Source organism: Oncorhynchus clarkii, chromosome 14 (genome assembly GCF_045791955.1).
Source record: "Oncorhynchus clarkii lewisi isolate Uvic-CL-2024 chromosome 14, UVic_Ocla_1.0, whole genome shotgun sequence".
Classification (NCBI taxonomy): domain Eukaryota; kingdom Metazoa; phylum Chordata; class Actinopteri; order Salmoniformes; family Salmonidae; genus Oncorhynchus; species Oncorhynchus clarkii.
In genome coordinates, this window is record NC_092160.1 from 18717811 (window position 1) to 18952061 (window position 234251).

Genomic DNA, 234251 nt, shown 5'->3' on the forward strand with positions numbered 1-234251 from the left:
CGCGTCTGACAAAGGGGTAGGGTCCGTTTTGTCCCAGGAGCAGGAAGGTGAGGAGCACCCCATCATGTATGTCAGCAGGAAGCTCCTCCCAAGGGAGAAGACATACTTGATTGTTGAGGAGTGCCTCGCCGTGAAGTGGGCACTGGACACCCTCAAGTATTACCTCCTCGGGAGGAAGTTCACCCTAATCACTGACCATGCCCCCTTGTGTGGATGGCAAGAGGTAATGATTGTGTCACCTGCTGGTTCCTGTCCAGCGATTCTCTTTCTGCCATCCACAGGTCGGGGGCCCATCACGGCAATGCGGACGCCCTATCCAGGAGGTATGCAAACCTAGCCCTGAGCATGCCTCCCTCCCAGTCAGGGCTAAGGGGGGGTAAACCCCACAGTTTACCACACAAGGCAAAATACTTACAGGTGTGTGTAAATCAAGCATACGAGCAATTGATAAATAAAACTTTTTGTACTTGCAAACATTCTACATTTTCTTCGTACAAGTTCATTTAGAAGCTTTTCTAAGAAACATTGATAAATGAGGGCCCTGGGGCTTGCCAGAAGAGGGAGCTTGGGTAGAGGAGGGAAATCCTCTATTGAGGATGAAGAAGGAGCTGTTCAGAAGGTGGGCAGAGAAATCAACTGTAGTTGTACCTGGGCTTTAGCTTAGCCTGCATGCCAGGGGGTCTATTGTGGGTCCGGTGGACCGGGAGCCAATGTGGTTGTTAGCTGAGGGGAGGCCGAGGATGAGGGGAAGGGGGATCTGGGGTGGGGTGAGAGGGTCGTTCTGGGGGTGGTCTGTGGTAAACAGCTGGGTGGAGGTTAAAAAAATGTTTCAACTGTAGTGATGGTGGTGTGTATGAGTTTGTATCTTTTCTGGGCCCCACCCACAGCTATGTACAGTGCAAGAGTGTTGAATGTGTTGTGTGAGTGATTGGATGATAGTGTATTTGTTCTACAGTACTTGGGCTGCGAAGTGATCTATGGGTGAAGATGGCTTGATAAAGGTGGTGAGTCTGTTCACCTGTCTCATCATGCCAATAGGGAACCTTTGTGATGAAATGGCTTTATCAATGATTTCCTTATGATGGATGGCCTGTATCAACTTGAAATATAGTTTTGTGGCCTGCCTGGTAGCCTCATCGTTGATTGAGGCGTGGCTCTCTGTTGGAAAGGGGTTGTGGGTCTCTATTGGGAGAGGGTTGTGGGACTCTATTGGGAGAGGGTTGTGGGGCTCTATTGGTAGTGGGTTGTGGGACTCGAGGCAGGGGTTTGTGGGACTTAATTGGTAGGAGGCTGTGGGACTAAGTTGGTGAGGGGTTGTTGGGCTCTATTGCTGTGTTACTATGCTCATAAGGGACTGCATGGCTATACCTGTTGGGGTGGGTGTCTTTCACTACTGGGGACAGGACAGCGTGTAACAACCGGGTGGGTGTATGTTTTAATTACAAGATGTGAATGTCCGAGCAGCACAAGATGATGTATTGCGCATGGTGGGTTCTCACCGCCTTGTTTTTGAGCTTGGGGTTAGAGATGGAGGTTGAGTCTGGGGGTTGAGGCTGTAGTTGTTGTAGCCAGTTCCTGGGTGTCTTTTTGTAGCTCCTGGGGTAGATGTTCTCAAACGCTCAGATCCTCTTGTTAAAAAGTTCTGGGTTGCAGTTAGGGCTGTAGCGGTCATGAAATTTCATCAAACGGTGATTGTCAAGCAAATAACTGTCGGTCCTATTGTAAATGACCATTAATGAACACAAACACATTTAGCATCTCCTGGCTTCCACACATAGCCCACAAGCCACTGATGCAGACCTTTGGAACATCTACATTTTAAAAAGTCTAATAAATCCATGTAATATAGCCTACACCTTCACAATAAATCCATTATTTATTTTAGACAGGTCTAAAGAAGCATGATATGGAGAAAATGTAGTCTATTTCAGAAGAACAGAATAGCATACAGAATCCTTATGTTAGGTCCTGATCTGGCTATGGCAAATGGCTGTGGGCTACACTAGTTCATTTAGCAGACAAGATTTGCTTGGAATTCCATGGCATTATTTTGTATTATTTTATAGTATTAAGAATACAATTGAACAAAGCTGAATAAAATTAGAATTTATTTCAGGGAGTGCGCACATGCGGCTATTCTGTGTTGAGAGGATAACAAAGAGATTGTAAGGAACTATGCTGGAGAAGAGAAGCAGGTACGGGGAGTTGACATTTAATTTGGAACAGACATGCAACAGGACAGGAACAGCATCAGAACTGGGTAACACAAAGACAGACGACAATCAATGCAGCAGCAGGGAACAGAGCTGGGGAACTGGCAAATATAGGGGAGGTGATAAACAGGTGATTGAGTCCAGATGAGTACAATAATTGCTGATGTGCGTGGCGAGGGAAGGCAGGTGTGCGTAATGATGGTGGTAGGAGTGCGTAATCTGGTGCCCTCGAGTATTAATGTACCTTTAGTTGTAATACAAATGTTGGGCTATATGTTTAGATTTTTAATAGATTGTAAGGCTGTATGATGCAACTCTAATGATGATTTGAAAAAAGTCGCGCAGGATGTACACACTTCATTAGTATCTCATTCACAATTTGACAAGCACTTGATAATGCCTCAAATTTCATGCCGGCATTCCCGTTTGTGGCCGTAATGCCACCTAAAAAAAGCCATGCCTTTTGCTGCCAGTGGCTGTTGTGTCCTTGGCCCGGAGTTCTTTGTTGTGCCCTTGGCCCAGAGTACTGCGTTGTGCCCTTCTCCCTGAGTACTGCGTGCTCCTAAGCACCTCTCACTCACATGGCTCTCCATCACATGATTGGGTCTTTCTCATAGGCTACAAGTGAAGACCGACACATCGGGGACACAACTACGTGTGATATTGGCAGAACTGTCCACATTTACTTTTCATCATCCAAGAAGATGGGTAGGCCTAAAGAACAGCAAAAGCACTAACCTATGTCAATCTACTATCCCCCATAGTACAAAAGTTGACCTACTCAGTGCGAGAAATAAATATTCCTAATATAGTCTTGGCCAGTTGTAGGATGCAATAGATCCCAAATTAATAAAACCACTAGCACCAAAAAAAAACACAACGTGGCTGATGCAACAGATCAGAATTTTTAGCTTAAAATGTTGATAAACTATTAGTCTATTTCTTCACATTATAAGCGCAGCAATGTGCACATGGCCGTAGGCAATAAGCCCCAATGTTCCATTAGCAGGAAAACACCATTATCAAAAGTAACTACAAATGCAATTATGCATGTAATGCTTTTATTACAAAGGTGCATTTTTATGGTGAAAATTATCTTCCCCAAACTTGAAAATCACGTGCTGCATAGGTATGCCAGTTATGCTCTAAACCCCTTGCAAAGCAGATTAATGTGCTTCATTTTAAGTAGTTATTTGGCCACTTTAGTTGCGATACAAACATCAAAACATATAAGCCTATGGGCTAGGCGACATGAGGTGTGCAATTATGAATTGAGAAAGTGAAAAAAATGCAGTTTCTTATGCTGGGCATCATTCACAAGTGATATTATAATTCACAAGTGATAGGCTAATATTGTTACCCATCAGACTGTTCTTGATGTAATATTGTCTTTACATGTACTAAATAATATATGTGTGAAATTTGTGTTGATTTAGAATGGACCATTATCATGCACCTGTCTCGAAACAGGGTCAGGGGAAAAATACATGTCATCTACGCACTTAAATAGATAACGGAGGACGCTTTTCCTGTGGTTCATTTTCATGCCAGCCAGGTAGACTATATACTCCTGTTGTAAAGATAAACAATGTGCTTAATATTAGGAAAGTTGAGAAATAAATATAGTAGGCCTAGCCTATAGAAAGCTGATGGGTTCCTCCTTTTTTTTAGTAGAGGCCATCACTCTGTTTTCTCTCGCAGTTGCATAGCCTTTAGAAATGTTGCGCAACATGAACTCATAGGCTCTCATGAAGTGAGAGTTTGATTACATTTTCAAACACATTTCCATTGATGTAAGAGTATTTAGAGGGAAAATAGAGTGCTGAGTACCAGGCAGTTAGCAAGTTTGGTAGGCTACTAATGACCATCAGCAGCATCAGAGCTTGGAGAAGCCTAATTATCGTGACTAAACGGTCACGTGGAATTTGACTGCCTTCATGACTGATGACCGTCGGTGTGGTGGTAATATGGCCACCGCAACAGCCCTAGTTGCAGTTGGATTGCAGATTCTCCAGTTGGGGTGTTTTTCTCCCAGTTATTCTAAAACCTTCCACATCTTCAAGTAAAATGTAGCTTTTATTACTCAATAGTTAAAAAACAGATCAAATAATATTATCAAAACCTGTGTCCATTGTCATACCCACTGTGTTATCCCGTTTAAAAATCCCTGACATTTCGTAGTATTCCTGCTTCTTCAGGGGCAATTTTTTCGAGTGGAAAATACCCCAGTGCTTAAAAAGATCCAGTTGGAGAGAGGAAAACCTTCCCATTCTTCTTCTATGATATAATGGCGGTCCACAAACCAACGTTAAAGGTACATGCCACCACCTACTGTGCTTAAGTGTGTTCAATCCCGGTTTACAACATTTCTAAATCCTACTACCTAACCCAGTAATTCTGAGAAAAGAAAAGAGCCCTACTAACTTCCCCATCCCCCAAATCCCTTCCAAACCTGTCCAACCTCAATGACCCTACACTTCAATCTTTCCCTCTCTTCAACATACTTACAGCAATATAACACATGCTCCACAATTTCATCTACCATACACTCCAGACACATTTTACATGCTTGCCAACCAGATGTAATGATGAGTTCAATTGAGTAAACACCACCTCTTCCTTCCTAAACTGACCTCTGAATTGTGGTCATGGAATATTTCTGTTTCAAAGGAGATACTTTTTTATTTATTCAAACAATCCTTCTTTAATATCAATTTAATTTTTGAAATAATGAAGCTGGTCTATCCCACACTCTAAAGTGTGATGCAGAGAGCTCACCAAGCAGATTTGAGCCACAGCATGTTATAGAAAAGTACACCCTCCTGAATGTTCATGACAAACAACAGATGTATGGAATAATACAAAGGTCCATTGTGCTATCAAGCAACAGACATCATGATTTACATTGCGGAAATTCAAATGATCCAAAAAGGGACCAACTCTGAATACTTTTTTCAACCTTTACATGCACTACCGTTCAAAAGTTTGTAGTCACTTAGAAATGTCTTTGTTTTTTAAAGAAAAGCACATTTGTTGTCCATTAAAATAACATCAAATTGGTCAGAAATACAGTGTAGACATTGTTAATGTTGTAAATGACTATTGTAGCTGGAAACGGCAGATTTTTTAAAATGGAATATCTACATAGGCGTACAGAGGCCAATTATCAGCAACCATCACTCTTGTGTTCCAATGGCACATTGTGTTAGCTAATCCAAGTTTATCATTTTAAAAGGCTAATTGATCATTAGAAAACGCTTTTGCAATTATGTTAGCACAGCTGAAAACTGTTGTTCTGATTTAAAGAAGCTATACAACTGGTACATTGTACTTGGTGTTGGATAACTGCCTGTTTGCCTCATGTGTATTGATGCTTGTCTAGAATCACTGTTTTGGAGCCCTTGTCTGCTGGTTTCAATATTATGTGAGGGTTGTTTATAAGTTATTGTATGGCTTGTCTTTCTATGTGAGTGAGGTTGTCCTGTCTATCTGCCTGGGTGTGGTTCTGATTAGATGGAATGTATGTTTGGGTTGTGGAATGGGGAGATTAAATTGGAGTCTCCCAACACCCGTGTTGGTTGTTTCCTTGGAAATTCCAATCCAGCTCCTTGCATTTTGGTCTGGACTTATAAGAATAAAACGGTTTCTGTTTGGTAGCTGGGGTTGGGACTGGGGAAAGTGTATTGAGATGGCAGTTGTACAGGGGTCTCGGACGGGCAGCGGCATGGTGTCAATTTGGGAGGGCTCAGATGGGGTGATGCCCATTGTTTGGCCTATCAATCGTTATTTTCCCCTGGGGCTGCCCGGACCCAGTGTTAAGACAGACTATATACAGTAGTGAGGCTATAAAAGTAGCGAGGTTACATACATACCGGTTAGTCAGGCTGATTGAGGTAGTATGTACATGTAGATATGGTTAAAGTGACTATGCACATATGATGAACAGAGAGTAGCAGTAGCGTAAAACAGGGGTTGGCGGGTGGTGGGTGTGACACAATGCAGATAGTTCGGTTAGCCAATGTGCGGGAGGACTGGTTGGTAGGCCCAATTAAGGTAGTATGTACATGAATGTATAGTTAAAGTGACTATGCATATATGATAAACCGAGAGTAGCAGCAGCGTAAAAAGAGGGGTTGGGGGGTCACCCAATGCAAATAGTCCAGGTAGCCATTTGATTACCTGTTCAGGAGTCTTATAGCTTGGGAGTAAAAACTGTTGAGAAGCCTTTTTGTCCTAGACTTGGCACTCTGGTACCGCTTGCCATGCGGTAGTAGAGAGAACAGTCTATGACTGGGGTGGCTGGGGTCTTTGACAATTTTTAGGGCCTTCCTCTGACACCACCTGGTCTAGAGGTCCTGGATGGCAGGCAGCTTAGCCCCAGTGATGCCGTACGCACTATCCTCTGTAGTGCCTTGCGGTCAGAGGCCAAGCAATTGCCGTACCAGGCAGTGATGCAACCAGTCAGGATGTTGCAGCTGTAGAACCTTTTGAGGATCTGAGGACCCATGCCAAATCTTTTTAGTTTCCTGAGGGGGAATAGGCTTTGTCGTGCCCTCTTCACGATTGTCTTGGTGCGGTTGGACCATTCTCGTTTGTTGTTGATGTGGACAGCAAGGAACTTGAAGCTCTCAACCTGCTCCACTACAGCCCCGTCAATGAGAATGGGGGCGTGCTCGGTCCTCCTTTTCCTGTAGTCCACAATCATCTCCTTAGTCTTGATTACGTTGAGGGATAGGTTGTTATTCTGGCACCACCCGGCCAGGTCTCTGACCTCCTTCCTATAGGCTGTCTCGTCATTGTCGGTGATCAGTCCTACTACTGTTGTGTCGTCTGCAAACTTAATGATGGTGTTGGAGTCGTGCCTGACCATGCAGTTGTGGGTGAACAGGGAGTACAGGAGGGGACAGAGCACGGACCCCTGGGGAGCTGGCTTATTATTGGAAATGCTTTGGCACTTGCTTTGGCAATGTAAACATATGTTTCCCATGCCATTGAATTTAATTGGCAGAGAGAGACAGAGAGAGAGAGAGAGAGAGGGAAATGGGGAGAGACAGTATTTTATTTACTGATTTTGTCATTTCTACTACATCCCCATCCCCCCACCCTTGATTATTGTTATTACTGATTGTCAACAGAACAATCAGAATTTTTTATGATGTTAATATTTTCCAATTTCAAAGTGCAAGTTGGCAATATGTGCGCCTATATCTTACGTCATACCAATGAAGCAATTTGAAATTGAAATTGAAATATGTAGACAGCTGGGTTGAGCCTATGTGGGAATGGAGGAGTTTGACATCTGTTGTGAAAGCAAACAGGAGCTGGAAAGAGATGCATAGTGACTTTACCCTTACCTACATGTACATATTACCTAAATTACCTCGACTAACCTGTACCCCCGTACATTGACTCGGTACCGGAACACTGTATATAGCCTCGTTATTGTTATTTTTTTGTTGCTCTTTTATTTGTTACTTTAGTTTATTTAGTAAATATTTTTCTTAACTGCATTGTTGGTTACGGGCTTGTACAGTAAGTGAGCATTTCACATAAGGTCTACTACACCTGTTGTATTCGGCGCGTGTGACAAATAAAATTTGATTAGATTTGAGATTTGTGACATCAAGAGAGAGTAAGCTGGATGAAAAAACAGATATTGAATATGTACTATAAGTGGATATTTGTGATAATGAGAATCTGAATGGGTTTTAGATGCAAGAAGCACTTGGAAAGCATCCATGTTGAAAACAATCACCAAACAACTGTGGCCTAGTCAATAGCTGGAGATTGGTTTCAGCACCATGGACAGCACCGCACCCTTTGCTGCATGCTTTTGGATCAGCTTGTTGTACACTCACCGGCCTGTTTACGAAAATGGATTTGCTCCTACAGACAATGAGTCACGTGGCCGTGGCTCGCTATATTTGGGGCGGCAGGGTAGCCTAGTGGTTAGAGCGTTAAACTAGTAACCGGAAGGTTGCAAGTTCAAACCCTCGAGCTGACACGGTACAAATCTGTCGTTCTGCCCCTGAACAGGCAGTTAACCCACTGTTCCTAGGCCGTCATTGAAAACAAGAATTTGTTCTTAACTGACTTGCCTGGTTAAATAAAGGAAAAATAAAAATAAAAATATATAAAGCAGACAGGCATCGAGGCATTCAGTTACTGTTCGATTGAACATTAGAATAGGAGAAAAAAAGTGACCTAAGCGACAGAGTGGTGGGATCGTCGGTGCCAGGTACGCCGCATCCAGTATCTCATAAACGGCCGCCCTCCTAGGCTTTTCATGCATGACAGCATCTAGGGGTTTCCCGAGAATGGCGCTTCAAACACAAAACATCCAGTCAGTCGCAGTCCTGTGGGCGAAAATGGCTCATTGATGAGAGGTCGAAGGAGAATGGCAAGAATCATGGTACAACAGTGGTGTGCAGACAGCATCTCGGAACGCACAACTCCCCTATCCTTGTCATGGATGGGCTATTGCAGCGACCACACCGGGTTCCACTCCTATCAGCTAAAAACCAGAAGAAGCGTCTCCAGTGGGAATTCAATCACCAACACTGGACAAATAAGGAGTGAAAAAACATTGCCTGGCCCGACGAATCCCAGTTGCTGTTGCAGAGTCAGGATTTGGCATAAGCAGCAAGAGTTCTTGGACCCATCCTGCCTGGTGGCGGTGGTGCAACTGCGTGATGCCATCTCGTCAGCATGGACCAGCGTTTCCGACTTTTAGAATCCATGTCCCGAATAATTCAGTCTGTTCTGGAGGCAAAGGGGGGTCCGACCTTTGTTACTGGATTACAGTAAATGAAGCCATGTTAGGCATATATATACAGAAAACGAAATTATAATGGAAATTGTGTTTTATTGTAGTTTCACTAGATGGCGCACTCAGCCCTTCTGTGGCGTCCATTGCCCCTCTACTGTGTGGCGTTGACTTTCACTGTGTGTATGCTAATTAGTTTAGCTATGTATAATGCTGAATTTGATCCCAACATGTTTTAAAATAATCTACTGTACTCTGACACTAAATAAATGTTTGAAGATTATTGACAAGAGGGTTATTTAATGATGAGATTGTTTTATATATCATTTTAAAATATAGGCAGTGTAAGCAATGCTGAATCTAATTATTTCTTTGCAAAACCTAATTAGGCATTAAAAAGGTTAACCCCAGCGCCTGAAACCGTTTTTGTTTAATAATCCCATTACTGACGACTCATCATGTATAAAATGGTGCTGAAAGGACACTAAGTTTCCACTGGTTAAACTGAATCTCGTAGAAATAGTCGACACAAAACACACCACTTTTGACAAGATCTGAGATGAGAATGCAGGAGGACATCGTCACAGTAAGTTGGCTATAGCGTATGCATTTTTACCATGTTGTTCCTATAACCCATGTTCGTAGGCTATTTCTGTTATTTAAACTGAATTACACGAGTCATCTTTTTAATTTTATTTTTTACAGTTGAGCCTAAGAGTGTGTTTTATTGCTCGACTCACGGCATTAGCCTACCTATGGGCTACACATAGAACTATGAAATGTATGTAGCCTAATCGTTTTCCTTACAAGACTAGATTTTAAAATATATAATATTCTCGGAGGACTCGCAATATATGGCAACATCAATGTGAGCACTGCTCCTGCGTCAGGTCCTCAAGGACCATATTATCAAACCACTGTCATTATAGGATATAACTTAAGCGTGTTTATGCATTGCAATTTTGGAGTTATGGAGTATTTTGCACCTTAGAAACCGGCCTTGTATTCTGTGAACAAACGCATTATTTCTGCGTTTAATGTGCAGTTTACTGATTATTTAAGCAAGATAGCATATGGTATGTAGCGTTAAATGTGAGATCATAATTTAGATTTTTTTTTTTTAAATCGATTCAGTCCAATGCAAATGTGCAGGAGAAGAAATTATACATAATCTCCATAAAAGCGCGAGCGTTTTGACACACCTGTCTGCACCATCAAGTTCCAATATTCTAAAATCTGGACAGAGGAAATGTTAGGCTTAATATTTGTGTGGTACTCCTATCCCAATAAAACACATTTTAGGATATTGAACTTTAAAAGTATCTCCTATTTCTATTTTATGTATTTAGACGACAATAGACTATTTTCAATAACAACTATTCTATATGCAACAATTTGTTCAGCAACCCATTTTTTCTGAAGTCGAATCGCTACCATCGATGACCAAAAATAACAGCATTTTCGCAAAAACAAAGCCTTTGCTAGGAAAACCTTTCAACCCGCACTTTCACTTTCCCACCCTTAACCTTTTCCCATTTCAAAACCAATCCATCAATGAGGGACATACGTTTTCTGTTGAAGCTGCATCGAGAAATAGAACAAAACATGCGCGATTGACAGGCTATAGTTAAAAAAAAAAATTTTTAAAGACTGCTAAAGGGGAAGAAAGGTTACCTTCAAAAGGAATGCGGTTGTAATCGGAAAAAGAAGGCTGTATTCTTTCCACAGCTGTATCGGACAAAAACAAACAGGGTGTGGAATGGACTGAAACCAACGAAAATTGGGGCAGACGAAGAAGACGTGTCAAAAGGATTGGTTTGGCGGAAGGAGGAAAAGAGGGACACGGTTGAAACTAGTCCTTTCAGAACTCTCTCACACTAAAACAGTTCAAAGAAACACTGTGTAACCTGGTTATCAACAGTATTTTAAAGATCTTAAATTATGTATGTGTTAATGACGGAACAAACAGTCTATTCAATTCATGTTAATAATTTAGAATATCAGACTTTCAGAATTGCACGATAGGAAAATTACATAACAGATATACAATAATTCAATAAATGCATTATTTTCTGTAGACAATTTCTGATTGCAGCTTTTAAAGAATTGACCGCTCTGGTAACGGCAGCCAATGTGATGTGTTTGCATGGTCAAGCAGACCAAAGGTCAAAAACAAGTAATAATAACATGTAGAAAACATAAGGTGGATGTGGGTGCAAACCGGCTGAACAGGCTATAAATTATGGGTATTATAATCTCTTGTACTTTACGCATGACTTGATAGCCAAACAATGTTCATTGAATAAATGTCTTATTTATAAAATAAAGCCTTTTTCTTTTGGGGAGGTGTGTTTGTTTCTTAGCTGAGTGGGCATAATGGAATTTATCGGATCAGGACTGTCACCACAAATTGTCTGGGCGTATTGCACAGGGTTGCTTGACATAGCCTATTATGTCGGTAGTCACGTCCCCCTATTTTACAGGCTTTCTTATAGTTTAATACGATAGTATAAATTAAATGGTTGGAGGCAGATTATCCAACTTAATGCTTGTTTGATTTATTCGCCTTACAGTGGCCAATGCCTGCTGCTGGGCCACTTGTGTTTGTGATGGTAGCCGGTACCGTAATCCCCATAGTTCACGAAAACACGTTTTGATGGTTTTCACTGAAATTTAACAGTAGAGTGTCTTAGAGTGTGACGTTCTTTAAAAACGCTCATCCTTCATTTGGATCAGATCACCCGCCAATCAATTGGTAAGGCCTAGAAAAGGGGGCCCTATCGGTAAACCTATTTTGGTGGTGACATTTGAGGCTACCAGAAATGGCGTAATAACGTCGAATTAATACATTAATAATTTATCATATTTAAACAACTGCCTAGGCCTGCATAGTATTTTCTCCCTAAAATGGAATCGGTCTAACTACCCAGCGGAGAGCACAATGTCAAGATCAAAGCGCTATCGTTATTGCTTTATCAAACACAATCAGAAAATGAATTAATCAAGCGCAACGCGATAGAGCAAGCACATCGTTGGTGTATAATGGATGACTTTAAAATTTGACGTTATTATTTCCCGTCATTTCAGGGGAAAAAAATCGAACATTTATTGCATATATATTAAAAATTATATAGTCGTCGCTCGAGACTGATATATATTTTATTGAGGCACACTAAAAGGTGAGGTCTCAGCGGATCAATTTCTCTGTCTTGTTACTACTCCCGCAAGAGAATGTTTGGAAAATGATTTGGAACCGCAAAATTGATTCAGAAAATAATTCATAACTTGTGGCTAGGCTATAAGGATAGTCATTTTTTGTCACCCTCCCTCCATATCCCCCCCTACTTTCTCCATCATGTTTTCTTAGCTTTTACGCACTTCAATATAGCTATGTTTGTGAATTGAAAATGAAGTTGTGAAGTTAGAAGTTGTGAATTCTGTGGGTTAGGCAACATTTCTAATTCGTAGCAAAGATCTACTTAATACACTGGGTTTGGTTTCACAAACATAACCATTAAGCAGTGACAATGCTTTTATTGTGCACTTGATCCCAAAATAGAGCCATGTCTTAGCTGCAGGATCCAGACTCAACATGCAAAGAGGCCTCCGTCTTTGTCTCTCTTTGACGAGATGAATGGCCCGTGTCACGCAGATGATTAGTTTGCACTATTAAATTGTCAAAAAAGGAAGGATTTCTCTAATAATGTCTTTTCGTTTAAGAATTATGGAATTCAGGGCTGTTGGCGACTGCATGGGTTAGGAAGGTTGAGAGTGGCCAACCACTGAGAAACGCGCAAGGTCAGACGAAGTTCTCAGCAGTAACCGTCACTGTGTTAAGTGTGTGGCATCGTGGCTGGAGAGGAGGCAGAAGTGGCGCCACTTGTTATAGCCTGCGACTCGATTGGGACATTGTTTTCTCTGCAACATGTAAACGTAATCAGATTTTTATCATTCACCCCATCATGTTTACAGTTGTTATGGACCGTTTTTCCCAAATATGCTCCTTGGGAGGCATAGTTTAATAGATTACTTATTCTCTAGTCAGAAAAAAAGTATATCTCTGCCTAAATAAATGAAGAGTGACCACTGTATTTCTCAATGTATTGACTAGGTTGATTATGCATTTCAGTGCACCACACTATTCTTCATAAAGGCCTGACAAATCATTGGTCATTAACTCAAACAGACGAAACAATTGAATTGTGTGAGTAAGTTTTGCTTTCTCTTTGCATCTTATTGAATTGCATACCATTTTGTAAATCAGCCAGTGCACTTTTGGGCATGCCCAACTTTTATGCGCTTCAAAAATGGCCACCCTCAGATCAGTTGGTTGTCTCCAAATGGCCTCGAGGTAAAAATGTAAAGCTGTCTTTCTCGACAAGACAACCGCCCTGGCCACTATATATTTCACCCAAATTCTATTTTAGTGCCAACTTTTTGTGTTAAATGTTAACAACTTGGCCTAATCCATTTTTATCGCCAACAACATCTATGTTGACTCAAACACTCGCCCCCTTTGTGCCCATTGTGCGCCTGCCCTCATTTGAAGATTTATGTATTTTTTTATATTAAATTCCTATTGTCATCAAGACGGCTCTTTTGTTGACTTTTCTTGACCCGCCGACCCGTTCCCTAAACTTTCCCATATTCAACATGGGATATTTCCTCCCTCGCTCTCTATTTTGGCGTCCTTGGAACTTATTTGTCTCAACAGTTAAATGCTGTGTGTACCCCCATTTTTGGAATGTGCTGTTTGCACTGTTCATGAACTTCAATGTGCCACACCAGGCGACGCTGCCCTGTCCCCATCCTGTACTTTGAACTCTGTATCTTCCTCAAAATTAATGCCTTGTCGGCTACAAGCCTCCCTCTGACTGCCCAGCTTGCTAATTAGTTAAACAAACGCTCGTACTAATGATTCTCCAGGCCTGGCGAGCTTTTGCGGTTTTGTTCGAACTCAGCTGCCGCTGCCGAGGACTTTGCACGTCCTGCTGGAAACTTGGCCCCTCTGACCCCACCTATCACTGCGCTGTTGAAACGGCTGGACCGCCCTGTCCGAAGTCCATCCCCCCACGGGCCAAAGGGCACCTTCAGAGGCTCGGAATGCCACCACCAGCTGCTAGCGGTGACAACGGCCACAAAGGCGCGCGGTGAGCAATCGTTCTATGGGATGTTAGTATGGTGACAGTGCTGGCCTGAAATTCATCTAATTGTCTCTAATGGAACCAAACAAACACAGTTTCATTTTTGAATTTGAGCCTCAAAAAACGCCGCCTTTTTCTTGCTATTCCAGCATTTCCATCTAGTGCGGCAAACATGTCCCATTACGCATTGTAATTTGTGGCCTTTCCAGTTGTTTCTGCAATGTTTGGCCATTTGACCGGCCTGTGTCTGTGTGCTCCAAGGAGGTCCCGACATAAATTGATACTAATTGCAGGGACTGTACACTGCTGGCTGGTGGAGCGCCTCAGGCAACCAGAGAACCTGCTTGTCACCGGCTAATTGACAAGAGCTTGTCTGTCTTTAGGAGCAGCTGGTCCTAAGCACTGGCACACAAACGCAATCTTGACACGGCCTCCTTTCGCCTGAAGGAGTTTTGAGGGAAAACGCAGTTAAAGGGAGATTTATTGAAACTCCCTTTGGGTGTCGCGGCATTAAGTAAGATATTTCCGCGGTGGATAAGGATGCCACGCGCTCCTGGTATTAATAATAGAACACGGAAATTAGGCAGGTGTCATTTCTAGTGACATTATGTATCCCACTAAACAAGACAGGCAGAACGGAAAGCAAGCAATCAAGTAGGCCTATATCAAAAATGAATTTCTATGGTACTTTATTTTGTTTATTTTTATTATATGCCAAGGAAACAAATCCATGTGTCACAAATCTGCAGCATGATAGTAAAATAATAATGGTTTTAGGGCCCATGCAACCTACATTTTTTATTATTGGATCAATTGGAGACATAAGGGCATTCATTCATGCAAACAAACGACTTCCATATTCAGTCAAATCATCTATTCTTTATACCCTATTCCTATATATATGCAAGCCTATATGTTTGAATGAGTCAAGAGAAAACGAAAGCTAGCATTGTTTTCGAGTGAAGTGGAAAAGGGTTTCTGTAACTTTCCCACTGCCTGTAAAGAAATGCTGCTTTTCTTTTCCTTTTGAACAGAAATCGCGATTTTTTTCTCGCGTATTCTCCCAACGGTCCCCTTTATTTCTGAGGAACAATGACAACAGTGGAGCACCCCTTCGACGCGCCACAGTTGGGGATCTCTCGGATTGTTTTAGATATCTTTAGATTTCATCAATCAAAATGACTGCAGTTTTCCATAAAAATGCAGAATTTGGGCCTGGGCTTGAGAGAACTAGATAGAAAATACGAAGCTGTCCCTCTTGATGATAAATGTCCATCCTTTGGTTGAACAAATAGAGAAGTCTTTATGCCTACTAAGAAAAAGCGAAATATTGGGGACATTCGTTTTGTTGAACTTTAAGTTTATTAGCCTACTGAAGCAAATAGACCATTTCGTTTTATGTTATGTATTTTAATCTAAAATGCATATGTTCTTACTTATATGTGGTCAAATAGTGAATGAAATCAATCTGAATATGTTTAAAATCGAATTGACTATTGATTCCTTTACAATTCTCTGTATTTCATAAGTCTAACAGTGAACATGTTCAAGGATAACCACCATCAATCTGAGTGGAAAGTGAGTGGCATATTATTGCCAGTATAGCTGTATTGCCCAAATGGTGGGTATATGTAAAATAAGGCTACAGGTAGGCCTACATAGATGATGACAACTATATGTTACACCTTATAACAATGCACAGATAGGCAATGCCTATATGCTTGCTCTTGCAATAATGATTTAGTCTCTGTTGTAGACTGTCACAAGCATATCACTAGACTGGAGAATCGTGTCATGGAGGTTTATGAATGGATCTACATGCAGAACACAAACACTATAGCCTACATCATGGCGATGTATTTCTGGCATGGTAATGGTAATGCTGCACAATACAGTGCTACAGCTCCTCTCTCAACTATGGAACTATTCCAATGCTTATCATACTCTTATAATGATCTCTTGACGTCATTGATATCTCTTTGGATTGACTTTCTAATGCTGCATTAATTTTGATATTTTAGTTTTTTGACCTATGCAGGAAATTGTGAATGATTGCCACTGCTAACTCCTGCGAAAGGGTTGCAAAATTCCCGTAACTTTCCCCAAATTCCAGGAATATTCCAACCGGACCAAGCTGCATGTCCTTTTCATGCTCTTTATCAATGGAGAATGAGCAGAGCATACTCATATGCAATAGCACTCTTTCCTATGACTTGTTGGGTATAACAACAATCACATTTTTATGAAGCCGATCCTTTGTTCAGACCTCAATCCTGGACATTGGATCTAATCCCAGAGGCCGACCCAAAACAATGTTGTCACCGCAGGAGAGGCAGATGGAGCGGCCTCCTGGTCAGACTTTTACATTTTTTTAATTGAACCTTTATTTATACAGGTTGTTCTCATTGAGATAACATCTCTTACCCAAGAGAGACCTGGTCCAATAGCAGCAGGGGGAACAACGTTTCAGACAAAACAACTTACATACACTAATACAACATTAAACAAAACTATAAACACACATACAGTACAACAAAAACATGTTAGGTAAAAAATATAAAGTCTTGACTAAAAACAGCAGGCCTAAAAACAATTACACTCTTCTATGATATATACATCAATCAAGTGTTTAAACTCCACCAACAAAACTAGATCATCAAATTTTATAATGTTCAGGAGAGAATTCCAGGACCACGGAGCTAAGTAACTAAAACAATTTCTACCATGACCTGTTCTAATTTTTGGTACTGTTAGAAGCAAATGAGAATGGGACCGTAATTGATATTTATTTACCGACCTGACTAAAAAAGAACAGAGATAAAATGGCATTTTACCCAATATGGCCTTATAAATCAGTGTATACCAGTGTTTAAGCCTACGCAAGGTCAATGACGACCAGCCAACAGCGCTGTAGAGATCACAATGATGTGTTAGACATTTTTGATTTGTAATGAACCTGAGGGCTGCATTATACACTGAATCACGTGCTCTCAGGGTAGTGGTTGAGGCCTGCAAATATACTTATAAGGCGAGCACACCACCCACCGCTTCCGAGCATATTAGTTGCCAATGTCCAGTCTCTAGACAACAAGATTGTTTTGATCACTTGGACTGGAAAATGTTACGGGAAGCCTCAGACAATAACATCGATCTATACGCTGACTTGGTGAGTGAGTTTATTAGAAGTGCATTGGAGATGTTGTACAATCTGTGACTATTAAAACCTACCCCAACCAGAAACCGTGGATAAACGGCAGCATTTGAACAAAACTGAAAGCGCAAACCACCACATTCAACCATGGAAAGAGGTCGGGAATGTGGCCGAATATAAACAGTGTAGTTATTCCCTCCACAAGGCAATGAAGCAAGCAAAATGTTGGTATAGGCACAAAATGAAGTCGCAATTCAACGGCCCAGACATGAGACGTATGTGGCAGGGTCCACAGGAAATTACGGACTACAAAAAGAAAACCAGCCACGTCATGCTTCCAGACAAGCTAAACACCTTCTTCGCCAACTTTGAGGACAATACAGTGCCCCCAACACAGCCCGCTACCAAGGCCTGTGGGCCCCTCCTATCCTGGCTGATGCGAGTAAGACATTTAAACGTGTTAATCCTCGCAAGGCTGCTGGCCCAGATAACATCCAGAGCCGCGTCCTCAGAACATGTGCAGACCAGCTGGCTGGTGTGTTTATGGACATATTAAATCGCTCCCTACCCCAGTCTGCTGTCCCCACATGCTTCAAGATGGCCAACATTGTCCCTGTATCAAAGAAGGCAAAGATAACTGAACTAAATGACTATCGCCCCATAGTACTCACTTCTGTCATCATGAAGTGCTTTGAGAGACTAGTCAAGGATCATATCACCTCCACCCTAGACCGACTTCATTTTGCATACCACCCCAACAGATCCACACACGATGCAGTCTCCATCACACTGCACACTAACCTATGTAAGAAAGTTGTTCATTGACTACAGCTCAGCATTCAACACCATAGTACCCTCCAAGCTCATCATTAATCTTAAGGCCCTGGGTCTCAACCCTGCCCTGTGCAATTGGGTCCTGGACTTTCTGATGGGCCGCCCCCTAGTTGTGAAGGTAGAAACATCTCCAATTCGCTGATCCTCAACCCTGGGGCCCTACAAGGGTGCGTGCTCAGCCCCTCCTGTACTCCCTGTTCACCCATGATTGCGTGGCCATGCACACCTCCAACTCAATCATCAAGTTTGCAGACGACACAACAGTAGTGGGCCTGATTACCAACAACGACGAGACATATCACAATTCCAGTTGGTCAGAAGTTTACATACACTAAGTTGATTGGGCCTTTAAACAGCTTGGAAAATTCCAGTAAATTATGTCATGGCTTTAGAAGCTTCTGATAGGCTAATTGACATCATTTGAGTCAATTGGAGGTGTACCTCTGGATGTATTTCAAGGCCTACCTTCAAACTCAGTGCCTCTTTGCTTGACATCATGGGAAAATCAAAAGAAATCAGCCAAGTCCTCAGAAAAAAAATTGTAGACCTCCACAAGTCTGGTTCATCCTTGGGAGCAATTTCAAAATGCCTGAAAGTACCACGTTTATCTGTACAAACAAGAGTATGCAAATACAAACACCATGGGACCAAGTAGCCGTCATACCGCTCAGGAAGGAGATGCGTTCTGTCTCCTAGAGATGAACGTACTTTGGTGTGAAAAGTGCAAATCAATCCCAGAACAGCAGCAAAGGACCATGTGAAGATGCTGGAGGAAACAGGTACAAATGTAACTATATCCACAGTAAAACAAGTCCTATATCGACATAACCTGAAAGGCCGCTCAGCAAGGAAGAAGCCACTGCTCCAAAACCGCCATAAAAAGCCAGACTACGGTGTGCAACTGGACATGGGGACAAAGATCGTACTTTTTGGAGAAATGTCCTCTGGTCTGATGAAACAAAAATATAACTGTTTGGCCATAATAACCATTGTTACGTTTGGAGGAAAAAGGGGGAGGCTTGCACGCCGAAGAACACCCATCCCAACCGTGAAGCACGGGGGTAGCAGCATCATGTTGTGGGGGTAGCAGCATCATGTTGTGGGGGTGCTTTCCTACAGGAGGGACTGGTGCACTTCACAAAATAGATGACATCATGAGGGAGGAAAATCATGTGGATATATTGAAGCAACATCTCAAGACATCAGTCAGGAAGTTAAAGCTTGGTCGCAAATGGGTCTTCCAAATGGACAATGACCCCAAGCATACTTCCAAAGTTGTGGCAAAATGGCTTAAGGACAACAAAGTCAAGGTATTGGAGTGGCCATTGCAACGCCCTGACCTCAATACCATTGAAAATTTGTGGGCAGAACTGAAAAAGCGTGTGCGTGCAAGGAGGGCTACAAACCTGACTCAGTTACACCAGCTCTGTCAGGAGGAATGGGCCAAAATTCACCCAACTTATTGTGGGAAGCTTGTGATAGGCTAGCCGAAACGTTTGACCCAAGTTAGACTCAAGTAGTATTTGGTAGCATTGTTTATGTAAACTTCTGATCCACTGAGTTTTTCACAATGTATTTGGCTAAGGTGTATGTAAACTGTAGAAGCACAAGCGTTTCGCTACACTCGCATTAACATCTGCTAACCATGTGTATGTGACCAATAACATTTGATTTGACATTCCCATCACTACTGTGCTGCTAAAGAAAACAGAAACATCTCTTTTTGCAATTACGAATTAATCTCAGACACGTCTTTCAAAGGTATCCCCAAATTATTTTCTTTATAGTTGTCGCTAAGTATATCATATTGATATGTTAGATCCAACTCGGGGCACAAGGTCAACGCTTTCCCATAAGTGGATACAACATAGTATCGTTCTGGCAAAACAAATTGCCCAAAACATTGGACTCTTGACTCAAGCGTGTCGAGGGGCTTGAAGAATTGTTTAATTTCAGAGCTTGGCTGAGGCAGGGCGTCCTCTGTATTTCCTGCGGTGAGGTCTTCGTTGGCTGCTAATAGAGATCTAATTGATGGCTGAAGTCCCGTTTCCGTGCTCCCCTCCTTTTATTGCGCCCTGGCGTCTGCTGTAAAATATAACTATAATCGAATTGTGCTATTCCACCAGGGAGGAGAGAGTGAGAGTTTACGGCTGAAGGGAAGGGGAAAAAATCGTTATTAAAAAAGTTAAGTGCAGAGTACAATTCGACACAGTGTTGAGGCTTGATGAAAAAGGGGAAACATGATACCACTGACAGACCTTAGCCTATATGAGACATATTCTCCATAAATAAACTTTCTTGATGTAGCTTTTCACAATATCCTATAACTTTTAGACCATTGACAGATAGCATATATGGCTTCTATCTATTAAAACAAACAAAAAATCCTTATTTTCAAACAGAAGTGATCATTTTTCATATAACTACTATCACTATTATCAGGAAAACATATATAGGGGCCTACAGTATATGACAGATATAGTCACAACATCATGATTAAACTAAATGCAATAGCCCAACCCTTGTTAATCACTGCATTGTCATGCACTCTATGGTACGTCTGTCAAACCATCAAACCCATCAGAAACGAGAGTGGCAGCCTGAGAATCACACCAACAGACTGATGCCCCCCCCCAATTTCAATTTCAATATAAGGGCTTTATTGGCATGGGAAACATATATGTTTACATTGCCAAAGCAAGTGGAATAGATAATAAACAAAAGTGAAATTAACAATAAAAATGAACAGTAAACATTACACTTCCAAAAGTTCCAAAAGAATAAAGACATTTCAAATGTCATATTATGTATATATACAGTGTTGTAATGATGTGCAAATAGTTAGTCTCTCTCTCTCTCCCCTATAGAGTTTCCTGGAAGGGTGCTGCAGTCCATTGGAGGCCTGTCTCCGCTCTGATAGCAGCCCTGGAGCCCAGATGATTGATGAAGGCGAGGGCAAGGCCGAGCGCTGGCAGCATAAAGCCCCATAGACGCATCAATAAAGCCTGGCTAGTGAAGGGCCTGGGCCTGCTCAATAGCCACCGCCTACGAGGATTCAGGCAAGCAAGCGGAGAGGGGAAGGTTCTCTGTTGTTCCCTAATCCGTTTAGCCATTGAGCCACCAGCCGTCTGAGGCTGGATAAGTGCAGCGACGGATGTGTGCGGGGGTGAAAATAGCAGGGAGTGGAGGGCTGGAGAGGACCCGCGGGGGGAGATATAGTGGGACGCATACAGTTCACACACAACTGATTGAAGGATAGAGGGAGAGGGAGATGGAGAAAGAGGCTGATGATTACCCAGCTTCCTCCAGGGTAGAAGGGAAGGGAAGAGCCAGCCATCATGGGTTGGTGGGTGAGGGAATAATGGTTGGTTAGTGTGCATTTATTTCATTGATTGCATACCGGACAGTACAGGTGTTTGTAATTGCTTGAGTATGTAACGCATATTATTTATCTTAACATGTTATGACAAAGTTCAGTTCTAATCTAACCAAAAAGGCACATACTCCTCAGGCAATATACTGGAGAAAACACAGAGGCAAAACAAGAGAACATCTTGGACAATAGTTCAAGAGTTGTTTCCCTTCTTGCACATCTATAAGCAAGAATTCCAAATAGGCACCAGCTAATCAAAAGGCCTTTTTAAAAGTATTACACTTGCACCAAGCAACAGGAGTCCAATTGGTCAGCCATTGACCCCTGCTCCACAGACCCCTACCCCACTGAAGCTTGGGGAATCCCTGTCATCCTAAAAATGCATTTGTCCAGTGTGTCCACCATAGTGGCCAGCCAGACCTCATGCAGGCCATAGTAACTCCAGCGTACCACATTCCTCAATGGCACAATTAGGCTACAATCATCTCCTACCAAGCCAGCTTTTCACTGACCCCAGGCCCATTGCAGCTACACGGTACCCTGTAGCACGGCCTGGTTGGAGATGGAGGGAGGGAGGAGGGAGAGTGATGGGGTCTGTGCCCTGTGGCTCCAGTCTGCCCTATGACACTCACTCCCAGCAGGCCTCAGATGTTAGTAGAATGGACATTCCCAATCAAAGCAATGTCCCATGATAGCGGGACTATCTGGACATTCTATTTTTATGTCTCAGCTGAGCTCTCCACTGATCCCTCTACCTCAGCCATTCTCCGACCCATGCGATTTCATAAAAAGGGGCAATTCAACCCGAAATCCAAGTTTCTAAGATGATGATCTTTCCAGTCATTTGTGGTTGATGTCTACAGATTTGTCCTAATTGATGTTTGACGTAGAAGGATACATCTGGTATGTTTAAAATGTTTTCATTTGTTTAAATCTTAGAGAGGATGACAGTTTTGAAGATATGTTTTCTCAAAAAATGTTCTAAAAACGAATTTGTTGTGTCTGCAATAACTACAAGTATATGTAGCCTAATAAAAATAATTTTCATATAAACTGTGTAGTTATTTTGTCATCATCAGCACCCTAGCTAACAAAAAATGTCACACCAAACCATGTCAAAGCAGTCATTCAAGATTCATGTTAACATTTCAACAGGTTGATGAAACCATAAAAGTCAAGTGTGTCTCTGTTCATTTGTGATTAGTGAAGAAGGGGTGGATTCATGGGGTCCCTGTAACTCAATTCCGCCTCGGGTTGTAATTGTTTAATTGGAGGGATTATTTAGCAATGGGAAACAATTCCACCTGTTCTATCAGAAGGGTGAATCTGTCAGCCTCTTGTTCAAATTGCCAATCAATTGATAAGATTATGGATTTAAATGTGGATTTGGTTCTCGGTGACCAAATTAAATAATCAATAATCACATTTATCTCGGATGAGTAAGAGTATAATGATAGAGTAGGTATTTATCATGGTTGAATAGGAGTATAATGATAGAGTAGGTATTTATCATGGTTGAATAGGAGGATTATGGCAGTAAAATCAGTAAATTGAGTGTAAGCTGAATATACAGTATATACAGTGCCTTGCGAAAGTATTCAGCCCCCTTGAACTTTGCGACCTTTTGCCACATTTCAGGCTTCAAACATAAAGATATAAAACTGTATTTTTTTGTGAAGAATCAACAACAAGTGGGATACAATCATGAAGTGGAACGACATTTATTGGATATTTCAAACTTTTTTAACAAATCAAAAACTGAAAAATTGGGCGTGCAAAATTATTCAGCCCCCTTAAGTTAATACTTTGTAGCGCCACCTTTTGCTGCGATTACAGCTGTAAGTCGCTTGGGGTATGTCTCTATCAGTTTTGCACATCGGGAAACTGACATTTTTTCCCATTCCTCCTTGCAAAACAGCTCGAGCTCAGTGAGGTTGGATGGAGAGCATTTGTGAACAGCAGTTTTCAGTTCTTTCCACAGATTCTCAATTGGATTCAGGTCTAGACTTTGACTTGGCCATTCTAACACCTGGATATGTTTATTTTTGAACCATTCCATTGTAGATTTTGCTTTATGTTTTGGATCATTGTCTTGTTGGAAGACAAATCTCCGTCCCAGTCTCAGGTCTTTTGCAGACTCCATCAGGTTTTCTTCCAGAATGGTCCTGTATTTGGCTCCATCCATCTTCCCATCAATTTTAACCATCTTCCCTGTCCATGCTGAAGAAAAGCAGGCCCAAACCATGATGCTGCCACCACCATGTTTGACAGTGGGGATGGTGTGTTCAGCTGTGTTGCTTTTACGCCAAACATAACGTTTTGCATTGTTGCCAAAAAGTTCAATTTTGGTTTCATCTGACCAGAGCACCTTCTTCCACATGTTTGGTGTGTCTCCCAGGTGGCTTGTGGCAAACTTTAAACAACACTTTTTATGGATATCTTTAAGAAATGGCTTTCTTCTTGCCACTCTTCCATAAAGGCCAGATTTGTGCAATATACGACTGATTGTTGTCCTATGGACAGAGTCTCCCACCTCAGCTGTAGATCTCTGCAGTTCATCCAGAGTGATCATGGGCCTCTTGGCTGCATCTCTGATCAGTCTTCTCCTTGTATGAGCTGAAAGTTTAGAGGGACGGCCAGGTCTTGGTAGATTTGCAGTGGTCTGATACTCCTTCCATTTCAATATTATCGCTTGCACAGTGCTCCTTGGGATGTTTAAAGCTTGGGAAATCTTTTTGTATCCAAATCCGGCTTTAAACTTCTTCACAACAGTATCTCGGACCTGCCTGGTGTGTTCCTTGTTCTTCATGATGCTCTCTGCGCTTTTAACGGACCTCTGAGACTATCACAGTGCAGGTGCATTTATACGGAGACTTGATTACACACAGGTGGATTGTATTTATCATCATTAGTAATTTAGGTCAACATTGGATCATTCAGAGATCCTCACTGAACTTCTGGAGAGAGTTTGCAGCACTGAAAGTAAAGGGGCTGAATAATTTTGCACGCCCAATTCTTCAGTTTTTGATTTGTTAAAAAAGTTTGAAATATCCAATAAATGTCGTTCCACTTCATGATTGTGTCCCACTTGTTGTTGATTCTTCACAAAAAAATACAGTTTTATATCTTTATGTTTGAAGCCTGAAATGTGGCAAAAGGTCGCAAAGTTCAAGGGGGCCGAATACTTTCGCAAGGCACTGTATATACTCCTGTGTCTTAGTATTAAAACATCAAATCCAATTCTATATCTCACATGCGCCAAACTCAACAGGTGTAGACAGTACAGTGAAATGCTGACTTACAAGTCCTTAACCAACAATGCAGTATAAAGAAAAAACAAGTGTTAAGCAAAAAATTAAAATAACAAATAGTTAAAGAGCAGCAGTAAAATAACAGCAGCGAAACTATATGCAGGGGGTACCGGTACAGAGTTAATGTGCGGGGGCACAGCTTAGTCGAGGTAATTGAGGTAATATGTACATGTAGGTGGAGTTAAAGTGACTATGCATAGATAATAACCAGAGAGTAGCAGCAACGTAAAAGAGGGGTTGGGGGACGACGACAATGCAAATAGTCTGGTTAGCATTTTAATTAGCTGTTCAGGAGTCTTATGGCCTGGGGGAAGAAGCTGTTAAGAAGCCTTTTGTACCTAGACTTGGCGCTCCGGTACCACTTGCCGTGCGGTAGCAGAGAGAACAGTCTATGACTAGGGTGGCTGGAGTCTTTGACAATTTTTAGGGCCTTCCTCTGACGCCGTCTGGTATAGAGGTCCTGGATGGCAGGAAGCTTGGCCCCAGTGATGTACTGGGCCGTACTCATTACCCTCTGTAGTGCAATGCGGTCGGAGGCCAAGCAGTTGCCATACCAGGCAGTGAAGCAACCCGTCAGGATGCTCTCGATGGTGCAGCTGTATAACTTTTTGAGGATTTGAGGACCCATGCCAAATCTTTTCAGTCTCCTGAGGGGGAATAGGCTTTGTCATGCCCTCTTAACAACTGTCTTGGTGTGTTTGGACCAAGACAGTTTGTTGGTGACATGGACACCAAGGAACTAGAAGCTCTCAACCTGCTCCACTACAACCCTGTCGATGAGAATGGTAGTCCACAATCATCTCCTTTGTCTTGATCACTTGGGGGCGAGGTTGTTATCCTGGCACCACACTGCCAGGTCGCTGACCACCTCCCTATAGGCTGTCTCATCATTGTTGGTGTTCAGGCCTAACACCGTTGTGTTGTCGGCAAACTTAATGATGGTGTTGGAGTCGTGCCTGGCCATGCAATCATGGGTGAACAGGGAGCACAGGAGGGGACTCAGCATGCACCCCTGAGGGGCCCCCGTGTTGAGGATCAGTGTGGCAGGTGTGTTGTTACCTACCCGTACCACATGGGGGCAGCCCATCAGGAAGTATAGGATCCAGTTGCAGAAGGAGGTGTTTAGTCCCATGGTCTTTAGCTTAGTGATGAGCTTTGAGGGCACTATGGTGTTGAACGCTGAGCTGTAGTCAATGAATAGCATTCTCTAGTATGTGTTCCTTTTGTCCAGGTGGGAGAGGGTAGTGTAGAGTGCAATAGAGATTGCATCATCTGTGGATCGGTTGGGGTGGTATGCAAATTGGAGTGGGTCTAGAGTTTCTGGGATAATAGTGTTGATGTGAGCCATGACCAGCCTTTCAAAGCACTTCATGACTACATGCCTGAGTGCTACGGGTCGGTAGTCATTTAGGCAGGTTACCTTAGTGTTCTTGGGCACAGTAACTATGGTGGTCTGTTTAAAACATGTAGGTATTACAGACTCAGTTGAAAATGTTGAAAATGTCAGTGAAGACACTTGCCAGTTGGTCAGAGCATGCTCAGAGTACACATCCTGGTAATCCATCTGGTCCTGCGGCCTTGTGAATGTTGACCTGTTTAAAGGTCTTACTCATATCGGCTACGGAGAGCGTGATCACACAGTCATCCGGAATAGTTGATGCTCACATGCATGCTTCAGTGTTATTTGCCTCAGAGAGCATAGAAGTAATTTAGCTTGTCTGGTAGGCTCGTGTCACTGGGCAGCTCGCTGCTTTGCATCCCTTTGCATCCCTGTAGTTTATAATAGTTTGAAGGCCCTGCCACATCTGCAGAGTGTTGGAGCAGGTGTAGTACGATTCAATCTTAGTCCTGTATTGACGCTTTGCCTGGTTGAAGGGTCGTGGGAGGACAAAGCGGGATTTCTTATAAGCTTCCACGTTAGAGTCCCACTCCTTGAAAGCGGCAGCTCTAGCCTTTAGCTCAGTGCGGATGTTGCCTGTAATCCATGACTTCTGGTTGGGGTATGTACGTACGGTCACTGTGGGGACGACGTCTTCGATGCACTTATTGATGAAGCCAGTGACTGATGTGGTGTACTCCTCAGTGCCATCGGAAGAATCCCAGAACATATTCCAGTCTGTGCTAGCAAAACAGTCCTGTTGCTTAGCATCTGCGTCATCTGACCACTTCTTTATTGACCGAGTCATTGGTTTTTGCTTGTAAGCAGGAATCATGAAGATAGAATTATGGTCATATTTGCCAAATGGAGGACGAGGGAAAGCTTTGTATGCGTCTCTGTTTGTGGAGTATTGGTGGTCGATAGTTTTTTTCCTCTGGTTGCACATTTAACATGCTGATAGAAATGAGGTAAAACGGATTTTAAGTTTCCCTGCATTTAAGTCCCCAGCCATTAGGAGCGCCGCCTCTGGATGAGAGTTTACCTGTTTTCTTACAGCCTTATACAGCTCATTGAGTGCGGACTTAGTGACATCTTCAGTTTGTGATGGTAAATAGACATCTATGAAAATGGATGAAAACTCTCTTGGTAAATAGTGTGGTCTATAGCTTATCATGAAATACTCTAACCCAGGCGAGCAAAACCTTAAGACCTCATTAATATTAGATTTTGTGCACCAGCTGTTGTTTACAAATATACACAGACCTCTTACAATATACACAGTATACACAGACCTCTTACAGGAGGCCGCTGTTCTATCTTGCCGGGTTCTAAAACCCTCTAGCTGTATTTTATCGTTGTTCAGCCACGACTCGGTGAAACATAAGATATTACGGTTTTTAATGTCCTGTTGGTAGGATATTCGTGATCGTAGCTTGTCCATTTTGTTATCCAATGATTTTTACGTTGGCTAATAGGACTGATGATAGAGGCTGATTACCCACTTGCCATTGGATCCTTATAAGGCACCTCAACCTATGTCCCCGATATCTCCATATCTTTCTCCTGCGAATAACAGGGATGTTGGCCTTGTTTGGGTGTCTGAAGTAAATCCTTTGCGTCTGATTTGTTAAAGAAAAAATCTTCATCCTGTACAAGGTGAGTAATCACTGTCCTGATATCCAGAAGCTCTTTTCAGTCATAAGAGACGGTGGCAGAAACATTATGTACAAAATAAATTACAAATAACATGGAAAAACACATACAATAGCACAACTGCTTAAGAGCCCGTAAAACGGCAGCCATCTCCTCCATTCATATCCTTATAACATAGAGGAACTAACTATACACACAACTATACACAAATGTTTGACAATACTATTTTCAAACAAACAAAACAAACAATGTAAATATCACATCATTCCACAGTATAGCATATAACATAACAAACAGGTATTAGATCACAGTGGTGGACATTGGTCAAAGCATTACTTATATCATAATAGCGTATGTGTTTTGGTTTGTGTGTGTTGGCGACCAGTGGGTGGTGGGTGGGGGTGACTAAAAGGCCATGAAGATTCCAGCCACATGAGGAAACATTGGCACGAGAGGCGGGGAATAATAAAGAGCTAATCGGATTCCCAGAATTGATAATGGAGGCTGGCCGGGCTAAATCTGAAGAATTCCAGACAAATTTGTAGGAATGAAAAAGGACTCCCCCTGACATAATGGCACGGTGCTAGGCTGCCTCTAATGAGGTGTAATTTATCTAAGAGCCTCTCTCTTTCTTTTTCTATGCCCCTCTCTTGCCTCCCTCGTTCCACTCAAGGCTCAGGTTCACCTCAGAGAATAGCCATTATTCCTCCAGCTCCCTCGTTCTCTCCATCTCTTGCTCTCATCAGCTCCTTCTCTCTTTTCTTGAGGAGGGGGGGGGTGGGTGTGTGTGTGTGTGTGTTTCATAAGTGTGTGGCTGTGTTGTTACTTGAGAGAGAATGGAAGATGAAGAGATACGGATACATAGCAAAGTTGAGATGTGCGTGTTTATGAGAGAGCTTTGGAAGTCATTGCTATTATGCTAATTCAGCTATAATCCGTTGTATCATGTAAATGTGTACACTTTCATCTGTTAACGATATAGCAAGTAACATAAAGGCCATGCACCACTAGACGCTATGAGATCCAAGAACCACCAGTCAGATACTTATATTTGTCTCTATGGGTGGAATAAAGCCCCCTCCCTCCTCCTCCTCTCCCCACCACCTCCAACTCCTCCTCTTCCCACCTCTCACCTCCCTCCTCCTCTTCTACCCTCTACCTCCACCCCCCTCCTCCTCTCTCCACCACCTCCCCACTCCTCCTCTCCCCACCTCCTCCCACCACCATCCTCCCAACCCGAGACACTAGTGACTGCCCTGGCCCCCGGCATTCCTGACTTCCATAAATTATTGGATATTTTCATATTTCAAATTTCATCTGCATTCATGTGTTGCGGCCGAGGGGAGCGTTGGTCAGGCTGCCGGTGGAGGAGAAGAGGTCCCCCTCAGTAGCATAGAGGCTCTGCTCTGCCACCGGCTGCCTGGCTCAGTCGCCCCCGAGACCCCAGCTAATTGAATTGCATCCCCTGATTAGATTATCCTTGCGGCAGCTTGCTGCCAATCTGAAGTATGGGTGCCTTCTATCCTACTTAACCCTTCTGCCCCCCACCTGCTGCTGACACACACACACACACACACACACACACACACACACACACACACACACACACACACACACACACACACACACACACACACCATCACAGAGTGCCCAATATATGCAGGGGCCATCAAAGTTTGGCAGTGTTGTTATTTTTCTTTTGTATTGTCTTCCCTTGTAAAAGCGTCCATCACTCACCGCATGGTCCCTACAGTTCGTTTCCCTCCCTCGTGCTACTCCTAGCACACTGGAATCAAAAAAATGATATATGTTTTCGGTCCCCCTTTTTGGGATGGTTAATGTGTTGCCTGCTATTTTGGGAATTGGCTCATAAGCGGTGTAGTTCTAAGATGTGGTGTCATATCGCCCTGTGAGGCTAATGTGGCTACCAGCTCTCACAGTCTCACGTCAGAATTAGACATTAATCCATCTTTCTCAAACTTCAAATTTTGTGTTTAAGGGTAAGTTTAGTGCCCAGTGACACGAACCTAGCAGACAAGCTAAATGCTATTTATTCTCGCTTCGAGGCAAGCAACACTGAAGCATACATGAGAGCACCAGCTGTTCCGGATGACTGTGTGATGTGAGACTGAGCCGATGTGAGCAAGACCGATGTGAGCAAGACCTTTAAACAGGTCAACATTCACAAAGCCAAAGGGTCAGATGGATTACCAGGACCTGTACTCAAAGCATGTGCGGACCAACTGGCAAGTGTCTTCACTGACATTTTCAACCTCTCCCTGACTGAGTCTGTAATACCTACATGTTTCAAATAGATCACCATAGCCCCTATGCCAAAGAAAGCAAAAGTGACCTGCCTAAATGATCACCGCTCGTAGCACTCACGTCGGGAGCCATGAAGTGCTTTGAAAGGCTGGTCATGGCTCACATCAACACCATCATTCCATAAACCTTAGACCTTTTCCACCTGGACAAAATGAATACCAGTGTGAGAATGCTGTTCATTGACTACAGCTCAGAAATCAACACCATAGTACCCACAAAGCTCATCATTAAGCTAAGGACCGTGGGACTAAACACCTCCCTTCACAACTGGATCCTGGACTTCCTGACGGGCCACCCCCACATGATAAGGGTAGGCAACAACACATCTGACATGCTGATCCTCAACACTGGGGCCCCTCAGGGGTGTGTGCTTAATCCCCTCTTGTTCTCCCTTTTCACCAACGACTGCATGGTCAAGTACGTCTCCAAAAGCATCATTCATTTTGCTGACGACACAACAGTGGTAGGCCTGATCACTGACAACAATAAGACAGGTTATAGGGAGGAGGTCAGAGACCTGGCAGTATGGTACCAGGACAACAACCTCTCCCTCAATGTGAGCAAGACAAAGGAGCTGATCGTGGACAATACGAAAAGGAGGGCTGAACAGACCCCATTAATATTGACGGGGTAGGGCCTCCCAGGTGGCGCAGTGGTCTAGGGCACTGTATCGCAGTGCTAGCTGTGCCACCAGAGACTCTGGATTCGCGCCCAGGTTCTGTCGTAGCCGGCCGCAACCGGGAGGTCCATGGGGCGACGCACAATTGGCCTCGCGTTATCCGGGTTAGGGAGGGTTTGGCCGGTAGGGATATCCTTGTCTCATCACTCACTAGCGACTCCTGTGGCGGGCCGGGCGCAGTGCGCGCTAACCATGTTGCCAGGTGCACGGTGTTTCCTACGACACATTGGTGCGGCTGGCTTCCGGGTTGGATGCGCGCTGTGTTAAGAAGCAGTGCGGCTTGGTTGGGTTGTGTTTCGGAGGACGCATGGCTTTTGACCTTCGTCTCTCCCGAGCCCGTACAGGAGTTGTAGCAATGAGACAAGGTGGTAACTACTAACAATTGGATACCATGAAATTGGGGAGAAAAGGGGGTAAAATATATAAATAAATAAACATTGACGGGGCTGAAGTGGAGCGTGTCAAGAGTTTCAAGTTCCTTGGTGTCCACATCACAAATGAACTATCATGGTCCAAACAAACCAAGACATATGTGAAGAGTGCACAACAACATATTTTCCACCTCAGGAGACTGAAAAGATTTTGCATGGGTCCCCAGATCCTCAAAAAGTTATACAGCTGCACCATCGAGAGCATCCTGACCAGTTGCATCACCGCCTGGTATGGCAACTGCTCGGCATCTGACCATAAATCACTACAGAGGGTAGTGCATACGGCGCAGTACATCACTGAGGCCAAGCTTCCTGACATCCATACCTCTACACCAGACGGTGTCAGAGGAAGGCACTAAAAATTGTCAAAGACTCCAGTCACCCAAGTCATAGACTGTTCTCTCTGCTACCGCATGGCAAGCGGTACCGGAGCGCCAAGTCTAGGACCAAAAGGCTCCTTAACAGCTTCTACCCCCAAGCCATAAGAGTACTGAACAATTAATCAAATGGCCACCCAGACAATTTACATTGACAAACCCCCCAACTTCATTTTTTCACTGCAGCTACTCGCTGTTTATTATCTATGCATAATCACTTTACAAATTACCTCGACTAACCTATACCTCCTCACATTGACTCAGTACCAGTACCCCTTGTATATAGCCTCGTTATTGTTATGTAATTTTCTTGTGCTAACTTTAGTTTGTTAAGTAAATATTTTCTTAACTCTATGTATTTCTTGAACGGCATTGTTAGTTAAGGGCTTGTAAGTAAGTATTTCACGGTAAGGTGAAATGCACCTGATGTATTCGGCGCATGTGACAAATAAACATTTGATTTAATTAACTGAATGTTTAAGGTTAGGGTTAAGATTAGGCATTAACTCCAAATTCTTAACTTTAGGCATTAACTGCGAATGGTTAAGGTAAGGCTTAAGGTTTGGAATAGGCTTACAAATATATATAAATGATAAAAAACAACTTTCTATCACTGGACTGGAACATGCAGCCTTTTGGAATGAGAGGCAGATGCTTACGCCCATCCACCATCCCCGTCCACAATGCCCTTATTGGCCGGTTTCACGTCATCTCCCGATGTCTGCAGACATGGATGGACGTCAAATACTGACTTGTATCACGGGTGACCTAGCTGTGTGGGGTTGAACTGAATGCCATAAGATACATCTGTCAATATACACTACAGTTCAAAAGTTTGGGGTGAAAAACAAGCACATTTTTTTTTCTCCATTTAAAATAACATCAGATTGATCAGAAATACAGTGTAGACATTGTAGACTCAAGAAGTTAATGTTGTAAATGACTATTGTAGCTGGAAATGGCTGATTCTTGATGGAATATCTACATAGGCATACAGAGGCCCATTATCAGCAAGCATCACTCCTGTGTTCCAATGGCACGTTGTGTTAGCTAATCCAAGTTTATCATTTTAAAAGGCTAATTGGTCATGAGAAAACCCTTTTGCAATTATGTTAGCACAGCTGAAATCTGTATGCTAATTAAATAAGCAATAAAACTGGCCTTCTTTAGACTAGTTGAGTATCTGGAGCATCAGCATTTGTGGGTTCGATTACAGGCTCAAAATGGCCAGAAACAAAATAAATAAAATTCTGAAACTCGTCAGTCTATTTTTGTTCTGAGAAATGAAGGCTATTCCTTTAGAGAAATTGCCAAGAAACTGAAGATCTCGTACAACGCCGTGTACAACTCCCTTCACAGAACAGTGCAAACTGGCTCTAACCAGAATAGAAAGAGGAGTGGGAGGCCCCGGTGCACAACTGAGCAAGAGGACAAGTACATTTGAGTGTCAAGTTTGAGAAACAGATGCCACACAAGTCCTCAACTGGCAGCTTCATTAAATAGTACCCCCAAACACCAGTCTCAACGTCAACAGTGAAAAGGCGACTCCGGGATGCTGGCCTTCTTGGCAGTCTGTCCTCCCACTCCTCTTTCTATTCTGGTTAGAGTGTCACGTTCGCTGGAATAAATATCGGACCAAGCTGCAGCACGATATGGTTTCCACATAATTTATTAAAGTGAAAACTTAGAACAAAACAAATAAAGAAACAAACAACGAACCGTGACTACATAGGTGCTACATACACTTACTCAATATACAATAGCCCATAAACACAGGTGGGAAAAACAGCTACTTAAATATGATCCTAGACTAACCCCCCAGTCACGCCCTGACCTACTCTACCATAGAAAATAAGGACTCTCTATGGTCAGGACGTGACATAGAGCCAGTTTCCATTGTTCTGTGAAGGAAGTAGTACACAGCGTTGTACAAAATCTTCAGATTCTTGGCAATTTCTCGCATGGAATAGCCTTCATTTCTCAGAACAAGAATAGACTGGTAAGTTTCAGAAGAAAGTTATTTATTTCGAGCCATTTTGAGCCTGTAATCGAACCCACAAATGCTGATTGTAACGGCAGATCTCCTCTTCGTCTGAAGAGGAGTAAGGATCGGACCAAGATGCAGCGTGGTAAGTGTCCATAATGTTTTTAATAAAGACAAATTAACACTCGAACAAAAACAATAACATGAAATAACATGAAATCTACAAAAACCGAAACAGTACCGTGTGGCGACAAACACTCGGAAACAAACACCCACAAACCAACAGTGAAACCCAGGCTACCTAAGTATCATTCTCAATCAGAGACAACTAACGACACCTGCCTCTGATTGAGAACCATACTAGGCCGAAACAGAAACCAAACATAGAAAAACAAACATAGACTGCCCACCCCAACTCACGCCCTGACCATACTAAATAAAGATAAAACAAAGGAAATAAAGGTCAGAACGTGACAGTACCCCCCCCCCCCCCCCCAAAGGTACGCAAAACCTGAACCTCAGGACAGACCGGCGGCTCTGGCGGCTCAGGACAGACCGGCGGCTCTGGCGGCTCAGGACAGACCGGCGGCTCTGGAGGCTCAGGACAGACCGGTTGGCTCTGGCGGCTCAGGACAGACCGGCGGCTCTGGCGGCTCAGGACAGACCGGCGGCTCTGGCGGCTCAGGACAGACCGGAGACTCTGGCGGCTCAGGACATACGGGAGACTCTGGAGGCTCAGGACAGACGGGAGACTCTGGAGGCTCAGGGCAGACGGGAGACTCTGGAGGCTCAGGACAGACGGGAGACTCTGGCGGCCCAGGACAGACGGGAGACTCTGGCGTCTCAGGACAGATGGGAGACTCTGGCTTAGGACAGACGGGAGACTCTGGAGGCTCAGGACAGACGGGAGACTCTGGCGGCTCAGGACAGACGGGAGGCTCTAGCAGCTCAGGACAGGAGGAAGCCTCTGGCAGCACTGGACAGGCGTGAGCACCTGTAGGCAGAAGACGGAGAGACAGCCTGGTGCGGGGGGCTGCCTCCGGAGGGCTGGTGCGTGGAGGTGGCACTGGATAGACCGGACCGTGCAGGCGCACTGGAGCTCTTGAGCACCGAGCCTGCCCAACTTTACCTGGTTGAATGCTCCCGGTAGTCAGGCCAGTGCAGCGAGGTGGAATAGCCCGCACTGGGCTGTGCTGGTGAACCAGGGACACCATGCGTAAGGCTGGTGCCATGTACGCCAGCCCGAGGAGACGCACTGTGTGAAATAGTTCAAAACAATCCCAGAACAACAGCAAAGGACATTGTGAAGATGCTGGAGGAAACAGGTTCAAAGTATCTATATCCACTATGTCGACAAAACCTAAAAGGCCGCTCAGCAAGGAAGAAGCCACTGCTCCAAAACCATTATAAAGAAGCCAGACTACGGTTTGCAACTGCACATGGGGACAAAGATCGTACTTTTTGGAGAAATGTCCTGGTCTGATGAAACAAAAATAGAACTGTTTGACCATAATGACCATTGTTATGTTTGGAGGAAAAAGGGGGAGGCCTGCAAGCCGAGGAACACCATCCCAACCGTGACGCACTGGGGTGGCAGCATCATGTTGTGGGGGTGCTTTGCTGCAGGAGGGACTGGTGCACTTCACAAAATAGGTGGCATCAGGAATGAGGAAAATTATGTGGATATATTGAAGCAACATCTCAAGACATCAGTCCGGAAGTTAAAGCTTGGTTGCAAATGAGTCTTCCAAATGGACAATGACCCCAAGCATACTTCCAAAGTTGTGGCAAAATGGCTTAAGGACAACAAAGTCATGGTATTGGAGTGGCCATCATAAAGCCCTGACCTCAATCCTATAGAAAATGTGTGGGCTGAACTGAAAAAGCGTGTGCGAGCAAGGATTGGGCCAAATTTCACCCAACGTATTGTGGGAAGCTTGTGGAAGGCTACCCGAAACATTTGACCCAAGTTAAACAGTTTAAAGGCAATGCTACAAAATACTAATTAAGTGTATGTAAACTTCTGACCCACTAGGAATGTGATGAAAGAAATAAAAGCTGAAATAAATCATTCTCTCTACTATTATTCTGACATTTCACATTCTTAAAATAAAGTGGGGATCCTAACTGACCTAAGACAGGGAATTTTTAATAGGATTAAATGTCAGGCATTGTGAAAAACTGAGTTTAAATGTATTTGGCTAAGGTGTATGTAAATTTCCGACTTTAACTGTAATAGTTCTCAGACACCAGTTTGTCCCAAAATAGGTAGCTTCATTTTAAATGTATGTATTGGAGTTCCATAACCTTGCTTCAATACCTGCCAACCTTCACAAAAGGCTTGGTTTCTGCCCTGTCATGCTGTACTTGCCACATTTCAACTTTACTGCAATGCATAACAGATGAATATAGGAGAGATCATGTTGTGATGTAATTATCATCTATTGCTTCCTGTAATTGTATCAGGTCTCTTTTGAACAATAATCTCATGTTGAATGTCTGGAGCTGGGTCCTTTCACTGTTTATTGTTCTCCACTCTGGTAAAACACAATTGAATTGAAGACTGCACTATTGGATTTTTTGCTCTGTAGAATAAACTGAAATTGTATTTTTGCTGGAAATGATCAATACATCTTGCAGAGGGAAAGTAAGAAGACAGGCATAGAACAGAATAGACCCTGGGTATTGGAAGGGAGAGTTAGATAAAAAGCTGGAAGACAAAACGAGTGGATGGATAGAAGAGAAAGCTTTTTTAGACATTACAGTATGTTGAAGATATTTATTAACATAGAACATCACACAACCTGTATGTTTTCATATCTTTGTTTCCTAGTCTAGTTAGCAAACATCACATGACCTATATGTTTTCATATCGGGTGGGGCTATGGTTGGGCTGAGGGCTCCGGCTCGAATGGACAACAGCCATCAACCATTATTATGGGAAGCTAGTTAGATTCACAGACTCTGTCCCAGATTGGCAGTCTACCAGGCGATTGTTAAATCTGTGTGTAAAACTAGTTAAAAAAGCAAAATCGGATTATTATGTTAATTCACTATCTGAATGTACAGGGAACCCAGCTACATTTTGAGAAGTTGTTATGTCACTGAAGGATTGTGTCTCCTCTTCTCGCCCCCAATAAATTAATTTAGATCCTGGCCCTATTACTGACAAAATTGATATCATTAATGCATTTAATCCCCATTTTATCTCTGCGGGCTATATACAATATTTGAATATTTTTCAAAACCAGCTCTTGAAAGAGTAGTTTGGATGTTGATGGTGAAAATCTATTGAATGATACTGTAAATGCCAGTCAAGAATTTTGTTCTTGGGAAATTCACTGATGAATAAGTCCTGGATGCTTTGCTAACATTAGACAAAACTTCCAAAGCATAGAAATCTGCATATGTGCTGCCACTCAATAAGGGTGGGAATACAAATGGTCTTGTTAAGTATCACCCCATTTCAAGACTACCTTCTATAGCTAAGATTCTTGAATCCTTGGTTAATGTACAACTTTCTTCGTTTTATCTGATAATTGTATGCTTAATATAAACCAATCATGGTTTAGGCCTGGGCATAGCAGTACCACAGCAACCACGCTAGTTGTTAACAATCTTGTCAATGCGTTGGATGCTACAACTAGCTGTGCTGCCTTGTTTATTGACCTGTCAAAGGTGTTTGACACTGTTGATCATTCTGTTTGGCTGAAGAAGTGATCAAAATAGTCTAGTTTGCAAACATCACATTATGTTTTCATATCTATGTTTCATAGTCTAGCTAGATAACAAGTGTAAATCAAGAGTTTCTGCACAATCACTGCCATCATTGTTCAGGTTATTGTCTGTACATTGATGACGTTTTAACTACAAGGACGGAGAATTAGACTCAAAATGTAAACATAAAAAAACCCACTAATGCACATGTCAAAACAGTTGATATTGTAAGAAACATTCTTTCACTTTGTGGTTCTAGGTTTTGTTATGTTTTTGTGGGGGGTTCATTCCAATACTGGACTTTGGCACAGTTGGAAAAACCTAAGCACAAATTAAAATATGATTTTCTTGAAACACGCTATATGTTTCACCAACTGCTCTCTGGTCCTATTCGACTAAATGTAGCAGCTATTTTTGCTAATACATTTTACAGCAACTTTATGGATGCTAAAAGAGCATTATCAATCCTCCATCTATCAAATAACCATCAGTTTGCAATATGTTTATTGGCTGCTGTACATCCAAGCTGTCATAGCAGGAATCAGGAAGTTAGTCTGACATAACCATTAGGGAGAAGGAAGTGAAGGGCCCTGGCATGCGTACAACACCCCTAACGCTCTGAACACTCCCGAATCCACAAACCATCCATCCCTGCCTTCCTGAGTTACTTTTCATAATTATTGAATTACATTCCTCGTAACCCATTAAGCAGGACATTTTCTTCTTAACCACCTGCTCTTCTTCCTCCACCCCATTTTACGCCATCAATCTTTCAACATTACCGGACCCCTAAAAGCTTTCTGACTGGCCTATAATGGGGGACACCGGGGGGTCAGGGGGGGCTATAGGACAGGACTGTGTGCTCAGGAACTGTGATGCCTCAGCATTTGTGTTGGGGGTAAGGGAAGAGGGGATGGTGGGGGTGAGAGGTGGGGGCCACTCTGTCAGTCTGGGGTTCTGGGGGGGGGGGATTGTTGGAACAGGTCACTCACTGTGTGGCTGTGTGGACCCACGATGGGGACTACATAGTGTTGGGGGGGGGGGGGGGTCAGTTGAGGAATGGATCATAGACCATTCTGTTATAATGATGACGTTGTCTTGTGCCTTAGGGCACTCACAGGGATGATGGGGACATTGACCCCCAATGTCTGACTATGGCTGCAATAGACAGGGGGCAAAGCTGAAGGCATGGTGGTGCCACTGGAGCTATAACTTAACCTCTCTCACACACTCAGTTGAACTTCGAGGGGACGACTGAGGACACAGCTTTACTTTACTCTCTCCACAGTAACATCCATTGTAACTGCAGGAAGGTTGAGAACAGACAGTGTTTAGTCTAAATTTGTCAAATTGGGTGACAAATCAATGAACGACTGAACCAACATCAGTAAATGCTGTATGATGATGTTGTGATGTATAATGTGGTGTGTACTTTGTGGGCTGGTTTTAACATTTGTATTGTGGATGGATTGTGTGTGGTTTATCCTGTTACCCTGCTTGCAAACCAAATTTCCCTCTAGGGACAGTAAAAATGTATTGATTGATTATTCTCATACCAATATGAAGCTTGATTCACAATTTAATATTAGTAAGGTGAAGACTGCAGTGGTACATCAGTTGATTGATATGAGCAATACTGACATGTTGGTATGCAATGGTCTTTTTTTCTCACGTACAAGCAATTTTTGGTCTGTGTTGAAACTTATCAATAGAAGAACAGCAATCATCAAATATTCAAATGCATTTACAGAACATCCAATCATTGTGTTCCCTGTTTCCGACAATCAGTAAATACTACTGCACGAAATTCTAAATGCATGTACGTGGTTGAGAAAACTGGAAGTGAATGTTAAAGTAAAAAATGGAGGTTTGTATCTACACACGTGACTAATGCCTGTTTGTCAATATCCCTGCAGTGCAAATCTATAAGGCCAACAGATATGACTGTTATCTCAACATCTGTTGTGTATATGTGCATGTTTGTGTGATCAATTGTGGGTGTTAGAGATGTTTATCGGTGTGTGTGTATGCCTATGTGTACACATACGGAGGGCCTCGGCGTACTGTGTTAGTGCTCATCACTCACCTCACTGCATGAACATCATTACCTAATGCTCATAACCCATTGTAGATTATTCATCTCTGAAAGCTCACACTGTTTTGCATAACACACACACACACACAAACACATGCACTCACACATTCGCATGCACATACACACACACCCACACGCATACACACACACACACACACACACACACACACACACACACACACACACACACACACACACACACACACACACACACACACACACACACACACACACACACACACATACACACACACACACACACACACAGGTATGCAGATACACACAGGAACCGACACACATGCACGCACACACACAGGCATGCACACACAGGCATGCACGCACATATAGCCTATCAATAGTCAAACACACACCATCAATACCCTTTCTCCTTTGATATCTCTCTCTATTACGCACGCACGCACACACACACACAAACACACACACACACACACCATATAGATATGAACAACCTTAATAACACCTAAAACTTTTTCTCCCTTCTTCTTCTCCTCCCTGTTTAAATCCACATCCCCTTTAACGTTTCCCTAATCAGATTATCTAATGGCTTTCCTTCTGCTGCTCGGAGACGCTCTGGCCAGACCTTGGAAAGGGAAGACACACGCGGGTGTTCTACTGCAGAGAGATGGAGGAAGCGGTGGAGGGGGTGAAGAGCTACATCCAGGCAGCAGCTCCACTCCAATCCTCCCTCCCCTTCTCTACTCCTCCCCCCACCCCCACCATCCTCTTCCCACCCCCACTTCAGCGAAATCTATAGGGAGAGAAGGCAGAGACAGGTGCATTTTCGACAAATCGAGTTAGCCAAGACATGCCACATCCAATTGGGCTAAATTGATGTGAGAGTTTGCGATGTCTGCCGTGGGTATTACAGCAAAGGTCAGTGTGCCGAGACAATGACATCAATCTGCCTCCACGTGGCCAACTAGTGCTCCGTCCCACATGATTCAGATTCAAGGGATAGAAGCACGTCGGTCGCACAAACATGGACATAGGGGGAAGGAGAGGAAAGACAAATATTGCGAGGGGAAATTGTGTTTATAGGCCTAATGGTGGGCAGGTATATTGAAGTCTCGTTACTGATCCTTAGAGTATGACTACACCTCAATCTTATAATTGTATATATTCTGCTCACTTTAAACTCCTGCACACTTGCTCCATGTATTTATTATGGATTTCCCATTTAAAGTAATCTGCGCAGTGTTTGTTTACATTTACTGTGTTAACTAAAAACACATATATTTTGGGTTCTGATTGGGTACGACAGTTGAACTAACTTCCTTAGGCATAAGTTATACTCTTTAAGAAACAATGGGTACATATCATTAATTTCTAAATCGGAAAATTTATGTAGCACCTGCAGATTGCCACTTTAAACCACCTTTTTGGCACTGACTATATACAGGGTTGTCCCGCCAGTGTGCAAGAGTTTCATTTTTACAAAATAATTCTATACGTTTCCAAGCACTTTGACTTTCAATTAGGTGTGAAAATATTTCTATGATATACAGTTGAAGTCAGAGGTTTACATACACCTTAGCCAAATACATTTAAACTCAGTTTTTCACAATTCCTGACATTTAATCCTAGTAAAGATTCCCTGTCTTAGGTCAGTTAGGATCACCACTTTATTTTAAGAATGTGAAATGTCAGAATAATAGTAGAGAGAATTATTTATTTCAGCTTTTATTTCTTTCATCACATTCCCAGTGGGTCAGTAGTTTACATACACTCAATTATTATTTGGAAGCATTGCCTTTAAATTGTTTAACTTGGGTCAAACATTTTGGATAGCCTTCCACAAGCTTCCCACAATACGTTGGGTGAATTTTTGCCCATTCCTCCTGACAGAGCTGGTGTAACTGAGTCAGATTTGTTGACGACCTCACTTGCACACACTTTTTCAGTTCTGCCCACAAATTTTCTATAGGTTCGAGGTCAAGGCATTGTGATGGCCACTCCAATACCTTGACTTTGTTGTCCTTAAGCCACTTTGCCACAACTTTGGAAGTATGCTTGGGGTCATTGTCCATTTGGAAGACTCATTTGCGACCAAGCTTTAACTTCCTGACTGATGTCTTGAGATGTTGCTTCAATATATCCACATGATTTTCCTCATTCATGATGCCATCTATTCGTGAAGTGCACCAGTCCCTCCTGCAGCAAAGCACCGCCACAACATGATGCTGCCACCTCCGTGCTTCACAGTGGAGACGGTGTTCTTCGGCGTGCAAGCCTCCCCCTTTTTCCTCCCAACATAATGATGGTCATTATGGCCAAACAGTTCTATTTTTGTTTCATCAGACCAGAGGACGTTTCTCCAAAAAGTACGATCTTTGCAGTTGCAAACCATAGTCTGGCTTTTTTATGGCGGTTTTGGAGCAGTGGCTTCATTTTACTAGGACTCATTTTACTGTGGATATAGATGGATTTAGATACTGTGGATATAGATACATGTGTACCTGTTTCCTCCAGCATCTCCACAAGGTCATTTGCTGTTGTTCTGGGATTGTTTTGAACTATTTCGCACCAAAGTACGTTCATCTCGAGGAGACAGAACGCGTCTCCTTCCTGAGCGGTATGACAGCTACGTGGTCCCATGGTGTTTATACTTGCGTACTATTGTTTATACAGATGATGGTACCTTCAGGCGTTTGGAAATTGCTCCCAAGGATGAACCAGACTTGTGGAGGTCTAGAGTTTTTTTTCTGAGGTCTTGGCTGATTTCTTTTGATTTTCCCATGATGTCAAGCAAAGAGGTACTGAGTTTGAAGGTAGGCCTTGAAATACATCCACAGGTACACCTCCAATTCACTCAAATGATGTCAATTAGCCTATCAGAAGCTTCTAAAGCTAATACATAATGTTCTGGAATTTTCAAAGCTGTTTAAAAGGCAGAGTCAACTTAGTGTATGTAAACTTCTGACCCACTGGAATTATGTGGTGAAATAATCTGTCTGTAAACAATTGTTGGAAAAATTACTTGTATCATGCACAAAGTAGATCTCCTAACCGACTTGCCAAAACTATAGTTTGTTAACAAGAAATTTGTGGAGTGGTTGAAAAACGAGTTTTAATGACTCCAACCTAAGTCTATGTAAACTTCCGACTTCAACTGTATAGTTTGAAGTTTTTGCAGGGCAGGCTGAAACTTGAATCAAAACCAACATGATTTCCTGAGCACGGTATCAGCAATGAATAAATAGCCTATCAATTTCCCCTAGCATATATAGTGGTGGTTTTGGGAGGTTTTTAGCATCCGTCCTCAGAAAATCTGATATGAATTTGCTGCAGGATTTTGTTTCATCATACTGCCACCTCTTCCCAGGGTCTGTAAATAGAGATTTCAGGCTATCGCTTCCACCCCACGTTTATTCAGAAAATCTTTTTATTTTATTGCATTAGCTTTATTGCTACTCTTAGGCTTTGCTCTGTCTTCCGAGTGATACTTTATATCACCCCAGGGATATTGGTTTTCATTCTGTGTGTTGGTTAAATCTTAGACCAAGCGCTAGCCAAGCCAACATACAGTAGCTGAAGTCATATAAAAGATGTTCATATGAGCTCCTACACAGGTCATAACGTGGGAGGTCATTGTGTTAATGGAAAAAATGCATGAGAGAACGTTTTTGAGCACAACACACCAGGCTCCCGAGTGGCGCAGTGGTTTAAGACACTGCATCTCTGTATTAGAGGCATCACTACAGACCCTGGTTCCCAGGCTGTATCACAAATGGCCATGATTGGGAGTCCCATAGGGTGGCACACAATTGGCCCAGCATCGTCTGGGTTAGGGTTTGGCAGGGGAAGGCCGTCATTGTAAATAATAATTAGTTCTTAATTCTAATAATAATTAGTTCTTAAATCAAATAAAATGTAAAAAAAATATGAGTAGGTGATAATAGCTACAATTATAGTAGCTACAATATAAAAGTATGTGGACACCTGCTCTTTGAACATCTCAATCCAAAATTATGGGCATTAATATGGAGTTGGTCCCCCCAATTGCTGCTATAACAGCCTCCACTCTTCTGGGAAGGCTTTCCACTAGATGTTGAAACGTCACTGCGGGGACTTGCTTCCATTTAGCCACAAAAGCATTAGTGAGGTAGGGCACTGATGTTGGGCGATTAGGCCTGGCTCCCTGTCGGCGTTCCATTTCATCCCAAAGGTGTTTGATGGGGTTGAGGTCAGCGCTCTGTGGCCAGTCAAGGTCTTCCACACCGATCTCAACAAACAATGGACTTCACTTTGTGCACGGGTGCACTGTTATGCTGAAACAGGAAAAAACCTTCCCCTAAACTGTTGCCACAAAGTTGGAAGCACAGAATCATCTAGAATGTCATTGTATGCTGCAGTGTTAAAATTTCCCTTCACTGGAGCTAAGGGGCCTAGGCCGAACCATGAAATACAGCCCCAGACCATTATTCCCTTCCACCAAAATATTTACAGTTGGCACTATGCATTCAGGCAGGTAGCGTTCTCCTGGCATCCACCAAACCCAGATCCATCTGTCGGCCTTCCAGATGGTAGAGCATAATTAATCACTCCATAGAACGCGTTTCCACTGCTCCAGAGTCCAATGGCGGTGGGCTTTACACTACTCCAGCCGACGCTTGGCATTGCTCATGGTGATCTTAGGCTTGTGTGCGGCTGCACGGCCATGGAAATCCATTTCATAAAGCTCCCGACTAACAGTTATTGTGCTGACGTTGCTTCCAGAGGCAGTTTGGAACTTGCCAGTGAGTGTTGCAACCGAGGACAGAAGATTTTTACAAGCTACGTGCTTCAGCACTCGGTGGTCCCATTCTGCAATCCTATGTGGCCTACTACTTTGCGGCTGAGTTGTTGTTGCTCCTAGATGTTTCCACTTCACAATAACAGAACTTACAGTTGACCTGGACAGCTCTAGCAGGGCAGAGATTTGACAAACTGACTTGTTGGAAAGGTGGCATCCTATGACGGTGCCACGTTGAAAGTTACTGAGCTCTTCAGCATGGGCCATTCTACTGCCAATGTTTGTCTATTGAGATTGCAACAATGGGTGTGGCTGAAATAGCAAAACCCACTCATTTGAAGTGGGTGTCCACATACCTTCGGCCATGTATTGTATAAAAGATCCTAGGTATTCTATAGTTTGAGCTTTAATAGATCAAAACTCTCCTGTAATTGCAAAACCAGTTGGATAAGAAATCTATTTTGCCTGCACTATTGTGCTTACTCAACAAATTGTCTTGGTGTATAGGACAATGTGAATACCATACAGTAGAAGCCGGTTCTGGAAAGCGCCTGTGTATTCTGGATTTGGTTCCATAATGATTTTAAGTCAATACCTTGTCTATTTATTCTCTGAAGTGGACTTTCTGTGAGCAAAAGTTGGGTGGGTATATCTGAACAACACCAGATATAAGATAACCTCTGTCTTCTTTAAGTATATTATTTGGAAATGTTCCTCAATTAACAAGATGAGTGGACCCAGTACTCACCCCTGTGGAATCCCAAGCCAGATGGTTGGCTGAGAGGCAATTTACTCTCACTTACCAGTGAGAGTCGTGCCTGATGCATAAACATAATCTCTGATACACCAATTCATCATCAGATAGCTTGGGGATTCTGGGTGTGTTCTGATCAAATTTACGTCCTATGATGATGAGAGGCATGTTGGTTTCGCTTCAGAAAACTGCACATCCAGCAATTTGTCACACACGTCACACTATCTCATGGGAGGCTGGGAGAGGGAAGTACAGGAGCGATTTCTGCTTACTGAGAGGGGCCTTCTGGGAACAGGAAGTGAATCAGCGGCTCAGCCAGGCAGACTGCATCCGATTGGTCCATCTGGCTATTCTTTAAGGATTACATCCAATCAAATTAGCGTTGATTGATCAACACGCACTACGATTGGCTGGCGGCTGTGGGAATTGAAGGCACTATTCAATCAAAACCAGTCATAATTGTGTTAAGGATACATTTTTAAAACAACAGTGAGAAAATGTGTATATTAATATGCAGTAGAATTTATTCTGGTTCAAACTATATTGTTTTATTGAGTATGAACCTGAACCTGCAGTGCAAGAAAAATGTGGTTTTGGACTTATCCTGGAAACCCAGTTTGTGTTTTTGGGGGAGTGATGCCTCAGCTGAGGTTTTGAGTTCCAGAATGTAGTTATGGTTAAATGAAGTGGAAATAAATAAACGCACTAGAAGATTACAGTATTTTAGGTGATAGACTGGATAGGTTACCCAGTCAAGCTTCTTTGTGAAAATAGATACCTTCTGCAGGCTGAAACCTTAGATTCAACAATTTAGCAATATGCAAGTTAATTACCAATATAAATTAAAGCAATTTGTGGAATGTGGAATATAAGACAAATTTGTTGAATATATTATTGTAATAAATTCAACATTTGGCCCTATAGCAATATCCGAAAAACATATGTGCATGACATATTGTACGAGTTGCAGAATGTGAATAGATATCATTTTTATTCAAGAATTATGTTGCCGGGATATTATAGCCTGACTAATTAATTATATTAACACTTTCCTCTTTTGGGCTAATTTTGAATTATTCATAATGATTCATTCATAAGGGGCCAGTATAATAATTAGCCTAAAGGGATGTCTCATACAAACATAACTGTAATGCAGAAGTTAAAAGTTAAGCCATCAAACCTGAAAAGAATGAAAACAAAGAGGTCTACTGCTTGAGGCGAGACAAATGGGTAAGCTTTTGTGATGCATGGCAGGTGTTTACATGTGTGTATCTTTGGAATAGTTATAAGAGCAAAGCAAAAAACATTACAATGCACTGGGATACAATAATCAATATAATTTCACACTGACCTTGACGTTTTATGATGGATTGGAAGAGTCGGTTTACTGTAATTGCCGCTCCCCTTGACGCCCCACCAGTCAGCGCGACATCCGCTCTCTCATAGGCCAATTTTTGTTTTTAACATTAAAAAGCTCTCCATCATTCTCGATGCGGTGCCCTGTCGCCCTAGACGGCCATTAATCGCTTAATTCCAGTAAACCTACGTGTACACAATGGCCCGCTGTCTCTTGCTAATGCATGTGTGATTAAGCTTTTAGCCCGACCACAGGGCGATATTAGCCAGCAGGTCTTTGCCTTGTATTGAGCCCCAAATGCCTTCAGGGGGCCGGGGGAGGAACGCGCTGGGATTCGGGGGGATAGTTAATGACACTGACCCTCACTTCACCAACAGCCATTCAATTCAACAATAATAACGCTCCACGCAGCTGATTTATGAGACTGGAGCTAATAATTGTCAATTGCTAATGTGGGGGGAATAATGCCAGTATAGTCTATGCTAAATAAAATATGCCCTCTCCTTGCCCGCCCCTGCCTGACACATGACGACCCCACCCGGCTACTTAGGGGAGAAATAAACAGACAGCTAGGCTTTGACAGCTTGAGTTGAAGTAGTTCCCAAAAGTACATTTGGGGTTTACATGTGAAAAACGTTGAACAAACACACAATATGCGTAAAATGCGTGAAATAAATTGGTAGGCTAAATTGGTAGGCTATCAAATACATTATATTTGTTTTTATAAAATAAATAAAACAAACAAATAGGCCAAAATACATGAATGCATCTTATCATAAAACTGTGGACTATATTTTATATTTCCCGGTTTTATCTCATGGAGTAGGCATGCAGTCATATCCGCCAAACCGCGATAAATTAACAAGTAAACAATGTCTCGAGGAGGGGAGGATTCACTAAGTTTATTTACAGATGGAAATCGCATGAAGGCCATTGACCAATGTTAAACAGAACGAGACGAAATGATGACAAGGGACTCCGATAAGAATTTAATACCATCTCATTTTGGACAAGTTTATTAATCAAATTCTTGAACACTGGCAAGAGATTTAATGATCACATCTTTTCATAATCTTATTTCAAGCCGGACGATGGCATTCCTCTCCGTTAATGTCGATTTAGAGGTTGGAGTAATTTAGTAATTGATTCTTATCCTAGCTCTCGCTCGTGCCTGGGCCGCGTTTGAGGGCAATGTATTTGCTAATCTTATCCTGTGGAATAAGATGTTTATGCTAGTCTAGTCGCTGGTCTCTTAGTCACGTGGGCCTCATATGCAGAGGAGCAACCCGGGGAGGGCAGACAGACCACAAGCCTTCGACCCAGGCAAGTGGCCGTCAGTCAGCCAAAGCTTGACTCTGGAAGATATGGATAACCTCATAGAGAATATTATATGCTATATCTTGCAATTGGATCATATAAACTTGCTTTGATCAACTCACGAACGAAGATGGCTGATTGATGCTCAACATAATCATCACTATTATCATCACCACACACTATTATCGTCATCAACATATCCTATATTTCACCATATCGTCATCACTATGCATCATGCCTCCCACAACTAATTGCAAAATAACAATAGTTATCAAAATACCAGGTTATTTTGGTATTTTATTAGGATCGCCATTAGCTGTTGCGAAAGTAGCAGCTACTCTTCCTGAGGTCTTCGACGACAAAGTGCCCACCCTGTTCTTGTCTTCAGGACAGTACACCACACGTTTTTGTGTGTGTGAAACTCTTCGAGCATATATCGAAAAAGTGGGCCCGCGCTCTTCTAATCGAATGCATCTCTTCCCCAGATGTCACTTTTCATCTGTGCAAGTGGAAACGTGATGAGCCTAGTGACGTGCCACAGATCCTTTTTCGCTGGAACATCCTAAAATCACATTCTTACATCAGCATCTTCGTCGCAGTCTCTTGACTTGTAGGCCTATAAAAGCATTATTTTGACATTGGAAATAATGTCAGTTCAGATGTTGTGTCTATGGATGTAGGAAATCAAGGGGGGGAAATAGGCTCGGTCTAATAAGGAATTCTGATGTGCCAAATATTTTCCATTTTGCTATAGATTTGCTATCGAAAAACATTCACATATTAATTCAATTCGCCCATAATTCCTTTATTATACGAGATTAGTGTGATTGCTACATTTTGCACTTGAAAAATACTTCAAGCCTCCACGGGCACTGCATTGCACAGTGGTAAAATTGTAAACAATTCTGAGCCCATATTATTTTATTTGATCTTTGGTGCTGTGCGTTTTCTTTTCCCTTAGCACTTGAGTATAGGCCTTTCTAATCTCAATATCAAATGAAGATATCAGACGAAATTGTCAGGAGAACAAGCCAAATGAATATTTTATGTTGCGCTTTGTCATCAACATTGCCTTAGGGTTGTGATTCGACCCCTCCTCAAACACATACGCCCTTATTAATAACCGTTTTGATAGCGGTACGTTTTCCTCAGCCCGAGTAAGACATTATGTTCAATGTGACAGAGGTTCCTCCCATCCCAATGTCTACATCCCCCTCTGTGTTTCCCCTTTTTGTGAGTGTGATACCTCCAATCCATCCACAGACAATGGCATTTTGTTCCTCTGTTTTGTCCTCCTGTCGACCCGCATTCCCATATCGCTGAGCAACGATAGCGCACACTAAAAGGAGAGGAGTTCCTTCTCCGCCTTTTAAATGTCTCCGGCTATTGTGTGGCACTTGCAAATGAAAATGTAGGGTCTCGCACGCATCGCATTTGTCCTGATTTATTTAAGTGATAGCATATGGTCGCTGCTATTTATGTGTCACAAATTAACCGCAGGTTCACTTTTATTAAATAGCCATTAAGATACTGTAAATCACGGATTCCATGCACTTGTGATATTTGTTTTCAGATGGTGCTTAATTTCAAGTGGGAGATCATATATTGACTTGTTAGCATCATAATGCCGAAAGTGTAATGCGTAATTTTACTCCAGCCACTTCGAATCTTATTTAATTTAGTTACGGCCTATTTGAAAACGTGTGTGTAGCCTATAGGCCTGTGTGTGTGTATAGGCCGGTGTGTGTGTGCCTGTGGGTGTGTCTTACAAATGTAGTGAGTGAGGACGGGCTTAACATTCTCTAATCAAAATATCAAAGGTTTTAACTCTGACATTTAATTCCGCCCAACAGATTTGGAAACCAGTTGATAGAATAAAGGGAGACGTTGGAAATATAAAGGAGGGCGTTTCAGTGGTTGGTGGACTATGGTGGACTATAGGTCGGTCGAATAAAGAGCCGTTTGAATGAGAGAAACGGATGGCAAAAGCTATAATTCTATTTGCCTCGGCAAAATATCAGAAAGGACTTCTCGGTTCTTTGTCAGCTATTAGATTAATTCCTAGAGATGGCTTCTTTTGCGGTGCCAGACGCGTGGAGGGAGGCCGGTGAACCAGTTGGTCTTTGGTTTCAATAATCAAATTAACCATTTGGTAGGCTACAACTTTTAGTCACAACTCTCGTGTTGAATGAAAAAGAAAGAGAAAACATTTACATAAAAGGGTCTAGGTTGTGTCAAGAAAGAATTAACTTTTTATTGTCGTTCATCATTGAATGGGTAACGCGTAAAGAACAGAGGGAAAGACACTGAAACGCTTCAGCAATTGTGGAAAAAAATTAATCGATTGCATAGGACTTTATTAGCATAAAATCTTCAATGTTATGTTATACCCATTTTTGTAGTTCAATGCACCTTTCATCTCCTGTTTTGAACTTCAGAAAGAAATGCATGAGCCTACTTTCTTTTCTAGAGACACCAACAAAGGGTCAAACGGGTAGTTATTTGACTTTTTGTTGCTAAGTCTTTCTGACTCATTTGTCCGTTTATTTCAAGGAATGAAAGATCCATTTTGGCCGATGCCTTCATTTAATTTTCATGGTAAAAAAAACGGAGATAAATACTTTGAATGATAGCCTAACCCTAAAATTGACAATCTTATAGGGGCTCTTTTGAGTTGACTAACCCTATATATATGTGTAAAACATGTCAATTTATTTTTCATAGCCTCATCCATTTCAATTGATGCGGAAAATATAATTGTGCCTAGACAGACACAATTTTGATACATTCCCGTTAGATACTATTTCAGTGGAAGAAAAATAAACATTGCGCAACAAATTAAATGTTGCTACACAGCATTTTTTTTTTAGAAAGGCAAGAATGCGTTTTGAGAAATGTTGTGTGGACTAAACAGAAACGTCGACATGCAGGCTCTTGATCCAATGATAGAACAACAGGATCGGGTAAACACCTTACCAATTACAAATTAGCCTAATATCAGCCTAAAAGGTCCGATGACTTGCTCACGACTTAGTTACTTTCATTAGAAATAAGCTATTGGCTAAATGAAGAGAATAATTCATGCAATAAAACGAATTACACCCCCACCCTCCAGATAAAACGTATTCTGTGGCTTTACCTTACGGAATTGAAATAATATATCATAATTGTTCTATAGGAATACCCTATACCATCCATTATCTCCTATAGAAATAAGCCTATATCCAATCATGTGCATTTAAAACATGTAACATTACAGGCCTACCATTCTGGTTTTAATTTAGACTGCTTTCATTTAGTTTGTTGAGACAACAAGAGACATTAACGTCGGCAGGGTTAGACGATGGCAGGGTTAGGATTAGGGTTGGACGGTGGCAGGGCAAAATAACAACAATAGCCCAATAATAGTAGTAACAATAATAATAATAATAATAAAAAAATAAAAATACAATCCACCCTTCTGTAATAATGTTACATCATGCGTAATGATCCGCACTTCAAGCCAAGAAAGAGTGCAAAGGCAAAAAGAGATAGGGAATACTATCAGAAATTCTGCCTAAGGTATACTGTTGGTTAAAAGGCTTAAAAGCTTGGGGAAAATTGGATCAGGGAGAATCGTCACCCAACTTTCATTATTTCCAAGTGGTGTGATTGAATTAAAGAGCAAGACGGTGGTTAGAGAGGAGGGTGGATGGCGCGCGGGGAGGGGGGGGGGGGGGGGGGGGGGGGGGGCTTGGCGCATAATGGTGTGGTATTAAATTCTAATTAGAGATGCAGGGGATCAATGATAGGGAGGTTGGACAGTGCGGGCCCCCAGTGCCAGCCCAATAGACTGATGAGTTATTGTCATGTAAAAGCGCTAGCAATAAGACCAAACGCTTTGCCATTGTCCAAGAGGAAAGAGCCAAGTTTATTATGAGGACTATATGCTCTAGAGACCTGAGGCTAGGCGGCTCTTAGAGGGCTTTTCATAAAACAGGGCGAAGCTCCTATAAAGGAGGCCAGTTTTGGAGCAGGCGCCGAGCAGTGCACATCTACCCACGGTCTAGCCTCTTTCCAAAACAGTCAAATCCAAGCAAGTCAATTCTCCCCATCTCATCTCGCGTCATTATCATTGTTTTTGTAATCAAATTTGAAGTTTCGATTTTTTTCCCTTGGAAGTGCTGCTTTCTTTATCCACTGAGCCTTTTCAAATGTATAAAATGGAGTATTCTTACCTAAATTCCTCTGCCTACGAATCATGTATGGCCGGGATGGACACATCGAGCTTGGCATCAGCCTATGCGGACTTCAGCTCGTGCAGTCAAGCCAGTGGGTTTCAGTACAATCCGATCAGGACCACGTTTGGGGCTACCTCCGGCTGCCCGTCTCTTACGCCGGGTTCTTGCAGTCTGGGGACACTGCGGGACCACCAAAGCAGCCCATACGCCGCAGGTAAGCAACCGCCAACTTTATTCACCACTCCCGGTCTCTACCCGGGTATATAGGACGCCTTGATTGCATTTGAAAATGGAAATGTGTTTAGTATTTACCAAACGAAATTTGCTTACACAAATGAAAGAATTTATCACGTTAGAAGCGATTGCAGGCAAGCGGTAATTCAGTTATGGGGTTACACTATCCCAGTCACACCCAAACCGCCAACAACATTATCTTAAACTGCCAAAATGATAGGCATAATTTATTTACTTTGCGATGAGATATAAAGCTTCAAATAATTAGATAACCAAAGATCTAAGCTCATTATTGACACATAATTGGAGTTACAGTAGCAACAACCGGTACGAATGGCAACATTATGACAAGTTTCCAAACTTGAACCCCAATATCAAAGCAAAGATTTGTTTATCATTACAGTTAACCACATTACAGTACATCACTGGTCTCATTTTAACACTAATCCACAAGTATTCTAACAGATTATAGAATATAATAACAACATAACTCGATTTCCAACATAATCATTCTTAATTCGGATAGATTTTTATCTGACAACTTTGTTAATATTACTCTACAGCTATTGCCATTGCAAATACGTTTAACGTTTACATTTTATTCCCGCAGTTCCTTACAAACTCTTTACGGATCATGGCGGACTGAACGAGAAAAGAAAGCAGAGGCGCATTCGGACCACTTTTACCAGCGCACAGCTCAAGGAGCTGGAGAGGGTTTTTGCTGAGACCCACTATCCAGATATCTACACACGTGAAGAGCTGGCGCTCAAAATCGATTTGACTGAAGCCAGAGTGCAGGTAGGCTATGCTATCACCTCGTCAAAGTGTACCGTCTTTTCCAAACTCGAGTCATTAAGAACAAGGTTCCCTACTATTATTGTGGGGTTTTAAAACATTTATATGGTTTAAAAATACTTTCACCAACATTAGGCCTCTACATAACTCATAGGCTTACACTGTTGTTTGATTATGTGTGAATAATTACACGAGAGTTGTTTTCCGACGGTCAATGTCTAATATTGACAGCATGACTAATTTCAGTCATTTACACATACAGTAGGACTATTTACTCTAATGAACCCGTTTTTCGTTTTCTAGGTGTGGTTCCAAAACCGACGCGCCAAATTCCGTAAGCAAGAGCGCGCGGCCGCTGCTGCCGCTGCAGCTGCCAAGAACGGCTCCGGGAAGAAGTCGGACTCTAGGGAAGAAGACAGTAAAGAGGCCAAATCTACCGACCCTGACAGCACGGGAGGACCGGGGCCCAACTCTGTCCCAACCTCTAACTGCGGTGGGCCCAGTCCAACCGGTGGCCAGGTCAACGTTTCCAGCGGAAACGGACAAGTGGACCAAGTGAAGACGTCGGTGGCTCCCGGCATGTGTGGAAACACACCGAGTCAAGGCTGGGCTTCTGCACCAGGTACCATAACCTCCATCCCGGACTCATTGGGTGGACCGTTCGCCAGCGTACTGTCCTCTTTGCAAAGACAGAACGGAGCCAAAGCTACATTAGTAAAGACCAGCATGTTCTAATACAGCGGAGACCCACTGACAAAATCAAACAGGTGACTGAGGAGTGTTGAGTCGTGAAATGAGGGATGTTACAAGAAAGACTGAAGGACACTGATAGGCCTATCATAACCGCAGTTGTAAAAAGATGAAGATGACTACTTAGATTTTTTTTGCCTCAGTCCTTCCTTTTCGGTTATCGTCCAGTATTATGGTCATTCTGCACTTATAGCGGTCTGGTTCAAGTAACCACAAACTGCTGTGAGTCATAAGCAGTGTCCCATCATACGACCAGATGTCATCAAAATGTCAGACACTGTACAACTGCTTGTTTTGTTTAAGTAGCCAACATTCGGATTTGACTGAAGATCTTCGATATATGGAATGTCTCTGTTGATTATCGAACGAGAGACTATTTTGTTCATTTCCTGATGCAACTTGCTAAGTGTAAGTAGCCTATACACCACTGTTTCAGGGCTCGTGAAGAATTTCGTTTATTTCAATTGTTGACATCAAATGAACACCCTTATTTCTTCAAAAAAGGCACAAAGTACAAAAGTTCACTGTTGACAGGAATATGTAATTGTATTGTGAGTCTTTCTACAGCTGTGTTTTTGTGGCTCAATTGTATAGTGTTAATATGTATTATTGTATCTATCCTATAGTTGACCATAGGCCATACTACCCAGTCCCTTTAGAATCACGAAGTCTTTTTGACGTTTTACAAAGTTACCACTGGCGAATTTATTTTGGGTAAAAAAAGGGAATGTATGCAAACAGTGTTATTTCACTATTATTTGCATGTCTTTTTTGTCCGATTTTATAATAATTTCCCCCCATTTTGTGAGCATAATGTAACACGTTTTGTCCAGGATTTGAAAGTTATTTATATGTAGGTAATGAATGCTTATATTTAAGGAAATATTTCTACATGTGCACATAGTTTTCCAGGTGTACCATTGAAATGGTTGTTGATAAAAATAATCAAAGTTGTTTGTCATGTTTTTCTTTGTTGATCTTTAGACAAAAGGTACAAACAGGCTAAGCTACCATTCTGCATGAATTAGATGTAAAAGGGTTAACCAAATTCGCACAAATTACTATTATCTTCTGATTCCCCAATCCATGTCAGATTTGGTTCTCAGAAATGTATCACATTGTTTAAAAGCTATTGTCATCAATTCTATAATGTATTACTATGTACCGCTATTATTCAAGTCACCTACACTGAGATACACCTTTTTTGGGAATTTACTTCAGCACCATGGATAGCGGCTTGCGACAGAACGCTGGCTAGGGGATCAGGGTTACTTTCAAAGTGCTGACTGTTCAGCAGTAATACCATGTAGGCTTCAACTTCGAAACAGTCGTGGTTAGCCTTTCCCATTCTCTGTCTGCCTTTAGCAGGCTAAATCCAGAAAAAATACTGACCTTTTTGCTTTCATCCTCGTCGCAGCAAAAAGGCATAGGGCCGAATTGAGCCGAGTTAACTACATGCAGGTGCCCCACATTATTTCATTATCTTATAACTACAGAAAGACACGGACAAGCTCATTCATTCATTTGTTACATTTTATTTATAAACATACAGTATGCTATAAAGCCAATGCATTTGAACATCACATTTATCTTTCTTCGGGTAATGTTCAGGTGAATATTACAATAAATACAGAACTTAGACTTAAAGTATCATTCCCAAACTATTCATCCAGCTAAGACGGTATCGATATTTCTGACACAAAGACGCCCCCCTGCAGAGTATCAGCTGAGATGTATTAATGTCCTAAGTAAAAGTAAAAAGACAATCAGATCTGAAGCCTAAAAATATGGTAGGACTATATCAGAAAAATAAACTCAGACGAAACAGGGAAAGTTGTAAGCTACAAGTTGAGAATGGATCATATGTCTGACAGAGTAGGCTATGGATTTAATTAAAGATAGCGTTTGAACATACATTATATCCACCACTGGTAACCTATGGAGCGATTTCAGTGCCAACAGACATTTTATTTGAATTCCAATATTTTGAATTTGTAATGCATGAATTGAATCACTGAATTCATAAATTTAACTTATGGTAAGTATTGCATTCATTGTCTGTGAATCAAGTTTACAAACCATCATTTCAAGTTAATCAAAGTTTCATATATTCAACTTCAGCTCTCTAAATTCAGATTCAAAACCTGAGACAACATCCTGGTACTTTGCCAACCAGGAAGGTAGAGAACAGATAATCAAATGCTCACTCTGTAAAACATAAACTTCATGCAGTTTCTGAAGCCAATGTGACATGTTGAATTTATTTTCTTCCTATGAATTTAGCGCCAACTTTTGAACCGTCTTGGCTATGAGCTATTATGACCCCATTCCTGAAAGCGAAGACTCTCTGGAGCCTTCTGTTCCCTTCTATGATGACAACAATCGGAGTTAGAAGAGTGTCACAAAAAACGCTATTTGGCCCCCATAAGAATATAGTTGAATAGTCCTGTCATAGCCCTTCTAAGGATAGCCTTTCCACTCCCTATTAAATCTTGCTCTTGTGACTGAGTGGGTTTGAACAAGGTCTCCTACATGTCACAAGACTATGTTAGCCCAATTAGCTAAAGCTGAATTCAACGATTACAAATTCAAAAGTATTACAATCAAATTCAAAATCCTAATACAAATTCGAAATTGTGAAATTCAAATACAATTTCTTTTGGCACTGAAATTGCTCCATAGTAGCCTATAATTTCACAATGACGTTCAAACTGCTGGCACTGGTCTTTAGCAGCCAAATGTTAATCAAGTGCACCTGCTGGTAAGAACATTTTAACCATCATTTCACAACGCAACAAGTATGCTTAATTTATATTTTTGTTGTTGAAAATGGGTTTTTATTGCTGACCAAAATCGTCATCACTGTCAACAGGGCATAGAGAGGCCTATATAGAGTCATAATGTCAAAACATTCAGATACACAATAAAAAAAAAATCAATGGTCATCCTATTTTTTGTTGGGAAAGGCTGCTATTAAATATGTCAACGATATATCCTAGATATATTTTGGATTCCGTTTTGAAACTGGAAAGACACTGCAAATCATGAAATCATGAGAAAACAAGGTTTGGTAGACTGTGACATGAGTAAAAAAATAAAGGGGAATATCAACAAAACAAATTGGTGGGGTGATTAAGCTCTCGTGCAGTTTTTCCTGCATTTTGGACAAAAATCTCCCATCCTACCCCATCACACTTAAAGGAAAACTCCATCCAAAAACGAAACTTTGGCATTTGTTTCATTAGTCTATTGTTGATATAGTCTCAAAATGTTTTGCTCGTTAGCAAATACGTTTTAAAAGACATGTAACATACACAATACAGAAATAATCCCTATATGACGCCTATTGCTGATTTCTGTATTTTAAGTGATATTCTTGATCATGTTTTTCTTGTCAATAATCAAGTTGAGACTATATCATCAATGGACTAATGAAATAAATATCAAAAGACAGTTTTTGGGTGGAGTTTTCCTTTAAGTGGACACCATCGTTGGGTTCCCTTCCCTTGAGTGTGCAATCACCTGTTTACCTAAGGCACGTTTCATGTCATTCCAAGCCTGAAATTCCTAAAGAGAACCGGTTAAGAGTTTACGGAATGGTTTAGTACAGTAGCATGAATCCATGATGGTTGTTTACCTCCACAATCAGTTTACATGCATCAGTTCGCGTTATTGCTTTAAAATCAAGTACATCTAACTTTGTGAGCGGACATTTTTTTTTAGCAAAGAAAGAGAGAAAAGGATAACGTTGTCAGGCCGACGTGCAAAGTTACTGTAATGTATGTAGGCCTATAGCCTAGTGACAGCACAGTATTTTTTTGTATCCAGTAGGCTACTAAAGCAATACGGAAGAAATAAACGATAAGACAGTGTTGAAGCTGCCTGGAAAGAAGATAGTTAGCTAAACGATTTAACTTTCAGAATTTAAACCAGAGTTTGGGTTAATTGTGGTTTAAGTGAAAATCGGGAGGAACAAAGTAGGCTTCTCTAAGCCTTTAGTTGACCATCGAGAAAAACTCCTACAGATCTCAAGTTGGCAAAATGGAATACACTTGAAACTTTTATTGGAAATCATGACAACCTTCTCTAGCAACCAAATTAGAAGCTTAAGTTACAAACTAAAGACTAATAAGGCCTATCTAACAACCTGGATACCAGAGAATAATTCAATTCAAATAAAGGGTATACTTTACAAACAAATATTTTGTCTAAGTGCCAAATTTGTTGGTTGGACTTCATTGCATTAGTGTTTTCATGAGTTTCCTATACTGTTTTGAAGTGATGGAGGCTGTTATACTGTATACACCATATTTACAGTATCAGAGCTCAGATTCAAAATGTCCACCATCCTCTCGAGGGCTTGTGGGTGCATATGGATACGAGGAAGTGAGAACCTCTGAGCTGTGATCATACATAGCCAATAGAATCAATAGGCTGACTATGATCAGTCGGACTAATATTCTATGTACACACAACTTTCCAATGTCAGGCATTATTTGGACCATTTCAATAAACCCGATAGGATGTGATTTGCAGACATTGCGAAAATCCCCACATAGGCATTGACAGACAAGACACATTCCACACATGTTGATTATATGGAGAAGTAGGAAGAAGGGAGACAATTTCTCTGTGTGCTTTCCATTGACCCAACGTTGTCACAATGTGGTTGGCTGGCCGGCTGCTGAAAATAGAGCAACAAAACAATAAGGACAACTGTAAATTCTCTAATAGTCGCTTATCATATTTAATGGGATTAAGGAAAAATACATGTATTTCTTGAGGCAATTGGGTACACAATACAGGGATGTGATTTTGTGTGACTCACAGCGGGAGCGGATGTAGCACTGGTGGCAGTTGAGGAGGCCGTTCCGGATCCTCACGTCTGTCCCCGTGGTGGTGTCACCCAGCTGTCCCTTACAGACCCCACACTGCAGGGGGAAGAGTGAGAGAGGAGAGAGAGAAGGGAGAGGAAGGAGGAAGAAAAGTACACTACATTACCAAAAGTATGTGGACACCTGCTCGTAGAACATCTCATTCCAAAATTATGGGTGTTCCAATTCATCCCAAAGGTATTCGATGGGGTTGAGGTCAGGATTCTGTGCATGCCAGTCAAATTCTTCCACACTGATCTCGACAAACCGTTTATGTATGGACCTCGCTTTGTGCATGGGGGAATTGTCATGCTGAAACAGGAAAGGGCTTTCCCCAAACTGTTGCCACAAAGTTTGAAGCACAGAATTGTCTGGAATGTCATTGTATGTTGTAGCGCTAACATTTTGCTTCACTGGAACTAAGGGGCCTAGCCCGAACCATGAAAAACCAGCCCCAGACCATTATTCTTCCTCCTCAAACTGTACAGTTGGCACTACGCATTTGTGCATCCGCCAAACCCCGATTTGTCTGTCAGACTGCCAGATGGTGAACCGTGATTCATCACTACAGAGAACTTGTTTTCACTGCTCCGCAGTTCGATGACAGCGAGCTTTACACCACTCCAGCCGACGCTTGGCATTGTGCATGGCTAACCGAGGCTTGTGTGCGGCTGCTCGGCCATGGAAACCCATTTCATGGAGCTCCCGACGAACAGTTCTTGTGCTGACGTTGTTCCAGAGGCAGTTTGTAACTCGGTAGTGAGTGTTGCAACCGAGGACAGAAGATTTTTTACACGCTTTGCGCTTCAGCACTCAACGGTCCCGTTCTGTGAGCTTGTGTGGCGTACCACCTCGCGGCTGAGCCGTTTTTGCGCCTAAATGTTTCCACGTCGCATTTACAGTTAACCAGGGGAGCTCTAGCAGGGCAGAAATTTGACGAACTGACTTGTTGGAAAGGTGCCATCCTCGGGGCATACTGAAAGTCACTGAGCTCATCAGTAAGGCCATTTAACTGCCAATGTTTGTCTATCGAGATTGCATGGCTGTGTGCTCGATTTTATACACCTGTCAGCAACGGTTGCGGCTGAAGTAGCCGAATCCACTAATTTGAAGGGATGTCCATATACTTTTGTATACATAGTGTAAGACATATGCTTTGTTTGAATACTTTGAAAATGCATAATTCTTTCCTTCCTTTCTTGTAGTAATCACTTATCTGACATTGGTGAGTGTGTTAATCAGAGAGGATTGGAAAGGTTCTGATGGTGGGAAATCTGCCATATTGCTTACACCTTAGCCTCTGAGTCCCCAACCACCGGATGTTCTGGTTTTCAGGGGAAATGGAAAGAGTCTGACGCGACTTCTGCTTTTGGAAATTAACATGGCAACACTCCATCTTAACTCCTCCTCCACATTTACTGGATTGGTTGAACAGTGCGGAAGACAACCTCCCTATAGCTTTTCTTCTGGTCAAGACCAGTACGTAGGGGATCTAGTTTCAGGTGTTTCTTTAACCCATGCTACGTTAGGTTACTTAAATCTTATACTAGTGGAGGCTGTTGAGGGGAGGACGGCTCATAATAACGGCTGGAATGGACTCAAGGAAACCATGTTTTCGATACCATCTCACCTATTCCGCTCCAGTCATTACCACAAGCCTGTCCTCCCCAATAAAGGTGCGACAAACCTCCTGTGGCCTATACAATCTTTAAAGATCAACAAGGAGTTTCTTGGAGGTTGGGTCTAGGGCTTGGAATTCATCATCAATTACATTAGTTACAGTCCTGTAGTTAATAACTGTGGATGGGTGAGGTGTTGTGGTGAAAGGGTTCTGACCTAAAGCAGTCTGGTACTAACTGTGGTGGTGTGGTGAAAGGGATCTGACCTATCACAACCTGCTACTAACGGTGGTGGTGTGGTGAAAGGGTTCTGACCTAACGCAGCCAGCTACTAACTGTGGTGGTGTGGTGAAAGGGTTCTGACCTCTCACAGTCTGCTACTGACTGTGGTGCTGTGGTAAAAGGGTTCTGATCTAACGCAGCCTGCTACTAACTGTGGTGAAAGGGTTCTGACCTATCACAGCCTGCTACTAACTGTGGTGGTGTGGTGAAAGGGTTCTGACCTCTCACAGCCTGCTACTGACTGTGGTGGTTTGGTGAAAGGGTTCTGACCTAACGCAGCCTGCTACTAACTGTGGTGAAAGGGTCCTGACCTATTGCAGCCTGCTACTAACTGTGGGGAAAGGGTTCTGACCTATCACAGCCTGCTACTAACTGTGGTGGTGTGGTGAAAGGGTTCTGACCTCTCACAGCCTGCTACTGACTGTGGTGGTTTGGTGAAAGGGTTCTGACCTAACGCAGCCTGCTACTAACTGTGGTGGTGTGGTGAAAGGGTTCTGACCTCTCACAGTCTGCTACTGACTGTGGTGCTGTGGTAAAAGGGTTCTGATCTAACGCAGCCTGCTACTAACTGTGGTGAAAGGGTTCTGACCTATCACAGCCTGCTACTAACTGTGGTGGTGTGGTGAAAGGGTTCTGACCTCTCACAGCCTGCTACTGACTGTGGTGGTTTGGTGAAAGGGTTCTGACCTAACGCAGCCTGCTACTAACTGTGGTGAAAGGGTCCTGACCTATTGCAGCCTGCTACTAACTGTGGGGAAAGGGTTCTGACCCATCACAGCCTGCTACTAACTGTGTTGCTGTGGTGAAAGGGTTCTGACCTAACGCAGCCTGCTCCAAACTGTGGTGAAAGGGTTCTGACCTATCGCAGCCTGCTACTAACTGTGGTGAAAGGGTTCTGACCTATCACAGCCTGCTACTAACTGTGGTGGTGTGGTGAAAGGGTTCTGACCTATCACAGCCTGCTACTAACTGTGGTGGTGTGGTGAAAGGGTTCTGACCTATCGCAGCCTGCTACCAACTGTGGTGGTGTGGTGAAAGGGTTCTGACCTATCGCAGCCTGCTACTAACTGTGGTGGTGTGGTGAAAGGGTTCTGACCTATCACAGCCTGCTACTAACTGTGGTGGTGTGGTGAAAGGGTTCTGACCTAACGCAGCCTGCTACTAACTGTGGTGAAAGGGTTCTGACCTATCACAGCCTGCTACTAACTGTGGTGGTGTGGTGAAAGGGTTCTGACCTAACGCAGCCTGGTACTAACTGTGGTGGTGTGGTGAAAGGGTTCTGACCTAACGCAGCCTGCTACTAACTGTGGTGAAAGGGTTCTGACCTATCACAGTCTGCTACTAACTGTGGTTGTGGTGAAAGGGTTCTGACCTATCGCAGCCTGCTACTAACTGTGGTGAAAGGGTTCTGTAACGCAGCCTGCTACTAACTGTGGTGAAAGGGTTCTAACCTATCACAGCCTGCTACTAACTGTGGTGGTGTGAAAGGGTTCTGACCAGCCTGCTACTAACTGTGGTGGTGTGGTGAAAGGGTTCTGACCTAATGCAGCCAGCTACTAACTGTGGTAGTGTGGTGAAAGGGTTCTGACCTATCACAGCCTGCTACTAACTGTGTTGGTGTGGTGAAAGGGTTCTGACCTAACGCAGCCTGCTCACAACTGTGGTGAAAGGGTTCTGACCTATCGCAGCCTGCTACTAACTGTGGTGAAAGGGTTCTGACCTATCACAGCCTGCTACTAACTGTGCAGCCTGCTACTAACTGTGGTGAAAGGGTTCTGACCTATCACAGCCTGCTACTAACTGTGGTGGTGTGGTGAAAGGGTTCTGACTTATCGCAGCCTGCTACCAACTGTGGTGGTGTGGTGAAAGGGTTCTGACCTATCGCAGCCTGCTACTAACTGTGGTGGTGTGGTGAAAGGGTTCTGACCTAACGCAGCCTGCTACTAACTGTGGTGAAAGGGTTCTGACCTATCACAGCCTGCTACTAACTGTGGTGGTGTGGTGAAAGGGTTCTGACCTAACGCAGCCTGCTACTAACTGTGGTGAAAGGGTTCTGACCTATCACAGTCTGCTACTAACTGTGGTTGTGGTGAAAGGGTTCTGACCTAACGCAGCCTGCTACTAACTGTGGTGAAAGGGTTCTGACCTAACGCAGCCTGCTACTAACTGTGGTGAAAGGGTTCTAACCTATCACAGCCTGCTACTAACTGTGGTGGTGTGAAAGGGTTCTGACCCAATGCAGCCTGTTACTAACTGTGGTGGTGTGGTGAAAGGGTTCTGATCTAATGCAGCCAGCTACTAACTGTGGTGGTGTGGTGAAAGGGTTCTGAACGTAACGCAGCCAGCTACTAACTGTGGTGGTGTGGTGAAAGGGTTCTGACGTAACGCAGCCTGCTACTAACTGTGGTGTAAGGGTTCTGACCTATCGCAGCCTGCTACTAACTGTGGTGGTGTGGTGAAAGGGTTCTGACCTAATGCAGCCAGCTACTAACTGTGGTGGTGTGGTGAAAGGGTTCTGACCTATCACAGCCTGCTACTAACTGTGGTGGTGTGGTGAAAGGGTTCTGACCATTCGCAGCCTGCTACTAACTGTGGTGTTCTGGTGAAAGGGTTCTGACGTAACGCAGCCTGCTATTAACTGTGGTGAAAGGGTTCTGACCTAATGCAGCCTGCTACTAACTGTGGTGTAAGGGTTCTGACCTATCACAGCCACAGTGTGGTGAAAGAGTTCTGACCTATCGCAGCCTGCTACTAACTGTGGTGGTGTGGTGAAAGGGTTCTGACCTAACGCAGCCTGCTACTAACTGTGGTGAAAGGGTTCTGACCTATCACAGTCTGCTACTAACTGTGGTTGTGGTGAAAGGGTTCTGACCTAACGCAGCCTGCTACTAACTGTGGTGAAAGGGTTCTGACCTAACGCAGCCTGCTACTAACTGTGGTGAAAGGGTTCTAACCTATCACAGCCTGCTACTAACTGTGGTGGTGTGAAAGGGTTCTGACCCAATGCAGCCTGTTACTAACTGTGGTGGTGTGGTGAAAGGGTTCTGACGTAACGCAATCTGCTAATAACTGTGGTGTAAGGGTTCTGACCTATCACAGCCTGCTACTAACTGTGGTGGTGTGGTGAAAGGGTTCTGACCTATCACAGCCTGCTACTAACTGTGGTGGTGTGGTGAAAGAGTTCTGACCTTTCACAGCCTGCTACTGACTGTGGTGGTGTTGTGAAAGGGTTCTGACCTAACGCAGCCTGCTACTAACTGTGGTGTAAGGGTTCTGACCTATCACAGCCTGCTACTAACTGTGGTGGTGTGGTGAAAGGGTTCTGACCTATCACAGCCTGCTACTAACTGTGGTGGTGTGGTGAAAGAGTTCTGACCTATCGCAGCCTGCTACTAACTGTGGTGGTGTGGTGAAAGGGTTCTGACCTAATGCAGCCTGCTACTAACTGTGGTGGTGTGGTGAAAGGGTTCTGACATATCGCAGCCTGCTACTAACTGTGGTGTTCTGGTGAAAGGGTTCTGACCTAACGCAGCCTGCTACTAACTGTGGTGGTGTGGTGAAAGGGTTCTGACCTAACGCAGCCAGCTACTAACTGTGGTGGTGTGGTGAAAGGGTTCTGACGTAACGCAGCCTGCTACTAACTGTGGTGAAAGGGTTCTGACCTATCACAGCCTGCTACTAACTGTGGTGGTGTGGTGAAAGGGTTCTGACCTAATGCAGCCTGCTACTAACTGTGGTGGTGTGGTGAAAGGGTTCTGACCTAATGCAGCCAGCTACTAACTGTGGTAGTGTGGTGAAAGGGTTCTGACCTATCACAGCCTGCTACTAACTGTGTTGGTGTGGTGAAAGGGTTCTGACCTAACGCAGCCTGCTCACAACTGTGGTGAAAGGGTTCTGACCTATCGCAGCCTGCTACTAACTGTGGTGAAAGGGTTCTGACCTATCACAGCCTGCTACTAACTGTGGTGGTGTGGTGAAAGGGTTCTGACCTATCACAGCCTGCTACTAACTGTGGTGGTGTGGTGAAAGGGTTCTGACCTATCGCAGCCTGCTACCAACTGTGGTGGTGTGGTGAAAGGGTTCTGACCTATCGCAGCCTGCTACTAACTGTGGTGGTGTGGTGAAAGGGTTCTGACCTAACGCAGCCTGCTACTAACTGTGGTGAAAGGGTCCTGACCTATTGCAGCCTATCTGTGGGGAAAGGGTTCTGACCCATCACAGCCTGCTACTAACTGTGTTGCTGTGGTGAAAGGGTTCTGACCTAACGCAGCCTGCTACTAACTGTGGTGGTGTGGTGAAAGGGTTCTGACCTAAACTGTGGTGGTGTGGTGAAAGGGTTCTGACCTATCGCAGCCTGCTACCAACTGTGGTGGTGTGGTGAAAGGGTTCTGACCTATCGCAGCCTGCTACTAACTGTGGTGGTGTGGTGAAAGGGTTCTGACCTATCACAGCCTGCTACTAACTGTGGTGGTGTGGTGAAAGGGTTCTGACCTAACGCAGCCTGCTACTAACTGTGGTGAAAGGGTTCTGACCTATCACAGCCTGCTACTAACTGTGGTGGTGTGGTGAAAGGGTTCTGACCTAACGCAGCCTGGTACTAACTGTGGTTGTGGTGAAAGGGTTCTGACCTAACGCAGCCTGCTACTAACTGTGGTGAAAGGGTTCTGACCTATCACAGTCTGCTACTAACTGTGGTTGTGGTGAAAGGGTTCTGACCTAGCGCAGCCTGCTACTAACTGTGGTGAAAGGGTTCTGACCTAACGCAGCCTGCTACTAACTGTGGTGAAAGGGTTCTAACCTATCACAGCCTGCTACTAACTGTGGTGGTGTGAAAGGGTTCTGACCCAATGCAGACCGTTACTAACTGTGGTGGTGTGGTGAAAGGGTTCTGAACGTAACGCAGCCAGCTACTAACTGTGGTGGTGTGGTGAAAGGGTTCTGACGTAACGCAGCCTGCTACTAACTGTGGTGAAAGGGTTCTGACCTCTCACAGCCTGCTACTGACTGTGGTGGTGTGGTGAAAGGGTTCTGACCTAACGCAGCCTGCTACTAACTGTGGTGTAAGGGTTCTGACCTATCACAGCCTGCTACTAACTGTGGTGGTGTGGTGAAAGGGTTCTGACCTATCACAGCCTGCTACTAACTGTGGTGGTGTGGTGAAAGAGTTCTGACCTATCGCAGCCTGCTACTAACTGTGGTGGTGTGGTGAAAGGGTTCTGACCTAATGCAGCCAGCTACTAACTGTGGTAGTGTGGTGAAAGGGTTCTGACCTATCACAGCCTGCTACTAACTGTGTTGGTGTGGTGAAAGGGTTCTGACCTAACGCAGCCTGCTCACAACTGTGGTGAAAGGGTTCTGACCTATCGCAGCCTGCTACTAACTGTGGTGAAAGGGTTCTGACCTATCACAGCCTGCTACTAACTGTGGTGGTGTGGTGAAAGGGTTCTGACCTATCACAGCCTGCTACTAACTGTGGTGGTGTGGTGAAAGGGTTCTGACTTATCGCAGCCTGCTACCAACTGTGGTGGTGTGGTGAAAGGGTTCTGACCTATCGCAGCCTGCTACTAACTGTGGTGGTGTGGTGAAAGGGTTCTGACCTAACGCAGCCTGCTACTAACTGTGGTGAAAGGGTTCTGACCTATCACAGCCTGCTACTAACTGTGGTGGTGTGGTGAAAGGGTTCTGACCTAACGCAGCCTGCTACTAACTGTGGTGAAAGGGTTCTGACCTATCACAGCTGCTACTAACTGTGGTTGTGGTGAAAGGGTTCTGACCTAACGCAGCCTGCTACTAACTGTGGTGAAAGGGTTTGTGGTGAAAGGGTTCTAACCTATCACAGCCTGCTACTAACTGTGGTGGTGTGAAAGGGTTCTGACCCAATGCAGCCTGTTACTAACTGTGGTGGTGTGGTGAAAGGGTTCTGATCTAATGCAGCCAGCTACTAACTGTGGTGGTGTGGTGAAAGGGTTCTGAACGTAACGCAGCCAGCTACTAACTGTGGTGGTGTGGTGAAAGGGTTCTGACGTAACGCAGCCTGCTACTAACTGTGGTGTAAGGGTTCTGACCTATCGCAGCCTGCTACTAACTGTGGTGGTGTGGTGAAAGGGTTCTGACCTAATGCAGCCAGCTACTAACTGTGGTGGTGTGGTGAAAGGGTTCTGACCTATCACAGCCTGCTACTAACTGTGGTGGTGTGGTGAAAGGGTTCTGACCATTCGCAGCCTGCTACTAACTGTGGTGTTCTGGTGAAAGGGTTCTGACGTAACGCAGCCTGCTATTAACTGTGGTGAAAGGGTTCTGACCTAATGCAGCCTGCTACTAACTGTGGTGTAAGGGTTCTGACCTATCACAGCCACAGTGTGGTGAAAGAGTTCTGACCTATCGCAGCCTGCTACTAACTGTGGTGGTGTGGTGAAAGGGTTCTGACCTAACGCAGCCTGCTACTAACTGTGGTGAAAGGGTTCAGCCTACTAACTGTGGTTGTGGTGAAAGGGTTCTACCTAACGCAGCCTGCTACTAACTGTGGTGAAAGGGTTCTGACCTAACGCAGCCTGCTACTAACTGTGGTGAAAGGGTTCTAACCTATCACAGCCTGCTACTAACTGTGGTGGTGTGAAAGGGTTCTGACCCAATGCAGCCTGTTACTAACTGTGGTGGTGTGGTGAAAGGGTTCTGACGTAACGCAATCTGCTAATAACTGTGGTGTAAGGGTTCTGACCTATCACAGCCTGCTACTAACTGTGGTGGTGTGGTGAAAGGGTTCTGACCTATCACAGCCTGCTACTAACTGTGGTGGTGTGGTGAAAGAGTTCTGACCTTTCACAGCCTGCTACTGACTGTGGTGGTGTTGTGAAAGGGTTCTGACCTAACGCAGCCTGCTACTAACTGTGGTGTAAGGGTTCTGACCTATCACAGCCTGCTACTAACTGTGGTGGTGTGGTGAAAGGGTTCTGACCTATCACAGCCTGCTACTAACTGTGGTGGTGTGGTGAAAGAGTTCTGACCTATCGCAGCCTGCTACTAACTGTGGTGGTGTGGTGAAAGGGTTCTGACCTAATGCAGCCTGCTACTAACTGTGGTGGTGTGGTGAAAGGGTTCTGACATATCGCAGCCTGCTACTAACTGTGGTGTTCTGGTGAAAGGGTTCTGACCTAACGCAGCCTGCTACTAACTGTGGTGGTGTGGTGAAAGGGTTCTGACCTAACGCAGCCAGCTACTAACTGTGGTGGTGTGGTGAAAGGGTTCTGACGTAACGCAGCCTGCTACTAACTGTGGTGAAAGGGTTCTGACCTATCACAGCCTGCTACTAACTGTGGTGGTGTGGTGAAAGGGTTCTGACCTAATGCAGCCTGCTACTAACTGTGGTGGTGTGGTGAAAGGGTTCTGACCTAATCACAGCCTGCTACTAACTGTGGTGGTGTGGTGAAAGGGTTCTGACCTATCGCAGCCTGCTACTAACTGTGGTGCTACTAACTGGTGAAAGGGTTCTGACCTATCGCAGCCTGCTACTAACTGTGGTGGTGTGGTGAAAGGGTTCTGACCTATCACAGCCTGCTACTAACTGTGGTGGTGTGGTGAAAGGGTTCTGACCTAACGCAGCCTGCTACTAACTGTGGTGAAAGGGTTCTGACCTATCACAGTCTGCTACTAACTGTGGTTGTGGTGAAAGGGTTCTGACCTAACACAGCCTGCTACTAACTGTGGTGAAAGGGTTCTGACCTAACGCAGCCTGCTACTAACTGTGGTGAAAGGGTTCTAACCTATCACAGCCTGCTACTAACTGTGGTGGTGTGAAAGGGTTCTGACCGAATGCAGCCTGTTACTAACTGTGGTGGTGTGGTGAAAGGGTTCTGATCTAATGCAGCCAGCTACTAACTGTGGTGGTGTGGTGAAAGGGTTCTGAACGTAACGCAGCCAGCTACTAACTGTGGTGGTGTGGTGAAAGGGTTCTGAACGTAACGCAGCCTGCTACTAACTGTGGTGAAAGGGTTCTGACCTCTCACAGCCTGCTACTGACTGTGGTGGTGTGGTGAAAGGGTTCTGACCTATCGCAGCCTGCTACTAACTGTGGTGGTGTGGTGAAAGGGTTCTGACCTAATGCAGCCAGCTACTAACTGTGGTGGTGTGGTGAAAGGGTTCTGACCTATCACAGCCTGCTACTAACTGTGGTGGTGTGGTGAAAGGGTTCTGACCATTCGCAGCCTGCTACTAACTGTGGTGTTCTGGTGAAAGGGTTCTGACGTAACGCAGCCTGCTATTAACTGTGGTGAAAGGGTTCTGACCTAATGCAGCCTGCTACTAACTGTGGTGTAAGGGTTCTGACCTATCACAGCCACAGTGTGGTGAAAGAGTTCTGACCTATCGCAGCCTGCTACTAACTGTGGTGGTGTGGTGAAAGGGTTCTGACCTAACGCAGCCTGCTACTAACTGTGGTGAAAGGGTTCTGACCTAACGCAGCCTGCTACTAACTGTGGTGAAAGGGTTCTAACCTATCACAGCCTGCTACTAACTGTGGTGGTGTGAAAGGGTTCTGACCCAATGCAGCCTGTTACTAACTGTGGTGGTGTGGTGAAAGGGTTCTGACGTAACGCAATCTGCTAATAACTGTGGTGTAAGGGTTCTGACCTATCACAGCCTGCTACTAACTGTGGTGGTGTGGTGAAAGGGTTCTGACCTATCACAGCCTGCTACTAACTGTGGTGGTGTGGTGAAAGGGTTCTGACCTATCACAGCCTGCTACTAACTGTGGTGAAAGGGTTCTGACCTATCACAGCCTGCTACTAACTGTGGTGGTGTGGTGAAAGGGTTCTGACCTAACGCAGCCAGCTACTAACTGTGGTGGTGTGGTGAAAGGGTTCTGACGTAACGCAGCCTGCTACTAACTGTGGTGAAAGGGTTCTGACCTATCACAGCCTGCTACTAACTGTGGTGGTGTGGTGAAAGGGTTCTGACCTAATGCAGCCTGCTACTAACTGTGGTGGTGTGGTGAAAGGGTTCTGACCTAATGCAGCCAGCTACTAACTGTGGTAGTGTGGTGAAAGGGTTCTGACCTATCACAGCCTGCTACTAACTGTGTTGGTGTGGTGAAAGGGTTCTGACCTAACGCAGCCTGCTCACAACTGTGGTGAAAGGGTTCTGACCTATCGCAGCCTGCTACTAACTGTGGTGAAAGGGTTCTGACCTATCACAGCCTGCTACTAACTGTGGTGGTGTGGTGAAAGGGTTCTGACCTAATGCAGCCTGCTACTAACTGTGGTGGTGTGGTGAAAGGGTTCTGACCTATCACAGCCTGCTACTAACTGTGGTGGTGTGGTGAAAGGGTTCTGACCTATCGCAGCCTGCTACTAACTGTGGTGTTCTGGTGAAAGGGTTCTGACCTAACGCAGCCTACTACTAACTGTGGTGGTGTGGTGAAAGGGTTCTGACCTAACGCAGCCAGCTACTAACTGTGGTGGTGTGGTGAAAGGGTTCTGACCTAACGCAGCCTGCTACTAACTGTGGTGAAAGGGTTCTGACCTATCACAGTCTGCTACTAACTGTGGTTGTGGTGAAAGGGTTCTGACCTAACGCAGCCTGCTACTAACTGTGGTGAAAGGGTTCTGACCTAACGCAGCCTGCTACTAACTGTGGTGAAAGGGTTCTAACCTATCACAGCCTGCTACTAACTGTGGTGGTGTGAAAGGGTTCTGACCCAATGCAGCCTGTTACTAACTGTGGTGGTGTGGTGAAAGGGTTCTGACGTAACGCAATCTGCTAATAACTGTGGTGTAAGGGTTCTGACCTATCACAGCCTGCTACTAACTGTGGTGGTGTGGTGAAAGGGTTCTGACCTATCACAGCCTGCTACTAACTGTGGTGGTGTGGTGAAAGAGTTCTGACCTTTCACAGCCTGCTACTGACTGTGGTGGTGTTGTGAAAGGGTTCTGACCTAACGCAGCCTGCTACTAACTGTGGTGTAAGGGTTCTGACCTATCACAGCCTGCTACTAACTGTGGTGGTGTGGTGAAAGGGTTCTGACCTATCACAGCCTGCTACTAACTGTGGTGGTGTGGTGAAAGAGTTCTGACCTATCGCAGCCTGCTACTAACTGTGGTGGTGTGGTGAAAGGGTTCTGACCTAATGCAGCCTGCTACTAACTGTGGTGGTGTGGTGAAAGGGTTCTGACATATCGCAGCCTGCTACTAACTGTGGTGTTCTGGTGAAAGGGTTCTGACCTATCGCAGCCTGCTACTAACTGTGGTGGTGTGGTGAAAGGGTTCTGACCTATCACAGCCTGCTACTAACTGTGGTGGTGTGGTGAAAGGGTTCTGACCTAACGCAGCCTGCTACTAACTGTGGTGAAAGGGTTCTGACCTATCACAGCCTGCTACTAACTGTGGTGGTGTGGTGAAAGGGTTCTGACCTAACGCAGCCTGCTACTAACTGTGGTGGTGTGGTGAAAGGGTTCTGACCTAACGCAGCCTGCTACTAACTGTGGTGAAAGGGTTCTGACCTATCACAGTCTGCTACTAACTGTGGTTGTGGTGAAAGGGTTCTGACCTAGCGCAGCCTGCTACTAACTGTGGTTCTGACCTATCACAGCCTGCTACTAACTGTGGTGGTGTGAAAGGGTTCTGACCCAATGCAGACCGTTACTAACTGTGGTGGTGTGGTGAAAGGGTTCTGAACGTAACGCAGCCAGCTACTAACTGTGGTGGTGTGGTGAAAGGGTTCTGACGTAACGCAGCCTGCTACTAACTGTGGTGAAAGTGTGGTGAAAGGGTTCTGACCTAACGCAGCCTGCTACTAACTGTGGTGTAAGGGTTCTGACCTATCACAGCCTGCTACTAACTGTGGTGGTGTGGTGAGGGTTCTGACCTATCACAGCCTGCTACTAACTGTGGTGGTGTGGTGAAAGAGTTCTGACCTATCTGCTAAAGGGTTCTAACTATCACAGCCTGTGTGTGGTGTGGTGAAAGGGTTCTGACCTAACGCAGCCTGCTAACAACTGTGGTGAAAGGGTTCTGACCTATCGCAGCCTGCTACTAACTGTGGTGAAAGGGTTCTGACCTATCACAGCCTGCTACTAACTGTGGTGGTGTGGTGAAAGGGTTCTGACCTATCACAGCCTGCTACTAACTGTGGTGGTGTGGTGAAAGGGTTCTGACCTATCGCAGCCTGCTACCAACTGTGGTGGTGTGGTGAAAGGGTTCTGACCTATCGCAGCCTGCTACTAACTGTGGTGGTGTGGTGAAAGGGTTCTGACCTAACGCAGCCTGCTACTAACTGTGGTGAAAGGGTTCTGACCTATCACAGCCTGCTACTAACTGTGGTGGTGTGGTGAAAGGGTTCTGACCTAACGCAGCCTGCTACTAACTGTGGTGAAAGGGTTCTGACCTATCACAGTCTGCTACTAACTGTGGTTGTGGTGAAAGGGTTCTGACCTAACGCAGCCTGCTACTAACTGTGGTGAAAGGGTTCTGACCTAACGCAGCCTGCTACTAACTGTGGTGAAAGGGTTCTAACCTATCACAGCCTGCTACTAACTGTGGTGGTGTGAAAGGGTTCTGACCCAATGCAGCCTGTTACTAACTGTGGTGGTGTGGTGAAAGGGTTCTGATCTAATGCAGCCAGCTACTAACTGTGGTGGTGTGGTGAAAGGGTTCTGAACGTAACGCAGCCAGCTACTAACTGTGGTGGTGTGGTGAAAGGGTTCTGACGTAACGCAGCCTGCTACTAACTGTGGTGTAAGGGTTCTGACCTATCGCAGCCTGCTACTAACTGTGGTGGTGTGGTGAAAGGGTTCTGACCTAATGCAGCCAGCTACTAACTGTGGTGGTGTGGTGAAAGGGTTCTGACCTATCACAGCCTGCTACTAACTGTGGTGGTGTGGTGAAAGGGTTCTGACCATTCGCAGCCTGCTACTAACTGTGGTGTTCTGGTGAAAGGGTTCTGACGTAACGCAGCCTGCTATTAACTGTGGTGAAAGGGTTCTGACCTAATGCAGCCTGCTACTAACTGTGGTGTAAGGGTTCTGACCTATCACAGCCACAGTGTGGTGAAAGAGTTCTGACCTATCGCAGCCTGCTACTAACTGTGGTGGTGTGGTGAAAGGGTTCTGACCTAACGCAGCCTGCTACTAACTGTGGTGAAAGGGTTCTGACCTATCACAGTCTGCTACTAACTGTGGTTGTGGTGAAAGGGTTCTGACCTAACGCAGCCTGCTACTAACTGTGGTGAAAGGGTTCTGACCTAACGCAGCCTGCTACTAACTGTGGTGAAAGGGTTCTAACCTATCACAGCCTGCTACTAACTGTGGTGGTGTGAAAGGGTTCTGACCCAATGCAGCCTGTTACTAACTGTGGTGGTGTGGTGAAAGGGTTCTGACGTAACGCAATCTGCTAATAACTGTGGTGTAAGGGTTCTGACATATCGCAGCCTGCTACTAACTGTGGTGGTGTGGTGAAAGGGTTCTGACCTATCACAGCCTGCTACTAACTGTGGTGGTGTGGTGAAAGGGTTCTGACCTAACGCAGCCAGCTACTAACTGTGGTGGTGTGGTGAAAGGGTTCTGACGTAACGCAGCCTGCTACTAACTGTGGTGTAAGGGTTCTGACCTATCACAGCCTGCTACTAACTGTGGTGGTGTGGTGAAAGGGTTCTGACCTATCACAGCCTGCTACTAACTGTGGTGGTGTGGTGAAAGGGTTCTGACCTAATGCAGCCAGCTACTAACTGTGGTAGTGTGGTGAAAGGGTTCTGACCTATCACAGCCTGCTACTAACTGTGTTGGTGTGGTGAAAGGGTTCTGACCTAACGCAGCCTGCTCACAACTGTGGTGAAAGGGTTCTGACCTATCGCAGCCTGCTACTAACTGTGGTGAAAGGGTTCTGACCTATCACAGCCTGCTACTAACTGTGGTGGTGTGGTGAAAGGGTTCTGACCTATCACAGCCTGCTACTAACTGTGGTGGTGTGGTGAAAGGGTTCTGACCTATCGCAGCCTGCTACCAACTGTGGTGGTGTGGTGAAAGGGTTCTGACCTATCGCAGCCTGCTACTAACTGTGGTGGTGTGGTGAAAGGGTTCTGACCTAACGCAGCCTGCTACTAACTGTGGTGAAAGGGTTCTGACCTATCACAGCCTGCTACTAACTGTGGTGGTGTGGTGAAAGGGTTCTGACCTAACGCAGCCTGCTACTAACTGTGGTGAAAGGGTTCTGACCTATCACAGTCTGCTACTAACTGTGGTTGTGGTGAAAGGGTTCTGACCTAACACAGCCTGCTACTAACTGTGGTGAAAGGGTTCTGACCTAACGCAGCCTGCTACTAACTGTGGTGAAAGGGTTCTAACCTATCACAGCCTGCTACTAACTGTGGTGGTGTGAAAGGGTTCTGACCGAATGCAGCCTGTTACTAACTGTGGTGGTGTGGTGAAAGGGTTCTGATCTAATGCAGCCAGCTACTAACTGTGGTGGTGTGGTGAAAGGGTTCTGAACGTAACGCAGCCAGCTACTAACTGTGGTGGTGTGGTGAAAGGGTTCTGAACGTAACGCAGCCTGCTACTAACTGTGGTGAAAGGGTTCTGACCTCTCACAGCCTGCTACTGACTGTGGTGGTGTGGTGAAAGGGTTCTGACCTATCGCAGCCTGCTACTAACTGTGGTGGTGTGGTGAAAGGGTTCTGACCTAATGCAGCCAGCTACTAACTGTGGTGGTGTGGTGAAAGGGTTCTGACCTATCACAGCCTGCTACTAACTGTGGTGGTGTGGTGAAAGGGTTCTGACCATTCGCAGCCTGCTACTAACTGTGGTGTTCTGGTGAAAGGGTTCTGACGTAACGCAGCCTGCTATTAACTGTGGTGAAAGGGTTCTGACCTAATGCAGCCTGCTACTAACTGTGGTGTAAGGGTTCTGACCTATCACAGCCACAGTGTGGTGAAAGAGTTCTGACCTATCGCAGCCTGCTACTAACTGTGGTGGTGTGGTGAAAGGGTTCTGACCTAACGCAGCCTGCTACTAACTGTGGTGAAAGGGTTCTGACCTAACGCAGCCTGCTACTAACTGTGGTGAAAGGGTTCTAACCTATCACAGCCTGCTACTAACTGTGGTGGTGTGAAAGGGTTCTGACCCAATGCAGCCTGTTACTAACTGTGGTGGTGTGGTGAAAGGGTTCTGACGTAACGCAATCTGCTAATAACTGTGGTGTAAGGGTTCTGACCTATCACAGCCTGCTACTAACTGTGGTGGTGTGGTGAAAGGGTTCTGACCTATCACAGCCTGCTACTAACTGTGGTGGTGTGGTGAAAGGGTTCTGACCTATCACAGCCTGCTACTAACTGTGGTGAAAGGGTTCTGACCTATCACAGCCTGCTACTAACTGTGGTGGTGTGGTGAAAGGGTTCTGACCTAACGCAGCCAGCTACTAACTGTGGTGGTGTGGTGAAAGGGTTCTGACGTAACGCAGCCTGCTACTAACTGTGGTGAAAGGGTTCTGACCTATCACAGCCTGCTACTAACTGTGGTGGTGTGGTGAAAGGGTTCTGACCTAATGCAGCCTGCTACTAACTGTGGTGGTGTGGTGAAAGGGTTCTGACCTAATGCAGCCAGCTACTAACTGTGGTAGTGTGGTGAAAGGGTTCTGACCTATCACAGCCTGCTACTAACTGTGTTGGTGTGGTGAAAGGGTTCTGACCTAACGCAGCCTGCTCACAACTGTGGTGAAAGGGTTCTGACCTATCGCAGCCTGCTACTAACTGTGGTGAAAGGGTTCTGACCTATCACAGCCTGCTACTAACTGTGGTGGTGTGGTGAAAGGGTTCTGACCTAATGCAGCCTGCTACTAACTGTGGTGGTGTGGTGAAAGGGTTCTGACCTATCACAGCCTGCTACTAACTGTGGTGGTGTGGTGAAAGGGTTCTGACCTATCGCAGCCTGCTACTAACTGTGGTGTTCTGGTGAAAGGGTTCTGACCTAACGCAGCCTACTACTAACTGTGGTGGTGTGGTGAAAGGGTTCTGACCTAACGCAGCCAGCTACTAACTGTGGTGGTGTGGTGAAAGGGTTCTGACCTATCGCAGCCTGCTACTAACTGTGGTGGTGTGGTGAAAGGGTTCTGACCTAACGCAGCCTGCTACTAACTGTGGTGAAAGGGTTCTGACCTATCACAGTCTGCTACTAACTGTGGTTGTGGTGAAAGGGTTCTGACCTAACGCAGCCTGCTACTAACTGTGGTGAAAGGGTTCTGACCTAACGCAGCCTGCTACTAACTGTGGTGAAAGGGTTCTAACCTATCACAGCCTGCTACTAACTGTGGTGGTGTGAAAGGGTTCTGACCCAATGCAGCCTGTTACTAACTGTGGTGGTGTGGTGAAAGGGTTCTGACGTAACGCAATCTGCTAATAACTGTGGTGTAAGGGTTCTGACCTATCACAGCCTGCTACTAACTGTGGTGGTGTGGTGAAAGGGTTCTGACCTATCACAGCCTGCTACTAACTGTGGTGGTGTGGTGAAAGAGTTCTGACCTTTCACAGCCTGCTACTGACTGTGGTGGTGTTGTGAAAGGGTTCTGACCTAACGCAGCCTGCTACTAACTGTGGTGTAAGGGTTCTGACCTATCACAGCCTGCTACTAACTGTGGTGGTGTGGTGAAAGGGTTCTGACCTATCACAGCCTGCTACTAACTGTGGTGGTGTGGTGAAAGAGTTCTGACCTATCGCAGCCTGCTACTAACTGTGGTGGTGTGGTGAAAGGGTTCTGACCTAATGCAGCCTGCTACTAACTGTGGTGGTGTGGTGAAAGGGTTCTGACATATCGCAGCCTGCTACTAACTGTGGTGTTCTGGTGAAAGGGTTCTGACCTAACGCAGCCTGCTACTAACTGTGGTGGTGTGGTGAAAGGGTTCTGACCTAACGCAGCCAGCTACTAACTGTGGTGGTGTGGTGAAAGGGTTCTGACGTAACGCAGCCTGCTACTAACTGTGGTGAAAGGGTTCTGACCTATCACAGCCTGCTACTAACTGTGGTGGTGTGGTGAAAGGGTTCTGACCTAATGCAGCCTGCTACTAACTGTGGTGGTGTGGTGAAAGGGTTCTGACCTAATGCAGCCAGCTACTAACTGTGGTAGTGTGGTGAAAGGGTTCTGACCTATCACAGCCTGCTACTAACTGTGTTGGTGTGGTGAAAGGGTTCTGACCTAACGCAGCCTGCTCACAACTGTGGTGAAAGGGTTCTGACCTATCGCAGCCTGCTACTAACTGTGGTGAAAGGGTTCTGACCTATCACAGCCTGCTACTAACTGTGGTGGTGTGGTGAAAGGGTTCTGACCTATCACAGCCTGCTACTAACTGTGGTGGTGTGGTGAAAGGGTTCTGACCTATCGCAGCCTGCTACCAACTGTGGTGGTGTGGTGAAAGGGTTCTGACCTATCGCAGCCTGCTACTAACTGTGGTGGTGTGGTGAAAGGGTTCTGACCTAACGCAGCCTGCTACTAACTGTGGTGGTGTGGTGAAAGGGTTCTGACCTAACGCAGCCTGCTACTAACTGTGGTGAAAGGGTTCTGACCTATCACAGTCTGCTACTAACTGTGGTTGTGGTGAAAGGGTTCTGACCTAACACAGCCTGCTACTAACTGTGGTGAAAGGGTTCTGACCTAACGCAGCCTGCTACTAACTGTGGTGAAAGGGTTCTAACCTATCACAGCCTGCTACTAACTGTGGTGGTGTGAAAGGGTTCTGACCGAATGCAGCCTGTTACTAACTGTGGTGGTGTGGTGAAAGGGTTCTGATCTAATGCAGCCAGCTACTAACTGTGGTGGTGTGGTGAAAGGGTTCTGAACGTAACGCAGCCAGCTACTAACTGTGGTGGTGTGGTGAAAGGGTTCTGAACGTAACGCAGCCTGCTACTAACTGTGGTGAAAGGGTTCTGACCTCTCACAGCCTGCTACTGACTGTGGTGGTGTGGTGAAAGGGTTCTGACCTATCGCAGCCTGCTACTAACTGTGGTGGTGTGGTGAAAGGGTTCTGACCTAATGCAGCCAGCTACTAACTGTGGTGGTGTGGTGAAAGGGTTCTGACCTATCACAGCCTGCTACTAACTGTGGTGGTGTGGTGAAAGGGTTCTGACCATTCGCAGCCTGCTACTAACTGTGGTGTTCTGGTGAAAGGGTTCTGACGTAACGCAGCCTGCTATTAACTGTGGTGAAAGGGTTCTGACCTAATGCAGCCTGCTACTAACTGTGGTGTAAGGGTTCTGACCTATCACAGCCACAGTGTGGTGAAAGAGTTCTGACCTATCGCAGCCTGCTACTAACTGTGGTGGTGTGGTGAAAGGGTTCTGACCTAACGCAGCCTGCTACTAACTGTGGTGAAAGGGTTCTGACCTAACGCAGCCTGCTACTAACTGTGGTGAAAGGGTTCTAACCTATCACAGCCTGCTACTAACTGTGGTGGTGTGAAAGGGTTCTGACCCAATGCAGCCTGTTACTAACTGTGGTGGTGTGGTGAAAGGGTTCTGACGTAACGCAATCTGCTAATAACTGTGGTGTAAGGGTTCTGACCTATCACAGCCTGCTACTAACTGTGGTGGTGTGGTGAAAGGGTTCTGACCTATCACAGCCTGCTACTAACTGTGGTGGTGTGGTGAAAGGGTTCTGACCTATCACAGCCTGCTACTAACTGTGGTGAAAGGGTTCTGACCTATCACAGCCTGCTACTAACTGTGGTGGTGTGGTGAAAGGGTTCTGACCTAACGCAGCCAGCTACTAACTGTGGTGGTGTGGTGAAAGGGTTCTGACGTAACGCAGCCTGCTACTAACTGTGGTGAAAGGGTTCTGACCTATCACAGCCTGCTACTAACTGTGGTGGTGTGGTGAAAGGGTTCTGACCTAATGCAGCCTGCTACTAACTGTGGTGGTGTGGTGAAAGGGTTCTGACCTAATGCAGCCAGCTACTAACTGTGGTAGTGTGGTGAAAGGGTTCTGACCTATCACAGCCTGCTACTAACTGTGTTGGTGTGGTGAAAGGGTTCTGACCTAACGCAGCCTGCTCACAACTGTGGTGAAAGGGTTCTGACCTATCGCAGCCTGCTACTAACTGTGGTGAAAGGGTTCTGACCTATCACAGCCTGCTACTAACTGTGGTGGTGTGGTGAAAGGGTTCTGACCTAATGCAGCCTGCTACTAACTGTGGTGGTGTGGTGAAAGGGTTCTGACCTATCACAGCCTGCTACTAACTGTGGTGGTGTGGTGAAAGGGTTCTGACCTATCGCAGCCTGCTACTAACTGTGGTGTTCTGGTGAAAGGGTTCTGACCTAACGCAGCCTACTACTAACTGTGGTGGTGTGGTGAAAGGGTTCTGACCTAACGCAGCCAGCTACTAACTGTGGTGGTGTGGTGAAAGGGTTCTGACGTAACGCAGCCTGCTATTAACTGTGGTGAAAGGGTTCTGACCTATCACAGCCTGCTACTAACTGTGGTGGTGTGGTGAAAGGGTTCTGACCTAATGCAGCCTGCTACTAACTGTGGTGGTGTGGTGAAAGGGTTCTGACCTAACACAGCCTGCTACTAACTGTGGTGAAAGGGTTCTGACCTATCACAGCCTGCTACTGACTGTGGTGGTGTGGTGAAAGGGTTCTGACCTAATGCAGCCTGCTACTAACTGTGGTGGTGTGGTGAAAGGGTTCTGACCTAACGCAGCCTGCTACTAACTGTGGTGAAAGGGTTCTGACCTATCACAGTCTGCTACTAACTGTGGTTGTGGTGAAAGGGTTCTGACCTAACGCAGCCTGCTACTAACTGTGGTGAAAGGGTTCTGACCTAACGCAGCCTGCTACTAAATGTGGTGAAAGGGTTCTAACCTATCACAGCCTGCTACTAACTGTGGTGGTGTGAAAGGGTTCTGACCCAATGCAGCCTGTTACTAACTGTGGTGGTGTGGTGAAAGGGTTCTGACCTCTCACAGCCTGCTACTGACTGTGGTGGTGTGGTGAAAGGCTTCTGACGTAACGCAGCCTGCTACTAACTGTGGTGAAAGGGTTCTGACCTATCACAGCCTGCTACTAACTGTGGTGGTGTGGTGAAAGGGTTCTGACCTCTCACAGCCTGCTACTGACTGTGGTGGTGTGGTGAAAGGGTTCTGACCTAATGCAGCCTGCTACTAACTGTGGTGTAAGGGTTCTGACCTATCACAGCCTGCTACTAACTGTGGTGGTGTGGTGAAAGGGTTCTGACCTATCACAGCCTGCTACTAACTGTGGTGGTGTGGTGAAAGAGTTCTGACCTATCGCAGCCTGCTACTAACTGTGGTGGTGTGGTGAAAGGGTTCTGACCTAATGCAGCCTGCTACTAACTGTGGTGGTGTGGTGAAAGGGTTCTGACCTAATGCAGCCAGCTACTAACTGTGGTAGTGTGGTGAAAGGGTTCTGACCTATCACAGCCTGCTACTAACTGTGTTGGTGTGGTGAAAGGGTTCTGACCTAACGCAGCCTGCTCACAACTGTGGTGAAAGGGTTCTGACCTATCGCAGCCTGCTACTAACTGTGGTGAAAGGGTTCTGACCTATCACAGCCTGCTACTAACTGTGGTGGTGTGGTGAAATGGTTCTGACCTAATGCAGCCTGCTACTAACTGTGGTGGTGTGGTGAAAGGGTTCTGACCTATCACAGCCTGCTACTAACTGTGGTGGTGTGGTGAAAGGGTTCTGACCTATCGCAGCCTGCTACTAACTGTGGTGTTCTGGTGAAAGGGTTCTGACCTAACGCAGCCTGTGGTGGTGTGGTGAAAGGGTTCTGACCTAACGCAGCCAGCTACTAACTGTGGTGGTGTGGTGAAAGGGTTCTGACCTATCGCAGCCTGCTACTAACTGTGGTGGTGTGGTGAAAGGGTTCTGACCTAACGCAGCCTGCTACTAACTGTGGTGAAAGGGTTCTGACCTATCACAGTCTGCTACTAACTGTGGTTGTGGTGAAAGGGTTCTGACCTAACGCAGCCTGCTACTAACTGTGGTGAAAGGGTTCTGACCTAACGCAGCCTGCTACTAACTGTGGTGAAAGGGTTCTAACCTATCACAGCCTGCTACTAACTGTGGTGGTGTGAAAGGGTTCTGACCCAATGCAGCCTGTTACTAACTGTGGTGGTGTGGTGAAAGGGTTCTGACGTAACGCAATCTGCTAATAACTGTGGTGTAAGGGTTCTGACCTATCACAGCCTGCTACTAACTGTGGTGGTGTGGTGAAAGGGTTCTGACCTATCACAGCCTGCTACTAACTGTGGTGGTGTGGTGAAAGAGTTCTGACCTTTCACAGCCTGCTACTGACTGTGGTGGTGTTGTGAAAGGGTTCTGACCTAACGCAGCCTGCTACTAACTGTGGTGTAAGGGTTCTGACCTATCACAGCCTGCTACTAACTGTGGTGGTGTGGTGAAAGGGTTCTGACCTATCACAGCCTGCTACTAACTGTGGTGGTGTGGTGAAAGAGTTCTGACCTATCGCAGCCTGCTACTAACTGTGGTGGTGTGGTGAAAGGGTTCTGACCTAATGCAGCCTGCTACTAACTGTGGTGGTGTGGTGAAAGGGTTCTGACATATCGCAGCCTGCTACTAACTGTGGTGTTCTGGTGAAAGGGTTCTGACCTAACGCAGCCTGCTACTAACTGTGGTGGTGTGGTGAAAGGGTTCTGACCTAACGCAGCCAGCTACTAACTGTGGTGGTGTGGTGAAAGGGTTCTGACGTAACGCAGCCTGCTACTAACTGTGGTGAAAGGGTTCTGACCTATCACAGCCTGCTACTAACTGTGGTGGTGTGGTGAAAGGGTTCTGACCTAATGCAGCCTGCTACTAACTGTGGTGGTGTGGTGAAAGGGTTCTGACCTAATGCAGCCAGCTACTAACTGTGGTAGTGTGGTGAAAGGGTTCTGACCTATCACAGCCTGCTACTAACTGTGTTGGTGTGGTGAAAGGGTTCTGACCTAACGCAGCCTGCTCACAACTGTGGTGAAAGGGTTCTGACCTATCGCAGCCTGCTACTAACTGTGGTGAAAGGGTTCTGACCTATCACAGCCTGCTACTAACTGTGGTGGTGTGGTGAAAGGGTTCTGACCTATCACAGCCTGCTACTAACTGTGGTGGTGTGGTGAAAGGGTTCTGACCTATCGCAGCCTGCTACCAACTGTGGTGGTGTGGTGAAAGGGTTCTGACCTATCGCAGCCTGCTACTAACTGTGGTGGTGTGGTGAAAGGGTTCTGACCTAACGCAGCCTGCTACTAACTGTGGTGGTGTGGTGAAAGGGTTCTGACCTAACGCAGCCTGCTACTAACTGTGGTGAAAGGGTTCTGACCTATCACAGTCTGCTACTAACTGTGGTTGTGGTGAAAGGGTTCTGACCTAACACAGCCTGCTACTAACTGTGGTGAAAGGGTTCTGACCTAACGCAGCCTGCTACTAACTGTGGTGAAAGGGTTCTAACCTATCACAGCCTGCTACTAACTGTGGTGGTGTGAAAGGGTTCTGACCGAATGCAGCCTGTTACTAACTGTGGTGGTGTGGTGAAAGGGTTCTGATCTAATGCAGCCAGCTACTAACTGTGGTGGTGTGGTGAAAGGGTTCTGAACGTAACGCAGCCAGCTACTAACTGTGGTGGTGTGGTGAAAGGGTTCTGAACGTAACGCAGCCTGCTACTAACTGTGGTGAAAGGGTTCTGACCTCTCACAGCCTGCTACTGACTGTGGTGGTGTGGTGAAAGGGTTCTGACCTATCGCAGCCTGCTACTAACTGTGGTGGTGTGGTGAAAGGGTTCTGACCTAATGCAGCCAGCTACTAACTGTGGTGGTGTGGTGAAAGGGTTCTGACCTATCACAGCCTGCTACTAACTGTGGTGGTGTGGTGAAAGGGTTCTGACCATTCGCAGCCTGCTACTAACTGTGGTGTTCTGGTGAAAGGGTTCTGACGTAACGCAGCCTGCTATTAACTGTGGTGAAAGGGTTCTGACCTAATGCAGCCTGCTACTAACTGTGGTGTAAGGGTTCTGACCTATCACAGCCACAGTGTGGTGAAAGAGTTCTGACCTATCGCAGCCTGCTACTAACTGTGGTGGTGTGGTGAAAGGGTTCTGACCTAACGCAGCCTGCTACTAACTGTGGTGAAAGGGTTCTGACCTAACGCAGCCTGCTACTAACTGTGGTGAAAGGGTTCTAACCTATCACAGCCTGCTACTAACTGTGGTGGTGTGAAAGGGTTCTGACCCAATGCAGCCTGTTACTAACTGTGGTGGTGTGGTGAAAGGGTTCTGACGTAACGCAATCTGCTAATAACTGTGGTGTAAGGGTTCTGACCTATCACAGCCTGCTACTAACTGTGGTGGTGTGGTGAAAGGGTTCTGACCTATCACAGCCTGCTACTAACTGTGGTGGTGTGGTGAAAGGGTTCTGACCTATCACAGCCTGCTACTAACTGTGGTGAAAGGGTTCTGACCTATCACAGCCTGCTACTAACTGTGGTGGTGTGGTGAAAGGGTTCTGACCTAACGCAGCCAGCTACTAACTGTGGTGGTGTGGTGAAAGGGTTCTGACGTAACGCAGCCTGCTACTAACTGTGGTGAAAGGGTTCTGACCTATCACAGCCTGCTACTAACTGTGGTGGTGTGGTGAAAGGGTTCTGACCTAATGCAGCCTGCTACTAACTGTGGTGGTGTGGTGAAAGGGTTCTGACCTAATGCAGCCAGCTACTAACTGTGGTAGTGTGGTGAAAGGGTTCTGACCTATCACAGCCTGCTACTAACTGTGTTGGTGTGGTGAAAGGGTTCTGACCTAACGCAGCCTGCTCACAACTGTGGTGAAAGGGTTCTGACCTATCGCAGCCTGCTACTAACTGTGGTGAAAGGGTTCTGACCTATCACAGCCTGCTACTAACTGTGGTGGTGTGGTGAAAGGGTTCTGACCTAATGCAGCCTGCTACTAACTGTGGTGGTGTGGTGAAAGGGTTCTGACCTATCACAGCCTGCTACTAACTGTGGTGGTGTGGTGAAAGGGTTCTGACCTATCGCAGCCTGCTACTAACTGTGGTGTTCTGGTGAAAGGGTTCTGACCTAACGCAGCCTACTACTAACTGTGGTGGTGTGGTGAAAGGGTTCTGACCTAACGCAGCCAGCTACTAACTGTGGTGGTGTGGTGAAAGGGTTCTGACGTAACGCAGCCTGCTATTAACTGTGGTGAAAGGGTTCTGACCTATCACAGCCTGCTACTAACTGTGGTGGTGTGGTGAAAGGGTTCTGACCTAATGCAGCCTGCTACTAACTGTGGTGGTGTGGTGAAAGGGTTCTGACCTAACACAGCCTGCTACTAACTGTGGTGAAAGGGTTCTGACCTATCACAGCCTGCTACTGACTGTGGTGGTGTGGTGAAAGGGTTCTGACCTAATGCAGCCTGCTACTAACTGTGGTGGTGTGGTGAAAGGGTTCTGACCTAACGCAGCCTGCTACTAACTGTGGTGAAAGGGTTCTGACCTATCACAGTCTGCTACTAACTGTGGTTGTGGTGAAAGGGTTCTGACCTAACGCAGCCTGCTACTAACTGTGGTGAAAGGGTTCTGACCTAACGCAGCCTGCTACTAAATGTGGTGAAAGGGTTCTAACCTATCACAGCCTGCTACTAACTGTGGTGGTGTGAAAGGGTTCTGACCCAATGCAGCCTGTTACTAACTGTGGTGGTGTGGTGAAAGGGTTCTGACCTCTCACAGCCTGCTACTGACTGTGGTGGTGTGGTGAAAGGCTTCTGACGTAACGCAGCCTGCTACTAACTGTGGTGAAAGGGTTCTGACCTATCACAGCCTGCTACTAACTGTGGTGGTGTGGTGAAAGGGTTCTGACCTCTCACAGCCTGCTACTGACTGTGGTGGTGTGGTGAAAGGGTTCTGACCTAATGCAGCCTGCTACTAACTGTGGTGTAAGGGTTCTGACCTATCACAGCCTGCTACTAACTGTGGTGGTGTGGTGAAAGGGTTCTGACCTATCACAGCCTGCTACTAACTGTGGTGGTGTGGTGAAAGAGTTCTGACCTATCGCAGCCTGCTACTAACTGTGGTGGTGTGGTGAAAGGGTTCTGACCTAATGCAGCCTGCTACTAACTGTGGTGGTGTGGTGAAAGGGTTCTGACCTATCGCAGCCTGCTACTAACTGTGGTGTTCTGGTGAAAGGGTTCTGACCTAACGCAGCCTGCTACTAACTGTGGTGGTGTGGTGAAAGGGTTCTGACCTAACGCAGCCAGCTACTAACTGTGGTGGTGTGGTGAAAGGGTTCTGACGTAACGCAGCCTGCTATTAACTGTGGTGAAAGGGTTCTGACCTATCACAGCCTGCTACTAACTGTGGTGGTGTGGTGAAAGGGTTCTGACCTAATGCAGCCTGCTACTAACTGTGGTGGTGTGGTGAAAGGGTTCTGACCTAACACAGCCTGCTACTAACTGTGGTGAAAGGGTTCTGACCTATCACAGCCTGCAACTAACTGTGGTGGTGTGGTGAAAGGGTTCTGACCTAATGCAGCCTGCTACTAACTGTGGTGGTGTGGTGAAAGGGTTCTGACCTAACACAGCCTGCTACTAACTGTGGTGAAAGGGTTCTGACCTATCACAGCCTGCTACTAACTGTGGTGATGTGGTGAAAGGGTTCTGACCTAATGCAGCCTGCTACTAACTGCGGTGTTGTGGTGAAAGGGTTCTGACCTAACGCAGCCTCATATTAACTGTGGTGGTGTGGTGAAAGGGTTCTGACCTAACACAGCCTCATATTAACTGTGGTGTTGTGGTGAAAGGGTTCTGACCTAACGCAGCCTCATATTAACTGTGGTGGTGTGGTGAAAGGGTTCTGACCTAACACAGCCTCATATTAACTGTGGTGTTGTGGTGAAAGGGTTCTGACCTAACGCAGCCTCATATTAACTGTGGTGGTGTGGTGAAAGGGTTCTGACTTAACACAGTCTGCCTGAGTGACACTGACCTTAAAGCACTGGATGTGGAAGTAAAGGCTGAGGGTCTCAATAATCATGGCCGCCCCTTTTCCCAAAGGGTGACCGCAACTGGAGCACAGCTTCTTACCGCTCACCGACCTGCAGGGGAGAACCCAGTTCAGCCTACAACAGACTGACCACTGAGCAGCACAAACTGAATGACCGCAGTGGCAAATGAAGTATGGTCCAGTGGATATATGGTCCAGTGATAGTGAATGAAGAACTGAGGGATTGATGATTTTAGATTCCTCAGATTCACATCTAGTACAGTATATTGATCTATACATTTAATACAGTAGTGTGGGATAGAGATATCAGCAATGTCTTCTACAGAGCTGACATGATACTTTTCACAGAGAAGCACAAAACAAACCTTGTACTTTCAGCAAGTTCAATATCCTTCTCAATATAACAGATGACAAAAGCAGCAGTGAGTGGCCTCAAGGAGCTGAGTTTGGCGCCCTCTGATGGCTGTACCTGTTTGGAGATTGAGGCATGTCGGATGGGCATGTGGTGGGTGAGTTTGATGGACTGGGCCCCATGGATTCAATGGAGCCACACCTGAAGATGAAAAGCAACATGAAGGCCTGCCTAGCAACATGGACATGATTGAAACCTTTAGTATGAATTGGACCAATCAAAACTATATGAGCCGAACAAACAATATTTAAGGTTCTATAGGTGAAAATACAACGTTGCTACCAATTATGTGGACCATACAGTGTGCAATACAGCGGCATTTGACAAATTCCTACTATAAGCAGTAGGTTTACCAATATGGGTTCTTACTCTCTTGAACCACAAATAATCTGTTTTAATTGGTTGAACTATAAAATCAGGGGACTTTTTTGTAAATTCCTAAATATAACACCCCTGTTGTCATTTCTCTATAAAGCCTCATCTTGACAGTGAGGCAACATAGATTACTTACGGGGCCACCTACGGGCCATCTGAGTAAAAGGCATGTCCGTGATGGAAGATGTGGAGAAGCATTAATAACTAAAAGAGAAAGCCTTCTGCATAACATAGTGAATATAGGCTTGTGAATGATAGAACAAACTCAAACCCACACATGAACACACCATTCCCTGTTCCCCTCACCCCTAATCTCTTCTCACCCGCACATATGCAGAGCCAGAGGGGTGTCCGGGGTGGCACTGGACACCCCGGGTGCCACCCCGACATTTCATTCACTACTGGCAGTTTGATGCTGATTGACATCTCATTTCACATTTTGCTGAAAGAAGCATTTTATGTTGACGTTCGGTGGCGCATTTTTCAAATCGAGGATGAGAGAATATTAGCGTTGGTGGCGAGATACAGAAGAATAAGAAGAACATACAGAAGAGAGAATATTTCCACAGCTCCACAAGCTCTTTTCGCGATTGACGAAAGCCTCATATTTTAAGTAAGTTTTAAAGTTTAGCATCGGGTTTAGATTTCCTAATCAACTTTTACGAAAGTTGAGTCGCTGTGTCAGTCAATGGAGTCAAAGGTCTAACATTAACAGACAGTTAATCAGATAAGAGAGATCGGTTCCTAACATTATGTTTACATATGTGCTAGTAATACACTCATATACAGTGCAGTAAGTTACAGTATACGAATGTTTAGCTAATGTGGGGTAACTAGTAGGCTACAGCTGTCAGTGTTGAGCAAGTTAACATTCAGCAATTTGAAATCCATTAACTCAGATTTTCGTACTTGAACTCAAAACTAACAATTATCAATCTGTTAGCGTTACTCAAAAGACTACCACAATTTGCAGATAGTCTGTTTGCTATCGTAAAGGTGTAAGAAATGATAGATAGCTAAGTTACTTACCACAGAGTAGTCCTAGCCATGATCTAACTAGTAACTTACTGCAGAGTAGTCCTAGCCATGATCTAACTAGTAACTTACTGCAGAGTAGTCCTAGCCATGATCTAACTAGTAACTTACTGCAGAGTAGTCCTAGCCATGATCTAACTAGTAACTTACTGCAGAGTAGTCCTAGCCATGATCTAACTAGTAACTTACTGCAGAGTAGTCCTAGCCATGATCTAACTAGTAACTTAGGCTGGTAGTTGATTTTAAGATAGTTATGATAAAGGGGATTTGTAATTAAGATTGAGATTGGACTAAAATGTGGGAAATTGGATGCTTAGATGTAACCATAGACGGTCTTATTTTTGCATAGGGTCAATTAAACATGAAAACAAAACGGGAGAGAGACTTCTGTTCCAGAAGGACCCAATGTTAGGCCAGGCCTATACTTTAAACTACACATTTTAGTTAGCAGCTGTTAGCATCTAATCTTGTGGATCCCTTAATTATACATTTCCATAAATACTTTATTTAACGGGGCGGCAGGGTGTATTTCGTTGGAGACATTTCAAGAGCCGACAAGGTACAAATCTGTCGTTCTGCCCCTGAACAGGCAGTTAACCCACTGTTCCTAGGCCGTCATCCTGACTACGTGTATTTCAGCCGTGTGGTTCCTGTACAGCCGTGTTTGAAAACATTTCCCAGAACTCAGCATGGTACTAGGAAAAGGGCTGTCAACAGCTCCTGGTATAAGGACAATTCGTGGCTTGAATATTCTGTAAGTCAAGATTCGACTTGTTTCGCCTGTAGGCGTTTCTCTGCCCAATAGACCTGAATCTGCCTTCACATCACAGTCAGGTTTTTGTAACTGGAAAAAGGCGCTGTTTAAAGATTCAGGGTTAAGCTCCATTCGAAGGCAGAGCATCATATCAATGCTATGTATGCTTGGATTCAGCATAAAATGGCTATTGACAGCAACTCATCAATGTTAGACGTCATAAATGAGGACAGGAAAAGTGGAGGAAAATGGTACTTACATTAAAACAATTGCAGATGTGCTCCTATTAACTGCCACTCAAAATATAGTGCAGAGGTCATTAACAAGGGTAATGGTTTGACAATCTTAAAAGAAATAGCAAAGCATGACCCTCTCATAGATAAAAGGATGAATGCATGTGGCAATGCTAAGTACACAAGCCACCAAATCCAGAACAAAGTTCTTGAGGGCTGAGCTGAGATGGTACAAAGTGAAATAATAAGAGAAGTAAAAGAAAGTTAAGTTTTTAAGTGTAATTGTAGATGAAACCAAAGATTTAAAAGAAAAAATAACAAATGTCTTCAGTTGTGAGGTACTATTACAACTGCCATCCACAAAAGCTTTTCACACTTTCAGTCAGCTGAAAGCTTAGATGCGGCAGGTCTCATAAAAATTATGATCTGGCTTTTGCCTTGAAAAACATAAATAATCTTGTGGGGAAAGACTATGACGGTGCATCCGGCATGAGTGGAAAGCATTCTGGTGTGTCTGCACGGATTAAAAACAGTGCAAGAGTTGTATTTTATGTGCACTCTAATGCACATTGTTTGAATTTGGTTCTTGTCAATGATGTAAAATCAGTGCCTGAGGCAGTTACCTGTTTTGCTCTCCTGCAGAAGCTTTATAACTTTGTATCTGGCTCGTACGTTCATCTCAAGGGGCTTGCAGTTCAGAAAGAGCTATATCCACGGCAGCCCCGAGAACTACAGAGACGGATGTAAGGTGGGCATGCAGATACATGGCATGCCGTAATCTGAGGGACAGGCTACCAGCAGTTCTGAGAGTGCTACAGGATATCACACTTAAAAATAGTGTTGATAGATTAGTGGAGGCAAGGGGCCTTCTTACTCAGATTTACATTTCATAGGGCTTTTCGTTACCTTTTGTAAAGTGCTCGGTGATGCCAAATGTCTCTGACGTGTTCCAATCAAGCGCTCTTAATCTAGCAAGGGCTGTGGATCTAGTAGGTGCCTTTACAGACACATTACAGGACTACAGAAGTGAGGGTTACTTTGGAGAACTATGTAAAGAGGTTGAAGAGATTGCAGAGCACTGCAAAATAAATGGATAAACAGTGTGTCAAAGACAGCCTAAAAACAAGCTTAAGAGTTCACGACATTGATGATGAGCACTGTAGGACAGAAAAATAGTGACCAAAGTGATGGTGAGAGCTTCCAAAGAGATATCTTTTATCAGGGGCTTGACAGACTCACAGCTGAGCTGCAGAGAAGAAGAATTGCGAGAATGCAAGGGGTTCAGTCTCTCAACCCAAAGACTACATCATTCTTGAATGAGGAGCCTCTGTTTGCCTTTGTTCAGACCTTCGAGTCAGATTTAGAGGACATCAAACCAAGCGGCTTCTTGATAAGAGAGAAAAGTGGAAGGGACAGACCGTCTACTCTCCTCGACATGGTTGTGTTTCTAGAATCTTAAAAAAAAGAGGCCTTCCATGAGCTTTTTCGACTTTGTAAGATTTCTGTTGTTAAAGCTTCTCAGCTTTAAAACAGATTAAAACCCACCTTAGGACAACAATGGTTGATGATAGGTTAAGTCATCTCGGAATCCTCAGTGTTGAGTCAAGGAGGGGCACGCTCCCTCAACATGGATGAGTTTGTGAAACATTTAGCCAGTTCTCACCAGAACCGCAGAATTATGCCGTTTTAAATCTACCTAGGATAATTTGGCACTTAGGAGGTCCCTCTGGTCATGATTAAAACCTACACTGTGTACTAGCTAGTACACAGATATTCAAAATGATATATCCAAAGGGTATCATGTCACACAGATTTAATTTGGTCTTGATTAGGCCAATTCCAAAACTTCTCTTTGCTATTACGTACGTACGTGCGTGCATACGTGCATGCATACATACATACATACATACATACATACATACAGTAAGTTTGTAATATTGATTGGCAGCAAAATTATTTTTATTTTTTTTGCATTGTGTACATTTTTGTAAATAAACTATGCAATTTATGTAACACACAAACGCCATCTTATCTCCTTTGTGCTTGAGCTTTATTTCCTTAAAATATTTTGGATGTGCAACACTTATAGACCCAGATTATATATTCATGAAAACAGAGTGACCCAAGTCTCTCCAGTTGGTGATTACAGTATGTTTGTGTGTGTGTGTGAGAGAGAGAGAGAGAAATTGAGCTGCAGTTCCGAGGTAGAGACAGTGACTAGTCATAGTATATTAAAGAATTCTAGTTAAGTAACCCTTTTGGACCACACTATCTACCACATTGAAGAACTCCGGGTTATGTGAATTATCACTTCTACCTCTAATCAGCAATCATAGGATTCATTCATGCTCCTTAGATGCCAGGTTAGGGTTACACACTCATTTTCTGTCATGGTCTATGGACCGCCTAAAGTAGCCTTGGCCACCCAATGTATAGAATTCTAGTTCCGACACTGCACATACCTCCTGTCCCGAGAGGGCGCCTGCTGGCTGGGTTTGGTGCAGTCTAGTAAGACCTCTGTATTTTGTTTCTTGTTGGGGGGCTGGGGAACGGCCATGGTGGGTGGTGCTCTCTGACCATTCTGCAAACTCGGTGTCAGCTTGTCTGCCTGACTGCTGTTCTGGCTGATTGAGCTGTTGATGATTGATTGATTAAATGCATAATTAATTTCCATTTCATTAATGACATTATATAGAAAGTCATTATTCTCATGACCATTGTAGAGTTCAAGGCCACACACACACGCTCTCAGACTGACCTGACTGCTGTTTTCATACTCTCATCTCTGGACGCTGTGCTGATGTCACTACTCCTGTCGTTATCTTGTCCTTTCCATACCACTCTCTCGGTGTTCCCCTGGTGGATGAAGAGAGATGAAGACAGTTTCAAAGGGTTAGTTACAATCACCCTAAAATCCACCAAATCACAAAACCCACTGCCTTACGGCACATTAACTGTGGTCATATTAGCCGTTTAATAAATTAAAAACTGTTAGTTCACAATTTCACTTTATTAGTGAAGTCCACGTCCCTACACTGAGTCGAGTGCCTTTTAAACGTGTTGAGAGAGAACTTGCAGGGCTCTGCATAAACAGCTTCGACCCACCGATGAGAAGTACGAGACTGGAAAGTGTACTTCAAACGAGTTGACTGTCAAGAGTGGAAAGGACCGGGAGTAGTCATTGGCCAAGATGGTGTGGTGATATTTGTGAGGCACGGAGACACCATTGTGCATCACTCAAGATTGAGGAAAGTAAATAATCAACAAGATAGAGGGGCTGTTGCTGAGAATCAGTCTCCTAATGAAAATGACAAAAAGGACACATTAACAGACACACACCAACCAGATGTCATATCCAGCGTTCAAATTAGGAAAACATTCAACAGCCACATGTGTTAAGACAACATGGTTGTTCCAGTCTGAAAACTGGACACACTTAAATACATGGACAAAGAAAGTGGTATTCCACATACAGAAACAGTCATTGGAGGAGCAGGAAAAGACAAAGGAAAACACCAAACTGTTACAACTTGCAGCACTCTGAACCAGCTACACTTTCTGGTACAACAGGGTCAGCTGACCGGTCACTTGTCGATAATCTCAGAATTGAACCAATGGAAAATCGATGCACTTGAAACAAAGGATGTGTCATTTGACTAAGTGAAGCTAGACGAGCTCAGTAATTGGAGTAAAAATTGAGTGTTTGAGGAAGTCAAAGAAATGCTTCAACAAGGTAGGCGTGTACCCTTAAAGAATCCTTAACTGGAATAGTGCCAAAAGCACATCTAGTGGCTAGAGGAGCTGGCTGCTAAAGAACTCCAAAAGACGTAGTGTGCTAATACGGTTTGTTAAACTGGAACCTTGTTGTTGTGTCATTTCGAGTTAACAAAGGGTACCGAAACATTTCTGCTGCATTGAAGGTCCCAAAGAACACAGTGACCTCCATCATTCTTAAATTGAAATAGTTTGTAATCAACAAGACGTCCATGAGCTGGCCGCCCGGCCAAACTGAGCAATCGGGGGAGAAGGGCCTTGGTCAGGGAGGTGATCAAGAACCCGATGGTCACTCTAACAGAGCTCTAGAGTTCCTCTGTTGAGACGGGAGAACCTTTCTTGTGAATTTTCAGTACATACGTGGCAATTATATATTTCAGAAGGAGCCAGCAAAACTAGTGTAAGTATTTGTGCTCTAGGTCATTGGACACCATTAGACATGCACGTGGTTATTCTTGTAACTGTTATGGCCAACTATGGTTACACCCCTTGGGTCTTTTCTGGAACAGGGGTTCCCCTTTCATAAGAGTCAGCAGGATAACATCTATTGGTTATTCCTGTAGAGTGCCATGGTCTGTTGCTATTAGAGGTCGACCGATTAATCGGAATGGCCGATTTCAAGTTTTCATAACAATCGGAAATCGGTACACCGATTTAGCAGATTTTTAAATTATTTTTTACACCTTTATTTAACCTTTATTTAACTAGGCAAGTCAGTTCAGAACACATTCATATTTTCAATGATGGCCTAGGAACGGTTGGTTAACTGCCTCGTCCAGGGGCAGAACAACAGATTTTCACCTTGTCAGCTCGTGCAATCCAATCTTGCAACCTTACAGTTATCTAGTCCAACGCAATAACGACCTGCCTCTCTCTCGTTGCACTCCACAAGCAGACTGCCTGTTACGTGAATGCAGTAAGCCAAGGTAAATTGCTAGCTAGTTAAACATATCTTATAAAAAACAAATCAATCAATCATAATCACTAGTTAACTACACATGGTTGATGATATTACTAGATATTATCTAGCGTGTCCTGCGTTGCATATAATCTGACTGAGCATACAAGTATCTAAATATCTGACTGAGCGGTGGTAGGCAGAAGCAGGCGCGTAAACATTCATTCAAACAGCACTTTCGGGCGTTTTGCCAGCAGCTCTTCGTTGTGCGTCAAGCATTGCGCTGTTTATGACTTCAAGCCTATCAACTCCCGAGATGAGGCTGGTGTAACCGAAGTGAAATGGCTAGCTAGTTAGCGCGTGCTAATAGCGTTTCAAACGTCACTCGCTCTGAGCCTTGGAGTGGTTGTTCCCCAAGCTCTGCATGGGAAATGCTGCTTCGAGTGTGGCTGTTGTCGTTGTGTTCCTGGTTCGAGCCCAGGGAGGAGCGAGGAGAGGGACAGAAGCTATACTGTTACACTGGCAATACTAAAGTGCCTATAAGAACAACCAATAGTCAAAGGTTAATAAAATACAAATGGTATAGAGGGAAATAGTCCTATAATTCCTATAACAACTACAACCTAAAACTTCTTACCTACGAATATTGAAGACTCACGTTAAAAGGAACCACCAGCTTTCATATGTTCTCATGTTCTGAGCACGGAACTTAAACGTTAGCTTTCTTACATGGCACATATTGTACTTTTACTTTCTTCTCCAACACTTTGTTTTTGCATTATTTAAACCAAATTGAACACGTTTCATTATTTATTTGAGGCTAAATTGATTTTATTGATGTATTATATTAAGTTAAAACAAGTGTTAATTCAGTATTGTTGTAATTGTCATTATTAAAAATAAACAATTATTATTATATTTTTGAAAGGCAGTTGTCTTTATGATGTTTTGCAGTGGCATGGACTTCTAGACTAGTCAGGATCGAGGCAAAGATGAATGGAGAAAAGTACAGAGAGATCCTGAGCGCTCTGGAACAGGTTCTCAGACTCGGGCGAAGGTTCACCTTCCAACAGGACAACGACCCTAAGCACACAGCCAAGACAAAGCAGGAGTGGCTTCGGGACAGGTCTCTGAATGTCCTTGAGTTGCCCAGCCAGAGCCCAGACTTGAACACAATAGAACATCTCTGGAGAGACCTGAAAATAGCAGCAACGCGTCCCATCCAACCTGGCAGAGCTTGTGAGGATCTGTAGAGAGGAATGGGATAAACTTCCCAAACACAGGTGTGCCAAGCTTTTAGCGTCGTACTCAAGAAGACTTGAGGCTGTAATCTCTGCCAAAGGTGCTTCAACAAAGTACTGAGTAAAAGGTCTGAATACTTACGTAAATGTGATATTTTAGTTTTACATTCTTAATAAATCAAAAAAAAAAAAACTGTTTATACTTTGCCATTATGGAGTATTGTATGTAGATTGACGAGGGGGAAAAAACGCTTTAATCAATTTTAGAATAATGCTGTAACGTAACAAAATGTGGAAAAAGTCAAGGGGTCTGAATACTTTCCGAATGCACTGCATATACATATTTACAACACGTTATTTTAATTTGAAAGGTAACCCAATATAACTTCTCCTCTCACCCCCTGTCTCTCCAGCAGCTCCTGCTTGCGTTCCCAGTCGGCCAGCGACCGGACGATGGTGTTCTGGGGGTCCATAGGTGCGGGGGTGTCCCCCCGGATGGGCGAGGGCAGGGTGGAGGAGAGGGGGGTCAGAGGGGCCACAGTCTCATCTAGTATCCTTCGCTCCTGTGGAAAAAGGGAAGGAATTAGGAAAAGCGGGAGGAAAATAGGGAGGAGAGAGAGAAATAGAGAGCGAAAGAGGGCGGGAGGGAGGGAGAAAGAAAGAGTTAGGGAGGGAGAGAAATAAGGAGGGAGGGAGGGAGCGAAATAGAGAGGGAGCGAGAGAAATAGAGAGGGAGGGAGAGAAATAGGCAGGGAGAGAAATAGGCAGGGAGAGAAATTGGCAGGGAGAGAAATTGGCAGGGAGAGAAATTGGCAGGGAGAGAAATTGGCAGGGAGAGAAATTGGCAGGGAGAGAAATTGGCAGGGAGAGAAATTGGCAGGGAGAGAAATAGGCAGGGAGAGAAATAGGCAGGGAGGGAGGGGGAGAAATAGGCAGGGAGGGAGGGGGAGAAATAGGCAGGGAGGGAGGGGGAGAAATAGGCAGGGAGGGAGGGGGAGAAATAGGCAGGGAGGGAGGGGGAGAAATAGGCAGGGAGGGAGGGGGAGAAATAGGCAGGGAGGGAGGGGGAGAAATAGGCAGGGAGGGAGGGGGAGAAATAGGGAGGGAGGGGGAGAAATAGGGAGGGAGGGAGGGGGAGAAATAGGGAGGGAGGGAGGGGGAGAAATAGGGAGGGAGGGAGGGGGAGAAATAGGGAGGGAGGGAGGGGGAGAAATAGGGAGGGAGGGAGGGGGAGAAATAGGGAGGGAGGGAGGGGGAGAAATAGGGAGGGAGGGAGGGGGAGAAATAGGGAGGGAGGGAGGGGGAGAAATAGGGAGGGAGGGAGGGGGAGAAATAGGGAGGGAGGGAGGGGGAGAAATAGGGAGGGAGGGAGGGGGAGAAATAGGGAGGGAGGGAGGGGGAGAAATAGGGAGGGAGGGAGGGAGGGAGAAATTGGGGTTTGTATTCATTCAGCAGCCATTTTCATATTCGCACGCACACACACACACTCACTCAACACACCTCCTCATGGTATCTCCTCTCCTCGTCTTCCACCTCTCTTTGCGCTCTCTCCCACTCCTGTTTCAGCTTCTCCTGCTCATGCTGGTACTTCTCCTATTACCATGGCAACGAGAGATGGCACACATTCATCATCGATGACATGCCATACAGACAGACAGTCAGAAAAGATGCCTATTGGGCAATACCTGGCCATAAAGCATATCGGGATTTGCCACATTTCGTGTTTTAGTAACTAACAAAGTACTTATCACTCTCCCTAAAACATGATGATGGCTCATGACACTTTGCTTCATGAAAATCCAATGTCTTGAAAACTTGACTGCTGACATGCAAAACATGTTGGGATTGTATCAACAATGAACTAATGAAAAAAAATGGTATTTTCCTTGAAAGATGGTGTGAAATGTGGAAGACTCAACTTCAGACTCCTTTTGAAATATAAAAACATCTGATTAACTTAGATTTCGAATGAACTATCCATTAACATTGGATTTCATCTAAAATAAATATATTGTGTTAGTTCAGGTCTATATTAAGTACCATTGAGAAGCATGAGCCAATCATGTGACAGGAAAAAGTGGGCATACACAAACATAGCATGCGTGTATGAGGGTTTTAAAAGAGAAAATACATTAAAAAAGCTGCCAACCAAAGAAACAGACACACCATGCACTGACAAGGTGGTTTAGGAGTCTAAGGTGACAATGTTTGAGTTGCAGCAAAGCAAACCCTGTCGGGGGATCTCAATAGTCTAAAATGGCTTTCTTTTCTTCTCACCTTCATCTGTAGATTTATAGATCTGAGAATATAGGTTAGGATGAAGAAAACAAGGCTATTTGGAGTATTGAGACACCCTATGACGGGTAGGTAGAGGAGGAGAGCGAAGTTGACTGGCGGAAGATTTGGGGCTCTGGCGAGTGAGTGTGAGACACGCAGGTCATGCCATAGCACACAGCTTTTATTGTGCAATGCTGCCGCTGTGTGGCCACTGTGCGCACAGCAGTGAGTAGCACATTGGGGGTTGACTTCAGACTCAGAGCAGGCAGATGACTAAGCAGGATTGTGGTTAATTAAAATGTGTCTGCAAGCTAACAGAAAGTTAGCACCTGCTTTGGGTAAATGTAACTGGTGCTGCAGACCATAGATTCAGTAATCAGTAGGCTTATTCGGGCCTATCTTTAGCTAAAGTCAAAAGGGCATCATGCTAACTCAGGCCTAGCTTTAGCATGCTAACGCTGGCCTTTTGTTAACATATTATTAGCCGTATGCTAACTCAGGCCTAGCTTTTGTTAATGAGTATTTAGCAGCATGCTAACTCAGGCCTAGTGTTTCTTAATGAGTATATAGCAGCATGCTAAATCAGGCCTAGCTTTTGTTATTTAGTATTTTGCAACATGCTAAATCAGGCCTAGCTTTTGGGTCTTTAGTAGCTTAACTCTACCTGAAGCATGCGCTCCTGCTCTTGCTGCCACCTTTCCTGACGCTTTCGCTCCTCATTTGGGTCCCAAGACCAGCGGTCACCCCGCTTAGCCTGGGCCACTACCGGGGATGACACCTGAGTGACCTGATAGAGCCCACCCAGAGCTCACACACGCACACACGCCGACCCACATATTCATAAACCAAAGTACACACACATCCACAGAAAGGGAAGAGAGGAGACAGTTGATCTACAACAGCACTATGTCCATGCTAGCCAAAGGTGTCCTAAGGATAGAGAAAAGAGCGAGAGATGAGGGGATGAAGAGCAAGGCTGGGCACTTTGTACATAATCCTCATCTGATTGGTCATTGTTCATTGGCTCAACCTATCAAGCATTGGGTTTTAGGGAAGTCCTAAATATATTAGAAAAACAACAAATGGATTGTGCTCAGTAGACAAAACGGAAAAACACGCTCTGAAATGGAGTGAAACGGAGAGCCAATAATGAACTTGCCCAATAAGAAAAGTTTGTTTTGGTTTCACGGTTTTGTTACTGTGTGCCCTAATGAACACAACCCTGGATTGTCTGTTAAGATGCATTGTATCCAATGCATTGTGGACGGTATTGACACCATTTTTTTTTTGTCTCAACCAGATGAGAACTAGTAAAACCCCATTTAGAACTCTACCAGGAAAGATTATAGCAGATGGAACAGTTAAAATGGACTCACCGCTGCTGTACCACGCTCCTGCTCTGCCCCCTCTATGAAATAGAGATACAGTGAAAAAGGTAGTCGGTTAGAAAACAAACATTGTTCAAAACACAGGAACTGATGCGGAGTGGACATGATCTTTTTAGTCATTACACTGTCTTTGTGTGAACGCAAAAGCTATTTAAATAATGAATGTCAGGTAAAGGAATGAGGGAATGAAGCGAAAGGTGGCAGGGAACAAATCTAGGTGAGAAGGTATGAAGGTGAATATTGAGTTGCTGAAAAGCTACAAGCTGTGTGGTATTTGTCATTACTGAGTGGCTAACAATTCCAGTTTCCTCTGCAAAAGTACACCAAAAATCTACATTCAACAATTCTTTAACACCTTACAATAAGTTTCTCTTATTTATTTAAAACTCTTACTTACAATTTTGTTGCAGTGTCACGTACACGTTTAAAGTGTCGTTTAAATACAAAACAAAATTGACAATACAACTTTCATAACAGTTACATACCAATAAAACCTTTTTTTTTAAAGACTAACCTGCTGGCCTTACTGCGTCGATAGGAACATTAGACCAAGCTATTTAGGAGGGATATCACACCTGGCACAAATTATTGTTTAGTTCTGTTTTTCCTGCTGAGGGGTGCCCTATACCTGCGCCCAGAGGGGAGTAGTTCAGAGTCTGGGTACAGGGGGTGGCTTGGGTCTAAAATTATTTTGTGAGCCTTGGCGGGCCCTGACCTTAAAGATCTCATCCAGGCCTGTCTGTTTGACACAAAGTACCTTGCTTGCTGTAGTGATAATCCTCAGCATATTTCTCTGGCTGACAGTGGCATTACCAAACCAACAAACAATACAAAAAGTTTAAATACTCTCAATGAAAGATTTGTAAAACAGAGTCAGTATAGTGTACATTAAAAGATCCCAGCTTTTTGAGAAAGGACAGTCTATGTTGGCTCTTTTTGTAGATCAGGTCTGTACATTTACTCCACTGAAGCTTATTGTCCAAGAGGACACCAAGGTATTTGTATTCCTCTACAACCTCTATATTCTGACCTCTGATAGATGTTGCAGAGGTAGGTAGGTGTTGTACACTTCCTGAAGTCTATGCACATCTCTTTGGTCTTGTTGGTTTTGAGGACCAAGTGTGATTCCTCACACCACTCTACAAAGTCATCTAGGACCGGGCCATGATGTTCCTCATCATCATGCAACAGGCTGATCAAGGCAGTGTCATCAGCAAACTTAACGAGGTGTCTGTTAGGATGGGAACTAGTACAACTATTAGTGTACAAGATGTACAGGAGTGGGGACAAAACACATCCCTGAGGAGAGCCTGTGTTGGTATTGCGTATGTCCGACACGTGGGGACCTATTTTTACTCGCTGTGAGCACTGGCTCAGGAAGTCCAACAGCCACAAAACCAGCCCCCCATCTAAGGAAATAGTGTTGAAGGTAGAAGAAAAGTCAACAAACAGAACCCTAAATGGGATTTGACACCCTCTAGATGTCTATAGACCATGTTAAGGAGGGTAAGAATGGCATCATCAACTCCTCTGCTAGGCTGATAGGCAAACTGAAATGGGTCGAGAAGCTTCTGGGTGACGCTGAGAATATGACTTTTCACAAGTTTCTCAAGGTATTTCATTACTAAGGATGTCAAGGCGACAGGGCGGTAGTCATTCAGCACAGAGGGATTAGATGCTTTAGGAATGGGTATAATTATAGATTTTTCCACAATACTGGAACGTGTTGCTGGTTGAGTGAGGATTGGAAAATGTCTAAAAACACCAGCCAATTGGTTCAGCACAGTGCTTTAACACATGTCCACTTATTTTGTCTGGGCCTGGGCTTTTGTATGTGTTGCATCCCCTGAACAACTTTAAATCAGACTGTTGAACAACAACTCTCCCAAACATTTGTAATGATGCTTCCATTTGTTTTACCTCCGACACAAAGTTGTCTGATTCAAATCTTAAGAAAACATTCAGTTCATTAGTAACACTGTAGTTATACGTAGCAATGTTGTATTAACATGGTTACTATAGTAATTACAGCATTATAAGAGTCCACAGGACTCCAATAGTAAATGACAAAACCAGTAGAGTGAGGAAACAGGTTTCCAATGCTGTCACCCAGCCTCCGGGGAAGCCATGGGGAAACCCTGTACTATGTATGAGTACGTGAACCCCAAAGAGGGTTACAGGCAAGCTCAACTAAACAGTGAGCAGTTTACCTGGCGTGGTGAAGAACTCCCAACGTAGGCCTAACCTAGGGTTGCCGGTTGCTGGTGGATAACTGGCACTGTTAGCCAGCTCTACAGCACAAGCAGGGAGGGGGGAGGAAGGAGGGAGGTTAAGGGGGTGAGAAGGAGAAAAGGAGGGGATAGATAGAGAGTTCATAAGCAAAAATACAAAGTGCCAGTTGGAGACGCAAAGGAAAAAAAGTGTTGGGTGTGTGATAGCATAGCTGAGAGGGCTGCGGGAAATAACGACTTTTGTCAAAAAGGCAGTTTGAGGTTAATTCGGTTCTGAAAACAAAATGTTGCTTACCTGTTGTGGGAGCTTCACATGGTGGTTTGTTTCTGACAGGTCCTGGATCAGCCAAGGTAGCAACTTCATCTGCTCTCTGAGACGCCTCCAGGCTGGGCTCACTGACCTAAGATCATCCCAGAAAAGTCAGAAACACAATGATCAAAACATGACCAGAGGATTCTTCAAAAATATTTATAGTTAGAACTTAGCAGAGAGAAATTTAATTTATAGAGTTTGTGATACCCTATTCTACACAGTATAGAATCAGGTCTGTCCTACATTTCTATGTGAAAGTTCTATGGCGCTGAACACTCCTGGGTACGGCTTCTGCTTGAGGTAGAGCAGCGCATAAATGATGGACTATTTGCAGCATTGGGGGCCATTGATTGGTTGGCAGGTGATCTCACCGGTGCGGTCATTGGTTGAGCTTGTTGTGTGGCGTGCTCTGATAGGACTGGACGGAGGACAGTGTTGTTCTGTCTAGTCGCTGTGGCATTCATACACACTTCTGTTTGTTCTTTGGGAGCTTGTTGTGACTCTGAAAACCAGACGGACACATGTCTAGGTGAATCAGAGCAAGGCTCTGCATCAGAGTCTACGGTAAGCCCAGACAGTGTGTCCTAATGTGACTTTAACCACAGGAAGACCAAGTTGAATAATTTGTTTAACAGCTTAAAGTGTTCATTTGCTCATCAGACAATGAGTAATAAATTACTAGAACGCACATCAAATAGCAAAAGGATTTGATGGGTTATAGAAAAATATAAAATGGCCACCACTAGGTGTCAGAGTAGCAGCAGTTAGTCTCCTAAGTAACACATAGGAACAGACCTGTAGCTGGAGAGGGCTGTACTGCAGTCTCTGTTGTGTTGGGCTCCTCCCCCAGTGGGCCTGCAGCAGACCTGCCTCCCGCCTCCACAAGACACTCTGTGCTCTGCAGCTCCTGTAGGGACACCCACAGGAAGAAATAGTCTGATTATACATCCTCCTCCTTCCTTTTGTTGAAGTCATGACCTTTCTGACACAATGTTGCTTTATACTATCTATGGACTGTATGTAGGCTTTCAGTCAGCAGTTTGCAGTGGTGGAAAAAGCACCCAATTGTCATACTTGAGTAAAAGATATCTTGATAGAAAATGACTTGAGTAAAAGTGAAAGTCAACTAGTAAAATCCTGCATGAGAAAGTCTAAAAGTATTTGGATTTAAATATACTACCGTATCAAAAGTTAAAGTATAAATCATTTCAAATTCCTTATATTAAGCAAACTAGACAGCACCATTTTCTTGTTTTATTAATTTACAGATAGCCAGGGGCATGCTTCAATACTCTCATATCATTTACAAACGAAGCATGTGTTTAGTGAGTCCGCCAGGTCAGAGGCAGTAGGGATGACCAGGGATGTTCTCTTGATAAGTGTGTGAATTAGACCATTTTCCTGTCCTGCTAAGCATTCAAAATGTAATGAGTACTTTTGGGTGTCAGGGAAAATGTATGGAGTAAAAAGTACATAATTTCCTTTAGGAATGTACTGAAGTAAAAGTTGCCAAAAATATAAATAGTAAAGTAAAGTACAGATACCCCCAAAAAACGACAGGATTGCTGGGTCCCCCGTGGACAGTTGAGCTAACTTAGACTAATGTGATTGCATGACATTGTAAGTATCAAGATATATTCCCAGGACATAGACATATCTGATTTTGGCAGAAAGCTTAAATTCTTGTTAATCTAACTGCACTGTCCAATTTACAGTAGATATTACAGTGAAATAATAACATGCTATTGTTTGAAAAGAGTGCACAGTTATGAACTTGAAAATGTATTAATAAACCAATTAGGCACATTTGGGCAGTCTTGATACAACATTTTGAACGGAAATTCAATGGATCATTGGATCAGTCTAAAATGTTGCACCTACACTGCTGCCATCTAGTGGACAAAATCTCAATTGTGCCTCAGCTAGAATAATACATTATGGCCTTTCTCTGGAATTTTAAAGATTGTACAATCATTTTTTTTAAATTCATGTTTTTTTCGTTGTATCATCTTTTACCAGATCTAATGTGTTATATTCGCCTACATTAATTTAACATTTAAACAAACTTCAAAGTTTGCATATCCTTGCTACAGGCAGTTAGATTTGGGTATGTCATTTTAGACCAAAAAAAGGGGGCGGATCCTTAAGAGGTTTAAGTAGTACTTTCAAGTATTATTAGTATTTTTACTTAAGTACTTTACACCACTGACAGTTTGTCAAGATGCAAGCCACAATTTACATTGTTCCAAGTCTTTTCAGACCTTTTAGATAACGTATGTTTTTTTTCCACAGAAACAAAGCCGGCTGGCTACATGTATTATGTGCTCACCGAGGGCAGTGAGGTGGGCCGGCTAGGCGGGTTAGACTCCTGTGCATTATCCTTCTTCTGGGCATCACTTTCTCCTGGCACTGAAGATGATGTCACTGCAGTGCCTGTGCCACACTGTGCCACAGCTGGCATGGCTGGTAATGGGCTTGCCCTGGGGGAGGGGCTATGTGTGGGTGGGGGAGTGGCCTCACATGGGTGTGTGTCGGAACCATCAGAGGAGGCTGTAGGTGTGGCAGGGGAGGGGTAGAACCGTAGAGGGGAGGTCCTTCCCTCGCTCTCTGGAGTGGTGACCTCATCGTTTCCCATGTCGCCGTTCACTCGCAGCAAGCCGTCCACCTGAGTACACAGGTTAGAGACTGAAGGCTTAGAGAACACACACATGTATACATACTACAAAGATGCATTTCAATGCCAAAATCCAACACTTAAAACACAATTTTAGAGATACTGTATCCACGCCAAAAATATCCTTCAGACAGCAATACAAGAACAGTCAACTGGGGTGAACTCTCCCAAATTCCACAGCAACGACTGCATTATGACCACCCAGACCGGAAGTTGCCCCATGTTGTAAATAAAACCATAACTCATTCATGTAACTCTGGCCTATAAGCTATTCAGCTAGCCCGATAACATGCTGGGACTGAATGAAAGGCTGTAATGCATGTGTGAGGAGCACAGAGTACTCCAGACACACAGGGGGGTTGTTGAATGAAGGGGGACTCACTACCAAGAATCACCCCCTCAGTCTGTGTGGTCCTCTCTGTCTGCCCAGAGACCCACTTCACATTGAGAGGGACTACTTGTCAACTTCTTAAGTCAATACGGAACAGAGCCCCCCATTCAGGCTCCCCTCAGCTCCAAATAAGAGATTCCAGACACAGAAGTGAAAGAAGTCCCGGTTTGTTCCCATAATAACCCCAAAGCATGTTATCTTCCTTTGGAATAGGCCCATTTGGCAAATGGCTCTGAGGATGAAAATGAACATCCTGTTATGCCGAATTGAGATGTTGCAACAGACTTCGGGGAAGAAGGAAAAGGGATTTATATCTTTTTGTCTGAAAACATGACACCTAATCTCCATGGTTTCTGTCTTCTATTCTAATTTAAATGCCAAGATCAGGGTTCCATTTACACAATACATTTGTGTGCCCTTGGAAGACTAGACTGAACAAAACATTCAAACTACTTTGAGGGATGAGTGGTGAACAAGACCACGGCCCCCCTGGTAATTTAAACCTTTGTTCAAACACAAAGTTACAGTAAAATACACTAGTGATAACACTGATAAAACCCTTGCCATTAGCTGGCATTTTGTGCCTCACCTTGCCTGGCCTGGGTCCCACCAGCATCTGCATGCCCTTGGGTTGATTGTAAGGCTTGGGCATCAGCAAAGGCACAGACTTGGGTGAGACGGCCCGGATCGAGGGGTTTGGTTCAGGCTTGCGTGACCGAATCTGGGGGCGATGAGACAAACCCTGGGGGAACCCCACCACCTGGGCCTCAACAGTAGCGGTAAACTTGGGTGCCGGGAGCGACTGCTGCCTCAGGTACTTCAGGGGGCCATTTGCATCTTCTTCCGGGGAGGTGGGGGTGGGAGAACAGGAAGTGGGGGTGAGGGTGAGACGTGTGTTGGTGGTAGCGGTGGGATCCTCAGAGATGCTCCTGTCCAGCAGTTTGGGCAGTTGCAGGCGCTCCAACACCGCTTCACTGATGGTAAAGCGCTGGGCGTAGCGGTGGAGGACCAACGCTGCCTCCTCAGGGGTGCGGGCCAACCGGTAGGCCTCGCGGAGGTCGTTCTCACGACGCTCCCTAGGGGAGGAGAGACGGGAGGACAAGATGAGACAGATGAAACATGATGAAACATGCTATGATCCCCTGATGCAATTATAAAATAGGTCGAGGCCAGGATGAGATAAAAAAAACAACAGGCTATGAGAGAAGAGAGTAGGTATAGGCCTATACTGCACATGGAGACAACCAACAATATGGAAACCAGGATTCGATCTAAAATGGAGGATTTCCTTGTGACGTACTTCTCCTCAACAATCTCCCGGTAGGTTTTGATGCTCTTCCTCCTCTGAGAGATGGCCCCCCCCTCACCCGTCATCAGCTTCTCCATCATCTTCCTCTCTTCCTCCTTCTTAATCAGGTCCTGGGAGACGCTTCTCCTGCGACTCTTCCACCGGGCTAGGTCCTAACAGACCGACAGTAGATGTGTGACTGTATGAATGCTTGAATGTGTAGGTGTGTGTGTGCAACTGTATGATAAAGTGTGAGTAAGTGTAAATGTGTGTATAAAAGTGTATTAGCATGTGCGTATGCGTGTGTGAGAGAGAATGCTTACATCCTGCCAGTGGTCCTCTTCCTCCTTCATCAGGTTGTACTGGTTGTGTATGAGCTCGTGGCGCACCTGGCTGTGGTGTGGCAAGATGGCGTCCTCCTCACAACGCATGTCAATCATACTCACACTCCTGAGGGGGAAAAAAGGAGAAGACAAGGATATGGAAGGAGTTATAGAGAGATTCACTGGGAGAAAAGTCATGTATACGGTATAGACAGAAAGAGTTTTATTTTAAAGGCACATAAGATGGGAGTAATGTTTGGAGTTGCCGTAGTGATGAAAGTTCTGCCAGGAAAGGTCAAAACGAGTCGATGGTCAGATACACCTTCTCAAACCCAAAAAGGAACTCACCATGATTCTGACAATACCACACATATTATTGGATATTACTCTTCTGTATATATTAGTTTGTATTATACTGTGTAGAACCGTGCAAAACAGAAGGCAGCAGCGATAACGTTAATAATTAAAGGCAGATTATAAAAACATGTAAAGCAACATGCTATCAAAAGGTCATATATACAGTAGCCTATCTGTACAACAGCACAGAGCATCAGTTATACATTTGATCCAGGTTTTGTTTTGAGAACCACAGTGAGATCCTCATACCTTGTACAGTGCTGGTACATATACTTGTTTGTGAGACATGCATCATATGGTGAGCTCTCTAGTCTCTCTAGCCTTCCACAATTTTCAAATGTTCTGGCTGAACAGCGTCTGTACGTAATAGAACATGAGTTTGTCATAGAAGAACTACGTCACTGCCTAGAGTACGTCACCATCTTATCCGCCTGAATAAAATACTAAATAGTATCTAGCAAGATGGAGATCACAGAGGTTATTTTTAATGAGTGCATTTCGCAAGTGGCTAATTAACATCAACTACCTTCACTAAAAACTAACCATCTGAAAATGTCTGAAACACTACCTCTTTAAAGAGTATCAAAAATAAATCCCATGGTGCCCCCAGCCCAAAAATAATAATGTATGCACTAATGTAAGATGCTCTTATCCAGAGTGACTGCTAAATGACTCAAATGTAAATGTTAATGTAAAACCACTGCGAGGTTTTGCATGCAAACTTTGGTTTTGAATCTTCATTCAGGCATGTCTGCCTCCTGATAAAAAAAGAAGAGTCTGTCTGAAGAGGACCCACCCCAGAACAATTTCTTCCCCCCTTATCGAAGTTGCTAAAAGAGTCCGTCATTGAAATCAGACCCTAGTCACTGCTGTTGCTTAGGGTTTGGGGTTTACGAGACTATGAGCTGTCCACAAGACAGTAGAGTGATCTAGGTTCATCCTATTCCACAGTAGACCCTCGAAGGCTATAAGAGACACACCAACTCGGTGAGGCTGGATAAGTGGCTCACAGACATTTTCGGGTCGACCCTTGCAGTTAGGATTCATGCGCACATCTAGAGTTCCAGCGTTTGCTTGTGAGTGTGAGACATGCAGATGACAGAAGCTGGTTACAAACACAAGCATCTTAATTTGAAGTCAACCGCTAGACCCTCCCAACTTCTGGCAAATAAAAATGAATAGGATGGGTGTAACATGGTTGAAAGTCCAATAGTCCAGAGTTACACCCATCAGCTCCTTACAGATAGACATGTCTAGAAGCTGGCATACTTGATGGGATACTTTGCAGGTGTGGTTTTAGCAGGGATGTGCTGCCGATGGGTAACAAAGAACCACTTACTCTGGGTCATCTGATACACTAGCAGTTCTGTGACTGAATCTACGAAAGCAGAGACATGGAGAAAGAGCACAAACACTAATGAACAAACACACAAATACAACACATACAGATCTGGACACACAACGTAATACATACAGATATGAGAATGTGTGATATAAGGAATATAGGGGGCGTGTTGAAAACACCTGTAGGTTTACTCTATGGGTTACCGTTGACAACAGAATGAGCTCTTTGTAAACAATCAAGAAAGTTTAATGAGATACTTACTATAGGTTCAGTATTATTACAAAATGAGCAATTACTGTCTTAAATATCAGAACGTTGGGTTTACAGTATAGTTGTACTGGCTAGATCTACAGATTGATAAAAACAGTGTCCATTTGAACACAAGGTGGCACTCTAAACAAGAACACAGCCAGCTCAGCTCTTGGGGAGAAAAAAAACACTGAATTCACTGCACTAATATAGGCCTCTACAGAATATTGTATGGCGCAGATGGAAATGATCTCATGATGCAGTCTAAAATGAAACTAGCATTAAAAAGCATGCATATTTTATTAGCCTGCTCATAACGCATCTTCAAAGATGGGGTTCTTCGTCTTTCGCCAGAACAATACGCAATTTGGAGGTTTGGGTTAACCGGGTTTGGGTTTAAGTTCCAGGCCACAGAGGGCTTTTAAAAGCTGCCTTTCTGACTTTGGGAAGGATGCGAGTTAAAGTGTGTCTTGTGGTCCTATTAAGACTGGCCACAAGATGGAGAGACGCAGTGACGAGCGGTCTTATGAAACGGACAGCATATAAATTGTTTTACGGGCTGTATGTATTTGTCATATCTGCCACATAGAGCGAAAGGCCATTTTTCTACTACTACCAGTGCATTCTAGTAATAGAGTTTAAGTCTACTCTATGTAATATGTTTACCATGTATGCATATATCTGCAAGTGTTTCAAGCACATTCATGCATACATGCGCAGCCCTGTATATTCAACAATTATTAAATAGCAACACTCCTTGGACAAAGCTAAGAAAGTAATACAATGTAAATATGATTGAGGGAGTTGCTGTAACCAGTGTGTATTGGAAATGGTCAAATTTCAGAGGTCACCATGCAAGGTTACTTAAAAGATCACTGACATTTCTTCACATGCGCAAAAACATACAAACCCAAATGAACAAATAAAACATATAAAGTATAAATAGAGAAAGGTCATGCATTCTTCATGTTTGCCATCCAGAGGTGTGCATCACTGCTCGAGGTCATGGCCACATGCGTATGAAGCAGGATTTCTAAACGTCTACTGAAGGATGACAGGTAATGTAGTTCTCTGTATCTGATCTGTGTAGGCTGGGAGAAACCCAATATGTTGTGGCTGTTATGGTGTGATGCTCCTCCCTTAGCCAACTGAGCATTTTGTATCGGCCTCTGAATCCTAGTCAATGAACGACAAGCTCACATTGGCGGGAGGTCGTCGTCAAGCCAAGATGGACATTTCCCCACCGCCGGTTTGTTGCCCTCGCGACCTTCAACCTCCGACTTGCCCATGCGACCCTGGCAGGTGATGGTCAGCGTGGTGGTTGCCCCGGCTGAAGGAACAGGCAGGAACTGGTTTGGACCAGTGGTGCCGCCGTGGTTTGGCGAGGAAAGGGCACGGCGAGCCCATACGTCGTCATTCCTCCCCGTGTCTGTCGCTAGGGATATGGACAGCCCCACCTTCTTTTGCCCTGCCTTCTCCCTGTAAATCATGGGAGGGAACTTCCTGGTTGTGTCCAGGCTGGCCCTGGGGCTAAGGGGGCTCGTCACGATGATGGAGGTAGTCATGGGGCTGGTTGTCAGGGATGACGGACGGTATAGTTCCTCGGAGCATGAGCGGACGGGGCTACTGCTGAGAGAGTGGTTTGGTTAGCATTGACCAAGGTCGTAGGGCATTTGACATTATTTCACTATTGAAATAACATAATAAAACAAAATTAGGATATCCAGATAGTTTAATTTTTTTTTTTTTTTTTAAGTCTCTTGACCAATCATAATTACGCAAATGCACATGGCAGAGGTAAACAGCGGAAGGCTGCTTTCTCCAGTAGTTTTTGGCAAAAAGCAACAGGGTCGTTCCATGTTATTTCCTCAAGCCATGACACCTACCATTGTTCAGATTGTTCTGAAATGGTTTCTGTAGTTAGAAACAGATCATTCAGCAACTTTATTTTGTGGAAATATCATTTTCGTAGAGAACTTAAGCTAATTAATTGCACCCAAATTGACCATAAATATTTTTAAGGATTCATACAATATTCAATAATTATAGTACCCAACATCCAATTTAGACCACACATTCTTCAAACTTTGTCCACCTAATAGTAGGAACAGTACCATCTAGCGGTTAAAATCTGGTGATATCAGGATGATGGATGGGACATAAACCTAAAAACTTCCATTACTAGTTTCTCTGAACAGGGGGGGAAAAAAACTAATTAACTGAGAATACATTACATAGGATGAATAAACAATACTCCGATCCGGAGTCATACTTCTTGAGACAGAGAACTGATACTATATACTTGTTTTTGGGGTGAGATTGATGTGAGGTGTGGGGGGTCTGTGGGTGACTTGCCAATTTCTTTGGATTCCTCATGTCTTACTCATTGTTAGAAAATTATTTGGTACTATATTTATTGAATATTATCTGAATCTTATGAATTCAAATGGCCAATTTGGGCACAACAAATTAGCTTAATTTTTTTGAAATATAATTTCATCTCTAAGGAATTATGTTCCACAAATGCTTATCTTAACTGTCTCTAACAAACTTTTTCAGAACAATCTGAGATTGTCAGTGTCAAAACACTTCCTTGTTCTTTTTGAGGTGGAACCACCCAACAGGCAAAGAGAAGTCTGATTTTTGCCATAATATAATTGATTCTGTTACCAGAAGGTTTTCTGGTGAGTGTCATACATTGATCGGTTTCAGGTCTTTTGGAAACTCTGTTCGGTGTACGCTTGTAATTTCTATTTGAAGTGGGGAAAATAGCATACCGATGTCAGGGCAGCCTGGAGGGCCAAATACGCCACTAAAAACTATATTAAATAGTTTGTTTTATTAAGTATCTCAAATGACAGGTAATGACAGGTAACAATATCACAAGGTGATTATTATATTAAATTATCTAATTTAATTCATAAAGCATTAAAATAGGCCGAACAAAAAAAGTGATCCAAAAATGAACTCACTCAAGTAATCGAATAATAACATCCATTCAGATATCGGATATTAGATAACCGTGCCCATCCTGTAATAATCGTAATATAAAGACATTGGCATAGACTCGAATGGGTTTGTTCATAAGGGTTGTGGAACCATTTCAAACACAGATGCAGAATCATACCCAAACACAATATCCTATTATAAAAACTCACATTAGTACAGCTGGAAGGTAGATTTGTGAAGAAAAGCAGACAAAACACTAGTGACTCACAAAGATTGTATTGAGAGAAAACCCACAATAGCTATAGCTAGTCTGCTTTGGTAAAGCCCTCCCCCGGGGATTTTTTTATTTTATTCTTTGCTTGAAACATAGGCGCAGTTAACTTAAATAGCCCCACTCTTAATAAAAATGGTCAATACATGGTTCAACATACTAAAAATGATTTTTCTCCCCACTCATATTATACTAGGCCTTACATTCTACCAGAGTCATTATCATTATCACACCGTTACCATTGAAAATGTGGACATATTTTTTTCAATGACAGAAGACATCTAATGTGTGCCATTGAGAATACGTACATCTTTTCAGGCAATGAGAAGGGTACGCCATATCCCAGCCCTTGTCAGGGGTGGAAGGACCCCTCATTTTCTACTTCCTGAGGGTGGGTTGTCAAATACTGTAACACAGTATGGGTAGGCTAGCTAGACAATGACAAGTATTTGGTGTGTGCGTGCAAGGCTGCGTCTATATCAAATGTGTGTGTGTGTATGTGCTTGAACAACCAACATGTTTCCAATATACAAGGGCAGCATATGAATTTATTTGCAAATTATGGTGGAAAATAAGTATTTGGTCAACCTACAAACAAGCAAGATTTCTGGCTCTCACAGACCTGTAACTTCTTGTTTAAGAGGCTCCTCTGTCCTCCACTCGTTACCTATATTAATGGCACCTGTTTGAACTTGTTAACAGTATAAAAGACACCTGTCCACAACCTCAAACAGTCACACTCCAAACTCCACTATGGCCAAGACCAAAGAGCTGTCAAAGGACACCAGAAACAAAATTGTAGACCTGCACCAGGCTGGGAAGACAATCTGCAATAGGTAAGCAGCTTGGTTTGAAGAAATCAACTGTGGGAGCAAATATTAGGAAATGGAAGACATACAAGACCACTGATAATTTCCTTCGATCTGGGTCTCCACGCAAGATCTCACCCCGTGGGGTCAAAATGATCACAAGAACGGTGAGCAAAAATCCCAGAACCACACGGAGGGACCTAGTGAATAACCTGCAGAGAGCTGGGACCAAAGTAACAAAGCCTACCATCAGTAACACACTACGCCGCCAGGGACTCAAATCCTGCAGTGCCAGACGTGTCCCCCTGCTTAAGCCAGTACATGTCCAGGCCCATCTGAAGTTTGCTAGAGAGCATTTGGATGATCCAGAAGAAGATTGGGAGAATGTCATATGGTCAGATGAAACCAAAATATAACTTTTTGGTAAAAACTCAACTCATCGTGTTTGGAGGACAAAGAATGCTGAGTTGTATCCAAAGAACACCATACCTACTGTGAAGCATGGGGGTGGAAACATCATGCTTTGGGGCTGTTTTTCTGCAAAGGGACCAGGACGACTGATCCGTGTAAAGGAAAGAATGAATGGGGCCATGTATTGTGAGATTTTGAGTGAAAACCTCCTTCCATCAGCAAGGGCATTGAAGATGAAACGTGGCTGGGTCTTTCAGCATGACAATGATCCCAAACACACTGCCCGGGCAACGAAGGAGTGGCTTCGTAAGAAGCATTTCAAGGTCCTGGAATGGCCTAGCCAGTTTCCAGATCTCAACCCCATAGAAAATCTTTGGAAGGAGTTGAAAGTCTGTGTTGCCCAGCAACATCACTGCTCTAGAGGAGATCTGCATGGAGGAATGGGCCAAAATACCAGCAACAGTGTGTGAAAACCTTGTGAAGACTTACAGAAAACGTTTGACCTCTGTCATTGCCCACAAAGGGTATATAACAAAGTATTGAGATAACCTTTTGTTATTGACCAAATACTTATTTTCCACCATAATTTGTAAATAAATTCATAAAAAATCGTACAATGTGATTTTCTGGATTTTTTTTTCTCATTTTGTCTGTCATAGTTGAAGTGTACCTATGATGAAAATTACAGGCCTCTCATCTTTTTAAGTGGGAGAACTTGCACAATTGGTGACTGACTAAATACTTTTTTGCCCCACTGTAACACCCATCTATCCAGAAACAAAGGAACAAATTAATTCCATTTGAGTTTGCGCATCTCAAATAGCCTCTTGTAATGCACATTGGTGGTTGTTTTACCTATGACCTATTTTACAATAATGGTGCCGAAGAAGAAGGAAGATGTTATGTGTCCCCAACCGATTGTGTGTTTTTGTTTGTTTATTAGCGCTTTTTTGTAACTTGTTTTTTTACATAATGTTGCCGCTACCGTCCTCTTATGACCGAAAATAACTTTTGGACATCAGGACTGCAATTACTCACCACGGACTGACAGAGTCCTTTTTTTCTATTAACGAGTCTGATGAGCCCGACGTGACCGATATACTGCTTTCTGGGGAACAGGCCCAGATCCCTGTGATTTGCGTAAAGAGAAGGTGGAGAAAAAGTGGCCAAAGGGTGGGCTGCCTTCTGAGAATTCATAGGCGATCGAATAAACCCCCACTTCCTTCCATTCTGCTAGCAAACGTGCAATCTTTTGAGAATAAAATAGATGACCTACGCGTAAGATTAAAGCATCTAGTAGCCGGGGACTTGAATGCAGGGAAACTTAAATCTGGTTTACCAAATTTCTATCAGCATGTTAAATGTGCAACCACAGGAAGAAAAAAAACAAAAACAAAACACTCTGGACCACCTTTACGCCACACACAAAGACGCATACAAAGCTCTCCGTCACCCTCTATTTGGCAAATCTGGCCATAATACTATCGTTCAGATTCCTGCTTACAAGCAAAAATTTAAGCAAGACACACCAGTGACTAGATCAATAAAAATGTGGTTAAGATGCTAAGCTACAGGACTGTTTTGCTAGCACAGACAGGAATATGTTCCGAGATTCCTCCGATGGCATTGAAGAGTGCTCCACATCAGTCATTGGCTTCATCAATAAGTGCATCGATGCAGTCGTCCCCACAGTGACCGTACGTACATACCCCAACCAGAAGCCATAGATTACAGGCAACATCCGCACTGAGCTAAAGCTGCCTCTTTCAAGGAGTGAAACTCTAACCCGGAAGCTAATAAGAAATCCCACAATGCCCTTCGATGAACCACCAAACAGGCAAAGCGTCAATACAGGACTAAGATCGAATAATACTACACCGGCTCTGATGCTCGTCGGATGTGGCCGTGAAGTGCTTTGAAAGGCTGGTCATGGCTCACATCAACACCATTATCCCAGAAACCCTAGACCCACTCCAATTTGCATACCGACCCAACAGATCGAAAGAAGAATTTAATAACTCTACCTACATGTACATATTATCTCAACTAACCGGTGCCCACGCACATCGACTCTGTACCGGTACCCCCCCTGTATATAGTCTCGCTATTGTTATTTTACTGCTGCTCTTAAATTACTTGTTACTTTTATTTCTTATTCTTATCTGGGGTTTTTTAAACTGCATTGCTGGTTAGAGGCTCATAAGTAATGTGACTAATAACATTTGATTTGATTTTAGTTGAAAGCACCGACAGTTGTTCTGGATAAGAGCGTATGTTAAATGACTAGAATGGCTACTGATTACAGTTACAAACAACTAACAGGCAGAAGGCCATAAGAAGTTGCTACAGGACGGATGTCAAAACAACTGCCAGGAACACAGAGCGACTCATCAGAAATAAAAAAGAACAAACATTGCAGACTCCTGGCAAACACCAAAACCCCAAACTTCTGAGCTTGGTTTTCACATGCAGCGAAAGAGGGCAGCTGTGTCCAATGCCAACAAAAACACTAGGCCACAGCACAGCTTATGTTTGGAATGTTCTTCGTACCTCCCCAGAATAACTCTTGGGTATGTCCTAAATGGCACCGTATTACCTATATAGTGCTCCTACTTTTGACCAGGGCCCACAGTGCACTATATCAGGAATAGTGTGCCATTTAGGACACAGGCTTGGAACATGCCCTGTACACAAGTCCTATTTCATCTTTAGTGTGTTTAGTCAGCCAACATAGTGACAAGCCAGGTCTTCAGATATCGAGGCCAGAGAAAGCAGACCTATTCATAGGGTGGATCCAAATTCAACTCACTACGGCCCCAAATAAGCATCAGTCATGTCCTTGTCGGAAAATAACAGGAAAAGTTACGCTCTTATGAAATGGTTCACTGAATCTCCCAGAGTTTGTGTAAGTAGTTGTCTTTAGAAGTATCTGTATGGGTGTGTTTGAAGGTGTCATCACCAAAACAATATAAGGAAATCAAATTGGCTCAATATATTTTACAGGGATATCCTAAAGAGGGTTAATTAAGTTAGGGTCATTGGAACTGTGGCTTGATGAGACAATAGAGACTAAGGGAAAGTTTCATCTGGGGATTGTTTTAGTAAGGGGTTATTGTTTTAGCTTTAGCAGTTAGGGCACACAGTGATTGGCACCTTTGCTCAGCAGTCACAGTCAGGTGTATAGCAGTCTCCCTGTGGTTGAGTGTGGGGATCTGTGAGCGCTGAGGGGGGGTGTAGGAGTGAAGCTCATACTCCTCCTTCCACTCCTGTCTCCACGGGCATGCCGGAGTCAACCTCCCTTCCTCCTCTTTTCTCTCTTCCATTTCTTCCTCACCCCTGTGTTGTTCTTCTGACTGATTCTGTGGTTGGGGAAGGGGTTGGGCTTGGAGCTCAATAGGAGCTATAACTGGGGGTACGTCTAGGTTGGGGAGTTCGGTTGGACTGTTACACACACACACACACACACAAGCGGCAATCACAACACCAACATGCAACGATAACATAGCGTAGCACAATCAAAGCCACAAGGCATGTGAAACATGCAAGCATTACCACAAAACACAGTGATAATGTGATCATATGCACAATGACAATGGGAGTACCAAAAAGCAACACACCAATGGAAACATGTGGAAGGAAAAAATAGCTAATTAACAGATCACACATTATAATGATGTAATAAAAATCTCAAAACATTTGAATAAAGAGTCACTGAAAAGCAGAACAAGCTGAATGAAGAATAAAGTACTGTTTGGTATTGGTCGGTCAGGGACCCGATGACCTCGATGAAAAGCTCAAGCCAATCTCATGATCTCATTCAAGCGCACAGACAGGTGTAAAAATGCACTGACACATGCACACGTCCTCATACATTTACTCAGATAGGGTTAGCATGACCTTAGGATCTACAATTGCACACCCACATGTAAACACACAGAGACACACTTGCTTGCTCTGCTCACACTTGCTCCTTGTTGACTTCCACTTACAGGTTTAACTCTTTCCAATTACAACCTTGCATTGAGACACACACACATAGAGGAAATACGATGTTTGCTGAATGAATCCAGCTGGAAGCCAGTCATCCTTCCAACACTATTGCGAAGCCTGCGTATTACGAAGCCATGCGTATTGCGAAGCCTGCGTATTACGAAGCCATGCGTATTGCGAAGCCTGTATTCGTCTTCGTGTGAGAGTGGTGTGTAGGTGTTACATCTAAAGTCTGGTTTAAACTAATAAGCTTAAAGTCAAACCATGCCATGTCAACAAGGTCAGATGTACTGTTGGAGCAAAGGCCCGATTTAGTAGGTGACTAGGTGTCTAGTGTAAACAAACACACTCACATGTATGCATGTAAACTCAGCAAAAAAATAAACGTCCGCTCACTGTCAACTGCGTTTATTTTAAGCAAACTTAAATGTGTAAATATTTGTATGAACATAACAAGATTCAACAACAGACATAAACTGAACAAGTTCCACAGACATGTGACTAACAGAAATTGAATAATGTGTCCCTGAATCATGGACTGCACCAGATTTGCCAGATTTGCCAGTTCCCGGACATTTCTGGGGGGAATGGCCCTAGCCCTCAACCTCCGATCCAACAGGTCCCAGACATGCTCAATGGGATTGAGATTTGAGCTCGCTGGCCATGGCAGAACAATGACTTTCCAGTCTTGCAGGAAATCACACACAGAACAAGCAGTATGGCTGGTGGTATTGTCATGCTGGAGGGTCATTGATGGAGGGATTGTGCGTTCCTGGTGTAACTCGAGCAGTTGTTGTTGCCATCCTGTAGCTGTCCTGCAGGTGTGATGTTCGGATGTACCAATCATGTGCAGATGTTGTTACACGTGGTCTGCCACTGCGAGGACGATCAGCTGTCTGTGCTGTCTCCCTGTAGCGCTGTCTTAGGCGTCTCACAGTATGGACATTGCAATTTATTGCCCATGCCACATCTGCAATCCTCATGCCTCCTTGTAGCATGCCTATGGCATGTTCACGCAGATGAGCAGGGACCCTGGGCATCTTTCTTCTGGTGTTTTTCAGAGTCAGTAGAAAGGCCTCTGTAGTGTCCTAAGTTTTCATAACTGTGACCTTAATTGCCTACAGTCTGTATTACCGTTCCACAGGTGCATGTTCATTAGTTGTTTATGGTTCATTGAACAAGCATGGGAAACAGTGTTTAAACCCTTTACAATGAAGAACTGTGAAGTTATTTGGATTTTTACGAATTATCTTTAAAAGACAGGGTCGTTTCTTTTTTTGCTGAGTTTATGTATGTATGTGTTTGTACAGTATATATGCATGTACTCTGTGTGCACACATGCAAGCACGCTCACACACATGCTCGTAAACGCACACACACCAGATTTCAGCTATCTACTGAAATATTACAAGATGAGTGAAACAAGCCATATTTTAGTTTCATGAAAACCTCAATACGCTGTTTTGATACCGGTTTCTAACACTCAACAGGGTCATATAGTAGTCAAAGTGGCTCACACATTTTAAGAGTCACCTATCTGTGTCTGCATAGCAAATGTCTTGCCTGTTGCTGGCTTTTCTCTGAGTGCTTCGGCATGGGTCAATCAAACACACATTTGGTCTATATCAGATCCTCCGTTCATGCCACAACAGTACTAAAAAAAATATATTTTTTTCCTATTATTAAAGACATGCTCCAGAACTTTGGTGACTACTAAGTATTTCTTAAACCTCACGCTTTGAGCTGGATGTGTCAATGTGTGGTTCATACACTAATAATCTATGAGCAGAATTACTGTTTTACCTTAATTATCCACAGAATCCCTAGTTTGAAAGCAACTGTTTTTCTGGATGCCACATTTTCCCCCATGTGGGCCAGCCCCCTAGCAATTTAAGCGCAACCAATGAGCTTCAGCCTCTCGCCATAAGAAATACAGCTATCAATACACACGACGCACCCACAGCAGAGGGAGAGAGCGAGCAATGACGTGGTGCACGTCTGCATATCTGGAAAATTGCGTTAGGTAATTTTCAAATACATTTTTTGGCTCATGAGAACTACTCTCAGAACTACTGGCTAAATAGTATACAAAAGTACAGGAAAATCTCTTTAAACATGCATGTTCCACATCAGACAAGACATTCCCAGTCTCCTTTGTGCGTTGGGGGAATTACAATATGAAGGAAAATTGGCTGAAGGTAGCGGTTTTGGAAGTGGTGTGTCAGGTCTGGTGGAAGAAACAACATATCGGTGTTATGGAGAGAAGCAGTCCATCACCACATGCCGACACTTCTAGAAAAGAAAGAATAAGGGCTCCGAGTTTCTTTTGTTTCAATGCTAATAACAGAACGAACCATTAGCATTTTGGCTAATGTTTAGATTGATGGCCCATTAGGCTCGTGTTATCTGTAGCTAAAAAATAACACTAGGCTAACGAGCTGCTAAGGTGTGTGCACCAACCTCCTCTCTTGCTGTGTAAATAAAGCTAATCATCTCAATATGGGCCTCATCCAGAGAATCATCTCAGGAAGGAATCGAGTGGTGATGAGTATTTTGGAGAACAGTTATCATTTTGAACAATAGCGTATGAGAGGTACTTTTTCAATATATGACAAATACAATATTAGCATATATGGTGCTGGTCTCCTACTGCTATTGAAACACCTCCCACTATCTATTGGCTTGGGTCTGTCTGAACTGGTCTGTCAAAGGGTAGCAAGTGACATACATAGGAGTTACAAATATCAAGTTTTCCTGGAGAAAAGAGTGCCAACACATTTACCAAATTACACCATGGCTACGATCGAATATCCATACTAGCATTCCACTTAGTAGTGGTAGTAGGCTCTGTTCCAATCTATCTATCACTTTTATTACATCACCAATGCTCACCTGAAGGGTATATCGCCTCCTATGGGCGAAGTGGCGGTACTCCAGCTCTTGCGGCTGCCTCCACCCCCTCCACTGCCCTCCTCCCGGCTCTCGTGGTCACCCCTTTTCCTGCGCAGCGGTGTGGGCACGTAGCCACTGGCGTTGCTCTTGTTGGGCAGGTACTGATTGAAGGGCACCATCACGCGGGGCTCGCTCACCGAGGTCCGCCGAGCCAGCATGTCATCCTTGCGCACGTCTGGCAGCTTCCTGCCCCCGTGGGGTCCGGCGTCGGACTCCGAGTCGCTGCCACGGCCTGGTGGGTACAAAAGAGGGAGAGACTGACTTAAACCACCACAGTACCCCCATGAAACGTTGCCCCACACACCGAGAGAGAAATAACTGCTTAGGTTTTTAAAATTTGACATCAGCGTTTCCCAATCTTGGTCTAAAAGGACCACTTTCTTCATTGGTTTTCATTTTAATGATGCTATCCAACCACTGACCTCTCAACCTGGATAGACGTTACTGAGATTAGTCTAGAGGTAAGCTAGAAACACCCCAGTATCAATTAAATTTACCATTGAACAGCAGAAAACTTTCTAGATTGTGCCTTTAAGAGCTCTGAGTCTGATATAGCCATATACCGTTAAAATGGAAATAAACCACAAGAATCAGTTTAAAAGAACACCAGTACATTCAGGAGTCCCCCAGTACCTGGCCTAGATGATCATGTGACTTAGCAGTCTGCCAGTGAAGTCTCTCTTTTACCACCTATGCACCTTTCTAGGCTTTCTTAAACAGTACAGTATACTTATTATGGGTGAAGGTAGATACTGTTTGATTGCTCTTGTCAACCATCAAATTAACCCAAAATAGTAACATTTGGATGTGCAGAACCTCATCGCTTAAGGTCTTCCCCCCTCTCCGCCACATAAATTCATCCTTTAAGGTCCTCCCCTTCTCCACTTAGAGATTTATGCTTCCCAAATGGCACCCTATTTCCCCTTCAAAGTGCACTACTTTTGACCAGAGGATGCCATTTGGGACGCAAACATTCACTTTTTGACGGATGAAGACTATAGAGGCCTTAAGGTACTTCTGCTTCAAATTGACCGTAGGTTGTAAAGTGGAGGGGTTTAACCCTTCAACAGCTTCAATTGGAACCATAAGCAGGTGCCACTCATGCATGCAGCCCATACCAACTGACCTGTGGTCCCCTGTCAACCTCCTGTGGTCCCCTGTCAACCTCCTGTGGTCCCCTGTCAACCTCCTGTGGTCCCCTGTCAACCTCCTGTGGTCCCCTGTCAACCTCCTGTGGTCTCCTGTCAACCTCCTGTGGTCTCCTGTCAACCTCCTGTGGTCTCCTGTCAACCTCCTGTGGTCTCCTGTCAACCTCCTGTGGTCTCCTGTCAACCTCCTGTGGTCTCCTGTCAACCTCCTGTGGTCTCCTGTCAACCTCCTGGGGTCTCCTGTCAACCTCCTGGGGTCTCCTGTCAACCTCCTGTGGTCTCCTGTCAACCTCCTGTGGTCTCCTGTCAACCTCCTGTGGTCTCCTGTCAACCTCCTGTGGTCTCCTGTCAACCTCCTGTGGTCTCCTGTCAACCTCCTGTGGTCTCCTGTCAACCTCCTGTGGTCTCCTGTCAACCTCCTGTGGTCTCCTGTCAACCTCCTGTGGTCGCCTGTCAACATGTGGTCTCCTGTCAACAGTAAACCACATGTTCACAGTAAATGGCAGGTAGCATAGCGGTTAAGAATGTTGGGCCAGTAACTGAAAGGTTGCTTGTTCGAATCCCAGAGCCTACTAGGTGAAAAATATGTTGATGTGCCCTTGAGCCAGGCACTTAACTCCAATTGCTCCTGTAAGTCTCTCTGGATAAGAGCGTCTGCTAAATTACTAAAATGTAAACATGTGGACTACTGTTAACAGGGACGAATAGAAGAGGGAGGAATAGAGAAGAGTGAAGACTAGAATAAGGAAAAGAGTACAGAAGTGGCCTCTTGCTAGTAACACAAAGATGTCTATTTATCCACAGTGTGCGTTGATTTACATAACCCCTGACAAAAGAGGGCTGCCATTATCACATTTCTTTTGGAGACGAAATTAAAATCCCCTGAGTTAGCTTCCACAGTGAGTTTGAGAGCAGAATGGTGATAGCAGCTTAAGGAAGGCCTGGACCATGGAAAACTGTAGCTAATTTGTATAAACAGACATGATTGGGAGCCTCATCATTGGCTGATCTCTGTTCTGTCCTGCTGTTCTCAGACCAAGTGTGTGGGCCTCCAGGAGGTTTCCTGGAACTGTTCCAGAGTCAATTAGAGTTAGATGAGCCCACCAGGGCTGGAGATGGCCTGGACGAGGCACTGTGGTTAGGACAGTGAACATCTTTAACGTACAGCTGGCCTCACTAAAACCACTCAATGTTTACCTACATGGCTTTACCCAGCATCTATTGCTCAACGTTTCCCTATAAACCAATATAAAAAAACACCAACAACTCAATGTTTCCTTTCAATCCAATAGAACAAACCTCTCAACGCCTTTTGCAACAAACCAATAATAAACAGCTTTACAAACGAATAGCAAACACATCAACTAAACATCAACTCAGCTTTTCCCTACAAACCGATAGCAAACATAACGTGGTCCTGTGTGGCTCAGTTGGTAGAGCGTGGCACTTACTTGGGTTGTGGGTTTGATTCCCACGGGGGACCAGTACAAACAAATATGAAAATGTACGCACTCACTACTGTAAGTCGCTTTGGATAAGAGCGTCTGCTAAATGTTTTATATATATATATATATATATATATATATATATATATATATATATATATATATATATATATATATATATATAAAATATATATATATATATATATATAAAAACATACATACACATTTTAAATCAAACAAACATCACCATCTCCCTGCAAACCAAAAATCCAGCTCTGAGCACTTTCACCCATCGACACAGACATTTCCTCCCCACTTCCTTCTAAACAATAACACACCCTAGCCCTCGACAGGAATATTGGTCTCAGCCCATGTGTTGCCTTTAGTTCTCAGAATCTCAGCCAAAACAATTGGTGAAACATTGCAACCTTTTACGAGCCTCCATTAAAAGTTAAGAGGTTGCTTTGACAATTATACTGTGTGATACTACTTACCTACTTCCTATGGTCACTTATGACTAGCATGAAGTTAAAAAACACCTTCAGTTTCAGCCAAGCTAGAATTCAGACTCCATTCATGTCTTCCTTGCAGTGCATAAATCTTTTTTTACAGCTGTTGACGTGTCCGTCTTTCCGACATGAAACATTACTCACAGCATCGCATGTTACATGCGACCATTGTGAACATGACGGATGCATTGGAATATGGACATTTAAGCAGAGCTGTTGCTTTAATCCTTTCCATCCATTGTCTGACACCATTGCACCATCCAAAATGAAAACACACGCGCACACACAGTGTATGTAATACTGTGTGGGGGGGGGGGGGAAGAGCTGTCTGCATGTATGTATGTATATAGAGATACACACACACACACGCAGACAGTTATTATTTAAGCTGCCTTTCCACATTTGACCTTATGCAGCTCAGGTAGCTATGCTCTCATCTGTTTTTCTCAGTTTTTTTGATGCACTTTTATATACATTTATACACGCACACACACACACACACATCTTTTTAACATCATGCTAGTCCACATATATAAATAAACTCAGCAAAAACAGAAACGTCCCCTTTTCAGGACCCTGTCTTTCAAAGATCATTCATAAAAATCCAAATAACTTCACAGATCTTCATTATAAAGGGTTTAAACACTGTTTCCCATGCTTGTTCAATTAATGAACATGTACCTGTGGAATGGTCGTTAAGACACTAACAGCTTACAGACGGTAGGCAATTAAGGTCACAGTATGAAAACTTAGGACACTAAAGAGGCCTTTCTACTGACTCTGAAAAACACCAAAAGAAAGAAGCCCAGGGTCCCTGCTCATCTGCGTGAATGTGCCTTAGGCATGCTGCAAGGAGGTATGAGGACTGCAGATGTGGCTAGGGCAATAAATTGCCATGTCTGTACTGTGAGACGCCGCTACAGGGAGACGGGATGGACAGCTGATCATCCTCACAGTGGCAGACCACTTGTAACAACACCTGCACAGGATCGGTACATGCAAACATCACACCTGCGGGACAGGTACAGGATGGCAACAACAACTGTCCGAGTTACACTAGGAACGCACAATTCCTCCATCAGTGCTCAGACTGTCCACAGTAGGCTGAGAGACGCTGGACTGGGAGCTTGTAGGCCTGTTGTAAGGCAGGTCCTCACCAGACATCACCGGCAACAATGTCACCTATGGGCACAAACCCACAGTCGCTGGACCAGGCAGGACTGGCAAAAAGTGCTCTTCACTGATGAGTTGCGGTTTTGTCTCACCAGGGGTGATGGTCGGTTTCACGTTTATCGTCAAAGGAATGAGCGTTAAACCGAGGCCTGTACATGGTCTAAGGTCATGGTCTAAGGCGGTGTGTCACAGCATCATCGGACTGAGCTTTTGTCATTGCAGGCAATCTCAACGCTGTGCGTTACAGGGAAGACATCCTCCTCCCTCATGTGGTACCCTTCCTGCAGGCTCATCCTGACATAACCCTCCAGCATGACATTGCCACCAGCCATACTGCTCATTCTGTGTGTGATTTCCTGCAAAACAGGAATGTCAGTGTTCTGCCATGCCAGCGAAGAGTCCATTGAGCACGTCTGGGACCTGTTGGATTGGAGGGTGAGCGCCTAGGGCCATTCCCCCCAGAAATGTCCAGGAACTTGCAGGTGCTTTGGTGGAAGAGTGGGGTAACGTCTCACAGCAAGAACAAATCTGGTGCAGTCCATGAGGAGGAGAAGCACTGCAGTACTTAATGCAGCTGGTGGCCACACCAGAAACTGACTTACTTTTGACCCTCCCTTTGTTCAGGGACACATTATTCCATTTCTGTTAGTCACATGTCTGTGGAACTTGTTCAGTTTATGTCTCAGTTGTTGAATCTTATGTTCATACAAATATTTACACATGTTACGTTTTCTGAAAATAAGCAGCTGACAGTGAGAGGACATTTTTTTAAATGTTTTTGCTAAGTTTATGTCTGTGTACGTGCGCATATTAAAAGATGAAAGCAGGCTAGGCTTGTGTGGTTATGGTTAGGTCTCATTTTATCTCAACACCCCTTGAACAATCAGGGTTTTAAAAGGCTCTGGTTGGAGCATCATAGAGTTTTAAAATACAGAACCTAGTTCTTAGCTTCTGTTTCCTTGCCTGGAAAATACATAAAACACACATCTTATTTTTCCTCTGGTGCGTTCGATGGAGAGCTTGCTAGTCTAGTGTTGACATTGCAGCTGCTAATATACAAAATATAGTCCTCAAGGGTAGCATAGGCCTGTATAAGAGAGGAGAGGGATTATATCAATCAATAATGGTGTGTGTGGAGGCCTCCCGGGTGGCGCAGTGGTTAAGGGCGCTGTACTGCAGCGCCAGCTGTGCCATCAGAGTCCCTGGGTTCGCGCCCAGGCTCTGTCGTAACCGGACGCGTCCGTGGGGCGACGCACAATTGGCCTAGCGTCGTCCGGGTTAGGGAGGGATTGGTCGGTAGGGATCTCCTTGTCTCATCGCGCACCAGCGACTCCTGTGGCGGGCCGGGCGCAGTGCGCGCTAGCCAAGGTTGCCGGGTGCACGGTGTAGGCTGGCTTCCGGGTTGGACGCACGCTGTGTTAAGAAGCAGTACGGCTGGTTGGGTTGTGTATCGGAGGACGCATTCAACCTTCGTCTCTCCCGAGCCCGTACGGGAGTTGTAGCAATGAGACAAGATAGTAGCTACTACAACAATTGGATACCACGAAATTGGGGAGAAAAAGGGGTAATTTAAATTTTAAAAAAAATTATAATAATAATTGTGTATGCATGCGTCCCTAGGTTTGCATACAAATATAGGCACAAGATTGAGTATGCCCCTATATTACAAGCAGAAACACCCACACCCACTGTGACTGATATGGATCACTCTCAGGTATCTTAATTCTAGTGCATCACTACAGATGACGGATATGCATCACTCTCAGGTATCATCTAGTGTAAAACCACAGATTGTAACAGTTGAAGAATTGGTATGTAAAAAACAGCTACACTAGAATATGTTGCAACCCGTCAGTCAAGACTGCAATCTCCTCTCTCCACCACCTGATCTCAATTCTCTCTCTCCATGTCTCTTCAAGAGGGCCTTCAAAGAGACGTAACCCACAGCAACAGCCCTAAACATTGGGCCTGAGGAATAAACACAAAACCTCCTTTGTACATATGTCAATAACAGAGCTGGGCTGAGATGGAGATACCCTGACAGATCACATAGATTGGAGGTTGAAAAGAGCAAATAGGGGTAGCTAGTTTCAGACCAGCTGACGGTGACTATTCCACCACCTGCCCCAATGACACTGTATGTGAAAATGCCTGACATGCATCATTAAAGTGCACAGAATAAACCATTGGTGGTGAATGAGGCAAGTCACTATGTGATGACAGCTACATGAACAAAACAGTTACAGCTATGCAAGCCACTATAACACAACAGGGTGCACACCATTTAGCAACAGAAAATGTTTTACAACGAAAATGAGAGTTCAAGTTCAGGTAGTCCCTCCCGGTTTTGTCCATTTTCTTCTGTTAGGTTTTGACCCAGACAGTATGAGACAGTAAAAGCATGTGACTTGTGTGCGCAGTGTGACCCATCCGGGCTTCTAGCGTCCTACCATCACTGCCAATGCCGCGGGCGACCACTACGTCCGGCGAGGGCGTCTGTCTGGAGCGTGAGCCGAATGAGTCCAGGCTGTCGAAGGAGTCCTCTCGGCCGTGGCGAGGCGGGGAGAGTGAGTCGCTACGCTCCGAGTCCCAGCAGTCGATGTAGCCGCTGTCCCGTATGCTGCGTTGGGGGCTCTCCATGTCCTCCGCCTCCTTTGACACACAAATGCACAAGCATGCAAATTTATGCACACACACACACGTCAATGTAAAAAGACTGTGTTGAGATCATCCCAATACCCCCTCCAATCTGGATCCCTCCTTCACCATGATTCCTCCAACACGGACAAGTACATTCACTTCCTCTTTCCAATTCTAATTGATATTCTACTTCTGTCTCTGTGTTTTAAGCTGCACAGTGTAACCCTGTCTGTGGCTTCTCTAGTTTCCAGGGTTGAGGAAAGACTTTTCCTTCCCGTCTGCCGGAGGAACCTCCTGGACCAGCCCCGTTTCTCTTTCCCCCTCCCCCTCATGGCTGACACCTACCACCTCTTTCTCCCTCTCCACTGCCCCTTCTCTTTTCCTCAAACCCTCCTGTCCCTCTCTCTCCCCTTCCTCTACTCCTCTCTCCTGCTCCCTTCCACTCCCCCTCTCCATCCCTCCCACACTATCCCTTTCTCCACCCACCCCAACCCATTTTCCCCCCTTACCCTCCAATCTACTCCGTCTTTCAATTCCTCAGACCTATTCCCTGTGCCAGATCCTGAGTGAAGGAGGATGCCGGGGTCCTACTTGGCTGACCTCATGGTGGGTGGGGGGGATGTGGGGTACAATGGCTGGCTTTGAGTGGCAACTCTAGGGGAGGGGTATTCCTGATAGGGTTCATAGGATTGATCCGTCCAAAGCTGAAGCCTCAGCTCGGACAACAGCAGTGGACCTGAAGCTAATGGGTGTGCAGGTTTTGGTTCCTGCCCAGCATTAATACACCTCCTGTATTGCGTGTAACAGGAATTCATAAACCTATTGAATATCTCTCTCACTTTAAGTCACTATCATTACCTTTTGTTAAGTGGAGATGTGGCCCTGTTATTCTGGACTATACAGACATCTGGGAAAGCATTCTAGGTTAAGTGGTCATTTCTCATTTATAGAGAATAATAGTGGGAGAATGGAATAAATGGAAGAGGAGTGACCTCACGCTCAGAACGGTTGCTACAGCTACATCCCTATATGTCCCTGGGGGGCTGTAAAAAGCCATAGTCCAGGTGACACACACTGGTTCTGGGGGTTGAAGGCCTGAGATCATCCCTGGACAAAGAGAGAGGTGGGAATGGGGGGGGAGAAAGAGGAAAGAGAGCATTCTCTTCTAGGGATGACTCCATGAGGGGAAGGGGAGAGATAAAGGATGGAGTAGTGAAAGCATCAGTGCACCCCGAGGGGAGTTTGCGTCTTAACATCCTTACGTTTGCCAAAGAAAATATATGCTTAGGTTGGACAGTCCCTTCTAGTCTAACGTTCCTAATAGTACAGCCACCTAACAACTGCAAAACTACTTTGAACAACTACAAAGACGTAAAAATAAACCACCCTTCCAGGAATTGAACCCCCAACCTTGTCATTGCTATCACTAGGATACAACAAACTGAGCCATGTCAAAGCCTTACATCTATCCCTGTACACACCTTTCGCATCTGTGATAGCAGGCCTTCAAACTCCTTCAGGTCCAGTGTGGGCGCGTTGTAGGAGGTGCAGCTGTTGGCAGCCCGGCCCAGCCAGTATATGGTAATCAGAACCTGTGGAGGAATCATTACAGCAGGAAGAGGATTTTAGAGCCAGTATCAACAAGACAAGGTATTAACGTCAGTCTGTAACATTAAATTTAGTGGTAGATCATTGCCAATTGACCCACCCGCACAGTCAACCAACTTTTGGGCTAACTAATTCCCAGTGGTCTCATACCCCAAGCTTGTGCACAAGTTGTGTAATACATTATGCAAGACTGCTAGCACATGATACATTAGCTTATTTGATAATTAGCAAAGTTGCTTGATAAATGCTTTACGGGCCCAATATCCCACTTTTCCCCCAAAAAAACTGACCAAACTAACGGTTTGCTTACTGAGTAAACCTGGCAAAATGCCATTGCAAAATCAACCTGTGTTGATATGGGTAAAGTTAACATACTGTAAGCCACAAACGAAATTCTTGACAGCTCCAAGGTATGCTTCATAACGCTAATACTAACCGACAGCAACACAAGCATTCTCAGCCACCTGAGAGCAATCAGAGAATTCCACATTTCACACAGTATGTCTATGTGATAGATGCCAGCTATGGCACACTGTACCCATTAGCTAGCAAAATTATACCATCTCTCAAAGAGGAACATTGGGCTAATTTATATAAAATAAAAATATTGCTAACTCAGACATGTGCTGCAGACACATTGAGGTACTGTACTGACACATTAAATATTCCGGATACATTCTGGACATATCGTTTTGCCATGCGGTTTGTGCAGCGACCGTACCACACACAATTGATACTACACACAATTGCTCCACAGTTGTTCTTCCCCAATTGCATCAATTCAATGTACTATTCTCCCTTGAGTGTTAGTTTGATGTCAAGTCCAGTCATACAAACTAAATCACCCTCCTTTCCACTTGCCTTCAATTTGTAAGAGTTTCAACAAAGAGGCCACCAATAGGGTTCACTTCCTGATATATTTGGTCCACTCTTTTCCCTATCACTATAATAAGCTAGCCAGGAGTTTCTGTACAACAAAAGACCTAGCCCTTGTCCTGGCCAATATGAACACACAGCTAGCTTTCTCGCTCTCTTTACCATTGCCGCGTGGGTAAAGGTTGTTTTACTATGCTAGCATAGCCCTGACAGCTAATTTACCATGCCAACTTCATCTACCATCTCATGTCCCTATATGTAGCTAGGCCACTGTGTGGACACAGCACTCTTGCTACTGTGGCCATATGGAGATCACACAGGCTCTTTTATGTTGCAAGAACAAGCTGATAGATTGTCTGCTTTGTTTTGTGATATCAAAGTCATTAAGGATCTAGGGGTATTCCTTTGATAAAACAGATTACAGGTTTTCTTGGGTGGTTTGCGTAATGTGTGGTACACAGTAATTGTAAGCCCTCTTTTCAGATGACAATCTAGGCTACAAAACAAAAACTAAACATACTTCACCCACAATGCACATCCAGTGCACTGAATCTAGAAGGCAAACAATACTATTCACATTCAATCACAAGCACCCACACTACCATTTAGCATGACAAATGTACACAAAGTGAATTCAGGTAGGTAGCCTGACTGGGATTCAAACTTGGATACTTGCAACTTTCAGTACAACACCTGTCTGTCAAACAGCAAGGGGCTGGAACCTCTTGATAAGGTCATTAGGTGCTGTTCTAAGGACGGAAAACGTTTGTGTCAATAAATAGCCTAGACAGGGTATAAATGTTCATACTACTCATGCTCTGTTTGTGGAATATACAGTAGGTTCTACAACTGTTGCAATGATAAATTAAACAGCATACCTAACCTGGCTAAACATGTTGTAGCCACACCTTTGCAAACACCCTTGTGACAGCATGTCACACTGAAAGTATACACCACAAACTAATCCTGCAACATCTTAAAGACCTGAGGTCATGCCCTCTGCACGTCTGTCTCCGCCTCACTTTACAGTGCCCGTCTTCTCTGATAGTTTCACTGGACCAGTCACCTGACAAAATGTGTTCCTTCCGGACGGGACAATAACCTCTTTGTGCCACAAGTGTGTACACAGGCCTGATTGGTGTCACAGTTTTGCCCCAGCCCCAGCCCCAGCTAACACACCTGACTCCAATAATCACCTAATCATGATCTTCAGTTTAAAATGCAATTTGATTAAATCAGCTGTGTTTGCTAGGGATGGAGAAAAAGTGTGCCACCAATCAGGCCCTCGAGGACTGGAGTTGCCCACCCCTGTAGTTTGCATGAGCACACACACCTTCACAGCAGCAGCAGTTCTATACCTACAGAACCAAAATGCCAAACAATATTTTCTCCAAAACATACCTACGTCATAGCTTGATTCAGTTTAACAATCCATGAGGCCAGCAGAATTCCATTCAGTCAAGCATGATAGTCCCTTTTCCTAGCCAAGTTTGAGCTGCGTTTACAAAACAGTACAAAATACTCCACCTATCTAATTTTTTCAGTTTGATGGTGCTCTGAGTCTCAGCAATTTTTTTATTTTTATAATTGAATGCTGTTGCTGCAGTTTGCTACAATGAAAAGGCTACAATCGACAGCAGCACTAGGCTAGCTCACTCTACAGCTGTTGGGAGTTTATGGGACGTTCTCATGCAGTGCAGACTGAGTCTAATGCAGCGTTTCAGTGTCCCTCTGCTAAAACAGCTGTGGGGCTAGAGCTGGAGGCAGCCTTGGCTGAGTATAGTCACATATGTTAGACAGAGCACGCTATAGCAAGCCAAGTCAGGTAGAGAGCTCACTGCAGAGGATGACAAACGCACTATGCTAGCTCGCTAGCTCCTCTTAAAGCAGCAGAGACAGGAGATAGACGGAGGGAGAAAGAGAGGGGTTCATGGGATGGACTGACTAAGGGAGAGAGATTTTCAGAGATGGAGAAAAGAACGACAGAAAGAATGACAAAAAAATACAAAACACAGCCAGAGACAGAGACCAACCCATAGACACGAGGACATAACAGATTACCAGGCAGACCAACCCATAGACACGAGGACATAACAGATTACCAGGCAGACCAACCCATAGACACGAGGACATAACAGATTACCAGACAGACCAACCCATAGACACGAGGACATAACAGATTACCAGGCAGACCAACCCATAGACACGAGGACATAACAGATTACCAGACAGACCAACCCATAGACACGAGGACATAACAGATTACCAGGCAGACCAACCCATAGACACGAGGACATAACAGATTACCAGACAGACAAACAATATAGAGAGGTGTCACTTACATTCTTGAGTTTCCTACTGCAGTCGGCAACCCTGCTAGGAAGAGAGAGAGAGAGAGACGAGGAGAATCATAGGTTCCAGGTTAGAGAGTGGTCAAATGAGCTGCACCTACTCCACACTGTAGTTATGGAATGACATACAAATGGAAAAACCGATCTGGACTGAGAGGGAGGGAGGAGGAAGAAAGTGAGAGTGGGAGAGAGAGAGGGGAAGGGAGAGAGAAAGAGAGAAGTAGAGGGGGACAAAGAGAGAGCGAGAGTAGTTGCAAGAGAGAAAATATTAGTCTCTTCAAACTCTCCAGCCTGACCCTGTTGCTGCAGCCTCAAGGTTGTTTGACCCCGTTGCTTCAGCCTCAAGGTTGTTTGACCCCGTTGCTTCAGCCTCAAGGTTGTTTGACCCCGTTGCTTCAGCCTCAAGGTTGTTTGACCCCGTTGCTTCAGCCTCAAGGTTGTTTGACCCCGTTGCTTCAGCCTCAAGGTTGTTTGGATGCTTTTCTTTGTTCAAGAGCCTCTAGGCAATAGTAGGGCAAGGACAAATTATTGTTTAATGTCTTTCTCTGACACACAAATGGACACACGCACAGAGACAAACAGACACAAACACAAAGGCAGGCATGTTTGCCTTCCATTCTCTCACTAACATATTTCTCATCAAACTAAATAAGCACTCAACCATGTGTCAGAATGGTGACATATTGAACTATATCTACAGGTCCCGTGTCGGTCTGGTGTGTGCATGCGTGTGAGCATGTGTGATTCCATGTGTGTGTAGGTGAGCTGACCTAAGGCTACACTTGATACTTTACTCACACAGTAGTCAGCAGAGATCATAGGTCAGCCTAGTGGGCTTGTTCAGCTCCCACACAACATTCCATGTCATAATGACCTTTACAGGTGACCCAGGAGTTAAGAGTGTTACAGACCTACTCCTACAAGAGTGGGATTATTATGGAATAGTCAATCAAATGACTCAAGTCCAGATCGTTAGTAGGTGGAAGCTTATTCATTTACATGTCAATCTGCTTGTTCATACCTAATCCTTATGTTACCAGGTTGGCTGAGAACACTCTCTTTAACGACCTAGATTTGCAGAGAGTTGCAGGAGAAAGGAGAAGGTTTAAATTAGAAGCTGAGAATGACTTGGTAGCCAAGGCACCAGGGATAACATCCCATACTCTTGCGACAAGTGCTGTGGGATCATGTAAATTCACTAATCCTTATAATATATGGATCAGTTCATGCTTGCCTGTTTTGAGGTTGAGGTGATTTGTAGATTTCTGTGCTTGCAACTAACCCTGTCAGATCCAATGACTAATAGAAAGGCTCTATAGCAATTAGAATATATTTTGAAGATATTCTGTTTGTTCCCATTTCTGGCAGCTTTGATAAGGAGACATAAAGTTGATTATTTTCACTTTGTACATGACCTCCCCTTGAGAGCACCACATTTGTTAGTTGGCAACAGGATACTAACACACTTCATGACCAAAAGTATGTGCTTGTAAAACATCTCATTCCAAAATCATGGGCATTAATATGGAGTTGGTCCTCCCTTTGCTGCTAGAACAGCCTTCACCTTTCTGGTAAGGCTTTCCACTTGATGTTGGAACATTGCTTCTGGGACTTGCTTCCATTCAGCATTAGTGAGGTCAAGCACTGATGTTAGGCGATTAGGATTGGCTCGCAGTCTGTGTTCCAATTCATCCAAAAGGTATTTGATGGAGTTGAAGTCAGGGCTCTGTGCAGGCCAATCAAGTTCTTCCACACCGATCTCAACAAACCATTTCTGTATGGACCTCGTCTAGAATGTCATTGTATGCTGCAGCGTTAAGATTTCCCTTCACTGGAACTAAGGGGCCTAGCACGAACCATGAAAAACAGCCACAGACCATTATTCCTTCGGGCAGGTAGCGTTCTCCTGGCATCCGCCAAGCCTAACTTCGTCCATCGGACTGCCAGATGGTAAAGGGGCGAGCTTTACACCACTCCAGCCGACGATTGGCATCACACATGGTGATCTTAGGCTTGTGTGTGGCTGCTCGGCCATGGAAACCCATTTCATGAAGCTCCAGACAAACATTTATTTTGCTGACGTTGCTTCCACAGGCAGTTTGGAACTCGGTAGTGAGTGTTGTAACTGAGGACAGACGATTTTTACACGCTTCTGCACTCGTCAGTTCTGTTCTGTGAGCTTGTGCGGCCTACCACTTCGTGGCTCAGCCGTTGTTGCTCCTAGACTTTTCCACTTTACAATAACAGCACTTACAGTTGACCGGGGTAGTTCTAGCAGGGCAGACATTTGACCAACTGACTTGTTGGAAAGACTGCCATGTTGAAAGTCACTGAGCTCTTAAAAGTTAAGACATTCTACTGTCAATGTTTGTGTATGGAGAATGCATGGCTTTTGCTCAATTTTATACACCTGTCAGCAACGGGTGTGGCTGAAATAGCCAATAGCCAAATCCAATCATTTGAAGGGGTGGCCACATCATTTGTGTATATATAGCTAGTGTAGCTGATCCAGCAGAAAGGGCCAAATGAGGGCCAAAGACCAAATGAAAGTTAAAGAAAGAGCGAGAAATACAGTAGATAGGTGACTCCAAGTCAGTTTCAGCGTCAGTTTCTCCACCTCCCTTTCCTTCAACAGAATGGCCCTGTGTCATTTCACCTTCATCTCCTCCCTCTGTCCTTCCTCCTCTCCTCTAGCTTGACTAAATAGACAGGTCTCTTTTCTCTACGCTACCTTGATTACTTACATAACCACATCTAAAGGCTGCCTGAGAAAGAAGGCAATTCAGATTCCACTAGGTATTAGATCACTGTGATATCAACTGTACTCTCTTCCCTCCCTCTCTCACACTCTTGCTGTTACTCTCTCTCTCCCCCCCTCTCTCTCTCCTTTTTGGAAACCGAAATGGATCGGTTTCCATCAACAGATGGTACAGAGGACATATTTCAGGCCTCAGCTCATTGTTTGTCTGTTTATACTACAGGTCGACCGATTATGATTTTTCAACGCCGATACCGATTATTGGAAGACCCAAAAAAAGCAGATACCAATTAATCGGGCGATTTAAAAACATTTTTTTTTTAAATAATGACAATTACAACAATACTGAATGAACACTTATTTTAACTTAATATAATACATTAATAAAATCAATTTAGCCTCAAATAAAATCAAACATGTTCAATTTGGTTTAAATAATGCAAAAAAGTGTTGGAGAAGAAAGTAAGAGTGCAATATGTGCGATGTAAAAAAGCGAACGTTTAGTTCCTTGCTCAGAACATGAGAACATATGAAAGATGGTGGTTCCTTTTAACAGGAGTCTTCAATATTTCCAGGTAAGAAGTTTTAGGTTGTAGTTATTATAGGAATTATAGGACAATCTCTCTATACGATTTGTATTTCATCTACAGTCGTATGAAAAAGTTTGGGCACCCCTGACAATTTCCATGATTTATAAATAATATATAAATAATTGGGTGTTTGGATCAGCAATTTCATTTTGATCTATCAAATAACTGATGGACACAGTACGATTTCAGTAGTGAAATGAGGTGTATTGGATTAACAGAAAATGTGCAATATGCATCAAAACAAAATTAGACAGGTGCATAAATTTGGGCACCCCAATAGAAAAATCACATCAAAATTTAGTAGAGCCTCCCTTTGCTAAAATAACAGCCTCTAGACGCTTTCCATAGCCTCTAAAGAGTGTCTGGATTCTGGATGAAGGTATTTTGGACCATTCCTCCTTGCAAAACATCTCCAGTTCAGTTAGGTTTGATGGTTGCCGAGCATGGACAGCCCGCTTCAAATCATCCCACAGATACTCAATGATATTCAGGTCTGGGGACTGGGATGGCCATTCCAGAACATTGCACTTGTTCCTTTGCATAAATGCCCGGGTAGATTTTGAGCAGTGTTTTGGGTCGTTGTCTTGTTGAAATATCCAGCCCCGGCATAACTTCAACTTTGTGACTGATTCTTCAACATTATTCCCAAGAATCTGCTGATATTGAGTGGAATCCATGCGACCCTCAACTTTAACCTCTAGTAACTCCCCACCCCGGGTCCGGGAGCGTAATCGTCGACTGACACTAATTAGCATAACGCAACGGACATAAATATTCCTAGAAAATATTCCTATTCATGAAAATCACAAGTGAAATATATTGAGACACAGCTTAGCCTTTTGTTAATCACCCTGTCATCTCAGATTTTCAAAAATATGCTTTACAGCCAAAGCTAGACAAGCATTTCTGTAAGTTTATCGATAGCCTAGCATAGCATTTTGTCCAGCTAGCAGCAGGTAACTTGGTCATGGAAATCAGAAAAGCAATCAAATTAAATCGTTTACCTTTGATGAGCTTCGGATGTTTTCACTCACGAGATTCCCAGTTAGATAGCCAATGTTCCTTTTTTCCAAAAATATTATTTTTGTAGATGAAATAGCTCTGTTTGTTCTTCACGTTTGGCTGAGAATTCGCCCGGAAATTGCAGTCACGAAAACGCCGAAAAATATTCCAAATTAGCTCCATAATATTGACAGAAACATGGCAAACGTTGTTTATAATCGATCCTCAAGGTGTTTTTCAAATATCTATTCGATATATCCACCGGGACAATTGATTTTTCAGTAGGACCGATTGGAATAATGGCTACCTCTGTATTTTACGCGAGAATCACTCAGAGCCATCAGGTGACCAATTGCGCAATGTAGCCGCTTACGGGTATTCTTCAACATAAATGCGTAAAACTACGTCACAATTCTGTAGACACCTTGGGGAATACAGAGAAAAAGTAATCTGGTTGATAGCCCATTCACTGCTCAATAGGGACGCATTGGAACGCAGAGCTTTCAAAACATGAGACACTTCCAGATTGGATTTTTCTCAGGCTTACGCCTGCAATATCAGTTCTGTTATACTCACAGACAATATTTTTACAGTTTTGGAAACTTTAGAGTGTTTTCTATCCTAAGCTGTCAATTATATGCATATTCTAGCATCTTGTCCTTACAAAATATCCCGTTCACTACGGGAACTTTATTTTTCCATGAATGAAAATACTGCCCCCTAGTCACAAAACAAGCCTGATGGAACCCCCACCAAATTTTTACTGTGGATAGCAAGTGTTTTTCTTGGAACGCTGTGTTCTTTTGCCGCCATGCATAACATCCCTTGTTATGACCAAATAACTCAATCTTTGTTTCATCAATCCACAGCACTTTATTCCAAAATGAAGCTGGCTTGTCCAAATGTGCGTTTGCATACCTCAAGCGACTCTGTTTGTGGCGTGTGTGTAGAAAAGGCTTCTTCCGCATCACTCTCCCATACAGCTTCTCCTTGTGCAAAGTGCGCTGAATTGTTGAACGATGCACAGTGACACCATCTCAGCAGGATGATGTTGTAGCTCTTTGGAGGTGGTCTGTGGGCTGTTTTTGACCGTTCTCCCATCCTCGTCTTTGCCTCTCCGATATTTTACTTGGCCTGCCACTTCTGGCCTTTACAAGAACTGTGCCTGTGATCTTCCATTTCCTCACTATGTTCCTCACAGTGGACACTGACAGCTTAAATCTCTGCGATAGCTTTTTGTAGCCTTCCTCTAAACCATAATGTTGAACAAACTTTGTTTTCAGGTCATTTGAGAGTTGTTTTGAGGCCCCCATGTTGCCACTCTTCAGAGGAGAGTCAAAGAGAACAACAACTTGCAATTGGCCACCTTAAATACCTTTTCTCATGATTGGATGCACTTGTCTATGAAGTTCAAGGCTTAATGAGCTCACCAAACCAATTGTGTGTTCCAATTAATCTGTGCTAAGTAGTTCAAATCAACAGAATGACAAGGGTGCCCACATTTTTACAAAGCCTATTGTTCACATCTGATTGAATTTCATACAACGTATAATTGCTACACTAAAAATCTTTGTCTGGACAATACCCCAGTACGCCGCTTTTATTCGAAAATGAATGGCATGCCACTGTGATCATTTTCTGTGACGACATGGTAAATTATTATGCAGCCTCAGAGGGGTGCCCAAACTTTTTCATACGACTGTACCTTTGACTATTGGATGTTCTTATAGGCACTTTAGTATTGCCAGTGTAACAGTATAGCTTCCGTCCCTCTCCTCGCCCCTACCTGGGCTCGAACCAGGAACACATCGACAACAGCCACCCTCGAAGCAGCGTTACCCATGCAGAGCAAGGGGAACAACCACTCCAAGTCTCAGAGCGAATTACGTTTGAAACGCTACTAGCGAGCACCCCGCTAACTAGCTAGCCATTTCACATTGGTTACACCAGCTTAATCTCAAAAATTGATATGCTTGAAGTCATAAACAGCTCAATGCTTGAAGCACAGTGACGAGCTGCTGGAAAAACGCACGTAAGTGCTGTTTGAATGAATGCTTATGAGCCTGCTGGTGCCTACCATCGCTCAGTCAGACTGCTCTATCAAATCGTAGACTTAGTAATAACATAATAACACTCAGAAATACGAGCCTTAGGTCATTAATATGGTCGAATCCGGAAACTATCATCAAAAACAAGACATTTATTCTTTCAGTGAAATAGGGAACCGTTCCGTATTTTATCTAACAGGTGGCATCCATAAGTCTAAATATTCCTGTTACATACAACCTTCAATGTTATGTCATAATTACGTAAAATTCTGGCTAATTAGGTGGCTCAAACTGTTGCATATACACTGACTCTGCGTGCAATGAACGCAAGAGAAGTGACACAATTTCACCTGGTTTATATTGCCTGCTAACCTGGATTTATTTTAGCAAAATATGCAGGTTTAAAAATATATACTTGTGTATTGATTTTAACAAAGGCATTGATGTTTATGGTTAGGTACAGTCGCGCAACGATTGTGCATTTTTCGCAAATGCGCTTTTGTTAAATCATCCCCCGTTTGGCGAAGTTGGCTGTCTTTGTAAGGAAGAAATAGTCTTCACAGAGAGCCTGGTTAGCAGGTAATATTAACTAAATATGCAGGTTTAAAAATATATACTTGTGTATTGATTTTAAGAAAGGCATTGATGTTTATGGTTAGGTACACATTGGAGCAAGACAGTCCTTTTTCGCGAATACGCACCGCATCGATTATATGCAACGCAGGACACGCTAGATAAACTAGTAATATCATCAACCATGTGTAGTTAAAAGTGATTATGATTGATTGTTTTTTTATAAGATAAGTTTAATGCTAGCTAGCAACTTACCTTGGCTTTTTACTGCATTCGCGTAACAGGCAGTCTCCTCGTGGAGTGCAATGTCATCAGGTGGTTAGAGTTTTGGACTAGTTAACTGTAAGGTTGCAAGATTGAATCCCCGAGCTGACAAGGTAAAACTCTGTTGTTCTGCCCCTGAACAAGGCAGTTAACCCACTGTTCCTAGGCCGTCAATGAAAATAAGAACGTGTTCTTAACTGACTTGCCTAGTTAAATAAAGGATAAATAAAGGTGTAAATTTTTTTTATACAAAAAATTATTATTATTATTTTTTTTTAAATCGGCCAAATCGGTGTCCAAAAATACCGATTTCCGAATGTTATGAAAACTTGAAATCGGCCCTAATTAATCGTCCATTCCGATTAAATCGGTTGACCTCTACTTTATACACCCCCACCCAAATCTGTTTTCTAGATCTGAAGACACCTGTCATACCGTGAACACTAGGTAGTGTGGCAGGAGAAAAGGGTATGGCTGCACACTAAATCTAAGACGGTGACAAGGGCATATAAGTGGCAGTTTGAGGTTTATCGGTTATTTTAATGCATACACAGCATGCACACACACTTCCCTTAGGCCACACCTGAACTCTTCAAGGCATCATATGTCATGATAGAACCAGTCGAGCCACCCCCAAGACATGTTAAGTTTGACATTGCTCCATCTCTCCTTCTCTCTGTCTCTCTAGTGCTCTCCCCGTCTCCCTCTCCCCCCCGTCTCTCTCCCCCGTCTCTCTCCCCCGTCTCTCTCTCCCTCTCCCCCCCCCCCCCCCCGTCTCTCTCCCCGTCGTCTCCCCCCCGTCCCCCCGTCTCTCTCCCCGTCGTCGTCCCCCCCCGTCCCCCCGTCTCCCTCCCCGTCGTCTCCCCCCCCCGTCCCCCCGTCTCCCTCCCCGTCCCCCCCCCCCCGTCTCCCTCCCCATCTCCCCCCCCCCCGTCTCTCTCCCCGTCTCCCCCCCCCCCCGTCTCCCTCCCCCCGTCTCTCTCCCCGTCTCCCTCTCCCCCCCGTCTCTCTCCCCCCCCCCGTCTCTCTCCCCATCTCCCTCTCCCCCCCGTCTCTCTCCCCCCCCCCCCCCCCGTCTCTCTCCCCGTCTCCCTCCCTCCCCATCTCCCTCTCCCCCCCGTCTCCCCCCCGTCGTCTCTCCCCCCCCCCCTCCCTCTCCCCCCCGTCTCCCTCTCCCCCCGTCTCCCTCTCCCCCCGTCTCCCTCTCCGTCTGCCTCCCTCTCCGTCTGCCTCCCTCTCCGTCTGCCTCCCTCCCTCTCCCCCTCTCCGTCTGCCTCCCTCCCTCTCCCCCTCTCCGTCTGCCTCCCTCTCCCCCTCTCCGTCTGCCTCCCTCTCCCCCTCTCCGTCTGCCTCCCTCTCCCCCCAGTCTCCCTCTCCCCCTCCCCCCAGTCTCCCTCTCCGTCTGCCTCCCTCTCCGTCTGCCTCCCTCTCCGTCTGCCTCCCTCTCCGTCTGCCTCCCTCTCCGTCTGCCTCCCTCTCCGTCTGCCTCCCTCTCCGTCTGCCTCCCTCTCCCCCTCTCCGTCTGCCTCCCTCTCCGTCTGCCTCCCTCTCCCCCTCCCCCCAGTCTCCCTCTCCGTCTGCCTCCCTCTCCGTCTGCCTCCCTCTCCCCCTCCCCCCAGTCTCCCTCTCCGTCTGCCTCCCTCTCCGTCTGCCTCCCTCTCCGTCTGCCTCCCTCTCCCCCTCCCCCCAGTCTCCCTCTCCGTCTGCCTCCCTCTCCGTCTGCCTCCCTCTACGTCTGCCTCCCTCTACGTCTGCCTCCCTCTACGTCTGCCTCCCTCTACGTCTGCCTCCCTCTACGTCTGCCTCCCTCTACGTCTGCCTCCCTCTACGTCTGCCTCCCTCTACGTCTGCCTCCCTCTACGTCTGCCTCCCTCTACGTCTGCCTCCCTCTACGTCTGCCTCCCTCTACGTCTGCCTCCCTCTACGTCTGCCTCCCTCTACGTCTGCCTCCCTCTACGTCTGCCTCCCTCTACGTCTGCCTCCCTCTACGTCTGCCTCCCTCTACGTCTGCCTCCCTCTACGTCTGCCTCCCTCTACGTCTGCCTCCCTCTACGTCTGCCTCCCTCTACGTCTGCCTCCCTCTCCGTCTGCCTCCCTCTCCGTCTGCCTCCCTCTCCGTCTGCCTCCCTCTCCGTCTGCCTCCCTCTCCGTCTGCCTCCCTCTCCGTCTGCCTCCCTCTCCCCCTCTCCGTCTGCCTCCCTCTCCCCCTCTCCGTCTGCCTCCCTCTCCGTCTGCCTCCCTCTCCGTCTGCCTCCCTCTACGTCTGCCTCCCTCTACGTCTGCCTCCCTCTACGTCTGCCTCCCTCTACGTCTGCCTCCCTCTACGTCTGCCTCCCTCTACGTCTGCCTCCCTCTACGTCTGCCTCCCTCTACGTCTGCCTCCCTCTACGTCTGCCTCCCTCTACGTCTGCCTCCCTCTACGTCTGCCTCCCTCTACGTCTGCCTCCCTCTACGTCTGCCTCCCTCTACGTCTGCCTCCCTCTACGTCTGCCTCCCTCTACGTCTGCCTCCCTCTACGTCTGCCTCCCTCTACGTCTGCCTCCCTCTACGTCTGCCTCCCTCTACGTCTGCCTCCCTCTACGTCTGCCTCCCTCTCCGTCTGCCTCCCTCTCCCCCTCTCCGTCTGCCTCCCTCTCCCCCTCTCCGTCTGCCTCCCTCTCCCCGTCTGCCTCCCTCTCCCCCTCCCCCCAGTCTCCCTCTCCGTCTGCCTCCCTCTCCGTCTGCCTCCCTCTCCGTCTGCCTCCCTCTCCCCGTCTGCCTCCCTCTCCCCCTCCCCCCAGTCTCCCTCTCCGTCTGCCTCCCTCTCCGTCTGCCTCCCTCTCCGTCTGCCTCCCTCTCCGTCTGCCTCCCTCTCCCTCCGTCTCCCTCCCCACCTCCATCCCCATCTCCGTCTCTCCCTCAGTCTCTCTCTCGCTACTGACAGAGTACTTCTGGCACCAGGACAGTTGGGGGGAAACACCCAGTCACCTAGCAACAGCTACAACATCACAATCTCTGGATATAGCATACTGTAATATTTTGTCAATGACCAGTTGTACCTAACAGATACTGCTTTGTTATGTTGCATACAGTAGAGTCACACTTCCACTGAACTGTCTTCCCGAGAGCTATTAATTACTGTACTGTTGAAATAGCAGACACACAGTGATGTAGAAAGACAAGCAAATGGATGGAAATAGATCAAACACATGGATGAAAATACAAAGACGGACAGACAGGGAGATGGATACAGAGATACAGTTGAAATTGGAAGTTTACATACACTTAGGTTGGAGTCATTAAAACTCGTTTTTCAACCACTCCACAAATGTCTTGTTAACAAACAAGTCGGTTAGGACATCTACTTTGTGCATGACACAAGTCATTTTTCCAACAATTGTTTACAGACAGATTATTTAACTTATAATTCACTGTATCACAATTCCAGTGGGTCAGACGTTTACATACACTGAGTTGACCGTGCCTTTAAACAGCTTGGAAAATTCCAGAACATTATGTCTTGGCTTTAGAAGCTTCTGATAGGCTAATTGACATATTTTGAGTCAATTGGAGGTGTACCTGTGGATGTATTTCAAGGCCTACCTTCAAACTCAGTGCCTCTTTAATTGACATCATGGGAAAATCAAAAGAAATCAGCCAAGACCTCAGAAAAAAAACTGTAGACCTCCACAAATCTGGTTCATCCTTGGGAGCAATTTCCAAACGCCTGAAGGTACCACGTTCATCTGTACAAACAATAATACGCAAGTATAAACATCATGGGACCACGCAGCCGTCATACCGCTCAGGAAGGAGACGCGTTCTGTCTCCTAGAGATGAATGTAATTTGGTGCAAAAAGTGCAAATCAATCCCAGAACAACAGCAAAGAACCTTGTGAAGATGCTGGAGGAAACCGGTAAAAAACGATCTATATCCACAGTAAAACGAGTCCTATATCGACATAACCTGAAAGACCGCTCAGCAAGAAAGAAGGAACTGCTCCAAAACCGCCATAAAGCCAGATAACGGTTTGCAACTACACATGGGGACAAAGATCGTACTTTTTGGAGAAATGTCCTCTGGTCTGATGAAACAAAAATAGAATTGTTTGGCCAATGACCATTGTTATGTTTGGAGGAAAAAGGGGGATGCTTGCAAGCCGAAGAACACCATACCAACCGTGAAGCATGGGGGTGGCAGCATCATGTTGTGGGGGTGCTTTGCTGCAGGAGGGACTGGTGCATTTCACAAAATAGATGGCATCAAGAGGTAGGAAAAATATGGATATATTGAAGCAACATCTCAAGACATCAGTCAGGAAATTAAAGCTTGGTCGCAAATGGGTCTTCCAAATGGACAATGACCCCAAGCATACTTCCAAAGTTGTGGCAAAATGGCTTAAGGACAACAAAGTTAAGGTATTGGAGCTGAGTTGAAATGTATTTGGCTCAGATGTATGTAAACTTCCGACTTCAACTGTATAGACAGGCAGACAGGCAGGCAGGCAGGCTGAAAGACAGGCAGGCTGAAAGACAGACAGAACAACTGTTCAACCACCCTACTGACCACCTACTGGACAGTGAGCCAACCAGCCAGTCAACCAGCCAGACAGACAGGGAAGCAGGTGTGTGTGATGTCTTACTTGGCGTTGGGGCGTGTGGAGATGTCCTGCAGGTCCCCAGGGTCAAACAGCTGAGAGCCCTTCAGTCCCAGCTCCTCACAGCCACGCAGGAACACACTCAGGTTGTCCTGAAGGGAGAGAGAAGACAGAATATTACTTAGAGAGGACATAATCACATCAGACGCCATAAAGTGCTTTGAAAGACTGGTCATGGCTCCCATCAACACCATTATGCCAGAAACCCTAGAACCACATTCATCTGTACAAACAATATTACGCAAGTTTAAACACCATGGGACCACGCAGCCATCATACCGCTCAGGAAGGAGACACGTTCTGTCTCCTAGAGATGAACGTAATCAATCCCAGAACAACAGCAAAGGACCTTGTGAAGATGCTGGAGGAAACAGGTACAAAAGTATCTATATCCACAGTAAAACGAGTCCTTTATCGACATAACCTGAAAGGCCGCTCAGCAAGGAATAAGCCACTGCTCCAGAACCGCCATAAAAAAGCCAGACTACGGTTTGCAACTGCACATGGGGACAAAGATCGTACCAAAGTACGTTAATCTCGAGAAGACAGAACGCGTCTCCTTCCTGAGCGGTATGACGGCTGCGTGGTCCCATGGTGTTTATACTTGCGTAATATTGTTTGTACAGATGAACGTGGTACCTTCAGGCGTTTGAATTTGCTCCCAAGGATGAACCAGGTGTTGGTCTTGGCTGATTTCATTTGGTTTTCCCATGATGTCAAGCAGAGAGGCACTGAGTTTAAATGTAGGCCTTGAAATACACCCACCGGCACACCTCCAATTGACTCAAATTATGTCAATTAGCCTATCAGATGCTTCTAAAGCCATGACATCATTTTCTGGAAATTCCCAAGCTGTTTATAGGCGAAGTCAACTTAGTGTATGTATGTAAACTTCACTGGAATGTGATTCAGTGAATTATAAGTTAAATTATCTGTTTTTAAACAATTGTTGGGAAAATGACGTGTCATGCACAAAGTAGATGTCCTAACAGACTTGCCAAAGCTATAGTTTGTTAACCTCTCTGGGATATGTGGGATGGTAGCATCCCACTTGGCCAAAAGCCTGAGAAAATGCAGAGCGCCAAATTCAAATAAATTCCTATAAAAATCTAACTTTCATGAAATCACACGTAAGATACCAAATTAAAGCTACACGTGTTGTGAATCCAGCCAACATGTCAGATTTCAAAAAGGCTTTTCGGGCGAAAGCAAATGATGCTATTATCGGAGCATAGCACCCTAGTAAACAAAACGGATGGCACTGTGATAGACTGCATCCAATTTATTGAGTAGGGTATTGGAGGCTATTTTGTAAATGACATCGCCGAAGTCGAGGATCGGTAGGATGGTCAGTTTTATGAGGGTATGTTTGGCAGCATGAGTGAAGGATGCTTTGTTGCGAAATAGGAAGCCAATTCTAGATTTAACTTTGGATTGGAGATGTTTGATGTGAGTCTGGAAGGAGAGTTTACAGTCTAACCAGACACCTAGGTATTTGTAGTTGTCCACATATTTCAGAACCGTCCAGAGTAGTGATGCTGGACGGGCGGGCAGGTGCAGGCAGCGATCGGTTGAAGAGCATGCATTTAGTTTTACTTGTATTTAAGAGCAGTTGGAGGCCATGGAAGGAGAGTTGTATGGCATTTAAGCTCGTCTGGAGGGTTGTTAACATCGTGTCCAAAGAGGGGCCAGAAGTATACAGAATGGTGTCGTCTGCGTAGAGGTGGATCAGAGACTCACCAGCAGCAAGAGTGACGTCATTGCTGTATACAGAGAAGAGAGTCGGGCCTAAGAATTGAAACCTGTGGCACCCCCATAGAGACTGCCAGAGGCCCGGACAACAGGCCCTCCGATTTGACACACTGAACTCTATCAGAGAAGTAGTTTGTGAACCAGGCGAGAAAATCATTTGAGAAACTAAGGCTGTCGAGTCTGCCGATGAGGATGTGGTGATTGACAGAGTCAAAAGCCTTGGCCAGGTCAATGAATACGGCTGCACAGTATTGTTTATCATCGATGGCGGTTAAGATATTGTTTAGGCCCTTGAGTGTGGCTGAGGTGCACCCATGACCAGCTCTGAAACCAGATTGCATAGCGGAGAAGGTACGGTGGGATTCGAAATGGTCGGTAATCTGTTTGTTGACTTGGCTTTTGAAGACCTTAGAAAGGCAGGGTAGGATAGATATAGGTCTGTAGCAGTTTGGGTTTAGAGTGTCACCCCCTTTGAAGAGGGGGATGACCGCAGCTGCTTTCCAATCTTTGGGAATCTCAGATGACACGAAAGAGATGTTGAACAGGCTTGTAATAGGGGTTGCAACAATTTTGGCAGATCATTTTAGAAAGAAAGAAAGGTTGTCTAGCCCAGCTGATTTGTCAGGGTCCAGATTTTGCAGCTCTTTCAGAATATCAGCTGACTGGATTTGTGAGGAGAAATGGGGAAGGCTTGGGCGAGTTGCTGTGGGGGGTACAGTGCTGTTGACCAGAGTAGGGGTAGCCAGGTGGAAAGCATGGCCAGCCGTAGAAAAATGCTTATTGAAATTCTCAATTATAGTGGATTTATCGGTGGTGACAGTGTTTCCTATCCTCAGTGCAGTGGGCAGCTGGGAGGTGTTCTTATTCTCCATGGACTTTACAGTGTCCCAGAACTTTTTTGAGTTTGTGTTGCAGGAAGCAAATTTCTGCTTGAAAAAGCTAGCCTTGGCTTTTCTAACTGCCTGTGTATATTGGTTTCTAACTTCCCTGAAAAGTTGCATATCTTGGGGGCTGTTCGATGCTAATGCAGAACACCATAGGATGTTTTTGTGTTGGTTACCCTCTCTGGGATAGGGGGACGCAAATGTCCCACTTGGCCAATTGCCAGGGAAAATGCAGAGCGCCAGATTCAAATAAAATACTATAAAACTCAAACTTTCATTAAATCACACATGTAAGATACTCAATTAAAGCTACACTCATTGTGATTACAGCCTACATGTCAGATTTCAAAAAGGCTTTTCGGCGAAAGCATAAGAAGCTATTATCTGATGATAGCACAGCAGTAAACGTCACTACAAAATATCTCAAAAGTTACTTGTAAACTTTGCCAAAACATTTCAAAATACTTTTGTAATACAACTTTAGGTATTTTTAAACGTTAGTAAATCGATCTGTTTTCAATAGAGGACGAGAGGAAACTAATGCTACTTTTCAAGTCTTGGCCAACTCTCAACAGCATTACCCTTTTCCAGGATGCACAAAGGAATAACCTCAACCAAATTCTAAAGACTGTTGACATCCAGTGGAAGCGGTAGGAACTGCAAACAACTGCCTAAAAAATATTGTTTCCCCATGAGAACCCAATGAACAGACCGTGACCTCAAAAATAAAGAATTCTGAATGGTTAGTCCTTGGGGTTTTGCCTGCTACATAAGTTCTGTTATACTCACAGACATGATTCAAACAGTTTTAGAAACTTCAGAGTGTTTTATATCCGAATATACTAATAATATCTTATATTGAGTAGCAGGAAGTTGAAATTGGGCACGCTATTTATCCAAAAGTGAAAATGCTACCCCCTATCCCAAAGAGGTTTTAAGGGCAGTCAGGTATAGAGAGAACCAAGGGCTATATCTGTTCCTGGTTCTAAATTTCTTGAATGGGGCATGCTTATTTAAGATGGAGGAAGGCATTTAAAAAAAAATAACTAGGCATCCTCTACTGACGGGATGAGATCAATATCCTTCCAGGATACCCCGGCCAGGTCGATTAAGTGTTTCAGGGTGCGTTTGACAGTGATGAGTGGAGGTCGCTTGACCGCTGACCCATTACGGATGCAGGCAATGAGGCAGTGATCGCTGAGATCTTGGTTGAAAACAGCAGAGGTGTATTTAGAGGGCAAGTTGGTTAGGATGATATCTATGAGGGTGCCTGTTTACAGCTTTGGGGTGTGCAGGGTGAATATGTCATCTGTCATACAATAATTTGGTAAAAAGCCAATTTGACATTTGCTCAGTACATTGTTATCACTGAGGAAATATACGAGTCTGCTGTTAATGATAATACAAAGGATTTTCCCAAGGTTTCTGTTAACGCATAACCCACGGTAGTTATTGGGGTCAAATTTGTCTCCACTTTGTGGATTGGGTGATCAGTCCTTGGTTCCAGATATTGGGGAAGATGCCAGAGCTAAGGATGATGTTAAAGAGTTTTAGTATAGCCAATTGGAATTTGTGGTCTGTATATTTGATAATTTCATTAAGGACATTTAGGCCTTTTGGGTCGGAGGGTTAGTTATTCAATGTAATTGGAGATTCCAGTGGGTTCTTGTATTCTTTAATAGTTGACTAAGATTTATATGTGTTTTTGATATTCGTTCTTTGTTATAGGGCCAAAAAGATTGGAGAGTTGGTTCATATTAGAATGACAGGGATTTTGCTGTGATCTGATAGGGGTGTGAGCGGGTTGACTGACTGTGAACGCTCTGAGAGACTTGGGGCCAGTGGTAGTCTACAGTACTACTGCCAAGAGATGAGCTATAGGTATACCTACCGTCCCCTCGAAGCCTACCATTGATTATGTACATACCCAGCGTGTGTGACAGAGCTGTAGGAGTTTTTTGTTGGTTATGTTGACGTAGTTGTGCCGAGGGGGGCATATGGGGGGGGGGAATGCTTTCACCTCCAGGTATTTGTCCCCCTGTGTGCTGAGGGAGTCAGGTTCTTGTCCAGTTCTGGCATTTAGGTCGCCACAGACTAGTACATACCCCTGGGCCTGGAAATTATTGATTCTCCCCTCCTTGGATATTCCAGGATGAGATAGTGAAGGCTGTGTGTTCAATAAAGTGTGGTTTGGCCTCAGACCAGTAAGTGTGAGCAGAGCATCTGGTACATGCCATTGGCTTGGGCTAGTGTAAGAGTTGGGTGTCTCTCTCTCTCAGAGCTTGCCAGGTGTCCTGCAGTCCTTTGTTCTGTCAGTGCAACCTGACCCTGCTAAGGCTCCTGTCCCCTTCTCTTCTCCAGTTCCCAGCCTCTTTCTCTTCTCTCCCGTTCTCCCTCTCTCTGGATTTTCTCACTGTGCTAAGCGCCCCCCCCCCCCGGGCTTCCTGTACGTTTGGGAGAGTCCCATCTCTGCTTCCCTGAAGAGGACACCCCACCCATAAAAACACACACACACACACACACACACACACACACACACACACACACACACACACACACACACACACACACACACACACACACACACACACACACACACACACACACACACACACACACACACACACACACACACACACACACACACACACACACAGAGGGTGTGACTGAATATTGCTCTGCCGGCAGGATATGTAAAAGACAAAATCAACAAATCAGCACTGCATACACACTGATAAAAACTATTGACATGCATTTCAAGGTCTACAAGGTTTTGTTCTTCCCATCTATATGTTTATCATAGCGGACTTTGTTTTATAACTTAGGACAGTTGACACTCACCACGACATCCTTTATCATAAAGTTGGTTGGACCTCTCTAAAAACACACAGGTCACGTCATTATTCTATTTTTGTTTATACATTTTTGTTTTATCTACCAATTTACTTATAATTGTTGAAATGTTGAAACTCAGATTACAACACTAGATCACAGGGTTGGTTAATGCTGGAGACTCCACGTGTATCCACAGAGTTCGGTAAATCTGCTTTTTCCTAACAGGCCCCTATCATGTGGAATAATCTCCAAGTAACGTTTCATTTGGATATGTTGTTGTCTCTGGGTCAGTTTAGGAGAAAGGCTAGGGATATTTGTATTTATAAATGTGCTTGTTTTGTTTATTGTGTATATAATATTTGCTATTTATTTAATTTTGTGTTTTAAATTGTATATACACTTTTCTTTTCTGTATTGTTCACATTTGCAAATGAGACCTAGGTCTCAATGTGTTTTTCCCTGGTTAAATAAAAGTTAATAAAAAAAAAGACAAATAATGTTCCATATCTATATACACTATATATACAAAAGTATGTAGACACCCCTTCAAATGACTGGATTTGGCTATTTCAGCCCCACCCGTTGCTGACAGGTATATAAAATCAAGCACACAGCCATGCAATCTCCATAAACAATCATTGGCAGTAGAATGGCCTTACTGAAGAGCTCAGTGACTTTCAACGTGGCACCGTCATAGGGTGCCACCTTTCCAACAAGTCAGTTCGTCAAATTTCTGCCCTGCTGGAGATGCCCCGGTCAAGTGTAAATGCTGTTATTATTATTGTTGTTATTGTTGTTGCTCCTATTATCTAGGAGCGACAACAACTCAGTCGCAAAGTAGTAGGTCACAAAAGCTCACAGAGCGGGACCGCCGAGTTGCAACACTCACCGCTGCTCGGTTGCAACACTCACAACCAAGTTCAAAACTGCAATGTTAGCACAATAACTGTTCTTCAGGAGATTCAAAAATGTGTTTCCAAGCCTAAGATCACCATGCGCAATGCCAAGCGTCAGCTGGAGTGGTGTAAAGCTCGCCGCTACTGGACTCTGGAGCAGTGGAAATGCGTTCTCCGGAGAGATGAATCACGTTTCACCATCTGGCAATCAGACGGACGAATCTGGGTTTGGCTGATGCCAGGAGAACGCTACCTGCCCGACTGCATAGTGCCAACTATACATTTCCTTTCTTGTTTCAACATGACAATGCCCCCGTGAACAAAGTCAGGTCCATACGGAAATGGTTTGTTGAGATCGGTGTGGAAGAACTTGACTGGCCTGCACAGAGCCCTGACCTCAACTCCATCAAACACCGTTGGGATGAATTGGAACGCCAACTGCGAGTCAGGCCTAATCGCCCAACACCAGTGCCCGATGTCCCTAACGCTCTTGTGGCTGAATGGAAGCAAGTACCCGCAGCAATGTTCCAACATCTAGTGGAAAGCCTTCCCAGAAGAGGGGAGGCTGTTATGGCAGCAAAGGGGGAACCGACTCCATGTTAATGCCCATGATTTATGATTGTGGAATACTAATTTCATCAATATTACAAAACTTACTTTAGGTCAGCTTCAATGGCTTTCATAGGTAGGTAAGAAAAGTTACATGATGTCAATTTTTATGTCCAAACATGAATATTGACTTACATTGAAGCGTTTTCGGGTGGTATATGGCCAATATACCACGGCTAAGGGCTGTTCTTACGCACAACGCAAAGCAACAGAGTGCTAGGACACAGCCCTTAGCCGTGGTATATTGGCCATATATCACAAACCCCTGAGGTGCCTTATTGCTATTATAATCTGGTTACCAACGTAAATAGAAATGTAAAAATAAATGTTTAGTCATACCCGTGGTACACGGTCTACCACAACTTTCAGCCAATCAGCATTCAGGGCTCGAACCACCCAGTTAATAAATAGTAGTGCAATACTGTTAATTTTTTCCCCTTTAATTTCAAAATGATCCAGCTTCTTCCACCATGTTTCACACATATTCAGACTATATTTTGAGATAATATATGACAAAGTGCAGTTAAAAAAAAATATATATTATAGACATTACTTTATTAGCAACCTTAAGTCTGAATAGTGATGAATTGACCCAATGGGTCATGAAATGTGGTTTCACCAATTTACTGTATGTTGTCAACTATTTAAATCATATTTTTCACCAAAATAAGCATTTTTTAAATACAAACTAAATGTACCCTATTCTTAGTCCACCATACCCTTTACTGACATATTAACCACCTGGTTGAGCACATTTGTTGATTTGTTGCTTTTTACATTTTAACCATTTATTTTCATATTTCTACTCTTCAAGGTCTCTACTAACAGGAATGGTGCAATATGAATACCTCAACAACTAAATTCCTCCTGCCTTTTATCCCTTATCTTTGGTGACAGATTTAGAGTATTCTTACAGCCCTCGAAGTGGGCGAAGTTAGAGAGCCACAACACTGAACTGCAGCAACCCAAAATAATACAAATTATGTAAATTCATCCACGAGGGGGAGTTGACCATTCAAGTTCAAGCGAAAATGTATTTCATATCCACTTCTAAATCAATTGTCAAAACATGCTCTACCAGATGATTGAGAATAGGGTTAAAGGGGTATGGAGAAATTAATTATTTAAATAAGGTTGTTTCCACTTAGAGAAATACATATACTGAAATCTCCAAAAATACTTCACCAAGCACACTACAAACAAAACCTTCTTGAAAATTCCAAACTATTCGCTTACAACTTGAGGGAGCCTGATTGGCTATGCAGCACCCAGTAAGAATGTGCTTTGAGATTTCAAATGGCTCACCAATCACTGATGGTAATGAAGTCAATACAGTAGGCCTTCCATTGGCCAGAGACTTCCCAGTTCCCATTTAGCATAGCTGAATTACATTGGAGGGATTCCATCTTTAAAGCCTGTAGTAGGGGTAGATGAATGTATTGTTGGCAGGGGGAAGAAGAAAGGAGGAGGATGGAAAGGTTTAGGAGGGCAATCAAGACCAGTTAAATACAGACAAGTCCAGTAGAATCCAGCGAAAACCAGTTAGCCACAGAGGTCTGGCACAACATGGTGTGTTTAAAAATGATGCTTTTAATAAAAGTGGAGGCTGGGTGGAGACATTGTGAAATCACACTTTCATGTTTTTCAATGTCCTATTTTGAGTAACGGGTTGGTTACGCTTAATTAATGCCTGCATTGCTAACTTCTCCACTGTTTTTGTCCCGTAGCTACCATGTTGTAGCAGCGTGAAGCGAACCCGTAGCTACCATGTTGTAGCAGCGTGAAGCAAACCCGTAGCTACCATGTTGTAGCAGCGTGAAGCAAACCCGTAGCTACCATGTTGTAGCAGCGTGAAGCAAACCCGTAGCTACCATGTTGTAGCAGCGTGAAGCAAACCCGTAGCTACCATGTTGTAGCAGCGTGAAGCGAACCCGTAGCTACCATGTTGTAGCAGCGTGAAGCGAACCCGTAGCTACCATGTTGTAGCAGCGTGAAGCGAACCCGTAGCTACCATGTTGTAGCAGCGTGAAGCGAACCCGTAGCTACCCGTAGCTCCCAAACCATCTCTCTCCACAATGCTGCTGCTCCCAAACCATCTCTCTCCACAATGCTGCTGCTCCCAAACCATCTCTCTCCACAATGCTGCTGCTCCCAAACCATCTCTCTCCACAATGCTGCTGCTCCCAAACCATCTCTCTCCACAATGCTGCTGCTCCCAAACCATCTCTCTCCACAATGCTGCTGCTCCCAAACCATCTCTCTCCACAATGCTGCTGCTCCCAAACCATCTCTCTCCACAATACTGCTGCTCCCAAACCATCTCTCTCCACAATGCTGCTGCTCCCAAACCATCTCTCTCCACAATGCTGCTGCTCCCCAAACCATCTCCCTCCACAATGCTGCTGCTCTCAAACTTCTGTGCTCTCTTCCGACAACAAGTCACCCGATGCCAAGAATAACAGAAACGTAAACAAAGAACATGCGGACAGAGGAAATATTAGTGACAAGGGTCTGTGTATGTGCATGTATGTGTAGGGGAAACCACTTAAACCCATGTCCAGCAAGCGTCTTGTACAATAACATACAACATGTTTGTGTGTTTGAACCGTTTGTGTGTGCGCGTGTGGGGTAGGGGGTCACTGGTAGAGGAAACTGGGTGGAGACCACAGCTGAGAACATCGACCTCTTGTAATGGAAGGCTCTTGATGACAGACACTGATGTCTACATCAACACACAGTGTTCCAGCCACTGCCCTCTTCCCCCCCTCAGACACCAAAACTATGGACAACGGTCAGAGAAAACCAGGCACGATAACACATGTAGACTTAAAGACATCTGCAGAGAACTCCATTCCTGTGGGCTTGAGACAACATTTCCCCAATAGAACTAAAACAGTAAAAATAAATATTAGGAGCTAATTGATATGATGCATGAAGTACAGAGACATTAAACATGTTCCATCCTCAGATCATTTTACATTACGGTGCTGAATCTGGATGGACTCTATACCTTTCTGACGCGATCTGACGACAGATGCAGGGGGGAAGTGAACCAGCATTCACACCCAGAAACAACACCTATAGAGTATCCAGGGGAACGGGGTTCACAGATTACGCTGAGGGAGATGGGTGTTTCACAGATCTGTTTCAGATTCCAACCTCACAGAGTCAAGGCCAAGGACAACACTCAAATAAGCAGGGGAGAGTTTAAAACTCACAGACAAGTGGTTTCTTCTCATCACAAGTAAAAATTCTAGGCAGTGCCATGAATGGTGTTTCACAATTATACATTGTCATACAGACATCTATGGTTATCAGGTTCTGTGTAATGGTACACTGGAACTAACACAGAATATTCCCAAAAGTGCAAATTTTAAGCTAAATGTAGTGCACCGCAAACACTCTCAGGTACTATAAAAGATTTGACCTATGAAATGAACCCAGGTCTGCTACCAACCCACTAGCCCTCTTCAGCAGAACAAGCAACAAACCAAAGAACCAACCAGTCAACCAGCTGTAGTCCAGGGAGTGTGGCTTGCTAACACTGAGTCTCAGTACAGCTTGCTAACACTGAGTCTCAGTACAGCTTGCTAATACTGTGCCTTAGTATGGCTTGCTATCACTGAGCATTCCTAATGCCCTGGACAAGAGCTACCAATCAACCTGTAAAACATTCCACACTCTGCTCTGCTCCCCATCCACCCTGATTACACAACAAGGAATTCCACAGAGACATTTTCCCATTAGGCTGTAACAGGAAGGGGAAGGAAGAGGGAGAGCCTCGTCTGGAATTTTTCTTTGGATATGCAGATGTAAGGTGTTACTGCAATGCACAAGCGTGTGTGTGAGCACATCCATATGATTTTCAAAAAGGAAGGTGTGGATACACAAACCTGCACCTTGAGTTGAACCATAAGGATTCACCATAACAGGTACAGGTCCTACCCTACATGAGTCAACCATGTGGTTTACATGCCTAGTCTACATGCCTAGTCTACATGCCTAGTCTACATGCCTAGTCTACATGCCTAGTCTACATGCCTAGTCTACATGCCTAGTCTACATGCCTAGTCTACATGCCTAGTCTACATGCCTAGTCTAGTTCAGTAGGCCACAACGTTCAGATAGAAATATATTATAAAGATCAAATCAATTAAAATCTCATTTGATTTGTCACATGCACCGTGTTGACCTTACCGTGAAAAGCTTACTTACAAGCCCTTAACCAACAATTCAGTTTTAAGAAAATAGAGTTAAGAAAATATTTACTAAATAAACTAAAGTAAAAAAATAAAAAAGGACCAATAAAATAACGAGGCTATATACAGGGGGTACCGGTACTGAGTCAATGTGCGGCGGTACAGGTTAGAGGTCATTTGTACATGTACTGTAGGTAGGGGTAAAGTGACCATGCATAGATAATAAACAGTGAGTAGCAGTAGTGTAAAAAACAAACGGGGGGAGGGGGTGTCAATGCAAATAGTCTGGGTGGCCATTTGATTAATTGTTCAGCAGTCTTATTGGAGTGGGTCTAGGGTTTCCGTGATGATGGTGTTGATGTTTATTTATTGAACTGCATTCTTGGTTAAGGGTTGAAAGTACGCATTTTACCCGTTGTATTCGGCGCATGTGACAAATACATTTCGATTTGATGGGAGCCATGACCACCCTTTCAAAGCACTTCATGTCTACCGACGTGAACAGCGACGTGAACAGCGACGTGAACAGCCACGTGAACAGCGACGTGAACAGCCACGTGAACAGCCACGTGAACAGCCACGTGAACAGCCACGTGAACAGCCACGTGAACAGCCACGTGAACAGCCACGTGAACAGCCACAGCTTCCCTACTCAACATGGCCCTGGTAACCCTGTATTTGCTTGGCTTTGTTCAATGACAAAAAGCAAAAGCATTATGTCGTGAATTGCTTGTGCCCACTCAGATACAGTACAAATCAAAGACGTACCAATGTCCCTTTCCTCCTCCCACTCACTAGTTTCTCGTTCATGTCCCCAGCAGATGGAGGGCCAGTTTGTGTAGATGGATAATTGATAACCCCTCTAATTCTATGCAGAAAGACTGACCCGACACCAGATTACGTGTTCTCTTAGGTCTTATAGACAGAAATCATTAGACGTGTAATGGAGAGAAACAGTAGCCATGTAAACAGAAAGTAGGTCCAGAACAGAAACGGAGGAAGAGAGAGACTTTTGATGCTCTTAAAACCTCTTAAGTCTACCCCCTCCTTTTTCGAACATTCTGTTAAAAATCGCGCAACATTTCAGCGTCCTGCTACTCATGCCACGAATATAGTATATGCATATGATTAGTATGTGTGGATAGAAAACACTCTGAAGTTTCTAAAACTGGTTAAATCACGGCTGTGACTATAACAGAGCGTGTGTTTCATCGAAAAGCGCAAGAAAAACTGGTCACTGAAAACTGAAAAAAATATCCATGCGCCACTTGCATGTATTGTTTAAAGGACACCAAATGAAATAGTGCCACGGATGCAATTCCTACAGCTTCCACACGAAGTCGCCAAAAACGTCATTTTCATTGACAAAAATCCTTTGAGTCATGACCAATAGATCCTTCATTCCATCCAGCCTACAACAATCGATTTTGGAAGAGAGAAAAATGGACATTGTTTTCTTGAGTAGCTGCTATTGAATACAGATCGCCCAGTGATCAATTTGATCGCTTATTAACGTTTACAAATACCTAAAGTTGGGTTACAAAAGTAGGTTGAAGTGTTTTGTCAAAGAATATAGGCAACTTATATAATTTTAAAAAATGACGTTGCGTGTTGGAAGAGAGCTTTTTTCCTGAACCAGACAGGCTATACAAATGGATATTTTGGGCATACATGGATGGATTTAATCGGGAAAAAGACCCAATTGTGACGTTTATGGAACATATAGGAGTGCCAACAAAGAATATCATCAAAGGTAATGAATGTTTTATATTTTATTTCTGCGTTTTTGTGTAGCGCCGGCTACGCTAATTATTTTGTTTACGTCCCCTTCAGGTATATTGGGGTGTTGCATGCTATCAGATAATAGCTTATCATGCTTTCGCCGAAAAGCATTTTAAAAATCTGACTTGTTGGCTAGATTCACAACGAGTGTAGCTTTAATTCAATACCCTGCATGTGTATTTTAATGAACGTTTGAGTTTTAACGAGTACATTTAGCATTTAGCGTAGCGCATTTGCATTTCCAAGTGCCTAGTTGAGACGTCTGCGTCTCAAGTAGGATCAAGAGGTTAACTTAGATATCTTCAGAAAATGAGACTTCAAGAGAGAGACTTCGAGAGAGAGAGAGAGAGAGAGAGAGAGTGAGAGAGAGAGAGAGAGAGTGAGAGAGAGAGAAAGAGAGAGAGAGAGAGAGAGAGAGTGAGAGAAAGAACCGAAAGATTGAAAGACTTAACTGGTGTTACAGTGGAGCAAAAACATCTTGACAAAGTGAGGAAGTAACTGTTTTGCTTTGAACTTGTTACAAGATAATAAGATAATCCATTGTTACTGGATTGTAAAAAAGAGAAAGGGCATGTAATTGCTGGTGTTCCTTAACAGCCAGAGGAGGCTCGTTGGCGGCGATTAGAGACGCCGTTAGATAAGAGAGTAGGGAGAGAGAAGCCAGGCCAAACCAAACTTCCTTCAAAACAGTTCAACTGAAGCCTGCCACTTTTGAATTTTGGGTTCTAGCTCCCCCTCTCTCTCCCTCCATCATCCAGCTGTTGAGTTCTCCTCTCTTTCATCCTTTCTTTTCTGCATATGTTTGTCTCTCGCTTTCTTTCTTATCCAGCCATTGTTCATCTCCTCTCCTCCATCCCTTCTGTACTCGTTTCATTACCCTTTGGTCTTCAAACCATGAGCAGAGTCAAAGAAGACACAGGGCAATTGTGATAATATATATATATATTTTTTTTAATATTATTTTTATTTAACCTTTATTTAACTAGACAATTCAGTTAAGAACAAATTCTTATTTACAATGATGGCCTACACCGGCCAAACCCGGGTGACGCTGGGCCAATTGTGCACCACCCTATGGGACTCCCAATCATGGCCAGTTGTGATACAGACTGGATTCAAACCAGGGTGTCTGTAGTGATGCCTCTAGCACTGAGATGCAGTGCCTTAGACTGCTGCGCCACTCGGGAGCCCCGACACATTAAGTTAGAAGATTAGGTTGAAGTGGCGCCCAGACGCTGGTCTTGGGTCAGGTTTGCATTTAACAGTAAATTTATCCTAGATCTGTACTTTCGGGCAACTTCACACTGAAGGCAAGTTAGCCATTGAATGCTACTCATTATTCCTATCCAGAGTTGGAGAGAAACTGATTACATGTAAGTGATTACAAAAAAACATTAACTGTAATCCGTTACGTTACCAGCAAAAATATTGTAATCAGATTACAGATACTTTTGAAAAACTAGAGGATTACTTCAAGGATTACTTTTAAATTCAGAAAGGATTTTTGCGAAAAAAAACTTCTCTGTAAACTCAATGACATTCAAAGGAACATTAAAAAAAGGTGCATGTTTAAATCAGAGCTTGCTATGATGACACACCAAATGTGTTTGATGGATCGAGGGAAAAGAGCAGGAATAGGCTTTTGTAGGCTACAGTCCAAGCTATGTCTTCCAATGGTGCGACTGCTGTCGGCATCCAAAGATTATACAACTTGAATAATAGCTTGGAGGTAAGGATGAGAGTAGTGGTGTAGTCTACGGCGAAACGGATATCACTTATTATTGATATCTACAGTGGGGAGAACAAGTATTTGATACTAAGTTCTGCTTTTCTGATGTATCAAATACGTATGTCATGCAATAAAATGCAAATGAAATACTTAAAAATCATACAATGTGATTTTCTGGATTTTTGTTTTAGATTCCGTCTCTCACAATTGAATTGTACCTATGATAAAAATGACATGCTTTGTAAGTAGGAAAACCTGCAAAATCGGCAGTGTATCAAATACTTGTTCTCCCCACTGTATAGAGCGCAGTGATGTGAATCACACCGCTGCTCTCGGATTGTGGTTGTTGTGGATGGCTGTTCAGAAATCTAAATGTGTATTTGAACCCAATAATGGTTGAATTGAATTAATTAAAGCTTTTGATAAACTTAAAGGGGCAATCTATAGTTGCTACATCCATTTTTGGACTTATAAATTATATATATATTAATGTAAAGATCAAATTTAAATCAGAAATTATATGTAGTAGAAAGCGATGGGTTAGAAGAAGCCTACACAACCAACCCATAAAGTAAAATTTAACATCCATATATGGCCAGTTATGTAAACTTTAACATTGATTTATCCTGCAATAGATGTCGTTCAATTGGTAACATACAAGTCGGAAGTTTACATACACTTAGGTTGGAGTCATTAAACATATTTTTTTCAACCACTCCAAAAAATTATTGTGAACAAACTATAGGTTTTGGCAAATCGGTTAGGACATCTACTTCGTGCATGACACAAGTCATTTTTCCAACAATTGTTTAGACAGACAGATTATTTAACTTATAATTCACCGTATCACAATTCCAGTGGGTCAGAAGTTTACATACATTGAGTTGACTGTGCCTTTAAACAGCTTGGAAAATTCCAGAAAATTATGTCACAGCTTTAGAAGCTTCTGATAGGCTAATTGACATCATTTGAGTCAATTGGAGGCGTACCTGTGGATGTATTTCAAGGCCTACCTTCAAACTCAGTACCTCTTTGCTTAACATTATGGGAAAATCTAAATAAATCAGCCAAGACCTCGGAAAAACAATTGTAGACCTCCATAAGTCTGGTTCATCATTGGGAGCATTTTCCAAGAGCCTGAAGGTACCACGTTCATCTGTACAAACAATAGTACGCAAGTATTAAACACCATGGGACCACACAGCCGTCATACCGCTCAGGAAGGAGACGTGTTCCGACTCCTCGAGATGAACGTATTTTGGTGCGAAAAGTGCAAATCAATCCCAGAACATCAAGCAAAGGACCCTGTGAAGATGCTGGAGGAAACTATATCCACAGTAAAACGAGTCCTATATCGACATAACCTGAAAGGCCGCTCAGCAAGGAAGAAGCCACTGCTCCACAACCGCCATAAAAAAAGCCAGACTACGGTTTGCACATGGGGACAAAGATCGTACTTTTTGGAGAAATGTCCTCTGGTCTGATGAAACAAAAATAGAATTGTTTGGCCAATGACCATTGTTATGTTTGGAGGAAAAAGGGGGAGGCTTGCAAGCCGAAGAACACCATCCCAACCGTGAAGCACGGGGGTGGCAGAATCATGTTGTGGGGGTGCTTTGCTGCAGGAAGGACTGGTGCATTTCACAAATTAGATGGCATCATGATGGAGCAAAATGATGTGCATATATTGAAGCAACATGTCAAGACATCAGTCAGGCAGTTAAAGCTTGGTCGCAAATGGGTCTTCCAAATGGACAATGACTCCAAGCATACTTCCAAAGTTGTGGCAAAATGGCTTAAGGACAACAAAGTCAAGGTATTGGAGTGGCCATCACAAATCCCTGATCTTAATCCTATAGAACATTTGTGGGCAGAACTGAAAAAGCGTGTGTGAGCAAGGAGGCCTACAAACCTGACTCAGTTACACCAGCTCTGTCAGGAGGAATCGGCCAAAATGTACCCAACTTATTGTGGGAAGCTTGTGGAAGGCTACCTGATATGTTTGACCCAAGTTAAACAATTTAAAGGCAATGCTACCAAATACTAATTGAGTTTATGTAAACTTCTGACCCACTGGGAATGTGATGAAAGAAATAAAAGCTGAAATAAATAATTCTCTCTGCTATTATTCTGACATTTCACTTTAAAATAAAGTGGTGACCCTAACTGACTTAAGACAGGGAATTGTTACTAGGATTAAATGTCAGGAATTGTGAAAAACAGAGTTAAAATGTATTTGGCTAAGGTGTATGTAAACTTCCGACTTCAACTGTACATAACAACATACATTTTTGTCTTCTAATGCCTCTAATCAGTTTGGTTAATCCAAAAGTTGTGTTACTGAATATAAATTTTGGACAGGCAACTAGTAACTGTAACACATTACATTTAGAAAGCCACCTACCTAACCCTGTTCCTATCTCACAATAGAGACAAATTGGACCAAGATAATAGCAGCAAATCTAGTCAAGATATACAAGGGCTACTGTAGCGATCGATTTGAAGACCAAAGTGTGGAGCAGAGGTAGCATAACCATGGGTCTCGTCAAACAGCGCTGCCAGTCTCGCAGCGTTTTACACTAATAACGGATCCCGGGGCTGTCCCAGTACATCTGGGCCTGGCTAACCAGCAGACTCAAGCCAAGCCAAAACAATGCAGAGGAAGTGGGGGGGGGGGGGGGGGGTTGAGTGGACTAAAGGAACAAATAACTAATATGTTTCCTTCCTCTCCTCTCCTTTGCTATCACTCTATATACATAAAACAGTAATGAGGAGCTGGATGCATTTCCACAAGATCTTGAAAGACCTGCTGCAACACACACACATGAACACACACACGTTCCCACAGACACACACAATGGAATACTACTGTGAGGTTTACACCCTTCCATTGTTCCCAGCTGTTTGACAGACATAGGTTGAGCCTTCTTATAGCTTGGGAGTTGGAGTGACTTTGTACTGTCTATCTGTGAATAATTTAAAGTGCAGAATAGACTGTACATTATTCAGAAAGGAATAGAGGTAGAGTGAGAGGAAGGGAGAGGTGGAGGGAGGGAGGAGAGGAATAGGAGGATAGGGGAATTAAATGGCAGGAGGAAAGGGGGAATAGATGGTAGAGTGAAAGGAAGGGAGAGGTGGAGGGAGGGAGGAGAGGAATAGGAGGATAGGGGAATTCAAATGGCGGGGGGAAAGGGAGAATAGATGGTAGAGTGAAAGGAAGGGGGAGATGGAGGCAGGAAGGGATGCAGGAATGGGAGGATAGGGAAACTAAATGGAGGGAGAAAGGGGGGAATAGCTGGCAGAATGAGAGGAATCAGAGGGAGGAGAAGAATGGAAGGAGAGGAAGATAGAGGGGGAGAGGAATGGAGTGATGGCAGAAGGAGAGAACTTACCAGGCCAGCGATGGGAGTGGGTAATCTGTTGATCTTCTTCACCAAGCCAGGTTTGATGGAGCTCAGCAACCTGAGAGAGAGAAAGAGAGCGATGAGAGAGAGAATGTAAAATAATATGAAACCACAAACATCTGATTCAAATCCAATCAGATATCTCTACAAAACATCAATATCTTCAGCTATGAATGGATAACATCTGTAAAGGCATTGTTGGAAACAGTCCCAGCAGATACCATCAGACACTTACAGTATAATTTAGACAGAAAGCAGTTTAGTATTTTGTTTTATGGATAGAGGGAGGGCTATAGACCTAAACTTCCTTAGATAACTATGTGAATGATCATCATAACCAGAAAGTCCAGAGTTGGTGAACTTCAATGTCTCTTATCCAGCATCTGTTGCTCTGAAGAGCTAGGAATCGTATGCATTTCATGTAGGAGGAAGATCGAGAAGGGGAGAGGGGGATAGATTGAGAGACAGACAGAACAAATAAACAAACAGACAGACTACGACGACAGAAAGAAAGAAATGAATGAAGGAATCAGAAAACGGACCCTCCCCCTGAGTGTGTCCTATGTGGCCGTCTTGGGAGGTTGGCGTTGACATTGGCTCTAAATCAGATGGAAGGACTTAAGGACACATGCTGCTACCCACTCCTCTGTATATTAGAACAGGTCTCAGAGCAGTTGGAGTGGATAGTGATAATGACAGGGCAGAACCAGACAAAGAGGAAAAACCTCTGTCCTCACAGCCCTCAAGGGGCCCATGGTAAGTTGGAGCACAGTGGAGCACACAGCCGCAGCCTTGGACTGCTGTCAGAGTCACAGACAGGCCTTGGACTGCTGTCAGAGTCACAGACAGGCCTTGGACTGCTGTCAGAGTCACAGACAGGCCTTGGACTGCTGTCAGAGTCACAGACAGGCCTTGGACTGCTGTCAGAGTCACAGACAGGCCTTGGACTGCAGTCAGAGTGACAGACAGGTCTTAAGAAACTTAAATACACACCCAGTCACACAAACACGTGACGAACGATCATACACTATCTCAGTGTGTTAGGATGTATCTGGCTTTAGTGTATCCAGTCAAGTTATTCCTGAGGAAGTGGGCATGAGTGGTTGGGATAATGTTGTCAGGTCATGGTTCACAACAAATTACTAACACGCAGATAACTGTAGCTAAAATATGTTATTGTACACAAGCACTTCTGTCAAAAACAAAATCTGTCAAAAACATGGGAAGTCACGAGGCAAAACCCCCCCATTTTGATGTTCTGAAACTTTAAAACACTTAACTAAAGTACATCCCCCTCCCCACTCAAGGTAACCTCCTCAAAAACTAAACATGAAAAAAAAGCAGGTAAGGGTGTCAAAGTCAAAACAGATAACTTCCTCGTGGTCCAGCCCTTCCTTTGTTTTGAGAGCACACATGGTCCACAGGAGACATTCTCCAACTTCCTCCCAAGGTGCAAGGTTTTTAGAAAGAGCCTGAGGAGATCTTATCTAATCCTAGGCCTGTTATTGCTGTTTCACCTGAGGAATGTACAACAAGAGTTCCCCCTATCTGATTCCAGACCTGTTACTATGTCCTGTTGTTGAGGAATGCACTACAATAGTTCCCCCTTTGTTCCTCATCAAAGCCAGAGCCAACATGACATAACCATCTTGTGATAACAATCGCTGTGGTTATGACATGCCTGGAAGGCAATGTGATTCTATCTCAAACGCTGAGTGGAAGAGAGTGGAGAGGTTGAGTTGGATTGAGATGGATGGCTGTGGATGGTGTGATAGGGGAAGGGTTAGGTGTAAGGAGGGAGAATATTGTCGCAACACTGGATGAGGAACATTTCAGAAGGGAAGAAGGGAGACTCTAGCCATAACACAGGATGAGGAACATGTCTGAAGGGAAGGAGGGGGACTATAGCCGTAACACAGGATGAGGAACATGTCTGAAGGGAAGGAGGGGGACTATAGTCGTAACACAGGATGAGGAACATGTCTGAAGGGAAGGAGGGAGACTCTAGCCATAACACAGTTGTTCCCACAATGTGAAGAATTGAGTTGACATGGTTGGGAGGATGCATGCAATTTACACGCTACAGGAAAAGGGTTGAAGACTCAATGAGTACTTTACTGTAGTTATTGAATTGTTAATTTACTGTATCTATATTAAATAATTTATCAGAGTAGATCTAATTGGGATTAAAGAACCCTGGACCACAGTCTTTTTCAATAGAGAATAAATGATTGGTTAAGCCACTCAGAACTGTGAATATATCAAATGGCAAACATATCTAGTCAATATTATAAAATGTGCATGTAATGTACAGTTAGCCTGACTAACAAATCAAACACTGTAGCCATAGTGACCCATTTCAGGAAACTTGGCGTATGTTGCGGGTCACTACTTCACAGGAGAGCCGTTTGAAAGTGAACTTTTTTAAAATCAAAATGCGTTTTCTTTGGGACAGAAATGCCTTCTTGAACATGTGAACTTTCATGTGCCTTAATAACAAACTTGTATGCCATCCGTAAATATGAATAAAATTGTTAAATTACGAGCCCAGTAGGTTTAGCCACAGAAAAAAACAGCAACATTCCAGCTAGCCATGATTGGCTGAGATAATGAGTGGGCTGGACATGCTGAGAGATGAGTTTGGATTGGTTTGCCATATAGTACACATTCTGTCTATTTGAGCTGGTCAATATGTGTAGGTAATCCTGTCTAATGCGGCTTTTTTGGATTGAGTAGTAAAACTACATAAATCAGTATGATATTCAAGTATGATAGCTAAGGAGATGGAGAAAACACCTGTTTCCGAATTACATTTTCAAACTAAGGGCAACCATGGCATCCGTGACAGGAGACGCGTCCATCTATGATGTATACGGGTAAAATATTCTAGCAACCTACATTTTCAGATATGACACGTTTCTAATTTTGACAGAAAGTAGTTCATTTCAAGTTAAAGTGTACCGTTAGCTAGCTAACATTAGCTTGCTAACTCGCAAGCTAACGTTACGTGTATGATCTTATTATTCGTATCTCAGTCATTTGCTTGGCTAGTTAATGTCAGCTAGCTACCATTGAACCTGATAGGTTAGCTACCTGCAGACTCATGCAGGGTAGTAACATCATGAGTTGGGATTATGGTTCATTGTTTAGCTAGCTAGCTACCTACATGTCTTAACAAAATTATCCACTATGCAAGTAACTATTTCGAATGCGTTTGTAAATTCAGTCTGGCCATCTACTCCGATTTCAGAGCACTCTCGTCTGAGTGTACCAGATCTCAGAATAACTGATTAATTTAGGAAAGCTCAACACCCGTTGAATATGGTCGGTGTCAGTAAAAGTTGGCAAATAAATGTAATTAAATTGTTGCCAGCAGCACAGTTAACCAACACTCTGGATAACATGAAAACAGCCTAACCAGCTCTGCTAGGGTGAGCAAAATGGTCAGAGTTTGGGTGGGGGCTAAAGCTTAAGAGGGTGTGAATGATGCTGAATGGGTGTAGACAAAGAAGAGCTCTCCAGTAGGTACCAAAGCATTCAAAGGCCATTTCTCAAAAGTAAGGTTCATCAACTTTCAAAGCAGAATTACTTTCCCATTGTTCCTCAAATGCAGTATATGTTATACCATTTTGTAGCTCTGTGTCTATGATTTTATCCACTGTAAAAAAAAACACAATTTCAAATGTTGCTACATAAGACCGAATCAAGGCGATCGGTCACATACCGACCGCCTGTAGTGTACTTAACTGGTGTGTCAGGCTACTTATACTGTACATTATAAACTGGGTGGTTCGAACTCTGAATGCTGATTGGCTGGCAGACGTGGTATATAGACCGTAGACCACGGGTATGACGAAACATTTATTTTTACTGCTCTAATTACATTGGTAACCAGTTTATAGCAGCAATAAGGCACCTCTGAGGTTTTTAGTATATGGCCAAAATATCGCGGCTAAGGACTGTATCCAGGCACTCCGCGTTGCGTCGTGTTTCAGAACAGCCATATAAATGCAACTCTTATTGTGCCGAGCAGCAAAGGAAGACAGTTGAGGGTACGTACAGCTTATGTCATGATTGTAACTTGAAGGTGGTTTTAATTTTTTTTTGTAAAACACTTACTCGCACAGCAGGATCCCATTCTCCAGGCCTCCCCTGAAGTCCTTGTCATTGAAGCATCTGCCTGTGACCGCCTGTCGATCAAAAAGGAAAACCAAAGGTGTCAGTTCCCTTGGTCCTATTCAACCTCACAGGCACTTTAGTCAGTCAGTAGTCCTGCAGTAGCTATGCCTTGTCCTCCTTCTCAGTGTACAACAGTATTTTCTAAATTCAAAGACATGAGTTATTCCTCAGTTGAAGATGTACAACTATAAAATGCTACATTATTTAACATTTAGCTACTTAAATAGCAATATGAAAAAGCACGGCTGGCCGAAGAGGATTAAAGAGAAGGTATAGTGAACTGACACTCACATGTCTACTGTGCTACTGTACATCAACTACTGTACATCAAAATCCCTCTGTGGGAAACAGGCTTCAAACACAATAGCCTTTGTTCCTGGTGCTTCAAAACTTGTCCTCTGTAAATCTCCAGAGAAAAACTCCAGAGCAAAAGAACAAGAAACTAGAAAGGCTATCCAGTCACCCTCGCTCATTGACAGGGATAACTAACAAGCTGTATGTTAACAAGCTTGACGTAAGCTGCCATCATCCCCACCAAATGGCTCTCTGGGGCTGTTCCAGGCCTGTAATTGGACGTGACACAGGGGATTTCTCTCTCGTAGTAGTCCAGTAGCGCTTGCATGACTGGGCTAAGTCTAAATGTGTCACTGTGGTCTAAGGCTCGAAATAGGACATGTGGATGCATATGCTAGACTGTTTTGTTCAAATGTACATTTGTACATCCAAAAGGTGACAATGTGTCTATACTTCAGACTAGTAGCAGGTTGAAAATCATAGAAGAGCATCTAAAAAAAGCTCCTCTCAATTTCAAGCTGAGTAACACTTGGGAGAATGAATGGACTGCACACAACTCACAATCGAAATCTAGGCAAGTTAGAGTACCTTGACCTGTTGACCCGGCCCCGGTTTCCCAAAAGCATCTGAAGGCTAAGTTCATTGTTAGTACCTTCGTAGGAGCATCGTTAAATCTCAGAGCGGTTTTCCAAAACCATAGTTACTATGGTGGCACTTGAAAATGCTCGTAATCTAACGCCTGCCTCAGACCACTCGTAGAACAGCTAAGTGCGTCGTGAAATGCTTTTTGCCCTCCCACTTTGTGCACAGAAGATCTCCGCTAAACATAGAATCACTCGGTTTATCCATCTCTCTGTGACTGCCAATAACTTCAGAACAAAGTTGACTGCAAATACAACATTTCCAATGTCTTAGCAATTGATACAAACAAGCGACGTATAAACATATGCTTCAAATGAAAACCCGGGATGACTGCATTCTTTCCATCCTATCAGTATCGAAACATGCTCCAACAACGCACTTAGCGACCGCTCTCTCTGCACGGTGTTTTGGGAAATGGATGTTACATCTTCGGCCGTTGTAGGAAAGATACATTGTTAACACATTCATAGGCCTAAATTTCATCGCTATTGGGAAACCGAACCCTGGAATGATGTGTATACAAGGACATCCTCCTTACACGTCGGCACACAGATACAAATCCTGCCAAAAACATTGTTTACAACATACACACACGCGCAAACACACACAGTCCCAAACTAATTACAACCGTCTTACTTAAATATCAGCAGCACTTAATAAACAACCTCCATTCAAAAATCACCTCTAATCTCCCTGTTGTAAGTGTGTAACAGTCTTGCTTCCGTCTCTCTCCTTGAAGCAACCTGGACATGAACCAGGGACCCTCTGAACACAACAACTGCCTCCCATGAAGCATCGTTACCGATCGCTCCACAAAAGCCACAGCCCTTGCAGAATCGCTACTTCTAGGTCTCAGAGAAAGTGACGTTACCGATTGAAACGCTACTAGCGCGCACCGCTAACTAGCTATCCATTTCACACAGGTTAGAAGTGCAAGACCAATTTTAATGTTTTTGTTTTGAGGCGCATAGTAAACATAGCGATTTAAAAAGTGGAGCTCTTCGGATGGTTATTTTTGGAAGCTAATAATGTACGGGATTAAATTCCCTGACTGGTACATTTATTTGCACAGCTGTGGAAAAAGTGTGGAGATACGGGATATACAACGACTGGCTGGCCGGGGTGTGCATTTCTGTCAGTTCTTTGGCTTGTTTGGACGGCGTACAAAAAGAAATGGACTGCTGTAATGACAGTGAGTAGTCCAATATGTTGATGTGTTTGGTGGAAAGGAAACAAGGCCAACTGCCTTGTGTATGTGTGCTGACATTGGGGCCTTTCACTAATACTATTCACAGCAGTGGCTAAGAATAGTGGACCAGGCATTGTCTGTCCATTGACTACACAAAACTGATGAGAGACAACATTCTATTGGAGGTCTGTGTCACTGTGTGAGCTCCAAACATTCTAACACTAAACTGTCAAAAAGCACATAGTCCACATGAGCATTTCATTTACAATTGCTGTATAGTTTTCAGTGTTTAACAATACAGTGCAATGTAGATTTATACAGTGTGATTTTGAGAGAACCGGTTTCTTCCAGTTCAGATTCAACAGTAAAGTATCAGCTTATATTTGTTTAATACAGGAGAATATTTCACTGCAGTGAGGATGATGATACAGCAACGCCTGATATATTTCTTAGTTAAAATTGTTGGTATTGTCAGTGTCTGCAAGGCTTGAATAATGTCAAACTGGCTGTCCACTGATTAATCTGATGCGGTAACCTCAAAGACCTAGAGGGCATCAGCAGATAGCTGTGTTTCCTAAACTGAACAGAGACCCGGTAAGGAAGCCCAGGCCTTTGGCCGACCAACACACCCTGGCTTACCTCATCATAGGGGCTTCAGGCTGGCACAACCAGGGGGCCTGATCTCTAACAGGCCTCTCCTGGCTAATATAGCCCCTGTGGAAATTTTATCAGGAAGCCACAGCAGTAAAAGGTGAATTTGTTCCTAGCACACCAAGGGAGGGTCCATAGACTGGAGCTACACTGTACTGACAGGTTCAATCGAAATAAACACACATTTTCCTGAAAAAAATTGCCTCGGGGGTCCAGCATCCAGGAGAGTTTGACCCCAAAGTCCATTTGGCCCTTTAGTCTAGTTCAAAGACTAAAACCCTTTAGTCTCATTCGATAAATGCAGCCATCTTACAAATTTCCTCAAATTACCTCTCATTTAGATGGAAACATAGACGGAAACTAAGTAATGGGGAGTTATTCTGACCAAGGTCTCAGCCAGTGTCCATTCCCAGTGAAATTTCTGGTAACTTCTGGACCCCAGATTTCAAAACAGCGGGGTCATCTGAGGGGGCTCAATTAGACTGTGGAATGTGTTGCCTTTGTTGTCTCCGGTGGAATGCTTGTTGTCCAAAATGCTTGGCCGCATTGTTCCACAAACAATAATTGTTTTTCTTACTTCCCATCCCCATGGACCCCTTTAATGACCAAACAGAAGCGATTCTCATGGTTTCGTATCCAAGTGTATCAGTTCCAGTACTTTCTCATGCTCGTTGGGAGGAAGGCTCCATTGGAGAAAAACAGCATAGACATACTTTTAAAGGAAGCAACAGAAAAGCTTTGCTCTTTATCCCGAGCCAGGAAAACCAAGGACTCTGAAGAGTAAATCGACAAAGGCCTTGTTCTACTTTGATGACTTCAAGTGTCCTAGATCTGAGGAGCCTGGGAAATGTGTTCCCCCAAAGGAGAAGCAGTTTGTGACTATTTGTTGCTTCTGAAGAACTGTCTGGTCTGGTTGTTCAAGCCAAGCACAGGGAATGAGCAATGAAACATGAGGTATTGCTTGCTTTCCATCCTGGCTAATCCAATCTACAATATTATTAGTCATACAATGTCAAAAGAAAATCCATTAGAAACAAAATTGCATAACAAAATAGACTCTGAGGCCTCTATCAAACTAGACAAGGTATACTATTCTGCCTGCAAGTTCAAATTCAGATCCAGTGCTCAAGACATCCGAACTTCTCTAGACAAAATCCTCAGTGACATGAGACCATCGGAGGGACAACAGTAATCTCTGGAGCATTTCCCTGGAAGGCTACCTGTCGCAAATTAATAACCGGTAACTCCAGGTTTTTTTGACTGCAGTACTGCAAAACCATTTTTACCACGATATTATATATATATATTCAGTAACACAACTTTTGGATTAACCAAACTGATTAGAGGCATTAGAAGACAAAAATGTATGTTGTTATGTACAGTTGAAGTCGGAAGTTTGCATACACCTTTGCCAAATACATTTAAACTCAGTTTTTCACCATTCCTGACATTTAATCCTAGTAAATATTCCCTGTCTTAGGTCAGTTAGGGTCACCACTTTATTTTAAGAATGTGAAATGTCAGAATAATAGTAGAGAGAATTATTTATTTCAGCTTCTATTTCTTTCATCACATTCCCAGTGGGTCAGAAGTTTACATACACTCAATTAGTATTTGGTAGCATTGCCTTTAAATTGTTTATCTTGGGTCAAACCTTTGAGATAGCCTTCCACAATAAGTTGGGTAAATTTTGGACCATTCCTCCTGACAGAGCTGGTGTAACTGAGTCAGGTTTGCAGGCCTTGCTCACACACGCCTTTTCAGTTCTGCCCACAAACTTTCTATGGGATTGAGGACAGGGCTTTGTGATGGCCACTACAATACCTTGAATTTGTTGTCCTTAAGCCATTTTGCCACAACTTTGGAAGTATGCTTGGAGTCATTGTCCATTTGGAAGACCCATTTGCGACCAAGCTTTAACTTCCTGACTGATGTCTTGAGATGTTGCTTCAATACATGCACATACGTTTACCTCCTCATGATGCCATCTATTTTGTGAAGTGCACCAGTCCCTCCTGCAGCAAACCACCCCCACAACATGATGCTGCCACCCCCGTGCTTCACTGTTGGGATGGTGTTCTTCGGCTTCCAAGACTCCCCCTTTTTCCTCCAAACACAACAATGGTCATTATGGCCAAACCATTCTATTTTTTTTCATCAGACCAGAGGACATTTCTCCAAAAAGTACGATCTTTGTCCCCATGTGTAGTTGCACACCGTAGTCTGGCTTTTTTATGGCGGTTTTGGAGCAGTGGCTTCTTCCTTGCTGAGCGGCCTTTCAGGTTATGTCGATATAGGACTCGTTTTACTGTGGATATAGATACTTTTGTACCCGTTTCCTCCAGCATCTTCACAAGGTCCTTTGCTGTTATTCTGGGATTGATTTTCACTTTTTGCACCAAAGTACATTCATCTCTAGGAGACAGACCGCGTCTCCTTCCTGAGCGTATGACGGCTGAGTAGTCCCATGGTGTATATACTTGCTATATATATATATATATATATATATATATATATATATATATATATATATATATATATATATATATATATATATATATATATATATATATATATATATATATATACTTGCTTCTAAAGCTGTGACACAATTTTCTGGAATTTTCCAAGCTGTTTAAAGGCACAGTCAACTCAGTGTATGTAAACTTCTGACCCACTGGAATTATAAGTTAAATAATCTGTAAACAATTGTTGGAAAAATTACTTGTGTCATGCACACAGTAGATATCCTAACCGACTTGCCAAAACTATAGTTTGTTGACAAGAAATTTGTGGAGTGGTTGAAAATAAAGTTTTAATGACTCCAACCTAAGTGTATGTAAACTTCCGACTTCAACTGTACACGTACAGATGTGGGATCTTAATTTGATCACTTTTTTGTTGCTGATAATTGTCCTGCGCCTCAGAAAATACGGATGATCTTTGTGATTTACTTAAATTCACTTAAAACCCGCACTAAAACAGTTATATTAACAGTACTCAATTTTTCCATTGAGCATACTTTTGTCCAGCTAGTAGCCTAACCACAGATCAAGCAACATTATGGACTAAACATTCAAATCCTGTTGCTGCAGGATTATTTTGCTACGACAATACTAGTCAAAATAAGATCCTATACATGTACATTCTGGCCACCGACCAATAATCGTTGTAATTTGAAAATCATAACAAAATGTTGCACATCTATGGAAACATTGTGACTACCAAGTTTTACCAATATATAGCTACAATAAAAATCTCTGGACCACTCTCAAACCATCCCTGCCCTCCCCCGTCCCTTGGCCTAGAGACAAATGTACAACATGTCTACACTGTCAGAACCTAAAAGGGCACTTCGGTTGTCCCCATAGGAGAACCCTTTGAAGAACACGTTTTAGTTCCAGGAAGAACCCTTTTTAGGTTCCATGTAGAAGCCTTTCCACAGACGGTTGATCCTAGACAAATCCCTCTCTTGGCCTTTGGCTGAACTGTTGAAGCCCCAAATACCTGGAACCAAAAAGGGTACTCCTATGTGGACAGCTGCAGAACCCCTTTGGAACCCTTTTTTCCAAAAGAGTGTACAGTACAATAAAACGCATCCAAGGACACCAACATCATTGTATTGTGGATCATCAGTTTCTAGGAATTCCATGCGTGGGGGGCCTCTCTTTAGGGTTTGTCAAACCATTTGGGGCTTCAACAGTTCAGCCAAAGGCCAAGAGAGGGATTTGTCTAGGATCCATCATTCAAAACTTTCCACATGCTGCCACTCTCAAAGGAAACCAACTGTCTTTGGATGTCTAGCAGCTCCCTCTATTGTGACTATGGGCTGGATGCCCTGGGGCTTGACACATATTATAGACTGGGGTGGGAGGGAATTAGGGGTTCAATGTCGCAGTTAGTGGCTGTGCTTGCTGCCACTACTGTGGTAACTCAGGGGGCAGCTGTTAACTTTAAGGAGACTTCGCAGCACTACAGTGGGTGAGAATAGACGACACATCTCCGCCACAGCTGCCCTCCTCTACGGTCCCAAAGGCTGCTGGGAAAGCAGTTGGCGGCTGGAGGATTCTGGCCTACTTTCTGCTTTTAGCACTAGCCCAGTGGTGCTATTCTATTATATTAAGGAGTGGGAGAAAGAGGGGGATGAGGAGGGAGAGGTGGAGAAGAGCTAGCCTCGTTTGGTAGTATAAATGCATAACCCCTTGGCAAGAATTGGTTAACATTTCCAACAGTTCCCTCTCTCTATTTTTTGAATTTGCAAAAAGTAATCAACATACATTTGAACCCAGATTTGAACCACTAGGGTCACAGGTTCACAAATCAACAAAAGGGTTGTTGCCCTACTGATGGACTAATTGACAGCTGGGAGACACAACTGAATTGCTAAATTATTATTTGGAAAGAGAGCAGCAAAACCTCCATATTTTTTCAACCAGAACACTATCCAAATGCCTGTGGTCTCATTTTTCAGTGAAAGGTCAACGCAGTTTCATTCTTTCCCTCCGAGCCCTCGGAAACTATTGGCCAGGCCTCCCGTCAAGGAGTGAATTTCCATAAAACTGAAAAATTAGACGCTTTTTCCCCACAGCTTTATGATATTTCCCCTGTTCTGCTGCCCCTCCCTCCTGTTCAAACAAAACGCAATAGAAGGAAGATGCAAGGCTAGCGACTTAGCTTTAGCGTGTGGTGAACAGGGATGAGCTACAATATACTGTCATCACATTCGCGCCTATGGCGCAGGAAAAGGAGAGAGGCTAGACCATCTGGAGAGAACGTGTCGGCCTGTTAAACTTCTATCTTCTTTGTCTACAATGGGTTCATTGATGTGGTCTTGGCAGAGACTGTATCAGATTTGGAAACTGGTCCTTAGGCTTGCTGCAGGTCTATATAGTAAATCACCCAAGTGGAGGTCAAAAGTATTTAGAGGCTGACATCCAATAGATACAAGCTAATACAGTGAGCGCACATTTAAAAGTTCGGCCAGGAACTTGCTAGACAGCTAGGTAACATTGCCTCACAGTCCTGAACTGTGCATTTTTTCTTTTGAAATACCATAAACCTCACAATGCTCTGCGATATATTTATGTCTTAACTGTTCTTTTTACGATGTCCTTGAGAAGGCAGCGACACACAGTCTACAGCCTACCTCTATGTCAGCCTATACATTTACAGTACATACACGCATCTAGATTTTTATGCGGGACTTGAGCAGGAGTCAGCTCTGAGGAAACGCCAGAGGTTTAAATCAACTAAACCACAACACAGGCGTGCCAAAAGGATCATCGCAGGTAATGAAGCACCCTTACTGTGGTATTACGCAGTTGAAATCAGAATGAGACCACAGCAAAGTCAATCCCTCACTAAAGACACACCAATAGAAGGCTCGTCCTAAAAAAACAAACACAGCTACTGATTGAGAAATTAGGATATGGTTTATTTGATTGTGGGCAATTTATCTAAGCCTTGAGGTCAGATTTAATACTGTATACGGTGCAACTGTTTGTAAATGTCATAAAAGGATGCTGTGCCTTCAAAAACCACATACACAATGAAACAAACTTTTTCACTATGAAGTATTCGTAAGGGGTAGAAGCATGCAAGGGATAGAATGTTGCACAATAGACTAGAGTTGAATGGCACCAGCCTGCTTCTCTCGTTACACCCTAACCACAAGAGCTATATTGGGTGACAACACTCCATTACCTTGATTTATATCATGATTTATGTGGAACACAACAGTAGAGAGAGACAAACACACCAACAAGGTAAAGCCTGCTATAATCTTAGTCATTTATTTTGTAACTTTTTTATTGAACCTTAATTTGAACAGGGACTCAGTGTTGAGTCCAATGGTTTCATTTCCATGTGAGCCCTGTGTACACAATACACATCGAGATACAATATACACATTAAAACTACACATGCATAAAAATACACAAAAACAATCATTTACTGTTGATTACTTCGGGGAAAATACTATTTATTATTATTTATGGTACTATACTAAATGTAAGTACAGTGTGTATGAACATGCCACATTTTCATCTATCCTGAGACCGTAGGTTTAGATTATTTTCCCAATTTGTCTGGATAAATACAGCCACAAATATAATGGTAGCAATGTGAGAAAACCGTCTAGTTATTACAATTGAGGCATCAGAGTTCGTATCCTTCCTAGATTCTCATTTTATCTCCTCAGGTCCTGGTCCCTCAGAAATTTGCCCAATGGTAAATTCTACCAAGTAGAATTAGTAGTACCAGTTTGTTTTTTAATCTCCCAGCATAGTTCATATGGTTTATGTGAACAGCTGAATTATACATGTATTCTATATTCTACAGTCATATTGTGGGAAAGCAGGCAGAAAACAGTATTGTGTTTCTTTGCTGATATAGTCTGGTGCAAATTTACTCTGCTACTCCCAAGTTTACAACCATCACTGTAAATCTAGAAGATGGCTGTTGAGGAACACAGACACACACACCTATAAATAAATTAACCACAGCACAGAGGTTTGAGAACGCAAAAACAGATTGAGCTCACCATACAACCCAGACGATTTATAGACTCCTTCAACTTAATTCATCAACAAAATGGCTATAAAACATTTTTGTAAATATATGAATGCCTTCAATGTAGTGAGGGTTGGTGGCTGCCTGTTGACTTGAAGCTGAATTTGATGTCAGTTCTTGCTGGCTATGCTAAATTGTCACCGTATACACACATGGTTGACAAATGGGTGGTTTGTTTGGCTGTGTGTGTGTGTGTGTGTGGCCAAAATTTGACCGGCATAACTTTTATTTACCTCACATTGAAATATGCACTATGCAGAAATCGCTCTGCCATTTCCTGGTTGTTAAATTCTAATAGTTTGCCCAATTTCAGTTTGTGAGACAAAACAAGCAAGTATCTTAAAACGCTGTAAAATATATTTTTCATAACCAAACATGTTGTATTTTCAGCTGTCTGAAGCTGGTGTACAAAACCCAAAGTAAGACGCAAAAACAAAACTTGAGAACGGGAAGCATAGAAATAGTGCACATAGAACATATCTACCACATCTTAGACTTGCTTTAAATGAGAATGACAGATCTATGACACACATTTCTATGCGAATTTGGTCGGGTCCCCCAAAAATTGACATATTACAGCTTTAATAAAATGTACCGGACCCATATGCATCGGTTGTGTAACCTGATTAGGGCATCCACCCAGAGTTCTCAGAATGACAGAACTCACATTTAGTTTATGGTAATTCATTGTATCTCGGATGCAACGGTGTGAGTCAGACATTCTTACTGAATTCCAATAAGCAACTTGAAGATGTTAAAATACATAGGCGGCGCGCCCATGAGGCTAGAGGAAGCTAAGCTTTCCCTAAAATAAATTCAAATCAATTGCCAAAATTATATAGCCTAAATAGCTTACTCCTGTCTACAGACAGAAAATCTTTCAAAATAGTCTGCCACACTAGTAAGCAGAATTTGGCTACAGAGGATCATTAGCTTCTTTTAAAAAAACAATATAGTCAGAAGGGCCCGCAATTTGGGCAGAGCACGCGGCAAATACCAAATAGATGATTGAGATGTGATTGCTTTTTACTAACAGACAGACCCTGCAAGGTATATCGCTATATGTAAAAATACAAATCAAAAAGTAGTCTTTTATTGGCACCAGCGGAGAATATCGGCCATATCCCCGGTGAGTGTGGTGAGTGTGCATATTCACTGTCTTTATCAAATGGGTCAGTGCCACTTTTGTTATTGGACAATCATTTCCTTCTCCAGGTTAGATGGATATCCTATTGTATTTGTGTCTCCCCTTTTCGTAGGCCGAATATATGGATCAGACAGCATCGTTTCTATTCATCTGTTTGTCAGTGACAGCAGAGTACACTACCGTGTAATTTTTGTCGTATTAAAAAAGATTCTGCTAATGTCTCTGGTCATATAAAGTGTAGTACAATTGCATCAAATGTGTTCATAAAAAGGCCAAAATTTTCCTGTGCAAAGAAAGGTGAAGAAATGTAGACATCTGATATATCCTATTGCCTAGGCCTACTCTAAGCCACTAGTGCTGCAGTCTTTTTTGTGAATATTTATTGTATATTATTACTATATTATCCACTGGTATTTACATATATGAATAGGCTAAAATGCATCATTTCGGAATGTTTTTTTTTTCTTCTCCCAGACAATTGGGAGAATTGTGTCAATTTTATCTATCTGCTCCTCTTTCTTTTTTTATTGGCCAAAAGCCAGCTATTACCGGCTAAAGGAAACCCTGGTGCATGTGTGCTGTCAGGTCTAGTTGCTAAATGTCTGACTTCTGTGAGATAGCAAGGATCAACATGCTCTTGGAGCACAGAATCTCCCCTTAAACTTTTTCATGCCGGTCATTCAGCATAGGACATCCGGAAAGTATACAAACACCTTGATTTTTTCCACATTTTGTTACGTTACATCCTTATTCTAAAATGTATTAAATTGTGTTAATCCCTCATCAACCTACACACAATACCCCATAATGATGAAGCAAAAACAGTAGAATTGGTTATTCTTGCAAATGTAAAAAAAATAAAATAAACTGAAATATCACATTTACATAACTATTCAGACACTTTACTCAGTACTTTGTTGAAGCACCATGGGCAACGGTTGCAGCCTCGAGTCTTCTTGGTGTGATGCTACAAGCTTGGCACACCTGTATTTGGGGAGTTTCTCCCATTCTTCTCTGCAGATCCTCTCAAATTCTGTCAGGTTGGATGGGGAGCGTCACTGCACAGCTATTTTCAGGTCTCTCCAGAGATGTTTTTTCGGGTTCAAGTCCGGGCTCTGGCTTGGCCCTCAAGGACATGGAGAGACTTGACCCGAAGACGCTCCTGCGTTGTCTTGGCTGTGTGCTTTGGGTGGTTATCCTGTTGGAAGGTGAACCTTGGCCCCAGTCTGAGGTCCTGAGCAGGTTTTCATCAAGGGATCTAGCTGCACTTTGCTCCGTTCATCAGTCTCTCGATCCTGACTAGTCTCCCAGTCTCTGCCGCTGAAAAACATCCCCACAGCATGATGCTGCCACCACCATGCTTCACCGGAGGGATGGTGGCAGGTTTCCTCCAGAAGTGACGCTTGGCATTCAGGCCAAAGAGTTCAATTATGGCTTCATCAGACCAGAGAATCTTGTTTTTAGGTGCCTTTTGGCAAACTCCAAGTGGGCTGTCATGTGCCTTTTACTGAGGAGTGGCTTTCGTCTGGCCAGTCAACCATGAAGGCCTGATTGGTGGAGTGCTGCAGAAATGGTTGTCCTTCTGGAAGGTTATCCCATCTCTACAGAGGAACTCTAGAGCTCTGTCAGAGTGACCATCAGGTTCTTGGTCACCTTCCTGACCAAGGTCCTTCTCCCCCAACTGCTCAGTTTGACTGGCGGCCAGCTCCAGGAAGAGTCTTGGTGGTTCCAAACTTCTTCCATTTAAGAATGATGGAGGCCAATGTGTTCTTGGGATATTCAATGCTGCAGAAATGTTTTAGTGACCTTTCCCAGAATCTGTGCCTCAATACAATCCTGTCTCTGAGTTCTACGGACAATTACTTCGACCTCATGGCTTGGTTTTTGCTCTGACATGCACTGTCAACTGTGGGGCCATATATAGACAGGTGTGTGCCTTTCCAAATCATGTCCAATCAATTTAAATTTACCACTGGTGGACTCCAATCAAGCTGTAGAAACATCTCAAAGATGATCAATGGAAATAGGATGCACCTGAGCTTAATCTGGAGTTTCACAGCAAAGGGTCTGAATACTTATGTAACTAAGGAATTTGTTTATTATTTTTAATACATTTGCAAAACTTTTGAAAAACCTGGTTTCGCTTTGTCATTATGGGGTTCCTTTATTTTTATTTAATCCATTTTAGGATAAGGCTGTAATGTAACAAAATGTGGAAAAAGGGACGGGGTCTGAATACTTTCCGAATGCACTGTAGCTCTCCTTCCTCATCTAAGTGCCACACCCTGATCTGTTTCACCTGTCTTGTACATGTCTCCACCCCCCTCCAGGTGTCACCAATCTTTCATAGTTTCCCTGGTTCCGACCATTCTGCCTGCACAGACCCCGAGCCTGCCTGCCGTTCTGTACCTGCCTGACTCTGACCCGTTTACGAACCTCTGCATGTCCTGACCCCAAGCCTACCTGCTGTTCAGTACCTTATCACCTCTGCCCTGGATTACGGACCTCTGCCTGCCTTTGACCAGTCTTTTGCCTGCCCCCTGTCTGGGTCAATAAACATCTGTGACTCTAGCTGTCTGCATCTGGGTCTTATCCCGAGTTCTGATAGTACGAACTGGCCATGACCGACCCAGCAGTCACAGACCAGCTCTCCCTGCAAGGAGCCACCATATGAAGACACGAGGAGTTACTGCAATGTCTTATGGAGGAACTCCATACCCTGGCAGAGCGCCATGACCAGGCATTCAATTCATTGCTGGAGCAATTCCGTGGATTCCCCACTGGGCAGCAGGTCATACTCGTAATCTCCCAGCCTACCCCAGTGTCCAGAGAACCCTGCTTACATCTTCCGGAGTGCTACACTGGAGATCCCGGAGCCAGGCTTTTCTCTCCCAGTGCTCCCTCATTTTCGAGCTGCAGCCTTCTTCGTTCCCCTCGGACTGCTCGAGGACAGCGTACATCGTACCGCTGATGTATGGGAGGGCACTCGCCTGGGCCACGGCGATGTGGGAGCAACAGTCCGTCGTCAGCCTCAGTCTGAAGGAGTTCATGGAGGAAGTTCGGAAAGTGTTTGATTCTCCGTTGTCCGGGAGAGAGGCTGCTCGTAAACTGCACCAACTATGTCAAGACTCCCGTAGTGTGGCAGACTACGCAGTGGATTTTCGCATGCTGGCGGATGAGAGTGCCTGGAACCTGGAAGTATTGTTCGACATGTTCCTTCACGGATTATCGGAGGTGATCAAAGACGAGCTCGCAGCCTGGGAGCTGCCCATGGACCTTGACTCGCTCATAGCCATCCGGACCATCCGGATCGATGGGCGGCTTCGAGAACGTAGGAGGGAGAGGGAATCTGTGCCCTTTCACCCTTGCTTGCCCTCGATTCCCACCTCGCCTCCAAAGAAGACTCCCGAAGTCTACATGTCCGAGTGAACTCGACTTCACCCAAGTTCTCTCGGGATTCACAGAGGGCTGCCAACTCGCCTCCTTCAGAGTCCTTGCATCTGGGCAAGCCTAGATTGAATCCGGTTGAGCGTTTACACTAACTCCACACCTAGAGCTGTCTATATTGTGGAGCTACGGGACATTTCATAGCTACCTGCCCATTAAAAGTGGTGTTGGAGGTCCAGTAGGAGGCACTCTTTTCTCTGGTCTAAAAAATATCCCAATGCCTAAGGGCTGTGATTGGGGACACTGCCCTGTGTAGGGTGCCGTCTTTCGGATGGTACGTTAAACGGGTGTCCTGACTCTGAGGTCATTAAAGATCCCATGGCACTTATCGTAAGAGTAGGGGTGTTAACCCCGGTGTCCTGGCTATATTCCCAATCTGGCCCTCAAAACATCATGGTCACCTAATAATCCCCAGTTTACAATTGGCTCATTCACCCCCCTCCTCTCCCCTGTAACTATTCCCCAAATTGTTGCTGTAAATGAGAACGTGTTCTCAGTCAATTTACCTGGTAAAATAACGGATAAATACAAATAAAATAAAAAAATAAAACTCATACTCTGGTGGGCCATACAGAGAACTTTTCCTTTCCCCTTACTCGCACCCGTTTCCATGCCATTATGCTGTGAGGGAACAAGTCGAAATCTCTCTGGGTACTCATTGACTGAGGCCAATGAGTTTTTTGGAAGCTACCCTGGCGTCCGAGCTAGGCATCCCCACTCAGCCCCTCTCCATTCCCATGGACGTTAGAGCGCTGGACGGGCGTTCTATAGGCTGGGTCACCCACAATTACCACCCCCATCAACCTACGTGTGTCAGGGAACCACAGAGAGACGATCCAATTCTTGCTTATTAAGTCTCCTCAAGTTCACAATGTATTGGGATACTCTTGGCTCTAGCCACACAATCCCCTTATTGACTGGTCTGCTGGTGCCATCAACAGAGAATCAAACACCTTCCAAACTTCCTCCACAAACTCCTCCAGACTGAGGCAGATGGTGGACTGTTGCTCTCACAACGCCATCATTCCACATTCCCAGGGTTCTCATTACAGTTGTTTTGACGGCAGCTTAGCGTTCAGGCCAGAAGGGTGGTGTGTTAGGGATACTAATACATGAGTTCCAACAGCCATGGGGTGTAGCCACTACTTCGGAGACCAAGGAATAGACAGATATAATGAATGAGTAGAAAAGGGATTTTAATCTTTGAACGAAGGAATGGAAAGAATGCATATCACTTTAACACTTGACAGAAGGAAGTGGTTAGTTTCCAAAGCATTGTGAATGCTGACAAATACAGACGCACACACACAGAGAGACGCATACAGTGGGGCAAAAAAGTATTTAGTCAGCCACCAATTGTGCAAGTTCTCCCACTTAAAAAGATGAGAGAGGCCTGTAATTTTCATCATAGGTACACTTCAACTATGACAGACAAAATGAGGAAAAAAAATCCAGAAAATCACATTGTAGGATTTTTAATGAATTTATTTACAAATTATGGTGGAAAATAAGTATTTGGTCACCTACAAACAAGCAAGATTTCTGGCTCTCACAGACCTGTAACTTATTCTTTAAGAGGCTCCTCTGTCCTCCACTCGTTACCTGTATTAATGGCACCTGTTTGAACTTGTTATCAGTATAAAAGACACCTGTCCACAACCTCAGTCACACTCCAAACTCCACTATGGTCAAGACCAAAGAGCTGGCAAAGGACAGCAGAAACAAAATTGTAGACCTGCACCAGGCTGGGAAGACTGAATCTGCAATAGGTAAGCAGCTTGGTCTGAAGAAATCAACTGTGGGAGCAATTATTAGGAAATGGAAGACATACAAGACCACTGATAATCTCCCTCGATCTGGGGCTCCACGCAAGATCTCACCCCGTGGGGTCAAAATGATCACAAGAACGGTGAGCAAAAATCCCAGAACCACACGGGGGGACCTAGTGAATGACCTGCAGAGAGCTGGGACCAAAGTAACAAAGCCTACCATCAGTAACACACTACGCCGCCAGGGACTCAAATCCTGCAGTGCCAGAAGTGTCCCCCTGCTTAAGCCAGTACATGTCCAGCGAAGGAGTGGCTTCGTAAGAAGCATTTCAAGGTCCTGGAGTGGCCTAGCCAGTCTCCAGATCTCAACCCCATAGAAAATCTTTGGAGGGAGTTGAAAGTCCGTGTTGCCCAGCAACAGCCCCAAAACATCATTGCTCTAGAGGAGATCTGCATGGAGGAATGGTCCAAAATACCAGCAACAGTATGTGAAAACCTTGTGAAGACTTACAGAAAACGTTTGTCCTCTGTCATTGCCAACAAAGGGTATATAACAAAGTATTTAGATAAACTTTTGTTATTGACCAAATACTTATTTTCCACAATCATTTGCAAATAAATTCATTAAAAATCCTACAATGTGATTTTTTTTCTCATTTTGTCTGTCATAGTTGAAGTGTACCTATGATGAAAATTACAGGCCTCTCATCTTTTTAAGTGGGAGAACTTGCACAATTGGTGGCTGACTAAATACTTTTTTGCCCCACTGTACATGTAGGTATTGTGTGGGAAGAGTGAGAACAAACTGCTGTCAAAACCAGAGCACAAGTAATGTTCAACACCTCTTCACTGCTGCAGTCTCATTCACACACACACACACCCCTTCTCTTTCATCATTTAACACTAACACACACATCCATACTGCGCTCTCTACAAGCTCACAGTACCACCAACATTCCCAGGCCCATTCCCTGGGAGACATAACTGCGTAGGAAACCTTACATAACCTCTGATTGGTCATCCATTACTCCCCCTCATCAAGAAAGACGTACTGCTTTTCCTGGAAAAAGACAGACCCATAGAGAACCATATCATAGATTATCTTCAACCAGGTATTACTAAGCACACACACACACACACACCTTTCTGTCTGGGATTAGGGAGGATGGTACAGGTGTTATTTATCTCCATCTACTTAGCTTTCTCCTCCAGCACTCCACATAAACGTGTGTTAAATCTTATACCTTGATCTCCCTCGTTTTGACAAGCAGAGGTGAAAGACCACCTGACCTCTTGGTCACCCGTCAAATCTGTGTTTGCCGTTTCAGGCTTGATTGAAGGTCGAGGTGGTTAAGAATTCATCTCAGGGTCTCACTACCAGAGACATGACTAACACTAAAGATACTGTGTGATCCATCCTCAGGGAGGTGGCCTACAGTATACTGTGGATCCATCCTCAGGGAGGTGGCCTACAGTATATTGTGGATCCATCCTCAGGGAGGTGGTCTACAGTATACTGTGGATCCATCCTCAGGGAGGTGGTCTACAGTATACTGTGGATCCATCCTCAGGGAGGTGGTCTACAGTATACTGTGGATCCATCCTCAGGGAGGTGGCCTACAGTATACTGTGGATCCATCCTCAGGGAGGTAGCCTACAGTATACTGTGGATCCATCCTCAGGGAGGTGGTCTACAGTATACTGTGGATCCATCCTCAGGGAGGTGGCCTACAGTATACTGTGGATCCATCCTCAGGGAGGTGGCCTACAGTATACTGTGGATCCATCCTCAGGGAGGTGGCCTACAGTATACTGTGGATCCATCCTCAGGGAGGTGGTCTACAGTATACTGTGGATCCATCCTCAGGGAGGTGGCCTACAGTATACTGTGGATCCATCCTCAGGGAGGTGGCCTACAGTATACTGTGGATCCATCCTCAGGGAGGTGGTCTACAGTATACTGTGGATCCATCCTCAGGGAGGTGGTCTACAGTATACTGTGGATCCATCCTCAGGGAGGTGGTCTACAGTATACTGTGGATCCATCCTCAGGGAGGTGGTCTACAGTATACTGTGGATCCATCCTCAGGGAGGTGGTCTACAGTATACTGTGGATCCATCCTCAGGGAGGTGGTCTACAGTATACTGTGGATCCATCCTCAGGGAGGTGGTCTACAGTATACTGTGGATCCATCCTCAGGGAGGTGGCCTACAGTATACTGTGGATCCATCCTCAGGGAGGTGGCCTACAGTATACTGTGGATCCATCCTCAGGGAGGTGGTCTACAGTATACTGTTGATCCATCCTTAGGGACGTGCTACATGTGGCCTGATGTTGGACTACCTTTTCTGATTTGTTGTGTTTGGCTAGCAAGGAAGGAAGGAAGGAAGGAGCCCTAATGTCCACATCTGTTTCTAACACACCCGATCTTGCCAATCAACCAATCAGACCTTGATTGAAGCTGGGATGGAACAAAAGCATTTGTACACCCTTTAGAGGTGGAGTTACACTGATAGTGACAGTGGTGTAGTGTCACAGTAGGGTTACCGGTCACTCATACATATTTAACCGACTCAGGGACATTAGCATACAGCTCTGGCCTACATCGCAAGGTCTCTCTCTCTCCCTCTTCTCTACAGGTTGTGTGAGAAAGCAGGGCCTTGCCTTTGAGACATAGGGTGATTAAGTTCATAGAAAATTCTCCTGTATAGCATCCTGAATGAACGAGCTGGAAAAGTCCTCGACTTGATTTAATTTGAGGCAATTTTCTTCATGGCCACACTTACATGTCATACACAGTAACACAACTTAAACATAATTATGTATTGGCAATAATTTGTACAGGCCTCAGTGTAACGCTCATTCCTTCAACGATAAAAGCGAATCCGACCATCACCTCTGGTGAGACAAAACCGCGACTCGTCAGTGAAGAGCACTTTTTGCCAGTCCTGCCCATAAGCGACGTTGTTGCCAGTGATGTCTGGTGAGGACCTGTGCTTGAAATGATTTGGCATGTGCTTTCCAAAACCAGAATAAGCATTTTCACAGACAAACTGCGGCTGGTGGGTTCAGTACATTCATGTAGAATGTACTTCTCCCCAGGAAGTGAGGTGTAACATCTAAAACAGCTAAGTAGCATGACACAACAAAACACTAACAATGTAGAGCATTGTCAAATGAGGAACAGAAAAACACATTACTGCTTAATACCCCAAGCCCCCCCACTCCCGCAAGGAGGGCCTCAACATGAAAGTCACACATACGCCAAAGTTGTGAGCAACCAAACAGACCCAACCCCCCACTCTTACACTAGCCCAAGCCAATAGCATGTTCCAGATGCTCCGCAGGCTATTTTCATACTTACTGGTCTGAGGCCAAACCACACAACTAACAACATTAGACACTTTATTGAACACAAATGATTCACTATCTCATCCTGGAATATCCAAGGCCTGAGGTCATCTGCCTTTGGCCTAAAGAACAGGACAGATACAGACATTGTCATCCTATAAGTAACATGGTATAGAGGAGATGGACCCACTGGTTGCCCTCTAGGTTAGAGAGCTGGTAGTCCCATCCACCAAACTACCAGGTGTGAAACAAGGAAGGGACTGAGGTGGTACGCTAATTTGGTATAGAGCAGACCTAACTCACTCTATTAAATAAATCAAAACAAGAACATTTTACATTTGGCTAGAAATTCAAAAGGAAATTATCTCAACAGAGAAAAATGTCCTCCTGTGTGCTACCTATATCCCCCCACTTGAATCACCATACTTTAATGAAGACAGCTTCTCCATCCTAGAGGGAAAAATCAATAATTTCTTGGCCCAGGGACATGTATTAGTCTGTGGCGATTTAAAATGCCAGAACTGGACAATAATCTGACAGCCTCAGCACACAGGGGGACAAACATCTACCTGGAGATGACAGCATTCCCTCCCCCATATGCCCCCCCGAGGCACAACTATTACAACATAACCAACCAAATCGAGCCACAACTCCTGCAGCTCTGTCGCACGCTGGGTGACATAGTCAACGGTAGGCTTCTAGGGGACTCCTACGGTAGGTACATCTACTGCTCATCTCTTGGCAGTAATACTGTAGATTACTTTATCACTGACCACAGTCTCTCAGAGCATTCAGTCAGCCCACTGACACCTCTATAAGGTCACAGCAAAATCACAGTCTACTTGAACAGAGCAATACTCAATCGTGATGCATCAAAGCCAAAGGAACTGACTAATATTAAGAAATTCCTTTTAGACAACTTTCTGGACAAAAACGTTTCACTATAATAGTGATGGTGTAAACGTGGCAATAGAAAACCTAGACAGTATATTTGACCTTTCAGCTTCCCTATCAAATCTAAAAATGTCAAACAGAAAACCGAAGAAAATGAACAACATTGACAAATGGTTTGATGAAGAATGCCAAAATCTAAGAAAGAAATGAAGAAACCTATCCACCCTAAAACATAGAGACCCAGAAAACCGTAGCCTACACCTACACTATGGTGAATCATTAAAACAATACAGAAATACACTACGGAAAAAGAAGGAACAGCTCATCAGAAATCAGCTCAATGTAAATGAGGAATCCATAGACTCTAACCACTTCTGTGAACATTGGAAAACACACAGAGTTATCTATCCAAAACAGAGATGTATGGATAAACCACTCTCCAACCTTTTTGGCCCTATAACAAAGTAAACAGCAAAAACATATATAGTAGCAGTCAAAAGTTTGGATACACCTACAAATTCAAGGGTTTTTATTTATTTGTACAATGTTCTACATTGCAGAATAATAGTGAAGACATCACAACTATGAAATAATATATATGGTATCCTGCAGTAAGCATTAAAGTATTCAAAAAAATCTAAATACAGTATATTTTATATTTGAGATTCTTCAAAGTAGCCATCCTTTGCCTTGATGACACTCTAGGCATTCTCTCAACCGGCTTTCAAGAGGTAATCACCTGGAATGCATTTCAATTAGCAGGTGTGCCTTGCTAAAAGTACATTTGTGGAATTTCTTTCCATGTTAATGCGTTTGAGCCAATCAGTTGTGTTGTGACAAGGTAGGGGTGGTATATAAAAGATAGCCCTATTTGGTGAAAGACAAATTCCATATTATGGAAGGTCCGTCAACATGGAAAATGTCAAGAACTTTGTGTAGTCGCAAAAACCATCAAGCGCTATGATGAAACTGGCTCTCCTGAGGACCGCCACAAGAAAGGAAGACCCAGAGTTACTTCTACTGCAGAGGAAAAGTTCATTAGAGTTACCAGCCTAAGATTGCAGCCCAAATAAATGCTTCAGAGAGTTCAAGTAACAGACACATCTTAAAATCGACTGTTCAAAGGAGACTGCGTGAATCAAGCCTTCATGGTCGAATTGCTGCAAAGAAACCACTACTAAAAGGACACAAATAAGAAGAGACTTGCTTGGGCCAAGAAACACAAGCAATATACATTAGACCAACGGAAATCAGGCCTTTGGTCTGATGAGTCTAAATTTGAGATTTTTGGTTCCAACCACTGTGTCTTTGTGAGACGCAGAGTAGATGAACAGATGATCTCTGCATGTGTGGTTCCCACCGTGATGCATGGAGGAGGAGGTGTGATGGTGTGATCGTGCTTTTCTGGTGACACTGTAGGAGATTTATTTAGAATTCAAGGCACACTTAACCAGAATGGCTACTACAGCATTCTGCAGCGATACGCCATCCCATCTGGTTTGCGCTTAGTGGGACTATCATTTGCTTTTCAACATGACAATGACCCAAAACACACCTCCAGGCTGTGTAAGGGCTATTTGACCAAGGGGAGTGATGGAGTGCTGCATCAGATGACCTGGCCTCCACAATCACCCAACCTCAACCCAATTGAGATGGTTTGGGATGAGTTGGACCACAGAGTGAAGGAAAAGCAGCCAACAAGCTCAGCATATGTGGGAACTCCTTCAAGACTGTTGGAAAAGCATTCCTTATGAAGCTGGATGAGAGAATGCAAAGAGTGTGCAAAACTGTCATCAAGACAAAGGGTGGCTACTATGAAGAATTTCAAATAAAATAGAAAATGGTTACTACATGATTCCATTATTTCATAGTTTTGATGTCTTCACTATTATTCTACAATGTAGAAAATATATATAATTTTAGAAAAACCCTTGAATGAGTAGGTGTCCAAACTTTTGACTGGTACTGTACATGATCAATAACTAATCTTAGAATCAACTATTAAAGACTACCAGCACCCACTGGATTCTTCAATTACATTGAATGAACTACAGGACAAAATACAAATCCTTACAACCCAAAAAAGGCCTGTGGTGTTAATGGTATCCTCATTGAAATGATAAAATATACAGACCACAAATTCCAATGAGCTATATTTAAACTATAACATCATCCTTAGCTCTGGCATCTTCCTCGGTATGTGGAACCAAATCACCCCAATCCACAAAAGTGGAGACAAATTTGACCCCAACAACTACCGTGGAATATGCTTCAACAGCAACCTTGGGAAAATCCTCTGCATTATCATTAACAGCAGACTCGTACATTTCCTCAGTGAAAACAATGTACTGATCAAAATGTGAAATTGTCTTTTTACCAAATTACTGTACAACAGACCAAGTATTCACCCTGCACACCTTAATTGACAAACAAACATGCTATGTGGATTTCAAAAAAGCTTTTGACTCAATTTGGCATGCGGGTCTGCTATACAAATTCATGGAAAGTGGTGTTGGGGGGAAAACATATGACATCATAAAAACCATGTACACAAACAACAGTAAGACAAAAATAATGGTTTTCCAAAAAAGGTCCAGTTGCCAGGACCACAAATATAAATTCCGTTACCCTAGAGCACACAAAAAACGATACATACCTCAGCCTAAACATTAGAGCCACAGGTAACTTGCACAAAGCTGTGAACGATCTGAGAGACAAGGTAAGAAGGGCCTTCTATGCCATCAAAAGGAACATCAAATTCGACATACCAATTAGGATCTGGCAAAAATTACTTTAATCAGTTATAGAACCCATTGCACTTTGTGGTTGTGTGTGTGTGTGTGTGTGTGTGTGTGTGTGTGTGTGTGTGTGTGTGTGTGTGTGTGTGTGTGTGTGTGTGTGTGTGTGTGTGTGTGTGTGTGGAGTGAGTGAGTGAGTGAGTGAGTGAGTGAGTGAGTGAGTGAGTGGAGTGAGTGGAGTGAGTGAGTGAGAGAGATTTAACACAGACAACCAGAGAGAGGATTAACGCAAGGGAGACACTAAATCAAACTTAATTAAAGGCGTTGGTCGTGAGTTACCGAAGCAAAACACAGAGACAACAAGCGCTTGTTTAGGCTACTATTGGTATTCCACTTAACAGACGCTTTGATCCACAGGCACTTATAATAAGTGAATACATACATTTTAGTATGTGATTCCTGCAGGAATTGAACTCATGACTTTGGCGTTGCACGCAGTAAGCTCTAATCAACTGAGCCACAATGATGGACACTAGTATTGGTCCTGAATCCCGGTTGATAAGTGTAGAATCGTTATAATGGCAAAAGTTGGCTAAAGTGTTATGTCATTTTAGGGAGTAACCAAACTGTGTGTAGGGTTACCTTTGTTCAATTGAGCCACTACTGCATACCGTATACTGTACGTACACCAACAGCAAACCAAGAGGAAAGAGACAGCAAGGAAAGCAACAAAATATGAGCTAGACAAGCAGTCAAGGCTCTCTTTATAGTGCACATTACTTTGGTATGTCTAGGTAGAACTGCATTGAGACGACATAACAAAGGGACAGTCTTTCAAGGAAATTACCTATAAGCCGCAAGAACTCCAGCGATCTCTACCTACTACTCTATTACGTAAGGACCTCCTGGTCAGTTCGAGGAAGTGGGAGGCGGGCTGTGGCCTATGTCAGATAAACAGTGGACAGATAGGGAGTGTGTGTGTGTGCGTGTGTGTACCAAAATAGAAAGGAGGAATCTTGAGTTCTAGTTCATTCTGAAAGGGAGAGTATATTACTTTCACAACCTTCACTCAATAAATCACCATCTTCCCTTGTGACAAAATGCATAGCACCATACCCATACCCAACAGTATTAAGTAGCCAATGACATTAGATAGCTAGTATTAGTTATTAGCCATTCTGTCCTGTCGTCGTGCTAGCCTCCAGTAGGGCTGATCACTGACACACACCGCCATAGACAGAAAGTCTGGCATTGCTTTTAGAGGGTGCTGCTTTTCCAGTCGTGTCATGTCTTTAGCAGGAACGCCTTAGTGTGGTTCCTTAGTGTGGTTCCTTAGTGTGGTACAACATAATGTGACAGTGTCGGGAGAGAGAGAGGAGAGTCAGGTGTTACGAAATAGATTGGGAGTACTGTGGCAGGTTTGTAGGAGGGTATTTATACACTTAGAGAAAAAAAGGTGCCATCCAGAACCTAAAACAGTTATCGGCTGCCCCCATAGGACAACCATTTGAAGAACCCTTTTTGGTTCCAGATCGAATCCTTTTGGGTTCCGTGTAAAACCATTTCCACAGAGCGTTCCACCTGGAACCAAAAATGGTTCTACCTGGAACCAAAAATGGTTATCCTATGGGGGCAGCCGAAGAACCGTTTTGGAACTGTAGTAGAGTGTAGTACATGACTCTTTAGACTTTCCATTCCAGGAAAGGAACATTTTATGTTTGTTTTTAAATGAGATCCATACCTGCAGCATGGCAGTAACCTCCCAACATATTTAACTACGCAACACACGCACGAACACACACTTCTCGGTCTGGTGTTCGATCAATAGCTCTGGCCCACATAGAGGATGGCCCACTTCACGCTACAGCGCTCCTCTCACCCAGACCAGGAACAGTTCAGTACAGCTCTGCACTCCTCTCACCCAGACCAGGAACAGTACAGCACAGCTCTGCAATCCTCTCATCCAGACCAGGAACAGTTTAGTACAGTACAGCTCTGCGCTCCTCTCACCCAGACCAGGAACAGTTCAGTACAGTACAGCTCTGCACTCCTCTCACCCAGACCAGGAACAGTTCAGTACAGTACAGCTCTGCACTCCTCTCACCCAGACCAGGAACAGTACAGTTCAGTTCAGTACAGTACAGTACAGCTCTGCACTCCTCTCACCCAGACCAGCAACAGTACTCTCTCTGTGTGTGTGTGTGTGTGTGTCAATCAAATAGCTGGCTTCACTGCCACAGGCCTACTGTACTGTATGTTTCAAATGGATGTGAATCAACGGCAACAGTAAAATCACTTCAGGGTGCATGTGTGATAGGCTAGCCTAACCAATATGATGCCATGCATGATAGGCTAGCCTAACCAATATGATGCCATGCCAGTCCTTACATCCGTCTGTACAGTTTGATTGGTGTCAAACTACCGTCTGTCTGTCTTCTGGGAAAGAAATACAGATTGTGCCTTTTAAAAAGATACCCATCATATTCTACCAAAATCATGTTTTATAAACAACCTTTAAAAGGGGAACAAAGGTATTGTAAAATCTAATTGTTCAGGCTTTTCAGTATATACACCTCTCCCACATGTCACATTTGACTCAGTACTACTGCTCTCTATGTCTCTGCAGTGCTGAGAAACACGACCGAAGGTCACTAACATTTATTTGGGGATTTTGATGCCAGGTAAAAATGCTACCGAAAAAAAGAGAAATGTTTGATTCAGCAGAGAAAAATACCATAGAGGACAGGCAGAGGGGTTGAGCTAACAATGTTACCACCATAGAGGACTGGCAGAGGGGTTGAGCTAACAATGTTACCATCATAGAGGACTGGCAGAGGGGTTGAGCGGGACAGGAGAAATCCACACAGGGGCTTCAATGTTAACCCTAAAATAACAGCAGGGGGCCGTACTGCCGCCCCATACCCCCCGGGGACCCGCACACACCCACTTTAGTGGTTCAGAATGCCCACCTTTCTGAGTAGAGACGTTATCCCAGATGTGCAGTTACAAATCCCTACCCGCTAACCCCGCACACACTTTCATTACAGTGGAACCCAAGTCTGGAGGGGATTGTGTAAATTAAAATTGGAGTCTATGAGAGGAAAGGAAGGGATATTAAATACTCTCTCTTTCACATGTGCCTTAGTGAGGTCCATTCTCCCCTTCCTCTCTGGACTCCACTGTCCCCAACACCTACAGAGTCATCCATGAATAGTTGAAGGTACCCAACGTGGATGAGGTTCATGAAGTTGGTCTGCAACCCTCAGAACACTATATGAAGCCAGAAGACTGCCAAAACCAATCAACACATTTCTATGTGGCCCCTACTGACAAGCCCCCAACAGTTCCTAGCAGCAGATCAGAGGTAAGGAGTGTTGGCTGGGAGGACTCCCCCTGGACTAAGCCCTAGGCCCCCTAAGCACCGCAAGGCTCCAATATCCTGGGCTGGCTGCTCCACAGTCCCATAGGCTGGGGCCATATTCATTAGGAAAATGTTTAATAACGTTGGGAGGGGGGGGCATTTCTTATTGATCAAGTTTCAGTCCATTTTTTTCCCGTATGGTGCATAATGAATAGACCCCTATGGGACAAGCCAGGGGTACGAGCCAGACCCGACATGGAGACAGATGACCTTGCATCGACCCAGCAGACAGACAGACTCCAACATTCTGATACCAACGCTGTGTCAACCACCAGCATCCCTCAACGTGTGCCTGGGTATATACAGGGGCTCTTTCAGGCTCTCAGTGGCTGGAGTGTTCATAGGAGTCGTTGATACAGTCACACTGTGTATAAGTACACACACCTCAAACACACCGTCTCTAATATATCCAAACAAGATAGGATACTTGCCATTAAAGCTGGAGCACAGTGTTGTTAATCGAGTAATAACTTAAACACCATGAATATGGGCAAACACACACACAGAAACCAGGACAATGTTTACAACGTAGTACCTCCAGCAGCACCATAGCACTGCACTCACTGCACATCGACATGTCAAGAAATGCCTGCCTCTCTTCATTACGTTGTATAGTTCAAACAATGGCGGGCTAATCAAAACGCTACTCCCACAATACTGTGCAAACATCAACACACAACAGTGGGTCAATCAGCGTGTTTAGTGTGTGACTTCTGTTCTGACATGTATACGCTCTTCAAAGCATGCTATATATATATATATATATAATAAAGTTATTGCAAGTCCTCAACATCAGAACAGCTGGAGCACAGTGGAGAAGATGACCAAAGACCACCAGAAGTGGACAGCCTTTGTTGTTGTGAGTATAGAAAGTCCATGTAGGGAGTGGACTGTCTCCCAAAAAGGGTTGCCCTAAGCAAGCACCACCAACTGACTCAAATTCTTCCCAACACCCCACAAAATCCAAATCCACACTAAATGACACCTTCGTCCCTGACATTTTCCCAAGGCCCTGGTCCAAATTCTGACTTTTTCCCCCCCATCTCCGGCCCCTGGAAATACCTTCCCTGGTTGGCACCACAGAGTCCCCATTGGGAAAGGGAAGCTAGGGAGTGGAGAGCCAGGCTTCCCTTACCCTTTATATGCAAAAGTCCTGCCATTGAACCTCTCCCCAGGGGCCCCATACTGTATCCTTCCCTAGACAAAAGGAGGGGAGGGAGAGGGGAGGCTTGCCCTGGACTGGTTCTTACCTTCAGAGAGAGACGGTGAAAACATATGAGAGGTGTGGAAACCAAGATGGTGGATGATTAGGCCTATACCAGTTAAGACCCATAGTCATAACCCTAACTCAACAACATACTGATTATCAGTCATTATCAGAGACCATTTGACTCAAAATCAAATACAATTTTATTGGTCACATACACATTTAGCAGATGTTACTGCGGGTGTAGCAAAATTACACATAGGACTGGTTTCCCGGACTGAGATTAATACTAATTCTCCACTAAAAGGCACTTTACATGGAGATTTTAGAAGCAGGCTTAATCTGGGTTTGGGAAACTGGCCCATTGTGTTCAACTACAAACATGGTATGTCTTTCTCTTACTGAATCACTGCTGCTGAGCCATATGGCTAGATGTGAGGTACTAACACATTGTACACATAACAGGGTACAGTGGTCACTTCACATCAACATCTGATTAACTCTTAAATCAGGGTAATATGGTACAATCTCTGTGTGGATAGAAGGGTATTGTCATCTTGATGAACACTGCTGTTCACATACAGACTGCCTTGGCAGGGGCGTTGGGGATTAGTGTCAAGATGGGAAGCCTAAGCAGAGTTGATCCCCAAAACACCCTTTCACCTAAAACATTAGAGTATCTTCAAACTGCACAATCTAACACACGAGGAGACACTCTTAATTTGGTAATCTGAGATCACATTTAAGTGGATTTAGTTTATTTGACGTAGTACCATATGTCATTTGAACACGATTTGTTCTCTTCTTGGGATAAATATGACCTTCATAGAGAACGTAGACTACTAACAAGACATGGTGCAGCCATTGCAAACATATCCTCATGTCCTACCAAAGACAAATCCCAATTCCCTACAAGTATGTGAACACCTGCCCGTCGAACATCTAATTTCAAAATCACTGGCATTAAAAATTGAGTTGGTCCTCCCTGTGCTGCTATAGTAGCCTCCACTCTTCTGGGAAGGCTTTCCACTAGATGTAGGAACATTGCTCTGGGGACTTGCTTTCTTTCAGCCACAAGATAATTAGTGGAGTCGGGCACTGATGTTGGGCGATTAGGCTTTGTGCAAGCCAGTGAAGTTCTTCCACACCGATCTCGACAAACCATTTCTTTATGGACCTCGCCTTGTGCACAGGGGCATTGTTATACTGATACATTAAAGGGCCTTCCCCAAACTGTTGTCAAAAAGTTAGAAGTACATAATCATCTAGAATGCCTTTAGCATTAAGATTTTCCTTCACTGACCATTATTCCTCCTCCACCAATCCACCTAACTTTCCTGTTGGCACTATGCAATCAGGCATGTAGCGTTCTCCCTGGCATTCGCCACAACCAGATTTGTCTGTTGGCCTGCCATATTGTGAAGCACGATTCATCACTCCAGAGAACGCGTTTTCACTGCTCGAAAGTCCAATGGCGGCGAGCTTTACACCACTCCAGCCGACACTTGGCATTGTGCATGGTGATCTTAGGCTTGTGTGCGGCTGCTCGGGAATGCAAACACATTTCATGAAGCTCCCAAAGAACAGTTCTTGTGCTGACGTTGCTTCCAGAGGCAGTTAGAAACTCGGGTAGTGAGTGTTGTAACCGAGAACAGACGATTTTTACGCGCAACGCACTTCAGCACTCGGCAGTCCTGTTTAATAAGCTTGTGTGGCCAACCACTTCGCGGCTGAGCGGTTGCTGCTCCTAGACATTTCCACTTCACAATAACAGCACTTACAGTTGAACGGGGTAGCTCTAGCAGGGAAGACATTTTACGAACTGACTTGTTGGAAAGGTGGCATTCTAGGATGGTGCCACGTTGAAGGTCACTGAGCTCTTCAGTATGGGCCATTCTACTGCCAGTGTTTGTCTATGGAGATTGCATAGCTGTGTGTTCGATTTAATACACCCGTCAGGAACGGGTGTGGCTGAAATAGCTGAATCCACTCATGGTCTTTTGACCATGTAGTGTACCTACCCAAATAAACTCTGTTTCATTGTATGTTTCCAGGCTATGGTGTAATTTCCCTTCAAACTCTATTTAAAGGTGGTCATGGCTAATGTACAATGTGCTGCCCAGATGACAGAGATATAGATAAGCCCTTTGGGGGTTCAGCCTCTGTTGTGAAAATCTCTTTCAGAACAGGAAGGAAGTTGGGTTGGGCTAAAGGACATACAAAGGACTACTTTCAAAGAGAGAAAAAGAGAAACGAGGGAAAGAGAAAGAGCGAAATGGCTAGACCAATGCCCAATGAATATCTCTGGTGCAGACTGGCACATAGTCTTGTTTTGAAGGAAAACGTGTGGCAAAGACACAAATTATGAAGGGGGTGCTGTTGTGTGTGTGTGTGTGTGTGTGTGAGAGACTAGGAGGGAGAGAGAAATTAAAACAATCACCCCAAAAAATTGTGTATACTCCGTAACACAGTGAACGTACACTCACAAACCAGACGTAGTGCCATGGTTGCCAGCAATAAAACAAGTGGAACCCCTCACTGCCTCAGACCGTGTCGAAAGCCTTGAAGCTGAGATCTGTGAAAGATGACCCCAAAGGTCAACCCAAGACATTTGTTTTTTGTTTTGTTTTTGAAAAGGAGGAGATGAGCACCCTGGAACATAATTTAAAAAATGTAGGACAACATAGTATGTACTATCACATGAGCTATAATGTCAGAGGGAAAAACACAGTGTTGGATGTTTGAAGTAACGTCTTTGTTGTTGCATATCAAACGGGCGTAGCAATTTGACCTAGGTCTGTTGCCGTATTACCGCCACACCCGCGGTCATGAGTCAGGAAGGCAGTCAAATTCCACGTGACAGTCTAGTCACGGTAATTAGGCTTCTCCAAGCTCTGATGCTGCTGCTGGTCATTAGTAGCCTACCAAACTTGCTAACTGCCTGGTACTCAGCACTCTATTGTCCCTCTAATCACTGACATTACTTCAAATGTAATCGAACATCTAATCAAACACTTCATGAGCGCCCATGAGCTCATGTTGTGCAACATTTCTATAGGCTATACAATTGCGAGTGAAAACAGAGTGATGGCCTCTACTAAAAAGAGGAGAATCCATCAGCTTTCTATAGGCTAGGCCTACTATATTTATTTCTCAACTTTCCTAATATTAAGCACATTGTTTATGTTTACAACAGGGGTATAGCCTACCTGGCTGACATGAAAAGGAACCACAGGAAAAGTGTCATCCATTCGCTATTTAAGTGCATATATTACATATTTTTTCCCGTTGCCCCTATTTTGAGATTGGACGATTATTGTGCACCTTTCTTAATCAACACAAATGTCACTTATTTTATTTAGTATATGTAAAGACAAGATTAAATCAAGAATAGTCTGATGGGTGACAATATTAGCCTATCACTTGTGAATCATAACACTTGTGAATGATGCCCAGCACAAGAAACTAGCTTTTTCTTGTGGCTTTTTTAAAATCATAGTCGCACACCTCATGTAGCCTAGCCCTAGCCCTATATGTTTTGTTAAGGTTTGTTTTCCCGCTAATGGAACATTCACGCTTATAGCCTACTGCCATGTGCGCATTGCTGCACTTATAATGTGAAGAATTAGCCTAATAGTTTATAAACATTTTAAACTAAATGTTTTTTTAAGCTAGTGGTTGTATTAATTTGGGATCCATTGCACCCTACAACTGTCACAGACTATGTATGGAATATTTATTTATTGCAAAGAATAGATAGTAGATTGACATAGGCTAGTGCGTTTGCTGTTCATTAAACCTCATCTTGTTGGCCGATGAAAAATAAATGTGGACAGTTCTTCCAATATATTCATTATGCACCTCGGAATTCAATAAGGATGCGCACAGTTGCGTCCCTTATGCATCTTCACTTGTAGCCTGTGAGAAAGACTCGATCACACTCTCCATATGAGTGAAGGGTGCTTCGGATAACGCAGCACTCCGGGCCGCAAAAGGCATGGATTTTTTTGAGTGCTTTACGGCCACAAAGGGGATGCCGCTGTGACATTCGAGGCATTATCAAGTGTTTGTCAAATTTTGAATGAAAGACTATTGAACTGTGTACAGCCTGTGCAAAAAAAAGCAGAGCTCATGCCTTTCAAGCAACTCTTTTCAAATGATCTTAAGTCTCATCATGCAGCCTTACAATGTATTAAAAATTTAAAACACATAGCCCAACGTTTGTAGAACAACTAAAGTTACATTAATAACTAGAAATGAAGCATATAGGAGTACCTATTTCTTTGTTAACCGCTCAACACAGAATAGCTGCATGTGTGCACTCCCTCAAATTGTTTGTGGAGAAAATAAGCACATTTTAATTGTATTCATCAAACTATAACATAATATTAAATAATTCCACGGAATTCTACGTAAATCTTGTCTGCTAAATGAACTAGTGTAGCCCACAGCCACTTGGCATAGCCACATCAGGACCTAACACCAGGACAACTGAGTATACCATTATTTTCTTCTGAAACAGACTACCGGTTCTTCATATCATGTTTGTTTAGACCCGTCTAAAATAAATAATGGATTTATTGTGTAGGCCATATTACATGGATCAGTGGCTTGTAGTGTTTACGTTAATTAACGGTCAATTACTGCGAGACCGACAGTTATTTGCTTGACAATCACCGGCTGACAACATTTCGTGACCGCCACAGCCCTAGTTTGACCATTAAGGATTCTAACTTTAAGCAGGTTTAATTAGAGGTCATCAACTCTGGGCTCTCTACTGATCAGGGAGGATCATGATAATGTTCCCCACTCTGCATTCATATTCCTTCCCCATGGACCGACCACGCACGCACACACAGTACAGTACAGTACAGTACAGGATGGCAGACAGGTCACGACTTTCAACAGCACCTTAGGGCTGAAAGAGGTCATTGTAATCAACCTCCCTCAATCTGCCCACCCAATCGCCCCCTAATGCCTCCCCCTATAACCCACTTCTCACCCCCCACAGCTTGATTCCCCTATCCTAATGGCCAACCATATGATTGGCCAACATACTTTAATGTCAGACATTGCTATTGTTCACAATTCATAAACATCAACAAACAAATCCCCCCTTATTCCCTCTCACTTATGTCAACCATTCCGGCTCTAGATTCCCAACTGACCACGCACGCAAGTCCGCACACACACACACACACCTCATTGGGGCCCATACTGTAGCCATTCGCTGAAGGTCTACTGACAAAATAAAGTGAGCACTCTCAGGAGGTATCGATGGGGAGCAGAGTTACACTGTGTGATTTCAATACACAGTCCACAGAGAGGGAGGTTTCTATGGAGTTTCATAACAGCTAATTATACCGCAAAACTGAGAAGGTTTAGTCATAAAGACTTAAGCTTACATAACCTGTAATACTCAAAGTAGCTGTTTAAATAACTGATTATATCAATGAAAAGCCTAACAATGGGCCGTTTCAGAGCAAGTGCACACTACAAATAAACATGCAAATATGAATCAAGTCAAGACCAAATGTCAGCCTACTCTTAAAGAAATCAATAGAATGAAGAGAGGACTTGTTCTCCAGCAAGAGTTCTAATTTGATCATTTTCCCTGTTCAGCTAGACAGATCATGTGCCAGGAAAAACAATTAAGTATAAAAGAACAACAGTTACCAAGCCTAGGGGCAGAAGTTCTACACATCTGGCAGAAGTACTACACATCTGACAATCTGACAAATAGTAACACGATTGACACGTTATGTAACCAACCCATTCTCCAAATAGAACGCTAACCAGTGGTGCAAATGCAGTAACAGAATTATGCCATGGCTTGACGTTTTAATTACGCCATGTGGTGCTGTATTTTAGCTGTCAGTCAAACTCCGCAAAAGTGAAACTAAAGCTATGCATTAATTATGAATGTTTCGTGTTAGAGTTCAACTTTAGTTTAGGCATTAATTTCGACTGGTTAAGGTTTAGGAAAGACTTAAAACAAAAACTAGTGTCTAGCACTGGGATTGAACATGCAACATTCAGAGCTAGAGTCTGCAGTTTAAACAACCACCCACCATCCCCATCCACAATGCCCTAGTAAGCCGCACGCCCACTAGAAGGTCCTATGTGCTTACATTGCTCCTAGTGGTCGGTATAGCTTCCACATTTTGCCAGGTCCAAACGTAATCTGGTACCTACAGAATCGGCACCTCCTGGTATATTCCATAAGAGAATGGGCTGTAAGTAACACTACTGACAAGTAACACTATTAACAAAAATTAGACAGACATCTAAGAGATGCCATCAATCCCATCATAAGAAACGTCCAGGTTTAAAGTACTCAAGGGCACAATGTGCTTCAACAAGACTTTGGATATGCACCCATCTCTGACCACTACTTCCAGTTTGCTAAAGCAGGAAAATAATCCTGCAGCAACAGGACATGTGAATTATAATTAATGGACAATTCTGTAGGGGTTGACAGATTTTTCGTAAGGGAAAATTAAGTCTGAAATTGCAAAGTGGAAATTACACTTTTTGAGCCTTTTTAAAACCTCAAATACACTAAAGGTCTGACAGAGAAGTGACAATTTCCCTAGTTAATATTGCCTGCTAACATTCATTTATTTGAACTAAATATGCAGGTTAAAAAAATATATATACTTCTGTGTATTGATTTTAAGAAAAGGCATTGATGTTTATGGTTAAGGTACATTCGTGCAACGATTGTGCTTTTGTTAAATCATCACAGGCACCGCATTGATTATATGCAAAGCAGGACAAGCTAGTTAACCTAGCAATATCATCAACCATGTGAAGTTAATTAGTGATTATGTGAAGATTGATTGTTTTTTTATAAGATAAGTTTAATGCTAGCTAGCAACTTACCTTGGCTCCTTGCTAAACTCGCGTAACAGGTGGTCAGCCTGCCATGCAGTTTCCTCTTGAATGAAATGTAGTCAGCTATAATCAGCATTCAAAAATGCCGATTACCGATTATGAAAACTTGAAATTGGCCCTAATTAAATCGGCCATGCCAACTTAATGAACCAGTCTCAGTCGCTCCCTGTCACTGAATCAGTACAAACAGGTGGGACTGAGATTTCAAATACAGTCCTACTGAGAATTTCTGGAACATCTTCACAATTCCATGTAATAAATTGACTATAAAAGTGTACAAAAACAAATACATTGGTGTAATTGGTGTTTGTGTATCATTTTTCCATGCTGGTAGATAATTGATAAGCCAACCACACTTCTAATCTTTTATTTCTCTACAAAAGTGGCCATTCATGAAGTAGGCTAATACTTCATATAGCTCTAGTGACATGAGTGATACAGACAATGAGAGTACCCAGGGGACAAGATTACGATTCTGACAGACAGGAGACAGAATGTGAGAAAAAGTGAAAGAAGCAGACATTTATTATCATGCAAATAATGCCTAATGGTTTTAAGTCAATAGTAAAATTAATGAGATGTGGGAAGACAAATAGATAGTCTCTAAAGAGAAGGGGGGGTAGAAACAACATGGTATAGGATAGACAGAGTATCTACCTACTAGTAAGTTTTCTTATTTCAATTCTCTCACAGAGATTGAAGCAGCTAAACTGTTGCTGAAAAGAACATTACTAATATGAAAGAAACAAGCTCAAGAAGCTCAGCCATTTGCAAGGAGGGAGGAAGACATGCTCTACAAGTGTCTTATTTCAACTCAGCATTTTGTATTTGTGTCTCCTGACTACTGTTCCCTTGCCTTAAGAACATCCAGACCTTGGCCTTTTGTTAAGCATTTCTATGACTATTTAGCTCATTTATGCTAACATTAGCTTGTAATCCATGCTAACAGGCTAACAATGCTAAGAAAGGTAACACAGCTAACATGCACATTTTTACTTTTAGTACACTGTGGGCAGTGTAGCTAACAGAATGAGCTTCCCATAGAAGTGGGAAGGCATCACTAGACCCTAAATTGACCTGGTTAAGCTCATTCACCCACTGCCCTGCAACTTCCCTCATCCACTTTACATGGGCAGGTGTCAGAGACACGGATAGTTCCATAGCTTAGGCTAACTGCACGAAGTAGGATGGGGGCCTGTCTCAGCAACATTTCCAGGTTGCTAAATACTTGACAAAGAAACTACTTGGGAGAAAATCTAAATGTGTACTCACAATGGGGTCAATCTGGTCATCACAATAAGAAAAGCACACAGAATAATTTTGCACGCCCAATTTTTCAGTTTTTGATTTGTTAAAAAAGTTTGAAATATCCAATAAATGTTGTTCCACTTCATGATTGTGTCCCACTTGTTGTTGATTCTTCACAAAAAAATACAGTTTTTTATGTTTGAAGCCTGAAATGTGGCAAAAGGTCGCAAAGTTCAAGGGGGCCGAATACTTTCGCAAGGCACTGTAGTTGCAAAAATATATTATAGCACATATTTGAGGTAAAATCAAAGTAGTGAGATTACACATTTTACACCTATTTCCCAAAAGAATCTCAAGAGCTTTATAGTCCAAGATGGCTTAATCTGTCTCTGGGTAAAGTGATCTGTAGTGTTTTATAGCTGTTGCTATTACATTGTCTGTCAGGGCAGAGGCCTGGGGCAGTGGAGACCTGGCACATGCCAGTCAGCTGAGGGACGATTGTGTCACTTTCCAGAGCTGGTGACAGGGCGCATTGTTGCCATGGGGGACTAGCTGAAGGGGGGAGTATGTGTATACGTATGTGAATGAGGTGGTTGAATTCAGGAACTTAGGAATGTTGGGGTGGATATTGAATCGTGTGTGTGTGTCATCAACAATGGAAACCAACCCAGCACTGGTCTGAAAGGCACCATTCATAGTGGGCGGTCATCATTTTCGCTCCTCTAGGCCCGTTTGGGTATCTCACCATTGCAGAATTCCAACCAAAAGGATAGCTCCCCCAAGCACAACTGAGTTGGGTTGAGCATAAAAGCTCATTTGAATCAAATTGGTTTTACAGGCTGACTACACCGCTCGTGTCGCGTGCGCGAGCGTTGCAAAATAAATTTAGACATACATGTTATCCAATTATTGCTCCCACACTGCTCACGCGCGCCAACGATCGTCTGCGTTGCCAAGGAATAAAATATAAGTTAGTTCTATTTCTGACCCAGATCGCGCTGCAAGTCCTGCCTCTCCCATCTCCTCATTGGTTTGTAGAGGCAGGTACCCACGTACCATCATTGGTTATACCCACGTGGGTGACTGAAAGATGAACGAGTTCAGTGGCGATAATGCACCTAATTTATGAAAGTCGCCAATCGCAATATAAAGTCAAGAGAAGAAAGATGACTAGAAACGATTCAGGTTGACCGTTTTGTGTGTGGCTTAATTGGCGGAGTAGAGGACCTTGTGCATTTCAGGTAAAATAACAACTCAATGTTTATATCCCAGGACAAATTAGCTAGCAACAGCAAGCTAGCTAAAAGTACAAATTAGCTAGCAAGTGCAAGCTAGCTAGTTAAATTGCCATAAATGTTTAATGCTTTTCGACCTGTCCCCAAATTAATATAACTGGTTCAGGGTTTGGGTTCCGTGTTAGGATCTCCAACGGATAAGGGATGCAACAAGAACAGAAGAGATGTTGTGAATCAAAGGCTTATTGATAGAAATGTCTAAGACAATACTTTACTAAACCAAAGAACAACTACGCTAGGAGTTGAAATTGGTGTTAGGCATGCAAATAAGCCTGTTGAGCTAATACTGCCTGAACTTTACCCTCTAAATAGTCGCCAACCGGTCCATCATGATCACGATCGACGAGTTGATCGCCAAGGCATTCCTCATTGTTCAAACATTTTTGTAAAAAACCCAACTTTAAAAATGCTAAAAATATATATGTTTTGCACTGCAGGTGCATTTGAATCAGCAGCCCTACTGCCAGGAAGGCAAAGTGTTTCTATTTGGAACCATTTCATGTGTGTGAAGGTAAAACTCCACCTACCCAGCAGGCCCAGAGAGTAAATCAAGTGCACCTACAGGCCTACCGGTGGCCAATCAGATAGCTCAGATAACCGTGTCTGCACAGTTTGCTCGAGCAATAGACTGTAAAAAGAATCCTTGAATGCAGAGAAAATCTAAACATGTACTCATAATGGGGTGAATCTGGTCATCACAATAAGTGAAGCACACAAAGTAGCTGTGTGATACTGAGATTTCAAAACTTTTAAAAACCATGACTAGAGAGAGACAACGAATACAGCAAATAACCTGCTGTTTTTATGAGTAAGTTTCTCTTTAAAGTTGTTATTCAGCACTTTTTTCAAGCCATAAAATGTGAGTTCTCCCTACCTCCATTTACGCTACATCCAGCACTGCACTGTAAGCTTGTGGGGGTTTTTTTATATCGAGGAATATTTAACTTTCTCTGGTCATAGGAGTAACAACATCAATTTGTGCATGAGGCAGAAATAATGCAGTGCGGCTTGAGTTTCGCCATCCGCTGGAAGACTGTTTCCTTTTCTCAGCGGGGGGAAGGAGGGTGGAGGGACGGTGAGTGGGGTGAGAGTCAGCCTCCTCGCTGCTCCCTCCCTCCCTCCCCTCAGACTGACAATCACATGCATTCCATCAGTCCAATAAAAAAAAGAGCTAATTATTTTGCTCACTCAGCTGTGCGTCACAAGTGATACAACAAATTGTCCATTACCAGTGTGCTCATATACTTAATTTATTCAAATACAATTTCAGAATTGCTACAGAATGTATTAAAATGTGTTAATGTTGCATAGGCGTAATACGTTTTAGAAGTCATGCAAAAAATAAAACATTGAGCGGTAGATCTCGGCTTGCATCTCGACTCAGAAAAGGTTGGTGGCCACTGCTCCAATACTAACAAGACCATTTGTTGGAATCGCACTGGAACCAGTCCTTATGTAGAAACGTATGTCTGTATAACATTATCATATCACTCTGAATACGCTGTCAAAGAGCAGCAGTGAAGGAGACACCTAATTTCCCATTCAAATGTCACCCAATCTCCATAGGAAAAATAGGCAGGGCTTCTCCAAAGACACAAAGAGCAATTGGATTATACAGTAAGTGTCAGTGCACTGAGTATGTGTTCTATTGCAGATAATGACACACTGTGCAGGTTACTTCAGTGTGTGTGTGTGTTTGCCCCACTGCAGACGGAGACACACTGCGCAGGTTCTAGTCCCCCCTCGGCAGTCTAGAAAGAGTCCAGCTCCCATGAGCCTTAGCTCAGTAAACTAAGAGGCCATCTCAGTCTCACTGCCCCAATTAAAATCATACACACAACTGAGAGATCACTCCACCTATCTTCCCATTTGTTTGACTATCCTGTATGTATATAAAGCCTACAATTGACTCATTCGTTTGGAACAATACTGACGACCCTAAACTGTTGTGTAGGAAAAAAACACAGCGATGCCTGATTCAGAAGTAGGTCTATATTTCTACTCAGCAGCTGGTACACGCCTCAACACTAACTTGAAATGTCCCTTTGTTTATGTGCCCAGAGAAGGAAGCAGCTCACTTTCCTATGATGACAGGCCTATTCTGGGAACAAACCTAACAGGACTTCTGGTGTTGAATAGGAGGAAGAAACATAGATTGGGGCGGGGGGGAACTTTAGTTACATATTGGGATATTATTTTTGACAATATCGAAATATTATTGTTGTGCTATTGGCTGTACCTGCATTAATTAGCTTTTAACACTATTTCCATGACTGAACAAAACTAAATTCTCGTGGCTCTCTTTTCTCTCTGCAGCAGACACATGGTGAGCAATATGTTTGGAACATCAAATAGCAATACACAGTATTGAATCGCAATACATATAAAATTGTGAGAATTGCAATACATATCGTATCGGCACTTAAGTATTGTGATGTCCCTCGCAGTTCCCAGTCCTAGAAGAACACCCCCGTGGTTCAAAACAAAGTTCTGCTTGATGGAAGAGGGTGCTTTTTCTGTCATGTCTTACAGGAAACTAGAATTCCATCCTGGCGGAAACATTTCCAAAATGTTTGCTGGGATGAGGGTATCATTTAAATCTGTGGCTCAATTTGTGATAAAAAAGCGCAATGATTTCTGACAATGTAAAACTTTACTTCAGTACAAAACAAACTATAGTAACAGTAAGAAGCGGACATCAGCAGCTAATACACTGTAACAAGGTCTCTCTACATCCCACAAAGCAATGGTACATAGCAATAGCAGCATGACCAGTAGACTTCACCTCCGTAATCCAGATTAGAATTGAGGATTCAAGTGAAGTGAAGCTAGTGAGGGCAAGACGGAGCATCACGACTCTCAACCCAAACAATAACAAACTGACTGCTGCCGCTCAGAGGGGAAACGCTTTTAGACAGTGTATAGCTCTGTGGCACCAGGTGTGCCTGCCACTGTAAGGATGGATATGCTAAAGTGTCATGCTGTTATACCTGCCCTGATGGAGATTGAGTGAATGCAGTTGCAGCCCCATCTCCTCTGTGTGTGTGCACGCGTGTTTGTCGCACTGCAGATTGACATTCTCCTACTCGCCCTCCCTTCCACAGGGTCCACCTCAGGCATGGGACAGGTATGAATGTGCTCCGCAGCCTGATCACAAAGATCGACAAAAATGGTATAGAGGACAGGGAAGCGTAGATAACCATTCAGAGAAAAGTAACATACTCACGTGCATACAAACCACATACAAAGAGACGCATGCACAGTGGATATCCTAGTGCATATCATACTGCATATCATACAGACAAATGCACAAGCAAAGACAAATACAAAAACACAGACACACACAGGGGTGTTTGAACCCATCGGTCAATCCCACCTAGGACGACAGGAGTATGTTTACTAGGCCCAATTCCCCTAGGCCTGAGCTCTCCCCATAGGCACTTGTAGATCAAAGGATTGGGATTAGCAACATAACAATTAACTTCACCATACCCTTTAATTGGCTACGTGGTACTCTCCTATTGCAATTTAGGCAAATTAAGCTAAATTGTACAAAGTTCCCCCCAGAACTAAACAAAATGTTGCATAATGAGGGGAGAAAATCTGTTGGTCAAAGATAAAATCTCAACATAAGTCTTCCTGCACGATTAAGAAGATCATAGTTGAAGTTTTAGTCATTAGTTTCTTAATATCAAGGCTTTTATCTTCGTGTGACTAGTCGAGACTGTGCAAGCGTGTGTCGATTGTGCGTGTGTGCAAGTGGCGTGCGTGTTACCTGACGCTGGTGAACTGATTGTTGAGTTTTTGCATAAACAACTCGTTATACAGTACCAGTCAAAGGTTTGGACACACCTACTCATTCCAGGGTAACCAAAAAAGTGTTAAACAAATTAAAATATATTTAAGATTCTTCTAGGTGTTGTTTTGATTTGAACACCTGTTGTTTTGATGACAGCTTTGCACACTTGCCATTCTCTCAACCAGCTTCATGAGGTAGTCACCTGGAATGTATTTCAATTAACAGGTGTGCCTTGTTAACACTTAAATAGCAGAATGTATTTTCTTCTTAATGCGATTGAGCCAATCAGTTGTGTTGTGACAAGGTAGGGTTGGTATACAAAAGATAGGGCTATCAGTACAGGTGCATCAAAGCTGGGTTCGAAAGACTGAAAAACAGCTTCTATCTCAAGGCCGTCGCTAGCACATAGAGGCTGTTACCTATAGACAGACTTGAAATCACTGGCCACTTTAATAAATGGAACACTAGTCACTTGGATAATGTCTACATATCTTGCATTACCCATCTCATATGTATATACTGTATCCTATACTACTCCACTGTATCTTGTTCAAATTCTATGACATTGCTCGTCCATATATTTTTAGATTCTTAATTCCATTCCTTTACTAGATGTGTGTGTATTGGGTATGTGTAGAAGCACAAGCATTTCGCAACACCTGCAATAACACCTGCTAAACATTTGTATGTGACCAGTAAAATTTTATTTGATTTTGGTAAAAGTCCAAATCCATATTATGGCAAGAACAGCTTAAACAAGCAAAGAGTTGAGACATGAAGGTCCGTCAATCAAGAAAATTTCAAGAAATCTTCTGCAAGTGTAGTCGCAAAAACAATCAATCTGGCTCTCATGAGGACCACCACAGGAAAGGAAGACCCAGAGTTACCTCCGCTGCAGAGGAAAATTTCATTGGAGTTACCAGCCTCAGAAATTGCAGCCCAAATAAATGCTTCAGAGTTCAAGTAACAGACACATCTCAACATCAACTGTTCAGAGGAAACTGCGTGAATCAGGCATTCATGGTCAATTGCTGCAAAGAAACCACTACTAAAGGACACCAATAAGAAGAAGAGACTTGCTTGGGCCAAAAATACATGCGCAATGGACATTAGACCGGTGGAAATCTGTATTTTGGTCTGATGAGTCCAAATTTCAGATTTTTGGATCCAACTGCTGTGTCTTTGTGAGACGCAGAGCAGGTGAACGGATGATCTCCGCAAGTGTGGTTCCCACCGTGAAGCATGGAGGAGGTGGTGCAATGGAGTGGGGGTGCTTTGCAAGTGACACTGTCAGTGATTTATTTAGAATTCAAGGCACACTTAACCAGAATGGCTACCACATCACTCTGCAGCAATATGCCATCCCATCTGGTTTGCACTTAGTGGGACTATCATTTGTTTTTCACATGACAATGACCCAACACACCTCCAGGCTGTGTAAGGGCTATTTGACCAAGAAGCAGAATGATGGAGTGCTGCATCAGATGACCTGGCCACCCGACCTCAACCCAAATGAGAAGGTTTTGGATGAGTTGGACCGCAGAGTGAAGGAAAACCAGCCAACAAGTGCTCAGCATATGTGGGAATACCTTCAAGTGTTGGAAAAGCATTTCTAGATGAAGCTGGTTGAAAGAATGCGAATAGTGTGCAAAGATGTCAAGGCAAAGGGTGGCTACTTTGAAGAATCTAACACTTTATTGGTTCCTACATGATTCCATAAGTGTTATTTCATAGTTGATGTCTTCACTATTAATAGCAAAAATAAAGCAAAACCCTTGAATGAGTATGTGTATCCAAACTTTTGACTGGTACTGTACATGATTTGGAAAATCTATGACATTATTTTGAATAAATCCTACTGTATCTTCATCAAGTACAGTATTTTTGTACTGTACTTCATTTAATTGATAAGAACATTATTGATTGGTTGTTCCACTACCGTAAGGTTTTTCACCAGAAGTGAATAAGCAGAATGTTACGTAATTTGCAGAGAAAATTAATTTGTGGGCAATGGAAATGAATCAAGATTAAGAAACTTTTGTTCTCCCATGAACAGCTGAAAATATCTACAGGAAGGTTGATGTTTTTTTTTTTCCATTCTCACACCCATCGACACCCACTGTATGAAAGTTATCTTTAAAACACATTATAATACTCCCTTCATTATTCAATCCATCCAAACCCAAATAGAACTCTGGCCTCTACTCTCGATGCACTTATGGCCATCTGTGAGGTATGGATAGGTGTAGCTAAGCAATATGGCCAATAGCTCCATCTTGACCCCTAACACTTAGTGTAAATGCTGTCATATTGCTTTTCATACACTTATCCCATCCTAGGGCTCGGGGTTGATTTGAGATGTAGAAATCCTTAATCTACTCACTTCCTCTTTCCTAGCAGCTAGTGGTAGGCTTACAGCATGCTTCTGGGTCTTAACTACTCACGCTCATCCACCTAAAGACAACCAGACCAAAAACCCTCAACCCTCTCGGAACTCATCACTCCAGTCTATAGGAAGGGGGAAAACAATAAACCCAACATAGGAGGACATCATGTAATGTAGTCGTGGCAGTTAATCCCATTGTCTGGTCTCTTTGTTCTCTGTTTCGTACTTTCCCTACCAGGCAGAGACAGAGTGCTCTCACTAAGTCTGGTCCCCCTCTGCCACTTGCAGATTATACAGTGTTTTCTTCCACTAAACTTAATTAGTATAGTATGCCATGCATCTGTAAGAACAAATGTCAAAATGTACAGTCGTGGCCAAAAGTTGAGAAGGACAAAAATATTAATTTTTCACAAAGTCTGCTGCCTCAGTTTGTATGATGGCAATTTGCATATACGCCAGAATGTTATGAAGAGTGATCAGATGAATTGCAAAGTCCCTCTTTGCCATGCAAATGAACTGAATCCCAAAAAAGCATTTCCACTGTATTTCAGCTGGAGATCACTCTGTCATGCTGATTGAGTTTGAATAACAGACTGGAAGCTTCAAAAAGGTGGTGGTGATTGGAATCATTGTTCTCCTCTGTCAACCATGCTTACCTGCAAGGAAACATGTGCCGTCATCATTGTTTTGCACAAAAAGGGCTTCACAGGCAAGGATATTGCTGCCAGTAAGATTGCACCCAAAAAAAGTTATGGCTTGAATCCCGCTAATGGGACCGATATGACAACAGCCAGTGAAAGTGCAGGGCGCCAAATTCAAAACAGGAATCTCAATTAAAATTCCTCAAACATAAAAGTATTTTACACCATTTTAAAGATAAACTTGTTGTTAATCCCACCACAGTGTCCGATTTCAAAAAGGCTTTACGAAGAAAGCATAAACGTTTATGTTAGGTCTGCACCTAGTCACAGAAAAACAGCAATTTTTCCAGTCACAAAAAGCATAAATAGAGACAAATTAATCACTAACCGTTGATGATCTTCATCAGATGACACTCATAGGACTTCATGTTACACAATACATGTATGTTTTGTTCGATAAAGTTCATATTTATATTTAAAAAAAATCTGAGTTTACATTGGCGCATTACGTTCAGTAGTTCCAAAACATCCGTTGATTTTGCAGAGAGCCCCATCAATTTACAGAAACACATAATAGACATTGTTAAAAGATACACTTCTCCACTTAATGCAACCGCTGTCAGATTTCAAAAAAGCACACCATGCAATAATCGGAGTACAGCTCTCAGACAACAAATCAAGCCAGACAGATATCCGCCATGTTGTGGAGTCAACAGAAGTCAGAAAAACATTATAAATATGCACTTACCTTTGATGATCTTCATGAGAATGCACTCCCATGAATCCCAGTTTCATTGATTTGTTCGATAAAGTCTATCATTTATGTCCAAATACCTCCTTTTTCTTCGCAAGTTTAACACAGTAATCCAAATTCATGACGTGCGAGCAGACGAAAGTCAAAAAGTTCCATTACAGTCCGTAGAAACATGTCAAACAATTGATTCTATACATCTTTAGGATGTTTTTATCATAAATCTTCAATAATGTTCCAACCGGAGAATTCCTTTTTCTTCAGAAATGCAATGGAACTCAAGCTAACTCTCACGTGAACGCTCTCATGCCACTCTGCCAGACCTCTGACTCAATCCCCTCTCATTCCCCCCTCCACAGTAGAATCATCAAACAAGGTTCTAAAGACTGATGACATCTAGTGAAAGCCTAAGAAAGTGCAATTTGACACAATAGACACTGTATATTCGATAGGCAAAGAGTTGAAAAACTACAAACCTGGGATTTCCCACTTCCTGGTTGGATTTTTTCATTCAAACAGTTTTAGAAACTTCAGAGTGTTGTCTATCCAAATTCCCTCATAATATGCATATATTAGCAACTGGGCCTGAGTAGCAGGCAGTTTACTCTGGGCACCTTATTCATCCAAGCTACTCAATACTGCCCCCAGCCATAAGAAGTTAAATCAACCATTTATCGGATCATCAAGAACCTCAAGGAGAGCGGTTCAATTGTTGTGAATAAGGCTTCAGGGCGGCCAAGAAAGTTCAGCAAGCACCAGGACCGTCTCCTAAAGTTGATTCAGCTGTGGGATAGGGGCACCACCAGTACAGAGCTTGCTCAGGAATGGCAGCAGGCAGGTGTGAGTGCATCTGCACGCACAGTGAGGCAAAGACTTTTGGAGGATGGCCTGGTGTCAAGAAGGGCAGCAAAGAAGTCACTTCTCTCCAGGAAAAACATCAGGGACAGACTGATATTCTGCAAAAGGTACAGGGATTGGACTGCTGACGACTGGGATAAAGTAATTTTCTCTGATGAATCCCCTTTCCGATTGTTTGGGGCATGGTGATTGTTGCTCTGCACTTTTCATTCATTTAAAACCATGGATCAAATTAAGAAGACAATTGGGGGAACCTTTCCCCTCCATTGTTTTAAGAATCATCTCCATGTTCATCGACCAACAGTGAACCCAAACACAGAACAAATAAAGTGTAATTCCTCAGATTTCCTGATAAATTATTAAATAGTGTATGAGTGGAGCTTCGTGGTGACTTATTTTCAGAAATCAGAGTTTAATTAAGTTAGTAAATCAAATTTTCATTATCAACACAGCCTATAATAACAACCCCACTGCATCAACGCTCTCAGAATATTTGCCTATTACAAACAGTGATATCTTCTGAATGGTGTCACCCAATGACAAGTGGATGATATCAGGGCTCCCAACTGGCACAACTGGCACAGCGGTCTAAGGCACTGCCTCTCAGTGCACATCCGGCTGTGTTTGGGAGTCCACTGGGCCAGCACACAATTGGCCCAGCATCGTCCAAGTTTGGCCGGTGTAGGCCGTCATTGTAAATAAGAATTTGTTCTTAACTGACTTACCTAGTTAAATAAAGGTTAAATATAAATAATTTTTTAAATGTGAAAGGCTGAAATGGAATGTGACAATAGAACACACTCACAGTATTGTTGCAGAAGGTAACGCAACATGCACATGCTGAGTGAGAGAAGGGATAAAAGAGAAATGTCAAAACAAAGCACTGAGCAAGAAAAAAGTATGGTTATTCAAGAGGGAAGAAATATCCAAACATTTCCAACCAGAATACCTGAACCCTCTCTAATTTGCTTGATGTGTACTTGTAACATTGTGTGATTCAATTCATGTCAATCAAACTCAATTTAATATTGATGTTTGTCTAAAGTCAACTAAAATATGTTGACAAAAAATATATAATCATATCAGCATTTCATTCCCTTATCTACTTTGTGGAAAGTAAGGTGTTTTCATTTGAGCAACCTTGAGATGAGTGATTTCATTCCACCATTCAGTGGGAGGTGTCAAATGGTTGACCAACATAGTCATTGGCTGGGAAAAACCCTGTGACTATAGTTAATCAGCACAACAATTGTTTATGCCCTCAAAGAGCTGTCTGTCTGGAACTCAGAGTAGACTTAACATTATCATTACCAGTGTCCCTGACAAGGTGCTGGCAGAAAGGAAACTGCAGTCAATTTCAGTTCAAAAACCGCTAAGTTCATCTTATTGAGCAAAAATGGGCAATTGGTAGGCTTACAATCAGAGTGCTAACACGTTTAATTAAGGTATACTCCTTAAGTAGTGAAAGATGAGGATGGCACTGCAGTGGATAGCAGCCATCTTACGGGCTCCTGACCAATTCTGCTACATTTGTGTGCTTTTTCTTACACTGATCTGAATTTTTTATTTTACATAATGTCTCTGCCATAATTTCCTACGACCAGAAACAGCTTCTGGATATCACAACAGCAATCAGTAACCTTGTTCTGCTTTCTCCAGACCAGGCCCTAGTCCCCGAGACTCGAAAGAGGAAGCGGCAGCGAAAAAGAGTCAAGTGAACCGGCACCCTGACGAGACTACGTCGGAGAACAAATAGACCACCATTGCCCTGTGTTCTGTTCGCGAACATGCACTGGGGGAAAAAAACGAGGACATGGATAAACATCTCGCTGTTTTTTCTATGCATCGCCAAGACTGGACAGCAGACTCGGGTAAAACGAAGGGAGGAGGGGTGGTTCTCTTTGTTAACAACAGCTGGTGTCCGATCTCTAATATTAAGGAAGTCTCAGGTTTTTACATGTCTGAGTTAGAATACGTCATGATAAGCTGCAGACTATACTATTTTTCGTAGCTGTCTATTTACCGTCACAAACCGACGCTGGCACTAAGACCGCACTCAATGATCTGCATAAGGTCATAAGAAAACAAATTCAGAGGCAGCATTTCTCATGGCCGGGGATTTTAATGCATGGAAACTTAAATAAATGTTCTTATTTTTACCAGCATGTCACCTGTGCATCAGTGACAAAACGCTCTAGATAACCTTTATTCCACACACAGAAACACATACAAGGCTCTCCCTCACCCTTCCTTTGGCACATCAGATAATAACTCTATCCTCCTGCTTGCAAACAAAAACTCAAACCGAAAGTACCAATGATGCGCTCAATACTGAAGTGGTCCAATGAAGCGGATGCTAAGCTATAGGTTATGTTCCCGAGATTCATCCAATTACATTGAGGAGTTTACCACATCAGTCACTGGCTTCATTAATAAGTGCCTCGACAACGTTGTCCCCACAAAGACTGTACGTACATACCCCAACCAGAACCCATGTATTACAGGCAACATCCGCACTGAGATAAAGAGCTGCCGCTTTCAAGAAGCGGGACACTAATCTGGACTCTTACAAGAAATAACCTCTGACGAGCCATCAAAGAGACAAGGTGTCAATACAGGACTAAGAACGAATCCTACTACACCGGCTTTGACGCTCAAGAGTGGCAGGGCCTATAAAGGGAGACCCAGCCGTGAGCTGCCCAGCAACGTGGGCCTACCAGACGAGCTAAATGCCTTCTAAGTCCGCTTTGAGGCAAGCAACCCTGAACCATGCATGAGAGCACCAGCTGTTCTGGCTGAGTTTGTGATCTTGCGCTCTGTAGCCAATGTGAGTAAGACTTTTAAACAGGTTAACATTCGCAAGGCCGCGGAGCCTGACAGAATACCAGGACGCGTATTCAGAGCATGCGGTAACCAGCTGGCAAGTGTCTTCACTGACATTTTCAACCTATCCCTGACCCAGTTTGTAATTCCAACTTGTTTCAAGCAGACCACCATAGTCCCCATGCCAAAGAACCCCTAAATGACTATTGAACTAAATGAACTGCCTAAATGACTATAGCCCCTTAGCAATCACATTGATAACCATTAAATGCTTTGAAAGACTGGTCATGGCTCACATCAACACCATTATCCCAGAAACCCTGGACCCACTCCAATTTGCACACCACCCCAACAGATACACAGATGATGCAATCTATATTGCACTCCACACTGCCCTCACCCACCTGGACAAAAGGAATACTTATGTATAAATGCTGTTCATTGACTACTGCTCAGCATTCAACACCATAGTCCCCTCCAAGCTCAGGATCTTGGGTCTGAACACCTCCCTCTGCAACTGGATCCTGGACTTCCTGACGGGCCATGGTGAGGATAGGCGGTGAGGGTAGTCATCAACACATCCGTCACGCTGATCATCAACACTGGGTTCCCTCAGGGTTGTGTGCTTTACCCCTTCATGCACTCCCTGTTCACCCATGACTGAGTGTATGTAAATGACTCCAACACCATCATCAAGTTTGCTGACCACACATCGGTGGTAGGACTGATTACCGACAGCGATGAGACAGCCTATATGGAGCTCAGAGACCTGGCTGTGTGGTGCCAGGACAACAACCTCTCCCTCAACATCATCAAGAGAAAGGAGCTGATCGTGGACTACAGGAAATGGAGGGACAAGCACGACCCCATTCCCATCGATGGGGCTGTAGTGGAGCGGGTCGAGAGTTCCTTGGTGTCCACTAGAGGTCAACGGATTAATTGGAATGGCCGATTAATTAGGGCCGATTTCAAGTTTTCATAATCGGATTTATTTTTAACCTTTATTTAACTAGGCAAGTAGGTTAAGAACACATTCTTGTTTTCAATAACGGCCTAGGAACGGTGGGTTAACTGCCTTGTTCAGGGGCAGAACGACAGATTTTCACTTTGTCAGCTCAGGGGACCCATTCTTGCAACCATACAGTTAACTAGTCCAAAGCTCTAACTATTTAACTTCACGAGGAGCCTGCCTGTTACGCGAATGCAGTAGAAGCAAAGGTAAAATTGCTAGCTAGCATTAAACTTATCTTATAAAAAACAATCAATCATAATCACTGGTTATAACTACTAATACCGTTTAGCAGGCAATATTAACCAGGTGAAATTGTGTCATTTCTCTTGCGTTCATTGCACGCAGAGTCTGGGTATATGCAACAGTTTTGGCTGCCTAGCTCATTGCGAACTAATTTGCCAGAATTTTACGTAATTATGACATAACATTGAATGTTGTGCAATGTAACAAGAATATTTAGACTTAGGGATGCCACCCGTTAGATAAAATACCGAACGGTTCCGTATATCACTGAAATAGACGTTTTGTTTTCGAAATGATAGTTTCCGGATTAGACCATATTAATGACCAAAGGCTCGTATTTCTGTGTGTTATTATGTTATAATTAAGTCTGATTTGATAGAGCAGTCTGACTGAGCAGCAGCAGGCCCGTAATCATTCATTCAAACAGCACTTTCGTGCGTTTTGCCAGCAGCTCTTCGCAAGCACACCGCTGTTTATGACTTCAAGCCTATCAGCCTAATGGCTGGTGTAACCAATGTGAAATGGCTAGCTAGTTAGCTGGGTGTGCGCTAATACCGTTTCAAACGTCACTCGCTTTTAGATTTGTAGTAGTTGCGCTGCAAGGGCCGCGGCTTTTGTGAAGCGATGGGTAACGCTGCTTCGAGTGTGGCTGTTGTCGATGTGTTCCTGGTTCGAGCCCAGGTAGGGGCGAGGAGAGGGACGGAAGCTATACTGTTACACTGGCAATACTATAGTGCCTATAAGAACATCCAATAGTCAAAGGTTAATGAAATACAAAATGGTATAGAGGGAAATAGTCCTTTAATTCCTATAATAAATACAACCTAAAACCTCTTACCTTGGAATATTGAAGTCTCATGTTAAAAGGAACCACCAACTTTCATATGTTCTGAGCAAGGAACTTAAACGTTAGCTTTTTTACATGGCACATATTGCATATTGGCACATTACTTTCTTCTCCAACACTTTGTTTTTGCATTATTGAAACCAAATTGAACATGTTTCATTATTTATTTGAGGATAAATTGATTTTATTAATGTTTTATATTAAGTTAAAATAAGTGTTCATTCAGTATTGTTGTCATTGCCATTATTACAAATAAATAAATAAAAGTCGGCCGATTAATCGGTACCGGCTTTTTTGGTCCTCCAATAATCGGTATCGGCGTTAAAATCATAAATCGGTCGACCTCTGGTGTCCACAGCACTAAAGAATTAACATGGTCCACACACACCCACACAGTTGTAAAGAGGGCCCCTCAGGAAACTGAAAAGATTTGGCATAGGCCAAATTTGGCATAGGCAGATCCTCAAAAAGTTCTTCAGCTGCACCATTGAGAGCATCTTGACTGGCTGCATCACTGCTTAGTACGGAAACTGCAAAGCACTCGACCGCAAAGTGCTTCAGACGGTGGTGAGTACAGCCCAGTACATCACTGGGGCCGAGCTCCCTGCCATCCAGGACTTCTATAACAGGCAGTGTCAGAGGAAGCTAATCAAATGGCTACCCAGACTACCAGCATTGACGCTTTTTAAACTAACTCTTGCACTAACTCTATGCACACACACTGGTCTCTACCGACACACTCCCATACACATACTTACACCCCAACACACACACATATACTCAAGCCACACACGCTGCTGCTGCTCCCCATACGCTGCTGCTACTGCTCCGTCTATTATCTATCCTGTTGCCTTGTCACTTTACCCCTACCTATGTACATAGCTACCTCAATTACATCATACCCCTACACATCGACTCAGTACTGGTACTCCCTGTATAGAGCCATGTTATGTTCTACTCCCTGTATAGAGCCATGTTATGTTCTACTCCCTGTATATAGCCATGTTATTTGTACTCTTTATTATTATTTGTTATCCACTGTGAATGTATTCCTCGTGACACTATTTTTATTTTATCTTTAACTCTGCATTGTTGGAAAATTACCCGTAAGTAAGCATTTCGTTGTTAGTCTATAACTGTTGTTTACGAAGCATGTGACAAATAAAATGTTATTTGGTTTAGTTTAGAACAGGGGTATGCAACAATTTCTAGCATGAGAGCTACTTAGAAATAATGTAACGTGGCGGGCTACTCATGTTTTTCTAACTTTCAAATAGGCAGAATCTTCTCTTCTCCCCTGCAACTCTTTCCCAGGTCATTAATGTAAAAGAGAAAGTACGGCGCTAGGTTCTGCCAACATATCTGGTAAAATAATGGTTAATAAACAACTACGGGGGGCCTACAAAATCTGTAATTTTTTCTCCCCAAAATCTGTTTTATATTTTCCCAAATTATGTTCTCAGTTGTACTTTTTTTTGGCTTTTTTGTTTCTCACTCTTAAAATCATGATTGTTCATATAGAAACAACATTGGATGTTCTGAGTCCATGCAATGTTGAAATCACATCAGAAGAAATGTTATTTTAGGTCTGGGTGAAAATGAAAAAAAATAAAATGCAGAATTTAATTACCCCTTTTTTTACTTTTTAAAAATGATTTAACTTTTATTTTACACTGAACAACATACATAAACATTACTTGAATTGCGCATCTGGCCCTTTAATTGCGCATCTAACAATTGAGGAATATGCTTCTAATGTGCCGGTCTAGCAATGATTCTGTACTGCTGCTGCTCATTTCAAAGCTAAGTTCACAAATAACATAATAGATACAAATTATGTACTTACTCATGATAAACTTCTGCCAGGTAAGGCAACTTTGGCGCAGACAGAGGGCTGCCTCGCTTCTAGCTCTTAGGAAACTTTGCAGTATTTTGTTTTTTTTATGTATTATTTCTTACATTGTTAGCCCAGAAAATGTTGTGTTATTATATACAGCCGGAAAGAACTATTGGACATCAGAGCGGCAGTAACTCACCAGCACTACCAGCATTATGACTAGGAATACGACTTTCCCGAAGCGGGGATCCTTTGTTCGCACCACCCAGGGCAATTGAACCGATTCAAGAGGCCGACCCAAAACAAGGAGAGGTACATGGTAACTGAACTATTCTTCCCAGAGAGACATCAGGGATTGTAATATACTCGGTTTCACAGAAACATGGCTCTCTCGGTTTATACTGTCGGAGTCTGTCCTGCCACCTGGATTCTCAGTTCATCGTGCCGACAGGAATAAACATCTCTCCGGGAAGAAGAAGGGCAGGGGTGTATGTTTCATGATTAACGACTCATGGTATAATTGTGATAACATACAGGAACCCGAGTCCTTTTGTTCACCCAACCTAGAATACCTCAAAATGCAGACCGTATTATCTCCTAAGGTAATTTTCTTCGGTTATAGTCACAGCTGTGTATATCCCCCCTCAAGCCGATACCATGACGGCCCTCAAAGAACCATATATCCTCAGGCTGCATTCATTGTAGCTGGGGATTTTAACAAAGCAAATTTGAGGAAAAGGCTGCCTAAATTCTATCAGCATATCGTCTGTAGTACTCGTGCTGCTAAAACACTCGACCACTGTTACTCCAACTTCCGGGATGCATACAAGGCCCTCCCACGCCCTCCTTTCGGAAAATCTGACCACGACTCCATTTTGATCCTCCCTTCCTATAGGCAGAAACTCAAACAGGAAGTACCTGTGCTAAAGATTATTCAATGCTGGTCTGAACAATCAGAATCCACACTAAGATTCTTTTGATCACGAGGACAGGGATATTTTCCGGGCAGCTTCCGAGAATAATATTGACAAATACCCTGAGACGGTTACTGACTTTATCCGAAAGCGTACAGGAGATGTTGTACCCACTGTGACTTTTAAAACCTTCCCTAACCAGAAACCGTGGCTAAATGTGGTGGAGTGGAGTCGCAATTCAACGGCTCAGACATGAGACGTATGTGGCAGGGTCTACACACAATCACGGACTACAAAAGGATAACCAGCTACGTCGCGGACACCGATGTCTTGCACATGGACAAGCAAAACATGTTCTTTGCCCGCTTTGCGGATAACACAGTGCCACTGACGCGGCCCGCCAAAAAAGGACTGTGGGCTCTCCTTCTCCGTAGCCGATGTGAGAAAGACATTTAAACATGTTAACCCTCGCAAGGCTGCTGGCCCAGACGGCCTTCCTAGCCACATCCTCAGAACATGCGCAGACCAGATGGCTGGTGTGTTTACGGACATATTCAATCTCTCTCTATCCCAGTCTGCTGTCCCCACATGCTTCAAGATGGCCACCATTGTTCATGTACCCAAGAATGAAAAAGTAACTGAACTATATGACTATCGCCCCATAGCACTCACTTCTGTCATCATGAAGTGCTTTGAGAGACTAGTCAAGGATCATATCACCTCCACCTTACCGGTCACCCTAGACCCACTTCAATTTGCTTACCGCCCCAATAGGTCCACAGACGATGCAATCGCCATCACACTGCCCTATCCCATCTGGACAAGAGGAATACCTATGTAAGAATACTGCTCATTGACTATAGCTCAGCATTCAAAACCATAGTACCCTCTATAAGCTCATCATTTTAAGCTTGAGGCCACGGGTCTGAACCCCGCCCTGTGCAATTGGGTCCACTTCGCTGATCCTCAACACTGGGGCTCCACAAGGGTGCATGGAAATCAGTGTCTTTGTTAGAAAACTATGTACATATGTGAATATTGGCATATTTTGTTTCTCATTTTATATTATGTTTGAGAGAAAAAAAACTTAATTGTGCTTTTTTTAAATAAATTAATTTTAGATTGTACTCTCCTGTACTCCCTGTCCACCCATAACTGCGTGGCCAAGCACACCTCCAACTCAATCATCAAGTTTGCAGAAGACAACAGTAGTAGGCTTGACTACCAATGATGAGACGGTGAGGGATCTGGGAGTGTGGTGCCAGGAAAATAACCTCTCACTCAATGTCAACAAAACAAAGGAAATGATAGTGGACTTCAGGAAACAGCAGAGGGAGCATCCCCCTACCCACGTCGATGGGACAGCAGTGAAGAAGGTGGAAAGTTAAGTTCTTTGGCGTACACATCACTGAAATGGTCCACCCACACAGACAGTGTGGTGAAGAAGGTGCAACAGCGCCTCTTCAACCTTAAGGGCTGAAGAAATTTCGCTTGTCACATAATACCCTCACAAACTTTTACAGATGCACAATTGAGAGCCTCCTGTCAGGCTGTATCACCACCTGGTATGGCAACTGCACCTCCCACAACCGCAGTGCTCTCCAGAGGGTGGTGCGGTCTGCACAAAGCATCACCGGAGGACAACTACCTGCCCTCCAGGACACCTACAGCACCCAATGTCACAGGAAGGCCAAAAAGACCATAAAGGACAACAACCACCTGAGCCACTGCCTGTTCACCCAGCTATCATCCAGAAGGCGAGTTTCAGTGCAGGTGCATCAAAACTGGGACCGAGAGACTGAGAAACAGCTTCTGAAGGCCATCAGATTGTTAAATAGCCATCACTAGCACAGAGAGGATGCTGCCTATATACACAGACTTGAAATCATTGGTCACTTTAATAAATGGAACACTAGTCACTTTAATAATGTCACTTTAATAATGTTTACATCTCATACTACTATATCTTAGTCTATTCCACACTGACATTGCTCGTCCATATATCTTAATTCCATTCCTTTACTTAGATTTGTGTGTTTTTTGGTATATGTTGTGAAATTGTTAGATATTGCTGCACTGTCGGAACTAGAAGCACAAGCATTTCGCATAACATCTGCTAGACACATGTATGTCACCAATAATATTTGATTTGATTAGTTAACATTTAATTGAGAAGGTTTTGAGGAAAGTATTTCTGTCAATCCACAAGAAGGTTATCACAACTGGCTACACACTGAGTGAGACAAACATGCGCACCACACATACAGACAGGAACAATATTGCTGGAAATTTACTTGCAGATATTGTGTTAGGTTTGGCTTTTTAAGCCAATAGTGGCTAACCAGGGGTGAGAAAATGTCAATGCTGTGTTGATTAGATAGTAGCTTTGAGGTGTCTGATAATTGTGAAATTTGTTAATGACGGTTTGTGGTGGAACACGTGAAAATTGCATGTACAGTGCCTTCCGGAAGTATTCCGACCCCTCGACTTTTTTCACATTTTGTTATGTTACTGCCTTATTCTAAAATATATTAAACAAAAAAAAATTCTCAGCAATCTACACACAATACTCCATAATGACAAAGTGAAAACTGGTTCAGACATTTTTGCAAATGTATTACAAATAAAAAAACAGAAATACCTTAGTTACATAAGTATCCAGAACCTTTGCTATGAGACTCGAAATTGAGCTCAGGTGCATCCTGTTTCTATTGATCATTCTTGAGAGGTTTCTACAACTTGGAGTCTGCCTGTGGTAAATTACATTGATTGGACATGATTTGGAAAAGCACACCTGTCTATATACAGTCCCACAGTTGACAGTGCATGTCAGAGCAAAAATCAAGCAATGAGGTTGATAAAGGTTTATAAATCTGCATTAAACAGTTAATACATTGGTTGGAATTGTGTTCCATCAAGTATACTGTAATGTACAGTGGTACTGTCAGAGCAATCCAAGGCCTAACACTCAGAAACGGCTAAGAAATATACTCATGGCTGAGAAATTAAGCCTAGAAATTAAGCCTTCTTAATTTACCTGATAATAATGGGCTTAGCTCAGGTTTGTATCCTTCAAAACCGGTGATCTGTATCAACTCTCAATGCCCCCAAGGGGACCCAGTGACAGACACCAGGTGTATGTGGGTAAGGTGAGCAGTCCCCTTGAGAGGACAGAGAACGACCTGTCCAACTGTTGTTTCTCTCATTCAACTGTGTGGCTCATTATCAGGCAAAGGAGACAGGGCCAGTAATGGCTGCTTTAAACTAGGTTGACTACCCATACATAAAAATGTGGATATATATATTATTATATTAACATGCTACAACGATAATTGTGTAAGCTCAAAACAATACATATGGGGATAAAGTACACAAACTTGTGATAAAGTACATGTCTGTGGGGGTTAAAGGCTGAAAGGGTGAAAGGGATAACAGGCTTTAAACGTTTCATCTACAGTTTTTAAAATACGTGTCCAGAATAGACACTAATGCCTCAAAGTTATTTCACGTAGGCCTAGTTTACCAAGCTTAGGTCACATCACAACAACCTAAAACATTGTGTTGAATAGAACAATGTAACAGCTAATCACAGTCTAACAAAGCCAAGTGCAACGCGGCCAGTGAATGCCGTGATTTCAATTCTCACAGAACAAAAACCCGTTTGTGCGATTATTGTCCGACAAGCTCGCGATGAGACAAACAAAAAAATATCCATTCCAGATGATGCATTCTTTGTTTTCAACCAAACGCGCACCCAGCTCCACAGCGGAGGCTACTGTTCGTAGGGCAATTGAGAAGACGAATTTGCGTCACTTATTCAACAGGTGACTAGGCAATAAAACCGCTTAGCATGGTTTACTGTGCCTTTGTGACATGATAATATGATAACGTGACGGGGCTTTAGACCTTTAGGCAAATTACAAGTCTGTAAATTGTAGGCATATTTGGTCATTCTGCAGTCTAATAGCGTGCCCGTATGAGTTTGATAAGGACAGTGACTCACCTCAATCCATTTCTGTGCTTCTAGAAACGCGGGCTCCGAGGCCGATTCGGAGAGGGGATGTCGCTGGTGTGGTTGTCCTCTATCTGCAGCGGGACTTGCCATTTGCAAAGCTGCTCAGTATTAAAATAGACCAACAATAAATCTACAAATGTAGGCTATTGGAAAATCCTCAGGCTACAGCCTCAGCACCTGACCGTGAAAACCCGATAATGCCGTTTATTTATTTTTACTTGACTTGCTGTGTAGCCAGTCTCCCCCACTCTCCTTCGGTCTATGTCGCAAACCCGAAGCACTGCACTTGCAGCTACCCCCTGTAACTCCCGTGTAGCCTCGCTCGCACCGCAATATGAATTGCATCGATGGCTAAAAATACACGGAGCAGTGCTGCTGTGCGGTCAGCCAATGCAAAGACAGCAAGCAATTCCATCAGCCACTCCGGATCACACACCCAGTTTCCCGACAGCAGCAACACAGAGCAGTGAAGAGAATTATCATTGGGTGTGTTCGAGCAGTACGCCTAACGAAGCCGACTGTAGAAATTAGGCGAGTGAAGTTGGGGGAGGTTAATCTGTAATAGCCGAAAGACGGACACTGCAAGGCTCAGATGAACATGTCAGTGTCAACATGGCTGCTATTTTTATTAAAAAATATATTTATAGATGTCAAAATAAACTTTTCTATACCCTCATATCACACACTTACAAACTGAAAACATAACGTTTGTACAATTAATTGGTCTCAAATATCACTTTTGTTTGTGTTCCCTGTAGCTTTTAGAATAACAGCAAAGCTGGTTCCTGTTTAAGTACCTTCTTTTACCCTCCTAATGATTGGTTGACAAATAGTCCCTCCCACAATGCAGGTGATGCTGCATGGTGCAGTTGGTGAGGAGCGATTTAAGGATGCACTATGCAGAATTCACTCCTCCATTTCCTGGTTGCTAAAATTCTAATGGTTGGCCTAATTTCAGTTTATGTGACAAAACAAGCAAGTATAGCATAGAGAATCATTGTACCATCTAAACTGCTGAGAATATTTTTTTTCATCCGTGGCGTGTATTCATGGATGCCAAGGGAAGCCAAGCTTCCCCAAATATTTGACTAAATAAATAAAAACATGTATTTCTTCTCTCTGTGTGTTTTAAGAATTTTCTGTAAAATCGCAAGTGGCTAAATCTCACCGGAGAAATCATCCAAGCGAGGGAAACAGCACCCCTCTCAGTACGTGTAGCCCATGTATCTTATGCTGTCTGGACCAAAAGAGTAAGACATGTTGGGGCTGTAGCGTTTGACTGATTGATGCCAGCAAGCATTTGGCTTCCCTTAATTAAAAAAAATATTAAAGAATGAACTGAGCTCAATGGTGGGTTGTCCTGGTGTAGCAAAACACCCCCCAATGGAAACCAGTTTGGATTTGGCATCACACCAATCAAATCACATCCTAAGCAAAACATAATTTTAGTATTTGGTCCGCTTGTGTTGATGTCATGCAGTAGCTAGCTCGCTAAATCAGCTTTTTCCTAAGCCATGGATGAAGATGGGGATTTGGACTTGTGGTTTTGACTTAATTCTCAGTACAGGCCATTGATTATGACGGCGATTCTGATTAATATGTTGTGCCACTCACCTGGGAGGTTTGAAGTTCAATATGTAGTCTAGATGTAGCCTAGGCCTTTTAGGCTACAAGGAAGTTAGGCTAGCAAGCAATTTAGCTAGATAGCCTATGACAACAAAAACTAAAAGTGTACTGTATGACAGAGCCATAGACTGTTTTGCCAACATGAAAGAAAGAAGGATGGCATTGGCATTCAGCTAATCTTCAAGTAGGGTGATTCCAACATTTATTTTTGCTTACACACGCATGCACACACACGTAAACACACACACACAGAAGATGGTACCAGAGGGGATGGCGGACGTTTTATTGTCTCTAAACCAACCGTGCTATTTTGTTTGTTTTTTCACCTTATTTGTAACTTATTTTGTACATAATGTTGCTGCTTATTTTATACATAATGTCTCTTATGACTGAAAAGTGCTTATGGACATCAGAACAGCGATTACTCACCTTGAACTGGACGAAGAATTTTTCTTTAATGAGTTGGACGAGAGGAATTTACTCCAGACACCCGAACAGGTCCTCATCCCCGTCATTCGCAGGAGAAAGAGACGGAGGTTTTGGGAAGGAGATCGGGGTGCCTTGTGAGGATCCGGCGACAAGTGGCTAATCTGCCTTTGCCATATGTCCTATTGGCCAACGTACAATCGCTGGATAATATAGTGGACAAACTACAAGCATGTATATCCTACCAACGGGACATTAAAACTGTAATATCTAATATTTCACCGAGTCGTAGCTGAACGACGACATGTCTTTTTTAAATGTATTTTTTAATTTCACCTTTATTTAACCAGGTAGGCTAGTTGAGAACAAGTTCTCATTTGCAACTGCGACCTGACCAAGATAAAGCGTAGCAATTCGACACATACAACAACACAGAGTTACACATGGAATAAACAAAACATACAGTCAATAATACAGTAGAACAAAATAAAATAAAAAGTCTATATACAGTGAGTGCAAACGAGGTAAGTTAAGGAAATAAATAGGCCATGGTGGTGAAGTAATTACAATATAGCAATTAAACACTGGAATGGTAGATCGGCAGAAGATGAATGTGCAGGTAGAGATACTGGGGTGCAAAGGAGCAAAATAAATAAATACCAGGATGGGGGATGAGGTAGGTAGATAGATGTGCTGTTTACAGATGGGCTATGTACAGGTGCATTGATCTGTAAGCTGCTCTGACAGCTGGTGCTTAAAGCTAGTGAGGGAGATGTGAGTCTCCAGCTTCAGAGATTTTTGCAATTCGTTCCAGTCATGGGCAGCAGAGAACTGGAAGGAAAGACGACCAAAGGAGGAATTGGCTTTGGGGGTGACCAGTGAGATATACCTGCTGGAGCGTGTGCTACGAGTGGGTGCTGCTATGGTGACCAGTGAGCTGAGATAAGGCGGGGCTTTACCTAGCAGAGACTTGTAGATAACCTGTAGCCAGTGTGTTTGGCGACGAGTATGAAGCGAGGGCCAACCAACGAGAGCGTACAGGTCGCAATGGTGGGTAGTGTATGGGGCTTTTGTGACAAAATAGATGGCACTGTGATAGACTGCATCCAGTTTGTTGAGTAGAGTGTTGGAGGCTATTTTATAGATGACATCACCGAAGTCGAGGATCGGTAGGATGGTCAGTTTTACAAGGGTATGTTTGGCAGCATAAGTGAAGGATGCTTTGTTGCGAAGCCGATTCTAGATTTAATTTTGGACTGGAGATGCTTAATGTGAGTCTGGAAGGAGAGTTTACAGTCTAACCAGATACCCAGGTATTTGTAGTTGTCCACGTATTCTAAGTCAGAGCCGTCCAGAATAGTGATGCTGGACGGGCGAGCAGGTGCTGGCAGTAATCGATTGAATAGCATGCATTTAGTTTTACTTGCGTTTAAGAGCAGTTGGAGGCCACGGAAGGAGAGTTGTATGGCATTGAAGCTCGTCTGGAGGTTAGTTAACACAGTGTCCAAGAAAGGGCCCAAAGTATACAGAATGGTGTCGTCTGCGTAGAGGTGGATCAGAGAATCACCCGCAGCAAGAGCAACATCATCGATGTATACAGAAAAGAGAGTTGGCCCGAGAATTGAACCATGTGGCACACCCATAGAGACTGTCAGAGGTCCGGACAACAGGCCCTCCGATTTGACACACTGAACTCTATCAGAGAAGTAGGTGGTAAACCAGGCGAGGCAATCATTTGAGAAACCAAGGCTGTCGAGTCTGCCAATAAGAATGTTGTGATTGACAGAGTCGAAAGCCTTGGCCAGGTCGATGAATACGGCTGCACAGTAATGTCTCTTAACGATGGCGGTTATGATGTCGTTTAGAACCTTGAGCGTGGCTGAGGTGCACCCATTGAAAAGCTCTGAAACCAGATTGCATAGCAGAGAAGGTATGGTGGGATTTGAAATGGTCAGTAATCTGTTTGTTAACTTGGCTTTCGAAGACCTCAGAAAGACAGGGTAGGATAGATATAGGTCTGTAGCAGTTTGGGTCTAGAGTGTCACCCCCTTTGAAGAGGGGGATGACCGTGGCAGCTTTCCAATCTTTGGGAATCTCAGACGATACGAAAGAGAGGTTGAACAGGCTATTAATAGGGGTTGCAACAATTTCGGCATGTAATTTTAGAAAGAGGGGGTTCAGATTGTCTAGCCCGGCTGATTTGTAGGGGTCCAGTCCAGATTTTGCAGCTCTTTCAGAACATCAGCTATCTGGATTTGGGTAAAGGAGAAATGGTGGGGGCTTTGGCGGGGTGCTGTGTAGGGTGCCGGGCAGTTGGCCGGGGTAGGGGTAGCCATGTGGAAAGCATGGCCAGCCGTAGAGAAATGCTTTTTGAAATTCTCAATTATAGTGGATTTATTGGTGGTGACAGTGTTTCCTAGCCTCAGAGCAGTGGGCAGCTGGGAGGAGGTGCTCTTATTCTCCATGGACTTTACAGTGTCCCAGAACGTTTTTAAGTTTGTACTACAGGATGCAAATTTCTGTTTGAAAAAGCTTGCCTTAGCTTTTCGAAACTGCCTGTGAATATTTGTTCCTAACTTCCCTGAAAAGTTGCATATCACGGGGGCTATTCGATGCTAATGCAGAACGCCACAGGATGTTTTTGTGCTGGTCAAGGGCAGACAGGTCTGGAGTGAACCAAGGACTATATCTATTCCTAGTTCTACATTTTTTTGAGAGCGGCATGCTTATTTAAGATGGTGAGGAAGGCACTTTTAAAGAATAGACAGGCATCATCTACTGACGGGATGAGGTAAATGTCATTCCAGGATACCCCGGCCAGGTCGATTAGAAAGGCCTGCTCGCAGAAGTGTTTCAGGGGGCGTTTGACAGTGATGAGGGGTGGTCATTTGGTCGCAGACCCATTATGGATGCAGGCAATGAGGCAGTGATCGCTGAGATCTTGATTGAAAACAGCAGAGGTGTATTTGGAGGGCGAGTTAGTTAGGATGACATCTATGAGGGTGCCCGTGTTTACTGATTTGGGGTTGTACCTGGTAGGTTCATTGATAATTTGTGTGAGATTGAGGACATCAAGCTTAGATTGTAGGATGGCCGGGGTGTTAAGCATGTCCCAGTTTAGGTCACCTAGTAACACGAATAATGAACAGCTGGCGAGTTATACACAGGATAGAACAGCAGCCTCTGGTAAGACAAGGGGTGTCGGTCTATGTATATTTGTAAACAACAGCTGGTGCACGCTATCTAAGGAAGTCTCAAGGTTTTGCTCGACTATGGTAGAGTATCTCATGATAAGTTGTAGACCATACTATCTACCTAGAGAGTTTATCTATATTCTTCGTAGCTGTCTTTTTACCACCACAAACCGATGCTAGCACTAAGACCACACTCAATGAGCTGTATATGGTCATAAGCAAACAGGAAAACGTTCATCCAGAGGTGGCACTCCTAGTGGCCTGGGACTTTAATGCAGGGAAACTTAAATCCATTTTAAGCTCTCCCTTGCCCTTCATTTGGCATATCTGACCATAATTCTATCCGCCTGATTCTTGCTTACAAGTAAAAATTAAAGCAGGAAGCACCAGTGACTAGGTCAATAAAAAACATGGTCAGATGAAGCAGATGCTGAGCTACAGGACTGTTTTGCTAGCACAGACTGGAATATGTTCCGGGATTCCTCCGATGATATTGAGGAGTACACCACGTCTGTCACTGGCTTCATCAATAAGTGCATTGGTGACGTCCCACCGTACAGTGGCTGTACGTACATACCCCAACCAGAAGCTATTGATTACAGGCAACATCTGCACAGAGCTAAAGGGTAGAGCTACCGCTTTCAAGGAGCCGGATTCTAAAATGGAAGCTTATAAGAAATCCCGCTATGCCCTCCGACGAACCATCAAACAGGTAAAGCATCAATATAGGACTAAGATCGAATCGTACTACACCGGCTGGGACGCTCGTCGGATGTGGCAGAGCTTGCAAACCATTACAGACTACAAAGGGAAGCACAGCCGAGAGCTGCCCAGTGACATGAGCCTACCAGACGAGCTAAATTACTTCTATGCTCACTTCAGGGCAAGTAACACTGAAACATTCATGACAGCATCGGCTGTTCCAGATGACTGTGTGATCACGCTCTCCGCAGCCGATGTGAGTAACACCTTCAACTTCTTTGGGACTGGGGGGCAGTATTGAGTAGCTGGATGAATAAGGTGCCCAGAGTAAACTGCCTGCTACTACTGCTACCTGCTAGTACTACTGCCTGCTACTAGAATATGAATATAATTAGAAGATTTGGATAGAAAACACTCTGACGTTTCTAAAACTGTTTGAATGATGTCTGTGAGTATAACAGAACTCATATGGCAGGCAAAAACCTGAGAAAAAAATCCAACCAGGAAGTGGGAAATCTGAGGTTTGTAGTTTTTCAAGTTATTGCCTATCAAATATACAGCGTCTATGGGGTCATATTGGACTTCCTAAGACTTCCACTAGATGTCAACAGTCTTTAGAACCTTGTTTGATGCTTCTACTGTGAGGGAGGGGGGAATGGGAGCTGAATGAGTCAGGGATCTGCCAGAGTGGCATGAGCTGATCACGCGTGCTCAAGTGAGAGCGACCTGCATTCCATCACATTTCTACAGACAAAGGAATTCTCCGGTTGAAACATTATTGAAGATTTGTGTTAAAAACATCCTAAAGATTGATTCTATACTTCGTTTGACATGTTTCTACGAACTGTAATATGACTTTTCGTCTGAACTTTCGCCTGGACTTTTTCGCCTGGACGCCTGGTGCGTCGTGAGTTTGGATTGTGTACTAAACGCACGAACAGAAAGTAGGAATTTGGACATAAATGATGGACTTTATCGAACAAATCAAACAATTATTGTGGAACTGGGATTCCTGGGAGTGCATTCTGATGAAGATCATCAAAGGTAAGTGAATATTTATAATGCTATTTCTGACTTCTGTTGACTCCACAACATGGCGGATATCTGTATGGCTTGTTTTGTTGTCTGAGCGCTGTACTCAGATTATTGCATGGGGTGCTTTTTCGGTAAAGCTTTTTTGAAATCTGACACAGCGGTTGCATTAGTGCATCTAAAATTACATGCATTACACTTGTATCTTTTAGCAATGTTTATTATGAGTATTTTTGTAAATTGATGTGGCTCTCTACAAAATCACCGGATGTTTTGGAACTACTGAACGTAACGCGCCAATGTAAACTGAGATTTGTGGATATAAATATGAACTTTATCGAACAAAACATACATGTATTGTGTAACATGAAGTCCTATGAGTGTCATCTGATGAAGATCATCAAAGGTTAGTGATTAATTTTATCTCTATTTCTGCTTTTTGTGACTCCTCTCTTTGCCTGGGAAAAATGGCTGTGTATTTCTGTGACTAGGTACTGACCTAACATAATCGTTTGGTGTGCTTTCGTCATAAAGCCTTTTTGAAATCGGACACTGTGGCTGGATTTACAACAAGTTTATCTTTAAAATGTTGTGAAATACTTGTATGTCCGAGGAATTTTAATTATGGGATTTCTGTTGTTTTGAATTTGGCGCCCTGCACTTTTACTGGCTGTTGTTGAGGTGGGACGCTACCGTCCCACAATATACCAGAGAGGTTAAAAAGGTCAACATTCACAAGGACGCAGGGCCAGGCGGATTACCAGGACGTGTACTCCGAGCATGCGCTGACCAACTGGCAAGTGTCTTCACTGATATTTTCAGCCTCTCCCTATCTGAGTCTGTAATACCAACATGTTTCAAGCAGACCACTACTTCCTGTGCCCAAGAACACTAAGGTAACCTGCCTAAAGGACTACCGACCCATAGCACTCAGGTCTGTAGCCATGAAGTGCTTTGAAAGGATGGTCATGGCTCACATCCAAACCATTATCCCAGAAACCCTAGACCCACTCCAATTTTCATACCACCCCAACAGATCCACAGACGATGCAATCTCTATTGCACTCCACACTGCCCTTTCACACCTGGACAAAAGGAACCCCTATGTGAGAATGCTATTCATTGACTACAGTTCAGCGTTCAACACCATAGTGCCCTCAAAGCTCATCACTAAGCTAAGGACCCTAGGACTAAACACCTCCCTCTGAAACTGGATCCTGTACTTCCTGACGGGCCACCCCCAGATGGTAAGGGTAGGAAACAACACATCCGCCAAGCTGATCCTCAACACGGTGGCCACTCAGGGGTGCGTGCTCAGTCCCCTCCTGCACTTCCTGTTCACTCATGGCCGCACGGCCAGGCACATTTCCTTCACATTTCAGCAGTTTAAACCAATCCAGACAAGATATGACTGATCTCATGGAATCCAAATTCTCATTAGATTCAACTGCTGTAGCCTTAAGATTCAGTTAATGATGATGAAAAAGAAAGACACATCATTGACAAACACATCATATTACACACCAAATTAATAAAACAATATTGCTTAGGCTAGTCAATGTATTTTATACTCAATAGTTTGTCAATAGAAGAAATTCAAATGGCATAATGGCAAAAAACAGCATGTTTTCTTGTCCTCTACTGGCATCTTCAGGAACATTGCTGAAATGAGGATACTTGAAAAGTCACTTCCCACTTTCTCTCTGTCATGTCTCAAATCCTGGTGCACCTTTTAAATCGAACAGTTTGAACTGCATTTTGAGGCCTGTATTGTGTCACCTCCAACTGGTATATCTTCCATATGAGGGGTCATAGCTCAATGGAGGATCATTTGATTGCAGATCAAGAGGTCCCAGATTCAAATCCTGGTGCCCCCTTAAAACCAAGTTGTTTAAACTTGTATATGCATTTTGATGCCTATGTTGTCAACATGAGGGGGTTTAGCTCAACGGTAGAGCATTAATCTGATATCAATCTTCAATAAGCCTATTCAATATACGTATTTCCTTCATGTTTTGTAATGCCTCAAAAATATTTAAATTTACTTGTTTTTAAACAAATGAAACTGAGCAGCTGGCGGGTGTTGGGAACTGGATTGATCTCTGACCTATTTCCTGTGAGATAATGACAACAATGATCATCAATTAGCTGGAAGAGCAGTGAATTTGAACAATGTTTAGCATGAGAAAATGAGAATGCAAGAAGATACAAGTCCACTCCACTTTTCAGTCAACTCTTTAGACAGCAGGCTCAGTGCTCAGTGGAGCCGCTGTTTGAGGCAGATATGATACCTGCAGTGAAATGTTAGCATATTGATTCAAAACAAAAAATACCTTATTTACATAAGTATTCAGACCCTTTGCTAAGAGACTCCACGTTTAGCTCAGGTGCATCCTGTTTCCTGATCATCCTTGAGATGTTTCTACAACTTGATTGGAGTCCACCTGTGGTAAATTCAATTGATTGGATATGATTTGGGAAGGCACACACTTGTCTATATAAGGTCCCAGAGTTGACAGTGCATGTCAGAGCAAAAACCAAATTATGAGGTCGAAGGAATTCTCCATAGAGCTCAGAGACAGGATAGTGTTGAGGCACAGATCTGGGGAATGGTACCAAAACATGTGTGCAGCATTGAATGTCCCCAAGAACACATTGGCCTCCATCATTCTTAAATGGAAGAGGTTTGGAACCACCAAGACTCTTCCTAGATCTGGCCACCTGGCCAAATTGAGCAATCGGGGTAGATGGGCCTTGGTCAGGGAGGTGACCAAGAACCCGATGGTCACTCTGACAGAGCTCTAGAGTTCCTCTGTGGAGATGGGAAAGCTTTCCAGGACAACCATCTTTTCAGCACTCCACCAATCAGGCTTTTATGTTAGAGTGACCAGACGGAAGCCACTCCTCAGTAAAAGGCACGACAACCCACTTGAAGTTTGCCAAAAGGCACCTAAAGAATCTCAGACCATGAAAAAACAAGATTCTACGGTCTGATGAAAGCAAGATTGAATTCTTTGGCCTAAATGCCAAGCGTCACGTCTGGAAGAAACCTGGAACCATCCCTACAGTGAAGCATGGTGGTGGCAGCATCATGCTGTGGGCATGTTTTTCAGCGGCAGGGGCTGGGAGATTAATCAGGATCAAGGCAAAGATGAACGGAGCAAAGTAAAGAGAGATCCTTGATGAAAATATGGTCCAGAGCACTCAGGACCTCAGACTGGGGCGAAGGTTCATCTTCCAACAAGACAAAGACCCTAAGCACACAGCTAAGACAACGCATGAGTAGCTTTGGGACAAGTCTCTGAATGTCCTTGAGTGGCCCAGCCAGAGCCAGGACTTGAATCTGATCAAACATCTCTGGAGAGACCTGAAAATAGCTTTGCAGCGACGCTCTCCATCCAACCTGACAGAGCTTGAGAGGATCTGCAGAGAAGAATGGGAGAAACTCCCCAAATAGAGGTGTGCCAAGCTTGTAGCATCATACCCAAGAAGACTTGAGACTGTAATCGCTGCCGAAGGTGCTTCAACAAAACACTGAGTAAAGGATCTGAAGACGTATGTAAATGTGATACTTCAGTTTAGATTGATGAGGAGAAAAAAAACAACAGTCAATTTTAGAATAAGGCTGTAACCTATCAAAATGTGGAAAAAAGTAAAGGGGTTTGAATACTTTCCAACGGCACTGTATACACACCTCTGTTAGTGCAGGTAGGACTGATATACACCTTAGTGCAGGTAGGACTGTTATACACTTGTGTTAGTGCAGGTAGGACTACAGCTGCGTCCTCGATGTCCCGTATCCTTCCTTGTACATCTCCAGTGTACCTGCACAGCGACTGCCTCCTCTCACCAGTCTCACATCATCAGGCTGTGAGCTGGTCAGGCCAACAGCATTGTCAGGTAAGCAGGTGTGTTCTCCTCTGGCTGAAGTGCTACAGAGCAGGAGAAGAGACTCATTACCTTTACACTGGAACTCTGTAGTCCAGGTTGGACCCACACCTTCACCATAGAGCCTCCCCCCGCAGATCTGAAGGAGCCCCACAGCCAATCTCCCAACAGACTACCTCTGCATCTTGTGAGTTAAAGTCAGCTTCATACACTGAAGCCCACTGAGATCCAGACTGATTGGACCTCCACTCTCCCAGAGCATAGACCAGCTCCATTCACAAGCCTCACAAACTTCGAACAGACCACATTGACACTGCTCTCATCCCAAATACTCTATGTCACTGTGCATTTGACACTGCCCAAGAGTAGACTCAATGCCAAGAAAAACAACTGACCTTACTTTGTGCCCTTTTCCAAATTAATGACCTTTAGGTGCATCAACAGGATGCCCCCAGCCCAGATGTCCACACATCAACTTGGCATTTGTCATGCCCCAACCTTGTCTACATACGCCCGTCCATTCTCCTTGGTCAAAGACCTCCACTGTCCCAATGCAGGAGCTGGTCTCATTCACCAGACTGACTGAACCAAAGGCTGGGGGCTAACCTGAGGAGACACAAACACACAGGTCATAATCAGTAAATAGACAACTGGGCTGTGGCTCCACTGTTTCAAACGTAGCGCCCTCCACCTTTGTAATCAAGCAGGGAGACTCATTTATCTGCACTGACTCTGAGCCTGCACTCTGGGAGGGTAAAGCCTATTTTTCTGGAAATTCTACCCCATCAGCTGAGATAGTCCTGCTGCAGCCTGATATATCCTGAACTGTCTCAATGGGAGAGGCTTCTGGTCACCAGGAGGCTCCTTCTTCCTCATGATCAACGTCTCCAACAGATTCCAGACCCAGCCAGCTGTCAATCACTCTGCTGCCTTCCTCTTCCCTGCTGCAGACGACTACCACCAAGGGAACTACAGCTGTGTTTACGGGAGTTATGTTTTCTCTCAAAACCTCTACTCTGAGCGTAAACTCCTCTCCCTCACTGTTTCAGGTAACTGAGAATGAACCAGACTTTGTGTACTTTGTGCCAGATTTGGAATGATTTTCCACAGATCGATCTGATGATCAGATCAAATGGTCAAATGTGTTTTTATTCCAGCCTCTCCTCTGACTGCTTTCACCATCAGACTGGTCCTAGTGCTGTTGACGTCAGTGACGACCACCAGGGTCCTCTATCTGTACTTCAACACCACCAGGAGGCAGAAGAGAGAAGAAGGGGAGAGTGTAGAGATGGTGTCCCTGCAGGGGAGACCTGAGGTTGGGTCAACAGAAGAAAGGAGAGGAGAGGAGAAGGGAGTAGACGAGAGTTGGCGATGAGATAGTAGGAGAAAGTGGAAGAGAGTAGGGGATTGAAGGAGAGGAGAGGAGTACTTCCCAGAATGCTTTGAGATTATTCTCATTGTCAAATAGTTTAAACCTAAGGTTAGTTAAAACCTGTGTTGTTAGTTGAAGATTTAGTGTTTGTCGACTTTCTAAGTTCTATCTACTGATTGATTGTTTTTCGTTTAAATTGTTGTATACTTAGGACACATGTATACATTAGTTTTTGTTCTGATGATGAAATGGAAGCTTTGAGTTCAATCCAAATGTAAAAGGACAGAGTTTTCATCAGCGTTTCTATGGTGTGTACACTTTTTATGTTTTTAATTTGACATGTGGTTACTTGGAAACTTATTGTGAAGAGACTTTTCATCATAAGAAATGTTTATCAATGTTTTAAATTGTTTACATGGAGTTCTGTGTTTCATTTTCACATATTAATAAACTTAGCTAATAATATCGATCTCTACAGTTGAAGAAGCATCTAGTCTCTTTTACTACTTTTATAATCTGCCTGTTTTTAAAATGCTTTATCTATTAAAATAAAAAAATATTTTACTTGAGGAACGCTCCTGTCTTTTCAAGAGAAGTGTGGAGAGTGTGGTGAGATAAGGATACTCAACTCGATGAGCGTCATTTGGGTATGGCAGGTTACGGCAGTCGCCATACCCTAGCTCAACACCGACAATTTAAAATATGCTACTAAAATCATAAGGGAAATCCCCCCCCCCCCCCCCCCAAATCTAGATGAAAAGTGTTTGGCTGCTTTGAGCTTGCAACAACACTCAAATAAAAATAATCTGAACATTTGCTGGCCCTGAAAATCCCTTTTAAATAGGCATATTTAGCTTGGTGGTATAGCTAACTACTAGAACATTTGACTGCAGATTAAGAGGTCCCAGGTTAAAATCCTTGTGCCCAGTGGAGTAG

At 43.8% G+C, this 234251-nt stretch overlaps 2 protein-coding genes across 8 annotated transcripts; one reads left to right on the forward strand and one right to left on the reverse strand.

Annotated features, from left to right (window-relative positions):
• The first annotated feature begins 51612 nt into the window (after positions 1-51612).
• On the forward strand, positions 51613-54565 carry LOC139366017 (paired mesoderm homeobox protein 2B-like). Its single transcript, XM_071103096.1, has 3 exons — positions 51613-52046; positions 52677-52864; positions 53165-54565. Exons 1-3 carry the CDS (start codon positions 51806-51808, stop codon positions 53594-53596), a joined length of 861 nt encoding a protein of 286 aa, XP_070959197.1. The 5' UTR covers positions 51613-51805; the 3' UTR covers positions 53597-54565.
• A 561-nt stretch (positions 54566-55126) lies between these two features.
• On the reverse strand, positions 55127-221378 carry LOC139366376 (LIM and calponin homology domains-containing protein 1-like). Of its 7 annotated transcripts, none has more exons than XM_071103796.1 (26): positions 221064-221378; positions 164129-164199; positions 159998-160067; positions 141905-142011; positions 130039-130069; positions 126694-126804; positions 125023-125224; positions 118238-118529; positions 106661-106699; positions 104965-105091; positions 104654-104814; positions 103943-104429; positions 102618-102953; positions 101084-101195; positions 100660-100790; positions 100271-100376; positions 97733-97764; positions 97021-97143; positions 95580-95672; positions 94478-94642; positions 90925-91022; positions 90629-90799; positions 85827-85910; positions 85340-85448; positions 58440-58542; positions 55127-58295 (listed from the first exon to the last, which is right to left on the reverse strand). In XM_071103796.1, the coding sequence occupies exons 1-26, from the start codon at positions 221163-221165 to the stop codon at positions 58270-58272; spliced, it is 3489 nt and encodes a 1162-aa protein (XP_070959897.1). In that variant the 5' UTR covers positions 221166-221378; the 3' UTR covers positions 55127-58269. The 7 variants fall into 7 exon arrangements, with proteins under 7 accessions (XP_070959897.1, XP_070959898.1, XP_070959896.1 ...); XM_071103797.1 differs by having other exon boundaries at positions 55127-58292; positions 130039-130072; XM_071103795.1 differs by having other exon boundaries at positions 130039-130072.
• Positions 221379-234251: the final 12873 nt, after the last annotated feature.

Excerpts from the sequence above, each read along its gene's own strand:
- LOC139366017 (XM_071103096.1), top strand. The coding sequence starts at position 51,806 with ATGTATAAAATGGAGTATTCTTACCTAAATTCCTCTGCCTACGAATCA. Across the intron at positions 52,047-52,676 it reads AAGCAGCCCATACGCCGCAG|TTCCTTACAAACTCTTTACG; the intron begins GTAAGCAACCGC and ends TTATTCCCGCAG. Across the intron at positions 52,865-53,164 it reads TGACTGAAGCCAGAGTGCAG|GTGTGGTTCCAAAACCGACG; the intron begins GTAGGCTATGCT and ends TTCGTTTTCTAG.
- LOC139366376 (XM_071103795.1), bottom strand. The coding sequence starts at position 221,165 with ATGGCAAGTCCCGCTGCAGATAGAGGACAACCACACCAGCGACATCCC. Across the intron at positions 164,200-221,063 it reads AAGCACAGAAATGGATTGAG|GCGGTCACAGGCAGATGCTT; the intron begins GTGAGTCACTGT and ends TTTGATCGACAG. Across the intron at positions 104,430-104,653 it reads CGGGAGATTGTTGAGGAGAA|GGAGCGTCGTGAGAACGACC; the intron begins GTACGTCACAAG and ends CTCCTCCCCTAG.